Below are 270,231 nucleotides of genomic sequence, written 5' to 3' on the forward strand. Positions count from 1 at the left end.
CGCCAGAGCCGAATGTGTTTAATTGGAAGCTGGTCTAGAAGGTGTGCAGATGCTACTGCAAGCATGGAGCTTTCAGCAGAAGCTGAATCCCTGCATAAGTGCAACAGTTGCATTTCAGCGTCAATCTTGGGAAGTCCTTTTTTTCGTACGAATCTGTATTAGGATGTGCCCTGCATGAGTTGGAAGAAGCAATATGTCGTATTTTCGCATCCCGTGTCGTATTCTCTTGCTGCCTGCCCTCACAAAAGGTGCGCTGTCGTGAGTGTCTGAGGTCGAGGATTCGTCGTTTTGTTGAGTAAGCCGGGTTGCCCATTCCAAGACTTCCTACATTTCTTTCTGTTGCCAAAGACGCTGGTCCGCACAGCTCGACAAAGGGAGCGCCGGTCGACAAGCCAAGATCGACGGCGTCCCCCTCCCCCTCCCCCTGGCTTCGTTTCTGGCAAACCTCGTATATGTGACCTCTCTCGCCATGTGCACGTAGTCCCCGGACATGATTTCAGGTTTCCGCGTCACCGCTTTTCTGTCATCAAGCAGCCAATTCCTTGCGCTCCAAGCAGCCCACAGACACGCAGACACGCAGCCATGCCCAGCAAAGGCGTCCAGGTATACACGTATGTTGCCGTGCCCGGCATCTCGATTGGGCTGTCAGTGCCGGGGCAGACGGTGCGGCGCAACGAGCTGCGCGTGTTCCACGATGAGAACCTCGAGGTCGACACCAAGCATATCCCGGGCCTGCTGAGCACGACCGGCCGGTTCTCGTTCAAGGTGGTGCGCGACGACGGTGGCGAGGTGCTGACGGAGCAGTGGATCGAGGTAAACGCGCTCACCGGTGACGCCGGCAGGGGAACGCTGCACAAGATATCGGAGACGCAGTCGGTGGTGCATGAGGCCAGCGGGTCGATTGTGTCGTATGGGTTCTATGAGTCTGGCACGGGCATCGCCGACCTGCCGGACCGACACCAGTGCTATGTGACGGTGACACCCAATTATGGCAGCTGGATGGGCCAGGTCGCGCCGGCTGGGTCGCCACAGGCGGAGCAGCCATTCCGCAAGCTGGCGCTGCCGGCGCCGCATGACGTGGGTATGAACAGCATGGTCAATTGCACGGCCGTGCTGGCGCACGCCGGCAGCGCCGTCATCTCAACCATGATCAAGGAGAGTAAATGGGCCGGCCACCTGGCCGACGTGGTGACCGGCAAAGCCATCGAGGCCATTGCGCCCAACATTGTCAGCAGCCTGGCCATCACGCAAAAGGACCCGTTGACGACGATCCTGCAGCTGGGCGCGCGCTATTTTGAGTTCCGCCCGGCACACTGCCACGAGGCCATCCTGCCGTCCAACGCGCTGCCGGACGGGCTGTACTTTCAGCACAGCGCCATTCCGGGCATGTCGTACGACGCCTTCCTCGACGACCTTGTCGGCTTCCTGCAGGCGCACCCGGACGAGATCGCTGTCGTGCAGCTACGCTGGGACGGCGTGCCCGACAAGTGCAAGCGGCCCATCGAGCAGGACCTCAACGACAGTGTGTTCAGGGCGCTCGCCCACACCGACGGTGCCATCGCCAGCGGCAACCTTGACGACCTGCGCAACTGCTCCATCGCCCAGCTGCGCGGCGATCGCAAGCGTCTGCTTGTCCTCGTCAACGTCGACTCCCTCTCGACCTACACGGACGAGGGCAATGCCACCACCAGCGGCGATGCCATCGTGGCCGGCTTTAGCAGCGCCCTGCATCCCGAGGCCGCCCAGGGCAAGGCCTTTGTCAACATCCAGGTCCAGGCCACTGCCACCAACATCCCGGCTGCGGTTGCTTACAGCGTGCTGTCTGCCAGTGCCTCTACCAGCTGTCTGCTGGCCACCAAGGCGCTCGTTGATTCCAAGGCCCTGCCGTGGGTGCGCGACAACACTGCTCGCACCTGCGGAGACGACACTCTGGTGGTCATCATGAACGACTTCTTTGACGGTGCCACGGCCGATGTGGCTGTCGAGTTGAGCCGCCAGCGGCTGCAATAGTGATAGAAGTAGGGGATCAGAGGAAATTGCTGTCTTGTTACTGGAAATTGGAACAGAGATAGAATAGATCAAGCAAGGATGCTCGGATGGGAGGTGTTTTGCAGCTTGCATTCGACGTTGGTCGAAACGTTGTTTGCTTTTAACATTGTGAACGATTTATAGCAAAAAGATGCAAGTAATCTCTCGAACAGGGACAATAGAAGTTCTGTGCACAAGAACGGAAGGTACATCCAAGACGTACTTACTGAAAAGAGGCGTTTTGTTGCTGACTTGGCAGGCTTGGAAGGCACAGTCGTCCTGGCTCCTGCTTTATTTATGCTAATTTGTACCCTTTATTTGGCACCCAAATCATCCATCCACTCACCCACCACCCATGTAATACTCCGTACTCCTATACGAAATACTACTCATTATACTACCAGCCTGTCTATCAGTCTGATTTGCTCTCATCTCGCTACCTGTAGTGGCGTCGCAACCTGTAGTTACAGCCGACCCAAGATTTCATGAGATATAACCACGTTACCGACGCCGGTCATCCGCTCAGCTGGGTTTGCCTACCGAGTAATTCAATATCTGCATGGCCAGATGCAAAGCACGATGAAACGTAAAACAAACATTGTACCCTGCTATCCACTACCCTTCTACTTGTCGTTGCTACCCTATTCCTCTCCCCCCTTACATACAACCAAGTCCTCCGATTCTCTTCCTATCACCCATCCCCTTCTAATAACAGCACATCCGGGCCTGTGCCAATGCCCGTATGTGTATTCGTTTCCACCGAATGCATGTATGGCTGACCTTGTCAAAGGAGCTCTCGTCCAGCTTCCTCGGTCAACAGCAGAAATACAAATGCCGAATGCCAAAATCACTAAATCCAACGGAGAAAAGAAAAACACCGAACCAGCACACCTGTCTTCACCTCTCTCCTGTCTCATTTCACCCAACTCATACATTAACAGTGCTTCACTCTCGAGGATGCTCCCAAGAAGTCTCCGAGTCGTCCCCCAACAGAAACGTCACCAATTCAGGTTAAAGTGGGAAAAAAGAAGCGAATAGGGAAACCACTATGCAATCCGTTTCGCCAAGTCTGGGTTGATGAGAGACGCGAGGTGTCCTGTGTAACGCAAATGGGAGCCGCAGTTTTAATAGTCTCGTTGTCGTTTTAGTGTCTGCAGACAGCAAGCCCGCGAGAAAATTGACCCGTGGGGGTTCCGGGGACGGAGGCGCCATGTTTTGCGGCCTCTTCTCCGCTCTCGGCTGTCGCGATGTCGAAATAAACACATGCAAGTATCGTGCCGACATGTTGTCGTAGCAAAATCAAGGATGTGTGTGGTGGGAAGCAACAGCCCATTTTCAATAATATTCTCCCAATCGATCAATTCTGCTTCAACCTCTCATTGTAGGCAGCGAGAGCATATTAGGGGCCGTGACTGAACTGTGTCGTTAGATTAGGATGTGAGGGTGTCTGTTGACTCTGCAGTGAGACAGATATGCATAGGGAGCCCGAAGGAGACTCCTTCTGATGTTGTATCCCCAACACGGAAAATAGGGAGGTAAATAATAAACTCTTTCATTGTCTCTTTTTTTAGTGTGGCCCCGTTACAGCGTCCAGTCGTGATAAAACGTCGATGAGTGGTAATAGTTGTAGTTCCAGGTCCCAGTAATGACTGCATAGAAATAGTCGTATCGTCTTTCATCGCAGCGTCCCCAGCAAGCGTCGGGGGCGTAAGAAGGCGCCAGTCCGGGGACGACATGTCATCCATCGTGCTGCGGGCATCCTCGGCACCGAGGAGCTCTTCAAAAAACGGCATCGTGTCCTCGTGTCCTCGTGCCCTCGCGGTCCAAACCGGAAGGCTGGGCATCGCAGGACATAAAACATAAAAACCCGATAACACATGGATGGGAAAAGCACATACAGGAAAATCCAACGCAAATATCCAAAATCAAAGACATTGTGCACAAAATCAATCAGGAACCAAAACTCCATCGACCGACGTTCGTACTCCACCTCTCGAAAAAAATAAACCCAGGACGTAGACCAGAGGCATTAAAACGAAACAAATCGCGGCAGGTAGGAGGGAGGCGGTCGATGAGATATTAATGTGTGACAAACCTGAAAACGTGTCGCCAGGGCCAGTGCTCAGTAGAGCGCGGCAGACCCATGGGTGGCGCCCAGACGGCTATCAGAAGAATCTGTAGAGCGGTCAGAAAGAGTTCAGCGAGGTTCCACAACGTTTATCAGGCGTGCAAGACTTACCACTGCCACGATGCATGTGACCGTTTGAGCGACCGCGCGAGAACCCGTTTGGATTCTCCCAGTCGCTGCCTGGACCGCGCGGTTGCCGCTCCGGAATTGATCTGTTGCCGCCGTTGCCGTTCGCACTGGGCCGCTGGCTGCCGATAGCGCCTGGCGTCTCGCGAGACCAACTTGCCAGGCTGTTGCCGTTACCGTCATACGACGACGAACCCAGGCCCAACGACCCCAGTCCGTTCACGAGACTCGAGGCATCACCCGCATTGGATGCCGGCTGCGGCGGCGGTGCAGCCAGACCAGAACCGGGTGTTGTCGGCGTCGTCAGAGAGGGTCCAAAGGGGCCGTCATTGGGGTAGTGCGTCATGAAGGACACACCACCACCGCCGCCGTGGCCGTTGGACGACGGCGCTGCGAGACCCCCACTGCTGACCATGGAAGGAGACGGGCTGGGGCTGAACGAGCGCAGATCCGCAAAGCTCTTCACACCCCGGAGGCTGTTCAGCCCGCCGTGCTGGTGATTCTCAGGGCTATTGGGGATGGTCAAGGTCGGGCCGCGGCCAACGGCGTGCACAGACGGATGTTGCTGCCGGTCGTTGAAGTCGTACGTCGCCGCACGGCTGAGTCCGCGCGGATGGCCGTCCAGGGTCACGCCCGGCTGCTGGGCAGAACTCTGATGTGTCCCAGTCGCAAACTTGGACTTGCTGACATGCACCTGCCGGTTCTCGCCTTCGCCAATAGATGTGTGCTCGAGACCCATGTTATGTGCGAGTATGTGGATCATCCGCCGGTCTTCTGGCGCTGTATCTGCTGGGAAGATGTGAACTTCTCGGTTGTCATCATTGCGGAACATGTACAGGTCGAGGTAGAACTGCAGAGTGTGCGGATCATTGAGATCAACGCGGCCCGAAATCCCCGGGTCTACGAAAGTCAGCATAGGCAGAAAATGGAGCAAAGATGAGAGGGGGCAAGACCCGTGTGGGCGAAAACATGGACGTACTGTCGTTCACAGGCGCTCTCTGCAGAGATGTCGTGGTGGCTAACGACGAGATGGAAACCTGATGCGCTGGCCCGCGGTGCTGTTCTTCCAGCTGGCCACGCTTCTCACGCTTTTCACGCTCGATGCGTTCGCGTTCGTGCTCCGGCAGCATCTTCTTGTATTCCACGCGCAGCTTGCGGCCCTGGATGTCCAGCCCGTTCATGCGATCGATAACGAGAGCGGTGTCCTGGGCATTCTGAAAATTGGCAAACGCAAGGCCACGGAAGATGCCATTGTCAAAGTGGTAGTTGAAAGCATACGGTTGGGGCAGATGCATCTCGATCATCACGGAAGTAAGGTATTCTTTTCGCACGTTGAACGGAATGTTCTTGATAACAATGGCAGTGGGAATCAGGTCGCCCATGTCCTTCTTGTTGTCAGAGAAAGAACGCATGTCGGGCTGACCGAACGCCTGGATGTTGACGGTCGGGGGTGCAACACTGTATGGGTCTGGGGAGCCGGAGTTTGGGAGTCCCATGGGCTGCCCGACGAGATGTTGCTGCTGCTGATAGTAGGAGATGCCGGGAGCGCCCTGGTTTCCCAAAGGAGCCTCGTTTTGATTTGCTGTCCACTCCTGCCAGTCTGTTAGCGGTTGCTTTCCTCGGCGCGAGCACGTACGTATACAAATACGTGTCGAAAGAAGATAAAGGGGAAGGATGGGGTACGCACGGAATGAAGAGGCGGTCGGCGGTTCGAATTGCGGATGCGCGTGCCGTCACCGATGGGGCCGTTCATGGTTGCCGCGCTGGAGGCACCGTTGTAGCCCCATGCTGTCTGGTTTGGCGCGTTGAACATGCTGAACGCATTCTGCAGCGAGGACGGGGTGGTCGTGCCGCGTTCAAAGCGTTGCGACGGGGCGTCAAAGGAGGCAAAGCGATCGTCGCTGAACAGGGCCGCTGCCTGGTTCACCGCATCGACCGACTGCTGCTGGTTTCGCCGGCCACCGCCTCCACCGCCGAGAGCTGACGGCACGCCGACGGTGGTTGCGTATCCTGGCCTTGATGAATTTGGCGAGTGGCTCAACGGACCGCCGCCGTAGCCGGGATAGAACTCGGTTTGAGGTTGCTGGGCATTCATCTTCGTGGTGAGCGGAAGCTTGAAAGTCTCGCGTTGGCAGGGCCAGCAGGTTGTGACGATTAAGGGGGTGAGGAAAGCGGAGATCGGCAGGCTCAAGGGGAGTCGGCTCGCGAAGCTATTATCGTCACCGCAAAGTTCGTCACTGGGGTGACCGTCCTGACCCGTCCTACTGTCGTTCCTATGCTATTGTTTTGTCGTCTCGGTCGGCAGGAGTGGAGAAGAACAGTTCATGCGTGCTTTTAGCTTCGTAAAAATTCAGGCTTTTCGGTGGATGACTCGTTGGTTTGTTCAGAAGCCTGAACGAGTGATGGGGTCAGCAAAGCAACAGTGTGCCACGATCGTGGCGAGAAGCACGGCCAGGACGCTGCACATGCGATCAAAGGGGCGGCGAATGGGAACGGAGATGGATGCAGCTGGCGAAAGTGCTTAGCTGGCCAGACAAATCCCGGCAGCCACTCATGGGAAAGAGAACGGGGTATTTTTTTCCCCCGTGCAGAATGGCGCAGCGGTCGAAAGCGGCGCTGCAAAAGAAGACAAGCTGGGGCAAGGAGGCAGATAAAAACAAGGCAAACAGGGCAAACAGGGCAGCAGAGACAAACGAGGCCGTCTGGGTGGCAGACTCGACACGGGAGATGGAAAGGATGGCCGGACGATGGCCGGACGGCAAAAGGGGGGAAGCGTGCGGTGAAGTTGGGGCTGATGCAGCTGACGGGAGACGCACCTTTCGAAGCCGCAAGCACAGCAGAGGCAAAATGATGCACAGACAACGCCGTATCCGGCTGCGTCGACGGGATGGAAAGATTGCAATGGCGTACCGTGCTGGGGAGAATCGCCGGCGTCGGCTGTGGTCGATATAGTCATAAAGATGAGGTTTATTATGTGTTGATGTTTTTTGGGGCTGCCCTTCTATTTTATTTTATTTTCTTGCTATTTTTTATTCCCTTTTTTATTTAGCTGATTTTTTGGGATCCCTATTTTCCTGGTATGAACCGCGGGATTGCTAGCTCGCGAAGGCTAAACTCGAGGAGGGGCGGGTGCGGTAGGCCGTATTAGGGGGCGTCTGAAGGGGCGGCCGCCCTGTTTCCTTGCACCACAACTGTAGATGCTTACGAGTCGTATAGGGGGATGTGGCTTTTACCGGTCTAAGGAATGGGATAGTGTCCCACTATTCATTATCCCCTACCAATGAGGCGTCGCCAAAGTGGCCCCAAAGACGTGGCAAAGCTCGACCGCAGGCATTCTTCACAGGCAGCACAACAAACGAAATGGTAAGCGCAGTCGAGGAAAGGGGCCGGGCAGCGAGAGGTAACTTGAGATACGACCACGGGCTGCAGGCAGCGACGAGGCACGGAGCCGTGACCCCACGCCAACTGTCACAGAATACGGTGCGGAAAGAAGGGACGAAAGTACGCACGGAGTACCTCTTTCGGGGGGTGGCTGTGTTGCAGTCCACATGTACAAGTTTGGTACCGGTATTTCACAAAGCTTCAGAGTGGCTATACGAGCACACGTTCGTCGACGAGTGCAAACCAACGCGTCCTGTGTCTTGTGTCTTGTGATTTGCATCAGACATGCGGCTGCTGACAGCTGGCACAAATGATCCGGTGGGCTTGATCACCATTGCGTCCGATGCCACCTCTAGGGTTGCATTCCAGCTTTCCGGCATCCTACTCGGTAAAGACCTGCTTGTCTAGGCTGTCTGCCTGAAAAATAAGCGTGAAATTGCTGCTTGCGGCAGGGGGAAGTGCGGTTGGAAGCTTCTACATAGGACCATTCTGTAATGAAAAGTGGGCAGCCTCTTGATTTGAGGAACCAATGTTGTCCTGTTCTTCCCTGTCGCCGTCCCGCGGCTCGGACCAAATCTCGACAATGCATAAAGGGTCTTATTAGATTCTGGGGCGAGTAATTGAACTTACCGCCAACAATGTCCCATCCTTTGGTTCTCGATGGCCCCTGTATAGGCGGATTGTGTTGAAGCCGAAAGTCATAGCTTTAGTCCCACAAGCTCACGAGACTGTTTACTGAAAAGGTCAAAATCATTTCGGGTAGATAGCGACTTTTGCTACGAAGCAGCTGAGCGGCCAGGTTGGCAATTTGTTCTGGTTGTTAAGCCTCCAGAAGGTAGGGAGCGCATAGTCAGATCGTGTCAGTCGTCCGATGTCGTAAAGCTGTAGGATCAGAAAGGAAAGCCGTTCCTAACTCGTATAGGCAGTATTATCCGATCTGCGAAATCTAACGCACATTAACATAGCAGACATGAACAATTGCCTTGCCTCATGTATTGCCTCTTACGATTCGTATCCTAGCTGTCTATATTGTTGCTCTTCCGCCGCAAGCCATACTGATCAGTTGCGCCTGTGTGCGATTTGGGCAATGGAAAATAGGATTTCGTACTCCGTATGCCACAGTGCTTTAGTTTACGTCCTTCTCCAATGTTTCGCAAACCCCAATGATCTGGTATATCCCGTTTGCAAAAACTTCTGAATTTGTAATTAGTATCATTTTATCTTGTTGCGGCTCCCGACGAGCCATTATGTAATGTAAGATCCTTCTGTAGTCCTCTTCTCGCGGGTATTGTATGTGTGCATAGAAGCCAAACAAATTCTGCTTCCGAGTGCGCAGTATAATTCGGTCTACCGTTGAGGCAGCTCGGAGTCTAGACCGAGGTTTACTGAGCCTAGGCCAAAGTGCACAGAGGGCTATGCGGACCGTACGCTTTGTATTTGTGGTTGCTGTCCGTTCATTATAGGCAAGCCACTGTAGTCAAAACTACGAATCTGCGAATCACAGTCTCATCGGATTAGTAATAGCTACTGCAGAGCGTGGACTGAGCACTAGCCGACGTGCTGCGAAATACCAGCACGTTGCCACGTGCTATACAAGGCTGTCTTCACGAAAGACCTTTGCCTCGTAACAAAAGTACTCCACCAGAGATGTAAATGTGCCTTGAAAGGCTAAGCCGGTGTGTATCTTGCTAGTCGAAGACGGTCGCCTTGTGCACAATCCAACGCGAAATCCGTTGTTAGGGGCCCTTGGTGATGATGCAGAAAACGTTGGCCTTGGTTGTCGCTGCACAGCCAAGCGCAGGCAGCTGAAGCAAGTCGCCAGGCTGTTCAACGATGCGCAGCAGCCAATCGTCGTCGCAAAGAACACAGCATCTACGGATAATTTAGGGCTTGAAAGCAATCTCTGACTAATGATGATCCACAAGAAGCCCTGAAAGAGGCCGTCCTTGTGTCTTTTTACGTAATTGCTTGAGAAAGAGGTTGCAGCCGAAATGGCCGGTGATATTCCACATCGCTATTGGTGGCTGTTCGAGGCTCTGCGCTAAGCCTTGACAGCCGTCTTTCCGCCGCTAAGACGTCGCATCCCCCGTGCAAGTGTCGCATAAATGACATAGCACAGAAGTTATTTCCAACGTCAGGGTCTCTTCCCTTTCGGGATTCGCAGGTGGGCTTTATGAGGTCACTGGGCAGCTAGTCTTCATTCACTGAAGCCGGTCACGAGTTGCCTGGTTCTAATATTCGTGATAATGGCATTTGCATGCAGTACGATGTGCTTCTTAAGTCTATATATACAGTATGTCCTCCTTTGCATTATAAGATACTTTTCAGTGGCCAAAAGAAGATTCGCCGTCCTCCTTCGGGTACTCTATCACGACTTCCCGACGTTGGTAGATCTTGAGCGGCACGGGGTAGTCCTGGTTGATTCGCTCTTGGCTATTTGAGCGGTCCAGCATAGAGTCTTCGCCTCTGACGGCAGAGATTTGGACATGACTGGGCAAGGTTCTCGATCGGAAGCCCGTACTTGGTCCATAGCGCGAAATGGACGAGTTCTCCGAGAAGGAGGTCAAATTCAGGACCCTCCGTGCGAGCGTCCAGGTTTGTGAGAGATTGGCCGTGATAAGAGCGGTCGATGACTCGCGGATGTACCAGAACACCCAGGCGGACCCAAAGGGGTCGTGGAAGGAATAGTATTTGTTGAGAATGGCAGAAATTATCTGCAGCGTAAAAGTCAGTCTTTGCTTCTCGGGCCCGTTGTGTCATCATGGGTGCGTACAGTAAAAAAGCCAATGGTGAAGACGCTGCAAAGAATGATCTTCTTTTTGGTAGAGATGCCGGCCTTGAGGAAGACGGGCATTGGGATCAAGATGATCATGATGTCGGAGGAGATATTGAGGACGGCGTTGGTAATGAGATGATGTGTTGCTGCAGAGCATTGGACTGATCGGTGTCAGTATGGACCTTGAACCTTTCTGGGAGCAGAAGCCGAAGCCTTGTGCGTGCTCCACTTACTGCTATCGGTAGGAACGGCCCAGTACTCGTGAAATGGCCGACACCAGACACCGAGGTACAGGACCTCCATAAGTATGAAGCCTCCGATGACGTAGCCGGCGACAATCTTGACAGCCAAGTTTTGTCTCAAGCTCATGCTGCAAGCTTGTCAGTACGGCAACATGGCTCAGCAGAAGTCAGGGGACACTCACGTCAGACGGTGGTACAGGATGAGAAGACAGAGCTTCACGGTCCAGGTGGTGAGGATCTGCATCTCTTCGACGACCAGGACAAACTTCGAGCCGCGAACCCGCTCCCTGATGTTCTGGGGCGTAAGCGGGGTGGTATCGTTAGGGTTGATCAGGTTGCTGCTGGTGGTAGCGACGAGGTTGATGCAGGCCATCAGGATCGTATCCGTCACCTAACAGTTGCGGTTAGTAGGTGCCGTAGGCGTGCATGCGGACAGCCCGTCAAAAATGATGCATCGTATCCTCTGCTTACCATGGCGAAGAGCATGAGCATATCATCGGACTGCAGCTTCCTCCAAGAGCCCTGTAGGAGGGTGCGGGAATACCTGGAGACGGTCAGTACGTGGGCCAGGAATGACAGCAAAAAGAACTGTTGGAAGAAGAGGAGCAAAAGCACGTGAAAGACGTACAATCTCGCCCCGACCACCAGCCAGGTTACGGAATACCACGTCCATGTTTCCGCCACGAGTGCCGTCATGGCAAATGTCGAGAAATCAAAGAAGAGTCCGTGTATTCATAAGGCGGTTGACTATCATCCAGTGAAGTCGTCGTCGTCGTCGCATGTTAGGGTTGAGATGGCCAGCTTGACACCCAAGATCGGAACGGGGGGGATGCGCAAAAATGGAGAAAGGGTGTCTGTTCCTTTTATGTCGACAAGCCCAAGACCGGTACAATGTACGGAGTACATAGTATGGCAGCCGCAAGTCGAGAGCCTAGAGTCCCATGCACTTGGCAAGGGTAAATCGGACAACCGCATTGCAGAAGTACGCTTGCAAGTGTTCCTGGTGGTCTAGCTCACTCCATAGGCACGGGCCTCCCTGTTATCTCAGAATCCTAGGCTGCAAGCTGACCCCCCCAACTCTTCCGGCTTCCTTCTTTTGCTCGTTAGCTACTACCCTACTGTGTAGGGCCGGCCGGCGCATTGGTAATAGCCGACCAACTCTCCTCCTTGTTCGCCAATGTTGGTCACAATGCCGCACACTGCTCATAGAATCCACTCGGCCCATCAGTCGTAGTCTCGCGAATTCTGGCCCGACGGCTGCGAATGCAACACACGCCATTCATACCTGATTTCCAGTCTGCCTTGGCCAAATAGGAGGGAGGCAAGAGATAAGGACGTCTCGCTCTGGGACGGGACGGGATACGCGGAAAGTGTGTGTGAGCACGGATCAGGAGGGCTCCGTATGGCAATACAGGATTCGAACTATCTCCTGACTACCAAGTCAGCTTGGAAGACGGGCAGTCATGACCGATCCACTCTCTCTAAGCCCGCGCGGTCGTTTACGATGTACGACGTATGATTTAGGACATTGCCCGCTTCCTCGAGCGAGCGCCCTAGGATTGCGCCGGCCGCTTTTGCGACACAGCGGCGACAGGGGCAGGCCCAGACTACCACATGGCATCCCACGCGCGGAGTATAGCTGCTAGCCACCTACCTGCTCCGTTTTGAGTAGCGTCCACAGCAATCAGCACAGCCCCAATCAGATCTCTGCTTCTTATCGACCGGGTGGGTTCCCTGCCGGATACCTGCCACAGGGGTCCCTGCGAGCTAGCCGGTTCCATCTGTTCTCGAAGAGATAAGTGAGTGCTGCAAGAGCATTCGCCCGTCTCGTAGTCCGTATTGCCTGCTTGGCCGCTTCTGCACACCGGGGAGATTCCCCCCCCTGAGACCAGCGGAAAGCGCTCCGCTGCGCCTTCAGCACGCACTCGTATTGTCTCAGATGCGAGGCCCTGGTCTCGCGGCTACATACTCCGTACACATCGTACTATGTGTACGGAGTACGGAGTACGGCTAGAGATATTCCCCGAGATAGTCCCTTTTCTAGAATGGGTTTCGCCTGCTGCAGTTCGCCAGACACGCCGTTGCGCGTACTTATGCCCAACCTAAATTGCGTTCATCTAGACGGACTGCGGAGTAGCGTGCAGGCAGACTCGGTCGTAACAAGTTTGACAGTTGACACGATGATCCCTAGACGCTGACAGCCCTGACAGGCATAGCCTGCTTACGAGGTCTCCGTGCTCGTAGCTGGTCCCCAGCCGTGCTTTGCCTATCAGCGTCTGTGGGCGTGTCACGGAATAGCTGCAACTTGTTGCTATCGGCGCTTTGGCCGTCGTCCGTTGTGGCGTATTGCTGGTCGAATGATTCTGCAAATATCATGCAGTCAGATCAAGACTTGGTACCGAGTTAAGCTACATACCTGCGTTTCTGATTGAAGGCGAAAAGGAACGACTAGAACGAATGCAATATGCGGCTAAGTCGTGCTCCATGAAAAGCATACTACCCAGTGGACCGGCGTCTGCCAACAGGAGCGCTACACTCCGTTGGAGCCTGGGCAGCTGGGTGGCCGTGAGGCTAGTGGGCTTGATAATTACTTCGTAAGGCGCCCTTGGAAAAAGCTCGTATCTGCTCCGGTTGAGTACGACATCCCGGTAGCAGCTGTGCCAGCCCCGGAGATTGTACTTAATCTGGCAGAGGTGGGAATCCAGTCTCTCTAGTGTGGCTGTCTGGAAACGCAGGAGGGCTGCGGCTAGAAGAGTGGTGTCTGTACGAGCGGTTTCATACGTGAGACTTGGCGTCCTTTTTTCTGTTTTATTTCTTCTTCCTTGTTTTTATTTCTTTTTTGCCGTTGACTGAGGCTATGTGCAAGCAGCTGCGGCCAGATGTACATAGAATGTACCATGTATCTTAAGAGAAGGAGTGATCGGATCTTGCGTTGCCGTTTACCCCACCTTCCATATCTGTCTACCCACTTTGGCAGTTCACCCGGAACGTCAGTAGCCATTCGGACACCCAAACTTGGCGCCAAAACGCACGAGCAGAGCTAAGAAAAGACTCTAACGGAGGCCCAAACACGACAGGCACACACGCATCAAGCTGAGGATACATTCTACGGGTACGACACACACAGGGACAGCATGGCCGCCACACTGACAGCCTCGTCGGGTTTCGTCCTGCCGGATGGCCGGACCATCTGCTACCGGCTGTCCTTTGCCGATGACGTGAAGCGACCGACCATTCTGCTGGCAGGCATGCTGGCCACAACCGGTGCTGTCTGGGCTCGCGTTGTCGACGAGCTGCATCGTGCAGGCTTCCGCACGCTCGCCTACGACCACCCGGGCCATGGCGGCTCGGCACCGCCGGCTGTGCTGTCGACCAACACCTTTGAGGCCATGTCGGACGACGTCCTCGCTCTCGTAAAAGGGCTGTTGGGCGGGAGAGGGATTGAACCACCTCAGAAAGAACTGCTCCATGCCTGGATCGGCTGCTCGCTCGGCGCGGCCACAGGCGTGGTCTTTGCTGCACGCCATCCAGGCATCCTGCGCCATCTCGTCGTCTGCGACACCGGCAGCCAGTCGCCGTTTGCTGCTGGCGGCCCGGATGCCGTGGACTCCTTCACGCCGCGCGTCCAGGCTGCTCGTGCTGCAGGCAGCCTGGCCGAGACGCTGGCCGGCACGCGGACGCGCTGGTTCGGCCAGGCCTGGCTGCAGAATCCGGCTCACGCCGACGAGGCCGGCCGGCTACAGGCGCTGATGGCTGAGACCACGCTGGACGGCTACGAAACCTGCATTGCTGCCCTGCTGGCGCCCGGATTCGATCTCGAGCGCCACGAGGCCCCGCGGCTGGCTGATTGCTTGCCGCCCGGTGGCAGGGTACTCGTGCTCGTCGGCGAAAAGGACGAGCCGCTGCCACCGGCGATGAAGACGCTGGCTTCGCTGATCCGTGCTGGCTTCGCGGCGAAATACGGCGCGGCCGCTGCCGAGAAGAGCGTGCGCTTTGCCGTCGTGCCTGGCGCTGGCCACGCCTCCTTTGTCGACGGGTTCGATGCCTGGTGCGCTCTCGTCCTGCCCTTCCTGCAGTCGTAAGGCGCGGAGGACAGGCCCAATGCACTCCAATTGTGACCAGGACGTTGGCTTTCTTCACAGGCTACTCAATATACTCTGTACATACGTTGTAGTATGGAATGCCCTAAATGTTTTACCGGTTGTGCATCTCTTTAGTGCAGGGGTTTGTGCGGCAAATTCCTGGCGACAAGATAGACGGCCGACTGCTAATCTCGTTCATAGCTTGCTTTACGGAGCCCTTGACCCTGCTAAAATAGTGGCTGCAACACAGGCCGTGGGTACCTGGGGGCCTGGGGCCCTGGCTATCTGATGGGGCTTTGGTTTGCCGAGGTTCATCATAAATACGGAGTACGGAGTAATAAGCAGTAGCGTACAGCGGGTCCCGCCTCAGGTCCTCGGACACATTTTCTCAGCCTGCATGATGGCCGTCGTTCTATCTTATCTAGCCGTAAGGGAGAGTATGGCCAAAGCGACGATACATATGTACGACGTACATTGCAACACTCTGAATCGATATATTAATGCAACTGCAACGCGGGGGAGGGGGTCAAGATCTGGAACAGCACAAGGCACATCATCTGTGCTAAAGCAACTGACACGTCTCTTTTTTCTTTCTTTTTTTCTTCCCTTCTCTCGGAGTTTTTTCTTTTTTCTTCCCAACCGTACTCGCACTCGCCCAGCTTAGAGGTCCCACATATCCCATCGTTTACGCGAAGAGCCGACCACGTTTTAGTGCCGCCCCATGAAGTTGCACTTATCAGCTGCTGATCTGCTAAATAGTCGCATTCGAATGCAACGGGGCCCTACAAGTATTGCTCCAAATATCTTACATAGCCTGCATTACGAAGTCTGCGATTCCTTTCCACAGTCATCGACTGATAGTAAGCGTCCGGAAACCCGGTACATTCTCCTATGCCGTCTAAGCGACAGCTCACGCGGCCTTGTACGTAGTAGCCCTCTGACCTACTATGGAGTAGTCTATAACCGAAATGAGGCGGACTCAGCTTTGCCTCTTATCGTTGTTGTATTTTGCACTCGCCGCCCATCCAGACAAAAAGCCATCACATAATGACTCCCAACTCGGTGCACTGTAAGCTCTCGTAATAACTAAGTCGTAGACCTTTCCTCTCCTTCTGTATGGCCATCTCTCAACTCTACCTTTTGATCCTGGAATGCTCGTCTTCCAAATAGAAACCACAACTCCCGGATAACTGCCATCAACTAAAAGTTAGCATCCACTTTTTATATTGGACACAAAACATCATGTCGGACCGAGTATCACATCCTAACCCTTTGCCATTTGGGGTCCACCCTGTGGATCAAATGCAAGCATGGACAGCAGGGCCACCTCCACCTGTGCCCCAACCTTGGGTATGGAGGTGCGTCAAATGCCAACGTGACTATAGAATCGGCGTCACCTCGCGCTGTCTAAGTTGTGGGCAAAGATTTGCATATTTCAACAAGGACAAGAACAAGAACAAGAACAAGGACGAGAACAAGCCAAAGAAACTGCACTGTGAAACTGACTTTGCTTATCAGGACTGGCTTAGATGGGCTCGATGGCGGGACATGGCAGAAGTAGAAAAGACAATGGCACAGGACGACCCTGACAGGCCGATGCTGTTTGAAGCCGATACAGCGCACCAGCTGTACTATGAACTTCAGCAGGAGCGCCGAATGAGGCTCATAGCAGGACGTCATGACTGCATCCGGGACTGCTCTTATATTGGTCAATGCCGTACAGAAAGGCAAGAGAGATTGACTCAAGGAGAGCAGTCTGACGACGATGAGACCATGGAAGACTCAGAGCCCGCGCAGCCCGTGGAGGAACAGACAGGCAAAGAAGGAGGCGGAGAAGGCATGGAAGTCGAGCAGTCCACAGACCAAGATGAACATGACACTGTGGCTATGACAGACGCTGCTTCCCTTGAAGCAGCACATCTACTTGTGAACTTGGGCCCGGATGTGAACATGGCCGTGAGCACTACTGAAGATACGGACACAGACATGAGCACGGTCGAAGATGCGAACGGAGACATGACAGTGGACGAGATCGTGCCGAAGCGTTTTTCTTGGCTGCGATGGTAGACAAATGCACAATCACAAACTTGGACATAAACATGTCGGACACGGGAGAACCTGACACAGATACGGAAACAGAGATGGAGATGATATCAGCACATAAAAGGAAACTGACACTAGATGGTAATCGAAACAGACCGGTGAGACCGAGTAGATTGGGTCGAACCAAATACAAAACAAATACAAAAAGTCGAATTGAGATAAACTTGGCAAGTGCTGGATGCAGAACAAGAACCGAAAACAGACACGTAATTGGGAGTCGAGCACCGACACCCACACCGAGTTCCTCCGATATATCGCCGACTTCCAGTAGCTTTGTAATTATTCTAGCTAGACTACGGAGTATCGAGAGCCGAATTTACAGGCGGTAAACATGGTCGAGCAAAGCAAAGCTGATTGACAAGCCCGATTGGCTCAAACACATAAAGCTGTCACTCCCAGCTGCATTTCAGAGGCGACGTCTCCATTCTTTGGCATAGTTCACTGCTAATGTTTATTGTTCGATTGCCCACGTCCCCCGTTGCCCAGTTCTCATTGATTCCAACGTTCGACTAGGAAAGATGGCGGAGTTGAAATATAGAAAACGTGTATGTTGTACATCTGAGGCGGGGATAATATAAAAGGACTAAAATAACAACCGCCCCCCAACCTGGTCGAATGCCCCGTGCGCGAGTCTGCTTTTTTTTCCTGGTATCTCATCGTACTCACGAACTGTCTGGTGGCGAATAACATGTCACCGCCAACATCAATATCCATGGCTGGCCGGGCGAGACCAGACCGCCCAAATACAGACAGGCGACGATTGGAAACACACGAAAAATACACAAAAAAAATGCGCGTATGGAAAAACACAGCTACGCAAAAAGACTCGTGGCAGCACGAGGGCGCGAACCAGGAAAGCTAGGCAAGGCCGACGCGGCGACTTATCCCACTCCGATCCTCTCCCTCAAACGCAGCCCCAGAACGAAACGTAGACGCAAGAACGTAAAGCACCAGAACCGTACCTGCCAATTACCAACTCAGGCGTATTATAAACCGATGACGAAGCAAGAGGGACCATGGAACAAACGCGGCAAGAGAAGAGATGGAAGCGCGGAAGCGCGGAAGCGTAGAAGAGGAGTAGAAGGGGACGGATGGAGAGGGAGGGCACAGCAATCGACGTGGCGCTGCCTTGAAGCCGAAGCCTCGCCCACTCATACCTCGATGGCCTTGCTCTTCTTCTTCTGCTCCACCTTCAGCAGCAATGCCCGGTTGATGTGCGGCAGGACGCCACCAAATGCGATCGTTGCACGAATCAATGTATCGAGCTCTTCGTCTCCACGGATGGCCAGCTGCAGATGCCGCGGCGTGATGCGCTTGACCTTGAGGTCCTTTGCGGCGTTCTGTCATGTGGTCAGCAGGGCCTAGGCCGAAGGGGGGGAATGAGGGGGTGGATGCTTACACCTGCCAGCTCGAGCACTTCGGCGGTGAGGTATTCGAGCACAGCGGTGACATAGACGGCAGCCTTGGCACCAACGCGCATCTTGTTCTGCGTGTTCTGCTTGAGGAAGCGCTTGACACGACCGCAGGGGAACTAAGAGGCGGAAAACGAAGCATGTCAGCAAGGCGATCGAGAAAAAACGGGCAAACATCGACCGAGATCCCTCCTCGAGCTGTCGGGAGAAAGCATCCACTCTGTGCCGTGTTTCTTCATAACGCCGTCCATCCAATCACATCTGGCCCGATCTTCGCGACCCATTGAGGCGCATCGCAGCAAAGCCTTGGCTGGCAGTCCGGGACATGCGCCGCAGTCGGCCCGGTGCTCGGCAAGGACGAAAAGGACAGCACAGAGGGAGACGTATCGCGACAGCAGGCGATGGTGTTGAAAGCACTAGTCCGGTCTTGCCTTGGCGAAGAGAAACGGGCACGTGGGGCAAAAAGGACGATTCGGGACGCGTGTTGACAAAGTTCGCGATGGAGGCAAGTCGATCGATTAAAATGACAAGACAACACGAAGATAAAAAGAGACATGATTGCTTACTTGCAGGCCGGCACGCGCCGAATGGCTCTGCTGCTTCTTGGGGCCGTCCACGGACGTCTTGCCGCCAGAGCTCTTGCCCCCCGACGATTTGCCTTTTCCGCCAGCCATTGTTTATCGCGAAAAAAATAAAATACGAAAAAGTCGATTTAGCGATTCGAGTGGATCGGTAGGGAAAGGCCGGGTCGAGAATGAGATCGCGAATACCGGTGTGGGCTGAAACGGTACCGATCTTCAAACGCGCGTCGAATGGTGGGAAAATTGGGGTTGTGGTGGTGATTTTTGATGTTGTAATGTATGGACTGTTCTGTGTTTTTGTTTTGTTTGGGGATTCTGATTCCTATTTTTTTAATGTAGGAGACGGATGTTGTAGTGGCGGGTGTTGCCTGGAATTGGGCTGGATGCGATGCTATTTGGAAGGGGCGGGAATGCAGGCAACTCGCCTTAGTGCTACAGTGGCGTCTTCTGTTGACCGTGAGCAAAAAAAAAAAAAAAAAAAAAAAAAGGAAGGAATTGAATCAAATTAAATTCAGAAGGCTGAAGGCATGGAACGACCCCTCCAAAAGAGAAAACAAACAAAGGCTGCCACCCCTCTGTGGCTAAGGAATTTAAAGGACACGCGCGCTACTGGGCACGGAAATAGCGGCCTAAGCCTGGCCTGGTTAGTGACGGACAGTAGGCAGCTCCCTATAAACAAAGAAAGCCCACTAACGAACTGCTTACAAATAAACCGTTTTTACAGAGTCAACTACTGTGCGTCATGCATGCAAATAGTCTCGGCCTAAGCTTCGGTTTTCTGATGCAGCGTTCGTATGTATCGAGCTTCCGGCTACGTATGAGTATGTGAGACGTGAGAAGGCAACTGCGCTCACGGCAAGAGGACTCGCATCCGTCTCTGCCTTTTCAGAGGGTTTGTTGCCTGCCAATTGCACTTGTACCCGCAACGATCACTGAGCTCCCTATGGCACACTGTTTGCGCTTGTCTGCCATTAAAGGTCACCCCAACGCTCTCGTATTCTCTGTGAACACATCGACAAATCCGTCGTCCGAACAGATGCTGATCCTACTCCTACAGCTTTCCGCATACCGGCTCAGAAATATATGCCCAGAAAAACGGCCCATGCAGCTCCATGACAGTGCCCATTCTCCAACCTTCTCCCTGAAGACCGCCCAGTCATCTCCTCCTATGCCGCCTCATCACCCTCGCCTCTGTATAAATCGGGCGGGCCACCAGCGTTGCACTGTGCGCTCAGCCGAATCGTCTGCCGCCTGGACCATCGTCTCGCCTGTAGGCCACGACTCCGGCCGCGGTTCGATCAACATGCCATTCTCCTAACGGGCAAATATCTTGACCACCCCGTCGCCTCCGCCGCTGACCACCCATCGCGCGTCATGGCTCCAGACCACAGAACAGACGCCCTCGCCTCGCATGATCCGGTGGGACGTGATCTCCTGTGTGCACGTTCGCTTCTCTAGGCTCCAGAATCGGAGCGAGGCGTCGTGTCCAGCGCTCACTAGCTCGCGTCCGTCCGGGCTGAGAGACAGGCTCGAGATAGCTGCCGGGTGTGCCAGCATATCGTACGTGCATTGTCCTGTGAGTCAAAATTAGTAACGGCAGAATCTACAGACAAGTGAGCTGGCCAGGTAATGCGTACCGCTGTTCGCATCAAAGAAGCGGATGAATCGGTCTTCGTGTCCCGAGATGATAACGCCTTCCACTCCCGATCCAGCCATGCCTCGTCCGCCACCAGTCGGGCCACCAGCACCGGCGATGTCTTCCTCGCCTATTTGCGGCTGCTCCAGACCCACGGTTGTGGCCACTACTGCGTTGACGCTCGTTGCCATTGTTCCGTTGTACGTCTCGAGACTGGCCATTGACCCAATCTCCTCACCCAGCCGCGTGTCGTACACTATGATGGACGCATCGGAATAGCTCACAGCAAATGTGGCACCGTTGTCGCTCAATGCTGTGATGCATGTCGGGCTTGCCTTGGAATTCGCCCGCAGAATGGTGTGCACCAACGTGTGGTCGAACGGGCTACTGCTGGCCGTTGTTGGCTGTGGGCTGCTTGGGAAGGCAGACCCGGAGCTCATCGAGTTTCCTCGGACGCGTCCACCACCAGCACGACGACCTGCAGCAGGAGCCGGCTGGGCTGGCGACGTAAGCTGTGGTGGCGCACTGATGGCCCAGACCCGAACACTTCCGTCTGCTGCACCGGACGCAAGCAGGATCCGGTCCGGCGATCCGTACGGGTTAGACTGTCCGAATATAGAGCCCAGCGTCGCTGGGAGGACGCAGAGCGCCCATACCGCATCGGTATGGCCATCGATCGTTGCCTTTGGATCCACCCGACCACGCTCCCACACACGGATGAAATTGTCCTGGCCGCCCGAGAAGATCCAGCCGTCGCCCTGTGCCCGTCCTCCAGTCGAGAAGTTGGGTGAAGGGGACCATGACGTTAGGCACAGCACCGCGCCGTTATGGCCGCGGTGTGTGAAGTCTGCCTGCACATCGAGATCTGATGCAGCACTAGTGCCGATATAGTTGGCCGTACGAGGGATGTGGAACCGCTTGATCAGGCCGTCATCGCCGGCCGTGCAAATCTCTGGCTCCCCAGGGCTGCCTCCACCTGAGAAAATGACTGAGCGCACGGTGTCTAGGTGGCCTCGAAGACCAAACCGCAACTTGAAGCTGCCGCTCTCAACCTTCTGAGACGACGAGTTCAACGACAGGTCATGATGATCCGAATTACGCCTGCGGGACATGCTGCCCTTTCGGCGATGTGAGCCCGCAAGTCGGTTTGGCGACTTTGATGCGTTATCCGCGGTAGGGAAGAGGTCTGTATCGGGCCGAGTAGTAACATGTTGCGGGGCGCCCGGCTCCGGGAATGATGATGGCCCGTCATTGAAATCCCATGCATCGGTCTCGGGTGCTTCTGGCTTGTCCCCCGTCGTCTCATTCGGCGGCATCACGGAATTATTCGCGAAGCCAGACCTGGCCAGATCAGCACCGGCCGCAGAGTCCTCGCCTGACCGATTCGGCGCTGGTGAAACCTGCGTCTGAGGTGTCCATTCAGGAGGCGCCGTGGCATACAATGACGGACCTGTTTCGGCGTTGGACCTGACCATGGGCGTTGGCTGCAGCTCGACATTCTTGCCGGGCGGATATCCTGTAGACATGGAAGGAGGTGCTGGCGCTTGCGGCACATGGCTAGCTAGTCCCTGGCCTTGTCGTAAGTTTGAAGAGCGCATCTGCTGCTGGCCGTATTGTTCAGACTGCTGATGCTGATGTCCCATGGGGATATAGTCCTCTTCCCGAAGCTCGTCGGTAGGAGGAAGCGGCGGGGACTCTCGTGGCGGCAGTGGGTTGGCGGGCGTTATCATGAGGTAGGCAAATTCGGCTTGACACTGGTCCAAAAACGTTCGCAGGTCGGATCGCCTGTTTTCGTCATCGGAGGCTGGAACAAAGGGTACGCCCTCGACCGGCACTGTCTCTTTTTCGACTGGACTTTGCGTTAGACATCAGAGAGATAATGAAACGAGCCCTGAGAGCGCAAGGGTGCCAACGACGATGAGTGAAGTGTACCTACCATGAAGCTTCTCCAAAACTCTTGCGGCCCGATCTGGCTGCTCTGCGTTCTCTGCCGGATCGGCATTTGGAGCAGACGACTTCAGCTGGGCCGCCTGTTCCTTGACTTTCTTCTGCAGAATGGCGACATATTTGTTCAGTGCCTTTTGCGTGGCGTCGGCTCGTCGTACAGATCCTTCCAGCGCAGCTATCCGGCCTTTCATTTCCTGCTTCTCAATCTCCCATGCGTTACGATCGCGTTCATGGCGATGCCACTCTGTCTGCAGGAAGCGCATAACACCTGGCACGCGCGCGAAGGGACATTATCAGTACAGCACAATGGCCAAGCGTAGAAGCCGGAAAAAAGGACGCACCTTGGAGAGTGTACTCGGTCGCGTGTGGCTGGTTTCCATTGCCCTGCGCTCCCGACATGTCGCCTCCCATGTTGCCTAGGCCATTGCCTGCATTCGACCCCATGTTGTTCTGGCCGCCCCAGCTCATGCGCGCGGTGGATGGGGGAGAGAAGAGGGGGAGAAGTGGCGGTCGGGCTGATGCTCCTTGCCGGTTTAGATCGCCGTCTGCTCGAGCTGGACGGGCGCTCGGACGGCGAACGTGGCCGTTATATCGTCAGGTGGGCAATGACGGGATGCGCGTGCATGTGCGGTATCGCCGCGATTGCAGAGTCGGGAACCGGAGGCCGTGCGTTGAGGGAGGGCCAGGTGCCAGCGATATTTGGCGTCGCCTCTCGATTAGGGTAATAAACAAGCGGGCAAAGGATATATAAAAACAAAACAGAAAGAGAGGGACGAAGAAGTAAGGGTATAATCGTACAGGTAAGGGCGAGGTGAACCTGCGCCAGCAATCACCTGCACACCACTGATGCGTAAATGCAGAGAGGGAGTGTGGAGGGTCCGCGTGTCTATTCTGCTGTTGTTTCGTGCTTCCGAGCTGTGATTCTCGCCCGGGACGAAGCTTTTGCTGGTAGGAATGAGGTGCCTGCCGCGCCACAGAGGTGTTGGCAGCCAATCATGCGGCCCGCTACAACTTCAGGCGCCAAGGCAGCAAGAAAAGACGCTAGTTCCATCCCGCTTTCAGGGGCTCATTTCAGGGAGGTCGCAGCGCATGATAAGGACACGTGATGCGAAGCAAAGAGGACAGGAAAGCAGAATAGCATTTTGCACGGTTCCTGGTTCATCGCATTGCTCCGTACCCGGCAAGCCCTACATAGTATGCTCCGATGCCGCATCTTTCCCCATATCTCTCTACTATGTATATCCAACTCGTATCTTACAGTAGTCTATTACATGCGACCACGTGTGCTGTAACCCTCCCCGCCCCTCTAAAATTCCAGCTCCTCGACCTCCATACCGCACGTGGCGCATCGCTTCACTGACATGCCCTCCTCGTTCTCTATGGCACGTCCCCAATCGTGCACGTGCTTACCTCCGCTTCCGATTGCATCACCAAAGGTCATGGCCTTGCCTTGGCCGGCTGGCGCCGCATTGCCCCCACCTGCATTTCGTCGGTACACCTCCGTCCGGGTCTTCTTCTTGAGCTGCAGCAGCTTCTCCTTAAACTTGGCCTCCTTCCGCCGCTTCTTGTCGGTCTCGCGTCGCTCAAACTCGGCGTCCAGGGCCTCGGCGGACCCCCACTTGTGTTTGATGGCGTACTCCTCCACCTGGCACCGCAAAAACAGCATCATGTCGTGCCAGTGGGACTTGTGTGGGTTCGGCTTCGAGAGGTGTGGCAGTAGTTCCTCGTCCTTAAGCTCGGCTGCACGCCAAAAGTAGAGAAAAAGTCAGTATGCATATTTCGTAGGCAACGCGTAATGCGTCATGTGCTGTAGCTTGTGGGTAAGAAACGCACGGTCGGTCAGGAGATAGTCCTCCTTGCACTCCGTCTTTGTCAGGAGGCTGTACTTTTCCGGGAACTTCTCCTTGCACGCGTTGCATACGCTGCAGTGAAGCACTTCCTCCCATACCCAGTCGATCTCCAAGCTGCCGCACTCGCAGCACTTCTTCTGCTCCTTCTTCTCCGACAGCACACTCAGTCCGGGCTCGTACGGACCCTGCTTCAGTCGCTTCAGGTTCCGGATCACCTGCATGCGCTCCCACTCGGCGACCGTCATGTGTTGAGGCCGCTGGTCGTTGCCTTGGTTTTTCCCGTCGGCCGACGAGAGCGCCTTATTCCAGGGGTCGTCCTCGGCGGAGAGAAAGCCGCCCTTTGTGTCCGTCATGGAACTGAAGTTGTAGTCCACAAATTTGGCAAAATTCCGGGCTGGCCGGATCTCGACATCATGTTGGCTGGCATCTCGCTGCGTAGACGGCAGATCGGTGGCTGCTATCGAAGAGTGCGGACGCTTCCTCTGGCCATCAGGCCCTTTCGCTACAATGTGGACATCGTCGGAGGCGATGAAGCCTGCAGGGGTCTGATTGCTCGTGCGCCGGGCGGCAGCGTCGCGCTGTCCTTGGATGGCTTTCGCTTTGAATCGGTTCTCCTCCTGCATCGCCAGGCGGCGATCTGGTTAGCATGCACCTGCTGACCTTTAATCTCCTGTTGATCGTGACTGACAATCTGTTTGGTTGTTTCGGCAGGCGTGGTGATTCTAGGCCCGGCCGCCGACTGTATTCGCGAGGCTGAAGTTTGATCCATTAAGAGTCGAAGTCGGAACGGGTGAAGGCCTGCCTCTGACGTTGCGCGCAAATCTGTGATGTAAGGCGAGAGTTAAAAGTCGCCTCACTTTAGCGAGTATTACTAATAATCAGCGCCAAAGCTCCAGGCAGTAATGCAGTGTGGGGTGCTTTTCTCTCTCTATTAATAAGAATAGGTACGGAGTACGGAGTACTGATAAAGATACTACAATGTCATAGGGCTTTGAGAAGGTTAGACGACAGCTAACTCGTACATAATATTGCCAAAACAAACGGCAACATTCTAAAGGACTTATTGAAAAGGTTGGTGACGTTGCCGATGCGTCTGTATTATTTTAATCTTTTGGCAGGTCAGTAATGGCATTCTTCCTAAGACCACGGTGACGGCAAAGGAGAAACTCCCAAACATTGGGAACTACTTTAGTATTAGGAGGGAAGTGGTTGTGTTAAAATGTGAAAGGTTAGGGCAATAGGGAGACAAGGCTGTGCTATCTATTCCAAGTAGTGGAGACACCGAGAAAACGTACAAACAAGATAGAGCCCATCTCTACTCCTCCTTGGCACCTCCCCGGCCAGACCGCTCGGCGGCTTCGACGGCCTTCTTGTCGCTCTGTGCTGAGCCGCCCTGGAGGCTGCTCATCAGACCACCGGCTGCCTTGAACGGGCGCTTCAAGTCGCCCGAGGCGGGCTTGCCGAAGAGGTAGATCTTGGCGAGGTTGGACTCGAAGGCGCCCTTGAGCGGGATGATGGACTGAATCAGGAGCGGGTTGGTGTACTTCATGTACAGGTGCATAAAGCCCATCATGGCGACACCCATCATCTGCGAGCGCATGAGCGTCTTGAGCTGTGCCTTGTCGTAGGCGTGGATGGTCGTGGTGACAAGCTTTGGCTCCTCGGCCGAGCCCATCGGGGCAGGCTCGACATACTTGAGCGTGGTGAGGTCTGGGAGGGGGGCAGGTCAGCAAGGAACATAGAGCCAGTGGTGCCAGATCTGGATCTGGATCCATATCGGACAAACTCACCCTTCTTCTTGTCGATCAGGCTTCCGATATACAGAGAGATAGCCAGGATGATCAGGTTGCTGGCAACGTAGCCAATGCGCACAATGTTCAGGACGTCCGGGTCATCAAAGGGGATCCGCTTCGACACCTGCATCATCCCGAGGATGATGACCAGGTTCGTTCTATCCGGGCACGAGTTAGATTGGCATTGAGACGAGGGGTTTACAGCGGGTACCCCGTCATGGGGTCGTCGCACACTTACACCTGAGGGCTGAGGCCGGCCATTTTGGGTGATCTCTGAATAGACGAAGCAGAAGCGACTGCAGGGAAAGGTTAAGAGATGCACAAAAGGCTCTGTTTGCTACTGGATGATAGAGACGGGGGAAAAGGCGAAATTGCCGTTATGCGAAAACATGCACTACCTTTACGTTTCCCGTGCGATAGCGCCTCCGGAAGAAGGAGGTACTGATGATCCGGCCTATTTGGGGGGGAAAAGGACACGTTCCAGCACGTTCTAGTGGGTCGAGGCGGCCAGCACAAGTCGTAATCGCTCCGTGCAGGCCCACACTGTCGGCCTGCGGAGCGAATGAAGCATGCGGGAATGGCGTTTGACGTGACATCCTTCCTCTTTCGCCGAAATGGTGTGGCAAAATCCGTCTTGCACTTTGCAGTTCACGGACTCGGCGTAAAGTATTCCATTAGGTAATTACGCTCCTGTCCCCGGAGCTGAAGTAAGATACAACCCGAAGGTACTTGCAAAGTGCTGACAACACTCCGTAGAGGTAAGCGGACTCTCCTTTCTCCAATTACTCGGCCGTCTAAGCCGCCTGCACAAGGCTGCCATTGATATAGTGGGACTTTATATGATTTTATGTAATGATGTACAGACACATTTACATACCTTTTGGTTGCTTTCTTTGACCACCACATGACTGTTCGTGAAAAGACCCTATGGCAACGATCTCGTCTGTCTTGTACGGTTACTTATGCTGAGACATGAGGTGAGAAGACAGGTAAACGTGAGGACAGTATGCATGTACGGAGTATATTGTCAGAAACTTCCAAATAGCCTGCCGAGATTAAAACAGTTCTCCGTCCTACATACGTCTTTTGTACTTCAGAACTGCATCTATTTAAATGATTTAAAGTCGGTCGTATTGACCAGCATCGTCCCCTCCCCATTTCTCTCAATGAATTTGATATTCCTGTCGATTCGAGACGGTTTAGACCGGATATGGTACCTTGTTGACATTGTAATAAAAAGTACTGGAGCTGACGGGTGAGTTAATTGCAGGATCTGTGCTGGTAGTTGGGAAGCAAACGATTGCTTCTTCAGTTCAGTGGCACTGAGTACTGAGAACTAGGCTACTGAATTGAATTTTCTCACCCAATCTACTTTATCTTACTTCCGACGGAGAAGCATGATAGAGGGTTATCGTGTGGCACTTCCCCTCCGAGATTTTGTGATGTTGCAATGCTCTATAGCTAGAGGTTATGGAGAGTGGCAATGTAGTATGACTGAGAAGCGGGCAGGAGCAACAGAGCTTGATATTTAGCTGTGCTCGCGAGAATGGAAGCCACGCCTTATCGAGAGGAAGGCGACGACGGTACTAACAAGACGACGATACTCTACGCAGCCGCCACCGTCATCTCTGCCAACTGTCGTCTTGCATTGAAAGTTTTCCTTCTTTTCTGAGTTATCTGATCTGTTGGTCTGAATCGGTAGATCCGTCCTCGCGATACCCTCGTGGTGCTGCACTGGAGAGATTCTTGAATTGATAATCGGTGTAAGTTTCCCAATTGGGAAAGAACTACGCGTCGTGTGCGCGATGCTGACAGCATGACTACCATTATGCCAACACAGCCGTATCCTCAGTGTTTTTTCCCTCGCCTCCTTGTCGCCCCTGACAGGATTCTCAAGCCAATGAACATGGATCGGGCCCTGAAACCTTTGTTGGCAGCCGATCCCTATTCAACACAATTGGATACGTGCTTCTCTTGATTTCCATTACTGACAGGTGTTCATGGCCAACATTGCCATCTCTAACAAAGACCTATCATGGACGAGTCATGTGTTGGTGGTATGTATTTCTTCGTTCATAGCCAAAATGCTTAAATTGGCAGAGACCCCGGACATTTTTTCCTGAAGACAAAGCCTACCACCCATCATATAATAACTCAGTTGACATCACCAATCTCATCTGTCTAAGACTGTTATTTATAGTACAAATTTGTCAAATTAGTACTTATTTCAACAAACCAACACATATTCGTGATGCCTTGCTATTGCCGTGGCTGCCGATGGCGCGTTGTAACGAATTTTTATGGACCAATTCCCACAGGGCCACCCATTGCAGAACAGCCCATAGATGATGGAAGAGAGTACCCCGAGGACGATTTAGAGGAACCGGATGGCTCGTGTCTTCTTCCGCTAGAAGAAAGTGACTCCGACACGGACGACGGGTTTGTCTTGGACGACGAAGAGCCTGTAGCAGATACCAACGCTACTTATATCCAGGAGCCTATTAACCCCTTTGAAGGTTGGAGCCTCGAAGATTATTTGTCGTACCTAGAGGCAATTGAGGCCGGCTATGTCGCTGGAACCGTGAATGGACGGGCTGTCATATATGTCGACAGCGTGCCGAACTATATCGCCGATCATTATTTCTACTGTGCGGCCTATGCAACTGCACCGGTGTATACATTATATCCCAGAGAGGACGAATCGATATTGGAACAGCAGCTAGATGAGCAATCAATTGCTCGTGGAGTACGCATTCGTGAACCACCATCTTACGATATGGTAAGCATAGCTCTTTCCTCATATCAGGTCGATTTATTGACACCATCCCAGGTCAGGGAAGAAAACATTAAAAATTGTGGAATTAAATTAATGGATAAATGGGACGTGATGACGGATAGAATGAAAGATTTGTGCCGTCTGGACTTTCTATACTGGCAGCTTCAGCAGCGCAAAAAGAAGTCAGCCGAAATGAAGGCTGCTTTGGAGAAGGAAGACGAAGTGTGGCGAGCGTTGCACAACGAGTGCATGCACCGAATGGCGCGCAAAAGAATATTGTTATTCATACCGCTGTACGAGAAGCTTTATCGGTGTTACCATGGACAAGGCTATGTGATGGGCGCGGTCGCACACGAGACTATGCTAATGTGAGTACACCTAGTCCAATCAAAGGTATAACATCAGCTGACATTTTTTTGCAAATAGTACGATGCCCTTGGGCGAGTTTAGCAGAGAGCCCCAGGCAGCTCCTCCAGGGTACTCGACGTTGTCCGACGATGAGTGAGAAGCGACAGACTGGGTCCCACTGAGTGGCCGTTGTTGTTACTTTTTGACTTTAATGTCAATAGACTGAGTTTCATGTAGACTAGAGTGCAGTACTTCTCAATATAGGTAGAATTCCAAATAGTATTGTTACAACACTTTTGTTCCACGATACGATGTGATCCGCGGTCCTGTGTACTACTCCTATTATTCTCTACTTTATACGACCTCAATCATGTTGTTAGTACTCCGTACAGGGTTCTTTAAGAGCGTTACTATTTGTACGATAATTTTTGGCTATCCGTACGATAATCCACTGATAAGAGATGCGGTACATTGGGTGGAGCTAAGCTATTCACCGCTAAAGGCCCACATTAAAATCTGCAGAGTAGCCAATTCAAATACACTTTATCTAAGGCTAGCGCTTGTACTCCGTACGATCTTCTGAATCACTATAGCTGTACTCCGTATCTACACTTTATTGCCTTAAATTTACAGAGATACTAATTTGATTTCTCTTGCTATATAATATAGTAAAACTTTAGCTATATAATACTTTTATACATTTTTAAAGGGCATTTTAATAGAGTAAAATTATCGTATAGCTACTATATAAGCGTACCTTATACTTCCCGGCAAAAATAAGCGTGGCATAAAAGTAGACGTAAGCTACATTTAGACTAGTGCATTTTTATGTGGATCTTGGCGGTAAAAAGTTTGGCCTACCCGATGTAACGCTTTGATCAACGAAATATCGTACGGATAGCCAAAAATTATCGTACAGTAACGCTCTTCTTTAATAGTGGCAGCACAGACGGATGGTGTACGTGACAGATATGCTGCCGTACATATTGTGTGGGAGGCAGCACAGAAGCAGGAGGCCTAGACGGCAGCCCGTGACTATTTGATGCCATTCGCCTGTTGATGACGTAAGCAAAGCGGTACCACAAACTTATAAAGCCGGGTCGTATGGGAAAATGCAGGCGGCGCAGAAATGAGTTGAAGTGAATGTATTGAAAGCTTTATGCTATAGGCTATCTCGGCTACAAAAAGTGCTCGATGGCAGCCCAGAAGGCGGATGGGTTTTCGTACATGGGCAAATGGCCGGCCTGGGCGACGATGCGGAAGTCAGCACCGGTGGGGCCGATGGAAGCACGGAAGCCTTTCATGGCCTTGGCGAGCTTGCCCTCCTTGCCGCCATCACCGGCACCGGCAACAAGCAGGGTGGTAGGCTTGAGGGTGGGAGCCTGGGCGCGCATGTCGTAGTCCCAGAGGGCCTGGCAGCCATAGCGGAAGCCATCGATGGCGTTGGCAGCGACCATGGCGGTCATGTGGGCGACGACCTGGGGGCGATGCTCGAGGGTGTAGGCATCAAACCAACGGGCGACGGTGGCAGGGGCGAGCGTGTGAATGCCAGAGCCCGGGCCAGAGCCGGCGTCGCTCTCGGCCAGGGCGATGCGGTCCTTCCAGGCCTGCGTGTTGGCAGGGCTGCTAGCGACGTTGAAGTCGCAGGCGACGAGACGGCCAGCAAGTTCGGGGTGGCGGAGGCCGAACTGCAGCGTTGTGGCACCACCCTGGGACACGCCGACGAGCGCATGCAGCCGTGGAATGCGGAGGGCTGCGAGCAGAGCCGCGAGGTCATCGGCGAGGCGAGGCAGCGTTGCCGGCACGGCGGCAGCGGGCGGCAGGCTGTGACGACCGCGAGCATCGTAACGAAGGATGCGGTATTGCGGCCGAGCGGCACGCAAGAGAGCGACGAGGTCGTCCCACATGTGCAGCGACGTCAGCAGCGAGTTGCAGAAGGCGATGGTGGGCGCATCGGCAGCCGGGTTGCCCTCGAGCACGTACGGGATCTCGAGACCGTCATGAGGCAGCGTGACGAATGAGTGTATGGCCGGCACGGTCGGAAGCGTCCTCGTCTTTTTGTCGGCCGAGCAAAAGGCCCGCGTTGCCGGCAAGGCAGCCAGCGAAGTCAGGTCACGCGGTGCCGGTCCAAAGATGTAGAAGAGGCCATAGGTGCGACGAGACTTGCCGGCGACATAGCGGGCAAGCAGGTTGACGCATCGTGGTGTCGCCATCGAGGCCGTGTGCTCGGGTCCGCCCAGCCCGTTGTCGCGGGCGTACTCGTGCAGCGAGAAGAGCCGGATGGCCGACTTGGCCGCGTCCGTGTCGGCGTCCTCGCCCCAGGTCCGGTATAGCCGGCTGCGCAGCCAACCGGGCACGCGGGCCAGCTGCGGAAAGTGCTCCTCCTCGTACCAGCGCTCTAGCGCGGTGGCTGCTTCGGCGTCGGCCGTGTTGAGCGTCAGCTCGACCGAGACCAGCACGCGGCCGGCTGCTGTGTCGTCGTCGACCGGCAGGTCCTCGGATGCCACAAAGCCGGGCGCCTGCTGCGTCAGGACCTCGCGGAAGAAGTAGCGCGTAACGGCCACCTGGCCGATCGTCTCGGCCTCACGTGGGCTCCGGTTCGCCCGAAGGTCCAGGTACGTGGCCGTGTTCAGCAGCGCGAGGTCGCGGACGTCATAGGCGGCCAGAAAGGGCGGGTCGAGCCCGTCGGTGGCCTGGTACCGCAGCCCGTTAGCAAAGATGGCCGGAAGGCGCAGGCGCGTCGGACCGTGCTCGTTGTTGTACCACTCGTGGAACTGGTCGAGCGAGAGGCCCGGCTTGGGCGCCATGGTGACGTAGAGCATGCCGGGGAGGGCCATGTTGGGTGGGTTGTGGGGGTTTGAGGGGTTGAGGGGAGTTTGGGGTTGGAAGATACGAAGACACGAGAGACAAACGGATCAGCCGTCTGCTGGTTTACCTTTTAGAGTCTTGCTGAGGAGAAGCCCTGCCGAGGACAGTCCTGCTTAAAATGCCGTCTCCGAGAGAGACGGCCGGGCGGACAAGTAAACGCTTGAGCTAGTAAATTACGGGCCAGAAGCCCTGCCGGTTAGCGAGCTCGGCAGCTGTATCGGGCGGGGCTGCGGCGGGTAAGAGTACTTCCTGCCTCTAACCGAATTAGTGCAGCTAGCAATACTGCTTGGTTGGGTGCTACGTGCAATGGATGCGTGTTCGTAACTACGACCGATATTCAGAACATGCCTGGGAGAGAATATGTTTCAGTTGGTTGGATTGTGAAAGCGGATTGGATATGAAGACAAGAATTCTCGGCTTTGCAGTGAAATTGTTTGCTGTGTCTGTAAGCATTGTTTGGAAAGCATTACTATTCGTACTTGGAGCCGATGTCTAAAAGGCTATCATCACACATATACAGAATTCAAAGATATTCCATAACACAAATTGCCCAATTTATCATAGCAATTGCCAAAGAGAGACTTACTTACATGTACACAGGCCGCTAATTTACGAGTATCTTGCCTAAACCATATATCACAACGCATACACGCAGGCTACGATTCAAAACTGCGAAGACATTGACGACCCTTGAAACCATATGCGAACACAAATCATTGTATAACAACGAGAAACGGTCGCTTTCACTTTGTCACTCGCCTGGTCACTGCTAGAGTAAAGACGAATAACATCGGGACCTAGTAGTGATATAAACTTCTTCGCATAGTATGGACAAATGTCCTTGTCTCCTCGGAGTTTGTCCACAACTGCCTCGTCCTTATACATAAGATCTACATGTCTCAGTCCGCCTGCAACTGGTCAATACCACTACAGCCTCTCCTAGAATGTCTTCGCCTTATCAGCCTCCTCCGCGAATCGGCTTAGCCTCACTTTGTGATATGCTTAGTAATCAATCTGCCTCCACAGCACCAGTAAAATCGCGTGGTCCAGCAGAAGGTGCACCGCGTCGCACTTTGTTCAGTCGTTTGACTTTGGACCTGCGAGAACGGCAGGAACGACAGCGGGGAAATTGGACCGGCACGGAAGGCGGTCAATATGCACGTCACGACCATTTTCCGAGATCTTCCAATCTGGTCCTAATCGCTCTATTCCCTGCCATAAACACTGCATCATCCCACCCACACCTTCTAGCTGCTGCCCGCTTTCTGTCCCGCACCAGTGCCGATGCGCAGCCTCGCGCCGTGGATATCACTTGACCGAAACACTTCCTGCACCCTGCACTCTGCTGTCTGCCAATCTCGGCGTCTCCCTACCCTCCCCTTGGTTTTTTTTTCCTTGATTTGTTGACCCCTCCTGCAAACAGCCCTTCCTTCACGTAACATATCTCCCGTTTCTCAGCGTCTGCAGCCGTGGAGGCCTGCATGGACACCAGATATCGGGTATTTATTCCTGCTGCTGCCCAACCTCTCCGGACACATCCTGCTCTCGTTCATCTCATATTTTAGATTAGTTTCGAATACCTTCCTGCTCATAACACTCTGCATTCAACACTTGGAACAATTGTCCACGACTCGCATCTGCCATGGAGGTCTTTATGACAAACCTGCCCGCGCAGGGCAACTTTGGAGATCGCGTGCTCCGCGAACAGCTCAAGCCTTTTATGAAAAATCTGGCCATTGCCGAGAAATCATTTAACTGCGAAAAGCCACTGAACCGGAAGCACGGCACTATAACCTTCCTCAACGAGTCCGACGGCCGCAAGTTCCTTCAGTTCTACGGCGAGTCCAAGCTGCCCCACGGCCGCACCGCCTCGCGCTTGAAAATCCTCGGTGCCAAGGTCTTGTGTCGGCTGAGCCAGCGCCAGCCAAACACCTTCACCCTGAAGCACCTTAGGGCTGAGGTAGACAAGCCTAACCGCCCTCCAGAGGAGCGGCGTGGCGGCTATGCGGACTTTCTCCCCTCATTTAAGCTTCATTCTCTCCAGTGCGGATACTACCGCTACAACCAGGGCCGCCTTGAGTACGTCCCTGAGATGAAAGAGGTTGGAGAGGGAGCGGTGACGTTCGGCAAGCGGTATCTGACCGTCGACATTTTCCGCGATTCTGAGTTTGTCAACGAGTCCAACCTGCTGTACATTCCTCTCGGAACCATCTACGAGATCGTATGGTCAGCGAACGGTGAACTGACCCTCACCCTCCAGTCCGCGCCGTTCATCTTCGTCGATACCGAGTTTATGCAGCAAAGTGGAAGGGTCCGCCAGACACAGCTGAGCCCCAAGCATGCTGAGGTCGGGGGCACCTGTCTAATCTACCGCATCAACGTCGACCCCGTGCAGCTGCAACGCAAAATGGATTACCTTAACACTATGCTCACCGTCACGCGCTACGATGTTAGCAATCGCCTGGCGCCGCCCATCGCAGACAGCCTGAAGAAGCTCCACGCCAAGCTCGCTTCCATGTTGACGTCCTCGAAGCTGCCCTTTTCCATTCTTTTTCAGCTACAAGCACTGGCTTGGAACGCCTTCCTTTACCCTGACACCGTCGCTGACCTGGCCTCAGAGCTCGTTGTGCTCCAGAAAACAGCACCTGTGTCTGTCGACGCCATGAAGATGCTATTTACCGATATCGGCTGGCCTACCCCCAACGACGCGGACCCCAGCCAATTCGAGGTTCCCGCGCTGGTCGCTCACCTCCTCAAGAAGGAGAGAGAGATCCGAAGCGGTTACGCCATTCGTGAGGGTCTTTTGAGCCCAAGTGAGAATTTGGCGCCCATCTGCCGCGTATCGGTCACGCCCACCCGAATTCTGCTGTACGGCCCCGAGTTTGAGAAGAAGAACCGAGTGCTGCGCAAATTTCCCAATCAACACGATTGCTTCATCCGTGTACAGTTCTGCGACGAGAATGGGGACAGTCTACGCCTCCTCGGAAGGCGTACCAGCTATGAGAAAGTGTACAAGCGCTTTATCGACATCATGAAAAACGGCATACAGATTGTGGGCCGCACATACAAGTTCCTCGGCTGGTCGCACTCTTCCCTTCGCGCGCATAGCATGTGGTTTACGGCGCCATTTATTGACGACACTGGCCGCCTGCAGACGCACCTAACCATCATCTCGACTCTGGGCGACTTCGCCGGCATCCGCTCACCGGCCAAATGTGCCGCTCGCATTGGTCAAGCCTTTTCGGAAACCCCCTATGCGGTGCCGCTGAGCGAGCACAAAATCAGTGTGATGTTGGTAGATGACGTCAAGTCAAAGGATGGAAAGCACGTTTTCAGCGACGGCGTCGGGACCATCTCGCTGGACGCGGCCGCCGCTGTCTGGAAGTACGTGCCCAAGTCCAAGAGAAACCCGACCTGCTTCCAGGTACGGTACGCAGGAGCAAAGGGCATGCTCTCTCTGGACACGCGCCTTCAGGGCTCGCAGATCCTGTTGCGGCCGTCCATGATCAAGTTCGAGAGTAATGAGACGGAAAACCTGGAGATATGCGACGTGGCTAAGGCCATGCCACTGTATCTCAACAGGCAGATGATTAAGATTCTCGAAGACATGAGTGTGCCGCGCAAGTGGTTCCTGCGGCTGCAGAACGACGCGTTGCAGCAGCTGCGGTTGATTGCTTCCAGCGCCTACAACATGGCCTACTTTCTCAAGCACCAGTCTGTCGGCACGTCGATCAAGCTGCATAAGTTACTGCTGTTGACTGACAAGCTGGGCTTGGACTACCGCACAGAGCCGTTTCTGCGGCGTGCCGCCGAAGCGGTGGTCTTGCGCGAGCTACGGCTGTTGAAGCACAAGGCACGCATTCCCGTTCCGTTTGGCATCACGCTTTTTGGCGTCATGGACGAGACGGAATTCCTGGCAAAGGGCCAGGTGTACGTGACATTCGAGACGAAGCAGGGCTTAAAACCACAGCGGTTCGAACAACCGCCCGGACACGCGGTGTACTTGCTGGTGACGAGATCGCCCGCACTACACCCCGGCGACATCCAGTGGGCTTGCAACATGATCCCGCCAGAGGGGCATCCTCTGCGCGAATTGTCGAACTGCGTTGTCTTCAGTGCCAAGGGTGCGCGTGATCTGCCTAGCCAGCTGAGCGGCGGAGATCTGGATGGCGACATCTTCAATTTGATCTGGGATCGAGAGGTGTGTCGGCCGGTCGAGCTAAAGACATATCGCGCCGCCGAGTATGCGCGGGTTCCGCCGCAGAACATCTGGCGAGAGGTGCAGACAGAAGACATTGCCCAGTTCTTTATTGATTTCATGAAGACGGATCATCTGGGCACCATTGCGACGCGCCACATGATTCTGGCCGACCAGAAGGAGATGGGGACGCTCGACAGCGACTGTATCGCGATGGCGGAGCTGCACTCGACAGCGGTGGACTTTTCGAAGACGGGCATCCCGGCAGATCTCAATGAGCTCCGGCGTGCATCCCCGTTCCGGCCGGATTTGTGAGTTGAAGCTGTGTGGGATGGGAAAGGGACGACGGGGAACTGTGTACTGACAAATTCTTTCTGCAGCCTGGCCCCAGGGTCGTTGGTCTATGTGCACAACAAGGCAGACATCGAGTTGGAAAAGTACGTTGCGAATAACGAGCGCGATGTGCACGCCGAAGCGCTGGATGGTCCGGCACACAAGTACTACAGGTCAGAAAAGGTTCTGGGAGTGCTCTACCGTGCGGTGGATGAGCGCAAGATCTGGTACACGGACATCCACAAAGGCGAGTCAGAAACGACAACGACAGACGGAACGGGTGCAGGCACGGTGTTGGACAAGCTGCGAGAGTGGGCACGGAAGCAGTGCGCAGAGCTGGGCTGTGACAGCTGGCATGAACGGCAAGAAGAGGCGGCTGGAATTCGGTCGGCGTACGAGGACTCGATCCGGTCGATGATGCATAGCAACTCGGAGAATCCGATGCAGCCCATCTCGGAGCTGGAGGTGTTTACCGGTGCACTGATCAGCAAGACGGGAGCGCAGAACAATCGACAGCGGGACCGATCGCGCAAGCTGCGAGAGGAGTTTGAGCGGATCTCGAGCTGGATCACGGGCCAGATGCGGCCGCGGGAACGGCAGCAGGCAGCAGACGGTCGCGACATGCTGGAATGGATGGAGCTGTGTCTGGCATGCGCTCACAGCCGCGAGGTGCGGGACGAGGATGAGCGGTGGGGGAACACGCGCAGTGATGCGATCCAGTCGTTTCCTCTGGTGGCGATGGCGGCATTGCTGAGGGAGATCGATTATGTGCGGAAGGTTCGGATGGAAGAGGGCGGCCTGGAGGCAGCGATGGGGCAGTTCTCGCAGATGGGGATCGGGAGGTAAAGGTGAAGAAGGGGAGCTGGAGGGCAGGGGAAAAAGGGGAGATTGGGGAAGCTGGGGATCAGGAGAGCAGGGGAGCAGGAGAATAGGGCGAGCAGGGGGGGGAGGGGGAGGGTCGACCGAGGGATTTTGGGCGTCAGTCTGCGGTGAGTTCTGGAGCCGGCAGAGTCGGAGGTGTTTGCGGTGTCGTGTACGTGGCAGTCTGGAAGCCTGGAGGAAGAAATACTATGTGTCACCGCCTGCAGGTGAGCAGAATGACAGCGAGATATGTGCCGGTGCAGCTGGATGTTACAATGGGTCGCAGCGGATGGCGGAAGAAGAGAGGTGTGAGGGAGCGAACGGGGCGGATCACTGCGAGCTGACAAGGTGTGCATCCGGTCGGATGCATCTGTCCCCCTTTTTTTTCAATATCGCTATGCAGGAGATGTCTGTGCGAGAATCGAGAATCGGGCACACATACATGGATGATGTTATAAGTATTCGACGTCTCGACTGATTGCCAGAAGCCCAATGTGATAGGTTCACGAAAACCGGACGTGATAAGCCGAGATCCTTGCTTCCGTGACGTGGACGTCCACCGCAACAAAAATTGGGTGTTCTTGTTAATGGAGAGGCTGCGGAGCGCAGCCTCCTCTAACATGCCACTGCATAATTTATACAGAGGTTATCCCCATCGGGGACCCACAGCAGTGTTCTCGAACACGCCGGCCTGCTTCGGGCCAGATCCTCCAGTGGCGGCATGCGTGACGAGACAAATCATGCCGTAAAGCCATTGTCGGTGGGCGATGGTGTCATGTGATTGAGGCCGTTCTGTAGACGGTTGCCGCTGTTGCGTGTCGGGCCTCGTGGCGGTCGTTCTTTCCCTCACCGTCGCTGAGCGCGGTTGTTTGTTATTAATAAGCATGCATTTGCCCGCTACTGCAGCGCAGCAGAACCAATATTGGTTGATCATCTTACGAGCCGACGGGGACGGCGAGCCGGCGGGGAGCCAATGAGACTGACGGCAGTTTGCGGTGGACAGCCATGGGCCAATCCAGCCACCGGCCAGTGTCCCATCAGAGGGCGAGAAACGAGAGAAAACCGGGCACAGGACAGCGCCGGCAAAGCCGCGGAAGCCGGAAAATCGACCCTACAGCGCAGGAGGACCATCGTGCAGACAAGCGGCGGTGGAGCAGGAAGGGGGAGTGGAGGCCGGCGCGTGGACGAGCGACACGATGGGCGATGGGCGATGGACGACGGGAGAACTGGGGGGGCGGAGAAAGGCGGCGAGGGTCTCGGTGCGAGCTGCGTCACGCAAGAGGTCCAGAACGTCCTGCCAGCAGTCGATGCCAGCAAGCCAAGGACGAAAGCCTCCTTGGGGGCGACAGGAACAAGGCGCTTCCCTCGGCGGAAAAGACGAGACGGAAACGGGCGAGAAGGGACAAGGGCAGAACGCGCGTGTTCGCACAGCGGCCGATGAGCAGGCGAACAAGACAAGAGACGAGGGAAAAGAGACGAGGGAAAAGGCAAGAGGAAAAGACGGTCATGGCGAGCTGCAGTGCAACAGTCGGTCGGAGGGACCATGGCCACGAGAGACGTCTGGCAGCAGGGCGAGACGGACGAGTAGATAACGACCGTGTGTCCCGGCTGTTTTCCAGTCGTCTTTCTGGGACGAGCAGCATCTCCTTCTCCTCTCCCATCCTCTCGTTTGCATATACGCATATATCGTGCATATACAGGCCAGCGGTCTGCACTGTCGTTATCACCACCGGCTCTTCTGTCCTGACGGATCTCTGATTCCAACACCTACTACTCCCTCTCGTCGATCCTGCTTCTATTCCGTCTCGAAATCTGCACCGCTTCCGTCACCATGGCACCGCTCCTCCACTTCGACCTGCTCGACCAGAGGCAGCGACAGCAGCTGCTGCAACAGGCACAGGCACTCGCACGCACACAGGCTTTCCAACACGCACACGCACCGCCGCCCCAGCAGCCTCCCCGGCTGGCCTACAGCCGCGTCTCGGCGTCCCGTCCGTCGCAGCAGCAGCTGCTGCACGCACGCCAGGCCACGGTGACGACCACGGCAGCGGCGGGCTCGCACCACCTCTCGGGTGGCGCCATTGCCGGCATCGTCATCGGCTGCATCGTCGGGGTCCTGCTGCTGGCCTGGATCCTGCGGCTGTGCCTCAACCCACCGCCGGCTTGGCGGCAAGCCTGGGTGCGCGATGACGTCGAGACAGCCACCAAGAGCCGCCACTACAAGAGCGGCAGCTACAGCCACAACACGAGCAAGAACAACAGCACCAGCACCAGCAATAGCAATAACAACGGCAAAAACAACAGCACCAGCAAGAACAACAGCAATACCACCAATACCAACACCACCAACACCAACACCAACAAAGACCACAACGTCCACAGAGACCAGCACCGTCACCGGTCTCCTGCACGTCGTCACCATCGCCATCACAGCGATCCTGGTGATCGTGTCGGCAAGCACAACAACACTGCCAACACCCACAGACACACTCGCTCGGACGCTCGCCGTCCCGAGATCGAGATCATCCAGAAGCCGACGCCGGTCGTCGTGCGGCGCCGCAGCACCAGCCGCCGCCGGACAACCTTTGGCAAGGCCACGTACGCACCGGCACCACGGCCATCGTCGTCGTCGTCGTCGTCGTCACAGTCGCCGCCACCACCGCTATCTGGCCGTCGCAGCACCGCCGTGCGGGCATCCCACGGCGAACGCAAGGCAGACGACGGCCCATCAGAAACAGTGGAGCGGGGCCGCAAACCGAGACGGTTCTACGAGACCTATAGCGGAAGGGCGTAGGTGGCTCACAGAGAGTAGGAGGGATAGAGCGATATACGGATAGAAGAATATGTATGAGACGGATGTGCTGGATATGTGGGTATGCTGGGCATGGGAACTACCGGCGTGAATGGGCAGCCGAAGAGGATGGAGCCAATCCTGAGAACTCTGGAAGGAGACAGGACCTCTGACCAGGACAGAGGAATAATCATGTATCAAGACTGGAAGCACGTAACGGCACCTGATCAAATCGACGGGTTGAGAGGACGAAAGAAATACATCTTGGTAAAGCTAGTGTACATGACGTGTCCTTTGCGCCGAGTATGTGGTTTACTTCCAGAGTTTGCCGAGAGAGACTGAGGAGTTAGCGTGTGGGGGAGAGAGAGAACATGTAGGAAAAAGAGAAAAAGAGAAAAAGAAAAGAAAAGAAAAGAAAGAAACTCACCCTCCTTATCATCATGTTTGTTCAGGATCTTGGCCGTGGCCAGCTCAAAGTCCTCCTGGGTGACGTGGACGCGACGTTCGCGCAGGGCATACATGCCGGCCTCGGTGCAGACGCCCTTGAGCTCGGCGCCGGAGCAGCCGTTCATCTTCTCGGCGATCTTGGTCAGGTTGATGCCGCGGGTGAGGTTCATCTTGCGGCTGTGGATGCGCAGAATATCGGCGCGGGCCTCGACGCTGGGCGGGGGAAACTCGATCTTGCGGTCGATGCGGCCGGGCCGGAGCAGGGCCGGATCCAGGATGTCGAGCCGGTTGGTGGCCATGATGACCTTGATGTTCTTGGTCGGTTCAAAGCCGTCGAGCTGGTTGAGCAGCTCAAGCATGGTGCGTTGCACCTCCGAGTCGCCGCCGCTGCTGCCCTCGACGCGCGACGAGCCGATGGAGTCGATCTCGTCCATGAAAATGATGGAGGGCGCGTGCTCGCGCGCCATCACGAAGAGCTCCCGCACCATCCGGCTGCCCTCGCCAATGTACTTCTGCACCAGCTCCGAGCCGGACACGCGGATGAACTTGCAGTCCGTGTGGTGCGCCACCGCCCGGGCCAGCAGCGTCTTGCCCGTGCCCGGTGGCCCGTACAGCAGCACGCCCTTGGGCTGGGCAATGCCCAGGCTCTCAAACAGCTCCGGGTGCTTCAGGCCGAGCTCGATCACCTCCTTGATCTCCTTGATCTGCTGGTCCAGCCCGCCGATCATGTCGTACGTGCTGTCCGGCACCTTCTCCACCATCATCAGCGACACCAGCGGATCGACCGACGATGGCAGCATCTTCTCCAGCTTGTAGCTGTCCGACAGCAGCGTCACCCGCTTGCCGACCGTCAGCTTCGCAATGTCCACGCTGTCCGCCACGTCGACCACTGTTCCGTCAGCACCAGCCCAGACGCCACACCATACAGACACTGCCCATCCACGCCCACTCACCGTATTTGCCCTCTGGATGCACCTTGACCAACACCTTCTTCGTGCCCATCACCTTGACCACCTCGCCCACATAGGACCCCGCCTGCTGCAGCAGCCCGAGCTCCTCGCGCAGCAGCCGCACCCGTGAGTTGTAGTCGTTCCGCTGTGCCTCCAGGCGCCGCAGTACGGCTTGGCCCTTGAGGATCTCCAGCTTCATCGCCTCGATCTTGTTGTGGTAGTAGTTGTCCAGCGACATCGTGGGCGAGGAGTATGGGAGGCGGGCCGAGGCGGCGGAAGAGTCGTTGGTCACAATCGTGTCGGCCCTCTGTCAATCAGCTCGCACGCTGCTCGTCTTTCGTCTGTCGGCGTTCGCGGTCGGGTGTCGAGTGCGGAATGGATGGATCGTCCGTTGTCTTGCGACTTGCCCTTCTTGCCAAGGCAAATCCCAAGCTGTAGGCAATAGCTGCCAACGCGTATGTGTCACGTGGTCTACGGCGATCGAGCTCCAGCCCCACATGCAAGGCAACTAACAACCACCCCGTACCATTGCCTAATTCAAATCATTGTACTATGTGATGCTTGCATCGCCTTTTGACGTGCCAGAACTATCTAACCCCCAATGTATAAACACGAAATGCCACAGATAAGAAAACGAGCCCGGAGCAGGACAAAATACGAAAAGAACGACTGCACGCCACTAGAAAGCCGCTCCAGCGCGGCCTTGGCCGGCCGTCTTGAACGACTTGCCATAGCGGACAAACTGGCCGTCTTGGCCGAGGGTGTCGAAGCGTCGCAGCCCGGAGCTCTCCATGTCGAGCGCGGTCGTGTAGCCGCTAAAGTAGAAGCCCGAGACGACGACGATGTAGCTCATCAGCAGGATGCTGCCCTTGAAGTAGTTGCTCTTGCCCTCGCCGTACATGTAGCTCAGCAGGAAGACGCAGAGGATGACCGAGATCATGTCCCACTGCGGGAACAGCAGCGAGAAGGTGAAGCGTGCTGCATCTGCGCCGACAGCCGGAAACGCGGCCGAGAAGAGCACCAGCGCCGGGATCTGCAGCAGACACACCTGCAGCGCGTAAGCCGACCCGATCTCCATCGACAGCGCAATGTTGCCGTTCATCGCAAACGAGATAGCATTCTGTCTTGTTAGCTTGTTTTCGTCGTCTCGTCTCCTCCCTCTCACTCACCAGAAATTCGGTCGTGTTCGGAACAAGCGCAAACAGCGTGATGCCTAGAAACTTCTCGTCGATCGCGAATCCGTCCAGGACAAAGTCTACTGAGTCTACCAGGATCTCCGCAATCACCGCATACAGCGCCGTAGCGCACATCAGGACCACCGACGACTTCATCCGGCTCCAGTTGGGCGCGTCGTGTCCGGTGTGGTCTCCGCCAGCGGCACCGCCGCCAGCTGCTACACCAGCGTCCTCGTGATGGATGAGCGGTGGTCGAGGGCCACCGCTCGCCGGCACGCTGCCCTGCACCGATGTCCGACGGGGCTGGCGTCCGTCCCGGGCCAACGTCCCGGCCATCTCGGCCACCTGCTGCAGCAGGCTGTCGCCGTCAGATGCTGCCGTCTTGCCGGCTGCCCCGTGCGATCCGGACGGTGCTGCCAGGCCGGCCTGCTTGAGTGACTGGCCGATGATGCGACGGTAGGCATGTGCGTCGCGCACGTCCGCCCCCGAAGACTCGCCCAATGTCGTGATCGTACCACCACCACCGCCACCGCCACCCGGCACGGACGCGTGCTTCTCCTCGACCTCCGCGTTCCAGATCACGGCCGCGTGCGTCCGCAGCGTGAACCACAGTCCGATGGCGTACGATAGGAACAGCAGGCTGGCGGCCAGGTAGCAGTACGGCCGCACGGCCTCGAGGTAGAAGCGGTCGTCGATGGCCGGCGTCTGCGAAAAGTAGCAGCGGCGGCAGTCGCGGCCGTCACCGTCGCCGTCGCCCTGCAGCCGGCCGACGCTGTCGACACAGTCGAGACAGTTGAGCTGGTGGGTGCCGTAGATCTGGTAGAAGAGCGTCGGGCTGAAGGCGGCAATGACGGCAAAGAGCAGCATCGTCGACGTGACGCCGGCCGAGCGGGCGTTGAACCGCTGCGTCTTCCGCTTGATAGCCCCAAAACACATCGACAGCCCCGGCAGGAAGAGGATACCGGCAAAGATGCTGCCGATGATGCTGCCCTCGACCAGTTGCGCCTTGCCCTGCCGCAGCGCCACGCAGTACAGAAAGACCTCGACGATGGTCGAGAAGAAGGCGTTGATGGCCGCGCCCACGCCCATGGACGACTGCGCCGAGATCGACGCCACCGCTTGACCGATAAAGTAGGCCAGCGGGATGATCGACAGCAGTCCGGCCACGAACAGAAAGGCCGACGACGTCAGGACGTTGTCCACCTCGAGCATGCGGTCCAGCACCATGTAGTCGAAGATGACAAACATCACCACCGCCATCAGGTTGATCAAAAAGATGTTCGTCCCGTCCACCGTATACTTCCAGTACTTGAGGCCCACAGCCCGGTACGTGCACACGATGATGGACGACTGCGGCGCTGCCGGGGCCCGTGCTGTCGCAATGTCTGACTCAAACGTCAGCGCCAGCGGATGGCGTCGCAGGTGGTCGAACAGCAGGATCGTCACCCGGCCCATCGGGATCCAGAACACGAGCAGCCAGCAGATGCCGGACGCGACGAACAGCGACGGCGTGATCAGCAGGTAGAAGAAGAGGAAGAAGATGACGCGTCCGACATTCCACTGCCCGCGACCAAAGAGCCGTCGCTTCATCCGTGGTAGATCGCCGTCCACGCTGTCCTCGTCTCGGCTCTGGCTACCGTGGCGTCCATGGCTGGGCCCGCCCGACCGGTGGCCCAGCAGGCTGTCCGTCTCGTTCGGCCGCTCCGAGTCGATGCTGCGTCGTGACCGTCCGATGATGGAGCGGCCGCGTTCCGGTCCAAAGAACAGCCGGCCGTACTCGAGGTCGCCGTTCTGCCACTGCTCGTACTCGCTGATGCTTCGGCCCTCGCCCTGGTCCTCGTCCAGGTACGGCTCCTGCTGCTCCAGCCGGACAAACTTGCCAAACGGGTAGAATAGGTAGCTGGCGAGTCCCCAGAGCACTCGCCCATATTCTCGTCCGCTCGACGCCGCCGCAAAGAGCAGACACACAAACGCGCCCGTGGACGCGATCAGCGCCAGCCACCAGCCAAAGAAGAGCGTCCACATGATGTTGAAGAAGAGCAGCCACGTGCTGACGTGGCCGCCCGGCGATGAGTGAATGTCGCCTTCTGCCGTCTTCTGCACCGACCGGTCCTTCTTGTACAGTGCCGGCTTCCACAGCCGGATCCCAAACGGGTGCGTCTCGTTGATCGCTTGCTGTCGGTCTTTTAGCGTGAAGCTCTCGGCATCACTAATGTTGCCATCGTCATCGTCGTCGTCATCTTCGTTCAAACCGACAAGCTGGGTCCCACCTCCTCTTCCTTCTCCTCCTCCTCCTCCTCCTCCTCCTCCTCCTCCTCCCAGATCCAGCTCGTCTTCCTCGACCTCGTCGTCCAGCGCGTCCAGATCGGTGATACCGTCACCCAGCTCCTCCAAGATGCTGGATGCCGCCATGTCTACGCCTGGCGTGCCGAGCGGCTTTGGCACAAAGGCAGGCGACGCCAACGCCTCGTCGTCCACGCCCTCGTCGCGGCTGCCGGCGTGCAGCCGTCCAAGGGAGAGCTGGCCGGGCGTTCGGCGGCGCGTACCCAGCGTCGGGGGTGGGTGGCTGAACTTGCGCTCAGCCTCGTCGGCCTCAACCTCGCTGACGGCATCGTCGACCGAGAAGACGCCGCCACGGTGGCGCGCCTGTGTGTTGCTGGATGCGCGTCGCGGCAGCGCCGGTTTCCGTGGACGGCCCCGGCCACGATCAGGGCCCAGCAGCGGTGAGCGCGTGGCCGATGAGAGGCTTGCTGTCGCGCCCGAGGGCCGCTGTTGTTGTGGTCGCTCGTGGGCCGGCGTGGTCGCGTCGGCTGCGGCCGGTGGAAGCATCTGGGACGAAGACGAAACTGTTCCTGTTCTCACAATCAGTCACGTGCTCCGAGACAAATTCGCACGCACCGCATCGACGACAGACGCACCATAGCCTGCGTCTGGCCGCCGCCGGATCGTGTCTGTGGACTGGAAGCTCTCCGCGAGACCCTCGCCGGCAAGGGCCTGAAAAGAATCGAGCCGGCTGGCCGGCGCGCGCGTGTCTGTCGGCGAGGTGGCCGCTGACGGGGCCGCCGACGACTCGCTGCGGATAGACATGGTGAAGAGAGATGGTCGAGAGGGGGACCGAGGCGGTAATCAGTGCGATAAGGACACTTTGGAGCTGCGCAGTCCGTCCATTGGGCGAGGAAAATTCACAGACAGAGGAGAGAGGTCGAGTAGGAGACGATCGTATGCTCCGCAAGTAAACAACTAAATTAAAGGGAGCAAACTAGAGGATAAGATCAAAAAGGGTCCGTGCAGCTTTGTCGGCAAACAGAAGGAGACGAAAGGACAAAGAGGCAGGGAGGGCGATCCAGGGAGATATGATGAGGCCTCTCGCTGCTAGAAGCCGCGTCTTGCGAAAGGATCGGGAAAATGGAGAGCGGCTGAGAGACCGGGAGCACTACCTGCACGTGTTGGGCAGAGCGGCCATGCAACAATATAACCAGAAAGTAGAAACCAAAAACGAGAATAAAAAGGCCCCCAAATGAGCGAAAGGCAAGGCGAAACAGACCTGGAGCAGAGGCCCTCTCTCTGCTGCTAGACCCCCCACTGACGCTAAGAGCTAGCGCCCATGCTACGTTCGCCTGTGGCCAGTCTGGGCAGCTAGCGGGCCATCGATGCCGATCGCTGGCCGCTTGTCCAAGCAGGCAGGTGGGAATCGTCACTGCGGCAGAGCACTGCAGCCATCGTACATAGTAGCAACGAGTACAGACACAACCTTCAACAAGGCCTGCTCCACATGACGCGGCAGCGTCGCTCCAGACGTGCTGCACCCTCCAATCCTGCCTGTGCCATGTCGAACCTTGATCGTGTGTCCGCGACCATGCGCCCGCCTGACTCACGCTGCACATGCACGTCTTACCTAGCACGACCGATCGAGGATGCGCATCTTACGACAGATATCCAAAGTGGACCGCCTGCTCTCACGGCTGCCTGCTTTTCCCGGGGTCTCTTTCGCCTCCCCTCTTCTCCTTCCTCGACAGACAGTGCAATCTCGGACCGGCATTTGGCATGCAGCCCCAAGACAGTCAGTCAATCAATGTGGTCAGAGACATAGGGAGACAGATCCGAAATTAGCTTCTGCTCCGCAAAACCTAACAAGGTCCGCTGCCTTCTCCACATGCCATCTTCCCGATCTTCCCGTAAGGCTACCTGCAAAACACGCTGCCATAATACGGACCACCGTCAGATGATCGAAAACAGGGCTCGTGACCTCTACTAACCTACGAGATCGCCGCCGCTCTCGCAATCACCCGCCTCAGAGTCTGGCATGGACTCGTATCTCGTACGGTACAGAGTACTCGTGTGAAATATGGAATACTGCGTGTTCATATTACTAAATCGACAACAATCATGAATAAACCAACAAGTACCAGGCGCCGTGTACATTACCCCAACCTTGTTCTGCCGACGTGCTTTCTTTTCCAGGAGCGCGCTCCCTTCCGTGGTTCTTTCCCGCTCCCTTGCCCTGGTCCTCGTCATCCTATAATAAAGATGTCTGTCCGTGCATACTCATTCCCCTGCCATAAACCACGCTCGCCAAGACAACCCAGGACCAACCTGGTGCGCTGGGAATGCAATGGTCGTGGCGACGATACTCGATGATTCTAAATGATGATAATAAAAACACGTCCAAACACGTGACCTCACGTTGTCTCAGCACATGCGGCCCCATGCCTCCCCCTGTCTTGCTCAGCCCTGCATTCGCACGCTCTCGCTTCTGGCCCGCCCTGGCCCTTTGGACCGCACGCTCTGGTGTTCTTGCGTCTTGGAGATCCATTCGGCGACCGTCTCGTAGCAGAGCACAAACTGCCGTAGAGACTGCACCATGCTGAGTCTCTGTGTCCGGAAGTCCTCGACCGTCTTTGCGACCAGGTCAACGCTGTCATTCTCGAGCCAGCTGATGTTGCCTGCGTCGACTGTATTTTCGGTCCTAGTCGCAATATGGCTCATTCCGTTAGTCGGGTCCTGACCCATCGTTGTTTTGTGTCCTTTCCCCGCCACTTGGTGTTGGCGTTTGATCATGTCGATCACCGCATCGACCGTGCAGAATGTACCAGTCCGTCCACATCCGGCCGAGCAGTGCACCAGCATGGGTTTTACGTCAGCGTCAGACTCAGGTTCGTCCATCCGGGGCATAGAAAAGCTGTTCAGCTTCCAACTTTCACCAGAACCATGAAGCCGGGCTGCCAAAGACGGGGGGGACATTGCGGCCGGGCCGTCCACAGGCGAGGATGGGCCCTGCATAGCATTTGCAAGCTGAATAATGGCAAGGAGATGGCTGGGCTGTGCTGGCGCTCCAAAATCTGGCCACGACGAATAGTGCAACTGCGTGACTTCACGGATCGGCTGGAATGCGTGGTTGCTGTGCGAGAGAGAAAACTTCCTGATGATCACAAAGGGAGTCTCGCTCTGATTGGCCGAAGCTCCAAGTGGGAACCCGGGCCGGGATGGGCCACTCAATGTTGGGGCTGCTGCGCTTCCTCCGACGCACGCGAGAGTGGTGGCCCGGCGACGGCCGGATTCTGCAGTCGAAGCGTCATCGCCGTGCGTCGAGCTGGACTCTGTCATGCCTGCCGCTGCCGCTGCAGGGCTGGGTCGCTTGTCCATGTCGAGGGATACCTTCCGTTCGCTGAGCATCCTGAGTCTGATCGGTCCGTACTCTCGACCTGTCCAGTACGGATGGCATTTGAGCTGACCGCCTTCAGACTCTGCAGTGAGCATAACTATGACTCGCACGTCCTGGTCCCAGACCACAGACCAAAAGTCCTAGTTATCTATGTTAGCAACACGCGCCTATTGAGACCGACGCATGTTTTGGGCTCCAAATCACCAACCTCGAATGTAGCAGGCAGCGGACCCTGGCTCGCAATGTATCGCTTTAAACTCCGTCCGGCCCGTATGTGGCTCGCATTGATATAATCGCAAGTGCCCTCAGAACGGCCGTGCAGCCGAACGCGGGCATGCTCAAAAGGCAAAATGTCCTTGTAGCGGTTCTTGATGCCCTTCTCGATGCCGGAGAGCTGCACCTTGCCAGATCCACCGGGGACGCCCACAGATGTGTTGAACACAGAATATGCGTTCTTCATCCGCGACTGCTCCGCCAGCTCAATCCGGAGAAAGCGCTCCGACACCCGGTTGCCCTGGTCCGTGACCTCTGTGGCCTCACGCAGCCACAACGGGAGCGTGGTGGGGTCCAGGCCTGCTGGAAGAGATACGCGTAGCCTGCCGACTCCGTCTGCGAGATCCATGTTTTGCCTGATGTTCGAAAAGAAAGGAGCCGGACTGATGCTCGAAGACGGCAGCATCACGCCGCCGATGATAGGTGCAATCGACATCCCTTTCTTGCCAGCTGCACCGAGTGACAAGGTAGAGCAGCCGGAAGACATGGAGGAAAGCTGCCGGTCGATAAACTGCGGAAAGGCAGCCTCAAAGGCCGCGAATCCGCCACGCAGCACATAGGCCTTCCCTGTGTATCCTTCGACGGTGAATTTCCGAAGCATGTTGGTCGCCGACGTGGCATCCCTCTTCTCCACGGAGCTGGAGTCATAAACAACAAGGTATCTGGCCTCCCGCCAGGCCGCAAACTTGGCTTGGTCCTCGCTTTGCGCAAAAGTCTGCTGCAATTTCTGCAGATTGAACGTCGCCCGCTTGAGCAACGTTGTCGGAATGCAGAGGTTCAGGGCGCCTCGAATGCGAGAAGCAGCATAGTACGTGGACACGCGGACATCAAGCAAGAGAAGCGGCAATGACTTTTCCACTTCGTGGGTCTCCAAAATGCTCTTCAGCTGAGCAGCATCCATCATTTCGGGTCCTTCCTCCACCTGGATGGGAGCGCTGTCTGCTCTCGCCACTGCCCCTCCTCTCATAGTGCACAAGCTTGACCGTCCCAGGGTCAAAGACAGGCGCGGATGACGATCCTCGACGGGAGACAGCGTCGATCTTGTCTCTGTTGCAGACTCCACTTGCGCCGGCGACTCGTAACGGGGAAGGTTAGGAAAGACCGAGGAATCCAATGGTGGCTCCAAGTTTCGGGAAGGAGTACCAATCGTTCTGGTCTCAGCGTCGACATGCATGGGCGATGACGGCACCGGGGAAGCCGCTGACCGAGCCATCTTTGCACCGTGCACATTTGTTTCCCATGACGGAGTCATCTTGTGGTTAGGTGATCGCAACGGCTTAGAACGCATGATCGGAGGCGTCCTGACATCTGTGCTCGTCTGCGGCGTTCCCACACCACCGAACGCAAACATTCTTCCCATCTGGTTTGCTTCCACCTGGACCCGAAAGGCATCATACGCAGGGTTCGCATCCAATGACATAAAAGGGTTCTGCATAGCGGCACCAAAGGACTTGACCGATGATGTGGGTGGGCTCCAATTGTCCCGGGGCGCGACGGCTGAGTCGCGGGGGTCCGATGCTTGCTCGACGACAAGACCAAAATAACACGGGCTGGATCCCTCCTGCACCGTCGACACGGACGGCGGGAGGGACGACGAGCAAGGCGACTGTTTCGGCGGGTATGGCTGGCCGACATTGTGGACGACCATCATGGGGGAGGACATCGGAGCTCCAGAAATGGAGCCGCGACCGTGGTAAGGGTTTGCATGAGGACTCGAGTGCGCGATAGGCGGCGCTGACCGTACGGCTGTCATGGTGAAATGCACCGTCCGTTCGCTGCCTCTCGGATCAGAGTGCATCAGGGCGGCGTGGGGGTTTCGAAGCGGTGAGTATGGACGTTGGTGGTGAGAAAGGTCGTGTCGGAGGTTGCCTGCGATGCTATTAACAAGACATATTGTTCGTGGTTCGGCAGCGCCCCTCCTTTTGGTTGGAAATATGTATGGTATTGTGATGATGAGATGTCGTCGCCTCTTCGCTGTTGACAGCCTCTGGCAAATTCTGCGTAACGGACTGTGGCAAAGGTGAGGAAAGTCGATAGACCGATAGACCGACTGGCCGATTGGCGAAATAAGGCCTGGATTATGGAGAAGGCGATGCTGCGCAGGATGGGGTGCGAGAGAAAGAGGCAGAACAGGCTCGATGGTTCGTGCTCCAAGAAAGATAGCAAATAAGATGCAAAACAGTCACACTACTTCGTAACAAATTATAATAATAGGGAGGACGGGGACGTGGAGGAGTGCTGGAGAGTAGTGAGGAAGGCAGGAAGAACCTGAGACGGAAGGTGGCCACCATGTGCCCTTTTGGACTTATGGGGAGTGTGATCGACAGGTTTCGCAAGGAAACAGGGCAGCAAACGAAACCTGCAGGCAGGTTAAACTTGGGACGTCCATCCTGAAAAGTTACCGGAATGAGGGTAGTCTCATTCATGCCTCCCCAACTAGGCTGGGGTCTGGCAGCAGATGGGGCCTGCTGCAGTAGTGAGGTACGGCGGATTGGCGGGCAGTGGCGCATGCTCGGCGACCCTGTCAAGTAGCGAGTGCGGATATTATGTCGTCATATCTCTGTCCCTGCGAAAACTGCCGAGAACGAGTCGCCTCACGGAGCGAGGCAGGTGATATGCGGTCATTGGTACGGAGTACATGGAACTGGTATGTGCAAATTAACCAGCACGCCGCTCTGCATTTGTCCCCTCTCCTTCCATTTCCCTCTTTGTCTCGCCGACGCGGCATCGCCTGTTTTCTGTTCTCGCCCGTTCTAAAGGGTCAACGGCGCGGCAACCAAGAAACGACCGCTGTTGGGGCTTGCTTGACCTAATCCTCGACACAAAAGAAAAGGGGCAGCGCTAAGTCGCTTAGCACCACAAGGGGAGGGAAAAACCCGCCTCCAGATCAGGCATGGTCCCAGGTCGCCTGCGGCACCGCTAGATGTCATTCCCTCGTGGCGCTGTGACAACGTCATAGTCGTCCTTTACCGATTAAGGCGGCAAGCCTCCTCAAGCCGCATTTGGCTATGCTCGCCTTCTGATGGCGCCTGCCCGGCATCTTTCGATCCATGCTCAACCTGCTCCGCCAGCGACTCGTCACGAGGTGACTTTCCGACTGTGGCTGATCTGGAGTTGCCCCTTCGAAAATACGAATATCGTTCTGGCCGGTAGCTGCAAAGATCATACATATCTGGAAATGTTGGCTACCGGCTTGAAATCTTGGTTATCTCAGACCACAAAACCGTGGCCTGGACCCCGACAGAACGTTCTAGCGGCTAACGGGGCCGCCCCACCAGCGAGCTTTTTCGCAATTATTCCAATTCAATGCACATACGACGTAGTAAGATAGATATGTATCCTTACCAAGATGCAAGGCCCGATAAGCACGGGAAACTGCTCTTCCCCGAGGGAAAAGTAACACTATCCTCCAAGTACGACGTAGTAGCCACCTCTGATGCTTTGCGGGCACAGGGTGGAAACGGATAGGAGCATAATACGGAGTAACAGGATACGAGTACGAATCTAACATGTCGATCCTTTCGTCATTCTTACAAATCATGAACCCGTTCACGTGCTGCAGTCTAAAATATAATTACTTGTCTAGCGTCTTTAATTCCACAATGTACATTCACGTGACTCACCCTGAGCACGCATCAAGCGAGCTCCACAGCACGCATCAAGCGAGCTCCACAGCACGCAATTACACTAAAACAACTGCTGAAAGTTTCTATTATTAAATCCCTGTCTCGTCACGTTGGGGAATTTTTCCTTGCTCATTTAGGCGTCGCACATTGCAATTTTGTTGTTTTCCACTATACGGAGTACGTCCGCTATGCTTTTCTGCATACTACAAGCAACATACCCCCATCATGGGCGCCGCCTGCAGCCCTGCAATAGCAAATCTCCGTGCTTGCCGAGTAGACAAAGAGTGTACGGAAATACGGACTACGAACTACGTAGTAATACGGAGTATCTAAAGTGATCTCCGTGTGTTTAAGGGACGCCCAAAGAAACAAGATGTTGAGTGCCATTCGTAATAGACGCCGTACAGAGTAATTTCCTAAGATATATCTCTCCGCATGTGACCATAGCAATAGTTGTGCCGATGCTTATTGCTTCTTGCACAACCTAAGTGATCATCAAAGACTGTTTAGGTAACAAAGACCAGCGGTTGTATACAATTACTATGTCAGCACTCGACGCTAGATATCTGTTCAAAGCCATTGCATTAACCCTGGCGGAAAGAGCTCGACGATGAAACGCTTCGAGTCGCGAAAATGAAGTCACAAGATAGTCTATGGCCGGCTGCTTAGGCTGGAACGTAACATAACTTTGGAGACCCAAAAGATCACACCGACGTGAACGAGAAAGCTGCCGTAAATCAGTCGAAATGGTGCGTTGTAGCTAGATGCCAGCTGCCCTCGCTTATCCAGCCTCCAACAAGCAGGCCATGATCCGGCTGTGCAATATACACTCTCAAGAAAAATCATAACCGAATGTTCACGTCCATGCAATCTATTCTCCATTCTCTCCGTCCGAGTAGGCTCCTCAACCACTCGATGCCAACACCCGTCCATTCCGCCTCAGCGTGCGACAGTTTCTCGGCCGTTGCGCCCGCCATCGCCGAGGCTGTCGTCTTGACCATATCAAACACGAGAGCAGCCGTAGGCCCGTATCCGTCATCCACCGTGACGGTCCCGTTGTAGCTGTCCGTTGACTGCATCGCAGCAGGCGAGTGTGTTATTTCTCGGGGTTCGAACCAGTCGTTGCTGAAGTCGAAGAAGCACCGATCGGACCAGTTGCAGCTCGTGAGAAATAGGATGAGGAGGAGAAAGGAGCAGTAGACGCACGGTCGATTAAGGAAGTATGTGCATACGAAAAACAGGAAGATGAACGTAGGCGAGGCGTTTGTGGGGATAAAGAGGAGCGGAAGCCAACTAGAGAAGGAGTCAGCACGTGTGCCCGATCAGATACTGGAAAAGACGTCGATGTGCTCAGGAATATGTCCATGCAACTTACCTCCGTAAGCAAAACATCTTGACGGCGTGAGGCGAATCGGTTCAGCCGTTGGGCAAAACGGGCGGCGAACGGTAAAATGCGGAACCCGTAAAAAATGCAGGCTACTGTTTGAGTGGCTGCACCCGCAGCGAAATTCACAAAAGAGCTCTGTGGCCGTCGCTATTGCCTCGCTAGATTCGTATTATGCGGACGGAAAGAAGTGGTAGATGAAATCGTTCGCAATGCCGGTATCGCAAACCACGTGTTGGAGATTACATAACACAAACAAATGTCACACGGCCTTTCAAGAAGCTTTTCAAAAAGCGGTGCGGAGCTCACGAGAGGGTTCCACCAGGCGTGCAAACAAAATCTGACATGACCTCAATGGAGACCCAAGCACAAGGAGCGCGTGTCTCAAGCTTTGCTCCGAGAATGAAGTGTTCAAGGTGAAAGTCTGTCGTTGAACAGGTCAACAAATACAGTGTCCGTGATTTTCCGATTACTGTGTCGGCAGCCTGACTGATAAGAGCCCAACCCAGGCCAAAATAAGCAGAACGGGAAAAAGAAAAGCAGAAGGCTCAGAAATTACGGCAGGCTTTTTCCAACTCAAATCCAACCCAAAACCCAACATCAAAACAGCTTCTAAAACCCTTTCTTACATCTACACAGCACACGATACCCATCACTGACCGTGCTGATCGTCGTCGCTGAAAGTCGTTTTGCGCTCTATCGCGCCCGTCTTGATTTTTGCGGCTCGATTTTATTTTTGCGTGCTTTTATCACCTTTTCCCCACTGCGCCTTCTGTTTTTTTTCGTCCCGGTATATCTTCACCGATAATTCGCTGTGTTGACGGCCATCTCTCCTTTCCCCTCCTTCATTACTGTTATTGCATCTGCATCTGCTTCTCGGAGCTTCATCGCCCATTCCTTTAACCACACATCGTCGCCATCGACGAAGCCCCGTTCAGATGTCAACAGACGGTAGCAACGGCCAGACGGCGGAAGCCGGCTCTGGCCTGGAGTCACTTTTGGCTCAGCTGCGTCGCAAGTCGAACCAGGACACCGCAGGCTCTGCTGAAGTGCCACAGACGCATGACACCTTAGCTCAAGTGTCCACCTTCCGCCCTTCCAACGAGCTGTACTATCCGCAGGAGCGGTCGGACTCGCCCAGTGCTCCTCCATCCTTTGCTGCACCACAGCCTCCAATGCACATCCCCCAGGGTGTCTCCAATTCTCTTCTTCCTTCTGCACCGACCCCTCCAGTCGGTGGATTTCCTAATGCTCAGTTCCCACCGTTCCTGTCTTCTATTGGCTCGGGACGGCCCAACAACGAGCGGGCGACTAGCTCTCACCTGCTCAACCTTCTCAAGTTCAGCGGACAACACAATGCTTCCAGCACCCTCACCCAGTCTCCCGCGGTACCCTATAGCGCGGATCCTCGCGAGCCCGACGTCCGGCACCCGGTCACGTCGCTCCCTTCCAGCATGATCCACGCGCCTGCCCCGGCGCCATCTGACCCTTCCGGTCTTCTCGCCGCCCTTATGCAGGGTGCCCTGAAGGATGAGCCGCCCAAGGCGGAGCCGCCAGCACCCGGCTCGGCGTCGTGGTCGTCTACTTCGCAGTCGAATGAGACGCAGCAGTACCTGCTAAACCTGCTGAACCGGCCGAAGCCCAGCCAGTCGAATGACACCTTTTCGACCGAGACATACAACTCCAACGGGGCGTCGCCCTTGTCCGGTGGTGGAGATACCCAGAACAGCCAGCGAAGTGCTTTCCATTCATTTACAGAACCCGGTGTCACGTCTGCTGAAAATGCGGCGTCGTCTGCTCCTGTCGTGCCTGGCAAGTTCTTGGAGTCTCCGGTCCCGTCGACCACAGACAGCGTTACGTCTAAGCTGCCGACAGCCACGTCGTCGACGACGACTCCTCTTTTCCACCACCATGACCCTTTTGATGGTCTTGGTGTCTCAACACCCGCCAGTCATGCCTCCAGATCTTCAGTTACACCTGGTGCCTCTGGCTACGTTCATCCCACCCCACCTCAGCCCCAGCCACCTCAGCACCAGCCAGTGGCAGCCGCTGCAGTGCAGATTCTGAAGAAGCCTACGCCGCAGCAGATTGCAGTTGAAAACAAAGCACAGGCCAACATTCTGGAGTCTTTCCTCTCAAAGCCCAACACAGCTGGCTCTCCGTCCCCAGGCAATGCGATGTCCTTTGAGAGTGCAGAGAATGATCCCAAAGACGTCGATGTCACCGATGCCGAGGACCAGCAGAAACAGTCTGTGGACAGTGAAGACGGCACGGCCGTTAACGGCGATGATGTCAGCGAGATTGAAGGCGGCAAGAAGCTCATCGAGGCGGACGAGAAGGAAAATGATCAGAGCCAGGATGCTGATGCGTCTTCGGATCCGGTTAAAGAGACTCCCGAGGCTGACAATGAGGCTGGCCAGGCTGCCGTGGCCGACTGCTGGGAGAGTGCCGATGCGGACGGAGACGAGGCTATTGTTGTCGAAGAAGCCCCTGCCCTCGTCAAGGTTTACAATTTCCCTATGAAGCCATGGATCTCGATCGAAGTGCAGGACGATGACAGGGAAATGCGCCCCACGTTTCACGAGGACTCCATCCTGGACATTGCGCGGCTCAAGAAGGAGTTCGACCAGATTGATAGGAACTTGGTTGCTGCCTCGGAGAACTACATGGCTTATGGCATGTCCAAGGCCGGCGGTCTTCGCGTCATCCGGCAGTCGGACGGGAGAGACGCGAAGCTCTTTACCGACACGAAGGACCGAATTTTCAACGTCGCTATGTCGTGCAGCAATCCGGATGAGGGGGCCGTTCCGAAGGACTCCATCATCGGTACAGGTATCAGTGGCACGGTGTACTGGGTCCAGGTCCGCGATGGTGACAAGGATCATCTCGAGTATGCCCACCCGGAGCTGTATGGCTTTGCCCTTCCGCCGATTGCGTCGCACGAGGGAGATGCGCCGGGAGGTGTTCTCAAGACTCGGGCTCGCACCTCTTCCAATCACCCGGAATATTTTGCCGTCGGCCGGGGCAAGTCGATCAACGTTGTGTGGCCAAGCTACATAATGAAGAACAACCTGTTCAAGCCGGGTCATGACCGTGTTGTCGACACGGAGAAGCTGGCGAAGCAGTGCTCGCTGAAGATCAACACTGGCAAGGCCGGGAAGGACTTCACATTCAGCCAGGACGACACCGTCGTCGTGTCTCTCGACAAGTCTGGCAAGGTCAAGTTCTGGGACGTCCGGGACCTTACTGCCACCAAGGAAGGGTCCGACCCGCGGAACCCGCTGCCGGCAAACACGTTTATGGAGGTTGCCGAGCCTCTCATGACGCTCACGACCACGCCCGAGGGCGAGAAGGCGTGGCCAACATCTGTTCTTCTGCTGGATAAGCTGAGGCCGTACCAGAAGGGCTGTGCTCTACGGTACATGATTGTGGGCATGAAGCAGAACCACACGCTGCAGCTGTGGGATCTTGCGCTCGCCAAGCCGGTGCAAGAATTTAATCTGCCTCACGGCAAGGAGTCGGATGCAGTATGCAGCGTCATGTATCATCCCCCCACGGGTATGATCGTGGTTGGACACCCGACCAGAAACTCGGTATACTTCCTTCACCTGTCGGCGCCCAAGTACGCAATGAGGAGCTTGTCGCAGGTTGATTACATCCAGCGGCTCACGGCCCACGACACGACAATTCCGCAGCCGGAGTCGACGGCTGTCATCAGCGGGTTGCGCGAGTACTCGCTGACCAGCCGGGGATTGCTGCGCAGTCTGGATATTCTCCAGAACCCGGCTTCCAACACGGAGGGAGACGACCCGACGCTGTTTGAGCTGTATGCCATGCATTCCAAGGGTGTCAGCTGCATCTTTATTCGGCAGGGCGAGCTTGGGTGGACGAAGGACAACAAGGTCATGAACCCGGTGGATGCTGTGGAGTCTGGCAAAGTTAAGATCGGAAGACTCAAGTCGCCACAGCAGCCGATGCTTTCCGCCGAAACCAACGGGACAGATGCAACGGCCACGGCGCCGGCCTCGGCCACGACCACGCCGGCGCCCCAGCCAGTGCCGCGGGTGATTGCGTCGCGTGCCAACGCTAAACAGCTGCTGCAAAACAACAGCCCGACGCCGCAAGCACAAGATGCGGGTCGCAAGCAGGCCGATGCCACTGCACTAGCGTTGGACCTGAAGACTGCTGAAGCCAAGGAAGAGGACGCGAATGTAGGAGGCACTAGCTCTGCGCACAAAACCGAAAAGAAGCCCCGGAAGAAGAAGTCGCCGGCGACGGGCGCAACGGGACCATCTTTGGCCGTTGCTGCTTCGGCAGACCGCGATGCCCTTGCCGGGAGCAGCAGCCTGTCCCACGGGCAGGCGCCGGCGAAGACATCAGAGGCAACGAGGGGCGCTCCTCCGTCGCCAGCTCCGACGGTTGGCAATGGGGCGATCGACTTGCGCATCAATGCGATGGAGGCGCGGATCTGCGACCTGGTGTCTAGCTCGGTACACACGGGATACGAAGACATTAAGAAGAATGTCAATCAACAGTTCCGGTCCCGGGATGCTGATTTCGAGCAGAAGCAGCGGAAGCTGCTGGAGCTAGTGTCGGATGTGCTGAACAAGAACACGGAGCAAGTTCTGAGCAAGATCGTGCGGGAGGAGTTTGACAAGCGGGTGGTTCCATCTCTGCGGGACAATGTGGTGCAGTCGATCACGGAGAACCTGGGCGGCAAGATCAACAACCAGGTTTCGACCGTGCTGCAGAGGGAGCTGCAAAAGTCCCTTCCAGCCCATGTGTCCAGCAGTCTCCGCAGCCAGGAGGTGTCCAAGGCTATCAGCGACAAAGTTGTGGTGGCGGTTTCGCGCGAGGTGGATGAGCAGATCAACCGGGTGGTGTCGAACCAGGTCATTCCGGCGATCTCGAACGTGTCCGCGCAGGCTGTGCGGGATGTGGCCCACAACCTGCACCAGAGGGTGTCTGAGCGGTTTGCCGAGCTGGAGCAGCTGCAGCTGGTGCAGGAGAGCAAGATGGACTCGCTGACATCGCTGTTGACTCGGCTGTCGGAGACCATCTCAACGATGGCGACGGCACAGACGCAGTACCAGAGCCAGCTGCTGAAGATGCAAGAGCGGTTCCAGAACCAGGCAGTACAGGTCGAAACGCAGGCACAGGCAAGCCAGGCTCAAGCTCAGGCTCAGGCTCAGGCTCAGGCTCAGGCCCAGCAGGCACAAGCACAGGCACAAGCCCAGGCGCAAGCTCAGGCCCAGGCTCAAGCTCGGGCTCAAGCTCAAGCCCAGGCCCAGGCTCAGATGCAGCAACAGCACCCGCAGTCGTTCCCACAGCCGTTTCCGGCTCACCCGTCGCAGCAGCAGTACCACGGCCATGGCCCGCAGCTGCAGCACCGAGGTTTCGACAGCGGAGCCAGCAGCCTTTACCACAGCCCGACGGGTCGGGTAGTCAGCCAGATCGCGGCATCAGGCACGTCTCCGTCGCAGCACTCCAGCTCGAGCCAACCACATCCGAAGGTGCCGCAGTCGCAACAGTCGCAACAGTCACAACAGTCGCAACAGGGGCAACAGTCGCAGCCCCGTGTGCTGTACGCACCGAAGTCGCAGGAAGAGCGCGAGCGAGCCGAGCTCGAGCAGGTGGCAGCGGTTATCGAGGACCTGCTGAACGCTGGCAAGTACGATGACGCGATGATGCGCTGGCTGCAGAGCAACGACAAGGAGGAGAAGCTGTTCCGCATGGTGCTCGTACACCAGCCGCCCGACATTATCAACAACTTGCAGCCGCTGCTGCTCCTATCGGTGGGCACGACGGTGACGCAGGATCTGGAGGGGCCGCTGTTGCCGGAAAAGCTTTCGTGGGTCGAGTTGGTGGTTCTGAATCTTTACCAGGTTGCGAACCAGCTGGTAAGTTCTCTTCGTTTCTATTACTACTCCATCTGCTTGCAGCTAATGCTAACAATGCGCAGGACGACCAGACGCGCGAGATCACGCCGACGGTGCTGGCACACATCCGGGCTCGCCTGGAGTCCATTCTCGGCAGGCTTCCTCTCGGCGACCAGAACGCAAAGAACGTGGGGCAGATGATTACGATCATCAACCGGATCATGGACGTGGCTCAATCGTGAGTGGGTGGTAGAAGGGGACGTGCGTGTCAGGACGACGTTAAAGAATCAGAATTTATTGACGCGGATGAAATTTTTTTGGAGGACGAGAGGACGTGAAGGACGACCAAAAAGGGCATCGTTATGGGAGGGACGGCCCATAATATGTTAATTATTATATTTCCTGGCCTCGCCGGCCGAAAGGTGGTGTGGTCAAGGACATGTTACTGTACGGTAGGCAACGAAATGAGTGTTATGTTCAATGCGCATTGAAAAGCACGGCCCTGTACTCCGTAGAATGTCTGTATCTGTAACGGCAATGTGCCAAAGCCGCTTGCCGTTTTGCATCAGCGCTAAGAGGCACTAATGCGACGCCAAGGAAGCCTATTAGCTAAGCTACTGTAACCTGGTCTGGGCTTGATTTTTTTTTTCGGGGGATCGAATGACGTCCTTTCGACCACAACGTTGTCGTCATGTCTTCAGTGGTGCAGCCGCACGGATGGGTAGGCCTAAAGCTGCCGTCTGAGCATGTGCGCTTTCTCGAGGTGATTCCTAATACGTGAGTGGTCGGTAGGAGAAGAGGACGAGGATGAGGAGAAAGAAAGAACAGAAGCAGCAGCATGTTGCGTAATACAAGTTGCGGGTTGCTGACAAGACACTCGCGACACAGGACGATATCACTGGGCAAATACGGCAGTTTTCCGAGCAACCTGATCATCGAGCGACCCTTCCACCTGACGTACGAGCTCGAGGACCGGCTGCCGGACGAGGATTTCTGCCGGCTGCGAGTGATCTCACCAGCCGAGCTGCATGCCGACAGCATCGCGGACGAGGCCAAGGCGTCGGCCGGGGAGAAAGGGACAGGAGGAGACGATGACGGCGTGGAGCTGCCGGTGCTTTCGGGGCAGGATGGGGTGGAGTACAGCCTGATCGACATGGAGAGCCAGGCGGTGATTGCACGATCGAACCGCGATGCGATCGATGCCAGCGCGCGGCAAGCGCTCACCACAGAGGAGATCGAGGAGCTCAAGCGCGAAGGCACGGGTGCGGGCAAGGATCTGATTGCTAAGCTGCTGCTTTCGCACGCGGCGCTGGACCAGAAGACGACTTTTTCGCTGGCCAAGTACAAGCTGCTCAAGGCGAAAAAGTACATCCGGCGGTTCACGGTGGTGCCGCTGGACGTGTGTTCGCTCGGCAACTGGCTGCTGGACGACAAGGACGTGGGGACCAAGATCCTGGGCCTGCGCGACGAGATGACGGCGCTGCTGGGCTGCTGGGCCAACGTGCACTACGGCGGGCCAGACCGGTATCTGGCCGAGGGGGAGGCGCAGGCAGAAGGAGAGCAGGCAGAAGAAGAACAGGCAGGAGGACAGGCAGAAGAAGACCAAAAAAGGCGACCGGCCCGGAGAACAGCAGACATGGCATCGCAGCTGGCAGGTGGTCGCTGGCTTGCGGTGGACGACACCGGCGGCCTATTGGTGGCGGCCATGGCTGAGCGGATGGGAATTCTGCACAAAGGCGAGGGTGTGGAAGGGGATGGATTTGAGTCGATGGATGTGGACGAGCGGATGGATGAGGGCGTGGGATCGCAGACAGAGGACCAGACGATCCAGCCGCCGATCCAGCCGATCCAGCCGACCCGATCCCCGAAGCACGGCCGCGATGACCTGAAGGCGTCGTTTTCGCTGACAAATACATTAACGCTGCTGCACGCCAACTCGCAGCCGAACCTGGCGTACCTGCGGTACTTTGGCTTTGACCACGCCGACCCGCATCACGGGCCCCATCCGCTGGCCGACCACCTGCTCTGTCTTAGCTGGCTGCAGCTGCTGGACCCGGCGAGCGACACGCTGTACGCATCGCCGGCACCGGTGGCCACGGCAGCCGAGCTGGCGGCCTGGAAACCGGGACGCCGGGGCAACTACTACCGCAAGCGACGTCGTTGGGCGCGCACGCGACATGCCGTCGAGGCCACGCGCGCCGGCGGCTTTGCCGGCCTCGTCGTCGCCACCACGATGGACCTCATCTCGACGCTGCGCCACACGCTGCCGCTGCTGGCCGGCGGTGCCCCGGTGGCCGTCTACTCGCCCACACTGGAGCCGCTGGCCGCGCTGGCTGACTGCTTCAGCGTCGGCCGGCGAGCAGCCTGGATGGCCGGGGGGGTGGGGGGAGTCGGAGGAGTCGAAGCTGCGGATGCAGATGCGCCCGAGACCGATGCCGGCGACGATCTCGAACGCTGGCCAGGCACAACAGCCTTTCCGCTCAATCCGATGCTGCTGCTCGGCACTACGGTGCAGACTAGTCGGGCCCGACGCTGGCAGGTGCTGCCTGGCCGCACCCACCCGCTCATGACGGCCCGCGGTGGCTCCGAAGGCTACATCTTCACCGGCTGGAAGGCCCTTCCGGCCGAGGGTCGCGTCACGGCGCGTGGCCGCTTCAAGCGACGCAAGACAGCCGACGGCGACAGCGGCTCCGTCGACACGCCGCCGGCATGCAATTAGAAGCACGGCAAAGAGACGAAAGACGAAAGACGAAAGGCGAAAGGCGATTGGCAAAAACTGCATCTATACATATGGGGCGCATCATACACACAAGACCGGCAGACAGACTGGGAACGGACACTCTGCTGTACAGGTAGACACGTAGAAGGAGAGGAAGAAGAAGGATGGGATTTTTCTACCGGACATGTACGCTCTACAGAGCCTTGCCCATAAACTTCCGCTTGGTGAAGCTGAGCCACCACTTGCTGGGCTTGCCGTCGCCCTCGGCATCGTATACGCGTGCGAGCAGCCGCTGAGCGAGTTCCTGGCGAACCTGTGAGAGGTACTGTCGAAGGACTTCGGACTCCTGTCGGTCTCGTGGCGGTTCGTACATCTGAAACGTCAGCATGGGCAGTGGAGAAGAGGAAGGAGGCAAGACGCACCTGGTTCAGCGGCCAGGCCGGGTCGCCCGGAATGGCAAAGTTGGTGTCGAGCGCCAGATTGGTGACGTCCTTGGTGGCCTCGCGCAGGCTGGCACCCGGCTTGATCTTGGTCAGGCAGTCGCTGACGAACCAGATTCCGTAGACGAGCAGCCGGTCAGCCGGGCCCTGGATCTCAAAGTTGCGGAAGAACGTGTTGGCGCGAAAGAGGGCGAGGATCTCGTCCAGGATGTCGTAGCTCTCGCTGTCTGGATCGGGCGCCTCGCTCAGCGGCAGCGGTGGCACCGCGGCCGGGAGCACGTAGGCTGGCCCGCGCGTCTTGGTGCGCAGCGGCAGCAGCGGTATGTTGCCCACCATGCGGCCCTCCGCAATGGCGGGATCGCTGTTGAAGACGGAGTTGTAGGCCTGCGGACGAGGTAAGACGAGGGGTCCAGCCAAGAGGGAGGTGGCTTCGACGAGAGCGAAAAGAAACGCTGCATCAACTCACCGGCATGGTCTCCGTTGGTCTGTTGCGAGGCGAAAGATGGTCGGCGACTGCCCGGTTCTGGTGGCGAGATGGCTGAAGCGCAACGTTGGTCACCGTGATGCTGTTCGCTTTGGCAGTTTGGGCCGTCTGTCCCCCCATGCCTGATTTGCTAGGCAGCCAGATGCGGGTACGGAGTACTCCGTAGTGGCCTGATGACTCATCGCAGTGGCGACCCAAAGTCACGTGCTTACGCGCGGGTTTCGCTCTCTGCCTGCGAGGCAACAAACAGAAAAGCCCCCCCTCCAGCCCCCGCCCTCTGCCTTCTTCGCGCCTCGTTCGCAGTGCCTATTTCATCTCCGTTTCCGCCCCAACGTGCACGACAGCCAGACAGCCATCTACGTCAGGCCGTTGTCATTCTACCGTTCTTATCGACGCAGCCAGCTTCCGGCTCGCGCCTTTGTGCTTCTTATCTGTTGCACTTTGCCGTTGATAGGGTCGTTTTCTGGCGCGTCACGACGACAGAACAAGGCATAGAGTTCCATCCACGGTCTACTCGTATACCTTGTGACAACACTTTCAGTGAGTACCGTGATGAGAACGCGAGAGCGCGTCTCTCCACCACGAGGCTGTCCGTGCTGACCGTCGTGGCAGAAAGATGATGGCCAGCCAGGAGAGCAAGAAAAAGGAGACGCGGCCTCGACGGTTCCGGCGGCGACATGCCGCGTGTCCCGATCCGGACTCGCTCTACGACATCATGCGCCAGAACTGCGGCACGTCGCTGTATGTCCTGCCGATCCTGTGGACAGATGTGCATCGCCGGCTGCTGAGCGTGGACTTTGTGGCCCGGGACCAGCGGCCGGCTGCGGCTGTGGACGCGACGACGATGCGGCCATCTGAGCTGGCCGAGGCACTGAGCGCGGACCTGACGTCGCTGCTGTCGCCCGAGGACACGCGGCCGTTTTGCAAGTCGCGCGCGATCAAGAGCGTGCTGGCCACGCTGTATCCGACCGCGCTCTCGCGACCCAAGAGCGTGGCCGAGCTGGACCTGCACTTTGGCGACCGCAGCTTTCGTGGTGCTGTGCGCGTGCCCGTCGTCTGGCAGAACGGCGTCGACGCGGCCGATCTCTCGTTCGACTCGGCCGTCACCCGGGCCATCTCGTCCTTTGGCCTCACCCAGAGCAGCCAGGCCGCCACACCGGCCGCTCCCAATGGACCGCTCATGGCCTACGTCAACCGTGCGCACCTGTCGATGATCCGCCAGAACCTGTTTCGCATCGTGCCCGGACCCGAGACCGGCGACTACCAGAACACGCCCGTGCGGCGCCTGCAGACCCTCCGCTCCAAGCACCTCGTGCCCGCCGACCCGGACCGCGACCCCTATCTCGTCAGCGTCTTCCTCGCCATGGCCCAGGCCAACTTTTACGACCCCGGCCTGTCGTCAGCTGCTCAGGCCTTCTGGCGGGCTGGCCGGCCGCGCGAGCGCATCGCTGCCGTCGCGCCTGACCTGCACGATATCAAGCTTCGCATCATCACCCACGACGACGAGACGATTGAGTTCATCGTCTACACGGCCACCGTGACCGAGGCCTTTTTGCGCCGCTTCGCCGCGCCCACCAAGGCGTCCTCGGCCGCACAGACGCCCGACGTCGGCATGCACATTGAACACGAACGCGTGGCCGTGTGGCCCATCCTCGGGCTCAAGCAGCGGCTCGGCCGTGCGTTGGGACAGGACCTGGTGGGCGACCTGCAGGACGAGAGTAGCCTGTTTGCTGCTGAGGCAGAGGCTCCCAACGAGACGACGGAACCAGTGCTGGAAACGATGCCGGAAACGGTGCCGGAACCCCAGCCGGATTCCCAACCAGAATCCGAGCCAGATACCCAACCAGAATCCCTACCGGAAACCCAGCCGGAAACCCAGCCGGAATCGACACCGGAACCGACACCCGAGACACAGCCAGAGACACGGCCAAAAACAAAGCGGGAGGCTGTATCCCCACGAGACAGCCGCAAGCGGAAGCGGACTGATAGACGGTCGCTCAAGAGCACGTTCAATGCCAGCCTCAAGGCTGAGAAGAAGGAGGCGAGCAGCGGCGTCGCGGTCAGCTCCCCGGCCCTGTCGCCGCACAGCAAGCGGCCGCGGACCCGGTCGTTCACGTCACTCGCCGTATTTTAATCCAGACAGGCGCAACGCCTGCTCTACTTGCATCTTATCCTGTGCACGATATGTGGGAACATGACGGCGTTCACAAAAGGTCTTCGGCGTGGCTTTCTTGCTTTTATTTACGCGGCGCGATGCTGTGACGGTTACGACAAAACAAGGCTCTCTCCTTGCTTTCTGCTAATATGTTTCAATTAATGGGTGCTGTTGTGATGCAGCACGTGACGAAGGCTCCGAGATTCTACGGGCAATGCTGGGTTATGCAGACGGAAGAATTTGTGTTTACTAGTATAATGTGCAGAAATGAATACTATGAGGCTGATTGAAACTGCGGCGTCGAAGATGAGGACCAAGAGTGAGGCTGAAAGGCCCTTGCAGAAAGGAGACACGAGAAGGAATGAGCCCAATTGGCGCTTTCGCTAATGGGCGACGATGAGTGGACGGAAGGACGGCATGGCCTAACAATATGCGCTAGAGGCTGTTAGCGAGCAGTCAGGCTAAAAAGGGACTTTCGGTAGAAGAACAAGGTTAAGACGATTGAAGTCGGTGCCAAGGGGGACGTGTTAAGGATCAATGAACGAGAACAGAGCCCAACGGGCATTGGGCCATATGCACGGAAGAGGCGCCAGCTCATTTCCACATGCAGCAGCTAGTCCCTGTAGCAACAGCCACATTGTATCTTTATCATGTCTCCCACATGCAATGTACAAACCTTCACAAAAGCCGGCAGACCGGCTATCGACCAATATGTCCGTCGTCTTCAGCAGCAGCTTCTCTCGAGGAGACAGGGTGAGTAAAGACGGATCCCTCCCCTCCTGCGCGATGCCGTTGTGGTTCAGCTGAGCAGCCGGGCTGGCCGCCCATTGGTGAGCGTGTGGACGCCAAGCCGCCACGAAATTAGTGTAGGCTGTTTGCAGGCCTCGTTGTCGGGGCTCGTACCCGTCGTATCTGGTCGGGGAGAGACGCTTGCTCTGTGGCCGACCAGGCGTGTCTGCTGCGCAGGGCCCCTTCGATGGAGTGTGTGCTGAGATGGAGAGATGCAGGGTCTGGGTCTCTCTGGCATAAAGGGTGCCTTTCGGTCGTCTTTCTGCTGGCCCATCCACGTTTCGTATTTGTCCGCATCTGTCTCTTCCTCCTTCCCACATGGCTTCCGCTCTTCTCTGCGCTGCCGTCTGGGCCGTGGCCGTGCCGGTGTCGGTGCAGGCGGCCGTGGCGCTGCAGCAGGCTCGCGCGACCGTCACGGCCGAGCTGGCGGCCGATGGCATCAGCCCGGTGCCGACGCCCGGCCCTGACCTCCGGGCACTGCTGCGACGGCAGCACAGCGCGGCCACGACGGTGTACTTTGCCGAAGACAACACGTGCGGCTTCCTGACCGGCCGCGAGGACAACGCGTACACGTGCAACGACCAGCTGGCGCAGTGCGCCATCATCACGGTCAGCCAGCTGGGCCTGATCGGCTGCTGCGACGGCCACGACTGCGGCGGCTTCCACCTCGACTGCGTCGACTTTGACTCGTACTGGAGCTCCGACGACGGCTGCGACAGCAGCTGCCAGACGGACATGCTGACGCTGAAATGGTGGGTTGGGGATGTCTTTCTATTTTTCTTTCTTTTTTTCTTTCTTCTTTCTTTCTTCTCTTCTTTCCTCTCCCTCTCTCCTCCCCGTTAACTCTTCAGCTCCGACGTCGACACCCCGTACTGCAACACGGCCAGCATCAACGGCGGCACCACCCTCCAGGTCTACGGCTACTTCTGCGATGCCCAAGACATCTCCACCGTCCAGCCCATCATGACGACCTATGCCGGTGAGGCCGACGACCGCTCCTTCTCGCCCTCTGTCCTGTCCGACGTCTCGTCGACGGACCCGTCAGACGACCCGTCCCCGAGCACCTCCACGACGCCCCATCCCTCGTCCAGTCCTTCGTCCAGTCCTGCACCCGCGACCAAGTCGGCCAAGAAGTCCAATGTGGGTGCCATTGCTGGAGGCACCGTCGGCGGCGTCGCCGCCCTAGCCTTGCTGGGCCTGGCCATCGCCTTGATCATGCGCAGCCGACGAAAGGACGTCCAGATGCAGACGCAAATGATGCAGCCACCACCACTACAGCCCCAGATGCAGCAGCAGCTGCCACCACAGCCGCCACCACCTGGCCCTTCCCCGTCTATGCAGAAGATGCCCGAGTATGCGGTCACGCCCCAGCAGCCCCAGTATCCCGGCTCGCCCGGCCTGCCGGCCTATAGCCAGCCAAACTATGCCCAGCCAATCTACACCGCCGCCGGACAGGTGCCGCCTGTTCGCACCGGCTCAGCCAGTCCGCTGTCGCCCGACTACAACCGCATGAGCAGCATCAGCGGCATGTCCACGGGCACGTCGGCCGTCGGCCCCATCAGCCCGCAGACGACCGGCCACACCATGGCCACGGTGGTGCCCAACGGAGGCGCTGGCGCGGGAGCAGGCGTGCCGCCGACGATCCATGAGGCGGGCGGCGATACGGTCGGCGCGACCAGCGATAATCACCATGGCCAGATGCATGAGCTGGCATGATAGATATAGGTTGGAAGGGGGAAGGGAGGGAGGATGTGATTGGCGACAGGCTTGCTGGACTCGTTGTAAATGACTTGAGAACTATTCATAATATTCTTACTGGCAGTAGAGATGAATGAAAGATCTGTGCAAGATGTGTGTTAATCAATGCTGTACTTTGCATCGAGGGCTCTGTACACGTTGAGCTTCGCTCTGTTTTCAGTGCTCCTGGCTCAGTTGCCTCCCTCACAACTCGTCTGGCGGCCGCACAAGACTGTTGCATCATATATACGGCGTAGATGTCTCTGCTAGTCATGTTCTTCGCCCTCAGGACGTGGCATTATTCAAGCTTTGGCTGGTCTATAGCTCTCTCAACAGATATTTATATTAAAATGCTCGCTTGTTTCACAATTCAGATATTCTTGTAATCGTATCCGCATCACAACTTATACTTATAAGTCTTGAACTTTTATCAACCCTTCACAGTTACGGCACCGACAGACTGACGCACGCCATCGTCGGTTACAGAGATCCGTCTTAAGTGAGCTCAGTGGAATTGGTGCGACAGACCCAGGCCAGATAGTCAGATGCTGGTGCGTCCACTGCTGACAGGCTCCAAGAGCACGAGACGCGGTATTGAGTCATCGTCCTGCCAGAAAGAATTTCAAGCACCATAGCTCTAGTCAGGGAAAAGACAGCCAGACGGGTGCCTAAAAAAAAGCTTCATAGCCGGCAAAGTGTGAAGGTTAAAGGAGGCTATACGTGGCGGTCATATACATCGCGACCCTTCTGGGGGTCCGTATTAATACTAGTGCCAGGTCCGCTTTTGTGCCTTCTGACCAATCACAGGCCCGTACGTTCAAGTGGGGCGGAAGGGCCACAGTGTGGCGGATTCCAATGCTTGACATAATGCTTAGTCATCTCGATAAGCTACAAAAGCTGCACAAATCGCTCTTTGAACACAAGGGTTCCACCCCGTTGACGATAATGTCGTGACACCCCATGCAAGCCCCCATTGCGACGTGCATGATCTTGATTGCCAAGACCTGGTCACATCCTGCAGCTCTCAGCCGCTTCACAACACTCGCACGGGAAAAAAAGATCGGTCTCTGCGTGCCATCGCCGACACACAGTTGGTTGTTAGATTATTGCTATCTGATCTTTTCTCTTTGGTAATTTCACGTAATTAGTATGTCTCATACGCCCATTATTAAAGTGTTGTATACAAAATGCCTCCCTGCACAAAGCTCAAGAAGTGCCCACCAGAAGACCGACATGATTCAGACCGACGACGCCAAAGCCCAATGCCTGCTATATAAATGCCCATTATTTTCATTCGCTATGAAACTGCATCATGTCGCTACAGAAGGGCAGCCGCGGCAATCGTGACGAAGAGACCGCACATCAGCCGAGATGCGCTGCCCAGAACTGCTACCGCCCCACTCTTGCTAGCCGCCGTCGTAGAGGTTGCGAGGGCAGACCCGGCATTTTCGGGCAAGCTGGCCGCCGTGGCCGTGGCCGTTGCCGAGGTCGAGGCAATGGTAGATGTGGACATTGACGACTTGGCCGTGGATTTGGTAGTTGAGGATGTTGATGACTTTGACGAGGAGGACTTGGTGGACGTCGAGGACGATTTCGATGCCGAGGATGTTGCTGAATTCGTCGTCGTCGTCCCATTGTTCCACGGAGCCAGCACGCACTCCTTCATGAGGTCGTTGTCGACGTACTTGCCGTCGTCTAGCGAGGGCGTCAGGCTGAGCACGTAGGACGTGGCGAAGTTGCCGGCGGCCCAGGCGACGAGGCCGACAAAGACATCGGAGTTCTTGTTGATGTACTCATTCTGCGCGCGGAAACGGGTCATGCAGCTGGCGTCGGAGGATGCGCCTGTCTCGCTGATGAGACCGAGACGGCCCTCTTTGCGCAGGTAGTCGGCCATCACGGTAAAGTTTCCGACGTTGTCGGTTGTGCACTCAGCATTCGAGCCCGAGTTGTCGTTGTCGAGGTACTTGTGAATGTCCAAGAGCAGATTGTCTGTGGTACCGTCTGGGTTGGTGATCTTGAAAAGGGCGTCGCCACTGCCATCGGTCGACAACGTGGCCGCGCTGTCAAAAAAGGTGCCAGGCAGCAGGATCATCTGTGTCGTGGCGCCGGCCTTGCGAATCGCCGTGACGGCGGCCTGGCACGTGTCCGCCCAGAGGCCGATGTCGAGGTCGTGCGGCTCGTTCATCAGCTCAAAGACCACCTTGGACTCGTTGGCGTACTTGGTGGCCACTGTCGTCCAGAAGTCGGCAAAGTCTTCGTTAGACGGGCCACCCTGACCGATGATCTTGTTCTCAAAGCGTGCAAAGTTGTGCAGGTCAATCATGCAGTAGGCGCCAGTGACGAGACACGCCTGCATCAGGTCGTCGTAGTTCTGCACCCGGTCAGAGTTGAAGGTGCCAATCGTGTCGCCGTCGAGGAGGAACTGCCATGAGACGGCTAGAGTGTGGCCGCTTGTGTCAGCAGAGTTTGGCGATGGCTATAAGGGGATAGGAAGGCTGGTTAAGACGCACGCAAGCGGAACATATTAAGGCCATCGTCGTCCACGAAATGCTTCATCTGGGCAGCACTATCTGCACCACCCAGAGAAGCTAGTGGCACTTCGACATTCTTAAAGGGACATATACCCTAGGAAGGTGAGAGCGGTCAGTCGAGGCTCGGCCTGGAAATGCTGTGCTGAAGCGAAGACACTCACGGTGATATCGCAGTTGAAATCGATGCCCGAAATGGCCATACCCTGAAATAACCGTTAGCGCTTATGGGCCGGACTTGGCGGGGAGAACGAGCAAGCGTCACGCACGAGGTATTTTGTCCCCGCCTGCACCGTGGCGCTGAGGCCCAGGAGAAGCAGAGGTGATCGAAACGTAGACAGCATGACGACTGAGGAGGCAATGAACACAACTTGTCAGACGAGAACCCTTCCCAGCAGCGGAAATTCGAGACGGGGAGTATTATTTTGAGACGGGTCGCCACGTAAGAAAGGGGAAGCTCGGCTGAATGAAAACGAAAGTAATGCCTGGAAAAGTGGGTATGCAATACTGAGTAGCGAGCGACGAGGCAACAAGTATTAAAAGAGACCACCACGAGACAGAAAGGACATAAGAAGCCCGAGGACAGATGATCACGGCAACGGGCCAAAAGAAAGGGGGAGCCCGACCTTTTGAAGAGGAGAAGGAAGAGGAGAGATCCAGCTCGGCGGTAGGCTAAGACGCACGTTCAAAAGCGGAAGGCACGATCAGCTACAAGAGGAAAGCATAAAAGTATGGCGGATTGATTACGAGCAATACGACCCCAAGGCGCGATGATACGAGGGCAGTTTTACACGGCCGTTTTCTCGTATTTACCCACTGGATCTGCCGATAGCAGAGTGGATCATGGCTGACACGGACAGGCATTTGGCACTGCGCCCAGCCAACGCCCCGTATACGAAATAGTATGTAAACCTGGGCAACCGCAAGTGGAAAACGGGTTCATTTCCTGCTTGCTTGGCTGGGCTTTACCCAGTCTTGGCTGTGGAATGCAGGTTTCTTTGCCATGGCAGCGGCATGGCAAGCGAGCTCGCCAAGAGGCGTCTGACAGCTGACTTCACGATGAAAGGTGTGCCACTTTCAGCATTCAGCTGTCACGTTACGATGTAGAGAGACTGCACCGCCGGAAATAAAACGCGACAGCTGTGTACGAGTAGTCATACGGAGTACTCCGTACGGAGTACTCCGTATGCTCGTATTATCCGACTAGCCCGATCTGCTCTTGCTGACGACCGTTTGAGGGTAGGCGCACTGACCTGCTTTACATGTTTTAGCGGTATGCTCCGTACTACTTACTGTATTTACGAGTACACACTGGTAGTACTCCGTACGGAGTAGCGCCTCCTGCTTGCTGACGGCCCGCTATTCCCCCCCTAGCTGGAGGAAGGATTATGCTTCTCTATCACATGGGGCAGGAAAAAGGAAGGAACTAAAGAAGAACAAATACAAAGGCTGAAGAGATTGCGGGTTAGGGCAGTGAAACATGCAAGACACAATCAAGCTCAGGAAACGCATCCAGTCTTCGGCCGTGCGCCGCCGCGCTTCGCCGGTTGAAATCGACAATGGGACAAAACCAATCGCGCTGGCCTGGAGGGCGACCGAGACATCCGCCGAGAGGCTAACAGCGCAAGGCGACGTAGGGAAATTGCGCGTCTGCTCGTATTGTCCGTACGAGTAGCTAGATATTATTAGTAGCGCTACAACGGGTAAAACTTGATCCTTTCCAGGTCAGCTGTTTTCCCAATGCATCATTGTTAACAGAGAAGTTGCCGCATTAGGTTTGTAGAGCAGTGACAGCCTGCATCGTCCTTTGTACCAGCACTGCATTCGGCGCATTGGCTTCGATGCTTGGCATCTATGGGCGCTGCATTTGCATGCTGCTGTTTTACCTTGGCAACACGTCAAGCTCACTTGCAGCAACCGGGAATGTATCGGGATTGCTTGCCCGAATTCGTTCTCGTGAACTGCCGATGACCAAGGCTGCTGCTCATACACAGCCACAATGCTTAGCCACAAGATCGGTCGGGGCGCCTCGAATTGCTGTGAAGAGCAACGATCGGCAACGAGCAATGTTGTGGCTGAAGAGCGCCATTGGTACGAAGTAGTTCATCCCCGAATGTGTTTGACAACGTTAACGCCCTTAGGTCACCAATGAGCACATGGCGGAAGAATGATAGAAGCCACTATCCTCACCATCCACTGAGCACCGCTCTTCTTCTGGTCTAGTCCTCATCGAGAACATACTAGCTTCTGTCGAAGGAGGATGGAGGACGGAAGAGGAGCCTCAACGACAGCACTGCTCCTTTTCTGCGCAATCTTGGAATATCAGCCACGCCTTTTCTGCAAAAGAAGGCCTGTATATTGGCCACGTGCCCGTCTTGACGCACGAACAAATCACGGTCGCTGCCTTTCGAGACATAGCTCTCTACATGTCGTGTACGCTGTTTGGCACGCTAGCATATCGATAACAGCGAGCTGGCGACCCTGGGGTTTGGACCAATACCGCAAAGCCTCTACCGCACGTGTAGCTGCGATGGCCCACCCATGGATCTTTTGCATGTGCCACTAGCAAATAAGCCCTTTGGTCACCCACAAGCGTTGCATTTCGTCAGAGGAAGGATTGGACAAAGTCACGCAGGGATCGGAAGAGATCTCCCAGACATACGGCAAAGAAGGAGGAGACAGAGGAGGAGAGGGAAAGTGCGTCAAGTCAGGACAGGAGGGAGGGATGAGGAGAGGACGATTTCTGGCAGGTTTGGCGCATCTCTGATGCAATCAAGCTTCGCAGCTTTCAATCAAGACTGGTGTTGGCCATATGCTTGAGTGTGCGGCACAAGAAGCCTCAGCCAATCAGCAGAATGCTTATTCCACATGCTGCAATGGAAGTACAGAAAAGGTCGTCTTGGCATCGGACTGGGGTGATGCTATAGCACGCGGCCACAGCTCCCACACGTGCAGTATGCTGCTTCAGGACGCCTCCGCTGCTGATCCTTGCTGGTTCCTTGCTGGTTCCTGCTGGCTTCCCGCCGGTCTCTGCTGGCACCTGCTGCCAGGCTTGCGCACCTCTTCCCCGGCTTCGATGGAGGGTCGCATTGGCATTCCTCTGGCTCGACTATATGAAGCAGTCAGCTCCCACCCCTTCTCCTGGTCTTCTTCCTGCCGTGCTTCTCTCTTTTTTCGACTGTCACGTCCCCGTCCAGCGTCCCTTCTCTCCCTCTTGCCTTTCGATTCAAGATGCGCTCTTCTCTGGCAGTTCTCGTGGCCGCGGCCGTTGCTGTCTCAGCCCAGACCCAGAACACGGCTACCAGTGTCTCCGCCGTCGACGCTGCCCGGGCCACTGCCATCTCGCGCAGTCCGGTCAGCCACGTCAAGGGAAAGGCCTTTGACCGCCTCGCCATCATCTGGCTGGAGAACACGGACTACACCCTGGCCGTGAACGACCGTGAGTCGTCTGGTGCTATGCGCCTCTCTCTCTCTTTCTGTCCTCTGGCTGACCGTCTAGCGAACCTGGCCTTCTTCGCCAAGAAGGGCATCACGCTGGAGAACTACTACGGCGTGACACACCCCAGTGAGCCCAACTATGCGGCTTCCATCGCGGGCGACTACTTCGGCATGAACAACGACAACTTCAACTTTGTGGACCAGAACATCACGACGCTGATGGACCTGCTGGACGACCGCGGCATCAGCTGGGGCGAGTACCAGGAGGACCAGCCGTATGCCGGCTTCGAAGGCTTCGGCTATGTCAATCAGAAGACGGGCGCCAACGACTACGTGCGCAAGCACAACCCGGCCGTCCTGTACGACAGCGTGACGCGCTTTCCCGAGCGCGCGGCCCAGATCAAGAACCTGACGGCCTTTTACGACGATCTCGAGGACGGCACGCTGCCGCAGTGGATGTTCATTACGCCCAACATGACGTCTGACGGCCACGACACGTCCGTCACCGTGGCTGGTCGCTGGGTGCGCAACTTTCTCGAGCCGCTGCTCGAGGACCGCCGCTTCATGCAGAACACGCTTGTGCTCATCACCTTTGACGAGAACGCCACGTACGCCAAGAAGAACAATATCCTGGCCCTGCTGCTCGGTGACGCTGTCCCCAAGGAGCTCGTCGGCACCGTCGACAGCAACTACTACAACCACTACAGCGAGATCTCCACGGCCGAGGCCAATTGGGACTTGCCCACCCTCGGCCGTTGGGATGTCGGCGCCAACGTGTTTCAGCTCGTGGCCGATCGGACCGGCGACACCATCCGCGAGTGGAACGAGACCGACTTTGCCGCCCATTACTTCAACAGCTCCTATGACGGTGTTTTTAACAGCGCTCCCAAGTACGGCGTCTACCCCAAGCCGGCCCTGTGCCTGGTCCACAACGAGCGCCCCGTGTCGCCGATCGTCAAGGCCACCTGGCGTGGCAGCACCCACTCGAGCTACTACAAGGACACCATCGAGAACAACGATGGCCTCAATCCGCCTGCCGGCTACGACTTCAAATGAGTCTGCAGTAGTCTGCAGAGACCGAGTGCTGGTTGTGCATGTTGTGTCCATATCGTAGAAGAGCAGAACAAATGGTTAATTGATTCCAGACGTACGATAGAAATGAAAACATGATGCAATCCGACTCCAATGTATGCAACAAAGTCCTTCGCTTCTGTAAAAAGCAACATCTGGCTACGTGCAACAATTGCATTGTAATTCCTGTTTTATTTTCTATTCTGATCCGTGTTGACCATTCACATCCAACCGATAGTTGCTAAAGAACTAAGAAAGCAGGAACAGCAGCTCTCAACATACGCAGCGTTTTCGAAGAACACAAAGTCAAAGAACGAAAGGCCCCCCAGATGTGGGGCAAAAAGAGCGACAAAAAATTTCGACAAGAACAGGATTCGAACCTGTGCGACCGAAGCCATATGATTTCTAGTCATACCCATTAGACCACTCTGGCACCTTGTCCCATGTTGTTGGAATGCTTTGTGGTGTCTCGGTATATGAGTGCAGCCCTTTTGCTCATGAACATTTCACTACCTACTCGAGATCGCGATGCTTCGCACAAGTGGGAACAAAAGCAATGCGCGAGACAGTTGACACAATAGGAGTAAACGAATGTATCTCGAAATAAATTGGCACAGCGAGAAGAGGTGTGAGTTGGGAATCATCTGAATAGCAAGCCGACAAGTAAACGATAGGAAGACCGATACCTTCTGCAATGTGCACCTCTTGGGCAGTCCCCGCACCTGTGCCGTTGTATTAAAGGTACGTCCTCCGCAGCCACGAATTGTTTTTGTAAATACTATTTAATAAACTGCAAGATATTTAGGTACACACTACGAAAGCTGTTATGCAAATCATTTGGAACCATTGAGCCCCTGTTGAAGCATTTCCTGCTCGACAGCAATTCCTGTGAATTTCCCAAGGTCACCTAACCTCGGCCGCCCGGAAGCACTAGATAAGACGAAGCCCAAATCTGCGCGCACATTGCGCACAGTCTGGTCTTTAGTCAACCACCCTACGAAATATCATCATTAGATATTCTAAACGTTAGAGCTTACTACGATACGTGCAACTAGTCCGGACGTATATCCTACAGAGATTACTATACAGGTCTTACACCGTCTTACATTGATTTTTTTGAATTGTAAAGCACTTCCTTATGAAAACAATTGAAACTCAAAATCTAACGCTATACTAAAAGCACTTCCTCGTCCTGCAATTCGTTTATATCAAGGGCCTCTGAATACATTATCCCATGCACATAACACTCTCCAACCAACTCGTAATAGACGGGACCTACGTGTACCCCCCCTCGTTTCGTTATCACAAATGGTACGCGCGATCCGCGCGGAATAAAAACACGGTCACCTGGCTTGGTTACGCCCGGCAGGATACCAACATAGCCCCGGCGGGTAATGCATACTGTCGCTTTCTGGATCCTTTCTGTGAAGGCTGCAACTGTTTTCCAGTAGCTGTTGATCGTGCGCTTCTCATGTTCATTTTTGCTTAGGAATGTCCAACCGTCTGATCCGGGTGGCACTTGCAGGATCTGGCTCTGATATCCTGCCGGCCACCTCTCGGCCGGTGATGTTGATGTTGCTAATGGCGGTGTTCCGGTCCCCTGACTAGCATCGTTTCGGAAGAAATAATTCCGGTGCTGCAACCAGACATGTGGTCCTGCGGCATCCCCTATCAGGCACCGGACAAGGATGTTGTTCCTCTTGTCCTTCCAGCTGCCCTTGCTCGTACTTGGGTCCCAGTGAGGGTATCCATTTAGGGGCGAGAGGATGTTGTGGAAGTCTCTTAAAGTGTTGCTGAAATGTATAGATTTGCTATCAATATGCATCCCACAGGTCTGGACCGTGTCGACCAGTCTTCCCATAATGGCAAGAACAGGTATGTCATAGTTTTGGGTCGACAACAGGGATGTCGGAGGCACTTCCAGCACGTAAGCCTGAGAAGGGAATCGATCCGCGCAGAATGCGTGCTGTTCGGCGCCAGACACCTGGATCTCACTACTGCACGATGATGGACCGGCAGCGCTCCAGCTTGAGATTGTGGGTGCGTAGCGAAGCTGGTTGTGCTCGTTGAAAAAGTCTGGTATCCAGGTGCAGAAGCGGCTGCTTCGGCCGCTACCGGCATGATGCAGCAGGTTAAGAGCGTGGTTGTCCTCAACGAAGGCCTTAGCGTACCTTGACAGTATGACAACATCATGGTTGGGGTCCGACAGATTGCTGTAGTCAGGATAGAAGCCCTCCTTGTCCACCGTTGTATCATAAGCCAGGTTGAGTAGGGAAAAGAGCCGGTCCCGTTGGTGTGTAGATTGGGCGTAGAAAAAGAGCTCTATAAGCTCAAGAAACGAGTACTTGAGCCCTCCGCCTCTTCTCCCGGACTGTACCGGTGTCCTCCCATTGTAGTACCGTCGAGTTGCGTTTAGGGCCAGAGCCGCGTCTGCATGAATGTTCGGGAGACGTTGCCCACTTGAAATCACACCGCCTATAAAAGTCTGCCACGGGAGCTCCGAGACATTCGACATTATGACCACCTGCGATCCGAATACGAGCTCCTGGATGGTCCATGCGCGCGTGAACCATGGACACTCAAGCAGGGCATTTATGCGCGCTGCGTCTTCGCGTGGTGGGGAGTGGAGAGTATCGGAAGACGTGTGAATTTCTGCGTTCTGCAGCTGGGACATCTTGTTCCACTGGTCGAGAGATTGGAGGGCACCACAGGTCTCAGAAGTCTCGTTTCCGGCCCATATCACCACCTTGTCAGCCTTGCTGTAGAAGATGCCCATGCGCCGCACCTGCATCGCTTTCTCAATGTCATCCTTCTGGTTGATGCAGATAGCATCAGCCCATACCGGAACCCTGTCTCCTGTAACCCGATGGCGGGCCCGAAGCTGCTTCAGACAAGCCCACAGGGAATCGGTGATGGGCATTGCAGTTCCGTTCACCTCGATCACGTGTCCGTCTTTGGTCCCCCAGACGTACGAGATGGCCCAAAAGCGCGTCTGAGGTGGCTGGAGCGCTAAGCAAACCAACTTGGCCCTCAGAGGTGCGTTGTCCTTGTCAATGTTGTCGGCCGCCTCGTTGTCGATCTCTAGCTCGAGCAGACGGATGTGCTTTCCGTCAACCGGGAGATCCCTATAGATGTCTGTCCCGGAGGCCCCCAAGTCGGTTATTGCACGGCTCACCTCCAGCAGAGCAGGGGTGTCCAGCTGAATACTACCTACATACGCTGCTGTCGGCTCAAGCGTGATGTGTCCTCGTTCGTGGAGACCCCAAGGGTCCACGTACAAGGCTATTCCCGGATCGTTGTTAAGGACGGAGAATACGCGAGCTATAATATAAACGTCGCTGTAGTCGGCTTGGAGACGCATAAGTTTGGCCTAAAATACAAAAGAAAACGAGATAGACGGTAAGCCCCCGTACACGAGATAAGAAAAGAGCACGGGGACAATATAAGACAGGAAAGTGGAGGGAAGCAAACCTTCATATATTGAGATATGGATAGTTTGAATAGGGCGTCGCGGCCAGCGTTCGTTGCGCAGACCTGGATGTGGAAAGTGCAAGAGTCGGGGAGGAAGTCATCGCCTAGACCATTCTTTTGCATCACAGCGGCTCTAAGCTTTCCACGGCCCTTTTCCTGTATCCGGAATGTGGAATCATCCGCCCGGTAAACATACACCCCATGTCCATGCCTTTGCCGCATAGGACTTGTCCAATCCCTTTCGGGGTTGTACGATTCCGAATCAAGAAACGAGGTAAGAAACCGCGACACCTGCAGAAAGTTTAGTACCGCCTGACCATCGGCAAAACTATAATAGAATAAAAAAAGAAAACTTGCGTATAGCTCTCCGTAATACGTTGTGTCTTTGGTGTTTCCTCCTCTGAATATCATATACGAGGAGGGTGTTGAGAACACACCCTGGCTCATGCTCATGAAACCTCGTTCGGATGTTTCAGAACTTCTCCTTTGTAGGTCTGCCTTGTCGTAGTCCTTAGCTCCGGTTCCCATCCACGGGATATAGTCTTCCGAAGAACTGGGAGATTCTGATCCTGATGATACAGATCGAAGTTTTTCAAAGCCACGTTTCTGGTCTTTAATGAACAGTGCATTGTCCTTTTTGCCGCCTGGCTGAGCTATATCATCTTCATTGAGGATCACCTGATCTAAGCTCGCAATCTGTTCACAGGGTGCTGAAGTTTCGATCAAGTCTGTAAGGAAAAGGGGGGTTAGCTCTGTCTTGATCCCCCCTATTGTCATGGTCGCATAGGAACTCGGATCGGTCTCAATTGCTGCGTTCGGTGACTTTATCGTTAGCCGTCTTCCAGACCCTCTTAGTTTTGATTTTCTTATTTCCCCCCAGCCGTTGCTTCTCATATGTGATGATCCCCTGGCCTTTTTTTGCTTTACTTTCTTTCCTTTCTCTTCATTGCTGGCTTTCTTCTCGTTCTTTTTGTTCGTTTCGTCCTCTGTGCTCTCTGCATCCTCTGTTTCCATTGAATCCTCTGTTGTGGTTGTTAGACCTGCATTTTCCAGTTTTTCCAGTTCCGGTCTTTCTGCCTGTGGTTTGCCATAGTTCGACTCGGCATATCCATTTTCATCGTCATTTACACCACACTGCTTTAGGTCTAGCTCAATAAGCTTCAGATTGTTTTGGGTTAGTATCTGTGCGAGCAGTGCAATTTTCTGGGACTCCCATATGCCGCAAAACTCGGCTAGAAGCTGAATCAGCTGTGATGGGACAAATCCCTCTGCGAGGGCGCCGTATTCGTTGATCATGTGAATGACTAGGCTCTTTTCGTCGTTACTCTGGTCCTTGATGCTAAGTGCCACTTGGCCATCGGTTAGGCGACTGTAGATTATCCGGCCAGACAAGCGCAGGCCCCACAGCAGTCTAATTTTCTCCGCTTCGAGTACCTCAATATTTTGCAGCATCTTCAATGTGGTGGCTTTGCTTCTTGCGGTTTTGGTCGGAGTCGAAATTAACCTGGTTTATGGATGTTTAGCCATATGACTACAAAGCCTCGACGACCAACAGACATCCCAAGCTTAACATACCTTGAAATATACAGAGCCTTAGTACAAATGCTGCTTGTATAGTTGTCAAGCCGTTTGCCACCCTCAATTTTGGTCGAGCAACCGGTTATCGATGGAGAAATGAAATGGCTTTTGAGATCCAATTTTTGGACTAACTCTGGAATTTTTTGGAAAATTTCAATCCGGAAGAATGACATATTCACTATCCCCAGGAAGGCCTCATGAAAGTGTGGCAGATCTGCAATGCACCACGAGTCCGATGCCGCCTTCAGCACTACATCAGCGTCACTAGATCCACCTTTCGGGATAACCGGAAACATTGGGCAATCCCGAAAGTCTGGTGTGTGAGATGAGGGCGTAGCTCTTCCGTCCAGTTGGTGAGATATAGTTTTCAGCACAGAAAGGACGTGACCGAGGTTGGAAGGGTGGAGATGTTGGGCTTCCATCTCTAACGTTTTGAGATTCGCATCTGAAATGTCCAACACTTTTCGGAAGAGAACGTCCTGATCAATGTAAAACCCCCACAGACGGGGAACGTGATGAAGACATTCCGGCCCCTGCCAAACCAAAGACTGGCTGCTATGCCACGTCCCTTCACCAAGGCCGGAGAGATTTTGGGTAGGGACGTATATAGAGTCTGCTTCGCTAAAAACCCTTCTGTTTATTCATTTCTCAACAAAACATCCCACAAGTGCTCGAGGTTTTGGGCGGAGGAGGAAATGCATTGAAATAGGAACTTGAAAAGGGCATACCTAATTGTTTCATCGTCCTTTGTTCTTTTCAGGCTGGACCTTTGTAGCCCCTGATACAAATCCTTCATTTGTTGGTGGGTTACTTTGGTACCGCGTATGTTGCGCAGATGATTGATGAACAAGTTTGTGTCAGAAGCAACGACAACACCAAAACTGCGCAAAAAGTCCCAGCTTTTCAAGCCGGGATCTTGGATACAAAGAAACCTATCAACAGGGACGGTTTCCCCATATGGCTGCTCTTGACGGTGACGCAAGTTGGATTTGGCGAAGGAGCATATCTCACATTCTCCTGTTAAGTTTTCGCAGGGCCTAAAAGATTCCATGTTACAGAGTGCGAGGAGGCCTTCTGTCGGCAAATATGTCCTCTGAAGCTCCACCTTAAGCCCGCCATGGCATAGAAATCTCTTCTTAGATATGAGAAGCCTTAGCCGCTTTCGATTATCACTGTTCAGTGATTTTGGCGCATCCTGTTTTGATATATCTGAAACAGCTTTTGACGTGGAAGGCGCGGTCTCTTCTTCAACGAACCAGGAAGAGTAGAACATCCAGCTGTCACGAAGGACTGTCAGTGCCGCCTGTGGATTCGTCTTTAAGAGAGCCTCGAAATCTGCGTGAAGCACAAACTGGCCATCGCTGGACGGTGTGGCGATTCGGAGCACTCGTCTCATACCAAGTTTGTTCAAAAGCCAATGATGTCCATGATGCAGCCTTTTGAATGTATCCACATATTGGTGGTGGATGAACTTGATAGAATGTACATTTGTATCATACAGCTTCGATACAAGCTCAATGGAATCCTGGGTTTCGTGATCGTTTTTGAAATAGAGAAGAGAGATGGGGTACTTTCCGCCGTCCTCTGCAGAACACCACAGGTCGGGCACCTTGTCTAGCGATGGCGGTTCCCAGCTAGCTTCGAAAAGGAAGACAATAAATGAAACCATTTCCTGCACGTCTAGGTTCTGAATGAACGAAAAGATTGTGGCTTTGAATTCGATCAAATGGCAAAGCATTTTCATTGTAGCCTTTTTTGCCCCAAGCCTCTGAAAGAGTAGAAAGCGATTGGCGCTGCTCATTCCCAGCCCGCCTAGGTCAATCTCGCCCACTTTGGATATCCAAGTTGGAAAGGGATATCTGGTTTTGTCGGTCATATAATAGAGAAACCCGAATTCGGACGATACCCAGTCCCCGTTCCTCAGGGGTATCAGATCCAGACGTCTGATTGTGGTCCAAAGATCTGATGGGACATAGAGGAGTGTCTCGCTTAGGCGATCGTGCCACGCTGAAGGCATTTTCTGGTATTCCGCTCGGGCCTTGGATATAAACTGCTCTAGGTGTGCCAAATATTGGGCACTGGATAATGGACAGATGCCGAGCCTTTTAAGATTTTCTCTAGCATCGACTGGATAGGATTCAGAAATCAATTTCCATGGGGAGTATTTTGAGGGAAGCAATATATCTCCGTTTTTGTCCCGGAAATCTTTTGGAACGAGCCGCAGCTGCCCAGGGCATAAAAACCTCCCCCTGAAATCTTGAAGAATTCTTTCACCGGAAAGGGCTTCGACTGTTTTCTGGGCAAAACTGCGAAATAGTTTCGCTTGTGGCTCGTGAAAAGGGAGCAATCGAGGCCACGTGTATTCAAATTCTTGCCGTAGACGAAACTGGCCAGCTGCAGCCGCAAAGGCCTGGGGAATCATTGCCGCGAGTTCCTTATTCCACTCGGTATCCTGGATTTCTTCACGACTTCCCACAAGGGTAAAATCTGCATGGATGACGAACTAGATTCTCATGCTTAAATTGTTGATTCGATGATGGCCTTGCTTTTTTCAAACATATATAAATATATATGTAACGGAACTTTTTGCTTACCTTGAAGCCGTATGTTGAGATCGGCAGAAAAGCGTACGTAGATTTCGTTGGAAGGTTTGTAGCGGCTGGGACATTGCTAGGAAAGGCAAGGATAATATCGGACATGGTCCCGAAACGCTCAGATGTGATTGGGAGCTCTGTCACTCGGTAGCGGAAAACGACGAAGGACTCTACGTCGTCGTCTTTATAGACTCTCACCGGAGTCAGTATGTTAAGCAATCTCGGGATTGCGTCGACCCGGAGCTTGGTGTGCCATGCTGTGTCTTTATGCCCCTGGGTGCAGTCTTCAATTTCGATGCGTTTGACCTTTCTTAGAAACAGGAGGTCTAGAGCCTGCAGGGCTTTGAGTTCTTCGACCAGAGCCTCCAGAGTATCTGCTCTGTCTCGAATAGGGATGTGCAAAAGTTTGGCGGTGAAACCATCTGTCTTCAGACCGGGAAATTGGGTGTCCCAGATAGGCTGGATCTGTCCCACCGGAGTCTCCCCGTCAAAGCGGAACGAGTAGTGCCCAGAACTGATCCACACTTTGTCAGCAGCAAGAAAAACAGATTTGAATCCAAGACCCTTCTCGCCAATCGACCTCTCTGTCGTGGCGGTGGCCGAGGCTGCTGGCATTTTCTTGCTCTTGGTACTTTCAGCTGCGCTACAAATTGACTCCACGTCGGCCTTGGTGAAGCCAATCTCATTAGACTCAATGAGAAAAGTCCGATTTGTCGTATCATAACGGATGCACACCCGGGGTACGTTACCGCCATAGGAGGCATCGTCGGCATTCTGGAGAAGCTCATAGATGAAATGGGTGCTTTTGCTGTTCTGTCCTTTGCTCGCCCTTTATTGTTGTTAGGCGTCGCTTGCCTCCGAAAACTCTGGAATTATAGGGGATAGGGAAGCTGTGGCTGATATTTACTCACAGATTAAGGAGACCTTGAATCATTCCATCACCGACATATTTCTGTTTTTTGTACCAGATAAAATCTATGTGTTTCTTGGCGTCCTCTGGGCCATTGGGGAACTCGGTCTGCGTCGAGCCTCCTGCTAGAGGTGAACGAGATGACGCCGCTTGTGACGGGATTCTTGTGGCAAATGATGGTGGACTTTGGAAGTCAGGCATTTTACTGAAAAAGCAATGTGCAGATATTGTCTGAAGGTAGCATATGCCTGTGTTGTCTTAATGACCCTGCTTTGGTTTGTAGTTTAAAGAAATTTACTATTTGTTACCCTCAGGCAGGGTTGGGCAGCATTACAAACTAACTCTATTAGCCCAGCCTAATAATGTATTTGCCAGCGGACCAATAAGACATCAAACATATATAAGGCGCAGAGGTGTGGGATTCCGGAGGTCGCCTAACCTCCGCCCGAAATCATACTATGTAGTGAGCTGCCGCCATGATCACGTGACGGCGCACGTCACTTAACGCGAGGAGCCAAACGCGACGCGTTCCAAAGCTTCAAGGGCCCAATTCTTCCAGAGCTGGCCAAACCGATCTCTCGTACAACCGTCCAGGCCGCAGCACGCAGCGCACAGCACCCAGCACAGCAATCACCATGTCGGACGTTGAGGATGCGATGGAAGTTGATCCGCAGCCGCGGACCGACGTCACGTTTTCAGCCGCAAGCTCCAAGGGCAAGCGAAGCACGGCAGCGAACCTGCCGGTCGAGGCCGAGGATTCGCTCCCATGGTAAGTGAGTAGGTGCTGTTGGGGATGGGAGTCGTGCAGCACCCAAGGAAGACGGCAGCAGACAAAATGGCTGACGGGCGGGTGCTTCCGGGCGACAGGGTGGAAAAGTACCGGCCGGTCTCGCTGGACGACGTGTCGGGCCACCAGGACATCCTGGCGACGATCAACAAGTTTGTGGACTCGAACCGGCTGCCGCACCTGCTGCTGTACGGGCCGCCGGGCACAGGCAAGACATCGACAATCCTGGCGCTGGCGCGGCGCATCTACGGGGCGGAGAACACGCGGCAGATGGTGCTGGAGCTCAACGCGTCGGACGATCGCGGCATCGATGTGGTGCGTGAGCAGATCAAGACGTTTGCGTCGACGCGGCAGATCTTTGCTGCCAGCAGCGGCCCGGCGCCGTCGCTGGCGCGCTACAAGCTGATCGTGCTGGACGAGGCCGACGCCATGACCAACACGGCGCAGATGGCGCTGCGCCGCATCATGGAAAAATACACGGCCAACACGCGCTTTTGCATCATCGCCAACTATGCCCACAAGCTGTCGCCCGCGCTGCTCTCGCGCTGCACGCGCTTCCGCTTCAGTCCGCTCAAGGAGGCCGATATCCGCGTGCTCGTCAACAAGGTCATCGCCGACGAGGACGTCAAGATCATGTCGGAGGCCGCTGACGCCCTCGTCACCCTGAGCCGTGGCGACATGCGGCGCGCTCTCAACGTGCTGCAGGCCTGCCACGCATCGAGTGAGTGGCCACCAGGCGTGTGGCATAAGGTGGACGTCCAAGAACACAGCTGACTGGCCATTTCTGGCTCCTAGGCACCCCCCTTCTCCCAAAAGACGCCCCCAAGACGGACATTGTCCGCGAGCTGATCACGACCGAAACCATCTACAACTGCATTGCTGCACCGCCGCCCGATGCCATCCGCGAGATCCTGCACACCCTGCTAGAGACTAGCGACGTCACGTCGTGCCTCGACACGGTCAATGCCCTCAAGGTGGCCCGCGGTCTCGCCCTGGCCGACATCATCACCGCCCTCGCCGAGGAGATCACAAAGGTCGAGGCTAGCCCCAAAGTCATGGTCACGTGGCTGAGCGGCCTGGCCGAGATCGAGCACCGCGTGGCTGGCGGTGCCGGCGAGACCGTCCAGACGGGTGCGCTCGTCGGAGTCATCCGTAGCGGCTGCGAGCTGATGGGCCAATGAAGAGTTTAGACAGACAATGAACGATTCACGGTTTACAACACTCGAACCATGAAGTGCAAGCTGATGCAATGCCAAGTCTATCACCTATATCTAAAGGATCCGCAAACCTTTCCATATACAACATTTTACATTCGTCAAAAAGAGCCGTGTTCACGCCTCGATCTTGGACTTGACCCAGTTCTCCAGGCCGCCACAGGCAATAATCTCCTGCACGTTGGGCGGCAGCTCGCCGACCTTTTGCTCCCACTTGGCGCCGTCCTTCTCGGTAACGACGACCTTGGAGCGGCGGACGTCCCAGCAGATGGTCCAGCCGGTGCGGCGGGTGAGCGGCTTCTCGGCCGCGTCCTTGTATGTCTCGCGCAGCCGCTGGACCAGGCGCGGCACTTCGACGCCCATGAGTGCGTTGTTGATGCTGTTGCGGCTGAAGATGTTGCCGAAGCTGCCGGCGACGACGAGTGGAATTTGCTTCGCCAGGATAGCCGTGGCCGCCTGTTCGCGCGAGGAGCCGCAGCCAAAATTGAAGCCGCTGACGAGAATGTCGCCCGCCCGCGCCGTCGTCCGGAAGGCTGTGTCGTAGTTCTCCATGCACACCTCGGCCATAGTCTCCTTGGACACGCCGTCCTGGTACGTGTACTTGCCTGGGTAGATGCCGTCCGTGTTGATGTTGTCGGCGTCGCAGAACACGATCTCGCCCTCGATCTTCTCGGGGAAGCCGGGCAGAATGTCTGTCAGGGTCTCGTCCTCGGCAGCGGCGGCAGGAGAGGATGAGCTGCTCGTCTCATCCGCGACAGAGCCCTCGGCCGCCGCAATTAGGCTCTCGGCCTCGTCAATCAGCCGGTCCAGCGCATCCTCGACGGACCGCGTCTGGTCTACCACGTGATCACCGCTGCCCTCGCCGATAATCACCTTTTCCACGCCCTCGGGCTTCTGGTACCATCCTGGGCCGGCAATCGTGCCCTGGAGAGCGCTGGCCGCCACCACCTCGGGGCTGGCGAGGTACGCCTTGGAGGACGTGGAGCCCATGCGTCCCTTGAAGTTGCGATTGCTGGCGCTGATACCGACCTCGCCGGCTTCGAGCAGGCCGGTTCCAAGACCAATACACGGGCCGCATCCCGACGGCAGCGTTAGGGCGCCGGCCTCCACAAGCACCTGCCAGTCACCAGCCTCCTCAGCAATCTGTTGCTCGAGGATGGAGGCCGCGGCAATGTAGAAGCGGACACCGGGAGCGACCTTGTCCGGCTTGCCGTCCTTGGCAGCATCACGGAAGACGCGGGCGGCGGCAGCGATGTCGGAAGCGCGCGAGTTGGTGCAGGAGACGAGGTAGGCCTTGTCTAGGCGGATAGCCTCGGCCTCGAGCGTCTTGAGCGGCGTGGCGATCTTGACCGAGTTGGGGCCGGCAACAAAGGGCGAGAGGGTCGACAGGTTGAGGTAGAACTCCTTGGCATACGTCGCTCCTGGGTCAGCAACGAGACGGTTTGCGGCCATTTCATCAATGCGCTCGTGGTTGATGCGCTCCTGGAAAGGGCTCTTGAGAATGGCCGCCGCTGTGGCCTTGGTATGGTACCAGTCGATAAGCACGTCGTCAACGGGGAACAGTCCTGATGAGCGGTCAGCGTTTGTGAGCGTCTAGCTTCCGCCGAACGTTTGCGTCCTCATCGCCTTACCAGTCAAGGCACCCCATTCGGTCGTCATGTTGGCAATGGTCAGGCGATCATCGACCGGGATGCTGCCCATGCTGAGCTCGGAGCCGGTGAACTCAATGGCGTGGTTGAGAACCTCGTCCTGGTTGAAGAGGCCGCAAAGAGCGACGATCACGTCTTTACCAGTGACGCCGGTCGGCAGAATGCCGGTAAAGGTGATCTTGGCGATGGGCGGGATCTGCCACCAGGTCCGGCCAGTGGCCCAGATGCTGGCGGCGTCGGTCCGGACAACAGCGGTGCCCTGTACAAAACATTAGGGCGAGTGATGGCAATGTCTAAGAAGAGACACTTACGAGACTAGACACAGCTCCGTACATGTTTGAGTGGCTGTCACTCGCGACGGTAACCGTGGACGGCCAGGCGTATCCTTCTTCGACCATGATCTGGTGGCCAATGCCCCGGCCTGCAGGGTAGAACCGCACGCCGTGCTTGCCGGCAAACTCCTCGATCTGGCGGTATTTCTTCAGGTTGGCTTCCGTCTTGTTCTGCACGTCGTGGTCGAGCGTCATGACCACCTGCCGGTTGTCGTGGATCTTGGTGGCACCGATGCCCATGAACTTGACGGCCACAGGCCAGCTGTTGTCATGCGTCATGCAGTGGTGCGGGGCCAGCGTGACATAGTCGCCGGACCTGACCTTCTTCCCGGCTGGCAGGCCGATGGAGTAGCGCTGGACGATCTTTTCTGTGAGAGTCTGGGGATGTGCGGCCGCGGCCGTCTTCTGGGAGGCGTGGAGGAGGGCGGCGGCATCGGGCGTGCTCACGAGCTGTGACTGGAAGGCCGACAGCTGTCGTCGGCGACTGGTCGATGTGTAGGCACGCAGCTGCGCCGCAGACGTCGAGAGGATTCGAGAGCGGGCGAAAAAGGTCTGTGAGTGCAGCCGCAAGGCGGCGGCAGCCGTGGGAGCAATCACCCTCCGCTGAGACAGATGTGAGTCGAGGTTCAGGGGTGAGGTCGTGATTAACATACAAGTGCAGCCATGACCGATAGGATCAGTCGTTAATGAGAGGCACGAGACCACTGCAGGAGGAAGGCAATGTTGTAGATAGCTTCATATTCGCTGCGACTGCCGAACGCGGAGCCCCATTGAAGTTTTTTTCTCGCGGGGAAGGCGCATTGGAGAGACATGCAATTGGGGGCTCGTGATTGGTTGATCTTTGATCACGTGCCGTGGCCGATCATGAGCTTGCAGACGGGAGAGGGTCGAGCATTCAGGCTGCACCACATTGCACGCACAGGCGTCCCCAACTCGCACTCGATATGGAGGTAGCCTCGCTTGCTGCAACGCTATGACTAAAATCTTCATCCTTGCACGACCGGAATACAACCAGACAATCAAGCAGCTATCAGCCACGGCGAGTCCACGTGGATTTGCGACTTGTACGATTCCGGAGAAAGCAGCCGGGGAACAGACAGAAGATAAAGCTAGTAGCCGAGGCATTTCTGACAAGGATGACGGCGAGTCCGAGCAGCGATAACTCATACGCAGGTCCAGTGCCTGATTGCCATGGTCACCGAAGCCCCGGCCCGACCGGGAAGAAGAAAGGACTGGCAGCGAGACAGGCACCAAACCAATGAGAAAAGGCACCCCACGTGCAGATTTCGTCTTGATCCGACGTTGTGCTCCAACGACCAATCTGGAAAAAGTCCCCCTGCAAGCCAGGCAGGCTAACCAGAAGAAAGCAAGGCGCCGACCAAGACAAGGAGCTCATTATCTCTGGACGGTCGGTTCCACCGTTCAAGGTGTGATTGGCAGATGGAGCTCCCCGTCGAGATGCGTGAATATTGAACTATCGATGGCCTGTGTACAAATAGTCGGCAGGCGAGCTGGTTCGTGCTCGGGTTGTCTGTCTCTGCTCGTCCACACGCGATTCTCTGTCGTCTGTTCCTCCTCTTTCCACCCCCCCTCTCTCCCTCACGATGAAGGTCGAGACGATGGCGATGATGGCCGCGCTGGCAACGTCCGCTCTGGGCAGCTCGCCGGTGACGGACTACAACGTGTACTCGCGGTACTGGGGTCAGCTATCGCCGTATGCGTCCAACGCGGACGACCTGTTCGGGGTCAACGACGTGGGCGTGCCGGCCGGCTGCGGACTGGAGCAGGCACACCTGCTGCAGCGCCACGCGCAGCGTTTCGGCACGGGCGAGTTTGACGATGCGCCCAACGACGCGACCTTTGGCGACCGCGTGGCATCATGGCAGGCGCGCCGGGCCAAGAGCACGCGCAACAGCAGCTGCTCGGCCTTTTCCGGTCCGCTCGCCTTCCTCAACCAGTACTCGTACACGCTGTCGGAGAGCGTGCTGACCGGCATCGGGGCCACGACCGAGTTCAGCAACGGCGTCGCCTTCTGGAACCGCTACGGCCGTCTGCTCTACGGCGCCGTGCCCGGCCAGGTGGCCTACAACGGCAGCTTCACCAACGGCACGGCCAGGCCGAAGCCGGTCCTTCGCACCACCAGCCAGAGCCGGATCCGGAACTCGCAGATCAGCTGGTCGCTCGGCTTCTTCGGTCCCAGTTTCAGCGCCACGCCCAACCCGATGCTCGACGGCTGGACCGACGCCTTTGACGTCGTCGTCATCACCGAGGGCGGCACCGAGAACAACACGCTCGCCGCCTACGACAGCTGCCACGACGACACCATCGAGCCGGTCATCGACATCGGCGACCAGGACCTCTGGGGCTACCTGTCCATCTACCTGGCCGCTGCCACCAAACGGCTGCAGCCCTTTGCGCCCGCTGGCTTTGTTCTCACCGTCAACGACACGTACGCCATGCAGAGCATCTGCGCCTATGAGACCGCCTACATTGGCGAGTCGCCCTTCTGCAACCTCTTCACGCTCGACGAGTGGGCCGGCTTCGAGAACACGCTCGACATCGAGTACTACTACGACTACACCTACGGGAACCCGACTGGCCGTGCTCAGGGCATTGGCTACCTCCAGGAACTCCTCGCCCGTCTGACCAACCAGCTGATCTACTCGAGCAACTCGAGCATCAACGCCTCTCTGACCAACAACGAGCACGACTTCCCCCTCGGCCGTCCTTTTTACGCCGACTTCAGCCACGACGACATTATCGTGTCCGTCCTGACTGCCATGTCGCTCGATTACTTCCGCGACCCGCCCTCGCTGTCCCAGTGGCCGCCCAACCCCAACCGTGCCTTTGTGCTCTCGCATCTGACACCCTTTGGCGCCCATCTGGTCACCGAGGTCTACGGCTGCGCTGATGCTGATCCCACCGCCGTCACTGCCCACCAGACCCTTTACAAGCTCTCGGACACGGGCTACAACGCCTCGGCCGCCCCCCACAAATTCGTCCGCATGCGCCTCAACGAGGGCATCCTGCCGCTGAACACCGTTCGCGGAGGTGCCTGCTACGGCCGCACCGACGGCCTTTGTGCTCTCGACTCCTTCCTCGAGAGTCAGGCCAACGCCACCGCCATGGCCAACTACCAGTACGCCTGCTTCGGCAACTGGACCCTGGCCGATCCGTTCAGCGGCGCCGACTACGATGGTACCATCTTTGAGTAGTGGGCCAGACGGTTGGTGATATGAAAAATGAGCTTATTCTACTTTGTTACCATTTCCTATTATAGTAGTACTAGTACTCCGTACATATGCATATCGATATATCAGACACATATCCTACAGCTCTTCTCTGTCTACCGTACGTCGGGCGTCCTACTTTGTTCTCTTTCCATTGATTATGCGGTCGGTGAGAAGGCCTCCGGCGGCGGCCTCGACGGCGTGCCGCTTCGACTTTACGTACGGGTCCTTGTCGCGAGCGGTGTCGATCACAGCAGCGCCCAGCGCCGCTGTGGCCACCCGTCCGCCTTTGCTGCCGCTGGTCCATGACCCTGGCTCGTTACGGACGCGGAAGGCCTCGATGGCACCGGCCAGCAGCGCTGTCTTGACCACGTGGTGCATCTCCTTTTCGTTGCGCTGATCGGAGATGGACCGCTCGCTGCTGCGGCTTCGGCGGCTTTCGTGGTCCTCGTGGCCCTCGTGGCTGCTCCGGTGGGTTCGTGGCCTGGAGTGTGACCGCGAGTGCGACCGTGAGTGCGACCGTGAGTGCGACCGCGCATGTCTCGGCCGCGAGGGTGACCGCACATATCTCGGCCGTTCCGGCGACGTGTACCGGTCCACAGACGTATACCGTGTCGTGAGTGCATACTGATCCTGGTCACGATCATGGCCATGGTCGTAGCTGCGGCTCCGGCTCCGGCGATGCTCGTGGTGGCTGTGTGATCTTTGACTATAATCGTATTCGTCCATGATCACTGGTTGTGTTTTTTTTTGTTGGCTTTGGCTTTGAAAATTGCTTGTCAGAGAAGCAGGAAAAGACCCCAGTATGGACTCGCATGCATTCCGTGCTCATCTATATATACACGTATAAGTGCCAAGTGCCGGTGGCAAAATACAAATCCGGTGCTTCCCGTGAGGTGCGTCAGCTGATGCAATATCTCGATTCTGGCAGCTTCGCACCCGACGTGACGTAATCGTGCATGAAGGCCAGTCCGCCTTGGTCGACGATGTGACGGTCTTAATAAAGAAGTACGGCGGCACAGCCGGGTTTGCCCAAAACGGCCCCTCCAGAGCTGTCACGTTGCATGTGGCCAGCAGGCATTCACGTAAGCGTTGTGCAGTAGAGGCACACCTCCGGCTACGTGAAGGGGGCATCGCACACGGGCAGATAACTGCGGGCACAGAAATTCAGACAAACTTGATTCCGAACCTTGTGACCTCTACAGAAGTAAGCTTACGGGACTATTTCTTGGAAACGACTTTTGTCGGGCACTCAGCTGATTTGCCCATATATCATGACAATAGGATGACTGTTATAGGGGTGTGACCAAAGCGTCCACCAGACCAGTACTCTTGGGCGTATTGCACTTGTTAAGTGGGCGGTAACAACTATGCTAAACCCTGGTTGTAATCTGGAAACAGGTGGTAGTTCTGAGAATATACGTTGTGATTCAAATGAATCCCGCTTGAATATACAGAAAATACAAGGAAGTTGACCTCTGTCATCACACAAAAGCACTTTTCAGTCCTGCATCCCATGTATATCTGGGCCTCAGAATATATGATCCCGTGCACATGGCCTTCCCACCAGTTCGTAAAAGGCGGGGCCGGCGTATCTCACCTCATTTCATTACCACAAATTGTACGCGTGAACCGCACCGGATTAGAACACGGTCGCCTGGCCTGGCTACGCCCGATAGGATGCCAACATAACCCTGGCGGGTGGCACACACCTTTGCATCCGTAACCTTCTTGTAAAGGCTGCAACGAACTTCCGATAGCTGCTGATCATGTGTTTTTATCTTCTGTTTTGTTTAGGAAGTCCCAATTATTTATTTCGGACTGCTTGCAGGACTTGGCTCTGATATCCTTCTAGCCAATGCTTAGACGACTAAATCGGGACGTTGATCGACGTTGCGTTGGAAGAAAGCATATATGTGCCGCGACCGGATATGTGGTCCCGCGGGTTTGTTACTGTGATGCTTTGCTGCTTACGATTAGCTTAACTCTTTATGTTTATGCTTTATTAAATAAAACATTGTATTTAGATATATATATGGCTAAAAGAACCGATCTTAAGAACCGAAAAAGGTGATAGCCCAAAGAAGAGGCATGCTAAAGGGTGTTCGACTGTTTATACAGGTTAGGACGACAATAATAAAGCCGTTATAGCAGATCTAGTAAATTTTCTTGCACCGGCTCTGCCAATTAAAAAAGAAAAATATAAAAAAGCAGACTCTTCCAACACACTAAAAGAACATCCTCTTCGCTCGTTCATATCAATAGCCTCGGAACACGAAAAATTATTTCCGCACACATAGCATTCTCTAACCAGCTCGTAATAGACAGGACCCCGCTTCTAAAGCCACTGCTCTTCGTCTCCATCCGTACCTTCCCGTTTCATTAGTACAAATGGCACGCGTAAACCGCGTAGGATAAAATCACGGGCACCTGGCCTGGCTTCGCCGGGCACGATGCCGGCATAGCATCGGCTTGTGTTGCAAACAGTGCCATCTGAATCCCGCCTATGTAAGCTGCAATGATGTCCCGATAACTGTTGATTACACGTTTCTTATCTTTTGTTTTGTTCCTGACATTTCACTCGTTCAGCCGGGGTGCAGCTTGCAGGACCTGGCTCTGGTATTCCTCTCCCAGTTCGGCAGGTGCTTTTGGTGCTGCTGATCGTGCCTTCTAGCCTATTTATTAACTGAAATCGGTTTGAAAGAAAGCACCCCGGTACTCCGTACTGCAACCTGATATGTGGCTATGCAGCGTCTCCCGCCAGGCACCGGAGAAGTATGCCATTTTCTTGATCCTTCGAGCTACCCCCAACAAGTAATCGGTAGTAGCTAGGACGAAGCTTGAGGGGGCTCTGACGGATGCTGGGCTATCACATTTTGTAGGAAAACAATTGAGGTAGCTCCTACTCCAAAGTGTAGAGATGTAGTTGTTTAAGGGAAGGAACGAGGGGGGTGATGGTACGACGTGAGGGAAAGAGCCACTTTCAGTTGCTCCCTCGCTCTTTCCAGTAATACCAAGATGAGAAATATCAAACTTGGGCGATTTATTTCGTCTGGTGCTCTCTTCCATCTCAAATTTAGCTTCACAGATTTTCGCAAGACTGCCGAAGCAGAAACAGAAACAGAAGCAGCAGCACCACCACTACCACCACTATTTCTTCCGTCCCTTTCTCCCCCACCTCCTTCTCCGCCCTCCCGTCCTCTCTGTCCGGTAAGATTAACATCTTTTCAAGAAAGGAGGCGTGTTGAGCAATGGCTAAGTTGAAATAGCCACCACAGGGCACGTTTTGGGCGGCCCTGCCCCCCCTCCCTCAGCGGCATCGGACGGTTGGGTTCGAGCATGTGCCGTGGGCACACTTCTGCTGGCCGTTATGGCTTTCCTCAGAATCGTGCTGAGCCTCTGGCACCTCGCGGCCCCCGGCTCCCAAGGTGCTGCCGGGCCTGCTGGCCCGACTGGTGTCGCTGGGCCTGCTGGCCAGCCCGGGTTCTCTGGCCCCACTGGTCCCCCGGGGCCCGATGGCCCACATGACGCTGCCGGGCCTGTTGGTCCGACTGGCGTTCCCGGTCCTCCTGGGCTCACTGGACGTGCTGATCCCCCGGGGCCTGCTGGCCCGACTGGTGTCGCAGGTCCGCCCGGTCCCCCGGGACCTCCGGGCCCTGGGTCTTCCGGTATAGAGTCCACCGCCGCCATCATGACCACCGCCGCCACAGCGGTAACTGTGGCGGCTGAAGCCGCCTTTGAAGCAGCGAAGAAAGGGGCCGGTGGGGAGGCCGTCAAGGAGGCCATCAGAAAGGGCAAGTTTGCCGGTCGGTATGCTGCCTCTCTCGTGACTGGCTCCGGTATCACCCCACCGCCGCCGTCGCAGACTGACCCGGCTCAGTAGATTGATAGCGAAGAATGTAAGGTTCTTTCTGTTCTGATTTTCGCGAATATATTACACTAAGAATCATGACTAACAAGTGAAAAAAGGGGAACAGTAGATTAAAGAATGCCCTGGTACATTAATGCGCCTTCCATTAATCGCTCCGAATGCTTCCACCGCTCCCATTGCTCTTTTTCTGGCAATTTAAAGTTAGTGGTCTTCTTCGTCGAAGTGACGCGTCCTGAAAGTCTATACTAAGCGCCGGCTTGGCATCCGTATACGCATGCAGCATTCATCTCCTGGTTGGCCACATAATTTTCCCTCAGAAAAGAAATGTTCAGTTTGTATCGCTTGCCCCGACACCATGTTTGCATGTACTTTTCCGTGTCTTTGTCTAGGCTATATGAGCGAGGATCCAATGCCTGGTACCAGCCGCATGGAACAGACCTCCTTCGAAAGGAGTCTCGGAGCCGAAGCTGGATACTGCGATCGCTCAGACGACTGCCACGGAACAGCCCCGGTGCCCAGTTTGGTGCAGGGTCGACATAGAACCCCTGTAAGCGAATGGTTCGGGTGTAGATCACCTTCAGACAACGCGTCCCGTCTTGACAATCGCACGATGCCAGCCGGACACGAATGTTGTCTATATCACTTGCGCGTGTAAACATCGGCCGTGTAACTTGGTGCTCACAGCACAAGAAATCGTCATAGCTGGCTGTCTTGCCAGTGTCTTTCTGGTCGGTCGAGCTCAGTTCCGAGCCCGGTTTCCCCCGCGATAAGCCAGGGTAGACGAGACAGCTGCAGCGGTTCGAATCCACACAGCGGAGCTCTTGCAGAATACCCGGGTGGTCTTTAGGCGCAATATATCGTGCCGGACTATGACCTTTTCGGAATTTCTGAATGCAGTCACGACAATCTTGGGCAGTGATTGCGTTGTTGTTACTGGGATCACCTAGCCCAGACAAATCGACGTGTGCCGTGTACGACCATGTAACAACTTTATGCTTCGTGCCAGATACCATCAGATCGTGGACAATAAAGGAAGGAAAGTCCGAGCACTCGGCAGCTGAAAAACGCTTGTATGGTGGTGGAGATGATGGTGGCGTTGATGGTGAGGCTGGATCAACATCATCTTCGCAATTGGTGGCATTCGTAGGGCTGTGGCGGTGGTGTTCCGGCATATGGCTTGGATGTTCGCAGACAATGCGCAAATTCGGGCCAGGCAAGAACGCGCTGTCTTCACTCTCTGTGCTGCTTAAAAACTGTTCGTATTCTTCACTGTTTGGGTCGGATCCGTATGCCCGCGTGAAATTATCTCGGAATTCGAGGTAGAAGCGTCGGTCGAGCTCCTCTTCTCTCATCGGAGGTAGCTTGTATTTGTTATCAATGCACTTATCTGGGAGACATTGCAGCACGGTAGCCCAGTCCACGGTCTTGTGCTTGCACAGGCGTACATGGCCTTCGCGAGCTACGCAGATGCGCCGGCCGTCCATGCTATCCTTGCGCTGCGCCGCAGAAAAGAGGCAGGTATGATGGTCGACGTCGCACGCATGACAGTGCAAATAGACGGACTTCAGGCCCGTATAAAAGGATGCACAGGGGGCATCATAGGACTCTCCCAGGAGTCGTTTTCCCATCTTGATCTACAAGGCCCGGTCCTGGACCGGCAATGCTGGCACCATCCAGGGAGCATAGAGGTCGAAGAGCCCGGTGTTGTTGTCGTGCAGGTGAGAGAACTCATAGCGGCCAAAGAGGCGCAGAAAGATGCGGCTGGTGCGGCGGATGCACAGCATGTCCAGCCAGTCCAGGTGGCCCATGATTCGGACGAGCATTTCGTCGGGCAGACGGCAGATCGGGCTGAACGCAGTGTTGTACATGCCTCTCAGAGCTAGAAGGTCGATGTCGCAAAGCGATACGGAGTTGCGGCGATGCTTCTTGGCGAGAACGGCGGCACGTGTGGGCTGTTCCCGGTGGCCGTGTGGGCATAAGGCCCAGAGCCGTCCAAATGGCATGCCCTCGTCGGCTGGGACAGAGTCCAATGGGTCCATTTCGTGGTGTTTGATCGATGAATTTTACCTTGGCAGAAAGGGGCAGATTAACAGAAGGGAACAATACAAAGCAGGGAGAGGCTTGGATGTAAAGTGAGAAAAGGGCAACAAAAAACCCAAACAACCGAGATGTATTATTTCTTCGCTTTGATTCTCGTACCCCCGCCCCCTCTTTTGTCACCATTTTTGCTCTACGAAATGACTACGTCAAAATTCGTTTACCTCGTTGCCAGCACTAAGAACACTCGGGCCAAATGTGAGTTGCACCGTCAGTAGATTTTGGTGATACTCTGGACAGCCGACCATCGCTCCTGCTGCTTCGTGACGCGCTTTTGGTGCTACCCGCTTCGGCTTAAGATGGCCGATTATCGGCCATCATCGCCCAGGACAGTTCAATCCAGTCATACAGACGGATCTCAGATCCAAAAAACACACACACGAATACCAAAGATGTCTTTATTTCTCTTTGTGAAAATTCGAACACTTTTCGGCCACACAAACAAGAGCCTCGCTTGTGATCTTTTCCATTTTCTACACTAAGATATAATTAAAGATGACCACGCATTCGAGTGGACGGTATCCCTATCATGGGCAATGTGCATCCGACAGAGTCCAACAGGTACAGCTATATAAGAGAACAACAGGTACCTATGCAACGATGAACGGTATTCAAGATTAGAAACCAGTGACTCGCCAACAAAGAACTGGGACTTCGCCTTAAGGAGCGAATGAGGTGGGCGATCGCTTGTACTCTTTCCTCTGGTAATCTCTCGGCATCCAGTGTATCATTGTCCATAAGTCTCGTGGCTTTTGATCTAGATGTACCCAGCATGATACGTAGCTGCGCTGGGAGAAAGATGTCGAGGCTGATTCCTTGGGCATAGACAAAGGTGAACATTGTGAAGAGTAGCTCGCTTCACGTCCACAAATCGACTACAGAGTTCCTAATTAGGACTGACAGGGCCGTTACAAAATTGCTACCGGTTCGATCGGTTCAGCAACTCTACTAAATATGGCCGCCTTTACAACATTGGATAGCAATGAATAGGCCAGGTCCTATCGTATTTGCAGGTGTGTGCCGGTGTTCTCCCAGAAATAGAGCTGAAGAACCTGACAGAGGCCTCACCTAGAGCGGTCTACGATCATCTACCCTGAATACTGTTGTACGATCTAGTCTCTGGAATATCTACTTCTACCTCTGTCTTCTTCCAAACACCGAACTCAAACTAACTGCTCATGCCGGCTCATCCTACGGCTGATCGTTATCCTCTGTTTCCACCTTATGTAGAGGCTTTTCGCCCAGGAGAAGAGAGCACATCAATGCCAAAGTTGAGAATAGCAGAGACACGGCTACCATTTGTCAGCTTGGATATCTCGTCTCGCCAATAAGAGGGGTACCTACTATGACTCCACCAGATGCCATCGATGTAGGCACTGACGGCGGCAGTCTTTACTGGTCCCATAAGGCCAGACACATAGCCTATATTGGACACGGCCTTGGATACGATCTGAAATCAGGTTAGCTACGTGCCTTCTGAGACCTGCAGACCATACGGGAAACAAACCTCTGCACGCTGAAAAGCATCGAGGCCCAGATCCAGAAGGCGGCGCCCCAGACTGACTTTGAGCATTGCCTGCATAACCATACTAGCAGAAGTCAGCCCGAGAACCGATGCACAGGTGCCGCCTAGGTAGAGTATGGAGATAGCTGGGGCTAAATGTATCGGCTCGACGACCACTTGCACGGAAATGAAAACCGCGCTTGTGGCAACACCCGTTCCAAAACCGCTGTCCGGGTTAGTAAATGTTCTGAAAAGTAAGTAGAACGAGGGACGACTGAGAGCATACCCGGGAAAGATGTACAACGCCTCCCACCAGTTGGTGTGACCGTGCCAGCGAAGCAGTAGTAGAAAGTACGACAGGCTCGACGATATGGTCGCCAGCCGGGTCATGTTCCGGTAGCGCCCGGTTCTAGTAATACGTGTCAGCCTCGTTGCGGGTTGATATAGGATAAATTGGACGCACTTCTTGATGTACAGGCCCGTGATGATACCGCCGATAGCGTTGCCGGCCACGGCTGGGAAGAGATGGGCGCCCGCAACAGTGCTGGACACTTCCTGCGACACCTTGAAGTAGAGTGGGACCGAGAACATTATCTGCGCATGTATATTAGAGACACAGTTATGACTAAGAGGAGTTTGACTCGAGGACATACGCCTAACTGTGCGGCCGTTTGTAACGTCTGGATGAGCAGAGAAAGGTTGACATCCCGGACACGAAAGATGCCCAGCGGCACGATCGGCTCGATCGCACGCTTTTCAATACGCAAAAATGCGACGAACAGTACTAGTGAGGCGGCAAACAACCCCGGAATGACCGGACTCGTCCATGACACTTTGATACCACCGATCTCCATAGGAATCAGGAGCGCCAGCAACACCAGAGCTAGCAGGGCGGATCCGGCAAAGTCGACACGTCGGAGACGAAGCCAGGACGAGATCTCACCACGGGAGGACTCGCTGTCCAGTGGCTGGCCTCCGCTATAATTCCTCGAGTGGTTCGGTAAGAACAGCATGACAAGTATAGTGGCCAGTAGCATGAAGGGGACCTGGCCGAAAAAGGACCAGCGCCAGCCGATAACGTCGGCCAGCCATCCACCGACCGGGCCGCCGAGACTGCGGCCGGTAGTAGCGACAACATTGATGTAGGAACGCCACGAGGCAACATCACGAATGGGAAGGAGATCTGCGACAAAGGCGAGGAGGTGAGGAGGGGAACCAAAACTCTCTGGGCGTTTGGCGGCACAACTCACCAGATACAATGATCGACACGAGAACAGTCATGCCAGCACTGCCAGCACCAGATATGACTCGGCCTAGGATGACTTGAAACATGGTCTGGCCAGCGCCTCTAAAACGGGGATTAGGAGGCGCACACGAGGCTAGTGTCAAGACAGAAGCGCAAAAGTACTCACACCAAGGCACTGTAGTGCATGTTAGCATGTGCTGTTCTTGGACGTCCAGGACACGTCTCTGACAGAAATCTTACCAGCCAGCGGTGAAAAATATGTAAGATATCAAAACAAGGATCTTGCGGCCGTAAATATCGCTGAGTTTTCCGTACTAAACAAAGAGAGGTCATGAGTATTTTCTGGCCCGCCCATTGCCGAGCGACAGGATAAGGCATGACCCACCATGGTCTGGGTTGCGGCTGCGGCCAGGATGAAGCCAGAAAAGAGCCAGCTAGAGCTTTCGAGGGCATCAAACTCGGACGCGATGATGGGGTGGGTTGCCATGATGAGGGAACCATCGACGTTGGAGACAAATACGCCGATCATGAGCACGAGCACGGCATGGACAACTGCGGACAGACTGATGCTGCTGCGCGAGCCCGTGAGGTTGCCAGCGCCATTTCGGCGAGGCGTAATAGTTCCATCGGTCACAGGTGTGGCAGCATCGGCCTCGATATCGGTGAGCAAGGACGGGTTTGTCGCGAGAGACTCTGCCGTAGAGCTGGAAATGGGGCGGTCGGCATTGGCACTTCTCTCGGAGGTCGATAGCAGCGGGGACCACTCATCAGGCAGATTCGAGACCGGGGCCAAAGCCGTGATACCGCTATCGAGGGTTTTTGCCATCAAGGTAAAGAGATCCACGGGGGAACAAAGGGTTGGGGGGGGGGGAGGGGGGGGAGAAGGTGATACAGGTACAAGGAGGAGGGATAGGGAGGAAGAGGAGCAGTGAGAAAAGAGGGAGAAAAGAGGGAGAAAAAAGATAATGAAGCGTCGTAGGGTGGATGAGAGATAGTATTCTCGTAGGGAAGTGAAATGATACTTGCAAATTGTGACTCGACAATTAGAGATGAGAATGTTCGCACAGATACACAGTAGGCAGTCGGTGACTCTTTCCTCGCCGGGTGTCACAGAGCTCTTGCCTACAGTGTGGACCCAATGCACGCGTTTGCCAGTGCGACCTGTTCATTCGGCGTGACAACGCGAAATCGAAAACGGCAGATCATTTAATATGCACTTTCCGAGAGCCAAAAAGCGAATTGGCAAATTGTTTGACCAAGAACCAATGCAGATACAGATGCTTTGACCGATCCGACTGGTGGCGCGAATTGGATATGCATGTGGTAGCACGCAAGATGACGACATCGGAATAGCCAGCGTTGCAGCGGAGCTTGGCGGGTGAGTTTGTGCGATGAAGTCCTCCGAGCACGCCATCGCGACTTTTCGAGCATCTCCACGTCGAGCACGAGGTGGACTAGGGGTGGACTAAGAACTGGCGGGCATCTGAACATAAATACGGTGGACCAGGCGGTCTGGAGATTTACATGCGAGCCCCGCAGCATCGCAGCATTGGCCAGGCCATGGTTCTATGCCGAAACCATGAAGCTTTCTGCTGCTGTATCCGTGATAGGTTCCATCGCTGCGGCTTCTTCTGCGGCAGCTGATGGTCCGGAGCAAGTTCCGCTCAGCGCTGGCCTGCTGGCGGAGCATGCGCCACGGCTGCCCGATGGACGGAAGCCGAACATTGTGTTCATCATCACGGACGACCAGGACTTGCATATGCAGTCGCTGGACTACCTGCCACACGTGAAGCACCATCTGCGCGACCACGGAACGCTGTTCCGGCGGCATTATTGCACGACGTCGCTGTGCTGTCCGTCGCGCGTGTCGCTCTGGACAGGCAAGCAGGCACACAACACCAACGTGACGGACGTGAAGCCGCCGCACGGTGGATATCCAAAATTTGTCAGCCAGGGGCTCAACGAAGCATATCTGCCTGTCTGGCTGCAGCAGGCTGACTACAATACGTACTACACCGGCAAGCTCTTCAACGCCCACACGATCGACAACTACGACAGCCCACGGCCGGCTGGCTGGACTGGCTCCGACTTCCTGCTCGACCCCTACACATACAGCTACCTTAACGCGACGTATCAGCGCAACGGCGAGCCGCCCGTCAGCTACGAGGGCCACTACACCGGCGACGTGCTGGCCGAGAAGGCCCTTGGCTTCCTTGACGATGCCACTGCTGACGGCGTCGATGCCAGGCCCTTCTTTCTCGGCATCGCCCCTGTGGCGCCGCACAGCAACGTTGTCGTGCTAGAGGGCGAGCCTGTCAGCAACGACTCGTCCCGGGCTGTCTTCTCGGCCCCCGTGGCCGCCACGCGCCATGCCCACCTGTTCGCCGACGTGAAGGTGCCACGCACGCCACACTTCAACCCGGCGCGACAGGCCGCCGGTGGTTCCTGGGTCCGGCAGCTGGCCCGACAGGACGATGCCAACGTAGCTTACAACGACTACTTTTACCGCCAGCGGCTACGGGCGCTGCAGTCAGTCGATGAGCTCGTCGATGAGCTGTTTGCTCGGCTCGACCGCCTCGGCCTGCTCGCGTCCACGTACGTCTTCTACACGACTGACAACGGCTTCCACATCGGCCAGCATCGACTACAGCCTGGCAAGACGTGCGGATTTGAAGAGGACATCAACATCCCACTGATCGTGCGTGGGCCCGGCGTGGCGGCTGGCCACGAGTCGCACGTTGTTACCTCCCACATCGACCTGGCCCCGACACTGCTGCAGCTGGCCGGCGTGCCCGCTCGTGCCGACTTTGATGGCGAGCCGATCCCGCTGCACCAGTATCGGCATAGCGGTGTCGAGAACGCCAACCAGCGCCACGAACACGTTACGGTCGAGTTCTGGGGCTCAGCCATCGCCGAGGGCGACTACTACAACCGCTTCAACGATGGCAGCTATTATCGATTCGTGCCCAACAACACCTACAAGGCTGTGCGCATCATCGGACGGTCATACAATCTGTACTATTCCGTGTGGTGCAGTGGCGAACACGAGCTCTACGACCTGAACACGGACCCCTACCAGCTGGAGAACCTGCTGGCAGACGAAGAGAACGGGCCCAGCAGCGCTTTGCTTTTTCTCGGCCATCCGGTCGCAAAGGTCGTCGCCCGATTAGACGCGCTGCTGCTCGTGCTGAAGTCGTGTCGCGGACGCACGTGTGTGCGACCCTGGGCAGAGCTGCATCCAGACGATGACGTGCACAGCCTGCAGGACGCGCTGGCTGTGCCGTTTGACCGCTTCTATGAGCAGGAGCAGCTAAAGGTTGCGTACAGTCGCTGTGAGCCGGGCTATCTGGTGGACGCCGAAGGTCCGCAATTTGAACACGACGGGGTGGTGTACCGAGACAGCATTTCATGGGAGGAGTGGGTGTAGGGGGGGAAGAAGAAAGGAGAAAAGAATATATATACGGAGTAAAAGCATTCGTATGACAGGATAATTGGAGACGGAAAAAGTAAGAGAAAAAGAAAGCAAAAACCGAAACCCCTAGAAACCGACAACCAACGACCAACAGCCAAAACACTTCACTGACACCGGAGAGCACTGCAGTACAGAGAATTCAGGAATGTTTGTTGACACAAATAAATATTCATTACCTCTTGTCTATCTATCGTTGCGCCGTGTCCAAATGGAAACCCTAGTGGGCAAACCCGTGCCGAGCAGGCAATGCAAAAAACAGCCTTAGTCATGACGCCACACTGTATACCGAAACGCCGCTTGGAGTGGTGGTCCACGCCAATCCTACAAACACGTCGGCGGCGCGATCTGGCTCGCTACCGGCCGCAGGTGTCCCAGGACGTGCGCTCCATATTCATGTGCCATTCGGTCAAGTGGTCGAGCAGGGCGACGTCGATCTTGCGGTTGGCCTTGAAGAAGACGGTCTCGTAGGGGTGGACGTTGGAGCCGAAGTAGCTCTTGTTGCGGAAGTGGTCTTGAGCGTTGTCGGTGATGTTGCAGTAGCTCTGCAAGTCGGAAGCGAGGCCGTGGAAGGACGTGAGCATGACGTCGACGGTGTAGCCGGCGGCCGTGATGAGCTCGGTGGTGCCGACCTCGGCGTGGACGGCCTTGAACCAATTGGGATAGCAGGGCGAGAGGCCGACCGGGTCGTCGACCGTGCCAAAGTTGTCGGCATGCGGGACCGAGAGGGCGCGCGACTCGTCGAGCAAGATGGCCATGCCGACGGCATCGGTGGCCCAGAGCATCGACTGCACGTGGGGTCGGGGGAAGCAGTTGGGCGAGAGGCCGACGAGCTTGTTTGTGTCGGTGACGCGGTCGAGGAAGACGTCGGTCCAGCAGGCAGACGAGTAGACTGGCACAAACGGGCCGCGCAGGCTCGCGTTCATCGTGATGAAGCGGCGATACCGTCGCCAGAGCCCGTCAGCCCGGAGGACCTCGCCCATGGCGCCCATGTCGAAGCAGGAGTTGTCGCGCTGCACGGTCCAGACGTTGGGGAGGCCGGTCGGCACCATGGCCGTCGCGTTGGTCGGTCCGTTGAACACAAAGACAAAGTCGGCACGGCCGTGCAGGCCGTTGCGCACAAAAAAAGCCAAGTCTTTGCGTGCTGTCGCCGACTCGGCATAGGCAAACAGCACCAGCGGCCGCACTCCGGGCGAGAGCCGACCGACGGCCGGGGCTGGAGTTGCTGCTGCTGCCGCGCTGCCTGCCACGTCCTGCAGCTTCTCCTTGGCCGAGGCCAGCAGCTCGCGCGGATCCCGCAGTTCCGGCCGGCCGACCGCCCAGACCAGACACAGCGATAGCGCCAGGCCCAGCGCCAGGAACCGCCACGACGTCATCAGCGACAGCGAGTATGGCTTGGCCAGCTTGTAGGCCATCGCGAGGGCGGTACAGGAGGCGCGCGAGAGGGCAGGCGGTCAGTCGAAAAGGCAGTCGAGAGATCGGGTGTGGTGTGCGATTTTCCCGCTTTCCTGGTGTCCTGGGAACAGGCAATAGTCCACAGCGTCTGCGACTCAGCCAGACAAAAAGACAAATACGATACGGAGTAGAAGGGGGAAAATGCGCCCGGGTTCGTTAAAAAACAATTGCACCTCGGCCGTATCGAAGAGGTCCCATACCAGACCCAAACTCGGCGCAGACAAACGACACCCTAGCCTTATCATGACGGCATAAGTGTCTTACTAAGAAAGATTCGAGCAGTAAGACAGGGTAATTCCACTTTGGAACGCCACTAACAATGTACCGACATACGATTTGCACGTTCCGCCGACTCGCCGCTGTCTAGTATCTTGCAAAGGAGAGAATACAAAGGGCACAAGGGCGAAGGGCGGGGTGCGGCCAATGTCCATTGTCGGAACCTTTTTACACAGGCGGGCGTTCTAAATGCCAGACGGCTTTTCCCAGGAACTGATTTCCCTGCAGATGGAAGATACACAGTACCATGTACCATGTATCATGTATCTTGGACAGACACCCCCACACGCTTATACGAGGTGGTAAATGATTAGCCCCATGCAATGTTGCCCTCGTGTTGCTGCGAGTGCTGATCATTGGGTTGTGGTGAGGTAAGATACATAAGATACAGTATCTTACATAGACGCCGGTCACTATCGCTCGTGTGTCTTGCTGATCCGACAGCAGCCATCGGTCACCGGCCAGCAGTCATCGGCCAGTTTGGCGTAAAACGACACTTGGCCTGAAAATGCAGGGGTGGCTGTTGGTAAGATAATACCCGGCCGCTGCAGTCTAAGAGCACCGGCGCACTGGCACACCGGCTTGAACGCGCCGCCCACGTCTCTGTCAAAGTAAAACAGGATAAGATACAATTGGTGCGCGTTGGAGGGGCTTAGCAGACGGCCGCATGGAGCTCAATACGACCTTGATCAGGGTTTCATTGTTGTGTCATTATAAACACGTGATCATCTGTGCTGCAAGTGGGGGCATACGAGCTTACGAGTACAGTGGCTTTCCAGTATGACTGCACCGTATTTCAGAGGGCTGCCAGTGACATTCCAAACCACAACACAAGGAACAAGGGCTAGCACTTGCTACTCGTACACATTGCTGTCTCTGCACCGCCCTTGATGCCAGCTGGCTGGGAGTCTATTCATCTGATCAGGACCAATATGATACCGCAAGGGAGCGCGCCCTTGCCTGAGAGCATCGCAATTTCCGCACAACATAGATTTTGCAAATTTGCGCTGGAAGAACGCTTCTGGACGGGCCATTACTAGCATTTCCATCTAACCTAGATCGGCTTAGGGCCTGGCCAAGCCGGCCATTTGAACCTGGCGAAGCTTTTCCCTTACCTTTCTAATCTGTCCATCTGTGGCATCTCCACTCCACCACAACATCTCGGCCAACCAGGAGCTGCACAGCCAGACAACATGCCAGACAATAGGCGATCGGATAACCGGTCTCAAGTCTGTCGCCAATCCTCCCAGTCCTTCCTGGCCCCACCACCGACACAGAGCCACTAGTCCTGTGCATTTGGGCCCAGAATGAGAGTATTTTCACATCTTCATTCCATTTTTGCCCTTCCAATATCGCTGCTTCCGGCGCACGCCATGGGAGAATTAGAAAAGTGGATCTCGTCCCGCGGCGATCCTGTTTTACGGAGTTTTCCGTACTTCAGACTGGTTTGCGGCGAAACATCAATCCTGCCCCAAGTCTGTTCATCTGCGTTTTGTCGCATACCTCCCCGTCTCTCTTGTCAATCCTTAATTTTCAGGGATTCCGTCTGCTCTCGACTCTTTGCCCTCCTCGACCCGTTCGTCGCGTACGCGTGACGTGCCTTTTGCCAGATGCGCTCCGTCTGTATGTCCCCGTATGCGGGCCGTGCAGGAGGCGCAGCACGAGTGTACAGCCCAGCTTCTTTGGACGACCCGAGAATCACCAGAGCTGGACTGTCGGGCTTTGCTCGACAGCCGGATCCTGGTCGCTAAGGATCACGATTGATGCGTCGGAAACGTCGGCATCCTCCTCTACCAGCTCGCCCCGAGTCAACGTGAACGGTGGTAGGCTGTCTAAATTCCCTCTAAGCAAGAAGCCCGGCTGCCCGGTTCTACCTCGTGCCTTCTCTCAGCCCCGGCCACGTTCACGTAATCAACGGACCTCATGTGAGACAACCGCACAACCAACAGACTGTTCTTCAGATATTCTATTACAACCCTTACGTCTCTAGACGGTCCAATACCGATGCGTCTATCTAGTACGGACTTGCAGATTGCTCTTCAAAAGAGAACCGCTTCAAGTGCCTGCTCGAGGCATTGATAAAAGTCGAAGTTGGCCGGCGTGTCCACATCACCACCGCCCTCAAGGTCCTCTTTAGGTTTCTCCATATCCAGGCCCTGCAAGACCTTGGGAAAGTCACTCTCAGAAGGAAAGCAGCCATAGGAAAGGAAATAGTCGACGGTAAGCAGAATCTGACAGTATCTCCGGGGACTTCCAACCAGCAGATCTGTCCATACATCATGTGGGCGTTGTGGCTTGTCGGAGATCTCTTCCAGTACCGCATCTTGATATGAATTCTGCAGCAAGTAGGAAGCGTATTCTCGTGGTCGTTCGTGGGTTCGCTGCGGGGGCCATACTTCCTGAATATGCTTCACAATCGACTGGATGCACAGCAACACGTCGTCGGCACTCTCGTGCTGCTCTCGGAAGCCCCGCATGATGGCCTTGTATGTCTGTATGGGCTGCGAAGCCTGGTCATTTCCCAGGGGACTACTTGTCACTTTTGTCTCCAGGATATACCACACAAAGGGAAAAGCCGAGAAGGCAACACTGCTTCGTGTCAGTTTGAATCTCGACCTGTGTTATACTTGTACCACGTACAAGGTATTTGGCAAATACTGGGCGAGTCCGCGCTGCAGGAGCTCCATGAGATCGACCGTCGTCTTGCGGCGAGCCGTGTTGATTTCCGACTGTGCATGCAGCCGCAGCTCCCGGGCGGCATCCTGGTCATCCTTGTCCGTGACACAGAGCACGATAGTGTGATGGCATAGCAGCACTTTGGCCGTACTACGACTGTTAGCAGGGAAGAGAACAGGCAGACAGAACGCGTCTTACTAGTAGTATATGTAGATCATTTTCGTAAAGAGAATCAGCGACTCGTTCACGCCGCAGATATGCATCGGGATCTGGAACCGTGCCACTGCCTTCTGGTACCACAGGTCCAGCCGGGCGAGACAGCATTTGAGCTCCTGCAGCGTTGGCTGGTTGCTGTCGGCGCCCATGCCCTTCATGGGATCGATCATGGTGAGGATGCTGTGCAGAGGACCCATGAGCTCGCAGAGCGCAATGATCAGCTGCACCATAACCTGCTTCGTCGGGCGGTCGTACACATCGGAATGGAGAATCTCGTCGCAAAAGTCGCCCTCGTTGAGGCTGTTATGGTCGAAATCGAAATCGGATGACTGGATGTGCAGTGGTCGCCGCAAGCCGAGGGCCATGATCTTGTCCCGAAGAATACAGCACCACCACAGTCGCTTCAGGACTGCCTGCCGGGCCGCGCTTGTGCTTGCGAGGTACCTGTGCGCCTGGGCTCGCTGTGCGTAGTGGACGGCAACCGCCAGCCAGAACGAGCTGGTCTTGTCGTTGGGCGTCGGCGCTTGATATGTCAACATCAGGGCTGCCTGCGCACTGCGCACATCGTCTTTGAACACGTCGACGTCAAAAAGAGCCTGCCACCGAGGGTCAGAAAGCAGGCAAAATAAGCGCCAGCCGGAAAGAAGAAACCTTTGCTCTAGAATAGAACTCTGTACGCGCTTGTTGGGTTGTGGCGAACCCCAAGCTTCGAAGCGTAGACACTGGAACGTACTGTCGATGCTGTCAGCTTTCCGAAGTCGATGCCCATCGGCCCCACGAGGGGTCCTCTTACCGGACAGGATATGAACAGCATGGCCTGGAAGACAAACAAGGGGGTTCGCTGGCCGGCCGTCGAGTCGGCCGATTGGTCTGCGTAGGCGGTACAGAATGCGGCCTCGTTCAGCACCGGCAGGAAAGGATGGACGTAACGGAAGTAGGCCGCGACAAAGGCGGCCAGAGCAGCCTTTTCGGGGAGGCGGAAGCAGCTCCGCTGTTCCAGGAACGCGATATCCGCCGGTCCCAGACGCCATGCAGTGTCGGCCTCGACGAAGCGATAGCAGATGCAGGGGACAAACGAGTGCAGAGGTTCCGATGTCTTGGCCGCAGGCAGGAACAGAGGAGGTTGGGCTACGCCTAAAGAGTGGGTGGATGAGCCATAGTCCATACGATCGCGAGGAGACACGGCTGTCGGGCCCAGAGCGCCTTCGACGGCCATGTTGCACTCATCCAGCATGTCGACACCGTGTCCAGGCCTCTCCTCGTGCTGGCCATCGTCTGTTTCGGCAAAGAGGGTGTCATCCATATCGATGAAGGACTCGTATGGCCTGTCCGCTGAGAGGCCGGTGATACTGGCAGAACTGAGGTCTGGCTGTGGGGAGGATGTGGAGCAGGAGCTGAAGCTTCCTGGCGATGGCCCAGATTCAAGATCGAGCTGCAGCAGCAGCTGCTGCTGCTGCTGCTGCTGCTTCCGATATTCGGCCACGGCCTTGGCAGACTGTCTACCATTCCCGCCATCAATACAGCTTCCTATAGCACCAGTACAGGCACGCACGAGGTCACCACCTACCTCTTGCCAGCCCGCGGCTTGACGATGCAGTCTTCCGAGTCGAGCTTGCAGTTCAGACAGGGAATCCCGTGCACGGTGACATCGCAGCGTATTTTGCGCACCCTGCAGGCCAGACAGGCACGTTTTGCCCGCTGGCCGCGTGCCCTGCCTGGGCGTTTCGCAGGTGGGTTCCCCTGCATTTTTTGTGACGTTGAGGACCGCGTCCCTGGAGCTTTGGTGGTCATGGTGGATGCGATGGACTGGTTTGAGAGTAGATTGGGAAGCCAAAAACATACGACCTGCCTGTAGGAGAGACCGGGTCCTGAGGAATCATAACTACTACGGAATACAAGCCCCCAATAGGCACAGTCCCGAACCCGCCTCCAGGCTCTCGCACATGACGTCGGCTTTCTCGGTCCGAGCTGAATCCACCTACGACGGGATTCGCCGAAGATGTTTGCGAGCTCGAACCCCAGTGGACTAAGGCGAATTATGAGCGCATTACAGGAGGCTCGTGAAAATGCGGGGAAATTGGCATTTGCAATTCTCATCGCCATGCTCATCCTTGCTATCTTTACAGATCCACAATCGACTGCGCCGTGGCCAAGACTATTTCCTGCCAGCCCTTCATAAAGTCTCCCTCCTGGTAGTCGTCGTGGGCCAGATCCACAAACCCTTCTGCCACCTCCTCTCGAGGTACAATTCCAAGTGCGCGGCCTGAAGGATTGGGTCAGTACACAGTTGAGCACGTGTCACGCAGTTGGGCACGTCTGGACTCACCATTGACTTCTTTCCTGGCTGCAATCTGGATCATCGCATGCGCACAGTCCTCCACAGTGGCAAACTTGACCCCTTTGGATTCCAGATACGCAATGATTTTCTGTGACAGAATGGGCGTTCGCACATACCTGAAAGCACGCTGATTAGTCATCACAAAACTTGTTCCACTGTCCTGCTGTCCTTTCATGACTTACCACGGGGCCACAAAGTTGACCCGGATGCCTTCTTTCCAGATGGTGCGACGAAGATTTCTAAACAGGCCACGAGCACCCCACTTGGAGATATTGTATTGGGGCGAGCCCGGCTGATCGGCGTAGGCGGCAACGCTGCCCTTGATGATGAGACAGCGGTCACGGGCTGCAGTCTCTGGCTGGCGTCGAAAGTAGTGAAGTGCGAGTTTTGTAGTGTATATAGTTCCCATCAGGTTGATCTCTACGATGCGCAGATTTGGCTTTACCGGTGGCCCGGATGGATCTGCTCGTGTCGTCGCGGTAAGCTTTCGGTAGGCAGTCAGGAGAAGGACGGAAAGGGATTACCATCTAGGGTAAACATGTCATCTGCGCCGACGATGCCGGCATTCGCAACAACCACGTCGACGCTGTGTTCCGGGGATGCCGCGATGGCGCCCTCAAAGACGGCCACCTGGTCATCCCAGCTGCGGACATCACACTTGACAAACTTGGCATTTCTGGGACAAATGTCAGGATCTCGGCTTTAGAAGAAATCCTTGGGACTGTCACGTACGGTGATAGCTGCGCCTCGGTGGCCTTTCCCGCAACTTCGTCGTAGTCCGCAATGGTAACAAAAGCACTAGAGAACGTTCAGATGAGTCTTCTGCCTCGATCCGTCCGTCCCACCGTTTAGAGCAGGCGCAACTCACCCGGCTGCAAAAAAGGCTTCAGCGTATGCTTTTCCCAAGCCGCTTGCCCCTCCAGTCACGATGACGGACTTGCGTGATAGGGTTTTGGTGTCTGGCTGAGCCAGAATGTTCAGCGAGCCGATGTCTTGGTACTCTGGGATAGGCATGATTGGCTGTTATTCTTTGCTTGCTTTCGTTCTCAGTGGGCAGTTCAACTGTCAGGAAAACACGGGCAAGCATCACAGGTTATTGAGTAGAGTCCATCTTACCTAATTTTGAGCAGTACATATCATTATGCCGATGGTCCTCGGCCAATGCGGCCGGCGATCACCGACAGTTGCGGGGACATGAGGCTAGTAAGGATCTCCCCGCATAAATGCACACCGGGCGCTTCGGCTATCAAAGTGTGGAGAGGCATGTAGAAGCTGCTAGCCGGAACCGATTATCTTTCTATGCGGATGATCCGGCTTTTCAATACTCGGATATGTGTCCCGATGGTGACAGGTCCATACTTAGCAGCCAAGTCGACAGATGACGGCATTTTCTCAAACATTGGCAATTCCGGCGCTGAACGTGAACAAACAGACAAGCACAGTCTAATCACGGTATCACCAGGATTATGGCTACAGAGGAAACGACAAGCAGCACGGCCAATGGTCGACGGTATGAACATCTTTCGAGTCCTGACCCGGTCTGGTTGCAGGTCGCAGAGAAACACCAGGTTCTCGAGCCGCTGGCGGACAAGCTGTACAGTCTTCCGATCGAAGAGTTTCGCAAGGTGCCGTACAAACCACCACCGCTACCAGCAAACGCTCCTGTGATTGGGAAGGACGTCGCGGTCGAGCAGGCCGAGATCACGGTGCGAGACGGTGCAAAGATTGCGGCGCGAATATGTCGCCCGATCGAGCGCAAGGACGGCTCAGTACTGTTCTTTAACATACACGGAGGAGGTGAGCACTGGGAACGGCGAATCGGCCGAGATGTGGTTGCCACCAACTAGTATGCCTGACGTCTGGAAAACTAGGATGGACTGTCGGAACGCCTGAGACTGAGGAGGCCGTAAGCCGTCAGGTGGCCGTCCAGAACAAGGCTGTTGTTGTCAGCATTGATTACAGAAGGTAGCAGTGCCGGACTCGACTGTTGTATGCGCAGCAGATCCTCTAACACATCGTAGAGCACCAGAGTATCCATTTCCGTATGCTCTGAATGATTCAAAGGACGCACTTCTGTGGGTAAGTATTCAGGAGAGCTTGCCGGGCTTCCTTTCCGTTTTGGATACTGACCGTACTGCAGTGCAAGGACCATGCAAAGTCTCTCGGAATAGATCCAGAGAGATTAATCATTGGAGGCGGCAGCGCCGGTGCAAACATTGCAAGTCCTATATTACCATTGTATCCTGTCACCAAACCTAGAACTAACATTGCAACCGTGACTCAGGCTGCTGCACTTTCCCACATAGCACGAGATGAAGGTATTGGTGGCATAATTGGACAGGTCCTGAACATACCTGTTACTTGCCATCCGGACCATTTCCCCACATCAAAGTACGAGTATCACTCCTTTGAGCAGAACGCAGGCTCGCCAATTGTGAACGCCTTCAGAATGAGAAAGTTTTGGGGCTTCTATCTTCCCACGGCAGACGCCAACCCGCTGGCCAGTCCGCTTCTGTCCAAGTCATTCACGGGGTTGCCCCCAGCACGTACGTCAAGCCTTGTATTCTATTCTGCCATTATCTGCAACTAACATTTTGCAGTCGTACAAGTTGCTGGAATGGACCCTCTCAGAGACGAAGGGCTGGCGTACGCGGAGGAGCTGAAAGCAAACGGGTGAGTTGGAAGCTATTGTATTCACGGTTGCAAGATGAGTTCTAACTGGTGTTTAACTACGGCAGAGTGGACGTGGTGCTCAATGTCTACAAAGGGCTACCACATGCATTTTACATCTATCCTGACTTGCCACCGTCTGCGCGGTATACGCAGTCTGTGGTGGACTGGATTGAACAGCTGTTGGCGAAGACGGGTGGGCAGTAGGACGTTGGGATTGTGAACGATAGATCTGCGTGTGATGAGATAAATATGAACACAAGAGAGACGATTGACATGGATGGAACCCCAAGTCCCAACGCGGCGATGTCTACAAAGTAGAGCATCTTGAGAACTCGTCAGAATCACGGAAAGATCTACTGATTAAATTTGAAAGAACTATTTATGAAATCTACTCCATTCGTCGCTCAGCCCAGGGAGATGGGGTTGCTGAGGAACTTTGCAGGCACATCGACAGATTTGCTGCGGATGTACTCGGCAACGCCCTTGCCGAGCATGTCGATGCGGGTGCTGCTGGCAGCGCCGCCGCCGAGGAAGTCGAGTAGGCGGAAGTGGACGGCCCAGATGTTGGGGAACTCACAGCGCTCGACGGTGACGGAGTCGCGGTAGTCCTCGCCGAGCAGGGCCTTGATGCGGGCGATAGTCAGGTAGGACTGCAGCCAGCGAAACTCGTCGGCCGAGCGGACGTAAATGCCGACGTTGCAGTTGTCACCCTTGTCGCCCGAACGGGCGTGGGCCACGGCGCCGAGAGGGACCCTGCTGGTGAAGCCAAAGGAGGCCAGGTCGGTCGGATGGGCGGTGTCGCTGCTGGGCCGCTTGCCAGGTGCGGGTGCCGTGATGCCGTGATGCTTGACCTCGATGACGCGGTCGTCCATGACGACACGATGGGGCAGCTTCTCGTATGAGATGATGCCGGGGAAGAGCTCCATGAACATACGAGGCGTCATGGTGCGGAAGTCGAGCGACATGTGGTAACCGGCGTAGAACTGCATCCGCAGGGCGTAGATGTGCTTCCGGAAGACGTCCTCCCGGATGTCGTCCTTGGTCTTTCCCTTGACGAGAACGCGCACAGACACGGTCCCGAGGGCCTGGCTGGCCGGGTTGGCGGCACCGGCGCCGTATCGCTCGATGCTGAGCTCGGAAAAGTTGGCGTCCTTGAAGGCGTGCTCGATCTGCTGGCGCATGAAGCGCTCCTTGGCGTCGAGGTCGAGCCCGTTCATGTAAAAAGTGGCCTCGGCTAGGTAGCCGCCAATGCCGACCGTCATGGCCTTGGTGGTCGGCGGCGGTGGGCTGCCGACGGCACCAGAGATGCGGACACGGTCCCGGTCGCCCGTGTTCTCGATCGAGACGTGTTCAATGTCGGCGAGCACGTCGGGGTTGATGTACTTTGTCCCCTGGATCTCGTACAGAAACTGGGCGCGCACGTTGAGGGCGTCGACGAAGCCGGCGTGCTTGGGGTTCTTGGTGATGATGGCGGTGCCATCGTGGGCGATCTCGGTGATGGGGAAGCCAAGATCAACGAGACCGTCCAGCCGGGGACGCACACCGGAAAAGTTGGCACCGGTAACATAGGGGCCGCATTCGACGAGGTCTATATTGGATTAGTAAGCAAACAGTAGCACAAGAGGGGAGGATGACAGGACAACACAAGGACCACAAACTCACGTCCGGCAATCAGTGCGCCCGCCAGCTGGTCCCAGGCATCATGCGACCAGCCGTGCCACCAGGCAGCCAGGGCGATGACCGGGCTCGCATCGGTGACGCGGCCGCAGATGACAATGTCGGCACCGGCGCGCAGGGCCTCGACGATACCCCAGCCGCCAAAGTACGCGACGCCACAGAGTGGCGTGCCCTCCCAGCCGTCGATGGAGCGCTCCGGGTGGTCGAGGTGGACGAAACCGCCGAGCTCACGGCGGCGTGCCGGGTCGACCACGATGGCCGAGATGTCGTCGCCCTCGACATAAGCCACGCGCAGATGGCCGTGGCCGTGACGGGTGCAGATCTGCTGCACCTGGCGCGTGCACTCGGGCGTGTTGAGCGCGCCGGCATTGCAGACCAGCTTGATCTTCTTGCGCGCGATCACGTCGATGGACTCGTCCAGCTGCTCGAGGAAGCCGACCTCGTAGCCCTTGGTCGGGTCGTCGTGCTTGCGCATCGCGTTCCACGCAATGTTGAGCTCCGACAGCCAGTCGCCCACGATGGCGTCCATGTCGCCGTCCGAGACCTGGCGGAACCTTGGGAAGGGAGTTTAGCCATCGTCCAGCGCTCGCTCAGGTCCAGCTCGCCCGCAGCTCACTCACATCGCGCTCGGCTGGTCTTCCATCGCACCGGCCACGTTGCCAATCACAATCGGCCGTTTCTCCGCCATCGCGCCGGTCATGTTTCGCGTTTGGGATGTTGCTACAAGGACCATGAGGACAGATGTGAAGTCTGGAGGACGTGCTTCGGAGACGGACAGCAGGTGTTGCTCAGACAAAGTGTGCACACGTCAGGACCGGACGGGATATGCATCTCAACCATTTATTGCAGCTTCGTCCATGGCTGCATCGCGTGGCCATCCGGCTGTTCGGCCTTCGCCGCCGCGACGATCGAGCTGACGGAATAGCGGATTGGTTGGGTGAAAACTGCCGAAGCACGGTGACGACACCCGAACACGGCCCGACAGCTCTGGTTCCGTGGCCCGTCTTCGTGTTGCATACAGTGCGGCCAGTCAATTGCATGCTGTGTTCCGACAGCGGAGAACAGCTCCGTGCTCAGGACAGCTGCAGGGCTAATGGCTGTACAGTCGGATAGACTGCAGCCAATGTGGCGGAAAGAGGCCGGCATATGTACTCCGCATGCACGTGCAATCGTCCTGCGCTTTGCTTACCTCATTTTAGCCGGCGATCGCCGAAACGGCTCCATATTGCGTGGTGGTGCACAGTCCATCTTTTCTGGGCACACTTCTCAGCCCAGGCTTCCACTTTAGCCTCACATAGCCGTTTTCCCTGAATACTCCGTACAGCCCAACCCTCCACCCAGAGAAGCCGCCGGGACTGTGTCAGACGAGGATTCGCTGCACTGTAGAAAGTATATGCTGTGGAATATTGACCGCTCAAGAAGAAGCATTACATGCCAGCATACGCCTTGTCACTGAGCGTGTGATGCCGAAGTGCAAGGGCGACTGTGTGCGGGAGTCAGGGGCAGCAAAGACGGGCTGGGCGGGGGCGAGGACGAGGTTGGAGAGCGCGAGGACAGGAAAACCACGTAATGCAAGTACGGAGTCAATTTAGATCACTCCACGTACGCCATTTATTACCCGTAAAGTCTCAGCACTGTCATGCAGGTAATATGATCTGAATGCGACGGACAGACGTCACCAGTTGTTACTTTACCATTTACACCATGTGAAGTGATTTACGTGTGGCATACCTTCAGCTTCAATCGTAAGGCAGGACTGCTGCTAGTTTGGGCAACGAAACAGCCCTTCTCGTACGTCTCCCGCTAAACCACGTTCAAAATAGCCCGACTTCACTGCGAAGCCTATACGCAATAACCTAGCGGTGATTTTACTCATGTAGAATTGCGACGGGATTATTTTCTTCAACGTTTCGCCTGTTCGAGAGATCTGTTTGATATTCGTCACACAAAATGGAGTACCTGGAAGCAGATCTTCTTAGTAACCGATTAGCCTGCTATGCTTAACCGCTTAGTTAGCGATGAATCCTTCTTGAAACTGGCTCAGTTGTTCTTGAAAGCATGCAGGGAGGCCCCAGTAGCAGCGAACGGCACGCGTAAGATAAATAAGGCCTTATTCAGGCCCAGTTGCTGCGGCCAAAAGAGCTTCTAAAAAGCATGTTACCGCCAGAGACCCGAGAGACCAGCACTGTACATTTCAAAGCCGGCCTACTTCACGTCACATTCACCCAATATCATGTCGTCCACAATGTCCTCTGCGACTGCAGCCACCACGACGGCCTGCGCGGGCCTTTACAACTCGCCTGCGCATGACGCCAGCTGCGCCATTCCAGCCGGCGGCAACCACACCGAGATCATGTCTGCCTGCTGCAACGGCGCCGACGTCGTCAGCTACTACGACGACTGTGGCCTCTACTGCCTCGCCGAAGGCCAGACTGTTCAGGATCTCATCCTCTGTCTCTACAACAAGGGTGCCGGCTGGTCGGACGTCTTCTGCAGCGGCAGCAGCAATGGCACGGCCACGGGAACTACTGCTCTTCCTACTGGGGCCGGCGCCTCGGTCGTCGTCGGTACTGCCACCAGTACCACGAAGACCGGCACTAAGACTGGCACTACGACCGGAACCGTGAGCAGCAGCAGCAGCACTAGCAGCAGTGCGGCCTCTAGTACACGGCCTCAGGCAATCGTGAGCACGCTGGGCATCGCAGTTGGTACATTGCTCTTCTCAGTGGCCGCGGTTGCTGTTCAACAGGTTTGAAAATATGTCGAGTACGAGCATATTTCTAGGGGCGAAGGACATGGATATAGATGGCGTTTTTCTTCATAACTTACCATGTATTTTCTTTTCTTGTATAAGACTTCTACATTTAACCTTTGCGTGCTTTTCTGAGACAGCGCTATTATGGCTTGTCGTAAAAACAATACATTTTTTGTCGCTCATTCTCGTCGTCGCTATGACTTCGGTGGCCACATGGCTTGCCAGTATCAACATTCCTCAAAATGGCGAGTGCCCTTTGTATCGACATTTGGGAGATATTTCAGATTCTGCGAAAGCTAAGTTTTAGGTACACTAGAATAAACGTATTTGCCTCTTGTATGATATACGCCTGCATCTGCCGTATGGGAGTGTAATTTGTAAATATTATAGATTTTGAAATGTCATCTTTCGAAATGCATGCATATACTTATCACCCGTTTGTCATAAAAATATGCTCCATGCTATTGGCTGAAAATCGACCTGCCACTTCTAACATTGCATTCAAGATTATGTAGTAACATCAGAGTGCCAATTTGCCAGTTTAGACCAAGTCACACAAAGTTCCCCACAAAACAGAATGGAACTTTGAGTAAGAAACAGAGCTGCACCTATTATAAGACGTTCCTGCGGTACCCTGCCGGCAATACAATGGTCAAATAAGGCAGGTACTTGGATCGTAAGATATATGTGCTAGATAACGAATTCATGGTCCACAAATAGAATGCAACCGTAGAGCGGCCCAGGAACACGATAAATGACAACTTGATTTATATATCACAACAGACCTCGTACTAGACTTTTGGCAAAGAAGAATGATTTGTATTCTTTAGTTCTACATCGGTGATGAGGTATCTTCGACAACTATCTAAGAGGGTCGATAATGTTAGCGCAACAAATACATCAGCAAGAGGCAGTCTCGGAACAAAAGGCTGACGCTGGCGAGTCGCTCTCAACCTCCCCACTCCCGCACACGACTTACGTACAGGACACCATCGTTAGTATGCTACAACGGAAACGTACAGTCACGGTCCTCAAATCTAAAATTGTCTCGCACAGACTGCCGACAGTGAAGATGTAGGCTCGGAAACTGGAGAGGTATAAATTTCACATCTCTCGCCAGTTTGACGCTACGAAAAGGGCTGATAGTTTATGTGGAGTGATAGAATCCAGAGCCTTCTCTTGTCTCGCTGTCTTCAAGCATCTTGGCATACCACGAAGAAAACGGGCGCCGTTATCATTCTCTCAGTCACGGGAGTGAGTTTCTTCTTTAAGCCACCTTATTTGGACTGCCATACCCAGTCAGATATGAAACTGAAGCTTCCCAGAATACGTTCTCCCGAACGACGAGGTATACACAACAAAATCATGGTATTGGCGATGCATCTTTTTTACTAATTGTGCATCTTACTTATACTAGGCGGAGAATGAAAGATTGGGTGCGTATTGAGATGAACAGCATACCCGCGACTTGCACTAAGCTCAGACCGAAAAAACAGATCTTCAACACGCACTGTATGTCCGTACAATGGACGGGGAACTGGCTCTCTGTCCTATAGCCAAGAACGCAAGGCGCGTTTTAGACATGGGCACGGGGACTGGACTATGGGCTATTGACTATGGTATGTATTACTTTGGCTCGCTGTGCCGCCGTGTTATCGACATTTGTACTTACGTATTGGCTGTTTTAGCGGACTTACATCCAGAAACTGAGGTTTGAGAACCTTGCCTAATTCTCGATTGCCGAACCTTGTTCTCACATTTAGCTTTTCAGGTTATTGGTGTAGACCTAAGCCCCATTCAGCCACCATTGTATGTCCGGCCTATGTCCTTGCGTGCCTCAACCTGGTGGCCTTGATTCGTTCACGCCGACAGGCTTCGTGAGCGGAAGGTATTAGAAAGATATCACTGACGTGGCATACTCCTTATAGCGTCCCCCCTAACGTCAGCTTTGAGATCGATGACCTAGAAAAGGAATGGACGTGGACGAAGAAATTCGACTTTATCTTCTCCCGTATGATGCTTGGCTGCTTTGAGAATCTCCCGGCAATCATAAAGGTGGCGTTCGATAACCTGGAGCCAGGAGGTTATCTAGAGCTTCAGGATATGGCCCTCCCAGCACGCTCCGACGACAATACACTACATCCGGATAGCTACCTCTCCAATTGGTGCAATTACTGCTTTAATGCAGGAGAGGCACTTGGACGTCCTGTTTTCCCTGTGACTGAGTACAAAACCTACTTAGCTGCTGCTGGATTCGAAGACATTGTTGAGACACAGAAGAAGTGGCCAATCAACACTTGGCCTCGAGACAAAGAGTATAAGGAGCTTGGCGCTTGGGCGTATGCCAACATTGCCGAAGGACTTGAGGGCCTGTCACTTGCCTACTTCACGCGAGGCCTTCACTGGTCATCCGAACAGACATTGGTATTTTGCGCGGAAACAAGAAAGGACCTGAAGGATACAAAAATACACGCCTACTGGCCGATGTAAGCGTTTACTTTCTTTATCGTTGTCTTATTTCTTTCGTTTAATCGCCTGTCTACAAATCAGTTGTGCTGCTAAATGTTAACCCGCACTAGATATTCTGTCTACGGACGTAAACCAGTAAATTGACAGCATGTAGACAAAAGGTTCGATATTACTGTTAATTCATTTTCAGCTCTTGCAAAGCTGAAATTTTCATGGCAGGACGCCGGTGGAATAGGGTATCGCGGTATGATTGGGTAAAGTGCTCAATGTTGCTGCCTCATTTGTCATTTATACTTGCAGTACTCCGTATTGCTACTAGAAAACAATGTACAGTAAACGCATAACTAATTGCACAACAACACCGTTCGATCAACGCCCAAGCCGTAAAGCCTAGAGTGCCGAGGTTCGTCGACCCATCAACCTTGACCAGAGGCTCTTCCTTTTCGCGAGTTCATGTGCAAAAATTTGGCGACAGCTGCATGGATGGCCAGCAAGCGCGATAGAGGTGGACCGATGGTGTCATCCTCAGACAGGGAGGGCGTCCGTATTACCGGCTGCGGCGCCTCGCTGAACGGAGCCGAGGTGTTGCCGTGCAATACTCCATAGGGTTAGCATATGGAGCAAATACAGCGAGAAAGTTTATACTTTTGTCAAGCATTGGAATCCGCCACACTGTGGCCCTTCCGCCCCACTTGGCCGTACGGGCCTGTAATTGGTCAGAAGGCACAAAAGCGGGGCCTGACACTAGTATTAATACGGATCCCCAGAAGGGTCGCGATGTATCTATTTCTTCCTTAGTACACAACACTCTTTCGCCCACACTAGACCCTATTCAGCCTCCTGCTCCTCACAGTGCATCACGTTATATGACCGCTACGTATAGCCTCCTTTAACCTTCACAACTTTCTTATTCTACTGTAAGTTCTAGCACGTCATAAGATTGAAGTACTTTGTAGGCAGAGCAGCCTACTTGCTTGATAACTTAGACCAGCCCTGCGCAATATAGTGCGAACTTTCTTAGGAGAAGGTGGGTAGGAAAGGTCAGGCTGCGGCAAAGCTTCAAGGTAGACGTAGTAGGCTGGAAAGATTTTGGCTATTGTTTGTTGTAGTACTTTGTAGAACTTTGTAAGAAGGGCATCTGACGCATTACGGAGCATTTACGATACTCATCACGTGCAGTGCATGCCGTGCCTCTTACGACGTAGCGTCTACAAAATCCTACTGTAACTGTCAAGCAAAATGGCGTCTGCGCTTTAGTTGGCTTATGACATAAACTACCCTTTTGGGTTTCCGGGCCGATACTTTTTCCGCTACGCGCCGTTTTCATCGCGAACTCGTTCTCGTTTTTGACGCCACGATAAGTTCAAACGGCACTCTTTTTTTTTCTTTTCGTCCACGTTTATAACTGCCCCCCCACACACCTCTTATCATGACAGTCTCTGCTCTTCTCCGGCGTCGGGGGGAATGGGAGGGGGGAGGGTGGTTTTTTTTTTAACTGCACTCGCTGGCCAGGCACAGCCAAATAGTTGGACGATTATACGGCAAGTCAGTCAAATAAATAATATAAAGGGCGATTCACTCCTCTCGCTTCTCCCATTATCTTACATTTTCCCATGCTTCTTCAATTCATTTTCTTGTTTTTTTTAGCTGCACTAAATCCGCACATCACGATGAAGGCCACGCCGCGCCGCGCTCGTTTCTCTACCGGCCTTGGCTCAACAGTAGACAGCCTTTTCACCGAGTACTCGGCTGCGAACCCAATCAGTGATACACCCTTTGTAGCCCCAGAGACGGCTGCTGAGCGAGATCGGGTATGGTCGGCTTGGACGGAGTATGTAGCTTACCTTTGCTTTCTCATTACGCAGCACTGTGCTAAATACAGTGCTCAGGTTCTGCCGTTACCGCTCCGACGTGGACCCTTTGCAGTACTGGGTAGATTTTGTTGGCGACCCAGCCAGTCCTGTGCTTCAGACTCCAGCTCAAGTATTCCTACACGTATATGTTACAGAGTCTCATTAGCAGCGCGTTACGCTAGGCCCTGAAGAGACGGAGGAAGTTCGAACTGTCGGCTTAACGCAGAGCGTGATCGAAATCTGGCGGAGGCTAGTGACAGCAGCCGACCATACAGTATTGCGCTTAAGACGCAGGCAGCTCAGACTAAGTGGGAAAACGGCTGAGGCTGAGCGACTCTTCCTTAAATGGGAACAGACTGGTGACCGACGCGAAGGTCCTACATACGTGATAGTACGGGTATGTGTTACTCTTTTGTCTCTAAGCTCTGCCTCCTACCGCTTATTCGTCCCCTCATTATTAGTGGATCATCGCAGTCCTTGAGCCAAGGTTACATTTAACGCCTATCTCGTCATATAAAAAGGTCGAAGCAATAGCAGAAGATGTTCTTACGATAATCATTACGCTTTGGAAGCATGCGACCCTTATACCTTGCGAACCGATCACTAGGGTCGCATTCCATCAAGTTATCCTTCTTTGCGCCCTTTGCGGTTTCCGACCTGGCTAGGTTATGAACCTTCGTTTTCGTTAATACAGCCTTGCTCTTATTCGTGATACGACACGTAGCTATCGGTGCAAGCCGGTGGTTACTCCGAACATCAATAGGAACAAGATAAAGGAGAAGGCAAAAACAAGCTTACTGAAAATACAGGACTCGTAAGTGTGTCGGAGGGCTTACTTTCTTTTAGGCAATCTACTAATTACAAGCAATCGGTAGGATATCCTTTTCTTTGACCACGACCGCGTCAGCTGTTGTTGACTTAGCAGGCATCGTCTGCGGTAGGGCTATCCAATCTGGGGCCTTACAAACACCTTACTAGTTAGGATATAACCTTCTCCACCGACTAGATTTGGGGTCCGTCGACCGTATCGAACTTCTATAGAAAGAGGAGTGGCTTGACGAAAAAATTTTCCTTATTAGCTACGATACGTTTAATTAGTTATGGCATTTGACCTTAACTGTAATGGGCTGCCGCGACCATATTCGCCCCTATGCTCTGCGTGTAGGCTCTGGGGCTAGGCTCGATGGTAAGAGACGTCGTCCTTTGTCTTTTATAAGTTAAAGGAGTACCTAGTTTTGTTAAACTAATCGTATCAAGATACTTTAACGGGAAGCTTACGAAATTTCGTTATGTCGCAAACGCTAGATGTGTTCCAATCTAGTTACCAAACCCACCGCCTACGGCCCGATCTTACTTATGTGGCATTTGGACCAAAGTTAGCTGGACAGAACAAGCTGCTCTTTGAGAACCTCCGCAAGTTCTCTTTCAATCGGGATGCAGGGGCGCCCTTGTCTATTACAGAAGCATAGAAATTAGCGTTTGAGAAACGGAAAGATATTACTAAGCTGCGGGCTCAAATCGCCAGTACATCTGACGCCCGTACTAAGAACCGGCTTCGCAGTAAGCTGCATTGTATTAGGATGAGCCTTGAGAAGCAGCAGCTGGCTGAAAACCGGAGAGCCTATTTCGAAGAAGCAGATAAAATGCGTGCAAACAGGGTGGAGCCCGCTGCTTGCCACAATGGAGGTGAGCCGGGCATAGCGGCTCTAGTTGCTGAACACATGCGAAACGATCCTCTAGACGAATATTGCACAGCGGATTTCATCGACGCTATAGTACAGTACCTCGCACCATCTCCGGCTGGCAAGATCGAGAAGAAAGCTGGAAGTGCACGTCCTGCAGAATATTCGTCATTCTGCTTCATATGCCAAAAAACATTTTCTAGCCGCGCAGCTCTTACCCGCCATTTCCGAGCTGGGCATCTTGTCGACGGAACGTTCGATAAACCGGTCGCATGTCGCAGCTGTGGACATGTGGGGTCCTCTGGGGTTGCTTTTCGGGGGGTCTCGGAATGGTGCAATCACTTGGAACAGGCCCATGGCTCGGCCCATACGCCCACGATCAACCCTAGTGTCAACTTCCTTGATCGACCATCAGCCTCGCGACTCCGTTGCCCTCTTTGCCCTTGCTCGCCTTTGTACTCGACACCCTCTCTTCTGTCCCACATTAATCGCATACACGTACCTCTATGTCGCAACCAGCGTTTCCCGTGTCCTCTCTGTGTCCGGCCAGACGTTGGCAATGTTCTGAGCTTCTGGGAATTGATGACTCATTTCAAGACCCATCACAACTGGCCTTGCGAGCTGGGAGTGGCTTGTCCTGAGTGCGCCCACCTATGCACTCGATCTAGTGGCTTGCGGAAGCATTTCAACGAGAAGCATAAGGACTTGAATACAAAGTCGTTTGAATGCCGTGCCTGCTCTGCTTTGGGTGATCCTGACTGCAGCATCGATGGCAGCAAAGGCCTTTCTCTTCATATGCTTCGCAAGCACTCGCTGTCGAGCCGAGCCGAGTCGCAGCTTGTCCCTTTCCAGAGCAGTAGTTGCAATGGGAATACAGAGGGCGAGGACATCATGGCTCCCGTGGTCGGTCCTATACCTGCTTTACAACAAGGAACCCCTTTGCCTGCGAACGATACCCGACTCGAATGCGGATCTTTGGGGGCAGTCGTAAATACAAATGTAGACTGTCTAAGTTGCATAGATCCTCGTCTTTTAAGGCAGACCGCAGGGCCTTTGCTTTCATCGACATGATTATATTTGCCTGAGAAAGTCTACCATATATAATGCGGGTTAACATTAATACAAGCATATTCATTGACGAGCATTTTAGGCGGGCAGGATAACAATTTTTTTTGTACTTAGCATAACGTTATAAGACTTTAATTTAATGCACACGGTGGCCTGCTATTAAGCAGTGCTTAAATGCTGTGCAAAGAAGCGGTGCCGTATTAGTCACCAAGTCTACGCCTATAAGAGCCACAAAGCACTTTAAACGAAGGACATGCGAAGTGTTGTTTAAAAATATTTAATTGTTATGTATGCTGTGCATTACGATGCAGATTTCTCCGTACTGCATACCCGTGTTACTCCCTAATATAAGTCGCGTAAAAGGTGCACTGCGGCAGTGCTCGCGGCCTCTTGGTACATGCCTACTCTACTCTGTATACTCCGTAGTTGCGCACCTATTATAGGGCTAGATAGAAAATCGTATTACGGTAGAATGATTTGCTTTTTAAGATACAAATCTAATGGTTATTTTCTATAAAGAGCCTTTGTTCATTATTTACTCCGTAAGGATAGTTATCTGATTTTGATATGCTATTTGTCTATTACATTATGGACCTATCTTGCGAGTGTACGGGCGCAATGAAGAATTAGACGGAGAATGCGTAAATTATATCTTCTCTTTAGATCTATAAACACAAGCGCTTAACTAAAGTTCTTCCTCTTCCTCTTCCTTAGGCACAGTATTAGGAATTTTAAAGATTCTAACAGACTGGACATTTAAAGTATCTATCTGTAGTTTAGCGCTTCTTAATGCAGTTGAAGAGCCCATTCCTAATGCAGAGTCCATAACCATGTTGTCCGATTTTAACCGGTGTATTTTTCGGGGTCCGTTAAATTTCTGTAGTGCTATATTGCGAATTAGTTGAATAAGAATGCTAAAACGTCTCTTTTTTAAATTTGTAACTTGTTCGTCTATGATTGTAGTAGTAGCTAAGGCATTATGCTCCTCTAGAATCCTTAGAAGTTAATTAGGCTGACGAGGGGGTAGCAACGTGTTAGAGCTTTCTGGAGTATTTGGATCGACGAAAATAGAGCGAGCGGCGTCTTTGCGGTTATACTCTTCTAACCTTTGTCGTTTTCGATTTCGCGGCGTGAATTGAGCATTTTGAATTATTCTAGCTCCTATTTCCTTACCTTCTTAAGGTAGATCGAGACTAGGTAGTTGACTACGTTCTATATTAGCATAAAAAACCGATCGGGCTACTTCGCGCCCTAGTGAAGGTTCTTGGCTTTCGGCAGCTAAGGTAGCTGTTTGTGGTAAAACCCGCGACCTTGGCTTAAAGCGGATGTTACTACTTGGCTGAAGAGCTTTAACTAGATTAACCATACGAGTATCGTCCATAGTGAAGTCCTAATTTCGAAGGGTTATGTAATGTTCCCCGAAAAAAGCTGCCATTATATCCTGCATTACAAACTCCAAAGTGCGCGGCTAACGTCCTTGGCGCCAGCGGGAAAGATATGCCGTCGTTCGCAGCTCCCAAAAGTTTCTTGTAAAAGGGCGACCTCCCCGCCAATCCGGCATCTCCATCCAGTTGCTTTCCTCTATTGGCCTAGCAGACGAAGCCGGTAAGCCCTAGGACTTAATTTTCGCGGTTTAAAATCCTAAAGCATTGGCAAGTCCTAAGATGTACCGAACCGAGTTAGGGCTGACATAAGCTGAAATGGACTTAATTGGATTGTCTTGGCGGGGCGTATCGGTGCTTTAAAGCCAGGGAAAGACTCGTAGGGCTGCCAAGCAGAGTTCTTCGAATGCTAATTCAGCTAATAGGGCTTCTATAATCGCTTCTGTGCTGAGATCTCCTGAGTAAACTCTGCTTGCTTCCGGGGCGGTCTATACGTCGAGAAGGAGCTCATAGATTGTTAGGCTGCGGATCGTCCGGCTTTAGGATCTTAGTAGGTCGTTAATAACATGCCGAATTAAGCTCTTAATTGCAATAGACAAGAACTTTATATTTTCGTAGAAAGTTTCCAGGCTAGGTATCACCACGTCTAAGCTGAGAATGTTTCTCCTTAGCTGATCCCGGTCTGAGCTATCGGCTACTTCAGGAAAGAGAGTACCGTCTTTAAAGAGCTCGTTAATAATAGTAACATCGTCAGAGCGGACGCTCGGAATGCGAAACTAAAGAATTCGAACGCTCTCTAGATCAACTTTGGCCATAGCCCCTTAATTGTCACTGCAGATTCTCCTCCAAACTTTATCGATATGCTCAAGGTACTTGATAATCTGTTTATTATAGTGCAGCGCTAAATGCTTATAGATATTACCCAAAAGCAACCCGCCGATAAGCCCCCTAAACTTAAAGAGCGCGTCGAGAGCCTTACAGATATTCGAGTTCTTTGGTAACAAAAGCGAGCTTATTATGCGCCTTTTGGGTAAGCTAAGATAGGCCATGTACTAGGCGTAATCTGCTTTGTTGTTGTTGACTTTACACATCCTAATCTATTGGTACAATTCTCCGTCTAGGTACTTAGGCTCTTAGGAAAGAGCTTTAACGAGTTGTAGTAATAGGCTAGGGTCTTATTCGTTAGCTACCAGCACATATAGAAGAAGGTAAGTCTATACTTACTATCTATTAAAATTAATAGGACGACTAAGTCCTTTTTTCTGCTGCGGGTGGCAGCAGAAGTGAGGTGCTGGCTAGAAATACAATGTAGGCGTATACTACTTACAAGAGGCAGATCTCTCTAGGGGCACGTTAAAGTATTAGCCATCTAAGCTAGGGAGAAGCTAAGCTGCGTCTGTATTTTCTCCAAATCATCACGCCTAATAGTGCTTAAGACAGGAAATTCAGTTTGTCCTGACTCATGCAATGTTTTAAGCGTTTTTGCTAATCGTCTCCTTACTTTGAAGTCGATTTGGCGTGGCCGGGAGAATTGCAAGCTGTGGAGAGGAGCCCGGACGGCCCTGACAATAGTAACCATGTTGTTATTCCCTTTAACCGATGTAGGAACGTAAGTTTGTCCTGGATTAAAGAAAAAGCGAAACCAAACAAGGATTCACTCTATTATATAAACTATAGTTTAAGGGTCGACTATCTTTCCAGAATCACGAATGTGGATCTCAAACGAGATTAAGAGCGTCCCTACCCACGTTTTAGCTTGCAAGATATTTTACAAACCGCCCCTCGCTTCAACGGTAGGGCAGCAGCTACTCCCTTACAGAAAATTACTTACCGACAACAGCAGCCTCAATACAAATGGCGAATTGGATTGCATTACAAGACGGAAGGCCTGGCACGGGCGGTCCTATTCTTGTGGAAAATTGCGATGCGTACAAAATTTTCGACCAGATATCCGATCCCCGCCTGGTGGTGGCGATTGGTGGCGGTACAAAACGCCTATATCTTCAGAGTGACCCTAATGTTTCGAACGATGGGATTACGTTGCGATCCTTCGCGTCGTGTATGCTCGTCGCAGATTGTGACATACAGTTCTCAAATAAACCGAGCCCATACGGTCCGACACACGAAAATCTACGAGTACATGCGTTGAACCACTTTTCGTCCCACATGCAGCCTGTTGAAACCATCGAGGTAGCTTGTGAGTTGTACTGGAAAGTGCTCGGCCCCTTTGCTTGTATTATGCTGCTTTTTACAGACGATTTTGGTAGACTCGATGCTGTTATTTCCTTCCTGGCCATATGGGTATGTAGGTCTGTGGCAGCGCCGTTCGAGAGCCCTCCACGCATTCTTATCGTATACGAAGGGCCACCAGACATAAGACCTGCATTTCTCCAACGCCTACAAGCCCGTGTACAAGCGCTGCTACAAACTACGGGACCAACCAAGCCTATCTCTATGGAGTCTATAGCAACCTATTGCCACAAGGCCTTTAAAAGCGTCATCTTCATTTCTAATGCGACAAGGGAAACGGTTGTTCTACACACGACCGATATGTCTACTTTCCGTAGAACTCATAGGTTGGCATTTTCATCAGCACACCTACGAGCTCTCTTACAGGAAGCTATCTATAACTTTTGCCGCTTTACGGGACAGGACTTCAATATTTACCGTGCGTCACGCCGTTGGAACCCGGTGCCGGCCGATCTTTCAACCCACATAGTCAATCTCTTCGTTGCCAGCCAAGAATCTAATCTGGATGCTATTGCTGTGCTAGTCTCAGCTTTAGTTTTCAATGCGTATCCCCCAAGAATGCACGGTATGTCTCAGTAGTCAGAAGTCCTATGTATCTAGCGCTCATTAGACTAGACTTCGTCCCGCATCAGATATTTGCATCGCTTTATAAGCCCCATTTAGCGCGTGTTAAAAGGCGCATCGCGCTAAATGGTCTAACCGGCCAGATAAGAGAAGGGTTTGTAAAGAGAGCGCTAAAAAGAAAAGGACGGCTATCAAGCCAGGCCCACGCCCAGCTTTTAGCGCGTCAACACGGCTGGGAGCAATGCTACAGCGACGAAACCTGTCTTATGTGCGTTGCACAACGACCGGCTTACCTCTTAACGTGCCAGCACAAACTATGCTATTCCTATGTTGTTTTTTGTTCTAGCCCAATTCTAGGACTAGTCAATCTGGCTTGTTGTCCTCTTTGCCAGAAAACAAACACTTTGGGGATTGAATTGCGACCGCCTACGTCGGATATCAGAATCCTCCATCTAGGAGACTCAACCCGCACAAAGATGTCGACGGTAAAGTTCCTAGAGGACTTAAGGAGGTATATAGGAGTGGGAAAATATTCACTTTCAATGTTTTTTGATATTGTTATTAGATCAGGTATCGGTACGTTGTCACGGTATGCCATCCTTGTTGAACGCGGCCTACTAAGAACATAGGCGCCTATTTTGCGCAAACTTTGTTTGTGGAAAATTGGACGCTTACAGACTGTGCTTATTATGTAAAACATATAAGTAAGCCAACTCTGGAAAGTCAAGGATCGGTAGTGTCTTATGGCAAGGGGCTAAACTGGAACCTTGCCGATATTACTACTTCGAATGTGCCAGCCGTCACGCTCGTAATTAGGGGCCGGACCTTTCATAATTCTAACAAGCCGGCACTAAACTCTAGTCAAGCTGCCTTCACTAATATCGTCGTTCAGTGCCAGGGCTTCTATAGCAAGGACTCAAGGGCAGCAGGGGATCGGCTGTTCGCGTCTCTTTTTTACATTGAACTAGTGGCTATGCCTAATGCCGATACTAAAGAGTAGGTCAAGGTACGACTTCAATGTCGCTTACCACCTGGACAAGCGTTGGACGAATTACTATTCGGCCTCTATATGCGGCAGGCCCTCTTCCATTACGGCACGGAAGACTCGATCTTAGTTTCAGAGGTGCTGGTCAACTTGGCTACATTATTATGGTGTCGCAAAGGAAGCCGATTCTTAAGGGTGATACAGATATTTGTACCTTCTCCTACCTCCTCGGTCGACGTACAGATCGACGGAAACACAGGGCTAATACATGTCGGGAAGTGTCCATATCCAGTACGGAAGCTTATCCGAGATCAGGGTTTGAACCGCCCTTTTGGAAGAAAGGATCATCGGGAATTAATCAAGAATCAGGAGTCGGTGGCTATTATGTTCGAATCCATTGATAGGCTAAGACAGTCGCTTAAAGGCGTAACTAGCAGTCTTTAGACTATAAGACATTCCGTCCTACCTTAGCTTTTAAATACTGTTTTTTATCCTAGTTACTGTTATGTGACTTGATTGGATTCCTATTTAAATTTACTGTTTAGCATATATACGTAGCAGGTTAAGGCTACATATAATTGTGCACATAAATGGAAGAATAGCCTAAACATAGTGGTAGATGCGTAGAGTAAAAACAAAGAACGAATTGTCTTCAGCGTTAAACATTCATTTTTTACTCGCTTTAGACGTGATAATTTACGAATTTTAGGACGCTTGTTGCTTATATGTTCAATTTAGGGGTTTAGCGCATGTGGTTTAAAATACAACTAGCATGTTATTGAAATGAAATTAAATAAATCCAAACATATGATACCGATCAGACAAACATAGATCAATTTGAGGGCACTGCAACAGAGAAGAAGCAGAATGTAAAGATATATGATAGAGACCTGTACCAGTTAACGACCCACCCTTCTTGATCTAAGGGTGATATGCTCACTGGTATCAATTTTATTAGGAATGGTTTGGCCGACTCGTCGCATGTGCGTCTGGAGGATTTCCACCGTCCCTCTATGCCACTTGCTAGCAAGCGTGCTACGAGAGTACAGGTTCATTTTCCCATTTGCTGATTTTTTTAGAGTGCCGTATGCGTACCAATGGTATACTTTCCCCCACGGCATGGTGAACACGCACTTCAATTCGAAGTCATCTGGCGAGTCGCAGCCATCCAGAAGTTCTTTGTCGAGGCTGGTTAAACGCCTTCCGGCACCGCCTGCCATGTACTCGTTGTATTTTTCATATTCTGGTCCACTCTTACAGTCAATCCAATAGCCTCGTTTCAAATTAGGATATTGGTCTGTCAGACTGTTAGCAAGAACACCAAGCTGTCGCTTCTTTGTCGGATGCTCCCCAACGACTAGAACTGTAATAAGAAATTGCGGGTTCTCGGGGTCCTTGATATCCATAGTGAATATATATTCACTTTCTATGTGAGCGGACTCGGCACTCGTGTTCAATGCGATATTCCAGAGGTCTGCAAGGCGACAAGCCGCTTGTCTGAGGGCTTCGGGACTCTCACCCGTCTCGTACCAAACTTCTTGACTATTCCTCTCGTTCGCCAGATAATCAAAGCAATCATACGAGCCAGGATTGGAGAGATAGTGGTTGAAAAAAACCATGGCATGACCGACAGAGAGACCTTTTGATATGGCCATACTAGCAAACCACTCCACCAAAAGTACAACTTCCGTTTTGACCCGATCGTCACTAAGACCTTTCGTAATAATTGGAAGATATGTTTTAGCGATTAGATACCTAAAGAGTAGCTGCGTCTCAAGTTCAGAAAGTCTCCGAGTGGGAGGAGACAGGCCGTAAGTGCGTATGTCTGCTGAAAGGGTTCTAGCGAGATCCAAAATGCGTTGCGTGGGGTATGCATTTGATGACAGTCCTGGTAAAGGAGTGACCTCCGGCGATGGAGTGACTTCCGGCGAAGGAGTGGCTTCCGGCGAAGGGGTGACTTCCGGCGAAGGGGTGGTTTCTAGGGGGTAGTCTATTGCAATTTGGCTGCGCCCGAAGACTTCAACATCGTCCGCGACAAAATCCTCTTTATTTAAATCAAGCCTTTCAAGGCGATGAATGGGAACATTGTTTTCAGAAAGTAGCCTTATGAGAGCCTCTTTCTTCTAGTACTTGTTGAAGGTAATATCATATCGAAGGAGGTAATAATATATGTCAGGAATGATACAAATACCATTGACAGCAGCCATATCGGGGTTAGGTAGAGCAGTTTTAAAAGACGAGTAGGACTAAAGAATGGAATCAAACAAATAAAAGGGGGGCAAGGGCAAGAATCAGTCTTATAAATAAGAAACTCTCCCCAAAACAAGAAGAGTATAAGATTAAGATTAAGCTTAGAGGTCGGAATCTAGAACTCGAAATGCATCTGCTCCAGCAAAAAAGAGAAACTTATGAAAGGGTTCCGAATCGAGAACGTGTTTTGGATGCTATAATTTGTAAAGAGGGCATATATATCATTGAAGGCGAAAGACCGTGCTTCCTAAATCCATAGTTAGCTGTTTTACACACAGAACAGGAACTGATATGTCTTCCCATCGTGTACGTTATCTACAAAATGTCGAAGAGGTGTACTATCGGTTACCTACACCACTCCTAGACTCTGTTGAAAGCCAACGATCACATCATCACTACCATAGAGCCTTTGCACATCATAGGGCCTTGACTTGTAGCCAGTATACGGAAGCCTCTCCGCCGCATAGCGAAGATATATAAAGGCAAATTAACAAATAAAACGCGAAAATCGCCTGACGACCTGCTATACGAGATATACGAGTGCCTGAACCGCCATATGCACCGGCAAAGCGCACTTACCCGGCAAAGCGTGTCCGCTTTTTACTTCCCGAGACTCGGCGTGACTGCGCAGATGAGGACAACGCCGCTTGGGGTCCGGTTCGATCTGGTGCTTGTGACTATCGGTCACAAGATAACAGGCTTCGGTGTGGTTGTTGCGGCCAGCCACTAAGATACACATAATGGCGCCGGTTATGAAACAGAAAGTACTGAATAGTTGGGTTAATTAGTTATACGAGTTAAGTATTACTAGTGTGTTGCTATTAGTGGGTTTTAAGCAATAAATTATTTCTGGTTACAAGCCCCGGCGGCTGGACGATACAAATCCCTTAGGGTGGAGGGATTGAAAGCAGACCTGGGCTATAAGGACGCGATTAGTCGCATCTTTAAATAACTAGGGGCTATTGGCTAGTCAACCTGTAATTTCGAATGCGAGCCCTTAAACCGACTACCAGTCGCTAAATTCAACGTTTGGTGACTAGTAAACAATAACAGCCAAACCAAGTCAGTTTCAAGATACGCTGCGACTAGTAGTAACGGAATGGGAAGATGGGCGAATATGTGGTGCGACTAGTATTGGCAGTCCTAAACCAGTCGATTACCAGTAGCCTATTGTTTATTGCGCGGTGCGACCAGTAGGGGCGGAATAGATGATGCGGACGGATACCAGTCGCATACCTGCAGCAGACGAATATCAGTCGCATACTAATGCAAACGAGTATTGGTCGTAGACTAGTTCAAGTGAATACCAGTCGCTTATTCTTAAACATGGTGCAATCAGGTAAGGGAATTTGCATACAAATACCGGTCGCATAATGTAGTTAAAAACGTAGCCAGGCCTTGCACGAGATCATCGCAATCGCGTTCGGGAACTGTATGGAGTACGGAGTACTAGTCGCAAAGTATCTTAACAGGGTGGGGCTTAAAATTAATAGCGTGCTACCAAACGCGATCTTAGCTGCTATGTACGAAGGACTCCGTAGACATAACACAACTGGAGATGGTATACGGAGTAAGGAATAAACCCGAATGAGATATAGGGCAGTGAACTGGTATTCAGTTGATTCTGCCTATACGGAGTATTTGGATTAGTTAAAGGCCTATATAATTACTTCATTATATGCTATTTTTGTATAATTTTCGCTGACCGATTTTCATTGTACCTGTGAATTGTCTGCACAAAATCGGAGTGCCATGCCTTACACCTATTTATTGAATATTTACGGAGTATTTCCTGTCAAATCAGTTTGTTGAATCAGCTTGCAACAGTTTACAGGCATTTACGGGCAGAGTTTCGAGATTTGAAAACGCGATAAAATGATCCTAAACGACAAATTTTCTCTTGTGCTCTTTTTACTTTGGGACACTTTTCGTTATAGGCACATTATAGAACGACAATTTGATTATTTATATGAACGCCTATTGCTAGCGGAAGTGAATAAAGATGGTATGTTTCCTTACGCGCACACTTTATTATGTGCTAAGTTGACAAAAGACAGTATTATCCTTACGAAAGATAAACTTCGATCTTTAAATCCTATTAAGGCAACGAGTTAGCCATTAGGTTTAGCTTAAAGGGAGGGAATTAAATTTATTTGACTACCCTGTACTCTGTACCTGATTTCTTTATCACCTGGTTGGTAGAGCTATATATCTAGTAGGCTAGTTCTTAATTTTAAAACAACTACAACACTCGGCCTTATTCTGCGTTACGAGAAAGACAGACAAATGTACTCCGTACTCCGTACTCTTTATATATTTAGACTACTTTACTTAATGCTCTAATTTTAAGACTGGCTGTGTTTTGAATACTTAAAGAGTTGAAGTATAGCCTACAAGCAAGCACATCCCAATACGCATGTTTAATAATATCAGATTGGTAACAAAAGTAGAGTTTAGCAATAGTGATAAATGAAGAAAAATGAAACACAGGAGGTTCTTAATAACAAAAAAGTGATGCGTCCCCCATCCCTTAGCTTAATCTAGCAAGCCACCCTTCTCCCTCCCTCCCCCCCCTCCCCCAAAAAAAAAAAAACAGAATAAGCAGTCTTAAGTAAGATACTATATGCAGATTGTAAAAATCCTTTACATAGGTTCAAGGGGTTGGCCGCTAGCATAGCTGTTCATCGACCGATAACGTCCTCGGAGGCGCTTGGTCGGGCCTGGCCACACTTTACGTGTAGGCCGGTACTCCGCCTCTACAAACTTGATAGGCCAACCTTTAGCGGCATTACGTACGACCGTGGCCCGCACGTCGTCCGTGAATTGGGGATCCCCACAACCTACATGGTAGAAATTTAGTGTATGCCCCAACGAATACAGGAAACGCTGTCTTACCAACAACAATACAGCGACCAGGCAAAAGAGCCTCATGACACAAGGCCTTCTCAAGAGAGTAGGGCGTAGCAGGGTCCATCCAGTTCTGGTTGGGTTTCAGGTAGAACGATATCCAATGCGGGGATTGCGAAAAAGGAGGAGTCTTTGTCTGGGGATTCGGATAGACGCACCAAACTAAAAATAATACCTATAATATGTTAATCCTCATATAAAACAGTCGTTTTCATGGGGTTTCTCGCCTTCTTAGGATCTAGGGCTTGGAGGAGCTTTAATTGCTCAGCCACCCACATCTCTTGGTCATTATGCTCTAACATCCACAGGATGTCAATTCTGCGCGTAACATCACGGAAAACGAATTCTTTGGTCTTTAGGCCTAGCGTCGTAGAGGTCTCTCGATTCCGGGCGATGTCGTCGTAATTCTTGCGAGCCGCTAAGTAAAGCGCCATAGGCAATATAGCAGCGATGCCAATACCCTTAGCGGTAAGTACTACAGTTTCGTACTCTTGAAGTCGTAGGTCCTTTCCGTACGGGCCGTCTAGGAGCAGTGTATCGTACTTTTCAACTGTCTGTAATCTGCGCAGACCCCGTTTCCGGAGCTCGACTAGGACATGAACATCGGTAGTTCTTCCTGTAGTGTATTGGTCCACGTCACTCCATAGCACCATCAAGGGACTGCTCATTAGGATATTGTAGCGGAAAAATAAGTTCGGAAAGTAAATATAGAAGTAGCAGCCTAGAAAGGGTGTGATGGGGCTCCGTACTCGGAGCCGAAGACGGATGACCTCACCATCCGTCCATTTTTCTTGAACTCTCGCCGAACGCCAACGTCGTAGAACTCGGTACACATGCGACGCAGCCCATAGCCCACAAGCAGAAAATACTAACACCTCTACTGCTTAGGGACGTAAAAGAATGATATGCCATACTGTACCGGTTATAGCTGCCACATAGAGAATGCGATGAACAATGTGGAACGCATTTCCTAACACGGTCTTAAAAAATTGGATGGAGAAGATAACGGTTGCAAGGAAACTGCCGCCGGCCTAACTCAAAATTAGTTTAGTGCATAAATACAAGGTAGTGTGGGAGCTTACAATACAACTAGATAGGGCGATGTTACCAAATGGATTTGTGTGAAGGGCTGTCCAAAGGGCTAACGTTCTGTGTAATACGGCTTGTATAACCGCTATACTGGCGATCCAGCTGTGGGCGAGGTAGTATGTTGGCCTTGAAATTCCGAGAGCGTCGACTGCACTATTTGTCCGGCCTCTAAAAAGCACGGGAATCAAGTTGATTGCGGCAGTTAAGGCTGCCCTACTTGCAAGGTCTGCTTTGTTTCGAACGCGTATAGCTAGAGTGACACTATTTCCCGCTATAAAAACTAAAAAAAACAGAGCTTTAAAGAAAGTAGAGCCACGAAATAACCGCAATGGAATAATTCTAATAATGCGTCGATAACGAGCATTAGCGGCGTGACTTAGGATGCGAGGTAGGAAATGTCGTTTGAAGAATAAATAAACGTAACGCAGGATAATTGTAGCCTACACCGCACTAAAGGCTATGCCGTAATATATTGCAGGTTCTATTTTTAATCGCTTTGTATTGTTGTTGTTGTTGTTGTTGTTGTTGTTGTTTTTTTTTTTAAAAAAAAAAAAAAAAAAGAAGCCCGGCGCGAGAGGCACTGCTGCTCTATTTAGAAGAGCAGGGTAATACTCTGTATCCTTTACCTTTTTTGGCTTAGGCTTTTAGAGAAGTTACGATAGCGCTTAGCAGATGTATGTAACCCAATGGTCCCGCCTTAGCGCTTCGAATCCTCGATTCTACGCTTGTAAAACGCGTTTGCGACAAAGCTTCCTCTTCTCTAAATGTATATAATCCTAGAACGTGCCTTCTAAAACCTACTTGAATTAACTAACATTGCATTTTTTTTATTTTTCTTATACATTACTTAAAATGGCACTAGTATCGCAGCGCACACTCCCCTAACCCACCAGCCCTAACAATCGTGCACGGTCCTTTAATGACCAAGGCTAGGGGCTAATGCGGAAGCTCTACTCCTTTGAACAGAACTTTGCCGATATTGGTCTAGAGGTTGGCATGCTTATTAAAATACCGGGTTTGAGCATCGTCTATGAGTCCTAGGACGGCCTGCTCCGCTCTTTTAGGGACAATGTCCCTGAGTGCCGTCGATTTCGCCCAAGGGATGTGACCAATCTTTTTAACGGCAGACGTCTCGAGTGCAATCCTATTTCAACGTAGAGACAATCACGCGCCAGTTCACCTACATCCTCCACCCACTCTACATCGTCCTCCGCAGTGGCTTCCCAGTCCGACAGTCTCTGGGACTCCCAAGAATCTTTAACGCTAGCACTCTCTTTCTCTTCTGGCCAAACTTTGACCACGGCGGAACCTATCTTGCCCGCAACTCCCCCATCACCACTGTGGGGCATGTTTACAAACCCCACCCAGATTGGTACCATCTTGCCGCCTCCTTCCGCTGTGCCTCCTCTATCTGTGCCAACTCTGCCAACAACAGAGCGAGTGACAAATATTCCAGCCCAAAGCCAACCTCGACTACCTCTGCAGAGGCAACGACGTTTTCGGATTACAAAAAGATTATAGATAGACATTCAATCGCACAGTCGGAGGCAGCAGTAGTAACGAGGGGCTGGTTATATTTGTATAGAGAATTGGCGAATCAAGTCTAGCTTGTATTAATGTGCTATCTACGGAGAACACACGATGTTATTGTATAAAATCTATTGCATTTGTTAAATATATTTTATTATACCCTTTTAAAAACAAAGAAAAAGCCTGCAGTAAAGTTATAGGACATTAATATTGGTAGCATAGAGCTTAATTAAGGTGTGTATAAAGTGGCGCGTTGTGTAGAAGAGGTTAAAGCTTGTATAAGAATAAAATATGCCTTATGCCTTTACTATAACACCTATCTTTTTGGTGCTTTATAGTAAAACAATAGCTATTAAAGCGGCTTACAAGTACGAAATATATTACTATGGTCTATAGTGTAAGTTTAAGAGGTGCGATTTAGACTTGCAAGTTGGTTTTATTAAGCTAAAGTGTACTCCGTACTCCGTACTCCGTACTCCGTATGTAAAAAACGCGAAGTGTCCACTATAAATATCTGAATTTAGATAAGATACATGTACGGAGTACGGAGTATGCGTAATAGCAATAATCACTGCTTAAATACGGCTTCATCGCTAATGCGCCAATCAAATCCAACCCTCGTTCCTGCTGTCAGACGGTTTGTCCGTTGCCGCCGACATTATTTCCTAGAAGTGGCCTGCACCAGCCCGATACTTAGAAAATACTAGGTCGATAGTGTTTGCAATTTGGGCGATAAGATGATTTTGACGGTCGATTTCCCGGCGGTATTGCAAGTTCTCCCGATAAAGATTCGCAGCACGACGATCTAACTCCGCCGCGTTGTACCGGGCGCTGTTTAACTCCTGCTTTAAGATGCCAACCTTTTTCTTTAAGATGCTGTGATCAACTTCCAAACATTGAGTATTGGGTTGGTATTCCAGCTTAGCAATAGGAGGTAGCCTTAAAGGGGCAGATCGGTGGTTGGACGGGCGATGCAAGCCTTCGCTTCTAGCAGGTAAGAAAGGGAGGGGCTTGTCTGACATATTTAATATTCGTAAAGTTCTTTGCGAAGGTGCCTTAAAAGGGAAATAACTGTTTCACTAGTAGAAAAGTATCGTATGCACACTTATTTGAGTGTTTTATACAAATGGTAAGAACTAAGCCAATGTTTTTGTTCACTCATTATTTGGGATTTATAGCATGATTGCAAGAAACACGTTTGCGATTTTTTACTTACGCTAAGCGTAAATGTGGTTTACATTACCAAACCCGTTTGAATAGAGGTTTGCACTGCGTAAACGAGTTTAAGTCGCTACACGAAGTTTATTTTTGCTTATTCGATAAGCTGTACTTCGTACGTACTATAGTTTAAAAATAGTTTATAGTTTTAGAAATTAACTTAGGGTAAATTTGCCGTCGAGTTCAAAGATTTTTTAAATATACTTTACTTTCTAATCGTACCCCGTACTCCGTACTACTCTTGTTCTTTCTGAATAATCCCATTAACGATTGTATATAAATGTTATGTACGCCCGCGTATTCCGTATAAAAATGACCTTAGAAATTCTACGCTGTATGCATAGTGGCATCCAGATCATCTTTAGCAGATACCTCTACCGAATTTATGAATGAATCTAGTGTACCTTTCAGCTTGTCCAGTGCCATCTTTACCTCCTCCTAATAACGATCCAGCCCATCGCTAATTGATTTAAGCTGTGACTTAATTCCGCGTCTTATATCCTTTACCTCCCAGTCTAGGAGCTCAACCTTAGTGTTAAGTGCTAGCAAACTGCAATAAAATTAGCACCGCTACGCTTATTATGGCAATCAACGTACCTCTGCGCTTCCATCCCATTGCCTCCAAGTATAATGTTAGCATGTCGCCAAGGGTTATGTGGTTGTAAGATATGATCAGCGTTTTGGTTTTGCTCGGAGATGTGGTTTGTTGCTTGGCTTGGCGTGTAGTTGCAAGAGTGATTGATGCCCTGATTGGAATTGCGATTTAAACCGAATTGGCTGTGGTTAAGAAAGTCCGGGGTGCTTATGCGGGGGGAGGCGCCTAGCTGTCCCGGTCCCGACAAGCCATTGGTTGGCTTGAAGTCGGCGATGCAGAAGTCGGCCGTTGATCGCGACGGAAGCACCTGAGTTGGTGTCCTAGTACGCATGCAAGAAGCTTGGTCTAAGAAGCCAGCAGCCTCTAGAGCCTGAAGTTGAGCGGCCATAGCTTCCATAGGTAATGTATATAAGTATTTCGGGAGAAAGTGGATTGTAGATTAGGCGCTTTTTTATCTTTAGGAGGGGGGGGGGAAGCAAGCATTGTAGAGAGGGTGGCGTCTACTTTAATCCCTATATATGTATGGAGTACTCCGTAGGACGAACTCAATCGAGAATAAGGAGAAGGCATACTAAAACGCAATCTCGCACGTTGCTTAAAAAGGATATAGTTAGTAAGACACCCTGCCATTACTCCGTACGTCGTATTGTTTGTATTCATAGTGTCACCACGCTACTGCAAGAGCGATATTTTAATCACACTGCATATTCTCTACTTCGTAATTACTCTGTACGCTTGCATTTGGGATACGCTGTAAGTAGGATATATTACTAGTGCTTTATAATTTGATTGGCTGATAATAATCCCATTAGCGCCAAGCTAGCTACATACGCTAACTAAAAATGTATAACGTCCTCGACCTGCTCCTGGGGTGCTTGCTCCCTGTCTTTCCCCCTCGAACCATCGCAGAATGGACGACGCGCGGGAGTGGATAGCTTCGGGCCTATGGTTTTGTTAGTTCACTTGTAATATATTACGGTATTGCAGAGGAGCATATTACAATAGTAGATGGTGGGGGTGGGAACATAGGGTTCCGAGTTGAATTGAACACATGGAAGCGGCCGTGGGAAAAGGTTAGAAGGTAAACTTTAGTATCGCACTCTTCGCTAAGTTCAATAGCTTTTTTAAAGAGAGTTTCTCTTCTTCGCCGTGCTCGAGCGAGGGCAGCCCTCCTCGTACGTTAAACTAGACTGGGCGAAATAGGTGTGGTCATTGTGTTAGTCTCTCGTTCGACAAACTAATCTGGAAGGTAAGATAGGTGCTTAGCCAGACACTAAGTATATTTAACAGCCCACGTACTCCGTTCTACCCCCATATATGGAATGAATATTTCTAGAATTGGGAACTCGGCCGAGAAAGGGGGACGCAAATAGGATAAAAGCCTTTGGTAGTGACTGGAGCAGCCGGGGCCTAGATAAATGTGATTGCCGCCATCGACCGTCTTCTAATGGCGCTCCCTAAAATCCTTTACCAACGTAAATGCACCACTAACATGGAAACCCTTCCGTCCGAGATACTCAGCGCTATTTCCAGTGCTTTACCAGCTTCCGATATACGCCACTTTCGGTTGGTGAGTCGCCGTTTTGCTTACGCCGGATCCGGAGCTTTGTTTCGAAAGATCTTTTTCCTTGATACGGTAGAAAATATAAGCCGATTTCAAGAGCTTCGGCGATCCCCATACGCATATCTAGGCGCCATCCACCATCTTGTGCTATACGTTGCCGATTGGCCCGAAGTCGATTCTAAGAATGCGTGGGCTACGCACTTTCTTTCCGTTAAGCAGTCTCCACTCCTACCAAAGGCTTTGTTAAAAGCCTACCGTCATTATTGTCGCTTTATCGGAGTAGAGGCGACGCGCACATTTTCTAAAGACCAAGATCGCTTTAACTGTCTCATCGGCTATTTTTCTTGTCTGGAAGAAATTACAGTGTCCCATGTGAATGCGTGGCGGACGCATCACTTAAACAACCCATATTTTCGCTGCCTTGTTGAAAGAATACGGATGCTTCCGTACTTTAAAAGCTTTATCGACGATCCCCTATCTCGACTACTTCCGATTTTGCCAGCATACTCAAAAATTCGTCGCTTAAATCTTGAAGGTCTCCTAGATGTCCGCCATGTTGTTCCTGTGAGAAATCTAGCAATACAGCAACTACATATAAGGTCCCTTCTACTAGGCCACGGTCTCCAAGATAGTGTGTCCTCCTTCCTCGGATCCTTTCCTAGCCTCACAACGCTTTTCATAAAAGCGTATCCGCTTGGGCCCATGTCAGAACAGCATCTATCCTTAGAGAAATTGCAGTGGCCTCATTTACAATCCTGCGCTATCTCTAGACCCTGGATGTCAGAAGATGATCTAGTCTGGTTCATTAAGCGGCACGCCATCCGCGACTTAACGCTAACAAATATCACGCTGCAAAGCGGCTCTTAGCGTTCCCTTTTCCACAAGATCCGTGGCTTCCAGTGTCCCCCCAAAATAGTCTGCGGTGGAATTCTGGCCGCCAAGCATTGTCCTGTGTAGTTCCTTCCAGCCGAGGCATCCCAACAACTCTTGGATTGCTTTATGCGAGACGAAAAGGAGATTTGGCCCTTTGAAGAACTGGACGAGATCCCAATGATTTCCTTATCTTCATAGTGAACTGGAAACAAAATGTTAGAAGGCCGACTTGTTCTATTTTAAGAGGAGATGTCTTTGCGCTTTCGATTTTGCATACAAAATAGCCATAACATTAAATATATTATATACAATGTTAGTAGCTCGTGTCTCCTATTCTTACAAAGAGTAAAGGGGGTAAATGTAATCGTCGTATCAATAGATATCCTTATATTATATCCCAAAATCATACCAAAAGGCATGCGATTTCCCCTTTTTAGATCTAATATATTTTACTTAGCTATAAACTAGGAGAAATACACAATAATACTCCTATGTTGCCAATGTAAAGACAGACTTAAATAAAGATAGAAAAATCAAAGATTAAAAAAGAGACTCTAACTAACGGCTTTTCCGTACGGACTAAGTTGATATTATTCCGAGAACGGGTTTTTAGATGTAGGTGTTGTAGGTGCTTGTGGTGTAGGAGATTGTGGCGTTGTTCAAGCCTAAGGGCTTGTTGGCGACTCTAGTTTTTGTGCCTCATCCTGCTCTGAATTAGCAAAGCTTATCGAGTAGGCATAATTATATAGTTTACCTTGTTGTGGTTATTTCTCTCAAGCACAAGAATTCTGCATTCTAAGGCGCGAATGCTCTCTTAGAGCTCGTCAAACACTCGGGAATGGTCATTACATGCATCAATATACATTCGCTCCCAATGCACGGCTCGAAGTACCAGATTTAGGCGAGGTTCGTCCCAGTACCTAGGATCGATCATTGAGTGAAAAGATTCTATTCTGGCGTAAATTGTTAGACAAGTTTCGTAAATATTCAATGAGAGCAAAAAAAGAAATTGTACAACACTTATACAACAACTCTTCTACTCGAAAATAATGTAGAGTCCCCGTATGTACGGATTACAACGCAGTAACATACTATACACGCATAGTGGTGAAAAGTGGGGCATCTAGTTAGGGCAATGGCGCATTACCCCATAAAATACTAGATTTGGACATCGATTGCCCTTAGGGCGCGAACGCTGTGTAACGTCCTTGCATTAGTGCATAGATCGACAGACTAACTTCAACAGATATTCTACATCATGTAATTACACAACCTCGACGTCTTAACAACGGATTAACTATCCGGCCGTTAATACAATTACAGATCCTTGCCTTAATGATTTCTTTAAAAGAAAATAAAATGATTATAATATTACGTCACATATCATACGATCAAAGTGCTGCACCGATAGATATATCAAGGAAGGAGAGTAAAGGCAAGAAGGAGATTTAAAGCAGAACAAAGCTTGCCTACGTACGCAACTCGATAGTTACTAGAAGAAATAACTAAGTCCCGTATAGTATGATATAAAAAGCTTGAAATTTGCACTCTAGTCTAGTAGAAGTGTCGAGACAGACTAAATTACATTGTCTTGTTCCGCATCTCGTATTTCCCAACTCTCTTGCTTTTACAGCGGAGCTGTTTATCGTACTCCATTACCAGTGAACGGTGTATGTCTCGACGGCGAACATACGAGTCATGCTTTCTATCGAACCCTCTCCACCGAACAAGATACCATAAGCTTCCTTTTTTTCTCCTCCTACAAAGCAGCTTCTCCACAGCCCACTGATTATCCTCAGAGTTGACTGGCTGAGGACCGACACTTTCTTCTGCTCTGATGTCATTGCAGCTGCCCGCTTCCTCAGTAAATTTCTGGTTGATTGTATCAATCTGCAGTCGTTTGTCGTTGCTTTGAGATTCACTGGAGCTACCGGCGTCTTGGGTCTTGGGCCGTTGAAGGCCTACCGTTCCATGGCTACCATCGAAGTGCATATACTCCATGTTGTTTCTATCCGGGCTGACTTCGCAGTGGACTTCGCACTGCAAGTTTCCAGAATTTTCATGGTACGAAAAGTTTTTCGATGTGAAAATAGCCCTCGTAGACGCACCGAGCCAACCGCGAGGAAAGCCACTCCTACGTGCAGTCCAGCCACCACGTCGGCGGCGATCATCCGCACGGCTCTCATTTTCAGCTGAATGTATGTTAGTACTAATCCGAGGTGTACAACACAAGATAGACTTTACTTGAAGCATATTCGGGTAGCATGATAACGGTGGAGTCCAGTCGGCCTTTCCTGTCGTTAACAGGGTTTTGGAAAATGTATTACAATTTATAAAGATGAAAGTTTGCAGAAGTAAGAAGGTGCAGGCTAAATATAAAAATACTCGTCACGTAATGGTCATTAATAGTGTCACTTTAGGCAAAGCTAGTACCCTAGGCACCTCGGACTCGAAAACATTGTTCCCTTTTTGATAAGCACCCACGAATAGGAACACGTATCACAGTTTTAAGCGCTTATAGCAGTCAATGACGCATCTCCCAGCTTCCCTTTTCAGCTAAATTCGTGTGCGTGACTTGTTAATCTTACACGCACAGGCATCTTAAACATTATGGCCGCATATCTGTTGCGCCACAAAATGTAATAACTCCGTAGACGTCCTGCATACAAGTACGTCGTACTCCGTAGTCTAATTTAAACTAATAGACGCACAGATCCACATAATAATGCGGAAAGTAATCCGGGCGTTCCTTGTGTAACTGCTAACTACTTCGTACTATGTACATCGTATACTTCTTGGAAATACAGAGTAGCAGGCGTTTACTACCCACTTATACCTAAAACTTTGCGCTGTTATTCGTCGTCCACCATGTATTGTACTTGTACGTTATAAAATAGTATTACAACATTGCACATCCAGATGGCCACTTTCCGTAACCTCTACGTCGTACTCCGTACTCCGTATCCTTTGTATGTAGATCCCGCATATAATCCACCACGATACGACTACGCCTCCACAGTGTGTATGCGAATAAGTACCCACTAACTTGTGCATAACAGGAACCTGCTCCGTAAAGTAATTTTACTTAGTTACAGGGTACTCCGTACTCCGTTTTTATATAAGTACGAAGATATACGGAGTACGGAGACACCTACCGTATATGCAGGGAACATATCGTAAGATAGTGTGGCTTCTACTCTGTGCACCACTAGTCTGCCGCGCAGGTTCTGCGCGATCACCAGTGTAAGACCCGTACGGTAATCCTGGTGGGATATCCGTCTGGACCAGTTGCACGTATTGTAGTAAGCTCTAAGGCCTTTAGAAAATCTAGTAATGATATTTCGTAAAGTGGTTGACTGAAGCTCTAGACTGTGCGCAGTGTGCGCTCAGATCAGAGCTTTGTCTTATCTACGATCGTGATTTCGGCGGCCGAGGTCAAGTTAGGTGACCTCGGGGAAATCCACAATAGCTACGGAGTAAGTGCCTACTATCAATGTAGGAGCCTTGTTTTAACTGGCTACATAGATATCCACATTATTTCTAGAAACGTATTGTAATTGGCTGTATAGATACCCATATCAATGTAGGAGCCTTGTTTTAACTGGCTATATAAATATCCACACAGATAATGGAGACTACTTTTAACTGGTTACTATACAGAGTATATATAAGCCTACGGAGTACCTCGTTCCTACTACTATGTAACGCTTCGTTCCATCTAACGTTTATACTTTACAACGTAATACTACCAACTATCTAATTATATATTCTCAAAATGCCTGCAACAGCAAGTTCTAAAAAAAACAACATTGGTAAAAATAGAAAGACGATGTCGAGCCGTCGGAATGGAAGCACCGCATCTCTTTCTTTAGCCAACAAAAAAAAAACTTGTGCTTGTCAATGCTGAAATTTGTCTCCCACCGTTGGGGTCCTCTTGTTGTGAGACGTTACTGGGCAGACTCTTGCTATAACGATTTGCTTCGATTGAAGGAGGTAGCAACACTTTTACCAGTATGGGAAGTGGTTGCCTTTTTTCTAAGGTGGCGATTATTTATGAGAGCAACTGCGCTACACCAACGCGCTCTCGCTAACGATGCCAATCCGATTATGCCTAGCGATATCACAGCTCTAATTTACGGAATGGACCTGTCTGGTTTGGAAATCTCTGAGGAACTTTTGTTAGCCTATGGAATTGATGAATTCGGAATTTTGGTCTTAGCGAAATATGCCACGCCTTACCCGCATTCGAAAATCGACCTCTTTTTTAACCCCCCAATCGGAACGCCCGTTTCAACGCCCCCTTTCCTTGTTCCGATGAAGGAAAAAAATCACGGCTGCATAAATACGTTCCCTCGGTACCTGAGTAGCAGTCCATACTCTACAAGTGCGGTCGTAGCTCAACGGTTCTCCTCACCAGAGTGTGTTGACGATTATAAAAAACCGAATGTACATACTTTACAAATGGATTTTGACCGGCAAATTCTGCAGTCGGGAAAATGTCTGAACGGCCGAATTATTGACGACTATCTTAAGATCCTTTGCTCTAATCTCCCTAAAGTTTTTTGTCTTGAAACGCTCTAGTCAAAGCTTATTATCGACATCTTCGGATTAACGACAACGCCAGAATTATCCAGAAATCCTAAGGCTATTCAGAACTTAAACCTGGAGATTTTCGAGCATGTGTTGGTGCCTATTTATGAAAACAACCACTGGATTCTCTTTATTGCTAGCTGCCTGTCCTCTACTAGGTGGATAATTTCTACCTTCGATAGTTTGGACAGGACCCACGAAACTGTTGTTGCCAGCTTGCGGAATTTTCTTCTCTTATGCAACAAAGCTACAACAGTAAGCACAGTTAATGTCAGGCCTTCTCCTAGGCAGGACAACGATTTTAACTGTGGTGTTTTTGTTATAGGATATGCTCACGCTTTTCTAAGGAGTCCTAAAGATACTCTGGGTAGAATTCAACTCAAAGAAGAACCTCAGTGGTTTTTCGATTGCCGAGACCTTCGTTTAAGAATTGCAGACATTTTAGCGACAAACCGACTAGCAACCACTAGCCAACCCACTACTCTTAGGGTTCCTCCTATCGAGCTCCATCAAAAGGCCGGTAAAGACCTTAAAAATTATCAGATAAAACAAGAAGCAGCGATACAACGCGTTCGATTGGAAGTTACCAAGTTGCTTAATAATTCACCTCGTGCCCGTTTAAAGCATCAACTACTGCAATACAAAATACCTCTTCAGGCAGCTACACCTGGAACAGCCACGGATTTAAACGGGGTTTTTAAGTTAAAGCCAGCAGACTTTGTTGTTTGCTCTTACAAAGATGCTTCGAAAATCTTGTCCACTGGGCCCCTTCGCATCCCTTTATTTATACTGAGAGAACTTTCTGGAAACGACTACGGGAGAACGTCTTTGAAGGATTATCTTGCCGAATTAAGTACCTACCCGACATTGGACGTACACTACTTGAATAGCGACGAACTTGATAATGTGCCGCTTCGAACCAAAGCATCCACTGCCGTGCACGATTTTCACAGGAGAGATGGTCCGCTCAACTTTCTCAATTTACAAGGGGAAGTAAGTGACCCTCCACAGTGTCTTCGTAATAGGAGATTTCGCATACTTAAGCATACCCACGAGATTCACCATTCGGGCAAAATTCAAAAAGTGCTTGACTCCGATCTCAGTGCATGTTCTCGATTCCGTATTCTTAGGTCGATGAACGCGTTTCATCTTCCACATATAAACCATCATGGTGTGATCACAACAATTTTCAATGAGGAAGGAGAAAAACTGTGGCTTTTGTGGCCACATTTAAGCTTGCAGGAGCTTGAAGCGTGGGCTGCCTCTGATTCGGACCCCATTTCAAGCCCCATTGGAATATATCTCCAACCGGGTGACCTGTTAATTCAACCAGCCGGGACTGTTCACGCGCCGTGGTTAATAACGGATGTCTTGATGACGGGTACTATGCACTGGGATACTCTTGACATGTTGATAGTGATGCGACTAACAAAGATGGAGATCGAGAAGCCATATGTGACCAATAAGGAGCCAGCAAAGGAGTTTCGGAAAAAAATCCGGTACATTTATAGTCTATAGGAGACTAAGGCCGATCCGTGGATTTGGCCTGACCAGGGTATTGAAGAGTTTTAGCAACTTGAGAAACTAATAACTAAATGGGTTAGTAGACGGCCTTGAAAAAGTCGTAAATAAGCTATCGTATAAATAGAGGGAATAATTTATGTCTTTCTTGATAACAGTTGTGTGAAGTTCACTAAAACCTGCTGTATCTTGGTCAATAGTTGTTCTTTCTTTTTGTTATAACTAGAGTTGTGCTCTCTCTGTTAACAGATTACATATTTCTATACAGGGATAACTAAGCAGGAGAGGTGTGGTACAAATAATCGCTACATAGTATAAGCACCCGCAGACATACAAAGTACTCTAAGATGTTTGCGAGCATTGACAATTAGTGATAAGGTATATTCTACGTACTAGTACTTGTAAGACTATTAAAGTAAAATGATGAATAAATGCATTAGCTTTGTGCAGGCCTTAGGAATATATGGTAAGGCGAAGATGGTTGTATTCGGAAGGAAGACAGCTATTTAGGGCTAGAGAGGAAGTCTAGGCTAAAAACTCTGCACTAGGGGTTGTCTGTGCACCACCGCGCAACAATATACGGTATATAGGTACTCCGTAACGCAAAGCCTTACATAGTATATAACCAGCTCCCTAGGATACACGAGTTCCTTTTTACACAGTTTACAGGAATGTAAAACAAAAACAAAAACAGTCTCGCGCGTTCTTTATCGCCGACGGCTTCGAACCATAGTAATTAATAAGCACTAAAGAACAGAAGAGTTCTCCGATCTACCCCGCAGCCCCATAAAACAGTGTTACCCCTCCACATATTTGCATCAATACAAATACTGACGTTGAGGTTTATGTCTTTTCGTCCAGATCGTGCACAGCCGCTTGATCTCTCCCATTCTCGCACCACAGAGCTAAGAAGAACAGATTAAACAGCCATGTCCCCTCCTGTATGCTCTGATTTTATCTCCTCACCACATCATAACACTCACTAACGCTTTCTAGGCTGGGTACACTGAAATAATATGGAAGATATATCCTGAGGAAAGCTACGATCGGATAGTGTCATGGAAACGAAGCAACGAAGACAAAGAATATATTCACAAGGGATTTATTCAAATAGGAAGTGTGAAGTACACAGGAAATAACTTGAAAAACGAAGGATCAATGCGTATTCCAGCCGGGGACAAACTAGAGGTGATGGAGTTATACTGCCAGATTCAACCATTATAAGTTTCAGTTCCTCCCAAGTTTCTCAGCTCTGACATCAATGACGTCACGAAATCAACTGAACTCTCTGTGCGAGTAACAATTGCCCGGATAACTAAACAATGTGTTAACGTATTGCCAATTTCCAATGGCTCGACACCCTGCGTAACATTCGCGTGAGTCGCATCGCCTGCGCAACACAGTAAGTCGCAAGTAAATTGGCCCTCAAAAACCTCTTGGACCTTCCCAAGTATACAAAACTCAATGGTGCCATTATTCAAGATCAAGGCATGCGAACAAGTTTCTTTTGATCGAACAAATGTGCGAAGCTGGTCAGTGCAATGCGCGTCCAGCCTTACGTGGAACACGTACTTGGCATGTAGGAAACGAGCTTTACACACAACACAATATACTATCTTGTCCACCTCGAGCCGCTCTACTACCGACTCTTTTAACAGCATATGTTGTGATTGGTTATCATTTTGGGTCGTGGTAAGTAGCGTTTCGTACAAAGTTGTGATTAGGCTTGGTTCTAGGCCTTTCAAAGTGGCAACTTGAAGTTTATTAGTACTACATTTATAATTTAAGGGGTTATCTATTACCTTACAAGCACGATACGCACTGGGCGCTATGACGCGCAAAACCTCAAAGCGAAACTCGTCTTCGTACCCCCAAGGGAAGGACTTGCCGCCCATTAGTACGGAACGAATCGCTTCATCTAGATTTTGCATGAATGATTTAGCACATCCCAAGATAAACACCCCAATATTAACGGGCTTGATTTGTTTAGGAAAGCTTTGGACATAGATGCAGCCATAAATTCGCGACTCCAGGCAGGTTTCATAGTATCGACAAAGAAGCTCCCAACTCTCTCCGTAGTAGCCACCTAAATAGTCTAAAATGAAGGCAAGGGGCGAGGGTGTTTTGTGCGAAATGATAATTAAGATCCAGTTATAAATTTAGTAGACAGGGATGATAACGTAGTCGTAGTCAGCGACCGCTGGTAAGCTCAAAGAGTGATCTGGACCGCGTGCGCGGAGGGAGGGGAAAAAGCAGGAAGGTACGGCATAGGCAGAGGTACTGCAAAGCTTGCAGAGGTCGTCGAGAAAACAGTCGACGATATCGTCGTAGAGTATGCCTAGCATTAAAAGTTGCTTTAAAGAAGAAGGGAGGATTTTCAGAGAGAGTGTCTTAAGAAGTGTCGGTGACGATAACAGTGTAATGGCACCACTATCTTCGACGGGAGAATGTTCTCCTACTGGCGATATCTAAGGAAGTGGGGATTCTCTCTGAACCACATTGACGCATGAGGAGAGCAGGTATTGCGCAGCTTGGTATGGATCATGACTAGGAACTGGATCATGGCTAGGAGGGGTCGTTGGCGTAGACTCTTCGCCGATATCGATATCTTCTGGCTGCTGCACTATCCATGGAGAACGGTTTGCCGAATAGCTTTGTAGCCATGCATCTTTCATTGAATGCGGATGCTTATATGTCAATTGTTTTGAGCTCGTAATGTAGCCGCATTGGTTACATAGAAATCCTTTTGTCGTTGGTAGTCCCTCGAGTGGCTTGCAACCGTTCGGAGGCTGCGGTAGCAGGCAAAAGACAAGCGGCTTAGGCTGCAGACTATTTTCTATCTGTCTGTACTGCTTGAAGCGAAAGCTCCCCGAGTCATTTGAGTGCTTCAGCAGAAAATGTTTCCTAAAGGAGTTGGCCCTGATGTTGATTGGATAGCCATTTGTGCATTCGACACAAAATATGTAGCCGATATCTTCCTGTGGGGAGATGTACTTCAGGCCGATCTTTTCTAGCTCTCTAAGAGCGTGTTCCATTGTTTGCTGTGAAAAAAGAGGTAAAAACCTCGATGGGGGTAAAGAATTGATGCGTGTAGAGTGGTAAGAAAATTGCGTTGTAAGGGGTAAAAAAAAACTGGCATGTAGCGTGGTAAGAAAATTGGGGCGTATAAAGGTAATAGCGTGCAGAGAGATAAGAAAACTGGGGTGTAAAAAGGGGTTAACAAACTAGCGTGCAGAGAGAAAAGAGAACCTAGGTTGTAGATAGTATGATTTATTTATTCAAGTTGTCACGCAGCGCTAAACCTTAGTCGGTAACATGACCACAAAACAGGGTACTCGGTATAGAGACGTTGCTGCAAACCGTATGTATGACCGGAAACACTGCAGTACTCCGTATAGCCAAGTGCTTTCGGGAGGTACGATTGATTTAGAATGTTGTATTCTTTTGTATATGATAACTTAATGGATAGCTCTGAAGGTTAAGAGGGCCGTCAATCAGAACTTTATATAACAAAGTAATTAAAAAAATGCTGTATAAGGCAAACAGGTCTCTGGTTAGATACATCAAAAGCGCAGAAATATTGCAGTACGCACAACTTTGATGAGAATTCATGTAAGACCTGACTTGTTTATCCAATCGTCAGGGCTGAATGATTGTTGCATTTGGATGTACGGGAGGGGGCCCAACCTATTTTATATAATAGAAGTTCGATACCCGACAGACAAAAGCGAGCTGGTTTAAGACCTCTGCGTTTGGAGCTTGTCTTATGCAAACACTGTCAATGTATCGATACAAAGCTTTAGGATACTATTTGTAGAATTGACAAGTTGTAATGGCTCCCCCTAACGTCCTCTAATGGCCAATTTCTAAGATCGATTAATGTCAGCCACGTTACAAGGCGAACAAAATTCTGTACTCCGTATAGGAGATGTCTTTCTAATTCTTGTCTAACTATGGCACCTTCTGTCCTAGTCTTCTATCTACGGAGTACTATGCTACATGCTCGCACTACTTACACACCACTCTCTATCAAAAAAAAAAATCATACCCTTATTACTTTCTTACCCGAAGGGCTTTAAAGTGCAATATAGTCTAGCAAATCCTCCTACATCTGATTAACCAGCTGTCTTAGCTGCCAGACATATCCTAAGCACCCATCCATTGGGTTTGCACACCATTTACACAACAGAAACAGTATTATGCTGTGGTTTATAATCTTCCTACAGAGCTTGATAAACGTGTGAAAGTCCTCTTGCTCCCAGAATGTCTAGCTGTTGGTTTAATATGCGTGCAAAATTCTTGCTATCTGTTAGCAGTTGCGCTATAACCACGAAGATAGAATTGTTCTTACAATACACATAGAGGAAATTCGATAAGATAAGTCCCTGGGGTGCGCGCCAGTACCTGCGCAATTTGAGGTACTAAAGGTTTAGGACACCAAGACCGGACGTTTAGGGGATCACGTCTACCCACTAAGCCCAATTCTAGAACTAAGCCTGTTCGGCTAAGAATGACAAAGTCGAAGAGACTAGGTAAAGGCACTTGTAAAGAAGAATGATCCGAGCTAGTGCTGCCAAACTCTGCTAGATCTTGCTAGGAGGTGCTTTGATGATCTTAGTTATGCTTATTGCTTGTGTCTGCGTTATTCTGTGTGTTTTAAAACGGCGAACGCATGTGCTCATTGACATCCTCCATAATTGTATTAATAGTATCAAATAAAAAGGTTATAAAGAAAGAAGAAGTATTAAAAGAGAAAGGACGGCTATTAAATATAAGCTTTTCTAGATTACTGTTGACATATACTATACTAGTCTTGTCCCTTTACTACATTTTCCTGTATACGACGGTTACAGGCAAAAGAATATAGGGTAGGTTTAAGTACTCTATACTAGCTAGGGTCCGACCAAGGGCTTAAGGTAGGCTAGTAACTTTTTAACAGTATAAAGTACGCAGTACAAACTCGTACCCTAGTAACTTACCCTTATAACCTTTGTAAAAGATAAGTTTAAGTTGCTATTGTTGCCTTGTAATGTTGTACAGAGTACACTTAGCACGCCGACAAGGGTTTAAACCTAGTTTTTACCTTGCTTTGCTACTATTTAAGTGGAGAAGAAATTTAGCTTCTTAATGTAACCTGTTCTACGGTCTTATTTACCGTAGTGCAGTCCTGTTTTGTAGCCTTGTTTTGTAGTCTTGTTCTATAGTCTTGTTCTGTAGTCTTGTTCTGTAGTCTTGCTCTGTATTCTTGTTCTGTAGTCCTGTTCTGTAGTCTTGTTCTGTAGTCTTGTTCTGTAGTCTTGTTCTATAGTCTTGTTTTGTAGTCTTTTTCTGTATGTTATGACCACAAGTTTTCTAAGTGATAAACAGGTGTTGTTAAGGTGTTTATGTTAGCAGAACAACTGTGTGTCCGAAGTGAACAGTAAAGCTTTGTCGTGTGGTGTATGATTCTCATAATTGTCGTATGTAAGTCATAAGCCTGCGAGGGCTACTATTGTTTTGAATAGTACTTAGATTGATTGCTGAAGAGCTGTAGTAAGGAAAGCTATCTAGGTGGTAGAGATCGTAGTCTTATATACTTGTGTTCCTTCCTCCATCTCTTCCTGGTGTGTCTGGATCATTTTGGATCATGAATGATCCCAATGATCCTTATCCGTATCATCACGTAACCCGTAGTTGGGTGTTCCTGTGACTTCCTGGTTGTCGTGCATTCTGCCGTGACAGACCGCCTGGTCTTCCTTTTAGGCTTCCGTATGATATGGTTATCACACTATAGTCCTGTTCTGTAGTCTTGTTCTGTAGTCCTGTTCTACTTTAGGTTCTACTATGTACTTTTAGGCAAGGTAGCTAGTAATTATTCTGTAAGAATTTTAATATTTGTCTATAAATATAGACGTATGTATACTGCTGTAATAAGGAGAAATAATAAGATATAGCAATCTACACTACTTTGCACCTGCTACAACTAATAGTGTATAGCTAGATACTTCTTATATAATATAAACTTGTAGGGCTGTTTAAGTTGGATTTATTAACTCGCTGATTTAACAATTGGATAAATCCCTTTATAATGTAATTACTACATTATAGCCGTCGCTTAAGATAGGGATATACTTAGATAGTACTCTGTACGTTAGGGAAGTATCTAGGCTTTCTATGCACGAACTTTCGCTGAACTGTACAAGTCACAACCTCGACTTATGCTAAAACATACATGTTGGCCCTTGGATTTGTGTTAAATTGCATAACACTTTAGTAAAATGTTTTGGTTTTATATCCACGGATTTCTCCCGAAAATTACAAGTCTACTCCCGGACTTGTATTAAAGTCTTAGATTTATCCTTACATCTGTGCTAAGGTTACACGTTTGGGATAGCTATAGATTTTACTACAAACCGTAGGTCGCATTTCTAACTTGTAGTAAGTCTAGTAAGCTAAGATTTGTCTTCTGTATTCTATTACTTTATACATCTTACCCTATTCTAGACATTCGGGATAGAGCTAATTATTGCTTTAAAAGCAATTTTGGGATCCCAAAGACTTAGCCTTTAAGATGCTGCGAAAAAAAGAGCCTATAGCTATTCGCCGGGAACTGATTAAGGCCCTTAGTGTTACTGCTCTTGAGGAATTTGATCTCAACCTTAAACAGCTAAAGATAATAACCTGCTAAGTCGTTAAAGACAAAATCCCTAAAGCTCCACAAGGGTTTTGTTCTCTTGTTCTATAACCCTAATCTAGGCGCCATCAGATCCGAATTTTAACATAACACAATGCCGCTTTTGTTTAGGGAATTCAGGCTTGGCTCGGCTTGCTTAGTCTACGCTTATCTTTTCACTCCTACTCGCCCTCAAATCCCTACATCGTCGTACTACACATCGAGACCTGAAACCGGTCCTAGTAGAAGATAGAGCAACAAGGACACAGAACAGGGCTCTTTATCCTCTCCTGTCTTTTACAACTCTACTTTCTAGCGTTAGCTGCTAACCGCTGCCTTTTATGCCGCCTTAACATTCGCATTAAGGTTTAAATTAGCTGCTAGTCTTGCTTTAATACCTTTCTATATTGCAGAATTTACAACAAACCAATTAGGTCTTATACTAGGTATACCTTTATAGTATTGCTCTATAGTATGCCTTAGCTTCCTATAAGTCGGTCTTTATAAGCCTCTACGCTTTTAAAGCGTTATCAATACTAGTAATAGATTAAAGAGTTTCGAATTCAACGCCATCACCAACACCACCAACCGTCTTCTCTTCTTAATCAAACACCAAAAAACAGCACGTTAGTTTAATAGAGCAGAGGAAGAAATAGATAAAGAATGAACAATATGGTATAAGACGGCAAATTCGATGAGAAATTCGCTATCTTCGTAGTAACGATGCCGGGGGGCTCCAGCACCATCTTAGGTGGTGCACGTTTATCCCTTTAGGTGGGGATGGGCTGTCTCTATAGCATACTCTTCAAATTCTATATTAATTCATCATCTTTCCTAATCTATTTCTCCATCTTCTATCCATATATTATCGACACTCTGCTCGATATCGCGATAATCTCGATCACACTCGCATCTCTACTCCATCTACTCTACTCCTTCCATCTATCTTCCATCTATTACTCTTTATCTCAACATTTCGATCTCTTCATCGAAACCACATATACATTATGTCTTCCAACAACGAAAATTTCGTTAGGAGATACCCGATCCGGGACAGGAAACGCACGGAATTCTACACTGACCGCACCAGCGAGCAGGGGAGGAGAGCCACCAACGACCGCGGAGCCCTGCGCAAAACCAGAGTCACTAATGGCCGCAGAGCCCTGAACCGAGACAGAGCCCTGAGCCAAGCCAGTCCGCACATTGCGGACGAGACAGCGAGCACCTGGACCCGGGTCCTGCGGCTCTCGCTGCTACTCTTCTTCGACATCCTTACCCTCGTCTTCATCATCGGCGGCTTCTTCTTGGTGCTCTGTGTGCTCTTTGAGAACTCGGCCTTCGCACCCGCACATACAAACACAAGCGTACTCGAATCTGCTGGTCTGGTAGCGCCCACAGCATTCATCGAATCCGTTTGTCTGGTAGCGCCTACAGAATCCATCAAATCCGTTGGTCGGATAGTGCCTAGGAAATTAATGTCGCCGTACGTTATTCTCGGACTGCCCTGACAGGATTATCCTGGCGGCAACGCACATATTACCGACAAAGACATCCGGGCGGCGTACCGAAGGACCCTGCTGCACTTCCACCCGGACAAGATTAAGGCTGGGACTAGCGAGCAGCTGCTAGAGGCTTAAGAGCACATAAAGCTGATCATCGAGGCGTATAGACAGCTGATGGATCCGTACCAACGCTGCCTCCTAGACTATTACTGGGGGTGCTATTATCACTGGGAAAATCAGCTAAAGGAGGAGGAGGAGCGTCAAAGGGAAGAAGAGCGACGTTATTCCGACGACAGCTACGAACATATGCAACAAAAGGAAGAAGAGCAACATTATGCCAACAACGGCTACGTACATGTTCCGGCCAAAATCATAGTTTTGCAGTTTGTCTACAATACCTTCTGCAGCATCCTCTCGCCGCTTAAAGAGCCGCTTAAAGAATTGGACGGCCTCGCTTGTAGTTTTGGAAAATATGTCCTGCGATGCGTATCTTATTTAGCCAGTCTGCTCTAGAGGATTTTGCCAAAAAGAGCCCTAGGAGCCCCCTTATTACCCACTAGGATCTTTTAATGTGAATCGGTATAAGCAGGGTCACCGGATTAGGAATGGGGATCGTACACGGCTTAATAATAGGAAGTAATGTAAGCATTGAAGGGATATTATATTTAAAATATCCAAAATTTAAGGCAAGAAGCTAGATTTTTTTATAACGGATACCGCCATTTGGTGCTATGTATCGTAGAGATCCATGTAATCGTGCAGTGTGCTAAATAATTACGGAGTATACTCTGTAGCTATATAACATATGCAGCTTTATATCTTACTGTATGCATTAATCGTGTTACACCCTACTATAATCTATAACCCACTTAAAAAGTGCACTACTATTTTTAATAATAGGTGAGCCTTATAGTGGGTCCTTACTATAAATAGGGCGTAGCACGATTATATATTGTGGCTTCTACTCTGTGCACCACTAGTCTGTCACGCACGTTCTGCGTGATCACCAGTGTAAGACCCGTACGGTAATCCTTGTGGGATATTCGTCCGGACCGGTTGCACGTATTGTAGTAAGCTCTAAGGCTTTCAGAAGATCTAGTGATGGTATTTCGTTTGGTGGTTGACTGATTGAAGACCAGACTGTGCGCAGTATGCGCGCAGATCAGGGCTTCGTCTTATCTAGTAATTTCGGCGGCCGAGGTCAAGTCAGGTGACCTTGGGGAAATCCACAATATAGTATCTTATTTTATCTTACATATACTCTGTATTCTGTAAGTATTTTATGGGTCCTAGAATACGTTAAATCCGATATAGGAAAGCTCTATTAATTCTATACTATAGAGTACTTGTAGCTTGAAGCGTTATAGAATATTCTATACCCGTGTCTTTTTCTATTAGCTAATATCTTTTAGTCTATAATTTAGGCTAAGTCTAGTATAGCTTAAGACTGCATACTATGTATAAACATACATATAAACATATATATAAATATACAAGGTTATAGGGGTAAACTTATACAAGTACGACGTACAAGTACAAGTACAAGTACTCGTAGGGCTTGAATTGGTACTGCGCACTGTTAACTAAGCCGCTGGCCTGCTATTTATTCCTTAGTTGGACCCTAGTTAGTACTTAAACGTACCCTACTATGTAGTTTCTTTCGCCTGTACGGAGTACTTGTACGTTAGACGCGTTTGCTAGGATTATAAAGGTTTATATAGTGTGTACGAGTACTCTGTACAGAGTACGGAGTAGCAGTACTCGTAAGGAGTATAAGGCTAAATAGGGCAAGGTATGGATTTATTGTGGTCCTACTATGTATACAGAAGTCTTACTAGTCTGTTTTAATACTAGTATAGGGACCCACGCTCTCCTTTAGAGTACTCTGTACGGAGTACATACTTGTAGTAAAACATAGGGCCGCAAAACCCTGTTTGCTAGAAGGTCCATACTATGTAGTGTGGCGATTTCTCGTTTTTATTCCAACGCTTTCTGTAAGCGGTCTGCGATTTTTATGTAAGATAGAATATAACTAATCGGGCCTAATACATACATCACGTGCACCCTGTGTCTCTATTTAAAATAGTGGCTAAGCAACAGACCTCCCATAAAATTCCATCCCTTTAAGCGTGCGATCAAACTTTTTTCAACTTTAAACAGCCATGATTATTGACGTTTTAAAGCGCATTCTTGGCTTGCTGTCAGGACTTCTTAGTTTCGGTGCTTCGCCGCCAAAACCTGCGCAAGACGAAGTTCAAAAGGTTAGTGCCGATTATTCATCTAGCTAGTCCCTAGGACCGCCTACTAAATGAAGGCAGACTTTGTTGCAACCTTTAATCAAACATTCATGGTCGATTAAACTGTTACAGCGTTGCTACATAGACAGATACGATAGAGGAAACAAGCCTCCAGGACATAGTCTGCGACTAGTGGCAACAAATCGGAAAAATTCTTATCGCTGGCATGTCCGTGTCGTCATCGAGTATGGGCTTATACATGCTTCTACCCTACAAGCACGCAAAGCAGCACTGATCGCTTTTTGTAACGATGTCGACTTCAGCATATTTTCGTTACTAGACGACACTGTTACAGAGCTCTATGTTAGTTTAAGAGAAGACAAATCAGCAATTAAAGTTGCTTACTGTACTCTTCCAGCGGAAACTTGGGTTACTTTGCGTGAGGACCCTGTCCGATTTCACTATCCGTTCTACACCAACACCAAAACCCAACAGGTCAACTTTTTAGAAGTTTGCCTAATTGACGAGATTAGTGAGGGGGTCTTCATTGCACGGATCACATCTAAAGGGGAACAACTTTACATTTTGAAAAAAATTGAGAGGCTGTTGTATAGACCCTAAGATAGTATTGCATTGCTAAAGGAGCTGCAGGTCCTTGAAAGTATTGGTGGCTAAGCCAATATTGTTCAACTTGTTGCCGCTGTCGTTTCTTGTTCACCGTATAGCACAAGGACCTGCCATCACCAAAAAGTCCTACGTGGTATTCTTTTAGAATATCACCTAGGCGGGACTCTTGCGACAGCTTTACAGAACGCAGAACCTAATGCAGATTGGCAACGTTAGGCGGCGCAACTTTGCAATGCAGTCTCTACTCTCTATTAGCTAAACATTACTTACATGGACATTAAACCTTCTAATATGGTTATCGACGAGCACGGGAACTTGGTTCTTATTGACGTGGGTGGAGCTGGCGGTGTTACGCGCGAGTGGCTGTCGCCTGCAATGCAGCAAGTTTTAGACCCCCTTTCAACAAGCCTCCAAAACAGGAAAGAGAATGACATATGGGCAGTCGGCAGAGTTTTGTCTAAGATGGCCGAAGCTTCGAAGCAAAGATGTGGAAACTCGCAACTACTACAAATAAGGACAGATGGGGAAGTGGATGAAACTGGAACAATCTCCTAATTTCAGATGGCAGTTGAGTTTAGCCGGCAAAATAACTAAAACTTTGACCAGTCGGTATTCTAAGACTCAAACCCTCCATTGTAATGGGTGCCTTTGTCAAAGGAAATTAGTCTAAAAACAAAAAATCACCACTTTGCACGTCTTACCTGGGCCCTCTCGCTTCCCTATTGCTTTCTTGTCGCAGTCTGATAAAGTACACTATCCACCTGTTGTGGAATTAATTTCTGTGCCAGGATCACAGGGGTGTTCCGCTTTTTTGGCGGCGTTATAGGGAGTCCTTAAGGCTTTCTTATAGTGCCCGCAGGTGTATACACGGACGCTGAAGGTATACATTTGATGATCGATCTGTCTAACGAAGGCTTAATATATGGAGGAAGGGAAATTGGAAAATAGTACCAGTTTTAGCCCTATGAATTTCTAGGAGAAGGGCGTGCTAGCCCCTTCTATTTATGCTGCTTGAACGTCGCATACTAGGGGAATTAAGAATACTTGTCTAGTTCTATAGATACATCCTTTGGTGGGGGCGGATAGGATCACTTGCCTATACTTATAAGGGTCGAACCGTTCGAGTACTAGAAGTATTCACGTACTACATAGTATGTAGTCAAGTACGCAAAAATTACGGCTTGCTTAAAATCGTAGAACATACTCCGTATAGCTAAACAGGGTTGCAGAATAGGACTGCAGAATAAGACTACTTTGTAGAATAGGACTACACTGCAGAACAGGACTACACTGCAGAACAGGACTACACTACGGCATAAAACTACGCTACAAAATAAGGTTATATTGTGAAACAAGACTACACTACAGAACGGGACTACACTACGGCATAAAATTACGCTACAGAATAAGGTTACATTGTAAAACAAGACTACACTGCAGAACGGGACTACACTACGGCATAAAACTACGCTATAGAATAAGATTACGCTGCAAAACAGGACTACACTACAAAACAAGACTATACTATAGCATAAAACCACGCTATAGAATAAGATTACTTTGTAAAACAGGACTATACTGTAGAACAGGACTATACTACAGAATAAGATTACGCTGCAGAACAAGACTGTAGAACAGGGCTGCATTCTGAAAGAAGTAGCTATATTGTTTCCCCACTTATATGCTAACGAAATGCAAGGCAGTAAAGTTGATACCGGGTTAAAACCCTTGTGTGTGTACAAGTATAGCTGCAATTTACGGAGTATGGAGTACGGAGCAACGGTGTAAAGTTAGACAGCTAATAAATTAGTCAGTGTCCTCCTAGCGTAAAGCAACAAATCCGGCGGCTATATCCGGTAGCAAGGGTGCCAGAGAGTATGCTGTTGATAGCCAGCCGGCGAATATCGTGCGTGGCTTGTAGACCGGTAGCTGTTCTGTTGAGTGTAATTGTAGAGTCATCCGGTGACATCCCGTGCTGTATGGTAAACCATTCCTTTTGAGGATTTGGTAATGGGAGCAGCTAGTCACGCATCCACGTTGCTTGGCTTACTTCCCTAAAGTCTTAACATGTTGTTTTGCTTTGCTATTAATATGTGGTAGGGCTTATACATACTCTGTAGAGAACGTTACGAACTTCCTGGATGCTACCTGAATGTTTTCCTGCGCATCGTATGCATGCACTGGCATACTAAGACGGCTAGCGCGATAAGCTTGTAAGTGCTGGCGTAAATTTATAAATTGGCAAAATTCTGTATAAAGAGATGCTGTACAAGATACGAGTTAGTATTTATATGTAGACTGTGTTGATGTCTTCATTTTCTAAGTAATAAAACTAAGCAGAATTTGAAAAAAAAAAATAATAGCTAGAGCATTCTTAAATAATGGACATTGAACAAGATGTACTTTACCGGCGGATGTCTATAACTAGGAGTGTCGTTGAGGTGAAGGTGTACCGTGATTACTTAACGCTCATTGCGCCCCCCCAGAACGTCGGCAGAATCGAGAAGAAAACGTCGAAAAAGGACCGGACCATTCTGGTCAGGTACCTCTTTGCAATAGGAACTCCGCTGCCGCAAAATTGCACAGACCTGATGTTGCATCTGAGAGCTCCGTCACTACGCAGCGAGATGTGTGACAGCGAGATTATGTCGCGGTTCGACCGTGACGAGGTCTACCTCACTCTTGTAAGTACAGTGTGCCGTGTTTTAACAAATTCCCCCCTCTACACACTGCTCAGATCGTGCTAATAGACGAACTGTTAGAACAAGCACCTTGCATTGCTGGCGGACGAAGGTGTTGAAGACGCACGAGTTAGGACCTTAGAGGATAATCTAGAACACACGGAATATTCAGGGCTAAAGGAAAGGGGCGGCTAAAGGCTTGCTATATTGGAGTGTGACTGCCTAAACTTGTAAAAGGAAGTAGCTTAGGAAGCCGTTGCTCGTTCTGCCTACCTTGAAGGCACTCTAAGTGAGCATAGACTTATACTCTGCAGGCTGGGGCCGCCGACCTTAAAAGCGTATAGGCAGACTTTTTTTTAAAGGAGCTGTTTGCAAATATAAATAGGGTTTGCACGCTGCAAAAGCTGCACATTTTCTGCATGCATCTTATCGCCTTAATACCTCTTAGCAACACTTACAACTTTATTCCCTGTCCTTTTAGCTGCTCTAAGTCCGATACATCTTTCTTCTATTATGGCGCTTGACACTCCTCCACACTTACGTCCACACTCTAAGGACTGGACACGCCCTATTAGCTCTACAGAAAAAATTGGTGACGGACAAGATGAATCTCGTCCGTTGCTTTCCGTCTCCTCCGATTTACTCCCCGTTAAGAGTACCATCACTATTATTGGCTCGCCGAACTTTCTAGAACCCGATATAGAACCCGATACAAAAACCCCGTCCAACAGTATTTGTGTTAAAAAAGTATTTACTATAGAAGAGGTAAGACTAACATAGCGGGGGCTACGGTGTTGAATTGCGGCTTACTTATCTAGAGTTACGATCTTATCCTGAATACACCATCGTGTCTACATACAACCCGACCATTCTTACAAAAGCTGAGTCGACTATTGTGGGTATATTTGTGGGAATGGTTGGGTTGTATGTAGACACTACACCATCCACCTGACGAGGGAATAGGGAGGCTGCCTCCTATCTACAGAACATATTGAGCTAGTTACTTCCTTATCTATTTATGTAGTTGGACAGACTACTACTAGGACATATTTGGTCGGTTCCTTCGTCTTGTAAACAGAGCCCATATAGCATTGGTATCCAATTTTATAATGTATCTAGTAGCAAAGTTTGTAAGCTAAGTAAGGAGGCAATACGAAAGTATACCACGGAAAAAGCGAATCGACAGTCTCTAATATGTTCGCCGACTTTGTGGCCGAGACTGCGATAGTTAGGTGTCCTACAGATTTATGTATCTACTATGTGTATGCTTTGTGGTACTTTTATATTCAGATATGTATAATTCTAAGTTTGTCTTACTCAACATATTTTAGACTCCTATGGCGGCATAGCTTCCTTTATCCTAACACCTTCTATACTACACGACCTCCACCTAAGCACGGAAAGCCTAGGAGGACAAGGTAAAAGTGGAAAATTATAGAAACAAGAGAAAGCAATAGCGAGAGGAAGCGGAAGCGGAAGCGAGAGGAAGCGGAAATTGCTCCTATCTCTTTGGCTATTCCTTTTATAAATAACTTCTATATTCCTGCACAATGTTCTCTAATACTTAATTTTTTATTCAAAGTTATTACCATCTTACAATTATTCAAAATGTTGCTCTGCCCTGTGCCTAATTTAGTTAAGGACTGTTAGACTGCTGCTGTATACTTGTTGCTTCTTGTGTACGCTTTCTGGAAAATAAGACTGACATTTTAGCGGTCTCCTTTAGACTAGGCTTTTATGTCTATTATTTTTATATGTCTCTTCCTTATCCTGGTTTACGTATCCGCACGAATTCATGCCATACCTAATAATGCGGCTTGTCCCCTTCTTCTTACTATAAGAAGTGTAATGCTATTTTCGATTAGCAGCTACAAGGTAGGTTGTTCTCTTCCTTAGCTTTCTTCCTTGCTTTTATTTTCTAACTCTGTTAAATTGAATCTATATATCTAATGTTTGTTTTAATATTTAATAGACCTTACTATATAAAATGGTGGATTAAGAAGGTTGCATTGTCTTTTACAACTATTTAGCTTTTCACTAACGGTTTGGTTATTAGCATTTGGATTGGATGGATTTGTCCAAACTACAAAGGCGTGCTTTGGGCGACACCGGTTCCCATCTATTGCGCCTTTTTTATTGGACTAATATACATGTGCAACAAGATTCCGATGGTTTTGCCTAGGCCTGCTACTAGCCAAATCGGCAATCATTAGACGAGGAATGTATCCCGATTGTGGCTTAGCATAGGCATAAGCATTGTAATGACACTCTTGTCAATTGGGACGCTTGCTATATCTGTCACAACGGGGGTTGATTTGTATATTATTCAGTGTTTCTTGTGCGCAGTTCCTACTATACTTAAGGCAGCGAGCTTGAGGCTTACGCATGACGAGTTACTATAGTAAGAGTTGGAAGGTACTGAACACGCACCCTACAAATTCCTCTTCTTGAATTTTTTTTTAAAAAGAAAAATGCCTTTTCTACCACGTTTGTTATATCGGTGCTATATCTATAAGGGAGGGACAAAAGGGAAGGAAAGAAAGAAAATAAAAAATAGAGAGGGAAAGGAGGAAACGGCACTAAGCCATAGCTATAAAAATATCGCTATGTTTGCCAATCTTTATCCCGATTTTATTTGTCGCTTTAGCTATGCCTTTCACATCCTTTCTTACATTAAACATTACCTACTATAGAGCTCTATCCGGTGTCAACTGTAATAAAGGATATCGATATTGGTTTTGTACTTTCTGTTATTCTTACAAATCTTAATTCTGAACCTGCTTTATGCCTAACGATTGCACTTGTACTATACTCTAGTAAAAGTCCCGAATGCAATGTGTGTTAGACTGTGTAAAGTTGGTAAATCTCGTGCGAAGCGCTCTCTTTGTGCGTCAAAAGCACAACTGGATAGCCGAGTCAAGGGATACCTGCTTAATAATAGATAGATATTTGTGACTTTTTATTGCAGCTAAAGAAACGAGGCTCTTGCCCCTAGGCTCTTAGAGCGCTTAGGAACTGCTTGAGAATAGCAGTGACTGCTCTAGGGTCGGCATGTTTTATACCATAGTTAGATGGTCAAATTTGAAGGGAAAGGTAACCGAGTGGAAAACTACTTCCATTAATTTCAGCCAAAACAAAGAACAAATCCATTGACGCATTGTTAACAGGGAATTATTAGAGCGACGGGTCGTTTCTTTTTTTTTGGGAAGCGACAGGTCCACGTGGTTTTATTTAGGCGGTCGCAAATGGCAGAATACCACCGAAATCGTGGAAGTGTACGTGGCCAGCGCAACTGCGTAATCATCGCGAATACTCCGTACAGAGTACATAATTACGGTACGGCAGACTTTTAATACAAAATTTGCCGCAGGAGGAAATGGCGGTATGATTAATTTAGAAAAAGAGTTATTTTAATGTTTGATAGTCCTCTATGGTATTTACCAGTCTCTTCTGTTCTTATTTAGTGCTTTTGGTTATTTTACTTTGAATCAATTACGACTTACGAAGTACGGAGTATAGAGGACGATTCTAGAATTCTGTCGTGTGCGACTGCCTAAATAAAATAAATTACGTGGACCCGTCGCTTTAAAATTTCCCTGCTATAGCCTAAAAACAAATACACCCTTGCTGTTATAACAAGGGTTTTCCGTAGGGCCTACGGAGTACATTACTTACTATGTAAGATACCTATAACACTACGAAGTACAGAGTACTCCGTATAGTATTTTAATATAAAATTGGTTTTAAGAGGAGATTTTATTGGTTGTATGTTATGGGTCCAAAGCAGGCGTCTGCGTCGCCTTACGGAGTACTCGGTTGTAAGATACCTACCAGAGTACAGTGCGGGCTGTAGAAAATGTACGAGTAATACTCCGTAGTGCGAAGCCCTTTAGTGGATCTTACAGGCATATATACTAAGCATTTCTCTCGTCTTTCTATGCCGGCCTAACATGCTATTTTACGTTTTAGGCATCAACAAACTCAAAATTTCAACAAGCAAGCTACTTCATTAGCAATGAAAATAGTTCCAGTAAACTCACTACTAGACGATGAAGTTAAAGAACAACTTCCTGTAAGAATCTTATTTGATATATCTCTCGTCGGCTACTAATTATCCTAGAACATATTAAGCTTAAAGCTTTGTTGGAAGATTTACAGCAGTCCTACACCGACGATATATACTTTTGAAGAAAATGTCGTTGCTTTAGTTGTTGATATGCGGCACAGTCCAGGTCACGTACGTTTCTTTAATGACAAAAAGCAACAATGTGGAATGGTTGGTCATACGAAGAAGGATCGGACCTTCACAATCGTTCAAGTGGAAACTAGCTTGCAATTTGTGTGCATAGGAGAATGCAAAATTGGATTTTACTCTTGATTGCTTTGGCAATTAAAGAGTACATCGAGAAGAAGATGATCTGGACACGATATAATTATGTATGGTCTGATATCAGGACAACTGGGTACTCGCAGAATAAGATGCTTGCTCATCTTGTATTCTGCCACAAGGATATCCAAAGCATCTTCTAGTTGCACCCTGAATTCGGACTCGACTGTATTGAATTAGCTTTAATTTTGACAACTTGAACGCAGCCTTACCATTAGTAGGCATAATACAATCGAGAGAATTCACCACATTGTGGAGCGTATCGCAAGAAGCTTGGCCGTTGGTCTCTTGTAATATGTAGGATTCCGGGTTTGTGGTATTAGGTATATCTTTGAAAGAGTGATCGATAGATTTTTGTGATTTGTGGCGTTTCGGATTTGTACGATCGAGGCTGTTTTCCCGTTCAGTTGACCGACTAACGTAAACCTCGCTATCCTCCTTGGAAACACTTTTCCGTTTAAGATGACCGGGGCTGCTTTCAACTTCCTCTTCAACATCTCCCGCTTCAGGTTTCCGTTTAAAGCATTCTTGGCTTGTGGGAACGAGATCAGAGCTAATGCTGCTTTCAACTTCCTCTTCGACACATCCTGCTTCAGGTTTCCGTTTAGAACATTCTTGGCTTGTGGGAACAAGATCAGAGCTAATGCTGCTTTCTAGCAGAAATCCTAATTGCTGTTAGTATCTCGCATATATAATTATTTATGCTTCTTACCCGACTGTATGAAAGCTTTCTTGTTTGAATCGACGAGTTGAGTAGCGAGGTGGGTAAAAGAAGGCGGGACTTCAACCGTTGCCCACCACCCTAACACTTCTGTAATAAAAGCTTGCAGATGCTTGTAGAGACTAGACAGCCTGGTCATCGATAGTTTTAGAGCACAAATAAGAAAAAGGTTGATATTGCATTCGAATATAGCTTTTAATGTTAGCTGTGCTGTCTTGTGCCTGCTTTAACATGCATTAGAGGGCAACAGCTTTCGCGATTCGGAAGTCTCTGTAACTATTGAAATGATAGTTGCGAACGCATTCTTCTGTTCTTCACTTAGGTTACTAATCCCAACTGTTAGGGAAAAGTCCCTTCGAACCAACTCAACACATTTAGTAACGTTTTTAGAAGACATTGCAATAAGGTAGAGGAAGAGGAAGTGAAAAGGAGATAAAGAGGAAACAAGAGGAAAGAAGAGGAAGAAAGAGGAAGGAATAAGAAGGAATAAGAAGGAAGAGGAAGGAAGAGGAAGAGGAAGGAAGAGAAAGAAAGAGGAAGACCCATAAATAAAAGAGCGAGATAGGAGCGGGAAAAAAAATAAGAAAACAAAAAGTAAGAAAACAAAAGCAATTTTTTTTTGTAATTATAACGGAGTAGGCTTAACGGAGGAACGGGAAGAAAAAAAGATAAGATAATAATAAAAATAATAATTCTCCGTATTTTCCCTCCGTTTTATCAAAGGCCCACTTTATATAAGCATCGCTCTGAGGTTACAGGTTTTAGCACTAAAGGCGACAACTTCTTAACCCCTTAAAGCTAACTTTCGACATTTAAGGGCACAAACCCGCCTAAAGCATACGTCGTAGTGCTAAAATTGCGCACTAAAGTCTGCTAAGAAAAGTGGAGCTATGCCGCTCGTAAATGTCGAGTATTGGTCCGTGGCATTCCACAAAATCTGCCCCATGTGGCCTTCACCGGTCCACCATTTCGTCACAGTTGGGATCCATGCCAGGTTGTGGTCACGGGGCGTTGGCAATTGCAGAGTGAAAAGCTCGGCAAAGGGGGTCGGTAAGAAAGGTTTCACAACGGAATCGGTCCAGTTGTGGGCGAACAATAGCCGACGGCAGTTCTGGCCCTCGGCAATGCCTGTGCCTGCGGCAGTAGTCGAGCTATTTAGGTGATGGTTGCAGGTGATCAGATAAAGCTGATTTTAGAGGCAGGATTAGACCAGCAGACAAGCCGTCTGCAGTAGCTGTACTCCATTTTGGGAGAATACGTTGCCGCCTTTTGTCCTCTCCATTCTGTACCTAATTCCGTCTGTACTTTCCTACTGTCTCTGTTCGTTTATCTGAAAATGCATTACTTTCTCGCTTCCTCCCGGGTGTCTACCTCCACATATTTGGCAGTCTTTGCGTAGTCCGTACCCTTTCCTGTTCTTGCCTCAGCTCGGTTCCGAGCCCAGCCTAACGATGCAGCTAATTTACCCCGCTTTCAAATTCACGGGCGTAACCCCAGATTTTCCCCGTAGTTCTGTCCGCCATCCCCCACACAACGGCGCGATGTATCGTCTTTGTTTCCATTTCCGCCCCGTGCCAGCGTTGCATCTGTCTACGGTCGACGTGTCTACATCATTGATTTAAAATTCGCTATTGCGTATTTGCGATGTCGGGTCTTTGGACAATTTCTCTACTGTTTTCATTTCCGACTCGTCCTCGACCCTTGATTGACTCGCTCGACCCGAAATCTCGACAATCCTCCTGAACGGCAGATCCCTCGACATCGATCCTCCACACCATGCAGGCCTGCGACCGATGCCATGCCCGCAAGACCCGGTGCGACCGCCGGTTTCCGCAGTGCGGTGCCTGCGAAAAAGCCAGGGTCTCGTGCGTGCACGCGGACAAGCTGCGACAGCGCAACATCCCACGCGGCTATCTCGACAGCATGGAGGCCACAGTGCGACAGCTGCAAGAGGAGAACCGGGTGCTGCGACAGAGCCTGACGGCATCGCAGGCGAAAGCACAGGGACAGGGACAGGCACCACAGCCGGTACCGTCCTCGCCTTTGGGCACGCTGTCCAGCCACGAGGAGGATCGGCAGCACCGGCAGAACGACGGCCACCCGGACCAGACACCGCTGCCGGAAGGGCCCATCAGCCCGCCGCCATCGTCGGTCGAGAGCGGCAGCCCACCGGAGAACGAGTTTGCGGTCGAGGTCGGCTACCTGTCGCTCATCGCCACGGGCGAGACCCGCTATCTCGGCTCGAGCAGCGGTCTGGGCCTGGCCAACATCATCGGCCACATGGTGACGTCGCAGGCTAGCATGGACTCCGACGGTGAGTCGGCGTGTGTGCCGCTGGCTGCGTCATCGTTGTCGTCGTCGTCGTCGTCGTCGTCGTCGTCGTCGTCGTCGTCCTCGCACACGGTCGTTCCGGCCAGTCCCTCTCCCCTTCCACCGCTCCACACCGTCCGGCCCTTCATCGAGGCCTACTTCCAGCACACACACATCACCTTTCCGCTGCTGCACCGGCCCAGCTTCCTCGCCACGGTCGACCGGATCTACGGCGAGCCGGGCTTCTATGAGCGCCATCCGCGCGAGGCGTTCGTCTTTGACATGGTCCTGGCCATCGGCAGCTCCAACTTTAATCGGTTCGACGAGTCGGCCGCGAACTCGTGCCGTTTCTTCGCCGTCGCCCAGTCCAAGCTGGGCGCCATGCTCTCGATGGACGACAGCCTGACCGCCCTCAAGGCTATCCTGCTCATCTCGCAGCACGGCATCTTTAGCAATCTGCGTGACACCAGCGCCAGCATCTGGCACCTCGTTGGCGTCGGCGCCCGCATCTGCATCGAGCAGGGCCTCCATTTGGAACGACGTCAGCTACAGCAGCAGCAGCAGCAGCAGCAGCAAAACGGCAGCGCCCATACACGCGCCGTCACCCTCGACGAGGAGCTGCGCCGCCGCTGCTTCTGGTCGCTCTACAATCTCGACCGCGTCGTCAGCTTCACGCTCGGCCGTCCGGTGGCCATCCGCGACGACGAGATCGACGTGCCGCTGCCCTCGCCTCTCGACGACGCCTGCTTCTCACCCGACTCATCCTCGTCCACCGATACTGCTGCACATTCACCCCTCCACCCTTCTGCCGTCTCGCCCTTCCTCCATCTCATTCGCATCCGTCGTATCTCCGGCCAGATCCTCACCCAGTTCTACAACTCCCGACATCATTCCAACATCTCCATGGAAGATCGCAGACGCATCCGCCGTCGCTTCCATGCCGACATCGACGCCTGGCGAGACGATACCAAACACCTCCTCGACGTTGCATCTTCCTCAACCTCCTCCACGTCTTCCTCTACCCCCCCGTCTTCCAATACTACACCCACCTACAAATCCAGCTTCCTCTCTCTCGACTGGTACAATGCCGTCTACAGCAACGCCATCCTGCTGCTGTACCGTCCCTCGCCAGCCCTTCCACACCCGACCATGACGCTCGCGCCCGACGACGGCCGGCCCGAGCTGATCGAGCTGCTCAATGCCTCCCGCTCCTCCATCGAGTCCTACAGCCGGTTGCACCAGAAGCGCCGACTCAACTACTCTTGGATCACCCTGCACGGCGTCTTTATAGCTGGCCTCTCGTACATCTACGCCCTCGGCCGCCTACTGCGCGATCCTGCCACCTTTGCGCTCGTGCCCGAGCTCTTCTCCATAGTCGAGGTCACCCGCTCGTGCTCCAACGTTCTCGTCGCCATCTGCGAGCGCTGGAACGCCTCCCGCCGCTCTTGCGATCTGTTCAACAAGCTGAGCAACGCCGTCATACAGGATGCCCTCAACGCCTCGTCCAGACAGGCGAGGGAAAAGGACCGTGACCGCTACGGCAGCAGCTGCAGTCGCCAGTCTGATCCGCTGGCTCGTGGTCACGTGCACAAACCGCAAGCTGCCACTACGCCCTACAACAATACTGCCTCCACGGCCTCCCTCGACGCCGTCCTCGACAGCCAGATGCAGCTCGACGAGAACTTTGTCATGGATGAGTTCCGCCAGTTCATGGGCTCCCTCGGGGCCGGCCATCCTGGCGATGCCATGCCCAGTGAAGTCATCGCTGGTTTCCTGCAGGATTGGCCCTTTGACAATCCCATTGTCAGCTCAGAGGGCGAGAATGAGTCAAGTATGCTTTCATGGGATCTGAGCGGTAGCTAAATTAACGATAAGCCTTGCTTTGGTTCGGCTATCTATCGATTTCCCTTCCTTTTGTTGTATTCCTTCTTTTGTCTACAGCGACGGGTTACAGCTTCAACGAAATATTACAGTGTTCTCACGACACTTTTCTGTCCTCTACAACTTGCTCTTGACCACAGCCTCGTCCCCGGGAAGCTGCTGAAATTGCTCAAACAGCTTCAAGGCGGCCGGATTCGCCACCGTGCCGCTAACCGCTGCCTTGCGGCAATTGACAATGTGCTTGACGTTGATCTCGCACTTCTTGCCGTTGACCGTGTAGGGAATGTCGGCCACCTCGAAGATGAAGCGGGGCACGTGACGAGCAGAATATGTCTGCCGGATTGCCGTCTTCAGGTCCTGCTCTAGTGCCTGGGTCAGGGTTTTGCCCGGCTGCATCTTGACAAAGAGCAGCACCCTCTCGTCCGCGTCGCAGTCTCGTCTCTGGCCCACGCAGATGCTGTCGGCAATCTCGGCCATCTTTTCCGTGACTGCGTAGATTTCTGCCGAGCCGAACCGGACGCCAGACGGGTTGAGCACACCATCGCTGTTCTGTCAGTATACAACGTCAAAAGCCCAAAGATGTAGACACACAGAGGGAGACTGTACTCACGATCTGCCCAGCATCAACAGGCCGCCCGTCGCCTTGATGCGCTGTACAAAGTCTCCCTGGCACCAGACGCCGACACCGAAGCGCTCAAAGTACGACGACTTGTAGAGGTCCTGGCCTCCGGCACCGTGAAACGTCACCGGCTGGCTGGGAAACGGCTTCGTGCAGACGAGCTCTCCTGGGTTTCCCGTCGCTTCCACCGAGACGTGTTCCGTCTGAGCGCTGTCAAAGATGTCTACTGCCATGCCGAGAGCCTTGGCCTGGATCTCGCCGCGATACACCGGCAGAAGTGGAGTCCCCGCGACGACTGTCCTCGTCCGTTAGCATGATCACGAATCCCAAGACACAACATGCACGTACAGCAGCCTGCAATATCCGTTCCTCCGCTCATGGAGATGAGCTGGGCGTCCGGTGGAAAGGCGACATCGTAGAACCAATCGTACTGCTCGGCTGACAGCACGGATCCCGTCGACGTCATCATTCGAAGCTTGCTGAGATCGAATTGCTCCCCTGCAGTGTGAACGATGGTCAGCTTGTGCCACCTGGATTGCACATGTATCAACCGTCCACCCATCACATACGTGGAACAATGCCTCGCTTCTTAAGGTCTCCGAGATACCGTGGCGACGTCCCAAAGACAGTGACCCTAGAGATGATTACGAAGATTAGTGGATGCCGATACATTACTGGAACTTGGACATATTCCTTACCCTACATCCTGTGCCAGCTCAAGAAGTATTGTCGGGCGAGGATGGAATGGCGAACCGTCGTACAGAAGCATGGACTTTCCGGTCGACAGATTAGCAAAGTTGAGAACCCACATTACCCAAGACGTCTGTGTCATCCGTTAGTCGTGTGAACATGAAAGTGTGGCTAAGCACACATACCGTCGTGTACTGAAAGACCACATCGGTGGGCCGAATGTCATGTTGCAAGACCATATCGGTCTGTACCTTCAAGGCCACCCCCTGTAACGCACAAACGGGTCAGTACACGCGCACAGTACAATGGAAGCTGTTGATGACATACGCCTGATGAGTGGATCATGCACTTTGGCTTTCCGGTCTATGCATCTGGTCAATACATGGGTCCAGGACAGGAGCTCGGGCCGACACGTGGAAGAGCTTACGGTGCCGGACGAGAACAGGATGAAGGCAGGGTGGGAGAACGGCATGAGGGCAAAGTCGAGGTCTCTGCCGGTGCCGCGGCCGAGAAAGGCGTCCCACGTGCGTCCGCGGTAGATGGCCGACGTGTCGACGGCGGCGCCGCAGTACGGGATGACGACGACGTCGGCCAGCTTGGCGCTGACGCGGCCGACGGCATGCGACCACTGGGCGATGCGCTCGGTGAGCGTGACCTGCTTGCCGGCGTAGACGTAGCCGTCGTCGGCAAAGATGATGGACGGGTCGACCTGGCCGTAACGGTCGACGATGGCATCAGGTCCGAGGTCGGGCGATGACGACGACCAGACGGCCCCCAGCGACAGGCTGGCGAGACAGAGCACGATGGCGTCAATCGAGTTGGAGATCACGGCGGCCACGACGTCGCCCGCCCAGATGCCCGAGCTCGCCAGCGCGTCGCGTACACAGCGCACACGTTCACGCAGCTGTCGCCAGGTCACGTGCTCCGTGTCGGCGACGCCTTCGCGCGCAAAGTGGATGGCCACCTGCGCGTCCGGGCCCCGGCGGAGGAGAAACTCGGCCAGGTTGAGCCTGTCGTCAGGAAAAAAGGTCGGCGGCGGGAAGAGCGGTGTGGCCGCGGCATTCTGGTCGCGTCCGGTTTCGTCAGTCTCTTCGCATCTGGGTTGGTAACAGAAATGGCAGCCGGCTTCCTACCTCGCCCTGGAGCATCTTGCCAATCTTGGTCGTGCCTGCTGGGGCTAGTCCCAGCCATTCGTACGCATCGTGCCAAAAGGCGTCGAAGCTGGTGTCGCCGACAGACCATTGGTGCAGATCGTCGTAGGACTGTAGACTGAGGTTGTGCCGCTTGTTGACAAACGACATGAACTTGGCCGTGTTCGTCTCCTCCGGACGGCGAACCTGCCATACCGGGCGGTCGAGCTGGGTGCTAGCCATGTGTGTCTGTTTGTTTGTTGGGAGGTACGGAGTAGTGGTCAAGGACAAGGAGAGCTCTTCGCAGACACTGCTTATTGTAGTCTGTCTTAATCATCTGAATTATTGCCGTATAAGTCCGTGCATCGGATCCAGCCTCAAGCTACCAGCCTCTCTGTCTCCCACGGCTTGTCGGCTAAGCTGCCGAGGGTCAAATCAGCAGTGGGAAGAGCCCATTGGACGATGCATGACAACGGCTAAGTCATTACGGCTCTTCCGGTAGACAGTTTTTGCGACCCGAAAGTGCCTCGGCAAAGACGGACAGAGGGGACCAGTAGTCTTCCCGATATCGTGCATAAGGCAGCATTTTCCCTTTTTCTACCCTTTCTCCTTCCCCACAGGTGGAAATGTTTATCTCGCTAACTTGTACCTTGGACCTTTGTTATCATTTTGTTAGACTTTGTCACCTGCAAAGTGCCGACGACCACTCCTAAAGATATAGAGGGTAAATACCTTCATTTTCTTTCTTCTTTCTCAACTTAATATTTTATTGAAGGCAATTCTTTGGCCTCAAGCTTGGCTGACATCTGCCTTTTCTTTCTCCACACAAATCTCATAATTCTCCACAATCGGTTTCTACCGAAACGAATCACTCGCTCGGCCTTCGCCGACGGCCCACTTGACTCCCCGCAAATAGTCAACCACGTAGTATCCCCAATATCAGTACCACCGTATCCAAGCCAAGTTGGACGTCTGGGGTCGGGAGTCTGGGGTCTGGGGAGACTACAGTAGAGTAGAGCCTAGCTCGAGCTAGTCTCTCCTTTTAACACGATTGCCCCTCAAGCTCTAATATGATACCTTGAACAAGACTGCTCCCTGCCGTGGTCTAGTCTGTTTAACGTAAGGCAGATGCATTCTCCAACCCCCCCAGGTTCATAGTTGTTACCCCGCATAACGTTCGGATGTATGGCCGCTATCCTGCATGACAGCACTCATGGCTATTCGTGCAAGCTTGCCATTTTGCATGATCGAACCACAGCTTTATGGAACACGTGGCTGTAGACTAAGAACCGTGTAGTTGGATCCAGGTGCTTTGTTGCGTGTTTGACAGCTTGTTAGTGGTGTAGAGTTCTCTCTCGGCTAATACCGACCGAGTGGGATCAAGTCGAAGGCAGTCGACCTATCAGTATATGAGGACGTTCGATCCGCGCCTCTTGCAAGTTGCGTTCTTCTTGGAAAGTCCAACACATCAAAATGAAGGAATACAGCGTCTATAACATTGCGGTGAGTCACGTCTTGGACGCCCTCTGAGACACATCCGGGACACCACGCTCATAAAGGCAGGTGGTATGCTTTGCGGCGTTTGGGTCCCTCTTCACGGGAAACTCGTTCGCCGTGTTTGCGTTTACGATCGGCCAGCCGACGTTTTACACCTCGCTCGACCTCGAGAGTGACAGCTCAGCGCCCGGGTACAGCTACACAAACGACATCACCGGGGCCGCTAACGGGGTCTTCTTCGGCAGTGGTTTCTTTGGCTGCTTCCTTGCCGGCTGGGCGGCCATCCGGTTTGGACGGGTGAACGGCTTCCGCATCGCAGCAACGACGGGGATGATTGGGGGCGCGCTCCAGTGCGGGTCGCAGTCGCCAGCCATGTTTCTGGTTGCCAGAGCGGTGGCCGGACTGGCTGCAGGCCACACGATGGCGGCGATGCCGACGTACTTTGCCGAAGTCTCTCCGCCTCAGTCCCGCGGACTGATCACCGGTGCACACGCCATCTTTATCAACATCGGCTAATGCACGGCCGGGTGGATTGGGTACGGATGCTACTTCACGCCCGGATCCACGTTTGCCTGGCGGTTCCCCTTTGCCATGGTCGTTGTCTGGGGTTTCTGTCTCCTGGCCGGATCGTTTTACGGTAAGCCGTTCTGCCATGCACGAAACGGGAATGCCGTTCTGATCAGCGTTCAGTGCCGGAAAGCCCCCGGTTTCTGGTCCAGCGCGACGACCACCAAAAGGCGCTGGAAGTGTTGCTCCGCCTGCACCACAGCGCCAGCGACCCGGACAACAGCTTTGCGCACCAGGAGCTGCAGATGATCGTAGACCGGTGCCGGGCCGAGAAGGAGGTCGTCCGCACAGACGGGCGATGGCGACTGTTTACCAACAAGGCCAACCGTAAGCGGCTCGTGCTCGCCTGGCTGGTGATGGTGGGCGGCCAGAACATTGGGCCGCTGGTGATCAACAATTACAACGTGCGGCTGTACGGGTCGCTCGGTCTGGGCGCGACCACGTCGCTGCTCCTGTCGGCTGTCTACAACACGGTCGGCCTGATCATGGCCTGCTTTGGCGGCCTGATTGCGAACCGCCTTGGTCGGCGGAAGGCTCTGGGTAAGCAAGACGAAGAATTCCCGTGTGCTTGTGCGCGTGTTGCTAACGTGAGGGCGAAGTGACGGGCTATCTGCTGGTGACATGTGCGTTTGCCGTCTTGACTGGGATGATTGGAAAGTACAACACTACACCGACCAAAGGATGGGCTGCTGCTGCCACGACAATGGTCTACATCTACGTGACATGGTGAGTGTCATTTTCATGAGTTCGAGCTGCGGTGTCGCTGATCTGCTGACACATGGTATCACAGCTACAACTGCTTTGTCGATCTAATCCAGTTCACCCTTGCCACGGAGATCTTTCCGACCCATATCCAAAGCCAGGCATCAGCGGTAGCAATCAGTAGTCTGTTTCTCGCAGACATTCTCTAGCTGAATCTGCTGCCGACCGCGACAGCATCGATAGGGTGGAAGTACTATTTGGTGTTTGTGTGTCTGGCCGTCGTGCATAGTATTTACCTGATCTTCAAGCTTCCCGAGGTATGTGTACTATTTCAAGTCTCTACTCATTGTGAGCCTATTCTGACACTGTGCAGACCGGTGGTTGGTCTCTGGAAGAGATGGATCGGGCGATCGACGGCGACGTCAAATCAGACGAGAATGAGAAGAACGAATGGGAGCCAACACATGTCGAGGGGGGTGAAAAGAGCGGTTAGAGGCAAGAGGAGTAGAAGAATATACGTTCGATTCATAGATATATATATTGTATCTCTCTATTTAACGAGAACGACACGACCAGTTACCTTGCCGGCCTTGAGCAGGCCCATGGCCTCGTTCACGTCATTCCAGTCCATCTTCTGGACGGGTACCGGGGCGAGCTTGCCGTCCTTGGCCATCTTGACGAGGGCGTGCAGATCAGCGAGGTTGCCGGTAATGTTGGACGAGATGGTGAGACCCTTGAAGATGTTGCCGACGAGGGAGAGCTCGAGGGAGCCGCCCATGACGCCGACCTGCACCCACTTGGCGCCCTTGGCGACGAGCCCGTTGACGAGGGCAGCAGTGGCGGAGCTGTTGACAAAGTCGATGACGGCGAGGACGGGGCCACCGGTAGCCGCGAGGATCTTTGTGGCGGCATCGGGGCCGGCCGTGTTGACGGTCTGGGAAGCACCAGCCGCGCGGGCTCCGTCGAGCTTCTCGTCACTGATGTCGGCGCTGACGATGGCGCGATGGCCGTAGGACCGGAGGACGGAGATGGCAGCGAGGCCGAGGCCACCGGCACCGATCAGAAGCACGGGTTCGTCGGGCGGCAGTGGCATGACCTTGCCGACGGCACTGAGCGTCGTGATGCCGGAGCAGCCAAAAGTGCAGGCGACAGCCGGATCGAGCGAGCCGAGATCGACGAGATACTTGGGATCCGGCACCACGACATACTCGGCAAAGCCGCCGTGCTGCAGCGTTCCGAGGCCGCGCTGCGCCGCGCACAGGTTGTCCTCCTCCTGGCGGCAGCGCGTGCAGGCAGCACAGCCAAGCCACGGATACACGATCTGGCGCGAGCCCACGGCCAGGCTGCCGGCAGCCACGTCGGGACCCACGGCCACCACCTCGCCACAGATCTCGTGGCCAAGCGCGCGTGGCAGCGTGATCCCCCGGTCCTTGACGTAGAATCGCTGGCCCTTGCCGACGTCGTAGAAGCCCTCGGCCGTATGCAGGTCCGAGTGGCAGACGCCCGCATGCGTCACGCGCAGCAGCACGTCGCGGCCCTGCAGCGTCGGCTTGGGCAGGCGCATCTTCTGCAGCGGCTTGTCCCACTCGGTCAGGGCCCAAACGTCCATCTGGTCGGCCATGTTGGACATGTGGTGGGCAAAGATGTGTTGTGTGTTTGTGGTGATCCTGGCCGCCCGTCGACGAGAGAGCAGAGCCAGCTGCCTTTATTCGCTGCATTCGGCGTTGGCCGACGTCAGAGCGGAAACGCTGCTGGTGGAGATGCGGCTGCAAACGAAACGTGCGGGGATATTTCCGAGAAGGGGAATTGGCCATTCGGGGACTCGGACCGAGGACTGCTTTCGTCTTTCTTTTTCCTCGCTCCACTCGTCATCTTTCCGTCCGGTCGTTCCGTCGGCATTCGACTGTTTCTGGCAGATGGCCTTAAATCGATAGACGGCTTTGCACCAGACTGTCTTGAATGACCTTTGCTGTATTACGTTGGATTGCATCTTCCACTATCTTGCCTTGCTCTATTCTCACCATGGCTGCCCTGGACCCGAAAAGCTTCAACAAGCTGTACTTGAACGGCCAGTATGTCGCTGCACAGAACAAGGAGACGTACAGCCTCAAGAATCCCAAGGACAACAGCGCCGTGACGGACTGTGTGCCGATTGCCGGGGCTGCAGATGTTGATGCCGCAGTGGAATACGCCGAGGCGGCATTCCGCGGGCCATGGAGCAAATTTACCGGCATTCAGCGGACCGAGTGCTTTATGCGTCTGGTCGCACTGCTGGACGAAGAGCTGACGCCCATCCTGACACTGGACTCGCAGACGTCGGGCATTCCCGTTTCGCTGGCGCCCGTGCGCGAGCGCAATTACATCCGCAACTGTCTGATCTACTATGCCGGCTGGACAGACAAGCACAAGGGGGACTACTACCCGGCAGACGATGGTAGGTGAGATGCGATGAGACGAGCGTAGAGAGGAAAGGAGACGTGAGAAATACGAGCGAGCGGTACAGACCATAATGCTGACTAAGCAGGCTTTGTCAAGCTGGTGCGCCACGAGCCGCTGGGTGTATGTGCGGCCATCAATCCGTTCAACGCGCCGCTGGCGACACTGTTTCTCAAGGTAGCGCCGGCACTGGCGACGGGCAACGTGATCATCGTGAAGCCAAGCGAGAAGACGCCGCTGGGGACGCTGGCCGCGGCCGCGCTCTTTGCCCGGGCTGGCTTCCCGCCGGGGGTGGTGCAGGTCGTGACGGGGTTCGGGGCGACGGGCGCGCTGCTGGCGGAGCACATGCGGATCCGCAAGGTTAGCTTCACCGGCTCGGTGGCAACGGGCAAGCGGATCCAGGTGGCAGCAGCCCAGAGCAACCTGAAGCGAGTGACGCTGGAGCTGGGCGGCAAGAGTCCGGCGGTCGTGTTTGCCGACGCAGACATGGAGAACGCGCTGACCTGGACGCTCAACGGGATCCTGGCACGCAGCGGCCAGCTGTGCGTGGCGGCTTCGCGCCTGTACGTGGAGAAGAGCGCGGCGCCGCGATTCATCGAGGCCTACACCGCACGCATGAAGGCGGCCGCTGGTGATCTGGGCGATCCCCAGGACCCCGACGTCCGGCTCGGCCCCATGGTCGACGCTGATCAGCTCGAGCGCGTGCGTGCCATGGTCGAGCGTGGACGTGCCGAGGCTGAGCTCGTCGTCGGCGGCCTGCAGCACGGCACCACTGGCTGCTTCATGCAGCCGACTGTATTTCTCAATCCGCGCGACGACGCGGAGATCTACCGCAACGAGATATTTGGGCCCGTCGCCATCATCAAGACGTTCGAGTCCGAAGACGAGGTCCTTCGGCTCGCCAACGACACCGAGTTCGGCCTCATGGCCGGCGTCTTCACCCGCGACATCACCCGCGCCCTTCGCCTCTCGTCCGCCATCGAGGCCGGCGTCGTCGGCATCAACTGCGTCAGCCTCCAGAGCCTGCAGGCCCCCTTTGGCGGCAAGAAGCAGAGCGGCGTTGGCCGCGAGTTTGGCGAGTACGCCCTCCGCCTCTACACCGAGCCCAAGACCGTGCTCATCAACATGGCCGTGTAGGCGGGGAGCGGTTGTGGTGTTGTATCAAGTTTATTCATATTCAAATATAAAATATCCAAGATCCCTCTCGGGCTGGCTAAACCTACACTTGTAACGTTTCAATAAGCGCATTTTTATTGACTAAACACTGGCAGAAAACAAAAAGTACAGCAACTTACTCTACCATGCTCATCGTTTCGCCTTACTATTGTGTTTACACTATTCTCTTGCCTATTGTAATCTTGCATTTCGCTCTTTATTCGCCAACATTGGCTATAGGTATTGCAAAGTCTTCCATACTCCACGCTACCAAAACAAAACACTAAGATAAAATTATAAAAACATGAAAAAGTACAATCTCATAGCATATGTAGTGTGATTGATGGAACAAAAGATCATTGTGTTGGCGGCTGGCTGATGGGCGGTTGGGACGAGGACTGAGCTGCCAGCAGATCAGCGTTGAGTGCGATAATAGGACGCGGAGGGTCGTCTACCCGCGGATGTGGGGTGGTGGAATGTGACGGGCCCGGATGTGAGAAGCTGCGCGTGACTGTGTCGTGACCGTAGACGTTGGAGGGAGGTGCTAGGGTAGATCGGCGTAGCTGACCAGTGGTGGCAGCCGGGGACGGCGAGCTGGGCTCGCCTCGCCGAGAGAAGAGAGGGGAGGGTGATACAGATTGTCGCGACTTGAAGCTGTTTTTTCGGTGCATATGGTAGTTCTTGCGGATCCTGGCAAGGCCTGGGTTGCGAAGGTATTCAGCGGGGATCTCGGGGAAGTCCTTGCCAGGAGTAGACTCAAAGCCGGAGGTGGTAAATTGTGTCGTGATGGCGTTGTCGAAAACGGTGGCGACGCGCTCGAGGACGCGGGCGACCTTGCGGCGGCTGCCCAAGTCCTCAGTCGGCTTCTCGCTCACGGCAGTGGCGGCTGTCGCGCGCGACTGCGTTCGTGCCGCTTGCGACAGTTGGACGGAGCGCCTGAGGCTGCCGGTATCGTTGTCGACGTCAGAGACGTGTTCAACGTGAGGGAAGGAGTCAGGCGAGGCATCCTCCGACTCTCGGATGGGCCCGCGGCCACGCTCGAGGTCGGCATCGTGGAAATAGCCCTTGTCATTACTGGCTAGGGGCTCTTTGGCACTATGACAGACATGTGAATGTGGACAGTGACAGGGGGTCACGAGGCCAGGCGGCGACGGTGACTGCGATGAAGGTGACGGCTCGTCCGGGTGCTTGTCGTCAGGGTCTCCGCGCGAGAAGATGTGCGGCAGTGACCAGAGGATGGTGAAGCCGGTGCCGACGACGGGGGTCCACTGGCCGACGTTGGCCATGGGCTCGGTCATGTACCAAATCTGGGGGCTGAAGAAGTTGCGCTCGCCGGTGATGAGAAGGGCGAGCACGGCGCCGCCAAAGAGCGGGATCTCGATGGCGCGCAGAAAGGTGCCGATGGTGGCGTTGACCTTTTTGATGTTGCTGCGCACGGCGTGCTCGTCGTGCTCGTCGTCACCGTCGTGCGGGTCATCGGCCGAGCTACGACGCGAGCGCCAGTTGATCTCGACAATGGTGTTCCACATGGACGCGATCGAGAGGATGGCCGGGATGCAACAGGCGGCCGCCAGCAGCGTGGCCGTGTCGAAGCTGAGGGCCGTGGGCACGCCGACGACCTCGATGTTGTTGGCAGAGCCTCCACGCATGGGTGAGAAGGGCCCGTTGACGGTGTCGCACACGAGGCCACAGGTGGCGTTGAGCCGGAGAAAAGCGTCCTGTGAGATGTCGGACGGGATCGGATTGCCGGCATTGTCGTGGGTGCACGGGACCGGATGCAGGCGGTAGAACTCGACCGTGAGGCTGAGGAGGCCGGCCAGCACCATGCCGGTCCAGAGGAAGATGGTATTGCGGCCGGGAGAGAAGAAATACGTGCTCGAGAGCCGGACGGTGACGGGTGCAGCGAGGATGCCGATGGCACAGAACTGGAAGGCACCATAGACGTCCAGATCAACGGCGGCTGGACCGTTAGATATGATGTGCGCTGATGAAGGGGCAGGACGGGGGACATACCGTCATTGTGCAGCGCGGCCAGAACGATGCCGTGGATGGCGGCCACGGCTGGGAAGAGAAGTGCGGCCGCGAGACAGGCATTGCGAATCCATATTTCTTTTCTGGCCAGCACGCAGGCGGCGACGAGGACGTAGTATCTGGTGGGCGGCGGAGGTCAGCTGCCTGGATTTGTCTGCATTTCTTTCGGACCTTCTGTTTCTCTTTTTCTTTTTTTCATCTTCCCTCTTCTTCTCAAAATCCCCACTTACAATATTCGGGATCCAACGCCGTACTGCCCCGAAACTGGCCAGGAGCAGATCACTTGGATTCCGACAGCCGTCGTGTTGTCAGGAACTGGACCCAGGGGTGGCGCCAGCGCCTGAAAAATGGCCGGCATCGTGAAGTCCGAGAGCGCTAGATGTGTGCTGAAATGTGGACAGGAGTCAAGACATAGAAGATCGACGGCCTGGTGGATACAGCGAAGGCGGTCAGTTTGCAGGTCGGCGGAAAAGGGCCGTTATAAGGTCACAGCCATGGCCAAGGCACAGCCTTCAATCCTCCTCTGAGATATGGTGCGCGTAGATGGTGTATCTGGCCTTTCTGGCTGACGAAATCGGTTGCGTGTTGATTTTACGATGATGTCGAATTGATGACTGCCTGACTCGCTGTCCAGAAGATGTTGCAGTCTTTGCCCTGCGCTAAACGGCGAAATTAGGAGCTAAATGGCTGACTGATATAGCTGATAGCACTGAAGGAACAGGAGAAACAGACGAACACCGGGACTTGGTGGAACACCCCCCGTGCCTTCTCTCTTCCGACAGGGCTGCCGTGGCGCAGCATGAACTCCTCGGTCACAGACAGGGGAAGACAGAGCCGCAGATCAGTAAATATGACGACTGTCAGCACGCGAGCACCTGCTCTGTGGCCCGGACCACTCTGTCGCACTGGTTCGTCAGGAAGTCGCGCTACGCCAAATCAAGCAGCTCGCCGACTGCCACCTCAGCCGTCTGTCTGACATGCATCGAGCTAAGAAGGCACCACCGACCACGTCCTCTCGTTATGCCGTCTCGTATCTTTGCAGCTCCTTCCGGGGCTGAGCTCTTCTTGTCTGCGTCGAACATGTGTCTTGCCCCAGGGTTGTGTGCATTGCTAGCTACGAATGACGACGCTGTCTTTCCATTACTACGAGCATTCGTAGATATCCGATACCCCAGCCCCCCCTGTTTATTTTCTGGGTCGCATCACCTGTCTTACTGTCCGTGTCCTTCCGTACCACGGTAGGACTTTGTTCTGCGCATATCCTACGCTCCTTCCCGTTTACCGCCACTTTGCGAAGTACTCGTATTGCTACCTTTATGAGCTAATTCTGCTTGCGCCTGTTTGAAAAGCAACGCGGATAGACCGAAGGCAGAACTCGGTAACCATTGCGATTCATGTTTTACGCTGTTGAGCACGAATTCGGCCACCGAACATGGGTTTCGCGCTCTGCTCCGCCACCCGTACTCCGTACGGTATGTAGTACGGAGTACACAGGTTGGACCCACAAGTAAACTAAACTATCTAACCGCATCTAACGGGTCTCCGTACAAAGTATCAGCACTTGATTGCCAGTCTTCGCGATTCGATTTGCGATAGATACATTTCCCTTTGTGCTACGAAGTGCATACCCACGGATTTTTTGTGATTTTCTCTTACCATAGAAGTCTTTTTCTGACCGAATCGAAGCGTAAAATGTGGCCAAATCACCAGTTCTATGGTGAGATCAGTTAGGCTGAGACTCAAATGCTCCGGCGGCCGTAAGCCCTATAGGGTTAACGAACGGGATTGTGGCTTAGGCCTGACTTTGTGAACACCCCGCAAATATTAAATCGCAGTACGGGGTATATATCCCGGACATTGGGCATGAATTCACCTGCCTCGGCATGATGCCAAACCTGTTCCGCTGTTCTCTCGCGGACGACAAATCTCGGATTACGGGTTATTGATCGTTTGCGCACCATCACAGCCGGTGTTACTCGGTCGACGACTAGACGGCCACTAGGCGCATTACTGGATGTCCGGGCTGCTCTACATTACAGGGCCACCGACTGCAAACGACCGCCTGCTGCTCGCTGTGATCCTTGGTAGCTGAACTCCGATCGCTACCTCTCTACCATTAGTTGGCCACTTGCACCTCACTTCAGCCGCACCGTTGCCCATAGTCGTCAGCGATACCGGTGTCATGTCGAACTACTCGGCCAGCGAGATCGATACCAGCTCGATCCAGTCGCCGCGCTCCATCATCACCCTCGTTGTCTTTGTGCTGACCAGTAAGTGTTACGGTGACGTCTCCGCACTTCTGGTACATTGTGTACTTTACACCACCGCCTACATCTGCTTGTATCCTTCCTGAGCTTATCATCACTTGACTCGATACGGTCGTCTCATCTTCACCTCATCTTCACCTCAACCTCTCAGCATTTAGATTACCTCTGTTTCACTTCCTCTCACTACATCTCACCAGCAATCACCTCTTATCCAAGACAGCCTAATGCTCTCATCTGCCTCAGCCTTAACATACCTGCTACTAGTCACTGACCAATAGACTGTGCCGTCTTGTTCCCCTTCCATGTCCCCTTCCTTCTCCCACTATGGGTCTGCAACGCCATCCTCCGTGTCCTTGTCGCTTTGCGCATTATTTCACCGCCCAGACATCGGCTGCAGAAGCGCTGGCAGTGCTTCAAGTTCCCCGTCAACTTTGTCACCGCGCCGCTGATCGCCGACCTCTTCCTGCTCGCCATCCTCGCCATCGGTCGCGATGAGGTCTATGGCGGCACCATCGGCTCCAACAACATATTCCCCATCGATATCATGGCATTTTTTCTCACCCTCGCCTACGTCGCCATCTCCATTGACGCCTCCGGCCTCGTCCGCTACCTCGCCTTCAAGGTTCTCCAAAAGGGCGGCAAGGTCGGCCACCGCCTCTTCTTCTACCTCTACGTCTTCTTCTTCGGCCTCGGCAGCTTCATCGGCAACGATCCCATCATCCTCTCCGGCACCGCCTTCCTCGCCTACATGACCCGCGTCTCCTCCAACATCGTCCACCCGCGCGCCTGGATCCACAGCCAATTCGCCGTCGCCAACATCGCCTCCGCCATTCTGGTCTCGTCCAATCCAACCAATCTCGTGCTCGCCGGCGCCTTCCACCTGCGCTTCATCGACTACACCGCCAACATGATTGTTCCTGTCCTGGTCACCGGCATCGTACTGTTCCCCTTTCTTCTGTACATTGTCTTCGCCGACGAGTCGCTCATCCCGCTGTCCATCACCATGTACGAGCTCGACGAGGACGCCCGGTCCAAGAAGCCGGTCAACCCCAACATTCCCAACGCCCGCGGAACCGCCAAAGACACCGAGACCCAACAGGCCAACGGCACTCCCAGCAAGCAGCTGTCGCTCGAGGAGATCATGAACCCCTTCCTCGACAAGGGCGGTGCCACCTTTGGCGCCATCATCATGGCAGCCACCCTCATCACTCTGCTCGTGCTCAACGCCACCAGCCAGAAAACGGGCGAGCATCCCGTCTTTTACGTCACCCTGCCTGCCGCTTTTGTCATGTTCTGCTGGGACCTCAGCTTCGGCTGGATCCACCGCAAGGAGACCCGTGAACTCGCCGCCAAGGGCCGCGCTGAAATCGCCGCTGCAGAGGAGGCCGCCCGCGAGGCTGAGCTGGCCAAGTTAACTTGGAACAAACTGGCCGAGCAAGGCTTGCTCGACGAAGCCACGCATACCGTAAACCCAGAAACAGAAGCCTCAGGGCCACGCACGCTTGGCTCCCAAAACACTCCCGGCGCTGACTCGACTCTTTCGACATCGCCAACACGCCCGCTTCAGTCCATCAGCGGCGCGCTGAAAGCTGTCGGAATCTACGTTACGAACGAGGACACCGCCGATACGCTGACAAAAGGCATTTGTCTGTCAAATAGCGTGCGTGGAAAAGGAAAGGGTGCGGTTGTTAGCCATGGAAAGGACGCGGACGGTAAGACTGTCGCTGGCAATGGTCACGTGATGACCATGGGCCATGAGGTCACCGACATCGATGCCGAGAAGCTCTCGAGCCCCATTCTAAGCGGCATGGACACCGAGAGACAAGACACGAGTCTAGACAGGAGCAGTCCAGGTCAAGCGCCGGCCACACTTGTCTCACTCTGTAAGAAGGCATACGTCTGGTCCCAGGAGACCTTTCCGACCGTGACAACTGTGCTGGCGCACCTGCCCTTTGCGCTTGTGCCATTTGCCCTCTCCATGTTTGTGCTCGTGCAGGCACTCGTAAACAAGGGCTGGGTCGCCGTGTTCGCTTATGGCTGGTATCACTGGGTCGACAAGACGGGTACTGTCGGCAGTGTGGGTGGCATGGGCTTCTTGTCCGTCATCTTGTGTAATGTGAGTACTGTTTGGTTACTCGTTGTGTTTTATCTTCTTTTCTTCCCCGGTGCTCAGTCTATACACGCCGTTTACCCGTCCTAATCCGATATCCAGTTCGCCGGCACCAACATCGGCACAAGCATCCTGCTCTCCCGCGTCATCCAAGCTTGGGTAGAAATCCACAAGAGCAAAAACCTGCCCATCAGTGACCGCACCTTCTGGGCTGCCGTCTACAGCATGGCCCTGGGTGTCAACTACGGCGCCTTTAGCGCCGCCTTCAGCGCCTCCCTCGCAGGCCTTTTGTGGCGCGACATCCTCGCGCGCAAGCACATCCGCGTGCCCAGCCTCGAGTTCGCACGTGTCAACCTGCCGATCATCACCATCTCCATGATCGTCGGATGCACCGTGCTCATCGCAGAGATCTATATAATGCGAAACGACAAGCCTATAAACTTCTCAAAACTGTGACCAAGTGTTTGGTTCTAGGCGTTTCGGGTTGAGCGAGTTATTTCATGATGATTTGATGTTACTTTCAAACAATCGCACGGCGTATTACGCTGTTCCTTGTGAACATGTATGATTTATAATCACAGCGAATTATAGTTACAGACTATGAATGACTTTACCTTGAAGGGTCTATAAACCAGCAAGGTAATCAATTACGTTGAATTTTATAGTAACTTGTGGGATTCGTTCTTGGCATTGCAATTAGAGATGCAATGTGAGATCTACGCAGCATGCCAAAACTGCCCTGATACTCCGAGCGTAAAGATACCTACGTCCATGGAAATCCTATGTGGCACGACCAACATTTGAAAGAAACGAATAAACGGCGTCGACTACGCACTGAAAAAGAGGTGGACATCCTTAGGAAGCAAGTGATGTCGGAATGCATGGATTAAATCCAAAATTCTGGGAAGTGGTGTCTAAAACTAGCCCGAAGCTACAGCAGCACCCGCAACGGCACAGAACAGCAGATGGTGAACGAAACTGGAATACAATTTCCATGACGACAAATTGGTGTCGCACATTAAACTGAGCCCTGAAGGCTTCGGTATCAATGAGCCACCAGCGTCCTTCGCACATATGCCTCAGTCGATCAAGTCCGAAAGAGCCGTTAGACTGGCTTATTATAACTTACTGTAGATCCACTGCCGAATCGTTAGTCATTCTTCGGCGGCTGTACAGTTTCGGTATGCGCAATTGCCAGTAACGTGTACGATTTGCTGCGTCGTAGGTTTGAAACTTCAATGGCCTAGTCTCTCGCGCAGCCCAACTTCCCTTTTGACTACCACTGCAATATAGCGTTTTACAAAGACGGTAAATCAAACAATCAACGGCCAGCACCGAGATATTGATGCAGCGATTTGCAGTCACTTACTACACAGCGAGACTGGCAGCGCCCACAAAAGTTTGAGTCTAACCGAGCGCTACGGCGTGACGAAGTTGACCAACTTCCTGCTCTCTAGCCAGCCGGCCAGCCTAATTCTGCACGTTGCTGCCATCACCGCGTGTGTTCTCCTTTGCCCTCTTATCAGTCCACTAAAATATAACATTTTCTTAGTCCCGCCGCCATAGCGACAGATGATGATGCAGCAGATTTAAGCGAGAGACTGTGGACAGAGTAAAGGGTTTTGATCTAGACGTTCCGGCCAGGTTAGGGAAGGCACTTTGAAATCTGGTTCTCTGCACATGATACTGTGGAAAAGAAATGGTTGCATAATAGTCATTGGGCATATAAGTTGAAGTACTCTCCCCAATAGTGAGACAAGCTCGTAGTAAGAAGTCCCTAACCAAGCCACCACCATGGCGCAGATCCTAGTTTTTCCCCATTTTCCGTTGGTTCAATTTTTTCAAGGCTGATCGACGTTTTGCATCCCTTTTTAGTACTCCGCAGCCGGCATGTTACCGAGATAGGAAATTTGTACCTGGAGAAGTCACATTCGTAATTCTTCCGGTCTGCTAACGTCTGCATTGATCCTTCCATTGAATTTCTGAACTAATTTCCTTAATCGTTCAACTTCTCCGAAGCCTTGTACAGCAAATACAGACACGTCCCGTTGCCAATCCACCATGTAATGCCCCGGATCTGACTCCAAAGCGGGTGGTCAATCAGAATGTACACCAGTCCATAGGCCACCCGCGCTGCCGAGTATACAAGTCCGGCACGGTTTACTACATCCCGGTTGACGCCGGAAAAGGTTGCAAAGCCTATGGCCGTCGCAAAAAAGGTGAAATTTTCGACCGCATTGGCATGTGCCGATTCATTGCGCTGCAGCATCTCGAGTTGCCAGCGTTGGATCCGGCCCGATGTGACTGCGCTTTCGCCGTATTTGGCCAGGTCGTAGCGTGGTGACGCGTTATGGTCAAGGCCCCAAAACTGCTTTAATGTACGCGACGAGAGGACGCCATAAGCGAAAATAAAATGAAAGCAAAGGTAAGCCGGCGCGTGATTGGTCAAAGTAGGGGCCATGACCGCCGCGAGACCGAGACCAAGGCTGGCAGTAACGGGTGCCATGTTTGAGTGGTGACAGTAGAAGAACAGCTGTGCGATTGGATTATCAGACGTGCTGAGCTGAAGGGCAAAGTCACCAGACAGTAAGACGAGATCAAGGACGAGATTTAAATGCAGCACCGGCAGAATTGTAGGTCGGTGTACGGCTTTGGGAGAAAGGGCGCCGGATATACGAAGAAAAAGGAAAAGACATGATTACTAGAAATGCTCATAAAATGCTTGGAAGGCTGATTCCTTCTTCGTGTCGGGAGGGAAAAGCTGAGCCGCTTGGGGGCGAATTGGTAGTGAAATTTTGATTGGCTGGGTCGCCTGAACGACTGACTGTTGACATAAAAATGGACCCATTCTTGTCACGTGCAGGACATTTTGCGGGACATTTAATCGAGTCTGAATCCGATGATTCCTTGCAACTGTGTTATCACCACCCGACAAAACCCCGTCAAGTAAGGGTGCGTCAAGGATGAGATAAAGTGCGTATATAAGGGAAATCAAGTTTGATAAAGTAACTACCGCTTTTGTGAAACCCGAGTACTTACTGACGTGGCTGCGCAAGCGGGCTACTGCCAACTATCTAGGGCAGCTTTTATCCTTTCTAGCATCTCGCCCGTAGTCAACGCGGCAGGTTGGGCAGTGAGCGACAGCGAGAATGAGGGCAATAAGAGGACGGGCATTGTTAATGATGCGGCTATGACACGAAAGAAACGCCGACGAAGGCCGGAAAAGGGATCTTCGGATCGAATTGGAACATTGATCGGTACATAGCAAACATCGAATACCGCAAATGATATGGCAACGGAGTAAGGATCAGCTCTACAAGTCATCAACGAGGAATGGAAGCGAACACCTAACCACACGAAACTGTCACTTTGCAGGATCAAAAGTAGAAAACACATGAAGTAGATAGCGTCAACTAGCATCACTGACCTTTCATATCTAGTTACTTCAATCAATTTTGAGCTACGGAGTATAGCTTTCCTACTGATAACCCGTACTATGGAGTACACCGCGGTGATGTCGGCCTGCAGCATTGGGAAAGCCGTCCGGGCATACAACGCCACACGTTGCAGACCGCCAGCTGCAACGGTTGAACTGGATTCCAGTCCAGCCACCCAACTCGTGTTTCTTGGCTAGCGCGCTACAATACTATGTAGCATAATCCACATGCAGTCACCGACATTTATACACGATGACAGCTTCAAAACTAAAGGACAGAGATCGACAGTAGCCAAATGGCGGAGGTTGGAAGTGGATGAACCAGTCAGTCCATAATCTGGAGCTCCATGCCTCTTCCAGTGAAACCGTTGCCGTATGTTGATCGGCTCAGGGCTACGTGTTCTTTATTACTATGTATAGCCCCCGTTATCCGTTGGCTTAAATGTGTTGGGATGTGGGTATGTGGGGGCGATGAAAGTACTCTAAAGGTGGGCCTCTCGGGCCTGCGCCACACGATGTACTCCGCCCCTGCATGTGTCCTCTTCGGGCTGCCTCCAACGCAGTCGTCTGCGTCCATTAGAGAGGCTCTTCTCAGGAGTCCGGAGAGAAAGCTCAGCTGCTCTGCTCTGTAGATCTTTACTTCATCGCGAGGTCCTTCTCAAAAGATGGATATAGGAGGCCTCGGCTTCTACATAATACGGAGTCCGATGTAGGAGCAGGGGTATGTCGTTTGTGGCACGTCCCCTCGGTATTCCCGGTTGAGACGTGGATGAATGGCTCCATACAAGTAAGCATACTCGTACCAAGCCTCTCCCCACTCTGTTTGCTAGTGGGGTGGAAAATATCGTGAGCTTTGATGCCTTGGACTTTGGATATTGCCGATTACGAAGCGCGAGCACGAGTACATAAGAACGCCCAAAGCCCAAAGTTTTTACCAGAAACTTGAGAGGCATTCACAGACACCAAACAACAACTTGCACTCCTTGCACTCATCACCGGTCACTATGGAAGACAACAGATACGGCTACGACCGCCCCGGCGGTGAGGCCAACTCCTACTACTCCGACGGACAGCAAGGCCGGGAAGGATACGGCTCGAACCAGTATGGCAATGATCGCAACGAGCGTGAGGAGCACGAGGGCGGAGGCGACCGTGGCATCATGGGCGCACTGGTTGGTGGTGCAGCCGGCGCATATGGAGGCCACGAGCTTGGCGGCCGGATGGCGGGCCACAGCAAGACTGGTACTGTGCTCGGTGCCGTCATGGGTGCCTTTGCCGGCAGCAAGGCCGAGGGTGCCATCGACGACTGGCGTGATGACAGGAAGGAGAATGAGATGCGAGAGGATATGAGAGAGGACGACGAGAGAAGGCGAGAGGAAGCTGAGCGGAGGCGGGAGGAAGACGAGAGGAGACGAGAGGATTACAACCACGAAAACCAGGGCTACAACCGCCCGACGGATTACGGCTCCAACAGCCGCAGCATCGGCGGCGGCGGTTTCGCCGGCAACTTCAGCTCGTCCTCCCAGGGCGCCCGTCTCGAGCCGTACGGCGATTACAACCTGACGGTCGAGTGCAGGACCCCAGAGGGTTCATTCCGCGTGAGCACCATCAGCCTGAACCGGTACATCGGGAACTCCAACGGCAGCTTTTGCTGGTCGGCCGGTGGCGGTGGCGGCGAGACTACCATGGTCGTGCAGCAGGGCGAATACCTCCGGGAAATTGCTGCTCGGTTCAACTGCTCGTATGAGGACATTGCCCGCATCAACAACATCGACAACCCCGATATGATCTACCCGGGACAGGTTCTCCGTCTCCCTGGCGGTGGCGGCGGTGGCGGCAACTTCGGCGCGTCGGCGCAAAATGTCCGCCTTGTCGACGATGGCCGCAGGCTCGAGGGCGAGCTTCGTCGCAGTGACGGCGGGTGGGACGTGAGCTCGATCATCCTAGACGAGAGGATAGCGAATGACAACGGCAATCTGCGGTTCATCTAAAGGTTACTTTTCCAGGCAGCTCTTGTCGAGAGGGAGGATAGCTAGAGCGGCTTTCTATGTTTAAAATCTACATCCGTTTTGAAGCAATGTTCGCTTGCACTTGAACTCGTGTAGTCATCCCTCTGATCTCTCACTCGTGGCTTAGTCATCCGCATAAAAAGACACGAGGGGGCGGCAATGTGGATATTTAGCCTGAAGCAGATCCGTTGACTTTGCGATGAAAACGTCAATTATACTTTGCGGGCTGGACTGTCAGAGTCTAGATTTAGTTACAGAAAATGCTGTGAATGTTATTAATTACGTCATAATCTTATCAGAGCTCGCTGTTAGTTGCCGTTTCGTCGTCAATCAATGGCTATAAAAGCTCCACCATAAGATGAATTTATTGATGAGATCTACGGCCGTAAGTTTTTTTAGAAGCTGCAAGTCCTAGAAGTTTATCTGAAATTACTTTCACTGTCTTGGCTCGGACATCTGCCACAGCTATGAAGATCGCCATTGCTGGTGCTGGCGATGTTGCCAAATATCTGACGGAAGAACTCCTTCTTGTCGGACATGAGGTTGTCGTGATTTCAAGGCGGAAACCCGAGTGGTTTAAGCGAGACGACGTGGATTTCAGAATTGTTGAATACGCAGTTACGGCGCTAACCAAGGCTATTGATGACTGCGATGGACTTGTATCAACCATACTCGACTACAGTATGCGGTTCGCCGATGCCCACGTTGAATTAGTGGAAGCCTGCAAGAAATCACGGAAGTGCAAGCGGTTCATCCCCTCCGAATATGCCGGAAACACCGACGAGTTTCCCGATGAGCCTTGGTTTTACTTTGCCAACCACAAGCCGCACCGCAAGCTTCTCCGGGAACAGACGGAGATTAAGTGGACGCTGTTCAACATGGGCTGGTTGACCGACTACATGATTCCGAAACGGCTGCGGTATATCAAAGACATTGGGGAGAAGCACCCCATCAACTTAGACGACAAGACGGTCATAATCCCAGGCACGGGAGAGGAGCTTGTTGCGTTTACCTCTATTCGAGATTCTTGCCGAGCCATTGTCCGTTTGTTCGACTTTGATCAGTGGGATCCGATCATCTACGTCTGCGGAGAGACAACAACATGGAACAAGATTGCTGCCACGATGGCAGAGCGTGTCCCCGGTATTACGGTTTCTCACCGCTCGCAAGAAGAACTCCAGAAAAAAATCGACGCCGCCGAATCGGAGGACAAGGTCATCGCGGCACAATACGACATGTGGTCCATTTCTGGTGCAGGTCTCTTGCCAGAAGGAAAGTTGACTTCTCAGAAGAAGAAGTACTTCGACGGATTGCAGTTCAGAACTATTGGGGAGTTTCTAAGCGATGCAGACAAGTCTGATGGGAAAATTGCCGTGTAACATTTGTATTTTGAAGTGCAGTAGCTAGGATAAGACCAACATATTCATATCTCGGAGTTACTGGTTAGGGCCACACGCCTCACAAATTGTCCACAAACGCTCTGATGTGAGTGGCAATCTCGCCCGGCTTCTCCATTGGCGACCAGTGAGCGGACTCGATGGTGACTTCCTGGAGCAGGGGAACCAGGCCGGCAGCTTTGGCCGGGCTCATGACTTCGGGCCGGCAGACGGCATCTTGCGTGCACATGACGAACAGCAGAGGCACGTCGATGGCGAGGTTGCCGGCGGCCAGGGCGATGTCGGACGGCCGCTGTAGGTTCTCAACGGTAGCCTTGTACATCTGCAGGGCGGAGGCGAAGCCGTCGGCCCGAAACTGGGCGAGGAAGCGGTCCTTGCGGGAGGGCTCCTGGGCATACGGCCTGAGCGGCACGTCGTCGCTACCGAGGAGAAAAGCGCGCATGGCGCCGGGCGTGCAGAACATCTTGCGCATCCAGTCGTCGACGTCGCCGTGCAGGACCATCCACATGCGGTCGAGGTGGCTGTCGATGACGGAAGCGCCGTCGGGAGCTGTGAAGAGCTCCCAGTACGAGAATTGCGGGTAGCCAAAGGCCTGCTCGGTGAGCGCGTTGACGGTCTGGAGGTCGAACGGTTCGGCCGACGGGACCATGTAACCGGTGTTGAGCAGGACGACGGCGCGGAAGAGCGCGCGGTGGCGCAGAGACGTTCGCTGCACCAGGGCGCTGCCCCAGTCGTGGCCGATGATGACGGTCTCGTGCTCGCGCTCGCCTTCAGCCGCCAGGATGTCGGCGAGATCATCAGCCTGGCCGTCGTAGGCGTACAGGCTCGTATCAATCGGCTTGTCTGTGCCGGCGTAGCCCAGGCAGTCCGGCACGATCATCTTGTTCGGCCGGTCGGCCAGGGCGGCCAGCACGTCTGACCAGAGATGGGCCGAGTCCGGGAAACCGTGAACAAAGAGTAGGGCCGGATGCTTACGGTCAGCATCGCGCGATGGCGAGACATAGTACGTGTACCGCAGCGAACGTCGCGTCACCAGCGTCTTCGTCTGGAAGCCGTCCATCGTGTGCAAGGAGTGATCCGAGACAGCCGCAGACGACGTACGATTGCTGACTTTCGGAAGCGAGAAGACGTCCAAGTGGACAATTGTGCACGGACCACATCATGGACTTATACCCGGCCCCATCTTACTGTACGGCCGTCATGTTCGCCCGAGTGTTCCCATCTTGCTTCTGCAGTGGGCCGTGGCCATATATTAGTCATCCATCTTTCCTCATGTGTCCAACGGTCATAGCTCTACGCGCCTACCTTCGGTCAAGGCCGACCGAGCCCAACTGTCGATCCTCTCGGCCCGCATCTCCGTTCAGCTATCGAGCAGACAAACCGGAGATGTACTCCGTAATAACACGTGACCCACGTCCTTTGTGCCCATACGTCCTCGGTACTGGGACTACCGTCTTGGTCGACGTTGCGGGATTCACCGAGTGAGGCCATAACGGAACGGGCTTGCCCCAGGTCCACAGGAATAGCCAAGGGTGATGTGCCCCGTGGGGAAATATGGGGTAGTTGAAAAGTACACAAAGCCGAGGGGATATAAAGGGAACCCGAGAAACATGTTGGCCGGGTTTGGGATGGTAGTACCCAGTCAAGCTCCTCTCAAACCAATCCCAGAACAGACGACGTCTCCAGAACAGCCGATTGCAAGACAGGCAGCACGATGGGTGGCAAGAGCGACTTCAAGGTCGTGATTGGCGGCGGCAGCATCTCGGGCCTGACGCTGGCCAACATGCTGCAGATGCACGACATTGACTTTGTCCTGCTGGAGGCGTACCCGAACATTGCGCCGCAGGTGGGAGCGAGCATCGGCATCCTGCCGCACGGCAACCGGATAATGGACCAGTTGGGGCTGTACGGCAACATCACGGCGCTCTGCCCGCCGCTGGACTCGTTTCACTTCCGCGACAAGACCGGGCACATCATCAGCGAGTTTTACGGCATGAACCACTCCATGTGCGAGCGGCACGGCTACTCAATTAACTTTCTCGACCGCCAGCAGGTCCTGCAGGTGCTCTACGACAACATCAAGGACAAGACCAAGGTGCTCACGAACAAGCGGGTCAAGAACGTGGACGTCAGCGACGACGGTGTCTCCGTCCGGACCGAGGATGGCTCAACGTACCACGGCGACATGTTGATCGGCGCCGACGGCATTCACAGCACCGTCCGGTCGGAAATGTGGCGGATCGCCGATGCGCAGCTGCCGGGATGGATTCCGTCTGACGAGAAAACATGTGAGGTTTTGTTTCTTTTCTTTTTGTTTCGCTTTTTTTTCCTTTTTTTTTCTCGTTCCTTTTCTCTCTTGAATCCTCCCTCCTAACAGCCCCTAGCCGTGCCCGTCGACACACTCTGCATCTTTGGCATCTCCAAGCCCTGCGAAGGCATCGACCCGGGGGCTTCCAACTCGGTCTTCCGGAAACACCAGTCTTACATCGTCAACGGTGGTCCCGAAGGCCGGGTCTACTGGTTCTACTTTGAAAAGCTGCCCAAGTGCGTCTACGGCAACGGCATCCCGACGTACACGAAAGAGGACGAGATTAGGCTGCTGGCGATGCACGAAAACGACCCGATCACGCCGACGCTCCGGTTCAAAACGCTGCTGGACCGCCGCATTACGTCTGTCATGGTGCCGCTGCAGGAATACATCTTCCGCAAGTGGTACTACAAGCGAATCTTTACGCTTGGCGATTCTGCCCACAAGGTTCGTTTTGTCTCACTCTCTTCTCTTTCATTCTCTTCTTTCTCCCATCACTAACTCGCCTCGAACAGTTCAACCCGATCTCGGGCCACGGTGGCAACGCGTGCATCGAGTCGGCGGCGACACTGGTCAACAACCTGCTGCCGGTGCTAGACGCGGCCAGACGCCGGGGACGGAAGCCGACAGTGGGCGAGCTCGGTCATGTATTTTCACAGACGCAGACGATCCGGCAGGACCGGGCACGGCTGCTGAAAGAGCACTCGCACGACCAGCAGCGGATGGAGGCACTAGACTCGCCGCTGCACGAGCTGGCGGCCTTTTACCTCGTCCCCCTGATGGACAATGAGGATATCACGTTCAAGTTCTCCGGCAACATGCCGCTGGCCGAGAAGCTGCACACGGTGCCGATCCGACCAGTGCCACGGCTGGTGCCCTACAAGGACGAGCTGCTGAGCACGCCACAGCCTCGGGGCGCGGCCACCAAGTGGACGCTCATCGCCTTTTACCTGGCGATTGCCGGCCTGGTGCACTACGGCATGTGGACACGGTCGGCCTCGTACGGGCTGGACCGACATCTGGGCGCGATCTTGACGACGGGCCACTTTGTGCCGGACCCGGACTTTGTGCTGAAGCGGACGTACGTCGGCATCCGGGCGATCGACGACTATCTGGTCTTTTTGGCGGCCATCTTCATCACGGGCGTCAACGGGTGGGACCGCACGTTTGGCATGCTGCAGCTCTACTTTCTCGGCATGCTGGTGCAGCCGATCGCGATCTACACGGTCGAGGCTTTCCGGCGCCGCAACAAGGTGACGCCACTGGCGCTGATGACCGTCTGGATGACGCTGGTGCAGGCGGCCGGCGTGGGCATCTACATGCCCATCTACTACGCCATCTACACGTTCGTGTCCGAGCCGGAGCCATACTGGTGGCCGTTCAGCCGCGAGGTCAAGGTCCAGCACGCCCGCTCGCTCATGGCCGCCCTCCTGCTCGGCTACGTCCTGCCGACCGTGCTCATGTTCGTCCCCTGGGGCTCGCCCGAGACCGTCCAGAACTTCGAGGCCCTCTGGCAGGTCGGTCCCATGCTCGTGCCGCTGCTCACCAGCCTCTTCGGCTGGTGGTACGCCCGCACCCACAACCTCAAGGCCGTCGCGCCCACGGCCCGCCAGGTCTTCCCCGACTTCAACGCTCTGCAGCAGGTCTACGTTGTCAGCGGCGTGCTCGGTGTGCTGCTGCACATCTACTGCCTCGTCCGCATCAGCTCATCGCCCGACCTCTCCTTTACGGCCGTCTTCTGGCCCGACCTCTCCGCTCAGCCCAAGGAGCTCGGCGAGGGCCTCACCGCCCTGTTCCTGACCGACTTCTGGGGCTTCGTCGTCGCCTCGTGGGCCTGGCTCATCATGGCTGTCTGGGACGTCCGCCGGATGGGCCGCTCGACTGTCGACGTCACCAAAGCCGCCGTGCTCATCACCCTCGGCCACGTCTTTGTCGGCCCAGGCGCCACCATGTCGGCTGTCTGGTACTGGCGAGAAGCAGCCATGGCCAAGACCACCTTTGCCGATATGTAGACGCGAGGGTGCGGACAGATGTCTGCAGCGTCTGGAGCTGTGCGTGCCGGCGTGGTGGAGCTGATATGGAGATGGAGCGTTGTATTGCGCATGGATTGTCCTCAACTGCCCACAGCCAAAATCCCACCTTCCTCACTTTGCTCAGGAAAGCCACCGAACATGATTGAGCTAAGTAGGCGGTGCTTTACGAATTATTCTGTGTTTGGGAAAAAGGTATTTTCTCAAGGGACATGTTTGAGCCATTTAGGTCCTAAAATTAGGCTACTTTCATCTAAGAAGTTCATAAATCGTCGGATTATGGGTGCCCAGTGAGTGCGGGTGTAGAAGTACTTCCGAGCTATGCCGACGTACGTCGTATAAATCCCCTACTAAATAGTGGGCCTGGACGCTATACGCCACAGAGTTAACGTATCTTCTCATCCTTCGCCATAAGACGTCACTTCTAGCCCACATAGGCCTAATTCGCTCGACAATTTAAGCGTGGCCAGAAAGGGTAGGTCGGCAAAGCCATTTACAACGCTCGTTGCATACAGGCTACGCCCTAAGTGGAAAGTGAAGAGCGTCTGATAGCAATCCCTACATATTGCGTGCCATTTTCTTCTGGCGTTATTTCCCACGTTTGACAGACCCCCGCCTATAAAAAGTGTATGCATTTCTTCGTAAAAAGTTCTGTCTTCGCCTACGTTTGCCTTTCGCTTCGTGTTGCATTTCGCCTGAATAGGACCTTTGTTCTGGTCACCAACGAAATATGAAGGCGCCGTCAAGTTCAAGTCTTCTGGTGGCTCTCAGCCTCTCGGGCCTAGCGGCTGGAGCTGTGCATAAGACATTAGCTGCTACTCCTCAGGGTTGGAAAGCAAATGCGGCAGTAGCCAGCGATCAGGGTCAGGACCAGACTGCCATCTTCACCCTGGCTCTGCACCGAGACTTTTCTGATCTGGAAAACCACGTACTCGGCGTATCGACCCCGGGGCACGCAAACTATGGAAAGTATCTAGATGTCGGCGATGTTGAATCTCTCTTCTCGCCGGCAAGCGGTGCCGCTTCCGCTGTGACGGCTTGGCTCGAACAGAACGGCATCTCCGACTACCAGATTGATGGGAGCTTTGTCGACTTTACTGCGACTCTGGAGACGGCGAACTCGGTCCTCAATGCATCATACCAGCACTACACCAGCACGGATCAAGACACGACGACAAAACTCCGCACCTCGCACTACACGATCCCAGACGAGGTTGAGAACTACATCGCCTTTGTTGACCCAGGCACCTTCTTCGGCAGCACACAGAAGTTTAGGGTTCCGTCGCACCTAAAAAACCCGAGCCGCCCGACACCAGCCAAGCGCGCAGCGTCTTCCACTGTCGTTGATGCATCCTGCGCGACATCCATCACCCCCTCGTGCCTCAAGCAGCTATACAATGTCCAGGATTACCAACCGGACGCGAACTCTGGAAGCCACATTGGTTTCGGCAGCTTCCTGAACGAGTCTGCACTTTACGCTGATTTGGAGCAATTCGAGGAGCTGTTTGGCATTCCCAGCCAAAATGTTACCAAAGTCCTGGTTGCCAACGGGATCAACGACCAGAATTCCTCCAACGGAAACTACGGGGAGGCGAATCTCGATGTGCAAACCATTGTCGGAGTCGCACACCCCTTGCCTGTGACGGAATTCATCACAGGCGGTTCGCCGTTCGTGTGCCCCTCCTACGCTCGAGCTTCGATTCGTTTGTACTGACACCCAAAACAGCCCATTTATCCCCACGTATGGACAGCCCACAGCAGCAAATAACAGCAATGAGCCCTACGTGCCCTTTTTGCGATATCTCCTCTCCAAAACAAACGCGGAGCTGCCACAGGTCATTTCTATGTCGTATGGCGACCAAGAAGACGTGAGTATGCAGGCCTGCAGTAACTGAAAGTCAGCTGACATTTTCCAGGGTGTCCCCTACGACTATGCCGTCTACTCGTGCAGTCTGATCGGCCTTTTGGGACTCAGAGGAATATCTGTGCTGTCATCCTCAGGCGACGGTGGTCTTGGCGGAGCTTGTCTGGGGACCGATTTTAAGACGGTTGAATTCGGGCGAGTCTTCCCAGCATCCTGCCCGTTCATCACCGCAGTCGGCGGCACGTCGGCATCGTCTGTCCCCGAGGTGGCTTGGGACCAGAGTAGCGGCGGCTTCAGCGGCTACTTCCCACGGGCTTGGTACCAAGAGAATGCGGTACAGGGGTACCTGCAAAACCGCATCAGCCGCGAGACATACGAGTACTATGGGCAGTACACCCATTTCGGTGGTCGGGCATACCCGGATGTTGCGGCACACAGCTTGAACCCGGACTTTGAGATCATCAACGCTGGTAAGCAATCCGCCAGTGGTGGCACGAGTGCGGCGTCGCCTACGTTTGCGGCTATCGTCGGCTTGTTGAACGATGCTCGCTTCCGTGCGGGAAAGCCGTCTCTGGGGTTCCTGAATCCTCTCATCTACGCACTGAACGGTCGCGGATTTTTCGATGTCGTGGACGGCTATACGTATGGCTGTTTAGGCAAAAAAGCAGGCGAGGGAGTGGTTCCCGGTGCCCGATGGAATGCTACGGCTGGTTGGGATCCAATAACAGGATTTGGCACACCTGACTTCCAGACACTGAAGGGGTATGTGCTCAACCTGTAGATGGTTAGGCTCTAGAGGGTGTAATTGAGCATGGAAAGCTTTACCCATCCATCCTGGTGTCCTTGTTAGTTTCGAGGCTTAATCAGTAGGTTTTCTTTCAGTACGGCACATCGCAGTGTGTTTGCATATGAAGCTAGTTATTCGTTACTACTTGAAATAGTACGTTATGTAATGTTGATACTAGTACACAATGTCCCAACACAGGATTTAATACACCGCAAGTTGTGCCGGTATATTGGTGAAAATAGCGAGGCCAGAATCGATCCCTATAGGGACCCATTATTGGGCAAAAGCTCACCACGGGCCCTAGATCAGTGCCAGCCCAGGGCCTGGCTTGTAGCCGTTGTGTTACGGTCTTCGGACTCCGTATCTGTAGTAAACATTGTGTTATTTCTTACTCTACAATACTAGTCGCTTAGACAGCTTCGAAGATCAGACTGATAGAGTACAAATGGTTAATGGCAAAGAGCAAGATGTGAAACCAACAAAACCCCAATACCATACTCCTCGCAAACTTGAAATGGTTGTCCAAAAACAGAGATACGTCGTCTCCATCTACGACACCACCTGGGCGAGGGCTGAGCTCAGAGCCTCGGATGGCGGAGGGAGGTCGAGGTCAGAGTCGACAAAGGCACCCGACTGGAAGATGCTCGGCGTAATGACGGCATCAAAGCAGTCCCACATGAGATCAGAACCGCCTCCGAGGCCGATGGAGCTGTCATTCGTACTGTCGATTCTGCCGCCACCGTAGTAGTTGCTGATGCTGCCGTTCTTGTTCTGTCTGCTGTTCATGGCGCCAAAGTCGAGCGAGTCGAGCGCCCGGGACTCGCTCGAGCCCCGACGGGCAGCCGGCAGCAGTTGGAGGAGTGGGCCGCTGCCACAGATCTGCTTGAGCGAGTCGAGCATGCGCGCGATGATGGGAAAGTGTGGCTGCACCGACTCCATGCTCTTGATGAGCTGTCGCAGCCAGACGAGCTCGCCGGCGCCTTCGGTCGAGCTGCTGCTGCTGCTGCCATTGTGGTGTCGGATCATGGCCGTGGCCGCGACGACCGAGTTGTCCAGCATGATGGACGGGATCTGCTCCATGCCAAAGGCCTCGCGATACGTCACGACCAGCCGGGCGATGCGGAGGGCAAACTGGTAGGCCACGGCCTCGGAAGCGTCGTCCGGGCCGGCTGTTGCCGCTCCTACACCGCCCTCCTCCATCTGGGCGTGTGGTCGCTTCCGGGGATTCATCGTGCTTGCTGCCGTGCTCGTTGTTGTCGTTGTCGTCGTGAACGGCTGCTGCCGTTGAGCCAGCGCCTGCCGCACCAAGATCTGGACCTTGCAGTACTGTGCATGCAGCCCGTAGCCGGCCAGGTGCATGTTGATCAGCCGGTCCTCGACGTAGGCCAGCTCTGGTGGCAGACCCTCATACCAGTCGTCTACCTGGCGCGAGAGTCTTCGGAGGGCCGCGAGCCGGTCGCCGTCCAGGTCGCCGGCAACGCACCAGCGCTCGTTGAGCAGCCGCGTGATCTCGGCCATCGGCACGCTGAGACCTACCCATGCGTTCAGCCATGGCGTGTCCGCCCGTCGTCGCTGCCGACACCGCGCTGCCGCCACGCTCATCACCGCCCGCGGGATCGAGCTCGGCCGCCCCAGATACAACGTCCAGACGCCCTCGTATACCACACAGGCCGACAGCAGCGCGTACGCCAGGTCGTCCTCCCGCTCCGCCTCGGCATCCTCGCCCGCACCGTCTGCCAGGCTCGCCAGCTCGTGCAGGCCCAGGTCCGACAACATCCGGCAGGCCACGCCTGCTTAGTCAGCACCACCCCACACAGAAGACCGAAGAGAGACGGAAAGAGACAGACTCACCACAGTACATCCAGGCTGGCCGATCGTTGCCCTGCGTGACTTCGTACTCGCTCAACAGCAGAAAGCCCTGCAAGCTCGCAGGGGTCGGGTCGGACATGGCCCGCAGAACGTCGCCCTTGGCCCACTCACAGTATTTGGGCCCTAGGGCGCGTACCGACTTGGACGTGCTGAGCCGGGTGCCGCACGCCAGCATGGCATTCTCTAGGAAGCTAGACCGCCACCGGGACTGGGTGTTGGCGCCGCCAATGCCGCCACCGGCTGTCGGCTGGCCCAGAAACGCCTCTTTGTCCACCACGTCGACCCAGAGGGTCTGGTACTGGAAGAAGGACTGGAATAGATGGGCGCGCAGGTGCGGCGAGTTGGGGTCGAGGTCGATGCCGATGCCGGCCACGTCTGCCTCATCAAAGAGCGGCATTGGCATTGGTGCCTCCTCGTTGGACGTGCCGACGTGGGGGTGCGACGTGGCGCCGTAGAAGCTCGGGGACCCATGGCTGCTGCTGTTGGCCCCCGGTGAGCTTCCGCTGACGGAGGAGGTTGGCGCTGGCTCGACACGGGCCGGAGGAGGAGGCAGCGATGGCTGTGATACCGTGTCGGTTGTGTTTGTGGACTGTGTGCTTCTTGGTGGGATGTCAGCCAAAGCGGTCGTATCCGGGTTTGCATTCGCTGAGTGTACGTACGTCGGACCCTGTGACAGCAGCATGGCCGTGTATTCTGCAGCAGCCGGACGGACGGGATGATGGTGGATGCTGTCCTCGCCGGAGTCCCAGCCGACCCGATCAGCCGCTCTCTGGCTCTGGGCTTCGAGCATCTCGATGCGCTGCTGCAGCCTGTCCACACACTTGCGGTTGACGGATCTGTGGCCAGTCAGCAGCCGTGACCGGATCGGACGCCGACACGACGACGGGGCAGGGTATGACAAACCTTCTTCCGTCCGACATGGGGTCGAGCATACAGTCCTTGCCGGCGCGTCGACACGGACCACAACTTTGGTCGGGCCGGTCGGGCTGGGCATCGCACTGCAGAGGATCAGTCAGCAAGGACCATGACGGAGACGGAGATGGAGACGGAGATGTGGCCACCTACCTTGACCTTGCGTTGCCGACAGCTGCGGCAAGCAATGGCGGCTCGCTGGACCGGGGCGGCACCGGCTACAGCAGACGAATCCTTGTGTCGCTCCACCATTGGTGACGTTGTAGTCGATTGTTTCTTTTCTTGGTTTTCTTTTGATTGTTTCTCGCTCTTGTTTCTCTGTCCCGCTCTGACGTGCCGGTTGCGTTGTCTCAATGCCAACGTCAGGTCTCTGTCGTCTCAGGAGCCGTTGTGTGCGAGAGGAGCGTGCCATCATGGCCATGGCCATCTCGATGTGAGCAGTCAGGCCCAACCCCGTGGGGAAATCGACCTAAGGCGGGGAAGAAGGCGGGGAAAGGGGCACAGGGTGGAATGCAGATGTGGAGAAGTGGCTTAGCAGCCAATCGGAGAGGCCCCGAGCGTCTGCTAGCAGCGTCGGCCATTGCCGTGATCCGGTGAGGCTTCGTGGTCCGGGGGTAGTGGTGAGAACATGTCTAGCATCGAGGTTATGCCAGAGGTCAAAAGATCAAGACATCTGTGGAAAGTTTTGGACAGGTTGTCCTTTCTTTGTCTGTCGTGGTCGCATCTCGACTGTATGGCTCGTGTAGTTGTGTAGCCATAAATAGGGGCAGGAGAGGCTTGGGCCAGGGGAAGCTTGGTAGCATTCCAACAAGCCTGGCTTTGTCGGGAAACGCCGAGCGGCACGTGTGCTGTTATGTAATGCAGAATGTTGGTAGCCCGGCGATCTTTGTCGATTGGAGTCCGGTGCTGCAAGACACAAGTCGGCTGACCCCATCTGCTTTGTGAGGGACTTCGGACAGCTCGGAAGTACTCAACAGAACAACACATGCCTGCGTCTCTAACCGGCTCGGATATGTAAGACGTTCGGGAATGAGACAACCGTTTTCTCATCTTTCTCATGCATCTCCGCCACTCGCCTCGGCTACTTCGGCGGTTGATGCCGAGCAGAGCGGTACATTCTGCATATCCACGGTTATAATGACAACAGTTGAATCCCATGGTTGTGGGCAGAGCCTTGTCTGCTGTATGTCTGAATCCTGGTCTGTTCTTCAACAGTCTGTTCCATTACTCCTACACGTGTCTCCATTCATTGTATTCCTCTCTACACTCTTAGCCTTTCTGCAGTCTTCTCTACCCTCCTCTATCCTCTACACTACACCTCGCCATGGCAGACTACGATGCCATCGTGGTGGGTGCCGGCTTCAGCGGCATCCGTGCGCTCTGGGAGCTGGGCCAGCTGGGCCTGACGGCCAAGGGATTCGAGGCTGGCTCGGACGTCGGCGGCGCCTGGTACTGGAACCGGTATCCGGGCGCACGAACGGACAGCGAGGCCTGGGTGTACACGATGAACTTTGCGCCGGGCTCGCGCGAGGCGTGGAACTACAGCGAGCGATACCCAGCACAAGCCGAAGTGCAGCAGTACCTGGGCCGGGTAGCAGACCGGTTCGAGCTCCGACGGCTGATCCAGTTCGACACGCGCGTGGTGTCGGCGCACTACAGCGACGAGCGCAACGTGTGGACGGTGACGACGTCCGATGGGGTGGCGACGACATGCCGCTTCTTCCTGCCGGCAACGGGGCCGCTATCGGTGGCCAAGGAGCCGCCATTTGCGGGCCTGGCTGACTACAAGGGCGTCTGGCTGCAGACGTCGACCTGGCCGACCGGCAAGGTGGATCTGCGCGGCAAGCGGGTGGCCATTGTCGGCACAGGTGCCACGGGCGTGCAGATCGTGCCCAAGATCGCGCCCGTGGTCCAGCAGCTGACCGTGTTCCAGCGGACGCCCAACTACGTGCTGCCGGGGCGAAACTACACCATTGACGAGCACGAGGCGGCCGCGATCCTGGACAACTACGACGCCACGTGGAAGTGTGCCAACAACCACGCGAACGGTCTGGCCATGCACAGCACCGGCAAGACGGTCCGACAGACGGCTGACGCGACCGCGATCCGCCAGGTGCTCGATGCCGGCTGGGAGCGTGGCGGATTCCACTTCCAGATGGAGACGTTTGACGACATCGCGACCGACCAAAAGGCCAACGAGGTCGCGGCCGCGTACATCCGCCAGAAGATCCACGCCATCGTGCAGGACCAGCACACGGCCGACCTGCTGAGCCCGCACTACCCCTTTATGTCGAAGCGGCCGCCGTGCGGCCACTTTTACTACGAGGCCTTCAACCGGCCCAACGTCGAGCTCGTCGACATTCGCCACGACGGCCTCGCGCTCTACGAAGACGGCATCCGTACCACCAAGACCCAGGTTGACCGCCCGTTTGACGTCGTCATCTTTGCGCTCGGCTTCGACGCCGGCACCGGTGCCCTCGCCGAGATCGATGTTCGCGGCAGCCATGGTCGCCGCCTACGCGACATCTGGGACGCCAAGGTCGAGACCTTTGCCGGCGTCCTCGTCCCCGGTTTCCCCAACATGTTCGTCGTCTGCGGGCCCCATATCCCGTTTGGCAACATGCCCGTCGTGCTCGATCTCGAGACCAGCTGGATCGGCCGGACGCTGCGCCACATGCAGGACAATCGCCTCACCCGCATCGACGCCAGCCCAGCATCTGCTCAGGCCTGGTCTGCCCATCTCGATGACGCCTTCCACAGCACCATCTTTGCCGAGTCCGCCAAATCCACCGGCGCCTGGTTCGTCGGCAGCAACGTCCCCGGAAAGTCCACTGCCCCTCTCTTCTACTTTGGCGGCGTGCCCTCCTGGCAGACCTGGCTCGACAACGAGGCCAAGGCCGGCTGGACCAGCATGGACTTCTCTCCTGCTGTGCCGGCCGACAACACCCTGGAGGGCTCAGAAACGGTCCGCGACGCCGTCGCCGGAAAGGTGTCCATAGCTGCATGATGTATTGAATGAGAATCATAGGTGGAAGGTATTGACAAAAAATTGTTACCGCTTGAATTGATTGGCAGACGAATATGAGATTGCATGTACGAAGTGAAGTAGACAATAAGCTCAACGATAGGCAAAGCATCAACCAATCATACCGACACTTTACGCCGCTTGCTTACGTAATACTATTTTGGTTGTAACTGATCATCCGTAATGATAGCTCATACTTGGTGAAATGGCAACAGTGAGATAGAGTTCCCAATTAGGGGATCAATGGCCAGTATGGGGTGGATGGACGATTCAGATGCCACTTTGGGGATAAATTCATTCAACTAGAGCTACACTTCCTTGTCACCCCCTACATCCCTACATCCCCCCCCTACCGCCGCTGACCATAATCGTCTGTCCGGTGACATACTGAAAGAGCGGCGATACCACGCCCAAGATAGCCCTCCCAGCGTCTGTGGGTGTTCCTATTCGCCTTAGAGGTATGTCTCCAACCCTATCGGCATTATCAGTACGGGAAGTCCTTGCGAATCCACATTCGACTTACCATTTCTCTTCCTCGTCATAGCCACCATAGAATCCAACCGCATGCTTTGTGCCGTCGGGCCGTACGACAAACTCGCCCTTGGGAGCCTGTGTAAGTCTCGTCTTGACCGCTCCGAATGCGACGGCTGGACAGACAGTTAGTCCACACGTTCATATTCCGAGTCCGAGCAGCAGCCACGCAAACGTACTGTTAGCACGGACACCGTACTCTGGCCCCCATTCCTGCGCTACCGTCTTGGTCAGCCCGACGAGCCCTGCCTTGGCCAGAGCATAGCTGGCCTGTCCGGCATTTCCGTAGATCCCCGACGTCGACGAGATGTTCACGATCGATCTCGGCTCGCCATCTTTCACCATAAAGTATGGAGCCGCTGCCCGGATGATCTTGAATGGCGCCGTGTTGTGGAGGCCGATGATGGTGTCTGCTTGTCAGGACGGAGACACGAAACACAAACTTGCCCACCAGGTCGACTCACCCCACTGCTTGTCCTGGATCTTCTCGATCGGATCATCCCAGGCGTAGCCTGCATTGTTGACGATGATGTGAATCTTGCCGCCGCCAAACTCGGCCGCCTTCTGGACCAGCTTGCCGATAGCCTCGTTGTCCGTGATGTCTCCGCCGACCGCAAGCGCAGAACCGCCCTCGGAGATGATGGCCTGTGCCGTGGCCTCGGCCTTGTCTGGTATCGGTATCAGCTAGCAGTCCCATTTTGTGCCACATCACAATGATCAGGCCATACCGGCATCGATGTCCGCGATGACAACCCGGCAACCCTCACGCGCAAAGATGGTGGCCGTCTCGGCTCCGATGCCTTGGGCAGCACCCGTGATTATGGCAGTCTGACCGGCCAGCATCCCCTGGGGGAAGTTCAGTCGTGGATGAGTACTCATCGCTCGTTCGGAAGTACAATCAGAAATGGGCTGATGATGAGGTGACAGCTTCACGAAACGCCGGTTGCAGCTTCAAGTGGTAAAGAACCCATGTGAGTCCCTCTTGACCTCCCATTTTGTCGGCATAGGCCGTGCGGGGAAGATGGCAGCTGGTCGTATAGTGGCTACTATTCTCTTCCGCCAAAGCAAGGTTGCTCAAAGACGTACGACCTGAAAATTCTCATCTTAGCCAAGGTACGGCCTGTTGGCTGCTCCTCGGCAGTGTCGGGACGAAGTCAGTGTGCCATAGCAAGGGCCGAGTATGCCGTTGGTGTCTCGAAGCGGAGACTGTGATTGGACAGACTTCGGCGAAGGCCGAGCTCCAGCCCTCGGGTAGTATATCCGGGCAACGTTGCCATCTCCGCTTTTGGCCGCATCGCGTGACTTTGGGAGAACGGTGCTCCGGCGTCGAGTCGGTCAGTCCGATAAATGCTTCACGTCGATCGGTGTGAATGGTGCTTCTGACTAGACGTGAGGAGCATTCGTATTGGAGCCGCGTTCTTGCTCCACGTTATATCTCGACTGCGCATCTAAATAGTTCGACCTCAACGTCCGGAAGCCATTCACGCCCACATCACCAACAACATGGCCTCCACCAACGGACTGGGCGCAACCAAGGAGCTCGATGTGCTCATCATCGGCGCCGGTTTTGGCGGCTGCTACGGGCTTTACCGGCTGCGCCAGCAGGGATACAAGGTGCACGTGTTCGAGGCTGGCAAAGGCCTGGGCGGCGTCTGGCACTGGAACACGTATCCAGGCGCGCGCGTCGACTCGGAGATTCCCTACTACCAGTTCTCCATGCCGGAGGTATGGCGCAAATGGACGTGGACCGAGCGGTTCCCGAGCGGCGACGAGCTGCGGGCGTACTTCCGGCACGTCGACCAGACTCTGGGCCTGTCCAAGGACATCAGCTACGGGGCCAATGTCGTGGGCGCCACCTTTGACGACGAGTCTGGTCGCTGGACAGTCACGACCGAGGCCGGCCAGACGGCTGTGTGCAAATACCTCATCTGCGCGACCGGCAGCTCGTTCCGGCCGCACATCCCCGACTTCAAGAACCTCGACCGCTTCCGCGGCCAGCTCATCCACTCGACGCGCTATCCGGCCGTGGCCAACACAAAGAACGCGCGCGTTGCCATCGTCGGCTCGGGAGCCACGGCCGTCCAGTGCACCCAGGAGATCACCAAAGAGGCTGCCCAGCTGACCGTCTTCATCCGCACGGCCAGCATCTCGCTGCCCATGGTGCAGCGGCCCTTTACCGAGCTCGAGGAGCGCATCGGCAAGAGCACGCTGCGCCGGACCTTTGCCTACTGTCGTAGCACTACCTCCGGCCTCGGCTACGACCGCCAGCTGGGCTCCGTCTTTGACCTCAGCGACGAGGAGCGCGAGGACTTTTGGGAAGACCTCTGGAGCCGCGGCGGCTTCAACTTCAATCAGGCCAACTACCGCGACTTCCTCGTCGACCCCCGTGCCAGCCGGATGATGTACGACTTCTGGGCCAAGAAGACGCGGCCTCGCGTCCGAAACCCGGAAAAGGCCGCCTTCCTCGTGCCAGAGGAGCCCCCGTTTGCCTTTGGGACCAAGCGGAGCAGCCTCGAGCAGGACTACTACGAACGCATCGACCAGGACAACGTCGACGTCGTCAACCTCAAGGCGACCCCGATCCGCGAGTTCACCGAAACCGGCATCATCACCACCGACGGCCGTGAGCGCCCGTTCGACATCGTCATCCTGGCCACCGGCTTCGACGCCATGACCGGCAGCCTCACCAATATGAACATCCGCGGCCGCGACGGCCTGACCTTTCAGCAGCGCTGGAAGGATGGCGTCTTCACCCATCTCGGTCTCTGCAGCAGCGGCTGTCCGAACCTTTTTATGATATATGGACCTCAGGGTGGGTTTTGAGCTTCTTTCTTCTTTCTTCTTTTCTTTTTCTTTTGTTTTCTTTTTGTTTTCTCTTTCTTTTCTTTTTCTTCGTTTTCTTCTCCTTCTATCTCTTCCATCAAACTAACTCTCCAGCCCCCACCGCCTTCACAAACGGCCCCGTGTTCATCGAGAGCCAAGTCGACGTCGTCATCGACCTGCTTAATAAGCTCCAGAGCGAAGGCATCAAGTCGATCGAGGCCCAGCGGCCCGCTGAAGAAAAGTGGAAGCAGGCCATCCAAGACGCTAACGACAAGACCCTGTTGCCACTCACAGACTCGTGGTACATGGGCGCCAACATCCCAGGCAAGAAGCGGGAACAGCTCAACTACCTTGGCGGCATTGCCAACTACGAGAAGGAGTGCCGAGAGGCCATTGCCGGTCTGGACGGGTTCACAGTCGTGTACGATAAGGCTTAGTCATCTTAGTCATCGGATTATGTACGGACTAATAGTACCGCGTTATGTTCCATCAGCCTGTCTCTGCCCTGTAGCCATCATGCCAATGGCTTCTGTGCCCAGACCACACGCTGCCTGTAGTAAGCGTGCTTGCCCGAACGCATGTCGCGCCGCAGCTGTGCCGAATAGATGGCCACTTCGGTCTCGGACCAGCCGGCGACGAGCTTGCCGATGAAGCCGACGTAGCCGGAAATGTCCGACTCCACCGTCAGCTGCACGTACTGGCCGATCTGCTTGAGATGCGGGTCGTCGGACCAGCCGCCGACGGGACACTTAAAGTCCCACTGTCCGATGGACGCCTCGTCGAAGCCGGCCTCCTGCATGCCCTTGCGCTGGAGGTCCTTCTCGATGATGCGAAAGGTGCGGCCGAGCAGGTCGCCGCCCTCGAGGAAGAGCTTGCCCCACTCGTGCATAGCGCTGCCGGGCAGGACCGAGTTGTCGTCGCTCTCGACCAGCGGCGTGGCCTCGGAGCTCTCGATCCAGCCGCCCGGCTTGAGCACGCGATACGCCTCGCGAATCAACTTAGTCCAGTCCGGCACCGAGCCGTAGAGCCAGCGCATATGCACATAGTCGAACGAGTTCTCCGGAAACGTCCACGGCTGTGTGAAGTCCTCAAGTTCACTGAACTTGTGAGCGATTGAGGAGAGGAGGAGAGGAAAAGACAAAAAACCGCTGCTCACAATTTTGTATTCGGAGGCACCCAAATTGGCTGGATCGGCGAGATGTCCGTTCCAATCACCTCAGCACCAGGATGGTCGTCGGCAAAGTCTCTGATTCGTCGGTCAGCTCAAGGTACGATGAAAAGGACCCGTCAGGTCCACGTACATTGCCCACATGCCCGTTCCGGTTCCAATGTCCAGCACTCTCTATCTTGTCAGCTGCGGCTCTCACAATGCTCCTCTGTCCCGCTTCAACGCACATGGACATCATCTTTCAGGGGTGCAAAGTACAGCTTGTTGTTCGTGCTCAGCAAGAGGACGTGGTGACTGATCCTGTCAGCAAGGCCGGTCATGCACAGCTGACGGCAAAGAGAAGCCTACTTGATGTCCATTGACTCGCTCTGGGTCTCGTCATTCGATGCCCAGTACTGCACATCGCCTTGTTCAGCATGGTACGTCCTGCCGTTGATCTCACGGTAGCGCAAGATGCTTGACGTGATGGAAGCTGTGGAGCTTAGCTCGTCGCTAATGGAGTAAGTCGAGTCCGCGTCAGTGTCCACCGGGTTCTGGTCGGTCAGTTGTGTATTTGCGTTGTCCCGCTGATCAGGCAATGCTTACCTCCTCGTCCTGTTGTACCCAGTGATTGGCCGGCAGTACAGTCGATGCCGCCTGGGCGACCGGCGGTACAGTAGTCGCCTCATTGACAGCCGGCTGAGCAGGCGTTGCCTCAATTCTGGTTACCGGGGATGCCTCCGGTGCAGTGCTTGTTTCTTCCTCCATGATTAAGTTGTCGTGCTTTTTCGTTTCCAAGAAGGATGTCACGACAGACATCTGACCGTGTTTGTTGGGCAGCAACGCGGACATGGATGCAACCGTGGGGTATTTAACTCTCCCCCCGCCCCTCATTCGGCTTACGGAAAGCTGTCTGCATGAGTTATGTTTATGCAAGTTAACATAAAAGCGGTTAAGAATCCTTATCATCAAGATGCTTGCTACGTCCGGCATATAGCCGCCAGTATGGTCGACTCGTGTCTATGATCGTGTGCCAGGTTTCTGTGGTGTGTTAAACAGGCAGCATTTTGCCGATGAAGTATTTAGATGTTATATAAAGGATGTGACTCCATAAGATGCGCGAAATGGAGCCTTGGTCTGAGAGAAGAAACTCCAAAACTAGTCCGCGTAGTCGGTTCCCGCTCTTCACGACGCTAGCACGTTCACAATAGGATCTGCAGACTTTAAACAGAATGGTATATATAAAAACTCGACTAATGCAATGGGGTATTCAAATTCTAAAACAGTCTAAGTCTATAGGTTTCATTTCCAGACAATCTTGGACAGTATGGACTCCAGGGTAGCATTAGTCACGGGCACGACTAATGTGCTTCTGGGGGACCAGTGTAGTTGCTGTGGCCCCAGACAGCATACCATCCAACCGAGATGAGCACAAAGGCTGCAAACACGACAGAGGCGTAATTCATAGTAGTCGCTGCGACTGGCAGGGTCGACGGCATGCAGAAGAGCGGAATTGCAAGCAGCGACCAGGCTGTCCATTAGTTAGCAACTGAATTGGCATTCATGTTCGAGGACGACGTACCGAGCGCAATGACGTTGCATACGAGCCCCATTGGGCCGAGGTAGAAGCTGCCCGTCTTAACGGCCCGCCGGCCTCCTATCAGACTCACAGCGATCGGGGCAGCATAGGACGTGGTGAGACAGATGACGCCGACACTGGAGAAGGCGTTGAAGGCGGCGGTCGAGCCAAAGTAGATGGCGCCGAGTACGATCTGAACACCTGTGTTCAGCAGCATGGAGTTCATCGGCACGTCCAGCTTTGTGTCGATCTTCTTCCAGAGGTGGCTCGCAGGGATGGCACCGTCGCGGGAAAAAGCCCAGGTCGACCGAGACGCCGCAGTCGTGCAGCCGATGCCGCAGATGAGGGCCAGGACGAGCAGCGGGACCAGGAGGCCAAAGGCACCACCAGGAGAACCCACGGCCGACTTGATGATGCTCGGAAACGGCTGTCCCGAAGCCAGCGCGACCAGCTCGTCGATGTCCGGCAGCACAAAGACCACCGGAATCAGGAAGAGGAGGCCGCACAGCGTGTTGAGCACAATGGTGCCCACCATGGCCTTGGGGACCTGTGTGGCCGGCTGCTGGACTTCTTCGCACATTCTGATCCAATCACAACACCGGTTAGAAAAGAGGCGCCAACACAGGCAGTAGAAGGGCCTTACGAGATAATCATGCCACTCGAGGACGTCGCATATGCCGCCTGCAGCAGACCCACGCAGAAAGACCAGCCTGGAACCCAACCAGAGCGCGGCTCAAAGCTGGTAAAGACGTATTTTGCGCTGCGGCGCCCGTTCTTGGCCATGACGAGAATGCAAACAACCATGGCGATGACGCCGGCAAAGGTCCAGAATATGGCAGCAGTCTATGGGATTATGTAAGCATTCACATACACATGCACACACACGCACACACTCATACACGACACGTGGAGCAGCGAAGCAGAAGAATAAAAGAGTGTGTTTCCTACATCCAAAATGGGAAGCCAGCGATTTCCTAGAGACGAGACGAGGACGGACAGGATAGTGATGCCAAGGAAGACGAGAAAGACCTGGTAGGGCTCGCCGGGAAAGATGCCGACGCCGTCGGTCTCGAAGACGTTGATGCAAGAGACAAGGAAGAGGGCGGTGCCAAAGTTGACCGACAGCGTGATGGTGATGTTGCCGACGACGTAGAGCCAGCCGCAGATCCAGCTGGCGACGCGGCGCCAGCGCAGCGGTGCGAGCATAAAGGTCTGGTAGTAGACGCCGCCCGAGGTCGGGTAGACGCTGGTGATCTCGCCAAGCGACGCGGCCACGCAGAGGATGATGGCCGAGACGCCAACCCAGCCCCAGATGATGTTGGTGGCACCGCCGCCAACGAGCGGATAGAAGAATGTGGTCGCGAGGCCGTAGGGAATGGCGGCCAAGACAAAGGACATGAAGGCCACCTGCAGCGTCGATCGACTGCGAGCGAGCTCAGGCGTGTAGCCAAAGGCCTCAAGCTCCTGGTCAGCCGACACGCCGTCGGTGCGGGACAGATCCTCACTCGCATGCTTGTGGTCGTCATCGCCGTCCTTGGGCTCCAGCCGGTCCTCGTGGCCAGGGTGTCTGTAGCGATCTCGGAATGCAAGGGAGTCGTCATACCCGGCATGATCTTGGGGAATGGCCACGGACATGGTGGGAAATCGTGCAGGAAGGCAAAGGAGGATGACGAAGGCGTAGGAAGGTACAGGATGAGGGCCAAGACAAGAGATAGAGCCGGTCCGGTCCGTTCTCGTGCAGTGGTTGGGCAATGGCGCAATTCTATGCGTAATTGACGGGCTGTTGGGCTCGGAGGGTCAGATACGATGCCAATGCAGGAAACTGGCTTTAAAGCAAAGTGCAGACACGCCTTGGAAAAGCCGTCTCGAGACCGGGTGCTGCGTAATCTTCAGGCACGGTAGGACTGGGCCCATTTCGCAAAAAATCTCCTCAAGAAGTAACTACAGGCTGATGACATCACTGCCCTCTGGGCCGCGTCCTTGGCTTTGAGTCCGTCCACTTGGCCTCTTGGCTAGCCACTAAGCCTCCCATGTCCTCCATACGACTCCGTACTGTCTCCAGGCCAAGCGGCTATTACGGGTTTATGCAATCTCAGCTGGACTGGTGCTTGAGGTGTTAAATGCAAATATCGCATTATGGAGAGCACAAGATGCGGAAAACGGAAAGGTGGCAACAAGAGAAAAAACTTTTCGCTGTTACGAAAATATGGTCTAACAAAGCAAATAATGAAACTATTATGACTACTGGAAATAACCAACTGCCGAGCCTCACACAGTGTCGTTGTCCGCTTTTGGCAGAATACCTTCGTGCCATTGGCCAAGGCGAGAGCGAACTCTTCTCGATCTGCACTGCCCTTGCATAATCTTAGCTGGGACTGAAACTTGGAATACTAAGTGGAGATATCGCTCGTCTCCATTATCCCACGCCCCCCTCCAATTAGGGTCACGAGAAGTTCCACCCACGCTTGGCAAAAACTTCACCGTAGTAGTGTTAGATAAATACGATTACGTTTCCGCCGTGACCCCCAGCTTCAGCCTGTCACTCGGCATTTCTCGGATCATTGGTGGGATCGGCAAACTTGTCGAAAAAATGGCTGGCGCTGATAGCCGTCTTCTTGACTCTATACAAAAATTCTGCGACTAGGTCCTCCTCTATTCCATCGGCTACGTAAAATATGCTGCCTATTTCAGCCCTATGCGGCGTCACGGTAGCCTGCCAAGGATGTGTGTACGTCGTACGTGTACTCGTGGTCAAGCGAATAAGACCGTAAGCTATTAGTAATGCTGGGAAAGATGGACTCCAGCCTCTCTATGAGCTATGGGAAGAAAGCTCTCTCATGTCTTGTTGGTGACATGAGATGCAAGACTGGCCGCACTTGGTAGCTTCTACAGGAAAAAGAGTCACATCTGGATGTGGCAGCTTCAGGTATTATTGCCCATTGCTTGCCGGACCGGCAGAGACGCCGTGCACGGCCGGCTGCCCATCTCCGTGCTGCGGGTGAGAAAGTCGGGCGGCTCCCAGCTCATTGGTCAGATCCGAATTGCAGTAGCTCCGGATGGAATGACAAACGTGCCGGAAAGCGGCGACTGCCGCAGCTTGAAACTGACGACGTTGAAGGTCGAACCAACCCTGTGGATGGCTGTCACTATAGCCATAGTGCTCAATGGACAACGTAGAAATGGAAGCAAGTCTTGATACCGTCAGGTGTCGCTTTTAAAACTTTCGACGGGGACATGGAAACGGATTCGAAAAATTATTAACGAAGCTTGGTTTTTCCCCCTTCCTGCTTTTTATTCTAGAACCGTATATTTCTGTGACTAAGGTGGGGTTAGTACGGCAAATTACAACTTTCCAGTGCCTAACTAAACGGTGTGTAGTAGATCGGATGTTGGGTTTATAAATCTAAATTGTAAAGACATATAGCACAGCCGCTTCTATAAACCACACCTTCTAAGCCGGCAGCATTGATCTTGTTACAAATGCCTTATCAACAGTGCCAGTATTCGAATCCAGCCTCGATCAAGTTTACTTCTCCGATACTTGTATACTACCCTCGGAAGGAGCTGTCGTCGATCGGAAACCATCCAGTGCGGTATCACCTTTATGAACCCTGCACCTTAGCTGTACGCTTTCGCAGCATTAAAAAAACATCGTCTGGGGAAATGCGGGAGCAAAAAGCTTAAGCATGTGCCCCACCTGGTTACGTACTCTTTGGCGCAGCTCCGCTCATGATATCGTCACAATAACATCACGAGACTGCGCCGATTCGCCGCACGTCTCCAGCACACTGTACGACAGCAGCGCCGAGACCGCCTTATTTCAATTTAAATGGACATCAGGTAAGGACAGGCTAGAATACCAGCGCGCGGGCAATACGGACAGACCACCGAGAGCGAGCAAACGAGCAATGGAAGCAAAATGACAACTTGAACGGCCTCGTACGAATACTCAGATCTGAGATAGTACAATTTCATGGCCTCCAGTTATATTCGATTGACTTATCGTAATCTTCACCCTCCGCTTTACGGAGTAGACACATTCTCACCATGGCACCGCCTGTGGAGCTGTAGACGACGAAATTGTTACGTGTCGACTAAGACGATGACAGTCAGACAACCGTCGAGCAGACACGAACAGGATGCATTTTACGAATTAGATACTCTATCTGTGGCTTCTTGTGCGTACTGCAGCTTGGTAAACCTGCTTTGAACAGACTCACTGCTCCGCGGCAGACGCAAGCAGGTCGTCTAATCGGGGCATCCAGTCGAGAGATAAATCACACTGGACTTTGATATCGATGTGCGGCTAGCTGTCCTAGTAATAGAATATAAAAAAAGACTAAAAAGCACAATAATCAAGGCGTTTCTAGAATTGTAGCCAATTTTGCACGACCAAGATCCTATTTTAGTCTACCCAGGCATCACCCCCCAAGTCATCACATGCCCAATCGTCAGCTTCTGGGTCATTATACTCTGAATCATCACTCGGCTCATCGTCTAATTCATTGGGTGCCCGGTCTCTATACTGCGAGTCATCACGCAACGACATGTGCGTACTCAGAATCTGGTTCGCCCTGTCCCAAAGAAATTCAACATCACTTCTCTTCCAAGTTTCTACCATGTCTTGCACTTGGAGCCTTGCTTCGCCCAAGGGTCTCGATCTGCGGTTTCGGGTTGTTCCGCTATCGAAACCCGCTAGATAACTGAAAGCCAAATCAGCGCACAGGCAGCGGATCAGGGTGCCCCGAACATGATGCGTGGTGACATCGACAGTACCCAGGCCCACAACTAGTCCCGTCCAGAAGGCATCGGGTGAGGATTCCCTGCCTTGGCCCTCTTTATGGAACCAATCCTTCAGCTTCTGAAATGCGAGGTGGTATGGAGTGTTGTGATCCTCCACGAGTGCAGTGACAAGTGCGACGGTGCTGTCAACCAAGCTCGATCCAGACTCCAACAGACTCGAATTTGCAGTCGGCATACTGCACTGCCAGATGATGTACTTCCACTCGAAAGAGCTGGGAAGACTGACCGGCTTCCGGTCCGGGTTTTGCCGCCATGACGGCTGACTGCGCATCCGATCTATCTCGCTCGAGAGCTGGCGAAGAACAGCGATTCCTTTGCCACGGCCACAGTGGACCTCACCATGGATAGAACGGGCATCTTTGCTCAATGCTTCTCGTTCCCCTTGAATTAGGAGTTTAATAAACATCCCGAAACAATCATTTTTGCTGCTGTTGCGGGTGTGAAAGAACGCAAAAGCCACGTCTCGAACGAAGTTCGCTAGTGTATCGACATCACAGTCTACTAGTGCGTCCGGCGTAGAAACCGGGGAAAGAAGGGTAGAAACAGCCCAGGTGCCACCCAGGTTTGAAAAGTCAAATGCATAAACTTCTCTCTTCCACATGGTACACCAGTGTCTTCCCGCATGAGAGTTCCTCAGCTCAACGTCGTCATAGACACGGGAAGTCATGGCAGCCAGGGCGGCTGGAGCCTCAATTTTTTGGAGGATAAGTTGTGACATCGCTCGGAATAGGTCTGCCCTAATTAGACCACAGGGAAAAGACTTTACCGAGCATACCCATATAACAGACGGGTATGGCAGGGAGAAGCGAATCGATTTCTTCCGACCAAACAGCTAACTTCTCTCGCACGATGAACGCTTTCAGCCATCTTCTATGCAAGCGGCTATTTTCGAGCAGAGCCGCTTCTAGCAAATTCAGTAGAGCTGAGTGTAGTTGTGGATGGTTGGGGTTGTCGGGTGGCTGTGTCGTTTTACAGGCATCAATCAGAATATTCAACATTTCCCCATCCCGTCCGTCACAAATTCCCAACTCGGACAGAGAAGCCTCCCTAGCTTCCACAGACTGCCAATCATGCTCTGTAAGTGCGCGTTGCCAGCTGTCTTCGTTCAGAGATGAGGCCCGCGGTACGACATATGTAGAAAGGGCCTGGATAATATTTTCCTGGACAGTTCCACCATCAGGGAGCGATTTCGCTGTGCTGATTAAGATTCGTGCAGCCTCGCGGTGAACGCTGATGTGCGTGGTGGTGCGAAACAAGCGAATGAGAGTATCGACAGCAAATGCAGGTGAAAAAACAGCACAATGCCTCATCATCTGAGCCACCAGTTTGACTGTGGTGATCTTGATAAAGGGTCCTTGTTGCTTGTCATTCCCCTCGAGAGCAGAGGCTGTCCCTGCAGCCTCGAAGCGTTGTTGAAATCCGTCCAGTAGCTCTTGCAGGGTTTCCTCCGCTTTAGAGGGTGACAGGCGCCGAAAGAGGCCATCATTGAGCAGACCTCGGTGCCAAGAACTATCATGGGGAAGTCCTAGCACAGCCTTTGTTGCCAGATCGGCCGCTGCCGCGGGTGATCTCTTTTGGAGGAGCTTGAGGACGAATACTAAAGTTTGAAGGCACTGATTCGTATCGTCTCCCGTCGTCGTGCCAGAAAGTTCCAAGACCTTGCCGAGAATGGACGATGCCAGTCTGCTGAGCAGGATCCCGGGAGTTTGCCGTACAAAATGTCGTAAGACTGTCTCGGCAGAAAGTATGTTGTCGGTCGAAGCAAATAAAGGGTCCACGCTCATAGCTGGAAATCGAACTTCAGCAGGGTCACTGCTGGGAAACGGCTCGGCCAGTAAGGGTGCTGAACCATGCAGCGTATTCAGAACGAGGGCTGCGGTGCTAATATAGCTGTCAATGGCAGGTCGAGAGAGATCGTTTTGTGACGTAGCCAATTCCCAGTACAGCAGAGGACCGGATATTCCAGGGGAAACATAAGCATGGGCACCAGAAAAGCTGCATGCGCCGAGAACAAGATCGAGACACAGCCGCTCAACTTTAACATCTTTTTCAGCTGTGAGAATTGCTGGTGCGTTCATGGGATTCCAAGCCAAAGAGGGAGACGACAGAGGGAAGTCGGCGCATGGAAGGATTTCGATTTTATCGGCATCCAATGGGGGAATATCGGCACCGGCCCTTTCAAAGAATGGTATCCAGAAGTCACGTATCTGGCGTCTGGACATGCCTTGCCCCTTGCTCAGGCTGTTCGCATAATCCCAAGCCGATTGGATACGCAGTTTGCGTTCTTCACCCGGCGCTCCACGAATGTAGATTTTTAGAGCCTCTGGCCAGTTTTCCACAAAATCACCTATGGTTGCTCTCGTGTTGTCGTCAACGTCATCGAGTGGATGGAGGTATGCAGCAGCGCGGCCGAATACGATGGATCTGGCCCGCTCTTCCATGTACGCCAGGGAAGCAGGACCTTCCACCATATATCGGACTGTCTCGTGGAGGGGCAAACCGCGGGGCCAAGGCACACCCAGAGACGCCACACGAGGGTCACGCTCAACCCGATAGGACTCCCACAAGTCATACCTTGCCAGAGCTATGGACTTTTATATGTATCTTACGCCTTCTCAAGTCAGTCGCGCCCCACTTGCCGTATACATACAGTGCTCCTTTGAGGCCAGATATAAGCTTGTGGGGCAAATAGGATGAGGTTGGCGCCCGAGATGTTGTCCACTTTAGCGATGACATGGAGTCGAACCGTTGGACTTAGTGCCTGAACACCGCCCATTACAAGATAGTTTTTAAACAGTATAACGCAGTCCCCCAACTTGGAATACACAATATTCTCCAACTAAGATGACGCGTACAATTTGACAGAGGTGAAGACGAGGCCAACCATTTAAGTGAGGGGCTGCTAGCTGAAGCAAAGATGAGGCCATTAGGAGGGAGCAGCAGGAATAATGAGAGAGGAAATGCGCTAAGCCGCAGGGGATGGCTTCTTAGGGTTCACTGCGCGTCGCCAAGCAGTAGATCCCTGTATCTTGGTTCAGCTGTCTCCCGAATGACTCATAGTCTTCTATATTATTGACCGTGCCCCACAGCCTATCTAGGAAAATACTCCATCCGTATGTCTGGCAACCCAACGGGCCTCAATGCCTTGGAGAAAGTCCGCTCGATCTAGGCGGGATGTGACTGCCTACCCGAGGCAAACAGCTTGCCGAGTACACAGTGCTAACCTTGCGGTAACGAAAAGTTGGTCACAACGCTAGGGGCCGTCCTAATTCACTACAGTACACGCGGGACAGCCTGGGAAAGGCTATGCCATGAGAGTTTTATTATATCCCTTACAGCTTCCACCGCAGCGGTGTGAAGTTGAGACGCTTGAACGCTAATTGCTATTTGTATGGGTGCCCGTATAGCGAATATAACACGAGAATTGAATATCACTTATATAAGCAAAAAATTGGTGACTACTCTGGCAAAAAACAAGAAGCATAGCAAATTACTATACAACAGCAGTTCCTCTACGATGGCCTGACCCACTACCTCGTCTATCCTCCTAGTTATACAAATTCTCCGCAGCCTCTCCTGCCTATCCCTCTTATCCCGTCTGCGCCTCTCCGCCCGCCTGTCCCTCTCCCCTTATAGGCCTTCCTCTCTACCCTTCGTACTCGCTATATACTGCTATGCCCTGTAGCAACGTACAAAGAGGTGCTTTATAATACCTCTCTACGTGCGCAGGTACGTGTGGTAGTAGGTGTGTGTTGTTGGTTCGGGCCAAGGCCTTACCTAACCTCCGCTATTACTACGGATAACCTAGTCTGTGCAACTGCGCAGCTATTTACAGGTACGAATTTAGCATTCCATCTATCTTTTTGGATCCCAAACTACGAGGCACGTTTATTTAATATGTAGTCTGGTGAGAACGGCTATAAGTCTAGTCTAGGCACTTGTATATCCCTATGTTAGTATTATTTTAGTATAATTAAGAATGCAAGACAGCACGCTGTACTATTGTAGAAACACTGGCTAGAAATCCTTGCATATAGGATTGCTAGCAACGAAGGCAATTATCGAATAGAGCGACAAAGTCGTTTAGGCCTTTTTTATGTAATAAAAAAATTAGTACATGGGTAAAAGCGCTCTTTAGGTATAGCTAAGATGAAAATGTAACTTTTCTCTTGCATCTTGCATATAACCTCAATCATAAGCATTTAATTCCTTACAGAATGTGTACTGAATTTCCCAATTTGAGTCATAGTTTTAGCGTCACTAAGAAAAAATAAAGAGTAGAGTCTGATTTGCACAACGATATTTAAAAACCCTAGTTTACAAAAAGGCAAAGATGGAAAGACTTAAAAACGAGGTGGTCCTTATGTAAGGCCGCGGAAGAAGATACCTGTATCCTAGCAACAGATGGTTGGCCTTTAGGCTGGAGCCTTTTTTTATTAAAGACTACGAGCTGCCATTGTTCCTCGTAGCTTTACTAAAATCAAGAGGCCTTTGCTTTGTCGGATCATGGTACACCACGTCGTAGTTGTTTCTGTTGTTTTCGTTATAAACCGCTCGTACAGGTCCTGGATTTGTTCCTTGTGTCCAAGGTTGTGTAGTATTCGCAAGCACAGGAAACTCCCGAAGAGGTGGTGGTGCTGAAAGGCCGTTATGCTCTATGTTGGCGTGAGGCTTCGGGTAGCCTCTGCTCTTACCAAGCACTTTGGGTGCCGCTAGAACCTGAGCATTCGCGTCTGACACCTTGATGTAGCGCTCGGGTTGGGAGTCACTCAGATTCCCACATGAGAACTATCAAGTTAGAAAGGACCTGGCCTTGATACAAACTGTTTACGCGTTATAGCTTTGTCTCTTGACATACATGAGGCTCAGAAGGGGGTTGAACCACAGAAGGGCTGAGATAAGTGGCAGTAGCACTGCTTGTATTCTTATTCTGATGTGGGCTAGTGGTCTGTCGAGACATAGTTGTTGTGCCTGCTACAGCAGGGTTGAAAAGACCGAGTTGGCTTGGTGATAATGTCTCGCGGTGAGTGTGAACAATAAAGTTAGTTGTAGATTGGCTTTTGTCCTACATTCTTCTGGTCCAAAACGGAAGAAACTGTTGACGGGTTGTAGGCCTATTAAGTATCCAAAAAGGGATGGAGGGCGAGACATCACAATAGCAGAAAGAGAGACAGGTCTGTTTCTGGGACCTCTTAGCCGCCTTGCCCCTGGCTGTAGTCGGAGCTCCGAGGGGGACTTTCCATCTTGACGTCCATCTTGGTCAAAATGCTTTGGAACGTATCAAAGCTAGAAAGTTTATGGCAAGGCGTGGCACTATTCCAAACGTCTTGCCTGGTGGTATCCAATACTTTAAGCGCCGAATCCATAAGAGCAATTTTGTAGCATCCCTCTGCCACCTGAATGTTTCGAAAATATTGATGGCGTGCATCATGGACCAGTCACACTGTGCGTCTTGTTTCTTCAAGCTGCGCGTAATGTTTGCGGCCGGACAAAGCGCCTTAATTGTTATGTATATTGAGTGTGTAGGTACTTCCCACGGATGCCGCTCCTCAACTTACCAGCCATTAAGACGGTATTATGTGATTAGCGACGCGCAATTCAAGTACCTCTACAAGTATTCTCGGAGTCCGATTTACGCCCATTATTGGTCAGAGACCCGTGTTTATAGTGGACAATCAATCCTCACTCAGTGGGGCTGCGCGAGAATTGAGAGTCTGTTCTAATAATAAATTAATAGAACCCCGCCTGGCTTTTTATCGGCAAGCCGATTCCTACTTAGCATCACATACTTTCGGTTATCTCATATGATTCTGAATAACACTCCAAACGCTTCCCTGAGGTCGCTTCTGTGGCGAAGTGTAAACCCGACAAATTCTGTCTGGAAAATCGGGCTCCTCCAAACATCTCGACCATTACCACCACGTCAACTCATCACTAGGCATTCCAGACGGCCTTTTTCCATCTCCATCTCCACCACTACTTACAAGAGCCGACAGCATAATAGTCTTGCAGACATGGCCTCGTCTTCTGTGGCCAAACCCTCTGTTTCTGCGAGGCTAGAAAGTCATGAAGCCGACGAGATGACGGACCTTGACAAACACGTCTTAGCCTTATTCAAGCAGTTAGTTGCCTCCGCTGAAAGACAGACGGAAGAAGATGCGCCCACACCTGGTCTAGGGAGCTCAAAAGAAGCAGAACTTCAAGCAGATACTACAATCATTTTCAGCGCGTCGTCTGCCGTGAAAAATGCTGTTGCCGAGATCCAGCAGTTGTGTCCAGCCCTCGACAAGAGCGACGAGCTGGAGGTGTACTTAACATCGTTGTGGGAGACGTTCATCCTTGTAGCCAAATCCATACCAAGTGACAGCCCTCTTCAAGATGAGCTAGTAGCTGTTCTCCAGTGCTTGCGGTCGAGAGCTAAGGCCACGATCGAGGTATGGGGGGTAAGAGCATACGCGGATTCTTCTGCCACTTTTCCCTATTCTCGTATAAACAACTAAAAACAGGTGTTTGTTTACAGGAACAAGCTCGCCTCTGGCGAGACTTGCCTTTGTTCTCGGCTATGGTGCGCGAAGCTTGGTATGGTAAGAGCATGCTTTCATCTTTCAATTCTGTCTCTTATTTGGTGAAGTACAACTACTTCTAATAACCGAGTACTTTCAGACCCTGATCCTATGGCGATGGAAAAAACTTCAATTGAAGAATACGCATCTATTCTTGTGGAATGGATCAATCTCAACGCTTTTTCCGCCCGAATTATGGAAAAGGGACTGCTTCAATGGACATTGTACGCTGTTATGGCAGTTGGAGCAGCGCTGGAACGTTACCCCCCACCGTTGTCACCCATCATGGAGAGCGATATGGAGGGGGAGGACGAGACGGTCGAGGGGATCGAGGAGAGCGAGCAGATCAAGGAAGAAGCGCGCATGTACTTTGAATGCCAGGTGAGCGTCGCTTGTCAATGGATCTTGCTCAGCGGCTCTGAGATTTTCAGAGATGCCTTTCACCAAAAAACCCTTAACGAGACGGAGCTGGCATCGACAAATCCAGGTCCTCTTTACAAGGAAGACGGCAGGGGGAAGCCGGGACTTAACATGGATCGATGGCGGTTTTGGCAGAAGCGTTTTGCGGAAATTGGGTCTGACGAAGCGAAACGGGCAGCCCAGCACATGGAGGATATTGTGAGGGAAGACGATCGGGTGATAGTACGCCGACTAGGGACCGCCGAAGAAGATGGTAAGAGCGGGGGAGTAGTAAAAGATACATAGCATGGCCTGACAAGTAGACTGCCTTAGATGAAGCCTTCTTGCCAGCAATCCCCGTGAGTTGGATCGAATGATCCAATACTAAGTCATTAAGCAAGATTTGTGCAGTTTGGGAAGAAGTGAGGAAGCACTTGCAGCTACCTACAAGTTGCATAAAAGACAACAAAAATTGAACAGAGTCAAAAGTTGAGCTTCACGGTCGAAGACGAATTGTCAGACTGAAAGGTCCCCAGGTGCCTCCCTGGGCGAAGGGCTGGCCTTACGAGATTTCTTGTTAGAAGAATGACATGACCGATGCATGACGATGATAAAAAGAGGCAAAAGTAAGTAGGAGCTTATCTATGTATTTGGGTTTGTGTGTATCTGCTCCTTCTTTCTGTGCCAGTTGTAGTGTGTTTTGTCTCTGTATTTGCGTCGTAGTCTTTACGAGGTACAAAGAAAACTAGGAATAGTTATAAGCATTTTAGTCCTTGTCGAATGTATATAAAATTCCGAATTTCAGTCTCAGTTCGTGTTACTAAGGAGGGGCGGAAGAATCGATTTACACACAACGAGATCGAAGAAGCCCACGATGTACATAAACAGAAATGAAATGACGGAAAGTACGGAGTACTCTTGACTGCCGTCGGGAGAGTAGCCGGATAAAGTATAGTGCGCGCCGCGCGTGGTCCATGGTAGTACCAGTCTCCACTTATATTGGACGTGATAACCCTCCTAGCTTCAACCACTACCATACAAACGCTTCTGAGTTCGCTGCTATTATGTCTGAAACGGTAGACTACAAGGCGTTGTACGAAGCGGAGAAAAGAGCACGTGAGGAACTCGAGCACGAAGTCAACAAAGTTCACCGCGAGAGACTTTAGAACGCGTTGAGAAGGAAAGAGATCGGCAGGCAAGGATAGACTCTGAAGCGAGAGTCCAGTAGATGCAAAATGAACACGCAGAATTCGAAGCGAGAGTCCAGTCGATGCAGACTGAACACGCGGAATTTCGACGCATGCGCGAAAGTAGGTTCCCATTTCCAGACGCACCGACGAGCAAGCTGACATTCGGCCAGAACAGGCTCTGCAACCGTTTCTCGCCCTTGTGTCACGCATGAACACACACCTAATGCGACTGGTCCCCCTACCCTCAGAAGGGAGACCGCCCCAACCTCCGGAAACGGTGTCTGGCCGGGTCGGCTCGATCGCGACGGGGGGCCAGACCAAGACTGAAGGCAAATACTATCCTCTTGCAATTCGTCCATGGGCCGAATTCCCTGCCCTGCACCAGGTTGCTTAGTCCCGCATCGTGGCTGCCCTAGCCGACGAGTTGGTTTTCCCGTCACAAGAAGTTGTGGGCGTCTGGGAGGGTGAGCTGCTCGATAAAGTCCCTAAACATGCCCTTTCTCTGTCTGGGTTTCTCAATGAAGAGGGGACGGCGTTGTTTCTGGACAGATCGCTCGAAACGCCCGCATTCCTCATCTTGCGCCGGGCTCTGGAGGCCATGAAATCTGGCCGACGCCTCTTCCTGCACAGCCAGCGCAGAATGAACAAGCCGATGAGTGACGCCACAACGCTAGAGAACTCGTCGAATTCAAGCGCCAGCAACTCCCAGCATTCATCTGGGGCCGGGCTGCTCAAAGTTCTTCCGGACCGCGTTGTGTTATCTCTTGTGGCCGAAAAAACCTGGCAAGAGGAGCAGGAGACGCAACTGCTGCAGGAGCAACAGGAGCAACAGGAGCTACAATATGCAAATCTAAGTTTTGGGGGCTATCTTGAATCACAACCATTGGAGCAGATGCCTAAAATTCCGACAGGTTGAAGTTTATTGCCTGGGTGGGTAGTCATATTATTTTAACACAAATACAAGACACCGGTGAGGCCGACCTGCTCAAAATACAGTGCAAGATTTGTCATTCCTAGAAAAATGATAATTTCAGAATTCTCCCATGGCTGAGATGCAGTTGGTACGGTGGTATATACACCGTAGTATCGTAGACATATATCACAGCCGCTTCCACAATGCAAACTCTTTTAATGCCAGGTACTACGGTATCATCTTACCACATTATTTTGCACCAGTATATGATTCATGCAGCTGCCTGCGAAGTTCTTACACTATATCGCACTTACAATTATTAATGTCGTGCTTACTACTGTATCACCCCGTCACTTCTACTGATCCTGTTTCACAGATCATCTTACTGATCCGTGTCACTCATCATTTTGATTAGTCTTTTTTGGTTGCATTTTTATTGGCCATTTGTTTTGCTGGTGCTGATTCACTTATCATCTCTACCGACTGCTGCTCTTCTATTCCAATCTTGGCTTCTAGTTCCTCTATAAATTGGTGTCATAACTAGCTGTATAGCAGGGGAAGTGGTGCACTGTATGGGTCGGTCTGTTTTGGCTGGTGATCTGCGTAATGTATAAAGCTAGAAAAGAGTACATGGTGCGCCTTCTATGGTGTAATACCCATTTTATTTATTCTGATCAATGGAGTCAGCTTAGTCACAGTGCGTTCCATTCCAGAGCTTAACAATTTGTGGTTTTGAATTTAACTCTCTCCCCTTCTTCCTTCTTCTTCTTTATCACATCCACTCTCCCTCTTCCTTTTGCAACCCCCCTCTCTTCTCTTTACACCCCCTCCGCCTTTCCTCTTCATCTTCCTTCCATTGTTTTCCATCTTTTCTGTCCCTCTTTTCTATCAAATTCCTCTCCGCCGTCCATATTGCGACTTCATATTCGATACCTTTTACCACTTCTTCCCTCTTTTCCTACATATTGCCAGCCAGACGCAGCACTTTCTATTAAAACCATGGCGTCGCGCAAGGAAACAAGGAGTGACGAGACAGAGTCGTCCGGTACTACCGAGGCTTCCCAGAGTACGAATGTAACGTCGCCAATGGCCAGAAATGAGGCAGACAACGAAAATATCCTTCCTCTTTTAACGCCACCCTCTGAGGAAGAAGCGGTTAACTACTATCACGGGATATTGTCGGAACCTCGGCTGGTAGGTCGTGCGTCTGCTGGCATCGAAATATGGGAGACTTGTAAGCAAGTGATGGACCGTCTACCACCAGAACCATTCATGTACTACCCTCGGAAGCAGCTGGATTCGATCGGGAACCACCCTATACGCAAGTGTTGGAGAGCTGTTCAGCCCCTGGTCGTCGAAGCAATCTCTGGGCTGCCATGGACGTCAATTGACATCTTTCGGATCGGATATCAGGATTCCCAACCCGCCGAAAGGCCGGTGGTTGTCTGGGTAGGCGTTGAAACGGCAAGCATACCATGGTACAAGGTGGCAGAGGCACTGCGGAGCTGCCGCAAAGCGCTGGACAGTGCAAACCTAAACCTGGCCAATGTGGACTGCCAGATCCGTGTCTCGACTGTAATGTCCTTGGCAGGACCATCGCTGCTGCCGCCCTATAGAGAATCGCCCACGGATGAGACGGTCTGTGTGACTGCGCAGCCATTCACAACTACTATAGGGCAATCCATCTTTCCTTTCTCAAATCCCGGATTACGAGGCACGCTGGGCATCTATGTCAGTCCTGCAAGGACGACCAAGAGTCCAGTCTGGGCACTCACGTGTCGCCACGTCGGTATACCCAATGACACAAACCCGGACAACAAGCTGTACCATCGCAGAAACAGCAGTCAGAAAGCCCTGCGCATAGGTTTGCCAGCAGAGAAGACAATGAACGAGTCCATGGTAGAGATCCAATATATGAAGGATGATTGGACTCGCAGGGCCAATAATGTTGACGACGCCTTTACCCGACAGCAACTGGAGGTTGTTAACAGGCTTCATGGAACGATAAAATCGTTCGAGCCATTGGAGAATAGAGAATTTGGCAGTTTGCTTTACTCGCCGCCTGTTGGGAGAGGCCAGTACACAGGAAATAGCGGGGACAGTCAGCCATGGACGCGAGACTGGAGTCTCGTAGACTTGGATGTCAAAAAATTCCCCGGCGACATCCCTCCAACAAACATGGTGGACCTTCGCACCAGAGCGATGACCCGGAATGAGGTCAATCTTCTGCTCAATCCTCATGTTATGAACAAGCACAAATTCACCTTTCCAAACAACGGGCTTCTTAAAATATCGGGAATCATCTCCCTCAAAGAGATGTTCAAACCGGTCACACGCGACGCAGAAGGAGAAAAGGGCTTTCTCGTCGGAAAACGCGGTGCTGTAACGGGCCTGACTTGGGGAAAAGCATCGGAGCTGGAATCCACGGTGCGCAAGTGCCTTCCTAGCGGAGGCTCGTTTGAGTCCTTTGAGTGGGCCATCCATGGATCGCTTGAAGACCACCACCGCGCCTTTAGTAAGAAAGGTGACTCTGGTGCCGCTGTGTTTGGTATTGATGGACGACTCGGTGGGCTTCTTACTACGGGTACAGGAGAGGAAGAGTCGCAAAAAATCGATATCAGCTACGTGACACCTATCGAGCCTCTGCTACTCGATATTGAGAAGGAAATGGGGTGCAAGATTACTGTCCTGTGATACTCAAAAGGAGTAAACAATTGAGAAGAATTAGAATAGGCTGTCTTCGTTCCACTTCGAAGATAGCATAGTTGCGAATAATCCTTTTCTTCCGTTCGACATCTAGCTATTACAATATTTCTAGCTCGAACGAATGAAATCAAATTTTAGGTCAATAGATGTTGTAGAAGAAGCGTCAGCGACTCCAGAGCGGTGCACTGCCGCACTGAAGGATGCTGAGAAGCTGTGTCAGACGCTGAGCTCAATCTGAACGGCATCTTTGAGATGGTATTCAAGCCCAACACTACGAACGATCTACGACAGCGCCTACGCAACCACGCACACACTGGTGCCTATCCCAGAACGACCTTTTGCTGTGCGATTGGCCCCTTTTATGCGTCACTTTAACGGATCTGGTTTTTCTGTCAGTCACGACAGCGGCATCATGGCAGAGATTGACGACAAGACGCTGCTGCACATTACCATCACCAACCTGTCTGTTCCCGTCGTGCAAACGGCCAGACGCCGCTGAACACGCTGACCTGCCCCACTACCGACTCCGAGAAGGAGATGAAGGCGATGCTGGACATTGTCAGCGACCTTCTCGGCCAGGGCCACGCTGACCGGCGCCTTGGTGACAGCTCCAAGAAGAAGCTCACACTGATCGACTACGCCGTCGCAGCAGGCTATCGTCGTCTCACAAACCTGCTCAAGGATCCGATCCCGGTCCTGGATAAGGCTTCCGTTGGAGAGGCTGCGAAGGCTGAGAAGGCCAAAAATCGACAACGAATCCGAAGGCAGAGAATGCACATTTGAACAAAGCCCGTAAGGCTGAGACAGCTGAAGAAGTGGCAAAATCAGACAAAGCCACGAAGAGCTTCTACCAAAGAGGCTGACAAGGCGAAAGCGCCCAGCAAAGGAAAGGCAACCGACAACGCCAAGGTTTCTGACGACGCCAAAGTGTCCGACAAGAAGGTGCACAGGGGCACCAGAGCGTGATGAGAAGGAGAGTGATGTTAAAAGAAATAGCATGTGCAGGTCACATTGTTGCAAGGCGTGGAGGCGATGTGGAAATGAATGACGAAAGTATCTTACGATTGGCCACTACGCACTCCTTCCTTTTTCGTGCAAAAATATCTCAGCTATTTTTTGACATTGCGATATACAATTTTCACCGCCCTGTATTTCTGGTCATGAAAATTGAAAGACTCGTAAAATAATGAGGTATTTTCAAACGCAAGGTTCCCTCATGATAAAACTCAAATCTACTCGACAAATATTTATTATCACTATACTCGCAAGAAAATCATTCTGTTAGGCGAACGCTATGGTCAGGATGGCCTCTCATTTCCTTTATACTATGATTACAGTTTCAGTCTGCAACGACTCTCTTCTCAGCTCAGGGAGTGAGCGGCCGGAATTCTCAACGCTCTTTGTCGTTATTATCCTGTTTCCGGCCAAGCGTGTACTGAGAGAATTATCCATCTTCTCGAACAATGAAATTACTTCTGGCGATGCTATATCGGCGTCGCGAATCTTACTGAATTCAAGTACCCCAACACGACGATACACGTTGATTCCCTCCAAGACCTCGCCAGTGGCTTCTAGCACAAGAAACCCCAGTGAAAAACTGCTTTCAAGCATCATCAATGCCGTGTAATGGCCTCCAAATGGAGAATAGTAGCGCTGTTCTACGCTTCCTGGGCTCTCTTCATCGACAATATTCAAGATAAGTCGCTCACAGTCTGCTATCGGGGCTTCGTTGGATTTCCATTCTCCGTGACTAAGTGTCGCCATTTTTTTTAAAGGTCCGGTAATCGTGATACTACCGCATTTCACAGATCCAAATGGGTTGTTCTGATCAACAAGGTCGACACGTGCGTCCTCAATAATCGATAGTGTCTGCACCTCCCTCTCGTCTTTGTAGCTGTTCGTCACAAGTTCATAACCGACACTGGCCCAGCTCCATGATGGAAAGCCAGGATTGACCGCTAACATACCATCAGGAGACTGTCGAGAAATGGGTCTCGCGCCCTTGATGTGCCACATAAGTCCTCGGATCAGATCTGCCTTCCAAAGCCCGGCTGCATAGTCGTGGCTTGAATGCCATCACCATAAATTCTGGCAAGACCTGATATCGCCACAAGACGATCACCAATTTGGCTAAATATTTTTCGAGTGTAATCCTCGATTAAGTCGTACCACACACGATACGCTTCCGCTTCCGACAGCAAGGGATCACTCGGATTCATGGGTAGGTATCCAGAAAAGTGTTTGAATTTAAGAAATGTTCCGCAATTCCAGATCCATCCAGATCCAAATGATGGATCCTCAGAGTAGTTTGGGGACACAGCCAACTCATCCTTTAGACGTTTTTCTACACCCCTCTCGAGCCTCTGCTCCTCGCAGCATTTCCAAATTATCTGAGAAGAGGTGTAATGCAGTAGCCGATTGGGAAGTAGGCCTTCTTGCATTGTCCACCCTCGGTGATTCCAGGGTCCATGTGGCTCGTCGTTGTTCTCATCCCATCCGGCTGACAAGAACACCTTTGGAGATTTAATCACGGAAGCGTTTCCACCTGGCTTTCTAGACAGCGCAATGGGAATATATTTCATTTCTCGTTTGCCTAAAAATCCGGCCTTGACAGAGTTTGAGTCCGCGACAACAAGAGTCACCGTCGATCCTCCGTATATCTCGTCCATCTTAGACGCCTGTTTGTTCCAGTCTTCGCCGTTATCCTCTTGGATTATGCACAATGCATCGATCCAGATGTAGGTGCTTTCCAAAGCTCTGGTGGCCGTTACGGCATCTTGGATCAAAGGATCTAACTTGTGCAGCGGGATGCCACTCTTCATCATGGCCATGGTGTCTGCGGTAAGCTTCAACGAGGGCTCCTTCCCCCAGCAGTAGCTTAGAGCTACCCATTTTTCCTGTCGAGAGCCCAAAGAGGTTTCCACCAAAACTGGGTTCTGGGCTCCGTTGCCAACGTCGATCAACCGCTTCGGTGGCTTCTGGAATCTTTTTGGTGGGTTGCAAAGACCGTGGCTACCTATGCACTTTCTCAACCAACCAGAGGCAACCGCAAAAGACGTCTTTGAGCTGGGATCTTCCTCACTCTTTTTTAGAATCGGTTATCTTGCATTGTTGAGAAACTTCCTCCATTACAATAGTGTTAGTCGTATTCATACACTTTACAAGGAACTACACACCATCATCATCGTTCATGTATGTATCCAGATGACATAGACTGGATAGACTGCTATCAATTTCACAGCACACTTCGATTCTGTTGTCTAATGCACGGAAGAAGATCGGTAGGTCTCTTGCCTCTTCTGGATCGACGTTTCTCTTCTCGAATTCTTTGTATATAACTTTGCAAAGACCGTAATTCTCGCCAGAATCTCTGATCGCAAAGATATCCTTATGGTGCTTCATCGTGGCCGTTAGAAGCGACTTGAACGAGGCACCATCGATCTCGATATCTGCTTGTCTAACGTAGCATTGTCGAATGCAGACATTGATGAGGACGCGAAAGTCTATGCTCTCGCAAGTCGCACACAAAGACATTGCCGAAGTATAAGGCGTATAAGGACGTCAAACGATCAGGCATGTCAGGCCACATGGCGTTCAGAAATATCACTATTTTTCAAGCTGACACTCGTCGGACCGTTGTGGATCCGACTTTGTCTACGTCAATCACATTGGCTTACGGAGTACAAGCTCCAAGTATGTATGATTCGCTGATAAAAGAGTTCAGGTGACCGCAGGTTGTCAAGCTAAGTACTGGTCGGTTGCCATCTTCGTGCCTAGAATAAGCCAACGTTTGAAGAAAGTCTCTGTCCCGACCAGTGCCCTTTTCCTTATCCAGCCAGCCTTAAAGGAAATAATCGGGGGTTCCTGATAGACGGTCAGAAAAGAGCAGTTTTAATTGGGGTAGCAGCAAATGGCACTGACGCTTTGGCTGTGAGGGTATGTCAACCCGAGGAGACGGGTCAAACTGGAGGCTGCGAGGATGTCAGGATCGAAAGAGGGCTGAGGGAGTGAAAATCGCAACACACAGCTCATTATCCAGGTGTTCGTTGATCTCCATGATGGCGGCCTGGTTGCCGCAGCGGTAGCAGTAGTTGGGAGCTGTGACGAGTCAGCACAGAGAGTTAAAGCAGGTCAGGAGGCAGATGCAAAGACTAAGACGGTACCGGAAAAGATGGTGATGACGTTGCGGTCGTGGGTCCACTCGAAGCCGGTCATGACCATCTGGTGGGCGCGGGCGACAAAATCGAGGCCGTTGTGGTGGTTGAAGGCAGCAGAGATGTCGGGGCCGAAGATGTAGCCGGCGCCGCGGGCGGACATGCCCCAGCCGGGGGCGTCGTCGGGGTCGGACCAGAGCAGGTCACACATGGGGCCCTCATGGGGGACCTCCTGCAGGCGGTCGAGGGCGCGGACATGGTCGAGCGAGTCGATGCTGGGCGAGAGGCCGCCATGCAGGCAAAAGACCTGGCCGTCGACCAGGGCGGTCACGGGTAGGTAGTCGAACAGGTCGGTCAGACAAGCCCAGACACGCGGGTTGCCGTACTTACGCAGGCACTCGTCGTAGAAACCGTAGACCTGGGTGATCTGGCGCGACTCGTGGTTGCCACGTAAAATGGTGATGCGGCGCGGAAAGCGCACTTTGAGGGCCAGCAGCAGGCTGACGGTCTCGACCGAATGGTAGCCACGGTCGACATAATCGCCTGAACAGAGGGGGAGCGAAACGGAGAGACGCAGAGCCGGGGAGGGGCGACAGGGCGACAGAGACACGTGTTGGTTAGAAGGCGTGATTCTCTCCTAGCAGTCCACCGGTGCGGGTGCTCCTTCACCCACCCATGAAGAGAAAGTTGGTGTCCGGACACGGCCCGGCCATGCGGAAGAGCTCCATCAGGTCGTGGAACTGGCCGTGGATGTCGCCGCAGATGGTCACCGGGCTTGCCTGGAGGCTGTCAGCTGGCAGTTGGCCGAGTGGCTGTCCAAGGCCACGAGACCAAACTAACTCACCACTGGCTGTACGTTGGACTCGCCTGCCAGCACGAGTTGAGCCTGCAAGAGTCAGCCTGGGTGTCCCATGTGCGCGACGGAGACCACCACCACAAACACGCACCCGTTCGCACAGCCGCTCGACGTCGGCCTCGGCCAGCGGGCGGCAGCTCCTCAGCGTCTCAATCCAGCCGTCCAGGTCGGGCACGGAAGTAGCTGGGAGGACAGGCGGCATGGCGGCGTTTCTGGCCATCCACCCAAGCCGGTCGTCGTGGCCGTCGTCGCTGGACTCGTCCGTAGTTGGCCACGCGTGGTGCTCGCCATCGGGATCCATCGTCTGGTGTTGTCGGGATGGGAAATGAAAGGAAACGGGGGAGATGATCAGAGGAGCAGCCAGAGGGAAAAGGCCATTTGCAGCAACTGTGATTTTAATGCAGGGAGCAAGGACTAAAGTCCGACGGCCCATCTGCTGACTGATTGACTGATTGACTGATCTGACGCGGCAGGGCAACTTCCTGTTTTGTGGCCGCACGTCACTTCCATGTTTCGTATCTTTTTTGTGGGAAGGCGTGGCTTGTCAAACCTCCAAACGGACATGTCAAGGTGCCAACAACCAACAGTCAACAGCCAAGAACGGGTGGGCCCTCTTGCCAAGAACGTCCGCTGGCAGCAGTGCCGAACGCCTACGAATGGACATTCTTTGGCTCTGTCTTGCAGCTGCCAATCCATCCCGAGCGGCTATTTGCACAAGACTGCGACGGCGCCCGATAATAGTGCATGTTCGCTGTGAGCACAAGCTCCCCCGCCCCTGTCCCTGTCTGTCGCCGATCGGTATCAGATTGCTGAAGATATTCCCAGCTCCCTGTTGTTGTCAGGCCTAGTCTGCTTGTGGCCTGGTCTGCCACGTACTAATTTCCGAACAGAGACAAGCCGCAGAGAGCTGCAGAAGAGCTGCCAATTTTGGCCGTCTGCTATTCGTCGCCATCCTACGACGTACTACGACGTATGTATTGAAAGATGCAAAAAGACAAGGATGAACATACGGAGTACGGACCACACTCGATGCATGCGGGTGCGCGCTGACCGCGAGGATGTGCTGTCTGTGTCCTCCCTCCCCTAAACCCATCAGCCAGCAGGGATAAGGGTCTCGGGGCACGCCAGAACTTCCCGCCGATGGCCCTGACGGAATTTCATCTCTGAGACGGGGAAAAGCTGGCTAGCTGGTCAGCTACTCCGTAGCTAGCTGCCTAGACAGACTCCAGGTCCGTGTTCTGTTTTGTTTCTTCGTTTTAGCGTTTTTCTCGTTCGATTTCTGCCCTGTTGCTCTGGTCTGATCCATCTGCCCGTTCCAGTCTCGATCAAAGACGGCGGTCTGGTCTAGGGCTGAACTTGCCGTGGTGCATCCCGGCTGTGCGTCTGTTCTTGCACGACCTAGGACGTGTCTCTCGCACCCCTTCCAGAGACAAAACATGCCCGTCACAGTGCAGGTGGAAACGTGGAACCGGCAGCAGGTGGGACAGCCGTCTCGGCACCAGATGCGTTCGTTGGTCGAGGCATCTCGCTTAAGTAGCCCAGTACGCGTGCCCGGGCCTTCTTTCCCGTCTCTTTTCACCCTTCGCTCCCTTTTCGCTTCTGCTGCCCCCGTTTTGTCTCTCTCCCCATCTGCATCTGCCGCTCGCGGCTGTGCTCTCTCATTTCATTACGCATCTGCTCCGTCGCAAGCGTGTTGGACAGAATGGAGAGAAAGTGAGTCTGTCCTCTCTGTTTTCCCTTTTCGTTTGCTGTCTTCCTGCTGACGCCTACGACGGCCTCCAGTCCCATAGCCGCCTGCTGCCTCGCAGTCAGCAGCACCGTCGCCCGCACTGCACCCGCCCTCCACCGGTTCGTGCGCCTCGTACGAGAGTCCCGCGCCGACGTCATCGCCCTGTCGGCCGAGCTGCACGCTCTTGGCGGCGTCTTGGAGCTGCTGGAGGACGATGGCGATGACGATGGTGGTGGCGATGCCGCCGGCTCGTTGTCGCTGCTGCCACCCGATATTGCGCTGCAGACGCCAGCCGTCGTCGCGGCCTGCGGCCTCCTTGTGCACGCACTCGAGGAGCTCTTTGTCGACAACAGTCCGACCGACAATGCCGACAGCCGGATACAGTGGACGGTTATGCGGAAGCAGGTAATTGAGCTGCGGCCCGGCCTGGAAGTGTACCGGCTCGCCCTGGGCCTGGCTCTCGATCTCGTTGCCCTGTGAGTTTTTTTGTCTCGTTTCCGGTTTCGATCACGTTCTCTTCTCTTCCATCTGTCTCTGACCGGCCAGAATTGCACCCGACACGACAGCCGACGCGGCCTCCCCACCACACGCCGAGATCGCACTTATCCTCGCCGAGATCAGCCATTTGCGGCTGCGCGTCGGCAAGGCCTCCTGTGTCAACACCGACGCCGCCTTTGCGCTGCAAAACTACCTCCACGTGCTGCAGCGCCACGCCTCGGCTGCCCTACATGGCCAGGGGCTGGACCAAGAAGCCGTCTACCCTCATGACGCCTTTGTCGAGACTGCACCGACCGCATCGACCACACCGACTACGCAGCAGCCTGTCCGACGACGACCCACGGGCAGGAGCAGAGACCGGCCCCGAATGGTAACCGGGACCATTGTCAGCACCGCGCCGTCGTCGAATAGTTCTTCTGCCCACAGCCCCGACAGTGCGGTCGACTTGTGCTCCGAGCCGACACCACCGCTGCCCAAAGCCGCCCAGACTGCTGTCGCCCCCCCGGTTCAGAGGCCAAAGCACCCCCGCCGAAGTCAGTTGCCGCCTGCCTGGCTGGACGTGGAGAACAGCCCGGATGAAGACGAAGATGAAGACGAGGCTCAGCCGCAATCGGCTATCGACCGCCTTCCCATTGCAAGCCCCCCCTCCAGCCCGATAGGGCCCATTGGCAACATTACTGCCACGACGACCACTACGACCACCACGACAACATCTTCGCTCTGCGTCAGCCTGCCAATTCTACAGCTCGACCAGCTGCTCGACGATTTCCGGCGTCCGCCAACACCGCCACCACGGGCGGCCTCGAGGCCGCGTGGATCATCGCTGGTTGGCCAGCAATCGCCGACGAGCGGACATACATACCAGCAGTACAACCCGTATCAGCATCAGCACCAGCACCAGCACAGCGTCAGCAGCACCGGCACAGACGAGTCAGACGCGGCACCGCCGCCGATCTCGCGGCAACGACGCGGCAACATGTCGCTGCCGACGGTGGCAGTGCACCGAGTGCGGCCCAGCACCAGCAGTGCTAGCAGCAGCATGTTTGGCGGGCATGGCGGCGGGTACGGCAACGGCTTTAGCAGTGGCTTCAGCATAAGCAGCCCACAACGGACGACAAACGAAGTCAGCAGCGCGATCGACTCGGCACTGGGCAGTCGGAACGGCGGCGGCAGCGGTGACGTTGGACTGGGCAGCAGTGGGTATGGCCACAGCCGTCTCAGAGCACAGTCGGTTTCCCACAGCGTGGGTAGCAGCAGTCTGAGGACGCTCAGCACGATGAACACGATGAGCACGATGAGCACGATGGGTACCGGTCTTGGGACTAGCACGATCGGGGACGGCAGCCAGAGCGGTGTCAGTGCGCGTGATGTTCGGGGTGGAAGCAATCGTCTGAGCCGGCTCTTCTTCCGCAATCGATCCAACAGCGGGAGCGGGGGGGCAAGACCGAATCTAGCAGCGAGCCCGACGACGCCGACGATGCTAACGATTCCCGGAGTGGGGGCAGTCCGTCCTGGGAGCCGAGGCAGGCTGACACCGTCTTCAGCGGGCGGACGCAGCGCCAGTCGACTGTCGTCATCGTTGCGGCTGATGGTGCCGTGGGTAGGGAACAACAACAAGCACGACAACGGAGAGGACGACGACGACGACGGGCCGGGAGAGGGAGCAGGGCCGGCCGGCACAGAGCCATGGTCGACAGCAGGCTTATCGGAAGCGGTGTTTGGGGTGTCTCTGCGCAAGAGCATCCGGGTGGCGGGCACGACGGTACGGACACGACACGAGGGCAGCCAAGGAGCAACAGTGCGGCAGTTCCCGGTGTGCATGATGGTGTGCTACCGGTTTCTGGTCGAATCGGGCGGGGTGGCGACATTGGACGTGTTTGGGGGCACGCAGAACAGCACGGAGGCGGTGCAGCGGCTGCGAGCGGCTTTCTCGCAGGGGCCGGACTACGGGGCGAGCCTAGACCTGGCGGCTGCCGGATACAGCGCGCACGATGCGGCCGGGCTGATGCTGCACTATCTCGAGCGGCTGCGCCGGCCGCTGGTGACGGAAGCGGTGGCGCGGCGATGGCTGGCGCTGTCACGCCAAGCAACGCATTCGCAGCCGGATGAGGGCATTGACTTCTGGGCTGAGGCGCTGGAGAGTGTCGGTGGTGGCAGCCGAGAGGCGACGCAGGCAGCGCGCAATCTGATGAAGCTGCTGCTGAACCTCTGGGGCGACGTGGCGGACGCGGCGGACCGCAACGACATGACGGCCGAGCGGCTGGCTTCGTGCGTGCTGCGGCCGCTCGTGCACGCTCGGCTGGCCGACAGTCGGGCCCGCACAGACTACATCCTGGCGCTCGCGTTTGTCATCCGGCGACGGTCGGAATACGCGCAGCTGCTGCACCGGACCGGCCGCAAGAGCCATGCCGCGTTCGAGGCGTAGACATGCGCGCGGTGAGACATGTCCTGCCGATATGGTCGTCGACCAGCCATCATTGCTCTTTACCTCATGCCCGCCACGAAGTCTGATACCTGATACCTGATACCACGAATGCATTGTGTTTTTTTTTGTAGTGTTACGTAAGCAGATGAGTTTGCTGAGTAAGCACCGAGGAAGTGCGTGAATCCATTTTGTGTACATGTAAGCTAGCGGCTAGCAGGGACTGTTAGCAGCTGCAGCCAGCTGGAGGAAGCCGCAGCTCACAGTCGCCGGATATGCACAGTTCCAAAGTACGGCACCGAGAGGATCTGTTGGGCGCCGTGGTCGACGATGCGGCCGTCGCCGCGACCGAGCGTGCCCTCCTCGGCCCAGACGTCATAGCGGGGACGCCGTCGACGGCGAGCAGCCCAGGCGAGCAGGGTGTCGGGTGTGTTTGTGCTGGCGAGATCTTGCCTCTCGGTCAGCTCTTCTTCTTCTTCCTCCTCCTCCTCGTCAGCCTCGGCCTCTGCCTCGACCGCGAGCAGTCGTCGCAGCAGCTTGGCTCCGGGAGCGATGCGGATCGCGCCGTCGGCGTGCGACAGCGTGGCCAGGTGGTCGATGGCGGCCGTTACAGCAGCGACGTCGGCGAGCCGCTGGTGCTGAACGACGACGCCAGCCCGACCGGCACGACCGTGGCCGTCGAGATGGGCGAGCAAGAGGGCGACGCAGGCGACAAAGGCCTGGAGGTCGATGGCGCAGTAGGAGGTGGTGGAAGAGGAAGATTGGCCTCGGAGGGTCTCCTGCCTCCGAGCGGCCTGTCGGCCAGTCCAAAAGGCGGCGGCGCGGGCCAGCACCTCGCGGGCAGCACTGCAGGCGCTCAGCGTGCTGTAAGCCGTGTCGAAGGCGACGGTCGAGCACGTCTCGGGAGGGTTGCTGGCGGTCGTCGGACCTGTCCTTTCCGGCGCCCGTCGTCGGGTCAGATAGGGTAGGTGCAGCAGCACCAGCAGAAAGAAATGCTTGGACTGGCCGAGGATACGGGCAACGGCGTCGGCTCGCTGGACTGACGACAGCCTGTTGTTATTGGTGGTGGTGGTGGTGGTGTTATTGTTGTTGTTGTTGTTGCTGTTGTTACTGTTTCTGTCGCTATTACTATTGTTCATGCTGTCTCCATCGCCTCCTGCCGCCACCACCATGTCGGGCACAGCCCACCAGCGCGGTGGCAGCACTGCAGCAGCCTGCTGGAAGGCATAGTCGATGTCGCGGGTCTCCCAGACGTCGTCGTAGTAGACCTGCTGGCCGCGATGACAGCAGGCGCCCGGCCGGTCCAGCCGCCGGTTGCGGGCCGCGATGCGGACAATGATGGCAGCATGACGTCGCTCGAGGGGAAGGATAGAGGGGGAGTGAGACGAGGGGATTAAGTCGGCAGAGGCGATGGAATGGACAGAGGTACACTTGGAAGCCAGAGGGGTCATCGTCGTTCCGCTGCTCCTCAGACTCTCTGCCTCAGCCACATCGGTCATCTGTCCGGTTTCCTTCCGATCGTCCAGCGTCTGCAGACAGACGGCCAGCTGAATCAGCTCACGTGCCAGATCAGATGTGTTGCTGCTGCTGTCACTGATGTCATTGATGCTGCTCATCGGATGGAAGCCTTCTTCTCCCATCTCTCTTCTCTCTCCCATACTTCTCTCCTCTCCTCTCTCTCTCCCTTCCATCCGCTGTCGCATCAGCTCCTCCACCAGCGCCTCCACCTCGCTGATCCGCTCGCCTAGGCGGCTGTACTGTCGCTGCTCTGGGCCGCTCCCCCTGTCTGTGTTTGCCGGCAGAGATAGCGGTGACCGCGACCGTGACCGTGACTCCAACTCCTGCCCGACACATTGCACGCCGTGACGCCGGCAGGAGACACATGTGTCCTGTCCGCTGCCGCTGCTCTCGACGTCGACGTCCTCGCCAGCCCCAAAGTGGCATCGCACCTTGCGCCGCTTGCACTCGACACAGCTGAACGTGCCCTTGCGCAGCCGGCGCCGCTTCGCCCAGGCTGTCGCCCGTCCGCTGCCAAAGTCGTATGGTCCGTCTGCCGTCTCCTCCCTGTCCGCCAACAGCTCCAGCAGCTGATCAGAAGCTCGTCGTCGCCGCATTGGCTGTCCCTCAAGATCGGTACGCGCCGTGCCCTTGTCTGTCATGGGCCGTGCCTCGTTTGCATACTATGGCATCGCGGCCTCGCAGCATGACGGCGCAAGAGCAAGCAGCTTCGCCTACGGAGTACACTATTCGGCGTTGTCAGCAACTCTAAAGTCGATCGATATCGGCGCTTTAACTCCACCGTTAAGTCCGACTCGACCAGCCCCACATATTTCATCATCTGTCTAACAGACCAATTTCTTGCCGAGTCGGCTTTTCGTCCACGCACTCAAACTACGGAGTACTCTTTTGCTTTCTGTCCAAAGATGGGACTTCGACTGTAACGCTTGCAAGACATGGATCTACCCAATACCTGCTAAGATACTTGTCTGAACCCCAATGTACTGCGTGCTCATGGAACGCCTGATGAGCTTAATGAACGAGTAGACCTAAGCCTCTAATTCATCTGCCCGTGCTCTTACATATCGGGCTCTAAAGGTAACCGCACCATCCTTCGTACTGATCGGTCCACTTTATAAGGTTGCTAGAGCTTTACGGAGTACATCGTAGTGTCTGATCAGATTACGCGGTGTCTTTGGGCCTCTGCTGTCTCCTCTTTTGCCCTTCTCTGCCCGGTTTCACATTAACAAGTCTCTTGTAGTATAGTGGTCAGTATACGGGCTTGTCACGCCCGGGACCCGGGTTCAATTCCCGGCGAGAGAGCTCATTCTATTCTTTTTTTGCTTAATCACTACACCAACGCTTGTTCCTATGCTGTTACATTCAAATGTACATATCGAGCATTCACCAAAGCCTGCAGATCTTTGCCATTATTGCGTCGTCATCTGCATGTCCATACTACATTTCTTCCACCTCTCTCCGACCCCCTTCAATGCGTCGTCTTGCTATCGCCCACGCCGGGGAAAGCATGGCCAGGCTCCTCGTATGCTGGTGGCAGATCATGTTCGGTGTTGCTTTCTGCCTCGGCCGAATACTGTGGTGGCAGCGGTCCCGCCCTCGGCATCACAATTGTTGCTGGGGCCGCATTCGCCCATGTCTCCGAGTTCTGTGAGGCTGTCGACGTCTTGGGATATGTTTGTGCCTGGGATTGTCCTTGCTGTTGCTGTCCTTGCTGTTGTTGTCCCTGCTGTTGTTGTCCCTGTTGCTGCTGTTGCTGCTGTTGCTGCTGTTGCTGCCCTTGCCATTGCCCCGGTGCTGGCTCTGCCTGGGGCGGCCGACCTGCGGCGGCACGACCCTCGGCACCCCGGATCGTGTCCATGAGCACCGCCGCGGACTTGATCCAGCTGCCGGCCGGCACCTCGCCGCGGAGAATTCGCGTCGCCGGCACACGAGCCCCGTAGAAAGCCGTGTTGGCCTGGTTCCGCTCGACAATCACGGTGCCGTCGACCTGCACGCCCGCATACACGCCGCGCGACTTGATGTACGAGTAGACCGCGTTGGATGCGGCGCTGCGCAGCTTTGACGGCTTCTTGCCCGGACTGCCACCCGACGTCTGTGTCGTGCTCGTGGGCTGCAAGCCGGCGCCGCCGCTACCGCCGCCGCCACTCTCGGCACTGCCAGGCCTGCTCTGGCTCGACCTGCTGCTGCTTTTGGGCGCCGCGATGTCGAGGCTGCCACCCGCACCCCAGGGACCAGCGACGACCGCCAGGTCCGTCCCGAGAGACAGTCGCGTGTTGCGAAACGCGTTCAGCGCCTCCTCCGTGTTGATCACGAGTACGCAGTCGTAGATGTCGGCGCCGTACACAAAGCCCGCGCCCAGCGAGTGAATCTGGATGCCCGACGGCGGCGACCAGCCACCGTCCGACTGACGCGCAACCAGCACACCAGAGCCCGTCGCACCCGACACGTGGAATCCCACGCGGCCCGTCGTGAACACGGCCAGGCCCACGGCGCGCTGCAACACCTTGGCCGGAATCGTGATGATCGCCCGCGACACCTGCTTCTGCTTCTGCTTGCCCTTGCCCGCCGCCTCATCCGTCGACGACTGCGTCTTCTCGGTGTCGGCGTAGATTCCGTCCTCTAGATAAAGAATATGTCAGCAACAGTAGCCACCAAATCGCGAAGCAGACCGCCACCCAAAACGTACTGCAAAATCCCCTCAATATCCTCGCCGCTTTCTCGCACTCCTTGTCCATCGACGCCGGAAGAAAACCCTCCGAGCCCAGCTTGTTGGCAAGCATGTTGATGGGTGACGACGCCTTCGCTCCCAAAGCCGACAGACGGTCGGCCAGGTCAGGCTTGGAGCCGTTCGACGAGCCGTGGTGGCCCGAATGGTCGTCGTGCACTGCCGTGCCTCCAAACGCCTGGCCATGCTGAGCTGACGGCACCGGCGCCGGCGCATGTGCATAGCTGGGGCTCGACGGAATGTATGTTGGAATCGTGTAGTCTGGAAGCGGCTGTTCGTCTGGATGTTGTGCAGACGTCTGATTCGGCGGTGGGCCTGGCGGAGGAGGGTAGTATTCTGGGGTCGCAGCGGATCTCCCCTCGTTCGCTCTCTTCTCGGGCGTGGGGTTGCTCATCGTGATCGTGCTGTCGTCAACGTTTATTGATTTCGCGCTGTGCAGCAAGAAATTCAACTATATAAATTGCTTCCGTTTTCCAACGATAGAACTAATCGCCTTAGGCCACCCGCACATATATACACATTTCTAGGAGGGAAACCACGCTGGAGCGTCGTCATATATATGGGGCTGATATCACGGAACGGCCGCAGCACTGCCCCACACTTGGCTTTCAGGCAGCTGGATTCTCTCGTCGTGCCATAGCCTCAATCGAAATAATGCGACTAAAAATGCGGTATATGGGCCCCGTGCTAGAGTAGATTGCTTGCTACCGCTTGGTCGCGAAGCATCCAGAAAGGAGGCCTATGGGCAGGCGAATTGCAACCTAAATTTGACACTGAACCCACTCGTACAAACCGCTCTCCCATACTCCGTATTCGTGTAAGTATGTTCCACACCCAGCTGCATCTTATATCGCTTTTTCTCCATATTTGAGCAAGAAACAAATATGAGGTAGCCTGGGGAAAAGGCTAGGCCGCTACAACTTTCTTGCAGTTTCCGTGCTCATGTTGGGGTCATCCTTGTTGCGCACGCCGCGTGGCAATGATCGCCGGACCGATGGGCCTGGTTCTCCAATATCGCCACCGAAGCACCACTGCAGCTGCAATCCGAAATAACGTGGTGGAGTGTTTCGGCGGCCGTTGTGCCGAGCCCGTAATCCGGGAGGACAGAACCCCGGAGAAGTATCAGACGTGTACCAACTCAACAGGGCCGGCCAATGACAGTTGCGTGCCTATGTCGTTGGTGCATAGGTAAGATACTGGTTGCATAAAATATGGCTGTACCTGTCACACAGTCTGTGATTTCGGTCTTCCACAACTCAACACGCCAACCCATGACTTGCTGCATTTTTCGGCCACGGGAGAAGGGCTTGGCGCACCTGATATCTCGCTTCCGTAAGGATGTATCTGGAACAGATCTCTGACTACTGTTTCTCATCATCCAACGCCGGTAACGTCTTGGTGGTCACCTCGGTCTGTCCCTGGGAGTACGCTGCGCATTGCACTTCCAAAATGAGATGGCAACACAAAAGCTCACTCGTATTAATGCCTTCATTTGCCAGATTATGAGCGGCTTGACCATCAAAGCGCAGCATGGTCGTAGTGGCATGTGCATTGGGATGCCTTTTGTCTATTGCCCAGTTTTCTGCTTTCTCGTATTCAAAATGCTACAGGCGTACAATTGTGACTCTTGATCGATGATGACCTGCCGTGTGCGGGCCAGACTACCCGTGTGCACACACCTCGAAGGGTATTGTGACCATACTTAGAGTAAATTGGGGCTTCCATTGAAGTCCGGATTTAGATACCGAAACGTTACTGAGAGGATTCAACTACCAGTTCTAGGCGTGATCAGTTAAGGAATTATATAGAGGAAACACGGCTCACATTCGCATCAGACAATTTGCTAGTTGATGAAGGGGGGGGCATGTGTTTTGAAACAATGAAAAGAAAATAGAGACCAGGTAGAGGGGCGCGCAAGAACACACCAGGACAATAAAACATCTTGTCTGACCTGAAAACTGGTATTCGATAGGGTCTTCGCCACTTTCAACCCTCTTTATATTGTGTTATTTATTTTACATCCAGCTTGTAGATATGTGTTCCTTGGACCAGGGTCCAGTGCTTCTGCCGTTATGCGTATGCATTTATAAATATTACAAGGTAGAGAATCGAACGACTCTCTTTCTGTCTCAGACACTTCCAACGGCCAGTGGCACCATGAGTTAAGTATCACCGGAACCGTTTTCGATGACGAATGAGAAAGAAAGGGTACCGGCATGCCACCTCGGCAGTCATAAGGTACGAGTAATCTCGTCTTCGTGTCGTATGTGTTCGTGTCTGCGTGTTTGCCTTTTCTGCCGTGCAACGTGGATGGGAAAGGGGCTGGCATAAAAACCAAGGACCTCTTATTGTGTGGTTGCACGAGTGTTATCTTCTGTGTTCTTGTGAAAGGGGCGCTTTTTGTGTAGTCTTCTCCCATGGTTCCTTGATACACTGCACCGGCGGTTTGTGTCTAGACTCTCCAGGTAAGAGACCAGAAATAGGCGATGTCTTCTACTTGTAGGCCAAACTCTAGAGTAATACAGTCTATTCACGTAATAATACGACAGATTTGGTTACTTGGCGGTTGCCCCTCGGTCGTTCCTTCCTTGTCTATAAAAGGACAGAAAGAGACCATGTCTTCCCACAAACGTTCTCCTTTCTTTACTTTCAACGTTCTATCACCGGAAGACTCTCCAAATCTGAAAAGCGCCTTCACACTGTCAGAAAGCAACAAAGACAGCACATGAAAATGCTCGCTCGCTTGCTGGCCTTTGGCTTCGTCGTGGCGCCCGTTCTCGGACAGGGCTACAGCTACGGCTCATTGTAAGATTTTTTTTGCTTTATGAACTATCTGAAGACTGGCTTGATGAGCAATTATGGATCGACTGACAACCTGGTATAAATAAGAACATGGAGCCAGCAATATCCCACCACTATTACCAGCAGCAGCAGCACCAGTACCAGCACCGGCACCACCAGCACCACCACATCCTCGGCGACGACCACCCTTACATTCGCCTACTCTTCCACCACCCAGACCACCTGCTCCTTTGAATATGGTTATGGCTGTGTTCCCACTACCAGCTCGATCTCTTCTTCATCGACGACAACGACGACAACAACGTCTCCCTCCACATGGGTGCCGCCCACGTATGGCACTACCTTCACACCCTATACCTCGTCTACCTCGTCGACATCCTCAACAACGACCACACCTGCAATCCCGCCCTACTCTACGACGCCGTCTACAAGCACCACACACAAGACTACGAGCTGCACCATCAACTGGCCGCCGTCGTACAACATCACCACGGCATCAACTTTGACAAAGACGACAACGAATTTGGGCTACGGTGGCACAGTCACAACCTCGAAACCCAGTTCCACCTCTAGCTCTAGTCCCGTCTACCACGGAAGTGCAGCCGAGGGGCTCCATATCAGCTTCATGAAAGTGCTTCTTGGTGCAGCTGTTGGTGTCTTGGCTTGGCTATAAAGATTTTGGCGCGCGTACAAATCATTATGGCTAAAAGCCGAGAAGCAACAAACCCAGGCGCGAAGGTTTTTTTTCTTCTGTCTCAATTGTGACTTTGACTCTGGTCCTGAAGTTGAATTTGATTTTGATGGACTTCTTTTTTGCCTTCTTCTTTCCCTCCCATAGGGTAGTAATTATCACTGGAAATAGTGCTACGTTTTCTTCTTAGTTAATGGCGATTAATGCCAATGTTATCCGAGCTATTTAACCTTCCCTCTGTCCGATGAAAATGCGACCCTAAAAAAATAAAAATAAAAAGATAATAAACGTGCCAGACCGTCCCAGACATCAGTATATGGTCTTCTTCTGACCGCGCCATAAAAGGAAGCGAGAGTAACAGAAACCTTCCATCCTGAAGGCCAGTGCGCTTTCCATCATCTATACAAACACCGTGAATCGTTATATTTCAGTATCTCAGTACAGATTGTTCGACACGTGTAGCGTGCTAAATTTCTGGGCACCCCAAATGCGCCTGAATGCGCAGCTGCAGATTTCGCCTCTGGTCGTTCCCTCTGCAGATTTAGACCATCCTCCATCCTGTCTGTCAATACCTCTTCCAACCATCTCGGAATCCCCAGACGCACTGTAAGGACTCGAAACCCAGCAGGGGCTCTATCGGTCACATGTCCATAATGAGCTGTGCTGCTACCTTTTGCAACACGTCGACCTGCGAATTGAGCGAAAGTAAGCATGGGGGATAGAGTATGGTCAATACGAGGCAAAAACGAGGCTCTGGCATGACAAAACGGGACTATAGAGAGATTGGAAAAACGCACATCCAGGAAACTGCCATCGCGTCGCTCTGCCATGGATCGGGCCACCGCTTCCCGTATGAATATCTCCATGTATTTTCCAACGCTCGTGTTGGCATCCTGCGTGATGCGCGAGTTCGGCTTCGAAAAGAAGTGATGCAGCAGGCGAGTGAGCAGCTCCGGTGGGATAGAGGGGGTCTCACTGTCGTCACCATCATCGGCCTCGTCGTCCTCCATGTCATCAAGCGCCGCTAAATCATCAGCAGCGCCAGAAACCTCTCGCCTCTTCCCACGACGTCGGGAAGACTCCGCCTCCTCGTCCTCCAAATCGACCACATCTTCGTCTACATCTATGCGCTCCTGTGGCCGCTTGCCCTTCTGTTTGCTTTGTTCTCTTGTCTCTTTCTGGGGTTGAGGCTTTGGCCGCGGCGGCTTGAAGGTTGGCTGCCCGCCGGCTCGTGCGCCCGATCCTGCTGCCTTGAAAGAGGGTCGTCCGTTTGCGGCAGTAGATGGCCGTGCGGCCGCGATCTGGGGCGGCATTGTCCTTTCGCTGTGAGTAACAGCTTGAATGTTAGCCTACAGGTCTTCGAAGAAAGAAAACAGAGTGAGACCGCCTTGTCGTACTTGGTCTTAGCCCGCGACTTCTTTAACCGAGGTGTCGCTCGATACTTCGTTGCAACCCGGTGGGCAGCCGTTAACAATTTATGTTACCCGATGGTCAATTGGCCGGTAGAAAGCTATTCACAAGGTTTTGATTCACAATTCAGAAGACGACCTGTGGACTTTGTCGTTCGAAGATATAGAAAATGCGAAGCAAGCTTTGCAGAGGAGCGCGCTCTCTGCTCGCATACGCGTTTATCGGATGCGTTGTCACATGACACCATTTGTTTAGTCTCAACCACGACACGTCAAATTATGGGACTGGGTTCAGCAATGTACACATAATCGGGGAACTGTCTTGATATTCTTTATAAATTACAACGACAAAGAAGGCCATGCGCAGCCCGTATGGTATCGGCACAAAGAAAAGTCCTGCGCGCCGCACCATCAAGACACATTGACGCAAAACCGCTTCCCGCCAGCCTCAAAATCCATCCAGCCCGGTCCCTCTACTAGCATAGCCTCCCAAAACTGGTCAGCCTGTGACGGCCAGTTTCCAAGCCATAATAGCTCGCTCTACCTCAGCGACAACCCATGCTTTTGTACAAAAGAGTTGGTGTGAGACATCTATTTGAAGGCCTTGCCGAAGACAATGACCTGGAGCTGGTCGTAGATCGACAGCACACCAGCACCAGCCACACCACGGAGAATGTTGGCACCCGCACCCTTGAACAGAGACTTGGTGCCCTCCTTGGCGACAATCTGTCTGAAGGCATCCAGGGAGCTGCTGTACTTGACGGCCTCGCCAGAGGTCATCATCATGCGGCGACGAACGGTGTCAAGCGGGTACGAGGCGATACCGGCACCAGTGGTGACGCACCAACCCAGAAGGAAGGAAGCCAGGAAGTTGTTCGAGAGGTTGCCGACCAGGACGACGGGCTTGATGGAGTCGTACAGACCGAAGTACAGACCACGGTAGACAACAATACCCAGGACAGAGGGACCGAAACCACGGTACAGACCAGCAACACCGTCAGAGGCCAGAGTCTTGCGGTAGACATCCACCAGGCCGTTGAACTGGCGCTCGCCACCCTTCTTGGCAGACTTGGCGTCGTTGGCCAGACGGGTACGGGCATAGTCCAGGGAGTAGACGAACAGCAGCGAAGTGGCACCGGCAGCCTGTAGAGATTGTCAGCAAAGAGTACTCAAACGAGTGCAGAGCTTGGGGACAAAGTACGTACACCACCAGACGCCAAGTTGCCCATCATCCACATGGCATAGCCATCACGCTCCTTCTTGTAGCCGAACAGCTTCTTGAAGCGGTCGCGGAAAGCGAAGTTCAGCGCCTGGGTAGGGAAGTACCGGATGACGTTGGCAGTGTTACCACGCCACAGGGACATGACACCCTCATCGGCTGTGGTGCGGCGGAAGCAGTCCGCAATGCCATCGTAGCGGCGGTCAAGGCGACCAGCCTTGATCATCTCATCCTAATTCGGCTGTTAGAAACGATACGTTATATGCATAACGCCAAAGCGTGCCCCATAGTTTTTGCAGCCCTTCGTCGGGCATGGGCCACCAGACGCTAACCTGCTACGGCAATGCCGTTACAGACGCTAATACAGGGGCCACATCGCTCAACAAATGCATACCTGGTTCTGGACGAGAAGCTTGATACGCTCAATGGGAGCGGCAGCGGTCTTCGAGACAGCGGCAGAGACACCGCCCACTGTGTACTGTCAGTAGGCTGCTCACTAAGCGACGACGAAAGACGCCGATGTATCGGAGCTGTCACTCTGGAGAAGTAGGAATCCACGGGATGGAAAACATACTCAAGAAGTCGATGACGAAGGGCTGAGAATATATCGTGGTTAGTTAAATTGATTCCAATCGGATGAATATAAGCGGTGCCATTGAGGTAGGGGTGAAGCAATGCGACGAGATGGGACGCCAGCAAACCGCGACTGCAAGTAGGGCATTGCTCGCCTAAATTCATGCCGTTGCTGGTATCCCACAGCGCACAAAGCTCCGGTGGGCATCCAATTGAGATAAATCGCCAATTGGATTCCACCCGTTCCGACGGTCTGACAGCTCGACCGGTCTGGGGGGGAGAAGTGTGGGAGAGGAATTGTGATGCATTTGTGTTTTGTTTGTTTGTGTTCGCAATATGTGAGGGAATTCCGGTGCGGCAAGTCGATAGAAAACCGTCGGTAAAGAGAATTATACTTACGGGCATGCCCCAGATGCGAATGTCCTCCTTGGAAGTCATTGTGGCGGAACCGAAGACCGGGTATGAGAAAAAGGGAGTGGAGATAGAAGGAGACGAAGCGATCCTGATGCAAAGAGGAAAGCAAGAGAAGAAGTGAAAGGACGAGAGACGGGAAAAAAATCCTTGGTCGCGAATTTATTATGGGAAAAGAGGGAAGGGGGAAAAAAATTGCAGTGGGAGAGTGGACCTCTTGTGGTAACCAAGCTGTTTTCTTCTCAGCGATTCTTTCCGGCCGGGGGCGCTAATCTCAAGCGGATGGCCCACTTTTACTTTTTTGTAAGGATTGGAACTGAAAAACCCGCTGCTGACACTGTGGCCGCGGTCTGGCACGGGAACGAACGCAGGCAATTGTGTGTGTCGGCCTGAGGCATCAACGCTCAAAATAGCCGGTTCGATCCGAATGCTGCGTTGGGGCGCTGCATCGCGGGGGGGGCTGATAGCATCTACAGCGCAAATGGTCGGGTTTGCCGAGCAGGACGACGTGTCCTGCTCTGTCCTCTCCGTCCAGGTCTGGCTGCTAGCTCTACACGAAGCATGCACGCTGAGCACGAGGACTGGTCAATTGCTGCAGCTCCTGCTTGGAGCGAGCCTAAAGGACAGCCAGCGCTTATCGTACTCCAGTTTTCCCTCTTCCATAGCCGCACGGGGGAAATGCTCTACGTTATGTCCCTGAAAATTTCGTGCCCAAATCTACACCGCACGTCGTAGCCCGGGTGGCCACGGATTCGGATGACCGGAGCCCCCGGCCGCTGCCAGAGGAGAAGCTATCCACCATGGCTGTCTCGCTCATTTCCTTTGCGCTGCCTCCAATTCGACAGTCTGCTCTGATACAAAGACACTCGTAGCAACCGGTCTAAATACCAGGAATGGCCGACAGCAACGGCATAATACCCGCTGAGAGCACTACCAGTACTTCTTAATACGGAGTAGTCAAAACTTTTCCCGAATCCTTCTCGAGATATCTTGCCCACAAATATGGAGCATTCTTGCAAACTTGCCGAGTCTCGGGTGTTGTTCGTCAAAGCAGTAGCAGATAAGGCTTCAGCCACATCAGGCTGTCCAGAACACCCACTCTCTGTACGATCATATATGATATATGGTATCTTTACAGCATACTCCGTACGCCACTTAATAAGCGTGTCGTATTGTCATTCACCGACAGTATAACCCTTTCAGGTGGCGAACGATACGAAAGGCACATTATGGTCTAGGTTTGGATTTTATAAGCTTTTTTTTTCATTTGTCGGTCATCTAGAGCCAACTTCCCATGATCGATTTCTGCTCGATTGTACATGCACGACCGTCTTTCAGAGTGCATTATTCTTTGCTCCAGAAACCGAAGCCACGCCCTCGTCTGCCATTGTTTTAAAAACCCGTGCCGAACCCTGTCACAACTCCATCAAGCGCATCATGTTCAAGATTTGGTCGTCCCTCCCGCCAAGCAGAATGGGTATGGTATTGTCTGGTATAAGTGTCGTGGATTTGTGTTGACATTTAGTCAGTGCCACCAACGGCGCGAGCTGTCCTACTGTTAGCATAAAGGTTCTCGTCTCGTCTCAAAGAATCTTGTCTCGCGGCGTCGTTGACGTACTGTAGATCTTCATCTTGCTGTGGCTGACGACCTGCTTGATCTGGCCCTTCTCCTCAAGATCCTTCAGGCACTTCCGTGCCAGGGAACCGTTGATCTTAAGTCTGTCGACGAGGGTGGCAACGGTGACGAGGCGGTAGGACTGCACATCCTTGTACAGCTTCTCGGAAGTGGACTTGTCGAGGATGACGGCGTGCTGGGCCTTGTCCTTGACTGCAGAGCAAGAGAAGCACATTAGCGTCACGATCTTCGCTACATGAAGGCGCGGGTACTCCTCATTCGCGTCGCCCGAATGCAGTATCGCCGGGCACAGATGGACTTGGTCCATTTGCAACTATCGACACCGCATGCGCATCAGGCGACGTCATGAGGTGTTGCGCGCTTTTGCCATTTCGTCCAGCAATGTTCATCTGGCGTCCGGTTCATTTGACTTACCCTTGCCCTTCGACCACTTCTTCTTCTGCTTCTTCGCACCAGTGTTTGCGGGCGCCATGTTTGCTGTTGATGGTGATGATCGGTTAAACTTGAAGGAACGCACAAAAGAAGGAAGAGAAGAGAGAGGCACTTCTGAATATAGGATCTGTGCCAGTTAGGGATAATTTTTAGAGTGGGCGGGGCTACAGTAAATTTCGACCCTTTTCTGACTAAGCATACATGAGCCCTAATTTGGATGGAGACTATTGGCTTGCTGGCTTTTTAGAGTGGGGCTCCACCATCTCGAATTTTTTTTCAAAGCCCTCTTTCCACTCTAACCCGCCAGACTCTCGCCCTAAAGCGTGGAACGAAAAAAAAATATTACCTGGCAGCCAGAATTAAATCACCATCTCCTCGCGACACCATCCCGCACAAAGCGACAACTTGCACATCAACAATTCACCGTCAAGTCCGTCGACCAATACCACCCAACATGTCTGACAGCGGCGAGATCGAGGTTGAGGCCGTCACCTACAAGGTCCTCCCGAAGGACATCACCGAGGAGGTCGGCTCCATCAAGCTCTTGTACGGACACCGCAATCCCTCTTGTCTGAATGTGCTCTCTCGATTGCCTTGGGAGACTTGTCTGTAAAATTCAGCAATGCTAACTCGGCTTTTTCCCCGCGGCTTAGCAACAAGTGGTCCTACGACGATGTTGAGATCCGCGACATCTCCCTCACGTAAGTTGCTGGCTCGGTGTTGGGTCTGCTTTCCCGTCCGAGGGACGGAGACGACGCGTTCTGGACACGGGACGAGGTATCCACGTTACTGGGCATCGTGCCAACCGACATCCTGTGGGCAGGCGCAACGAATCCGAGGTCCCTCGCAGCCGGTCGAGGTCTACGACGATGGCAATGGGCCATGGTCATGCAGAGAGCTAACGTTCCCTTCTCTCTTCTCAGCGACTACATCCAGATCCGCGCTCCCGTCTACCTCCCCCACTCTGCTGGCCGCTATGCTGCCAAGCGGTTCCGCAAGGCCAACTGCCCCATCATTGAGCGCCTCACCAACTCTCTGATGATGCACGGCCGCAACAACGGCAAGAAGCTCAAGGCTGTCCGCATTGTTGCCCACTCGTTCGAAATCGTATGTGTTTCCGGCTCTGGCCTCGTGATCGCCCCGCTCTTCAGATACTTACCTGCACCCTCTCCAGGTTCACCTCATGACCGACCAGAACCCGATCCAGATTGCCGTTGACGCCATTGTCAACTGCGGCCCCCGCGAAGACTCCACCCGTATCGGCTCTGCCGGTACCGTCCGGAGACAGGCTGTCGATGTGTCGCCCCTGCGCCGCGTCAACCAGGCCATCTCTCTGCTGACGACTGGTGCCCGTGAGGCGGCGTTCCGGAACGTCAAGACGATTGCCGAGTGCCTGGCTGAGGAGCTGATCAACGCCGCCAAGGGCAGCAGCAACTCGTACGCGATCAAGAAGAAGGACGAGCTGGAGCGTGTTGCCAAGAGCAACCGGTAAAGGGGGAGCCGAGGACGGGTTGGAAAACCTGGGCGGGAGACGGCATGGTGGCTGTGTCGGACCAACAAGAAAAGACACGACCTCGCTGGGAGGGGAGGCGACGGGCTGGTACGCAACAAAAACCATACTTGGTATGGGATACGGGGGGCGAACCTGGTATTTATGTCTGTTGTTCTCCATCTTTTCTCTGGCATCGCCAAAAGAACGGAAAGCTGCGTTTTTGTGCGTTGGGACAACGGGGATTCTCCGGCGGATGCAGTTTGAATGTTTTTTTTAGTAAGAAACGGCATTCGCTGGGCAAAAGCAAAAAGAGCAAATAAAAAAACATGAATAAATCACGATGCGGGTATGACCAGCTTTTAGTCTGTCCAAGTCCACCGGTCGCATTGCGCCTCGAGATCAGCGCATGGCCAGGTCAAGCCGCAGAAACATTCCCACGTGCTCCATGCCCTCCTCCCACCACCGTCCCATTGCATCGTCGATCTGGAAGCCAGCCGCCAGCCAGAAGCTGGCGGCGCTCACCTGCGCGTGCACGCAGACGAGGCCGCGGAACGCGGGAGCGCCAGCGTTGTCGGCTCCCTGGGGGTCAAAGTAGCCCGGGTTCTGCTGCATCCACGACAGGGCGTCCTTCACCAGTCGGCTCGCCAGGCCCTTCCTGCGGTACTCTGGCAGAACCGCCATCCGTCCCAGCTTGACGTACGGCTCGTGGCCATCGTGAAGGGCGGTCCGGAAAGGGGCAGCTTCCGGCGTATCCGTGCTGATCGGTATGAACTCGGTCTCTCCATCGCCACCACCGTTTTTGGGCTTTCGCCGGCCTTGCAGACCGTAGATGCCGTTGACGGTCTCGTAGACGCCGCCAGGCTCTGGATGCGACGACTGCGGATATGGCACGAGGCGGATGGTGCCAACCGGTCTTCCAGGTGGCTCTATGCCAGTCTCGGGATAGAAGAGGGCCCAGTGGCAGGACCGCTTGTCGTCCTCGTCCAGCTCGCAGTCTGCTGGGACCTTTTGCTCGATGACAAAGACAGCATAGCGGACCTCCATGCAGGCGGTAAAGGTTGCCGAAACCGAGGACGGCTGCCGCTCAGGCGGAAGCAGGCGGTCATAGTTGTCAATGCTGAGAGGTGGCTGGAATTTCGTAACGATGCGGTCCATTTTTGCTCTTCTTCAAACTTGGTGGTCGGCGGGGTCGACAAAAGAGGCTTTTCATAGTCTATTGCAAAAGTTCCACTTTGAACGCTCGAGCAAACACTCGCGTCGGCGAGCTAAACCCTCAAATATCTGCAAATATGTGATTGAACTACTCCGTACGGCTAATACTATCCAAGTAATAACTCCCCAAACGCCTTCGGCGAAACAACCGAACAGCAGCCCAAGCTCTGTCCCCTACAACACACCGCAATCAGTGTACAGAAACGAAAGGGTATGAATGGGGGGTATCAAATGAGATTCAGACAACCAGTCTGGCAAAAGAGAGACAGAAAGTGGCAATATGAGGCGAATTCGTTGAGGATCCAGAGGATCCAAAGGACACACTGGCCGTTTAGACATGCTCCTTTGGCGTCATGACCGGGCCAACAAGATCGGCCATGTCGTCGTCATCGGTGTCTGTGTTTCTGATCGTAGACTGCACCTGGCTCTTCTGCAGGACCGTGCCGACGGATTTCAGCGGGCCCGAAGGGGTGGCATTATCGTCTCCATTGGCAGCCACAGTCTTGCCGTTATATTTGCCGCCGTTCAGCTCCCAGCTGCCCACCCGTTCGTGACGCATACCGGTCTTAGCCACGACCACGTCGGCGTCTCCAGGCTTCTTCTCCAAGCCCTTAAAGCCGCCGATGGACCGGGCATCCTGGACCCCGCCGACTCTGGGGTCGCTGGTCTGCACAGCCGGACGGCTGCCGGCACGACGGTAAACCCGCAAACCACCCAGGGCAATGGCAACAAGGCCAACCAACGAGATGGCACTGAGCATTATGATGGCACCGATGATGCCGGCCACGGCCGGGGACATGGAACTCTTGCTGCCGGACGTGCTGCCACTGGAACCGGATCTGCTGCCACTGCCGCTGCTGTTCTCCTCATAGGCCGGGCAGAACACGCTGACGCCGGAACACATGGTGCACCACTTTGTCACGCTGGGCACACCGATGGCGTACATGGCAGCAGCAAATTCCTGGAAGGGCATGCCGCTCACGTCCGAGCCGTTGGTGAAGAGGCCATACTGGGTCAGGGCTGTGTCGTTGTCCGTGTTGGGACGGTAGAAGAACCGCACGTACATGTCGTCCATGCTTGGGTACGTAGTCGTGTTGTCCGACTCGGTGTACAACTCCCAGACCATCGTGGCGCCAGGGCTCGGCAGGCCCTGGAAGACGGAAGCTGAGACGCCGCTGGTGAGGTTCGAGAGCGCGAAGAAGGCGAGAAAGGGCTCAAAAGACCCAAACATGAGATTCAGCTTTCCGAATCTGCCGTCCCAGTCGATGGTGTTCTTGAACAGGCTGACCACGTATGTGGCCAACATGCGGCCGGAGATTGCCCGGATCATATCGCCCTTCTTTTTGCCAGACACGTCGAGATCGGCGTTGATTTCGACCTGCTGGGTGTAAGCGTAGGTGCGCAGGATGGCCAGGTCGGACGAGTCAAGGGCATTGGCCATCTGGGGATTGTGGCTGTACTCGTAGGAAGCGTAGTCGTAGAGGTTGTAGGCAGAGTAGTAATTGGTCATGGCCTGGCTGAAGACGTCTTGGAATACACCGGACCAGAGCGATTGGTAGTAACCGAGCGTCTCGGAGTACAGTGTTTTGGTCTGATCTTCGCCGAAGTAACCGAAGACGGACTGCTGGTATTCGGTGCAGCCAATATTGGCCCCGATCCAGACTGATGCTGGGTCATCGTACGACAGGGTGGCAACCAGAGGGTACTGGTAGCCATTGAGCGGAAAGTTCACAAGCGTGTCGTTGTTCAGCACGGCCGCATCGCGACCACCGTTTCCAGCTGCAAAGCTGCTAGTCTGCGGCGGGTAGAGGCCCTGCAGAAAAGCCAGCGCACTGGCAGCCACATAGCTGTCATCGGTAGCCTGCGTGAACACCTGGTCATTGTCGATCGAGTCTTCTTCAATTCCCTCAATGAGCGCCTGTGAGGTGATTGACGCCATGATGTCTGGCAAGGTAGTGTTGGCGCTGCTGAGATAGCGAGCGCGGAAGATGGAGCCCAGGTCGAACATTTGCTGGGCGCCGAGCGGCGTCAGCTCCGGCGAGGTCGAGCCTTGGAGGGGTGTGCGTTCGCCATACAGCACAAACGACACGGATGACCAGACAGTCTCCTGCGCGGTGGCCGGGGCTGCTAGGGCCGCCAGCAGAAGCACGAGGCGATCGACAGTGATAGCCATTTGGAGTCAATGCTGCTTAGATGTACATAGATAGCATGAACACTTAGAAGAGAAGAAGAAAGGAGGGGAGGAAGCAGAGACGGTACGGGAAGATAAGCACTCGCAAGAACCCATCGAGCGAACAAGCTGCTCTCTATTTCGCCACTGGCAAAGCTTTGCTTGCATGGGCAGATAGATAAACCAGCGAGGAGGAGGGGGGGATGTCCAACATCATTCGTCATAGGAAGAGCCTTGCTGCGCTTTTGGGCATAGTGTGGATGCGGGAGCAACAAAAGAAGAATAGCCTCCAACGGCCCCGGCAGAGATACGGACTGTGTCATCGTCTTGGCCGTGGGCAGCCACGGGTAAAAGACGACAAGTGCGACGATGATGTATTTGCCGGAGTGTGATGAGTGGTCATTGTTGTGGGATCGTCGGCCAGACTGGGCTTAGCTGAGGATTTCCTTTTCCTGGCTTATCTCCCTCTCTCTCTCTCTCAATCGGGCAGCAAAGACGCCCGGCAGGAAGGAAGCTGCAAACGGCTGCGCCTTCCTCTGGAGGAAGCAGCTGAGGTCGGCTTTATTGGACACCATTCGGCCAGCAGAGAGCGATAGCTGCCGTCTGCTGGAGTCTGCTGCACGTTTCCTGCCCCTCTTCTGTACGCTTCAACTCGTAATGCACTAGTGAGAAGCAGCGCTGCTCTATCCAGTCGGTCGAAGCTTGTTCTGGCTGCCACATCCTTTATCTTGACAGTGCATGTGATGAGGGAGGTACATATGCCAAGAACGCTATGAATCGACAAGCCCACTTCACCAACGTGCCAACGTCTCCATGATCACTGCATGCTTCCACTGCATGTTTCAGCCGGCCTCCATATTGCGAAGTCGGAAGAAGCTGCAGCTGCAGTACTCTGCAAGCCAACACGAACGGCCACCTGCGTGCTTGGTGATACGACGCATACAGAGCACAGTGGCTTCGTCACTCGAGGTTCGCACTCACAATGCAATGGCGAAACATGAAGAATCAAGGCGGCTGGGACGCGGCAAGAAGGAGGAAATGCATGTTTTCTCCCAGGTGCTTATTTCATGCTCCTTGCTCTATTCAGGCATGCAAAACTGCTTCTCTAAAGGCGGCGCCCTCACTGCTCGGCCGCAGCCAGCTCCTCCTCCACCTGCCGGCGGACCAGCGCGCCAACGGCCCTCCAGTCGTTCTCGGCCTGGGTCACGCGACGCTCCTTCTCCTCGAGCCCGACGAACTCGGCCGGCCGCACGTTGTTGTCAAAGTCGAAGCCGGCCTCGCCCTGCAGCGCCGTCACCACGGCACCGGCAAACTTGGCCGGATGAGCCGTCGACAGCGCAATGTGCGGCATATCCGTGCCTGCGCGGGCAATCGACCGCTCGGCTGCCGTCACGCCAACGGCTGTGTGCGGGTCCAGAACGTAGTTGTCGGCCGTGGCGCCGTACGTCCGCCGGATCGTGTCCAGCGTCTGCTCGTCGCTGACCCGCTCGCTCTCAAACGTCCGCCGCGCCGCCTCCAGCACGTCCTTGTACACCGGCCCGAAGCCGGCCTTTGTCTTGAGGTCGCGCAGCCACACAACCACCTCCTGGCCCGCCTGCTTCTTGTTCCACGCGTCGTCCATGCCCGCGCTGGCCGCAAATTCGTAAGCCAGGAACCAGAGCAGCCGCTCAAAGTTGCTCGACACCAGGATGTCCATGGCCGGGCTCAGCGTCTCCTTGACGAGGACGCCCTCGGCCGGGGCCGCCGTCGCTTCCGCTGCTGCTGCTGCCGCTGCCGCCTCGCTGCCCTCCTGTGGCTGCTGCTGCTTCTCGTATCGGCCCGTCTTCCAGAACCGGTCGAGGATGTCGTTCTCGTTCGTCGCGATCACGAGCTTGTCGATCGGCAGGCCCATCCGGTACGCAAAGTAGCCTGCCAACACGTCGCCAAAGTTGCCCGTCGGCACGGCGAAGCGCAGCTTGTCGCCCACCTTGAACGCTGGCAGCTTCTTGGCCAGCGAGAAGTACGAGTAGAAGTAGTACGTGATTTGCGCTAAGATCCGTGCAAAGTTGATCGAGTTGATCGCGCCCAGCCGCAGCGTCTTGTTCGTCTCTGCATCCGCAAACAGCGCCTTGACAATGTCCTGGCAATCGTCAAAAGTGCCTGTCACTGCCAAGTTGTGCACGTTCTTGTCCAGCACCGTCGCCATCTGCGCCTCCTGGATCGGGCTGACACGGCCCTTCGGGTGGAGAATGAACACCGAAACGTCCTTCTTCCCGCGCAGACCGTAGATCGCAGCACTGCCCGTATCGCCAGACGTCGCACCGACCACTGTGAGATGATGACGGTCTGGATCATGCCGGTCAGCGGTAAACCGGTAGAAATAGAATTCAAACTGCAGACATACCACGTCCTGTCTTGCCCTCATTCCTCCGAACAAGGAAGTACTCGAACAGGTTGCCCAGAAACTGGAGGGCCACCTAGACAGAGAACAAAGGTCAGCATGCAATAATGGCTCCGCTTACTCCTGCTGAGAGACCTCGTACATCTTTGAAGGCAAACGTCGGTCCGTGGAACAGCTCGAGCAGGTAAAGGTTGTCCTTGAGGTGCACCAGAGGAGTCACGTCCTCAGCCCGGAACGTCGCGTAGCTGCGGTTGATAATGTCCTGCAGGTCGGCTGATGGTATTTCGGACGGCGAGATATACAGAGACAGAACACGGAAGGCCAGCTCTGGAAAGGACAGCTCGCTCCAGCTCTGCCAGTCTTTGGCCGTAGGAATTTCGTGGGGGATAAAAAGGCCGCCATCCGAGCCAAGTCCCTGCAGAACTACCTCTTCGAACGATAGCTACAGGCCAGATCACACTGTCAGCATTGGGTCACCAACCACTGTTCAGGGAACAAGACGCACATTCTCATCCTCACCCCGCGTCGACAGATACCGCTGCGATGCCGTGTGTGTCTGGTCGCCGTCGGCAGTCGCCGCCGCTGCTCCGTTAGATAGCCCCGCCATCTCGGTCGATTGGGTTGATTCGTGGGAAATACGATGGTCCAGCTCGCGGAATGCAGAAGGCTCCTCACGACAACAACATCAACAGAGGCAAGTTAGCATAGCCGTTCAGCGAGGTCAAATTTTTGGGCGCACTAAAATGCCGTCTGCTTTTCGCCGACTTTCGGCCTATGACTCTTCCTGCTCAGTGCAAATTGTGTACTCTTAGGCGGGGCAGCTTTTTTTTGCCCCACGCTAAGCGGCATCAGCCATCCATTCGGCTTTTTTCCAGGGGCTGTCAACAGCACTACGGCGCCCACTTCTCTTGAAACTACGGAGTATCATACCATCAGCCTCCAAGACAGCGGCCAATGGTACGGCAATGCGCTGTGCGTGTCAGGAGAGACACCCTATTAGCCGAAGCAGAGGAGGCGATTAATGGAGAGGCACAGAACAAAGTGGGCAATGTACAAACACGTTGAGCCCATGATTGGACGCCAGCAGGCACTTTGCCTGTTTTCGTGTCTAACCTCAAACTGCTCTAAGATGCAGCGTCTGGGGATTGCGTTGACAGGAATCTCAATGACGAAAAGGGCTTCCCGTCTTGCTCGTGACCGGTGGTTGATGCGTATCTTATCGCATGTGCAATTAAGCTTGTAGTCTGCTCTCGTCGCCAGCTGGCTGCCAGCTGTCGTAGTATGGGGTCAACCTATCGGACCAATCAGGCCCATATCAGTGTTCCCAAGCTTCAGGAACGAAAGCGGCAACCATATCCTAGTTTCCAAGCTGTCCTTTTGGTTTTAGCTGTTGAGCGAACAAGGAAGGGGTAATACCACAGCCTTCTTTTCTTTGACAAATTTACGAGGCGACTGGAAGCGCTTTTTTTTACTTTTCTTCTAATGCCTGACCACGGATCGGGCATCTGTCTATCTCTTATTTCCTGCTACACTTTCCACCTCTTCCCATAGTGTCGTATCGACATTCTTCACACAAAAATTGGCACCCCGCGACAAATCTCTGACCTGTTGACGATGGCGGGGAGGAAATCCTCTCCTCTGTTGCTGCTCTTATGCAGCGTTGTCCTGTTCTGTGGACAGGCTTTCTCTGCAGCTGCTGTTTTAGGCGTCGATCTCGGCACCGAATACATCAAAGCCGCTTTAGTTAAGCCTGGCATTCCTCTCGACATCGTCTTGACCAAAGACTCTCGACGAAAGGAAACATCTGCCGTCACCTTCAAACCTCCTCGAGGCGGTCCCAAGGAGGGCTCGTTCCCCGAACGGCTCTATGGCTCCGACGCCATGGCCCTTGCCGCCCGCTTTCCCGGCGACGTCTACCCGAACCTGAAGACGCTTCTTGGTCTGCCTGTTGATGGGAGTCCCATTGTCCAGGAATACGCAGCACGGCATCCGGCACTGAAGCTTGAAGCCCACGAGATCCGAAAGACAAGTGCGTTTAAGAGCAGTGGTGCTTTTACCGCTGACCAGGATGCGTGGCTTGTCGAGGAACTCCTGGCCATGGAGCTGCAGAGCGTTCGCCGGAGTGCCGAAGCTGTCGCCGGGCCGGGCTCAACTGTGCGCTCCATCGTGATCACGGTGCCGCCATTTTACACTGTGGAGGAGAAGCGTGCCGTTGAGCTCGCCGCTGATCTCGCGGGCCTCCGTGTGCTGTCTCTGATCAGCGACGGTCTCGCAGTCGGTCTGAACTACGCAACCAGCCGACAGTTTCCCAACATCAACGATGGAGGCAAGCCCGAGATCAACATGGTGTTTGACATGGGCGCTGGGAGCACAAAAGCAACGATCCTCAAGTTCCAGAGCCGCAAGGTCAAAGACGTCGGCAAGTTCAACAAGACTATCCAGGAAGTTCAGGTGCTGGGAAGTGGTTGGGACCGAACTCTTGGTGGTGACACGCTTAACGCACTGATTATCGACCACATGGTTGCCCAGTTCATTGAGACGTCTGGTGCCAAAGCTGCGTCCGTTGCTGCCGAAAGCATCAAGTCCCATGGGCGGGCGATCGCAAAGCTCTCGAAGGAGGCTGAGCGGATCCGCCACGTCCTCAGCGCCAACCTGAACACGGCTGCTAGCTTTGAAGGCCTATTCGAAGATGTCGATTTCCGCTACAAGATCAGCCGGGTGGACTTTGAAAAAATGACCGAGTCCCATGCAGAGCGTGTCGCAGCAGCTGTGCAGCAGGCTCTAGACGCAGCCAACCTCAAAGCTGCCGATCTCGACTCGATCATCCTTCACGGCGGTGCCACTCGGACTCCCTTTGTTCAGAAGCAGCTTGAGCAAATATTCGGAAGCTCTGACAAACTGCGAAACAACGTCAACTCTGATGAGGCCGCCGTCTTTGGTGCCGGTTTTCGCGCTGCTGAAATTAGTCCCAGCTTCCGTGTTAAGGAGATTCGGGTTGCGGATGGTGCTGCCTATAGCTCCGGCATGAAGTGGACAAACGAGAAGACCCAAAAGGTCCAGCATCAGCAGCTCTGGACGCCGACGTCCCAACTAGGCACGGCACCAAAAGAGATCACCTTCCACAACAAGGACGATTTTGCCGTCGAGTTTTACCAGCTTGTTCCTGATGCCGCCGGACAGATCGTCCAAGCTCCCACCAAGGTGGTCACTACCAAGAACCTGACAGAAACCGTTGCCCTGATGGGGGAGAAGTACTCTTGCGAACCTAGTGCAGTCGAGCTCAAGGTCGGCATGCGGCTGAGCAGTGAGAATGGCGAGGTGGAGTTCACCAAGTTTGCTGTTGAGTGTGAGACCGAGGAAGAAAAGGAAAGCATTATGGACGGTGTCAAGAACCTGTTCGGCTTCGGGAAAAACAAAGACCAACAGCCTCTGAAGGACGCTGAGGGAAGCGATGAGTCTGCCTCCGAATCTGCCTCGTCAGAGTCTACAACCAGAAAAACAACGTCTTCTACGGCATCGAACGGGACTAAGAGCTCGTCAGCCAGCGCGTCTACTTCTGCCACTGCGTCATCATCTACTCATACCAAAAAGGTCACGATCTCCGTGCCGGTCAGTTACGAGGTAGTGAAGGCAGGCATTCCCCAGCTTTCGAGAGCCGATAACTTGAAGCTTAAGGACCGACTAGCAGCCTTTGAGGCCTCTGATCGCGCACGTCAGCAGAGAGAAGAGGCTCTCAACCATCTCGAGGCTTTCACGTACCGCGTGCGTAGTCTTCTTGAGAATGAGGATTTTATTGAGGTGTCAACTGAAGTCGAGCGGGTCCTTTTAGAGCAGAGCGGCCTCGAGGCGAGCGACTGGCTCTACGGAGAAGGTGCCGATGCCTCCCATGAGGAGCTGAAGGCGAAGCACACTGCATTGAAAGAGCTGGTCGACCCCGTTGAGTCCAGAATCACGGAGCACGAAAAGCGGCCGGCGCTTGTCACAGGCTTGAAGGAAGCCCTGGAGCAGATCAAGTTCTTTGGGAAAAGTATCCGGGATCGCATTGAGGAGTATGAAAGCTACCAAGCCTCAAAGACGGTGTCGTCAAGCACGACATCATCCTCCTCCACCGAAGATGCACCAACTGCTGCGGCTTCTGTGGACGACTTTGCTGGACTCGAAGACGACGAGGCGACAACGACGGCAGCATCCAATGCCGGTGCGAAAGACGGTCTTGTCGAAGACGACGGTCCCGTGCCGCCCGTGTACACGCTCGAAGATCTCGCCGAGTCTGAAGAACTCTACCTGTCGGTTTCCGTCTGGCTTGCCGAGAAGGAAGAGGCACAAGCGAAACTTGGCCCGAAGGAGAACCCAGTGCTTACGATCGAGGAGCTCAAGGCAAAGCGAGACCGCGTCGACAAGGTCAGCATGGATCTGGCCATGAAGGCTGTGCGCAAGATGGAGAGCACGAAGAAGAAGGCCAAGTCGAGCACGAGCAAGAGCAAGAGCAAGTCGTCAAGCAAGACAAAGACGTCCAAGTCTACCAAAACTAAGTCGGCTACGAGTGAGACAGCATCGTCTGCTACTTCGGCCGAGCCGATACCCACGGAGGCGAGTGGCAAGGAGCAGAGTGACACAGTAAAGCACGAGGAGCTTTGAGGTTAGATAAAACAGTACACATAGCTAGCGGGTATCTGTATCATGTGTTTGCGTTCTTTGCGACGATCGGGTTTCAGAACCAAAAAAGTGCACGGAGTTCGAGGAGACCGATGCAACGGAAACTTCGGTAGAGAGGTAGTACATATGCACCGGTTTTCTGCTGCCCCTTTTTAAACTCGAATTGTGTGTCACGGATGTACGTGCTGCAGCTGGTGACCCGAGACGGGCATAATCTCGCACGTCTTCCCGTACTGTCTCGAGCGGAAGCAAGCGTGTAAGGCGTACCCAAGGCTTAGTAGGAAAAATCATAATGTCGCTGATAAACGAGCCACTTTCCAGTAAACACCTTCAATATCCCTAGTCGGCAGCCGAAATATTACCTATCGATGGAGGATACATAGGCCCCAAGATGAAACTCCTCTACTAGCGGTCCCGATGTCCCTTTGAATCGGACACAAGCCAGCCAAACGAGCACAGACCGGATACGTGCAGTCTTGCGCGTTCTTGTCATCCCGTTGCCTTCTTTGTCTTCAAGCCACTCGTGTGAGCTATAGCAGTGTACTGGAGATGTTCGTGTTTGTAGCCCAAACGACTGTTCCGACGTCGTACCACGAGAATCTCAAACAAACCACCAAAAAACTGCACCGCCAACGATCTGCTATGCAGGAACGTCTCTTGTTTGCGTCTTGGCATCTAGGGCATGGGATATGGAAGACCACGCAGAGTCTAGCCTTTAGTCATGACAGTAGGTGTCCTCACCCTGAACACAAACTGAAGTGAAGCTGTGCTCAGATGCAACTCACAAAGTATCAACATGGCTTCTGAAGGCCATTGAAGACTGCTCCTATTCTCAATGCGTCTTCAGATTCGTCTGCTCTGTTTTGATGTCGTCGGAGCGTACGATTACCTAAGACAATATGTAATTTCAGCTTAAGGAAGGAGCTACACAGGCAACCTCTTTCCGTTGCCATACTATATCAAACTCCGCTACCGGCCTCGAGCTTATATTTCTCGCATACTTGGCTGTACTTCTCTATGTCACACTTCTCCTGCCTCTCGGCTCATTAATATCGTTTCGTTTGACATATAATACCACAGTAAATGAGGCGAACCTTCAATACTGCTGGTGACGTGCCACAAACTCGCATATTCTCGAGAATTTCAACGAATAGTTGTCTGATACTGTCCACTCGCTGTTTTCATTTTACTTCTTCTGACTCCATCTTCCACTATTTTTCACAAGGCCAAAAGAACTATTACTTTCTCATTGACATTATTTTCAGCAAACTTTCTCGTTCACCACCTCGTTTACCACCATATAATCGTTTGTGGAATCTCGACAGAATCATATCACCATCTGCATGAGACCATCGCCATCATGATGCTTCAAGCTATAATCACCTCGGCTGTCCTTGTGATGGGCGCCTTGGCTAAGCCAGCAGCTTTCAGGGACAGCTCCCTGCCTCATCCGCTGAAGAGGACGTTTGACCGCCGCAATGATTTCAGCAGCGGCGGTACATTCTCAGTGGACCTCGTGCGCAACAATGCGTACAAAAACAGCGGACCGATCGAGTACGCGAAAGCATATGCCAAGTATGGCAAGAGCTTCGCAGAGCAAATGCAGTCCAAGTTCCAGCTTCCGGCCGGCTCTGTGGCTGCCATCAACCAGAGCTACGATCGTGAGTACCTAAGCCCCGTGTATCTAGGAACTCCAGGGCAGCTGTGCTGGCTGGACCTCGACACCGGCTCGGCCGACCTGTGGCTCTTCAGCTCCGACACGCCCTCTTTTTACCTTGATGGCCAGCAAATATATCACCCAGAGAAGTCTCACACGGCCATTCCGGTGGAAAATGTGACATGGGCCATCACTTACGGCGACGGGAGCTACGCCGGGGGCGCCGTCTACCGTGACACCGTTTCGTTGGGTAACATCACGCTGCTTAACGCTACCGTCGAGTCGGCCACGGCGGTATCCCGCAGCCTGACCACAGACGCTGTCATGTCCGGTATCCTCGGGCTCTCTCTGAATCACTCTAGCACCACGTACCCGCACCAGCCGACCTTGCTACAGGCGCTTGCTCCGCCTGTCTTGGACCGCTACGTGTTCGCGGCCGACCTCCGCTACAAGGCGCCTGGCTCGTACCATTTTGGCTACATCAACGAGAGCGCTTACACCGGCACAATAGCCTGGAACGACGTACTGCAGCGGTCAACATTCTGGGAGTTCTATGTGCAGTCGGTTCACTTTGGTGGCGACAAGGTGTGGCGTCTGCACAACTGGCCGATGGTGGCGGACACCGGGACGTCGTTGCTGCTGCTGCCGTCAGATGTGACGGCTCTGTACTGGTCGCTTGTGCCGGGCGCGTACCAGAGTGACTCATTCTTTGGATGGGTGTTTCCGTGCAACGCGACACTGCCCAGCTTTGATTTTGGTTTTAGCAGTGGATGGAACGCGTCCATTCCGGGACACTACTTCAACTTTGAGAATGTCAGCACGACAGAGTGTTACGGCGGAATCCAGGATAGTATGGAGACGTTTGGGATCCTGGGCGATGCCTTCCTCAAAGCCCTCTATGTCGTTTTTGATGTGAGCGGGTCTAGAGTTGGGCTGGCTACGAAAACCCTGCTTGCCTAGGGGAGGCAAGATGACAGCGGGGAGAGAAGATGGAGGCCAGGGGTGTTATTCAAGCACTAGAGCTTTCTTTCGCTCTGGGGTATATGAAAGGCCATTAATGGAGGGGCCATGAGAGGGATACCCGGGCCGTGCCGATCATGGGAGGTTCCGGCATCTCGCAGACTTGCACGATTTGCCACACAAAATCAGAGTCTGAGAGCTAAATAGAATGCGCGAGATAATCATACCACAAAACAGCATATTAGATGTTTGATCTAGATCGAAAGCTAAAAATATCAATGCTATGTCATTACCTGCCAAGGGACGAGAACAGAAAACAACTAACTACAAAATCCATTAGAAAAGATAAAAAAGGCAGATGCTTGCAATGCATAATGTCAGAGCTGATCCCAGCTTGGTATTCGCAGCAAAGTCGCTCAAGCTAGTTGGACGCATCCTCTCTCCGACCTTCTCGCCCCCAGATGCTAACCAGATAAAACGTGACACCTCCAACCGCAATGGGAAAACAAAAAATGGATGAGCCCGAGGCGCTGATGAAGAGCACAGACAGGCGGTTGAGACTCTACGCTTTGCGGTAGATATGCCTCGACAGAGACACAACGCGCGAGCCGTGTCCTCGCTCCGACGGATCTGCTGATGCTGTATTATCTAGAGGCCGACGATCTGAAGAGGGAGGTAGCCGGCGAGTACGATGATAGGTACGTTGGGCTGATGGTAAAAGGGTTGAATTCGGGATTTTCCGGGTCTCTTTCGCTTAGGCATCGTGTTCGCTGTCACCGTCTAGTCAAAGGGGACAGAGAGAACCGTCAGATCAGATGTTCTCGTTCTTGCGCGCCTTTTTTGCCAGACGGGGTGGCACCTCCTCTCCACTTCTCCCACTTTCGCAGCCTTCTTCCACCCCCAAACGCCTGTTTCGTTTACTCACCCTCGCTGCCCACGGGCGTTGGCGGCAGGGCCCCCGGCGCTGCCTGTTGGCTTGTCCGTGCTGTTCCTGGTCGGCTTCCACTGTGCTTCTGAGCCTCTTGCTGCTGCTGATGGCCGCGTGGGCGATGCTCGAGCGCCCGGGCCTGGGCCTGGGCCTGGGCCTGGGCCTGTACGTCTCTGGCCGCGGCATGGGCGGCGGATATAGCTGCGGCGACTTCGGCGGCAGACGATTTACTTGTTGCCACCGGATTTCCACCATTCAGCCTTGTCTCCATCTCACGGAGGCGGTTCTCAATGGCCTCGAGCTCGCTCGCCTTGGTAGTAACTATCTGTTTCCTGCGAGGGAGGCGGAAAGAGAAGTCCATATTTAGCAAACGGTTCTAGCTTTCGCTTATGAAACTTCCAGGTTTTCGTCCGGAAGCAGCCTCCCGGCTAAGAGAGGCATTATATAGAAATAAAAAGTAAAAGGGGGGGGGGGGGGAGGACCCTGGGGGGAAGGATTGCTCACCGCTTGTCTACCTGCTCGTCTAAGTCGGCAACACTGTTTTCAATACGAAATATGTCCATCAGCTCCAGGGAGAAGGAGCGCGCAATGGTTCTAGAAGAGAGGCCATCATCAGCATCGTTCGGGGTTTACATGTCCCCAGGGAGAAGAGGACAGTATATGGGGAAACCGGAGGGAACTGCATACGACTGGGGCCGGCGCCCACTGGGCTTCCAGTCACGATCAAGCTCTTCGTCGGAGAGAGTCATGTTGTGTCTTTCGAGAGGCAACGAGGCGGAAGGCGGAAAGAAGGCTGAGGGCGGGGACGAGAGCGGGCGCAGAGCCTTTTCTGTTGGTGGATTGTCGCCAGAAACGGACGACATAAACTGCAGAAGAAAATTCGGATGCGAAGCCGGGCGAGGCCAAGACAGGTGTATGCCGTTTTCGTATCTTACTATGTAGACGAGCGTCGATGCGGGCACTGAGAGAAAGGAGAAGCCGTAGAATTGCAGCAGCAGCAGTAGCCAAGGAGAAGACCCCACTGCCTGTTGCTAAGTATGATGGTCCCCGCTAAATGGACCACTCACACCCGCAATAGCGCTGTAGAGCTTTGTCGAGGCAGTGAGATGGGAGATGGAGGTGTGTCTAAGATACGAGGCCGGAGGTGAAGAGAGGTGAGCAACCAACAAGGCCACTAGGAAACCGATAATGCAGAAATACGCGGGATGTTCCAGATAGATGTATCTCGGGCAACGAGCCAGCAGTCCAGAAGGAGCACGAGAGCCGCTATGCAGAAGTCACTGCACCACTCTGTTTCACTGTGTTGCGGTTTCGCGATTTTACGGTTTTATTTATTTTATCTACCGATTTTTATGTAGGGCCAATTTTACCTTTTTTTCTGGCTTTGGCTCGTCGAGCATTTCCCCTTTTCAGTGTCCACTTCCCCTTCCCCTTGCGCTGGTACAGATCGCCGCCAATGGACGCCCATTGCATTCTGTAATCCTATTGATTATTAGTACAATTTCCCTCGTAGATACAAGACCCTCCCCCCTGCCTGAGCGCATTAAACGGGCTTGGCTCAATTAAGCAGGGTTCTCCTTTTCTTGTGTCCTTTCTAGACTGCCCTTTCTCTACATAACTAGTAGTATTTCACGACGTACCGTCCTTTGTGCCGATTTGCATGACATGTTCTTATTCACATGCACCATCCTGATCCTGCGAGTCTTGTCGCCCTATGACGCCTTTTCCCCGCTTGCATCAGCCGTATGGAAGCAGGGTAATCGCAGCCGATGCCTTGTCACGCACTCCGTACACATGCTCGTAGCCGTAGGCCAATTGCGATGCAGCTGCTTGGCCCTTACGTCGTACAACTGCGGAAAAGATCTTCTCGTCGGAGTACATACGACGTAGTTCTCCCTGGATGATAAGGTTGCAAACACGACATCACCAAGGCAGGCCGGCATGGCGATAGCACTAACCGTACCACGATCTATGATTCTTGCTTCTGATTGAAACACGGCCCCTTTTTGCTATAAGTGTCGATTCTACCCGTACGGAGTATTATGCAAGATACTCAAAGAGCTTGCCATTCCACCTCTGCATGCGGTCCGTGCAGGATCGCATATCAGCAATAGCCTTTGAACCAAAAAGCAAGATCTGTGTGAGACTTTTGCGCCAATATTTCTCATTATTGCGACGCGCCATGTTACAACCACATAACCCGTTGCTTTGCATGCTATTTTACAGAGTACGTAGCAAAATTTAAAACCACGGAGCCATGCCTAAAATGTTTGCCTGCATCCGGAATACGATTACGGGATAATCGGGGCTACCTTTTTCGTTTCCCTTACTATTGCACGTCTCCCCATCTGGCCATCACGGCTGAGGCTGACCTAGTTTTGTCTGCCTTAGTGTCGCAGTCACCCGTTCGCACGTAACCTGCGAGAAGCGAATGTGTCATGAGAACTTTGCCTTTAATCATCTTCCTTCGACTGTTTACTGCGGTTTAGGCGGGCAGTTCGTAAGCCATCTCTCTGCGTGTTCGTGGTTTCTGTATCGTTAGCAAGGCCACCCAGCGGGCTGCCGAAAAAGGAAGTGGCGCGAAATTAGGTAACAAGAGTAGTGAACTAAACTTTCTGGGTCACCAGCCTGATTCAGTGCTCTTTCATCCTTCTTTCCCGTACTCTCGATCCCGTACAATCACGTGACTTTCGAGACAACACCGCAGATTTTTCTCCCATCTTTTGCCTCATTTGATGGCCATACGAGCACGCCCATTCGGAATCGACAGCAGCAGACGCGCAGCAAAAATTTCATCATCGTTATCGATACCGCCATCCGAAACCCATCGACCGCCAGCCCGCCAACCCGTGCGCTGCGCGTCAGGACCCTTGGTACGCGTGTCCCCCTTCCCTGATCTGCGTTGTTCGCGCTCTTCGATATGCATTTTAGCCGCGTTGGCCAACTTCATCCGGCCTTTCTTGCCGATTCAGCCACCCCCATCGGCCCTCTACCACCAGCTCTGTTAATTTTCATGCTCCATTATCAATGCTAACAGAGGACTTGCGATGCATTTAGATCGTGGCGCCCCTTCACCTTTTACAGAGTCGCGAAGCTGCGCCCCTCGACTTCCGACGAGGTGTGATCCGGGGCATGAATACCGCTGCCTTCTCCTTTACGCCTCTCGAGTGTCTGCTGCTCTACCAGTCCGTCTGCCAGCGTGGCATTGATTCCGAAGCTTTTGTCCAGATCTCGGCCACCCTCCGAAACAATAGCTACATTCGCAGCGACAAAAGCTATAATGCCGACCGATTGAGCTCCGAGTCGCTTCAGCAGTTCTTCCTGCATTTGTTGCGGGAAGAGCTGAAAGTCGAGGATCAATACCGGAGCAATGGGGGCACTTCGCCGGCTTCCGGATCTGCAGCGAATTCCGGCGCCGGGAACCTCTCTCCAAACTCCAAGAAGCGCAAGCTGCCCAGTCCAACCCTCTTAGCACTGACCGATTTGTACCACCATTTTGAAATCCTGCCTGTGCTAGGATTTCGTCTGTACAATCACTACCGAAGCAGCCTTTGCGATTCGATCCACGACGATGAACGCAAGATCGGGAAGCTACAGGCCGATATCCGGGATCTCGAAACAGAAGAAGAGAAGGAGAAAGAGAAAGAAGGACGGGAAAGACAAGCGAAAGTGGTCTCCGCAAATGCTGTGAAGAGTCCGACTGGCACCAACGGGACGACTTCGGCCGCTCCGCTAGCAACAGCACCTCGACTGGCAGATGGCAAAGCACAGAACGATGACGTA

General features: G+C 53.1%; 82 protein-coding genes across 82 annotated transcripts in view; 40 read left to right on the plus strand and 42 right to left on the minus strand.

Annotated features, from left to right (window-relative positions):
* Positions 1-582: 582 nt before the first annotated feature.
* On the plus strand, positions 583-2,010 carry CMQ_6970 (phospholipase c; the record flags this gene model as incomplete). Its single annotated transcript, XM_014320656.1, has 1 exon — positions 583-2,010. One exon carries the CDS (start codon positions 583-585, stop codon positions 2,008-2,010), a length of 1,428 nt encoding a protein of 475 aa, XP_014176131.1.
* Positions 2,011-4,150: 2,140 nt separating this feature from the next.
* Positions 4,151-6,377, minus strand: CMQ_6548 (r3h domain protein; the record flags this gene model as incomplete). Its single annotated transcript, XM_014320234.1, has 4 exons — positions 4,151-4,203; positions 4,268-5,182; positions 5,262-5,874; positions 5,970-6,377. 4 exons carry the CDS (start codon positions 6,375-6,377, stop codon positions 4,151-4,153), a joined length of 1,989 nt encoding a protein of 662 aa, XP_014175709.1.
* A 3,610-nt stretch (positions 6,378-9,987) lies between these two features.
* Positions 9,988-11,354, minus strand: CMQ_6689 (decarboxylase; the record flags this gene model as incomplete). Its single annotated transcript, XM_014320375.1, has 6 exons — positions 9,988-10,377; positions 10,437-10,585; positions 10,673-10,809; positions 10,864-11,072; positions 11,153-11,203; positions 11,310-11,354. 6 exons carry the CDS (start codon positions 11,352-11,354, stop codon positions 9,988-9,990), a joined length of 981 nt encoding a protein of 326 aa, XP_014175850.1.
* A 2,461-nt stretch (positions 11,355-13,815) lies between these two features.
* On the plus strand, positions 13,816-14,763 carry CMQ_7017 (3-oxoadipate enol-lactonase; the record flags this gene model as incomplete). Its single annotated transcript, XM_014320703.1, has 1 exon — positions 13,816-14,763. One exon carries the CDS (start codon positions 13,816-13,818, stop codon positions 14,761-14,763), a length of 948 nt encoding a protein of 315 aa, XP_014176178.1.
* Positions 14,764-16,065: 1,302 nt separating this feature from the next.
* Positions 16,066-16,830, plus strand: CMQ_6868 (uncharacterized protein; the record flags this gene model as incomplete). The annotated part of the gene is made up of 1 exon (XM_014320554.1): positions 16,066-16,830. One exon carries the CDS (start codon positions 16,066-16,068, stop codon positions 16,828-16,830), a length of 765 nt encoding a protein of 254 aa, XP_014176029.1.
* Positions 16,831-18,017: 1,187 nt separating this feature from the next.
* Positions 18,018-18,952, minus strand: CMQ_6566 (histone h2a; the record flags this gene model as incomplete). The annotated part of the gene is made up of 3 exons (XM_014320252.1): positions 18,018-18,206; positions 18,266-18,397; positions 18,845-18,952. The coding sequence occupies 3 exons, from the start codon at positions 18,950-18,952 to the stop codon at positions 18,018-18,020; spliced, it is 429 nt and encodes a 142-aa protein (XP_014175727.1).
* A 1,221-nt stretch (positions 18,953-20,173) lies between these two features.
* On the minus strand, positions 20,174-22,910 carry CMQ_6800 (cell differentiation and development protein fsr1 pro11; the record flags this gene model as incomplete). The annotated part of the gene is made up of 4 exons (XM_014320486.1): positions 20,174-20,433; positions 20,497-22,344; positions 22,432-22,710; positions 22,784-22,910. 4 exons carry the CDS (start codon positions 22,908-22,910, stop codon positions 20,174-20,176), a joined length of 2,514 nt encoding a protein of 837 aa, XP_014175961.1.
* An 838-nt stretch (positions 22,911-23,748) lies between these two features.
* On the minus strand, positions 23,749-25,061 carry CMQ_6844 (DNA repair protein rad14; the record flags this gene model as incomplete). Its single annotated transcript, XM_014320530.1, has 3 exons — positions 23,749-24,182; positions 24,276-24,909; positions 24,981-25,061. The coding sequence occupies 3 exons, from the start codon at positions 25,059-25,061 to the stop codon at positions 23,749-23,751; spliced, it is 1,149 nt and encodes a 382-aa protein (XP_014176005.1).
* A 546-nt stretch (positions 25,062-25,607) lies between these two features.
* CMQ_6824 (phosphate transporter) lies at positions 25,608-26,346 on the minus strand (the record flags this gene model as incomplete). Its single annotated transcript, XM_014320510.1, has 3 exons — positions 25,608-26,002; positions 26,083-26,243; positions 26,324-26,346. The coding sequence occupies 3 exons, from the start codon at positions 26,344-26,346 to the stop codon at positions 25,608-25,610; spliced, it is 579 nt and encodes a 192-aa protein (XP_014175985.1).
* A 1,774-nt stretch (positions 26,347-28,120) lies between these two features.
* Positions 28,121-29,366, plus strand: CMQ_6968 (uncharacterized protein; the record flags this gene model as incomplete). The annotated part of the gene is made up of 4 exons (XM_014320654.1): positions 28,121-28,142; positions 28,404-28,864; positions 29,024-29,229; positions 29,288-29,366. The coding sequence occupies 4 exons, from the start codon at positions 28,121-28,123 to the stop codon at positions 29,364-29,366; spliced, it is 768 nt and encodes a 255-aa protein (XP_014176129.1).
* A 1,021-nt stretch (positions 29,367-30,387) lies between these two features.
* Positions 30,388-32,046, minus strand: CMQ_6978 (alpha beta hydrolase fold family; the record flags this gene model as incomplete). The annotated part of the gene is made up of 1 exon (XM_014320664.1): positions 30,388-32,046. One exon carries the CDS (start codon positions 32,044-32,046, stop codon positions 30,388-30,390), a length of 1,659 nt encoding a protein of 552 aa, XP_014176139.1.
* Positions 32,047-33,719: 1,673 nt separating this feature from the next.
* CMQ_6699 (RNA-dependent RNA polymerase) lies at positions 33,720-39,227 on the plus strand (the record flags this gene model as incomplete). Its single annotated transcript, XM_014320385.1, has 4 exons — positions 33,720-36,586; positions 36,656-37,376; positions 38,113-38,246; positions 39,170-39,227. 4 exons carry the CDS (start codon positions 33,720-33,722, stop codon positions 39,225-39,227), a joined length of 3,780 nt encoding a protein of 1,259 aa, XP_014175860.1.
* A 73-nt stretch (positions 39,228-39,300) lies between these two features.
* Positions 39,301-40,263, plus strand: CMQ_6799 (uncharacterized protein; the record flags this gene model as incomplete). Its single annotated transcript, XM_014320485.1, has 3 exons — positions 39,301-39,648; positions 39,859-40,067; positions 40,149-40,263. 3 exons carry the CDS (start codon positions 39,301-39,303, stop codon positions 40,261-40,263), a joined length of 672 nt encoding a protein of 223 aa, XP_014175960.1.
* A 309-nt stretch (positions 40,264-40,572) lies between these two features.
* Positions 40,573-41,895, minus strand: CMQ_6758 (26S protease regulatory subunit 8; the record flags this gene model as incomplete). Its single annotated transcript, XM_014320444.1, has 3 exons — positions 40,573-40,598; positions 40,688-41,596; positions 41,661-41,895. The coding sequence occupies 3 exons, from the start codon at positions 41,893-41,895 to the stop codon at positions 40,573-40,575; spliced, it is 1,170 nt and encodes a 389-aa protein (XP_014175919.1).
* A 441-nt stretch (positions 41,896-42,336) lies between these two features.
* Positions 42,337-45,919, minus strand: CMQ_6851 (calcium permease family membrane transporter; the record flags this gene model as incomplete). The annotated part of the gene is made up of 3 exons (XM_014320537.1): positions 42,337-42,777; positions 42,827-45,684; positions 45,751-45,919. 3 exons carry the CDS (start codon positions 45,917-45,919, stop codon positions 42,337-42,339), a joined length of 3,468 nt encoding a protein of 1,155 aa, XP_014176012.1.
* A 1,638-nt stretch (positions 45,920-47,557) lies between these two features.
* Positions 47,558-50,565, minus strand: CMQ_6946 (protein tyrosine phosphatase; the record flags this gene model as incomplete). Its single annotated transcript, XM_014320632.1, has 2 exons — positions 47,558-48,634; positions 48,703-50,565. The coding sequence occupies 2 exons, from the start codon at positions 50,563-50,565 to the stop codon at positions 47,558-47,560; spliced, it is 2,940 nt and encodes a 979-aa protein (XP_014176107.1).
* A 2,670-nt stretch (positions 50,566-53,235) lies between these two features.
* Positions 53,236-53,785, minus strand: CMQ_7014 (uncharacterized protein; the record flags this gene model as incomplete). The annotated part of the gene is made up of 2 exons (XM_014320700.1): positions 53,236-53,686; positions 53,769-53,785. The coding sequence occupies 2 exons, from the start codon at positions 53,783-53,785 to the stop codon at positions 53,236-53,238; spliced, it is 468 nt and encodes a 155-aa protein (XP_014176175.1).
* Positions 53,786-54,715: 930 nt separating this feature from the next.
* On the plus strand, positions 54,716-59,898 carry CMQ_6723 (uncharacterized protein; the record flags this gene model as incomplete). Its single annotated transcript, XM_014320409.1, has 3 exons — positions 54,716-58,912; positions 59,108-59,677; positions 59,740-59,898. The coding sequence occupies 3 exons, from the start codon at positions 54,716-54,718 to the stop codon at positions 59,896-59,898; spliced, it is 4,926 nt and encodes a 1,641-aa protein (XP_014175884.1).
* Positions 59,899-60,347: 449 nt separating this feature from the next.
* Positions 60,348-62,375, plus strand: CMQ_6529 (eukaryotic translation initiation factor gamma; the record flags this gene model as incomplete). Its single annotated transcript, XM_014320215.1, has 2 exons — positions 60,348-60,433; positions 60,545-62,375. The coding sequence occupies 2 exons, from the start codon at positions 60,348-60,350 to the stop codon at positions 62,373-62,375; spliced, it is 1,917 nt and encodes a 638-aa protein (XP_014175690.1).
* Positions 62,376-62,568: 193 nt separating this feature from the next.
* Positions 62,569-63,419, minus strand: CMQ_6971 (arp2 3 complex subunit; the record flags this gene model as incomplete). Its single annotated transcript, XM_014320657.1, has 3 exons — positions 62,569-62,748; positions 62,798-63,199; positions 63,282-63,419. 3 exons carry the CDS (start codon positions 63,417-63,419, stop codon positions 62,569-62,571), a joined length of 720 nt encoding a protein of 239 aa, XP_014176132.1.
* Positions 63,420-63,915: 496 nt separating this feature from the next.
* On the plus strand, positions 63,916-65,433 carry CMQ_6802 (uncharacterized protein; the record flags this gene model as incomplete). Its single annotated transcript, XM_014320488.1, has 1 exon — positions 63,916-65,433. The coding sequence occupies one exon, from the start codon at positions 63,916-63,918 to the stop codon at positions 65,431-65,433; it is 1,518 nt and encodes a 505-aa protein (XP_014175963.1).
* A 1,128-nt stretch (positions 65,434-66,561) lies between these two features.
* Positions 66,562-67,959, plus strand: CMQ_6862 (uncharacterized protein; the record flags this gene model as incomplete). Its single annotated transcript, XM_014320548.1, has 2 exons — positions 66,562-66,995; positions 67,095-67,959. The coding sequence occupies 2 exons, from the start codon at positions 66,562-66,564 to the stop codon at positions 67,957-67,959; spliced, it is 1,299 nt and encodes a 432-aa protein (XP_014176023.1).
* Positions 67,960-69,298: 1,339 nt separating this feature from the next.
* On the minus strand, positions 69,299-70,852 carry CMQ_6957 (endoglucanase 2; the record flags this gene model as incomplete). Its single annotated transcript, XM_014320643.1, has 4 exons — positions 69,299-70,416; positions 70,491-70,605; positions 70,673-70,714; positions 70,778-70,852. The coding sequence occupies 4 exons, from the start codon at positions 70,850-70,852 to the stop codon at positions 69,299-69,301; spliced, it is 1,350 nt and encodes a 449-aa protein (XP_014176118.1).
* A 2,887-nt stretch (positions 70,853-73,739) lies between these two features.
* CMQ_6963 (acid phosphatase phoa) lies at positions 73,740-75,002 on the plus strand (the record flags this gene model as incomplete). Its single annotated transcript, XM_014320649.1, has 2 exons — positions 73,740-73,947; positions 74,008-75,002. The coding sequence occupies 2 exons, from the start codon at positions 73,740-73,742 to the stop codon at positions 75,000-75,002; spliced, it is 1,203 nt and encodes a 400-aa protein (XP_014176124.1).
* Positions 75,003-76,185: 1,183 nt separating this feature from the next.
* CMQ_6832 (het domain containing protein) lies at positions 76,186-79,940 on the minus strand (the record flags this gene model as incomplete). The annotated part of the gene is made up of 5 exons (XM_014320518.1): positions 76,186-76,209; positions 76,420-78,387; positions 78,489-78,816; positions 78,904-79,184; positions 79,416-79,940. 5 exons carry the CDS (start codon positions 79,938-79,940, stop codon positions 76,186-76,188), a joined length of 3,126 nt encoding a protein of 1,041 aa, XP_014175993.1.
* A 2,055-nt stretch (positions 79,941-81,995) lies between these two features.
* Positions 81,996-83,771, minus strand: CMQ_6785 (uncharacterized protein; the record flags this gene model as incomplete). The annotated part of the gene is made up of 3 exons (XM_014320471.1): positions 81,996-82,028; positions 82,661-83,489; positions 83,572-83,771. The coding sequence occupies 3 exons, from the start codon at positions 83,769-83,771 to the stop codon at positions 81,996-81,998; spliced, it is 1,062 nt and encodes a 353-aa protein (XP_014175946.1).
* Positions 83,772-84,205: 434 nt separating this feature from the next.
* On the plus strand, positions 84,206-85,538 carry CMQ_6917 (DNA replication factor c subunit; the record flags this gene model as incomplete). Its single annotated transcript, XM_014320603.1, has 3 exons — positions 84,206-84,339; positions 84,438-85,078; positions 85,153-85,538. The coding sequence occupies 3 exons, from the start codon at positions 84,206-84,208 to the stop codon at positions 85,536-85,538; spliced, it is 1,161 nt and encodes a 386-aa protein (XP_014176078.1).
* Positions 85,539-85,688: 150 nt separating this feature from the next.
* CMQ_6646 (aconitase a/isopropylmalate dehydratase) lies at positions 85,689-88,217 on the minus strand (the record flags this gene model as incomplete). The annotated part of the gene is made up of 4 exons (XM_014320332.1): positions 85,689-87,136; positions 87,203-87,479; positions 87,532-88,155; positions 88,206-88,217. 4 exons carry the CDS (start codon positions 88,215-88,217, stop codon positions 85,689-85,691), a joined length of 2,361 nt encoding a protein of 786 aa, XP_014175807.1.
* Positions 88,218-89,156: 939 nt separating this feature from the next.
* Positions 89,157-90,767, plus strand: CMQ_7026 (histidine phosphatase; the record flags this gene model as incomplete). Its single annotated transcript, XM_014320712.1, has 1 exon — positions 89,157-90,767. The coding sequence occupies one exon, from the start codon at positions 89,157-89,159 to the stop codon at positions 90,765-90,767; it is 1,611 nt and encodes a 536-aa protein (XP_014176187.1).
* A 150-nt stretch (positions 90,768-90,917) lies between these two features.
* Positions 90,918-91,511, minus strand: CMQ_6951 (uncharacterized protein; the record flags this gene model as incomplete). Its single annotated transcript, XM_014320637.1, has 1 exon — positions 90,918-91,511. The coding sequence occupies one exon, from the start codon at positions 91,509-91,511 to the stop codon at positions 90,918-90,920; it is 594 nt and encodes a 197-aa protein (XP_014176112.1).
* Positions 91,512-94,152: 2,641 nt separating this feature from the next.
* On the plus strand, positions 94,153-94,665 carry CMQ_6604 (uncharacterized protein; the record flags this gene model as incomplete). Its single annotated transcript, XM_014320290.1, has 1 exon — positions 94,153-94,665. One exon carries the CDS (start codon positions 94,153-94,155, stop codon positions 94,663-94,665), a length of 513 nt encoding a protein of 170 aa, XP_014175765.1.
* Positions 94,666-96,287: 1,622 nt separating this feature from the next.
* Positions 96,288-96,692, minus strand: CMQ_7013 (f-box domain containing protein; the record flags this gene model as incomplete). The annotated part of the gene is made up of 1 exon (XM_014320699.1): positions 96,288-96,692. One exon carries the CDS (start codon positions 96,690-96,692, stop codon positions 96,288-96,290), a length of 405 nt encoding a protein of 134 aa, XP_014176174.1.
* Positions 96,693-97,972: 1,280 nt separating this feature from the next.
* Positions 97,973-100,326, minus strand: CMQ_6904 (multidrug resistance protein; the record flags this gene model as incomplete). The annotated part of the gene is made up of 9 exons (XM_014320590.1): positions 97,973-98,200; positions 98,258-98,480; positions 98,541-98,663; positions 98,718-98,848; positions 98,908-99,437; positions 99,505-99,602; positions 99,667-99,675; positions 99,741-99,814; positions 99,886-100,326. The coding sequence occupies 9 exons, from the start codon at positions 100,324-100,326 to the stop codon at positions 97,973-97,975; spliced, it is 1,857 nt and encodes a 618-aa protein (XP_014176065.1).
* Positions 100,327-101,079: 753 nt separating this feature from the next.
* Positions 101,080-102,927, plus strand: CMQ_6752 (arylsulfatase; the record flags this gene model as incomplete). Its single annotated transcript, XM_014320438.1, has 1 exon — positions 101,080-102,927. One exon carries the CDS (start codon positions 101,080-101,082, stop codon positions 102,925-102,927), a length of 1,848 nt encoding a protein of 615 aa, XP_014175913.1.
* A 398-nt stretch (positions 102,928-103,325) lies between these two features.
* CMQ_6666 (uncharacterized protein) lies at positions 103,326-104,384 on the minus strand (the record flags this gene model as incomplete). The annotated part of the gene is made up of 1 exon (XM_014320352.1): positions 103,326-104,384. The coding sequence occupies one exon, from the start codon at positions 104,382-104,384 to the stop codon at positions 103,326-103,328; it is 1,059 nt and encodes a 352-aa protein (XP_014175827.1).
* A 2,355-nt stretch (positions 104,385-106,739) lies between these two features.
* Positions 106,740-109,338, minus strand: CMQ_6803 (c6 zinc finger domain containing protein; the record flags this gene model as incomplete). The annotated part of the gene is made up of 5 exons (XM_014320489.1): positions 106,740-107,289; positions 107,341-107,526; positions 107,575-108,188; positions 108,326-109,091; positions 109,160-109,338. The coding sequence occupies 5 exons, from the start codon at positions 109,336-109,338 to the stop codon at positions 106,740-106,742; spliced, it is 2,295 nt and encodes a 764-aa protein (XP_014175964.1).
* Positions 109,339-109,712: 374 nt separating this feature from the next.
* CMQ_6536 (short chain dehydrogenase reductase) lies at positions 109,713-110,944 on the minus strand (the record flags this gene model as incomplete). The annotated part of the gene is made up of 6 exons (XM_014320222.1): positions 109,713-109,855; positions 109,919-110,046; positions 110,113-110,392; positions 110,455-110,606; positions 110,663-110,728; positions 110,799-110,944. 6 exons carry the CDS (start codon positions 110,942-110,944, stop codon positions 109,713-109,715), a joined length of 915 nt encoding a protein of 304 aa, XP_014175697.1.
* A 452-nt stretch (positions 110,945-111,396) lies between these two features.
* CMQ_6642 (lipase esterase family protein) lies at positions 111,397-112,807 on the plus strand (the record flags this gene model as incomplete). The annotated part of the gene is made up of 6 exons (XM_014320328.1): positions 111,397-111,727; positions 111,802-111,895; positions 111,952-112,009; positions 112,071-112,476; positions 112,531-112,603; positions 112,669-112,807. The coding sequence occupies 6 exons, from the start codon at positions 111,397-111,399 to the stop codon at positions 112,805-112,807; spliced, it is 1,101 nt and encodes a 366-aa protein (XP_014175803.1).
* A 200-nt stretch (positions 112,808-113,007) lies between these two features.
* On the minus strand, positions 113,008-114,980 carry CMQ_6671 (duf1446 domain containing protein; the record flags this gene model as incomplete). The annotated part of the gene is made up of 3 exons (XM_014320357.1): positions 113,008-114,191; positions 114,266-114,834; positions 114,901-114,980. The coding sequence occupies 3 exons, from the start codon at positions 114,978-114,980 to the stop codon at positions 113,008-113,010; spliced, it is 1,833 nt and encodes a 610-aa protein (XP_014175832.1).
* Positions 114,981-116,525: 1,545 nt separating this feature from the next.
* CMQ_6817 (uncharacterized protein) lies at positions 116,526-117,035 on the plus strand (the record flags this gene model as incomplete). Its single annotated transcript, XM_014320503.1, has 1 exon — positions 116,526-117,035. The coding sequence occupies one exon, from the start codon at positions 116,526-116,528 to the stop codon at positions 117,033-117,035; it is 510 nt and encodes a 169-aa protein (XP_014175978.1).
* A 1,525-nt stretch (positions 117,036-118,560) lies between these two features.
* On the plus strand, positions 118,561-119,525 carry CMQ_6781 (methyltransferase type 12; the record flags this gene model as incomplete). Its single annotated transcript, XM_014320467.1, has 3 exons — positions 118,561-118,654; positions 118,799-118,844; positions 118,964-119,525. 3 exons carry the CDS (start codon positions 118,561-118,563, stop codon positions 119,523-119,525), a joined length of 702 nt encoding a protein of 233 aa, XP_014175942.1.
* Positions 119,526-121,174: 1,649 nt separating this feature from the next.
* Positions 121,175-121,523, plus strand: CMQ_6973 (uncharacterized protein; the record flags this gene model as incomplete). Its single annotated transcript, XM_014320659.1, has 2 exons — positions 121,175-121,335; positions 121,370-121,523. The coding sequence occupies 2 exons, from the start codon at positions 121,175-121,177 to the stop codon at positions 121,521-121,523; spliced, it is 315 nt and encodes a 104-aa protein (XP_014176134.1).
* Positions 121,524-155,084: 33,561 nt separating this feature from the next.
* CMQ_6905 (uncharacterized protein) lies at positions 155,085-155,714 on the plus strand (the record flags this gene model as incomplete). The annotated part of the gene is made up of 2 exons (XM_014320591.1): positions 155,085-155,489; positions 155,589-155,714. The coding sequence occupies 2 exons, from the start codon at positions 155,085-155,087 to the stop codon at positions 155,712-155,714; spliced, it is 531 nt and encodes a 176-aa protein (XP_014176066.1).
* A 12,294-nt stretch (positions 155,715-168,008) lies between these two features.
* On the plus strand, positions 168,009-170,405 carry CMQ_6601 (c6 zinc finger domain containing protein; the record flags this gene model as incomplete). Its single annotated transcript, XM_014320287.1, has 2 exons — positions 168,009-168,556; positions 168,650-170,405. 2 exons carry the CDS (start codon positions 168,009-168,011, stop codon positions 170,403-170,405), a joined length of 2,304 nt encoding a protein of 767 aa, XP_014175762.1.
* A 135-nt stretch (positions 170,406-170,540) lies between these two features.
* CMQ_6959 (acetoacetyl-synthase) lies at positions 170,541-173,105 on the minus strand (the record flags this gene model as incomplete). Its single annotated transcript, XM_014320645.1, has 9 exons — positions 170,541-170,967; positions 171,034-171,337; positions 171,391-171,540; positions 171,612-171,676; positions 171,741-171,865; positions 171,918-171,998; positions 172,060-172,095; positions 172,160-172,795; positions 172,866-173,105. 9 exons carry the CDS (start codon positions 173,103-173,105, stop codon positions 170,541-170,543), a joined length of 2,064 nt encoding a protein of 687 aa, XP_014176120.1.
* A 1,230-nt stretch (positions 173,106-174,335) lies between these two features.
* On the plus strand, positions 174,336-176,121 carry CMQ_6609 (major facilitator superfamily transporter sugar; the record flags this gene model as incomplete). Its single annotated transcript, XM_014320295.1, has 6 exons — positions 174,336-174,365; positions 174,426-174,843; positions 175,050-175,466; positions 175,526-175,652; positions 175,717-175,798; positions 176,002-176,121. The coding sequence occupies 6 exons, from the start codon at positions 174,336-174,338 to the stop codon at positions 176,119-176,121; spliced, it is 1,194 nt and encodes a 397-aa protein (XP_014175770.1).
* A 57-nt stretch (positions 176,122-176,178) lies between these two features.
* On the minus strand, positions 176,179-177,258 carry CMQ_6612 (alcohol dehydrogenase; the record flags this gene model as incomplete). The annotated part of the gene is made up of 1 exon (XM_014320298.1): positions 176,179-177,258. The coding sequence occupies one exon, from the start codon at positions 177,256-177,258 to the stop codon at positions 176,179-176,181; it is 1,080 nt and encodes a 359-aa protein (XP_014175773.1).
* A 392-nt stretch (positions 177,259-177,650) lies between these two features.
* Positions 177,651-179,201, plus strand: CMQ_6937 (aldehyde dehydrogenase mitochondrial precursor; the record flags this gene model as incomplete). Its single annotated transcript, XM_014320623.1, has 3 exons — positions 177,651-178,062; positions 178,153-178,496; positions 178,605-179,201. 3 exons carry the CDS (start codon positions 177,651-177,653, stop codon positions 179,199-179,201), a joined length of 1,353 nt encoding a protein of 450 aa, XP_014176098.1.
* Positions 179,202-179,575: 374 nt separating this feature from the next.
* Positions 179,576-181,608, minus strand: CMQ_6860 (uncharacterized protein; the record flags this gene model as incomplete). Its single annotated transcript, XM_014320546.1, has 3 exons — positions 179,576-181,179; positions 181,233-181,369; positions 181,481-181,608. 3 exons carry the CDS (start codon positions 181,606-181,608, stop codon positions 179,576-179,578), a joined length of 1,869 nt encoding a protein of 622 aa, XP_014176021.1.
* Positions 181,609-183,264: 1,656 nt separating this feature from the next.
* Positions 183,265-186,083, plus strand: CMQ_6775 (putative arsenite efflux transporter; the record flags this gene model as incomplete). Its single annotated transcript, XM_014320461.1, has 4 exons — positions 183,265-183,334; positions 183,371-183,520; positions 183,796-185,633; positions 185,730-186,083. 4 exons carry the CDS (start codon positions 183,265-183,267, stop codon positions 186,081-186,083), a joined length of 2,412 nt encoding a protein of 803 aa, XP_014175936.1.
* Positions 186,084-187,623: 1,540 nt separating this feature from the next.
* CMQ_6694 (uncharacterized protein) lies at positions 187,624-188,133 on the minus strand (the record flags this gene model as incomplete). Its single annotated transcript, XM_014320380.1, has 1 exon — positions 187,624-188,133. The coding sequence occupies one exon, from the start codon at positions 188,131-188,133 to the stop codon at positions 187,624-187,626; it is 510 nt and encodes a 169-aa protein (XP_014175855.1).
* Positions 188,134-190,067: 1,934 nt separating this feature from the next.
* On the plus strand, positions 190,068-191,054 carry CMQ_6839 (glutamine-serine-proline rich; the record flags this gene model as incomplete). The annotated part of the gene is made up of 1 exon (XM_014320525.1): positions 190,068-191,054. The coding sequence occupies one exon, from the start codon at positions 190,068-190,070 to the stop codon at positions 191,052-191,054; it is 987 nt and encodes a 328-aa protein (XP_014176000.1).
* A 485-nt stretch (positions 191,055-191,539) lies between these two features.
* On the plus strand, positions 191,540-192,451 carry CMQ_6685 (f420-dependent NADP reductase; the record flags this gene model as incomplete). The annotated part of the gene is made up of 1 exon (XM_014320371.1): positions 191,540-192,451. The coding sequence occupies one exon, from the start codon at positions 191,540-191,542 to the stop codon at positions 192,449-192,451; it is 912 nt and encodes a 303-aa protein (XP_014175846.1).
* Positions 192,452-192,530: 79 nt separating this feature from the next.
* CMQ_7009 (epoxide hydrolase) lies at positions 192,531-193,529 on the minus strand (the record flags this gene model as incomplete). The annotated part of the gene is made up of 1 exon (XM_014320695.1): positions 192,531-193,529. One exon carries the CDS (start codon positions 193,527-193,529, stop codon positions 192,531-192,533), a length of 999 nt encoding a protein of 332 aa, XP_014176170.1.
* Positions 193,530-194,183: 654 nt separating this feature from the next.
* On the plus strand, positions 194,184-196,789 carry CMQ_6740 (FAD-binding domain containing protein; the record flags this gene model as incomplete). Its single annotated transcript, XM_014320426.1, has 3 exons — positions 194,184-194,757; positions 194,854-195,224; positions 195,293-196,789. The coding sequence occupies 3 exons, from the start codon at positions 194,184-194,186 to the stop codon at positions 196,787-196,789; spliced, it is 2,442 nt and encodes an 813-aa protein (XP_014175901.1).
* A 748-nt stretch (positions 196,790-197,537) lies between these two features.
* On the plus strand, positions 197,538-199,452 carry CMQ_6867 (tripeptidyl peptidase a; the record flags this gene model as incomplete). Its single annotated transcript, XM_014320553.1, has 3 exons — positions 197,538-198,475; positions 198,534-198,675; positions 198,724-199,452. The coding sequence occupies 3 exons, from the start codon at positions 197,538-197,540 to the stop codon at positions 199,450-199,452; spliced, it is 1,809 nt and encodes a 602-aa protein (XP_014176028.1).
* A 555-nt stretch (positions 199,453-200,007) lies between these two features.
* On the minus strand, positions 200,008-202,491 carry CMQ_6820 (fungal specific transcription factor domain containing protein; the record flags this gene model as incomplete). Its single annotated transcript, XM_014320506.1, has 4 exons — positions 200,008-201,248; positions 201,310-202,163; positions 202,231-202,325; positions 202,393-202,491. The coding sequence occupies 4 exons, from the start codon at positions 202,489-202,491 to the stop codon at positions 200,008-200,010; spliced, it is 2,289 nt and encodes a 762-aa protein (XP_014175981.1).
* Positions 202,492-203,563: 1,072 nt separating this feature from the next.
* On the plus strand, positions 203,564-205,246 carry CMQ_6956 (cyclohexanone monooxygenase; the record flags this gene model as incomplete). The annotated part of the gene is made up of 1 exon (XM_014320642.1): positions 203,564-205,246. The coding sequence occupies one exon, from the start codon at positions 203,564-203,566 to the stop codon at positions 205,244-205,246; it is 1,683 nt and encodes a 560-aa protein (XP_014176117.1).
* Positions 205,247-205,600: 354 nt separating this feature from the next.
* On the minus strand, positions 205,601-206,638 carry CMQ_6887 (3-oxoacyl-(acyl-carrier-protein); the record flags this gene model as incomplete). Its single annotated transcript, XM_014320573.1, has 5 exons — positions 205,601-205,736; positions 205,788-205,911; positions 205,975-206,205; positions 206,260-206,463; positions 206,524-206,638. The coding sequence occupies 5 exons, from the start codon at positions 206,636-206,638 to the stop codon at positions 205,601-205,603; spliced, it is 810 nt and encodes a 269-aa protein (XP_014176048.1).
* A 660-nt stretch (positions 206,639-207,298) lies between these two features.
* On the plus strand, positions 207,299-209,055 carry CMQ_7007 (cyclopentanone monooxygenase; the record flags this gene model as incomplete). Its single annotated transcript, XM_014320693.1, has 2 exons — positions 207,299-208,607; positions 208,733-209,055. 2 exons carry the CDS (start codon positions 207,299-207,301, stop codon positions 209,053-209,055), a joined length of 1,632 nt encoding a protein of 543 aa, XP_014176168.1.
* A 77-nt stretch (positions 209,056-209,132) lies between these two features.
* CMQ_6806 (methyltransferase type 11) lies at positions 209,133-210,533 on the minus strand (the record flags this gene model as incomplete). The annotated part of the gene is made up of 6 exons (XM_014320492.1): positions 209,133-209,715; positions 209,775-209,864; positions 209,920-209,960; positions 210,014-210,080; positions 210,135-210,319; positions 210,372-210,533. 6 exons carry the CDS (start codon positions 210,531-210,533, stop codon positions 209,133-209,135), a joined length of 1,128 nt encoding a protein of 375 aa, XP_014175967.1.
* A 593-nt stretch (positions 210,534-211,126) lies between these two features.
* Positions 211,127-212,979, minus strand: CMQ_6705 (amino acid permease; the record flags this gene model as incomplete). The annotated part of the gene is made up of 4 exons (XM_014320391.1): positions 211,127-211,296; positions 211,348-211,925; positions 211,988-212,118; positions 212,293-212,979. 4 exons carry the CDS (start codon positions 212,977-212,979, stop codon positions 211,127-211,129), a joined length of 1,566 nt encoding a protein of 521 aa, XP_014175866.1.
* A 9,182-nt stretch (positions 212,980-222,161) lies between these two features.
* Positions 222,162-223,415, plus strand: CMQ_6597 (uncharacterized protein; the record flags this gene model as incomplete). The annotated part of the gene is made up of 3 exons (XM_014320283.1): positions 222,162-222,590; positions 222,668-222,731; positions 222,811-223,415. The coding sequence occupies 3 exons, from the start codon at positions 222,162-222,164 to the stop codon at positions 223,413-223,415; spliced, it is 1,098 nt and encodes a 365-aa protein (XP_014175758.1).
* Positions 223,416-224,344: 929 nt separating this feature from the next.
* CMQ_6616 (uncharacterized protein) lies at positions 224,345-225,215 on the plus strand (the record flags this gene model as incomplete). Its single annotated transcript, XM_014320302.1, has 2 exons — positions 224,345-224,419; positions 224,694-225,215. 2 exons carry the CDS (start codon positions 224,345-224,347, stop codon positions 225,213-225,215), a joined length of 597 nt encoding a protein of 198 aa, XP_014175777.1.
* A 996-nt stretch (positions 225,216-226,211) lies between these two features.
* CMQ_6598 (uncharacterized protein) lies at positions 226,212-228,884 on the plus strand (the record flags this gene model as incomplete). Its single annotated transcript, XM_014320284.1, is given in 4 exon segments — positions 226,212-227,884; positions 228,315-228,393; positions 228,408-228,611; positions 228,747-228,884. The coding sequence occupies 4 exon segments, from the start codon at positions 226,212-226,214 to the stop codon at positions 228,882-228,884; spliced, it is 2,094 nt and encodes a 697-aa protein (XP_014175759.1).
* Positions 228,885-230,304: 1,420 nt separating this feature from the next.
* CMQ_6762 (serine/threonine-protein phosphatase pp2a catalytic subunit) lies at positions 230,305-233,229 on the minus strand (the record flags this gene model as incomplete). Its single annotated transcript, XM_014320448.1, has 8 exons — positions 230,305-230,418; positions 231,165-231,367; positions 231,840-231,889; positions 231,944-232,016; positions 232,082-232,615; positions 232,746-232,851; positions 232,917-232,958; positions 233,020-233,229. 8 exons carry the CDS (start codon positions 233,227-233,229, stop codon positions 230,305-230,307), a joined length of 1,332 nt encoding a protein of 443 aa, XP_014175923.1.
* A 1,401-nt stretch (positions 233,230-234,630) lies between these two features.
* Positions 234,631-237,580, plus strand: CMQ_6879 (rhogap protein; the record flags this gene model as incomplete). Its single annotated transcript, XM_014320565.1, has 5 exons — positions 234,631-234,641; positions 234,711-235,133; positions 235,204-236,509; positions 236,581-236,755; positions 236,856-237,580. The coding sequence occupies 5 exons, from the start codon at positions 234,631-234,633 to the stop codon at positions 237,578-237,580; spliced, it is 2,640 nt and encodes an 879-aa protein (XP_014176040.1).
* Positions 237,581-237,837: 257 nt separating this feature from the next.
* CMQ_6743 (c6 zinc finger domain containing protein) lies at positions 237,838-239,736 on the minus strand (the record flags this gene model as incomplete). Its single annotated transcript, XM_014320429.1, has 1 exon — positions 237,838-239,736. One exon carries the CDS (start codon positions 239,734-239,736, stop codon positions 237,838-237,840), a length of 1,899 nt encoding a protein of 632 aa, XP_014175904.1.
* An 827-nt stretch (positions 239,737-240,563) lies between these two features.
* CMQ_6520 (duf500 domain containing protein) lies at positions 240,564-242,214 on the minus strand (the record flags this gene model as incomplete). Its single annotated transcript, XM_014320206.1, has 2 exons — positions 240,564-241,714; positions 241,782-242,214. 2 exons carry the CDS (start codon positions 242,212-242,214, stop codon positions 240,564-240,566), a joined length of 1,584 nt encoding a protein of 527 aa, XP_014175681.1.
* A 2,331-nt stretch (positions 242,215-244,545) lies between these two features.
* CMQ_6812 (uncharacterized protein) lies at positions 244,546-245,195 on the plus strand (the record flags this gene model as incomplete). Its single annotated transcript, XM_014320498.1, has 3 exons — positions 244,546-244,625; positions 244,674-244,698; positions 244,887-245,195. The coding sequence occupies 3 exons, from the start codon at positions 244,546-244,548 to the stop codon at positions 245,193-245,195; spliced, it is 414 nt and encodes a 137-aa protein (XP_014175973.1).
* Positions 245,196-245,953: 758 nt separating this feature from the next.
* On the minus strand, positions 245,954-246,626 carry CMQ_6585 (uncharacterized protein; the record flags this gene model as incomplete). Its single annotated transcript, XM_014320271.1, has 2 exons — positions 245,954-246,001; positions 246,111-246,626. The coding sequence occupies 2 exons, from the start codon at positions 246,624-246,626 to the stop codon at positions 245,954-245,956; spliced, it is 564 nt and encodes a 187-aa protein (XP_014175746.1).
* A 687-nt stretch (positions 246,627-247,313) lies between these two features.
* On the minus strand, positions 247,314-248,952 carry CMQ_7025 (carnitine acyl carrier; the record flags this gene model as incomplete). Its single annotated transcript, XM_014320711.1, has 5 exons — positions 247,314-247,865; positions 247,928-248,173; positions 248,336-248,412; positions 248,516-248,537; positions 248,914-248,952. The coding sequence occupies 5 exons, from the start codon at positions 248,950-248,952 to the stop codon at positions 247,314-247,316; spliced, it is 936 nt and encodes a 311-aa protein (XP_014176186.1).
* Positions 248,953-249,406: 454 nt separating this feature from the next.
* Positions 249,407-249,797, plus strand: CMQ_6819 (uncharacterized protein; the record flags this gene model as incomplete). The annotated part of the gene is made up of 2 exons (XM_014320505.1): positions 249,407-249,460; positions 249,591-249,797. The coding sequence occupies 2 exons, from the start codon at positions 249,407-249,409 to the stop codon at positions 249,795-249,797; spliced, it is 261 nt and encodes an 86-aa protein (XP_014175980.1).
* Positions 249,798-250,446: 649 nt separating this feature from the next.
* Positions 250,447-251,033, minus strand: CMQ_6984 (40S ribosomal protein s25; the record flags this gene model as incomplete). Its single annotated transcript, XM_014320670.1, has 3 exons — positions 250,447-250,472; positions 250,544-250,753; positions 250,976-251,033. The coding sequence occupies 3 exons, from the start codon at positions 251,031-251,033 to the stop codon at positions 250,447-250,449; spliced, it is 294 nt and encodes a 97-aa protein (XP_014176145.1).
* Positions 251,034-251,447: 414 nt separating this feature from the next.
* Positions 251,448-252,485, plus strand: CMQ_6890 (40S ribosomal protein s5; the record flags this gene model as incomplete). The annotated part of the gene is made up of 4 exons (XM_014320576.1): positions 251,448-251,539; positions 251,647-251,694; positions 251,917-252,100; positions 252,168-252,485. 4 exons carry the CDS (start codon positions 251,448-251,450, stop codon positions 252,483-252,485), a joined length of 642 nt encoding a protein of 213 aa, XP_014176051.1.
* A 399-nt stretch (positions 252,486-252,884) lies between these two features.
* Positions 252,885-253,640, minus strand: CMQ_6962 (gcn5-related n-acetyltransferase; the record flags this gene model as incomplete). Its single annotated transcript, XM_014320648.1, has 1 exon — positions 252,885-253,640. The coding sequence occupies one exon, from the start codon at positions 253,638-253,640 to the stop codon at positions 252,885-252,887; it is 756 nt and encodes a 251-aa protein (XP_014176123.1).
* A 388-nt stretch (positions 253,641-254,028) lies between these two features.
* On the minus strand, positions 254,029-255,870 carry CMQ_6829 (histidine acid phosphatase; the record flags this gene model as incomplete). Its single annotated transcript, XM_014320515.1, has 1 exon — positions 254,029-255,870. One exon carries the CDS (start codon positions 255,868-255,870, stop codon positions 254,029-254,031), a length of 1,842 nt encoding a protein of 613 aa, XP_014175990.1.
* A 1,117-nt stretch (positions 255,871-256,987) lies between these two features.
* CMQ_6815 (threonine synthase) lies at positions 256,988-258,854 on the minus strand (the record flags this gene model as incomplete). The annotated part of the gene is made up of 4 exons (XM_014320501.1): positions 256,988-258,174; positions 258,251-258,323; positions 258,390-258,689; positions 258,753-258,854. The coding sequence occupies 4 exons, from the start codon at positions 258,852-258,854 to the stop codon at positions 256,988-256,990; spliced, it is 1,662 nt and encodes a 553-aa protein (XP_014175976.1).
* A 1,007-nt stretch (positions 258,855-259,861) lies between these two features.
* On the plus strand, positions 259,862-262,885 carry CMQ_6537 (hsp70 family chaperone lhs1; the record flags this gene model as incomplete). The annotated part of the gene is made up of 1 exon (XM_014320223.1): positions 259,862-262,885. One exon carries the CDS (start codon positions 259,862-259,864, stop codon positions 262,883-262,885), a length of 3,024 nt encoding a protein of 1,007 aa, XP_014175698.1.
* A 1,378-nt stretch (positions 262,886-264,263) lies between these two features.
* CMQ_6936 (aspartic proteinase) lies at positions 264,264-265,520 on the plus strand (the record flags this gene model as incomplete). The annotated part of the gene is made up of 1 exon (XM_014320622.1): positions 264,264-265,520. The coding sequence occupies one exon, from the start codon at positions 264,264-264,266 to the stop codon at positions 265,518-265,520; it is 1,257 nt and encodes a 418-aa protein (XP_014176097.1).
* A 754-nt stretch (positions 265,521-266,274) lies between these two features.
* Positions 266,275-267,197, minus strand: CMQ_6643 (uncharacterized protein; the record flags this gene model as incomplete). Its single annotated transcript, XM_014320329.1, has 4 exons — positions 266,275-266,300; positions 266,446-266,780; positions 266,953-267,042; positions 267,136-267,197. 4 exons carry the CDS (start codon positions 267,195-267,197, stop codon positions 266,275-266,277), a joined length of 513 nt encoding a protein of 170 aa, XP_014175804.1.
* A 2,383-nt stretch (positions 267,198-269,580) lies between these two features.
* Positions 269,581-270,231, plus strand: part of CMQ_6736 (hmg-i/hmg-y, DNA-binding protein) — a gene marked incomplete at both ends in the record, with an annotated part of 3,027 nt that continues 2,376 nt past the window's right edge. Inside the window, one exon of the mRNA XM_014320422.1 lies at positions 269,581-270,231. This exon is cut by the window's right edge and continues 2,376 nt beyond it. Coding sequence (XP_014175897.1) covers positions 269,581-270,231 — 651 coding nt within the window.

The sequence above is a fragment of the Grosmannia clavigera genome (assembly GCF_000143105.1).
Source record: "Grosmannia clavigera kw1407 unplaced genomic scaffold GCSC_108, whole genome shotgun sequence".
Lineage (NCBI taxonomy): Eukaryota > Fungi > Ascomycota > Sordariomycetes > Ophiostomatales > Ophiostomataceae > Leptographium > Leptographium clavigerum.